Consider the following 288,358-nt stretch of genomic DNA (forward strand, 5'->3'; position numbering starts at 1 on the left):
CCTATGGGTGATCTGGGTTCTTGGTCTCACACTGTGACATTTATATTAGTACTCTTTAACCTTTTTGTTGTATTATATAATGTGCTCCATCTTGGAACAGAACCTGCAATAAGGTCAATGGAGTGAACTACCACTTGACTTGGGGATAAATCATTGCTGATTTAAAGTTTCCTATATTTCTCATCTAGATTCCACACTACACTTAGTAATGCATCTATCTCTTTTTGCTTAGAAAATATGCCTGATCCAGCCACTCAGGTCTATATCCTAAGAGTTTACCTGAAACTTATGATGATCCTCTTGGACTGTTCCACTTGTGTATCACCAAACTTAAGTAAGGAAATACTGGGAAGTATGTTCCAGACCAACTGTTGCTAAATACACCTTTCATTTTCCAAGAATGTACCAGAAGACCTATCTCCTTTTACCAGATGACAAAGGATAGGTCACTACTATCCTTGTGGCAAAAGAAGATGGCAATGATGGGCACTGTAGATTAACATTCAGTGAGATATTTTCTATGTCCCTAGGGGACATATTTGAAATCTGAGATCTCTAAAATGAAGAGTTTGAGATCACATGATATAAATCTCCTCTTTTCTGAGCGAATCTTAAGGAAGGTCCATTACCGTTTGTCTTTAGTTTGGCATCCTTGTCAGTTGTTGACTGGAGAAAGGACACTGAATGATGGCTTTGATTTGAGCTGTTTATTTATTTCCCTGATCAAGCTGGGACTTACCTTAGAGTGCTGAGGTACATGAGAGTACAGTCTGGCTTGTGTGTACATTCTGTGAGAGTCCAAATTAACATTCTCTGTCATTTACTGAAGTAGAGTACTTTTCTTACTACATATATTTTACAGATTATAATTTAGTCTAATTTTAGATATCCCATATGCCTAGTCCCCATGTTATAAAGAAAATGATAAGCACACCATTTGCATCCGTTCATCAGCCTTCATGCTTACTCCCTCATTAAACTTTGGCTGAGCACTTTATGAAATCTGTTAATGTCCTGGCTCTGATAATATAAGGTAGAATATCCAATATGAAATTTCCATATGAGGAAAAATAACTCAACAAAAGTTATACAGTGATATTAGAGGAAGTAACTAACATTTTTCTACCACTTACTATCCTGTGAGAAAGGACTTGCTTAAGTAACTAATATCACCTAAAAGTAATGTCTGATACAACTAACTTCTCATTGTATGGGGTACATGCGAGATGTACTGGTTAAACAAAGCCCAGTATTGGCTTTTCCAACCCCTCTTCTCTATCACTAAGGGAGCGTATAGCTATAAATTCAATAAAAGCATGTGTTTTGTATTATTTTAGAGTGAAAGATGGAGCTAGTGAATGGATTCTTATCTCTGCAAATACCTTCTCTGAACTGGAAAGTTAGCTGAGATAGAGTCTTTGAGGTAATTTGTATGGGCACTCATAGGCAAGATTCTCAACTAGTGAAGACGTTCACAAGACAGTGCTTTGTAAAAGTAACTTTTATTTTCCTGTAGTACTTGTAGTCTGGGTATTGCCTACCTACACCCAAGAGGCCAAATACTTTAAATTCAGACTCCATTTTAGAGAACCTGACCTAATTTTAAACTCAGGGAAACTAATAGGCTAGTACCTAGCGTTAATTTCGAAGATACTCCCACTCTCCCCCCAACAAAACCAGAGCCTAGCTCCAGTCTCTAGGATCACTCAAAACAATGCCCAAGTCTCCAGGTCATATCCCCAACAAGACCAATGGCTCCAGCTTATTACCCCAACAGATCTGTACCACCAAGTTATAAGTCTACCCCTGCCTAAAGACTACCAATGCAGAGAGAAATAAAATTTAAGTTTACCATTTGATTCCCAGCACTAGCCAATTATGATAAAGGCAATAGTAACTTTTCGATGCTTTCTTATTTATCTCCCCCCCAATCTCCACTCTTGCTATAAAGCCTTGCCCCATAGGTATTCCGGGTTCCTCTCTCCACCAAAAACCCACCTGCATGATGTTGATGAGTCGAAGGGCCAACAAGCTAACTCAAATAGAATAAAGAGCCTGATATGAATTACATCCTACTGGATGCTGTCTTTTTTTTGGGGGGTGGGGGGAATCACTAACACATCCCTGGCACTATACCCCTAGTCCTAGAGCTTATATTACAGTCTTATTTATGCCCAGAATGTTTTCATTCTCTGAGATTTGCTACTGGATAAGCTCATCCTTTCTAATTCTTTCTGAGCTCTGGCTGGCTGGTTCAACTGAGTCTGCCTCAAACTCTTCTCCACGATGACTGATAAAATCTGGCTTTTCTAGCCTTCTCCTCAATTGCTTTGCTTGACTTTAATCTAACATTAGCAATCTTTTCTAATCTTCTGGCTCCTTTTCATTCTCTTGCTCATTCTGTCTTTACCTGTGTCTAGTTTGCTTCCTTTTCAATATTGCATATCTCTGTCAACGTCTCCCAGTAAAACTGCCTCCTTCCTCTCTGTGTTGCTCTATGCTCCCTCTCAATTCTACTGTGCTGCTCTCCATGAACTCTATTGTATTCCTGTAGTGTACTCTCTTCTTCCTGCACTGTCCATGCCTTAAGTAGCTTCCTTTTTCTCTACCTTCTTATGAGAGTTTGGTATATTCTATTCTGCCAGATCTTTCTCTTATTCATCATTTTTTCTGCCACTCAATTAGACATCAATTTCAAATTTGAGTGCTTCCTACCACAGACTAACCTTACATTCATTAAGGTTGAATAGTAAGGGCCTGTTTGTATTCTAGCCAGGGTAGTCAAAGGTGTGTGCTAAGGACTGAGACACATCCTAACTAGAAACAGATTTCATATCCTATAACAATACTTTAAAACTATTCTTTGAAAGTACTGCAATAGTTTGTATTGAGTTTCATTGCATACAATAGAAATGTCAATATTTGGGTTAGACTTAGAGATGAAGGCAATTTGATAAGGATTCATACTAGGTACAAACTAATAACACTATTTAAGTAGGAGAAGACTTTAGAGTCCTGGCATCATTTAGAATTATAAACTACAATTTAGAGATAAAGCCAAGTCATTATTTATTTTATCCATGCATTCCCCTTGGATAACTACAGAGTTAGAGACTAATAATGAAAGCATTATCGAACAATTGCAGAGAATATTTTCCTAAAGCACACCCCCCACTATAGTGAAATTGTTGCCATGTCAACCCACATAATTTACTGATAGTGAAATAATATTTAAAAATTATTTATATAAGCCACTTTTCTGATTCTGTGATAAAACACTCTGACAAAAGCAATTTAGGGAAAAAGACATTTGTTTTGGACTAATATTCTAAATGGATAGTCTATGATGACCGAGAAGTCATGGAAGAAGGAGATGGAAACTGGTGGAGGCCATTTTTATACACTCACAGGAAGCAAAAAGTGAGATCAGGAAGTGAGATGGGTCTATAAGCTCTCAAAACCTTTCCTTGGGACTTGTTTCTTTAGTAATGTTTTACCGCCTAACTATTTCAGAAGCTCTTTAACAGCACCACCAAGTGGAGATCAATTGTCCAAGAACATAATCCTATTGAGGACATTTCTGACACAGACTACCGTAGTATATCATACAGATGTGAGTGCACATTTGAAACCTTTGCTTTTCCATATATATTTGTCATGTGCTTATCATTTAGGTAGAGATGCGTATAAAGTCCACTTTCAAAGAAGCTTTATTTGGCTACTTTCCAGTAAGGTCTCTTCACTACATTTGTGGTTATTATTCTGAAGCTATCTTTTGTGTTTACTTTGCTTGTTTTAATCTCGGTTAGTGTTATTTATTGGTGTCTTACTTGGTTTCTTGTATGCATGTTTCTGAATTCAGTATGAGGATTCTGAGCTGATTCATGTTGCTGCATATATTAGGAGTGATTGACTGTACCCATAGTGTGCTGGCAGTATATCAAGGAGTGCCAAAAGTACTGAAATATATGTAGAACAAGATTTTGAGCCTCTGGGTTGAAAATGGTGAAACTCTACAGTCACAGAAGCCAAAGTTCTACACTTGAAACAAACAAACAAAAATTGCAAGAAACTCATGAAGTGTTAAAAAGTAGAAATACTAATTAGTGGATTGTGAAACTAAAGATGCTCCATTGCCCTAACACTTTTCAAAAATCATTTTAATTAATCTAGCTAAAAAGTTATGGAATGCCATTTTTCAAAAAGACTTTGTTCAGCAAAATAATCCTCAGAATAAGAACTATGGTAGATGACCCTTCTGTTTATTTTTATATACTATATTGTAATATAATATAGTATTGTGATCAGCATAGGCACCCCATAAGTATTATCCTATATGTACAAATTATATATTATATATTATATAGTCAAATCATCCTGTATTTATCTACTTGAGACAGGATCTTAATTATTTAGCTCTGAGTGACTGCTTCTGTCTTTTAAGTGCTGAAATTAAAGCAGATATAGGCATCTTGGGCTGTGGATGTGAACTCTATGATGTCCATCCACTGAGAAAGCAGCTGCACTAGGCATCTTTCAGAGCCATCTCCGCCATAGCTTGAGGCTGAAGTACAATATTTCTGATTCTTGTTAATATGAATAATTACACTAAACTTAATGTTAAACCCACTTTATACTTCTTGAATAAATTTTATTGGATGATAATATATTAGCATTTTACACGTGGTTGATTGTGAAATTTTGAAATATTAATCTACATAAAAGTCAATGGATTTTGAGAGTGGCTTGAACATTCCGTTTGCTTTTAGATTTAGAACTGTAAGATCCTGTTTCCTCATCTATCAATTATAGTTTGTTCAGAATTAGTTCATTTGATTTATATTTTCATATTTCTTGTAGAAATTGTTTTATAAGATCCTTTCATTGTGAACCTCATTTTGGAATTTATAGTATGGTGGCATTTTTTCTGATGCATATATGTATGTGCACATGTACATATGTGTATTATATACATACATGTGTGCACATTTATATGCAAACACAGATATATGTCTCTATGCCTGGATATGTAAATATAATTGCTCACATTTCAAAGAAGCATTTTTCAGCTTAGTTACTTTTCTAGTATGTTCTTACTTTTCTTTGTGAAAACTATGTTTTTGAATAGTTTTGTCCCAGGTATAAGAGCTTTTTTTAAAAATTTTTTTTCTGAAGAATTTAATAAATGTTATAATACCTCAAAAAGTTTGATAGTGAGTTTCCAACTACATAAAATTTATAATTATGTTATGTATTACATATAAATGACATTTTATATACATAAATCAATAGATATAGTGACATGAGGTCATTCTTGCAATATGGTCTGATGGTGTTCATTGTAAGCCCACATCAACCCTCCTGCCTAATATTTTATTTTTAAATTGTGAGGTTTCCATTCTAGAATAGTTTGGGAGTGGTTCAGCTATTTTGCTTTAATTTGGAAAATCTTGGATTTCTGTGAAGTGGAACTGTTTCTAACCAGTAGTTTTATTCACTATCCAAGGTGTTCTTTTGACATAAAATCAGGGGAACTTTTCTTCACATTTCGTCGTTTCCCTCTCAATGGTTATGAGTATATTACTTTTTCTGGCTGACATCTATCTTTAACTTCCAGCATGAATTCAGTTTTAATTGGAAGACTATCAAAATTTTTTAATCACATATCTAGAAAATTCAACCATATAAATCTCCTGCTAGTCCCAACCTGGCATGACTGGTACAGTGTCTGGTTTGGATGGCACATCACCACTGTGCTACAGAGAGAATCTTTACATAGTGCATATAATCACCACAATAAAATGTCATGACCAATTAGTTTAGCATGATTAGAAGGTGGAATATCCATCAGAGAGAGAGAGATAGTATTCTAGAAAATAGTCACGGGAGATTCACTCCAAATGCAGAAGGAGGTTAAGTGACCTGAGGAGTGGTAACTAAATACATGGTGGGACTTGAACTAGTTTAAACAAGACAGTGGAGTTATGAGCTAGGAGAAATGAACCAAATCTTATGGCTTAGGCATTTATTCATATGAAGTCTCAGTCATTATTCATAGGATCAAAGAGGCAGGGTGGAAAAGCTTGTGGTTACAGTGTGCTACACGTGAATTCTTTTGACCTAGAGTAGAGACAGAGAAAGAAAAGAGACAAAGGCCCACAAATGCCATGTAAGGGTACATTCTTTGCCCAAGGGCCCCCTAGTAAACCCTACCATCTAAAGGCCAGCTGCCCTTCCCAATAGCACCACCTACAGACCAATATTTAATGTGTGTATCTTTGTTAGATGCCTTAATGACCTTGGCAGTGCCATAACAATGCAAAATGTTCCTGGCAGGGGAGGCTGTAAAGCAAGATTACCAGTGGGTCTTTGAAATGAAGACTTTAAAAAAAATGAAACAGTCAGATGTCACACCCTCCTGAAGGGTCTTGGTTTTTCCTCCTTCACAGACTTGTCAGAGGGTGGACTGGGTGAGTATACCTGCTGATACCTAAGGGGTTTTATGGACTGGTCCACTGAGCACTGCTACCTGAAACTATTTGCCTTTTAATTGTGATATGTTCCTTGGTTTATTTAGTATATCACTTTTAAAGGACCAGGCTCCAAGGCATTTCTTCTTTTGTCCTGTCAGGCTATCACTTTTATATGAAATACCATAATTGATGCACTCTATATCTTGTCTTTTATACAGTTCTCCACGTAGTTCTAGAGATATATTGACACATATGCATTTATGCACTCATGTACTAGCCTTAAGATACACTTAAACACTTAGCAAGAATTAATTAAAATTAGCATTTCTGCCTTGGAGGTGCTGTGTGGGCTTCCTTGGAAGGTGTTTTCTATTGTGACTTTGAGTCTCCCTGAGGCATAATTTTTTTTCTTAAATACTAGACATCTGTGTCTCTGCTTCTGGTTAATGTGAATGTGACAGTAAGGATAGGAAGTAAGCCACTCTTTACAGTTATACAATAAGACTGCGAGACTGTGTCAGCTTGCAAATATTAAGTTGCTCCTGTTCCTTTGTGTTCACCTTTGGTGGCCACACACACTTCACTACTTCCCTTGGGGCAATTCTATTCTTCTCTCCATTTGGAGATCCTGGAGACTTAGAACTGGATATAATTCAAGGTAGAATTCAAACCTGATATTTCTGTTTCTTTGGAAAGCTAAAGCCAGTTTCTTCTAAATGGAGGCTGGAAGCTTTTTGGCATTGGTGTATAGGGTTTCACTTCTTGGCTCAGTCTGAAAATATGCTAAATATTGTACTATGTCTGCCACTTCTAAGCATGAGTTAGGGATGGGTACTTTTTTTTTTTTACCTTGATGAATCTTATCCACCCAGAACTGTCTCCAATCTTGATACAGATTGGGAGGCATGCTATACATTTATTTAATAAAAAGTCAATCACCAGTGGGAAGTTGTCAGGCTGCCTGGGTCATCATTAGACAAAGATGATTTAGTCCTTGGAGGACAGCACTGAGCTTAACAGATATTGTTAATGCAAGGTCTCTTCCGCATCTTCCTTGAAAATAAAGATTTTTAAACATTGCCAGCTAATAGTACTGCTCTCGAGGATCTTGTTCAGGAGAAACACATGATTATTGAAATAGAGTTTGCTAAGGCCTGCTCTTCAGTTCATGACATCTCCATGAAGCCTGAAAATGGATAGTGTGCCAAGTTCCCACCAAGGAAGCTTCTGTCCAGGATCCTCATAGGTGATTTCATAGGAAGGACATTGACTTGAGGTCTTAACTAGGTCACTGAAAAAATAGTTTTAAGAAGTAGACATAACTGGATTCCATTCCACACTTGGTATCAAATTGAAGGATCTTGGATAACTAATACATCAGTGAACTTTATTGACCTCATTCACTCTCTGAATATAGGTTTGGAATATCCTGACAAACACATTGGCATTCTCCTCAGCAGAACTGGAACCTATGATGCATTCTGTAGATCCCATAACAACCAATCATCAACAAGGACCAGTCCTTATTGTAAGAGCTGTCATCTGTCCATAATTGACCATTTTACTAAAAAATAGATAACAGTTGACAATCCAATGCTATCTTCTTGGTATGCCAGAGGCAACAGGACTGTAATATGTGGACATTGATGGCTGTTGAGGTTCAAGGATGTGGATTGTTCTACCTGTGACTTGGCATCATTCCTGGCATCACAGAGGAGTGTGACTCTTCCAATCCATGGACAGGTAAAAAGAACTAACTCTTTCTCACCATGTCATCTGTGACTACATATCTTGAAGTCTGAAGGTATTGAATATCAGACTATCACTTTAAGTCCTGTTTGTAAGCAAAAATAAGATACTACTTCATTGATATACAATTCATGTACCTTAAATTACATTCACTTAAAGGATATAATATAGTGGCTTTTGATATCCACAGGTTTTTGTGTAAGTTATAACACACATACACACAAACATACACACACACAGAGTTATGTGTTATTCTTCATGCTTTTTGTTTGTTAAGACTTGCCTATTCTGAACAGTTAATAAAAATAAATCATATATAATAATGTTTATCATAATTGCCTTTTGTTTAGATGTTTACAGAGCATTATCTCACCTTTTATTTTTTATTAGATATATTTTTATTTAAATTTCAAATGTTATTCCCTTTACTGGTTTTCCCATACATAAGCCCCTATCCAATCCCCTTCCCCTTCTTCTATAAGGGTGTTCCCCTCCCCAACCACCCCCCTTCCTCCTCCCCATGAGGGGTGAGAAACCTTGGCAGGACCAAGAGCTTCTCTTTCCATTGGTGTCCAACAAGGCCATCCTCTACTACACATGCAGTTGGAGCCATGGGTCAGTCCATGTATAGTCTTTGGATAGTGGTTTAGTCCCTGGAAGCTCTGGTTGGTTGGCCTATTATGGCCATTGTTGTTCTTATGGGGTTGCAATCCCCTTCAGCTCTTTCAATCCCTTCTCTAATTCTTCCAAGGGGGACCCCATTCTCGGTTCAATGGTTTGCTGCTAGCATTCGCCTGTGTAATTGACATGCTCTGGCTGTGTGTCTCAGGAGACAGCTATATCAGGCTCCTGTCAGCATGCACTTCTTAGCTCCATCAATCTAATCTAGTTTTAGTGGCTGCATGTATATGGGCTGTACACCCATGTGGGGCAGACTCTGAATGGCCATTCCTTCAGTCTCTGCTCCAAACTTGGTTTCCATATGCCCTCCTATGAACATTTATGTTCCGCCTTTTAAGAAAGAGTGAAGCATCCACACTTTGGATGTCCTTCTTCTGGAGTTTCTTGTGGTCTGTGGATTGTATCTTGGGTAATTCAAGATTTTGGGCTAATATCCACTTATCAGTGAGTGCATACCATGTGTGTTTTTCTGTGATTCGTTTACCTCACTCAGGATGATATTTTCTAGTTCAATCCATTTGCCTATGAATTTCATGACGTCATTGTTTTTGATAGCTAGTAGTACTCCATTGTGTAGATATACCACATTTTCCATATCCATTCCTCTGTTGAAGAGCATCTGGGTTCTTTCCTGCTTCTGGCTGTTATAAATAAGGCTGCTGTGAACATAGTGGAGCATGTTTCTTTGTTGTATGTTGGGGCATCATTTGAGTATATGCCCAGGAGTGGTATAGCTCAGTCCTCAGGTAGTACTGTGTCCAATTTTCTGAGGAACCTCCAGAGTATTTTCCAGAGGGGTTGTAGCAGTGTGCAATCCCACTAACAATGGAGATGTGTTTCTCTTTCTCCACATCCTCGCCAGCATCTGTTGCCACCTGAGTTTTTGATTTTAGCCATTCTGACTGGTGTGAGGTGGAATCTTAGGGTTCTTTTGATTTGCATTTCTCTGATGACTAAGTATGTTGAACATTTCTTTAGGTACTTCTCAGCCATTCGAAATTCCTCAGCTGAAAATTCTTTGTTTAGCTCTGTACTCCATTTTTAATAGGCTTATAAGAGGCTGTAATAGGGTTATTTGGCTCTCTGGAATCTAACTTCTTGAGTTCTTTGTATATTTTGGATATTAGCCCTCCATTAGATGTAGGCATTGTAAAGATCTTTCATCTGTTATCTATCTGTCATTTGTCTATCTTTCATTTACCTATTTCTGTCATCTGTCTCTGTTTTTCTCTGTCACTGTCTGTCTCTGTATGTATGTGTATTTAGATTAAGACTCTTAATTATTGCTAACAAATATTCTATTATACAAATATACTTTGTTTTGTTCATCTATTCATTAGTCTGTGGACATTTGAGCTGCTGTAAAATTATGTGTTATAGAAAATTATGGTTGAAATTAGGTAATTTATTTTCTGTAAACTCACTCCTTTTTCGTTATGATTGTTTTGTTAACACTGGTTCTCTTGCTTTACTACTTGGATCTGCTAGTAAATTCCTGCAAAAGAAGGTAACAGAATTTTATTGGTTTTGAGTTTAGAATCAATTTATAAAAGTTGAACTTACAATGGTTAAATGAATATGTGAACTTCATTAATCATACAGTGTCCAGTTATTTGGTCAATTTTTTTCAGCTTTTAGGAACTTTATTTTCCTTCCACCTTTATTCCTTTCACTCAGGTGTCTGCAGAGCAGGTCAGGACCACTCAATGGTGGCTCCAACCCACTCAGTGGCCTCTGCTGACCAGTCCTCAGTGGCTGGCTGCGCACTCCAGTCTTCCATGGGGAACTGCTGGATGGGCACAGAGGGCACCATGTACACCCTCAGACCAGTCTGCCACCTTAGGTTGAGCAGCAGTGAACTCGGGAGCTGGTGCGGTCCATTCACCCTGGATTTCTTCCTTTGTCAAGGTCTTCTCAGCGGCAGCCTGCTCCTCCTTCTCAATCTCCTCAGTGTCTCTGTAGAAGTAAAGATCAGGCATAACCTCCCATGGGTGCTCACGGGAGATAGTTCCTCGCATGCGGATACTTCCCAGGCCAGCATCCACCACATCAGACCCAGTGAGTGAGCTCCCTTGTTGTGGCACAGGATGGCAATATCCACATAGCGCAGGGGAGAGTGTGTTAGAGCAATGGCGGGCAGGTTGACATAAGTGGCTTCTGTGAGGGGCTGATGGTCAGCCCGGGGATTTGTCACCACTAGAAGCCGTGGCTCCCTGAAGGGTGCTTGGATCTGGTTAGTGAAGGTCCCAGGTGTGAAGCAGCCAGCAATTGGAGTGGTTCCTGTAGCAGCAGCGAACTTCAGCACAGGTCTCTGGCCAGTGTTCCTGGAAGAGGTGAAGCTGACGTCACAGGGTTCTCAATGGCAACAATAGAGCGAGCAGCGGGCAACAGCTTCTCCCAGGTCCTCTTAAGGTGTATGGTGTAGATACCCTCACTTTTCCTTTTGTAGATGTACTGCTCCATCTAAAAGTCAAGGTTGGTGCCACCTAAGTGGGTTCCTGCAGCAAGGAATTTGAGGACATCCTCTTCCTTCACCTGCAGGGCGTCAAGGGTTATGGATCTTGAATAAGTTTCTCTTTTAAGTTACCGTGGGAACCAAAAACAGCGCCACCTATAGACCGGTCCCGGAGTAGCACAGAAATGCTATTTGGTCAATTATTATCCTGGACGTTTAAGTGAGGGTAGTTTCAGATGAGATTAACGTTAGGATTTGTAAGCTTAGTAAAATTCATTGTTTCACCAGTTGATTTTTTTTCTCATTTAGTTGAAAGTCGGAATAGAACTTCTTTGAAGTAAAAAAATTGGTTTCTTCTCCTTTCAGACTCATCCTGAGCTCTTCGTTCATTCCCTGGCCTGCTAGCTTCCTATGAGGAACTCGCTTCCTCAGTTCTGCTGGTTCCTCCGCTGTGAGATTCACAATAGAGCCATGGCATCTGCTGGCCTGTATTTCTATCTTCCTAAGTAAGCACTTGGAGACGTCTGCTGTCTCTAAAGTGTCTGAGCAATTACCAAGAACATCATCTTATACACATCCTAGTTAGTGGTTCTGTTTCCCTGGAGCAGCCTGAGGCATAGAGGCATCATAAATATAGTAGAATTTCTAGTCCATGGATATGGGATGTCTTTCTTTTTGAGATTTTACTCAGTGTCGTTATGCAAGTTTAATAGTCTTTGATGTAAAAGTCTGTACTCTGTTGGTCAAAGTTCTTTGTATTACACTCTTTTGACATTTTTACAACATGAATCATTTTATAATCTCATTTACAATTTCATGACCATTTGGCTCAATGCAAGGATATAACTGATCTTTGTGAATTAAACTTCTTTTTTTCATTCTTGGTTAACATACTTTATTACCTATTTTTTAAACAAGCAAACCATGTCACATATAGACAGAAGTAATTTAACTCCTGTCAGTCTGGATGTAGGTTTACTTTTATATCATAGGTGGCCCGAGTACTATGCTCAGGGTAATATTGTTCAGTGGTGAGGGCAGATCTTTAATTCTCCTTACCTTCATCCTCACAGGAAGACAGTCAATCCCTTGTTAATAAGTATATTGTTGGTTGAGAATTGTTTTTAGTTATTTTCCTCTCTCTCTCTCTCTCTCTCTCTCTCTCTCTCTCTCTCTCTCTGTGTGTGTGTGTGTGTGTGTGTGTGTGTGTGTGTGTGTACATGAGAGATCAGAGGTAGCAGAGCCCACTGGAACTGGGTTAAATGTGGTCATGAGACACACAATTAGTGCTCTGGGAACTTAACCTAGGGCTCTGCAAGAGCAGTATCTCTTAACCACTGACCCATCTCTCTACCCCAATCCTTTTTATAGAGTCAAGGACACAAGCAAACCCTTAGTGTGATCCTAACACAATTAAGCATATCAACACAAACCCTCACAATAAACTCTCACAAGCATGTCAAAGGGTGAACACTTTATTCTAACAGTTCCTGAAGTGTAGAGGATTGTAACTCAGCAACATGGCTACTCTGGCCAGCGATCACATCCAAAGACTGTCTGGGTCTATGTGATCTGGCTGGAATGGAAACAAATATTTAGTACACACCTTTAAGGTAAAATTAGTTTGCAGAAGAAAGCAGTCATGTTTTAAAGTAATGTCTAATTGAGGAGCAGACAAATTGATGAATCAGAGAAGAATTTGACAGAATGAGTCAAACATAGGCTATACCCAACTCTGAGGGGAAAAGCTATTTAAGAGCAGTGCAGGGAGAGGGAGTCAGCTGGGCGTCAGTGCGGCGGGTACAGCGCAGTGGAGTTGAGTTGAGTTCCGTAGTGAGTTTATGCCATTCAGTGCAGGCCAGTAGAGGCAGTTGAAGCCAAAGAATAAGAACAAGCCAGAAGATTAGAACAAACAGCCAGAGTTAGTTTGAGTCCAAGGAGAGCAATTCGGTGATAAACTGAGATGGAATTAGTAAGCTTGGAGAGAAGTTTAAGCCAGAAGAACTGAGTTGAACCAGAGAGCCAGAGTGCAGAAAAAGATAGAAAGGGTGAGCTTATTCAGCACTAATCCTCTGAAATAACAATTACATCTAGTGAATAAAAGTTACCTCTGCACTTTGCACTGTAGGCTTAACTCTCAGATGACTGTAGATTCCATCATGTTAATAAAACTATCGTAATAATGGTAAACATTTGTTTTGCTGAAATATATTGCTGAAATTATCTGTATATATATTTATATCATATGTTAGTCTAATATCTATGATCATATGTGTATATATGTGCATATATAGATATATGGACATTTGGAAATATAGATATATGTACATACATATACACATACACATATGCATACATACATATACGTTTTTTAACATCTAAATTACCCACATTTTAATATGTAGTAGCACATGGTATTCACTTAGGACCACATTTAACTATAAAATAGGAGTTTATGTTCTCTCTTCTGTAGTTGATTTTTTCCTTTAGTTTTCTCTTCTTTTTAGGATGAGAATATTTATGACTTTTATAAATGTTTGTAAAGAAGCACCATTTACAGTTCTCAACTTTGTCCATTGATTGTCTATTAATTTCTACTCTGTCTTACTTACTTTCTTTATTCTGCTTATTTAAGTGAACTGTGAAGTGCATCTTCTGCTTCCTTAGGTTTATGTTCTAGCTCATAAACGTTACTTTGCTATGTTTTCATTTCATTTGTCTCAAATTATTTTCTATTTCCCTTTATTATTCCACAGTCCACTAATTGTTTAAGATTGTGCCATTTAACATTCACGTGTTTTTAAATTCCCCAAATGCCCTGTTTTATTGATGTCTACTTTCAGTTTATTATGGTTGAAATATACACTTTTCATAATGTCAGTGCTCTTAAACAATTGAGAAGTATTTTTATCCTGCATATGCTCCAGCATCAAGGATTTATGTGATTTCAAGGTCTTATAGTGTTTGCATAATCATGGTTTTAAATATGCAATACTAATTTATTCAGAAAGCATCAATGCCTGGGTTAATATGAAGTTATTTCTTTTTTTTTATTAACTTGAGTATTTCTTATATACATTTCAAGTGTTATTCCCTTTCCCGGTTTCCGGGCAAACATCCCCCTCCCCCCTCCCTTTCCTTACGGGTGTTCCCCTCCCAACCCTCCCCCCATTGCCGCCCTCCCCCCATAGTCTAGTTCACTGGGGGTTCAGTCTTAGCAGGACCCAGGGCTTCCCCTTCCACTGGTGCTCTTACTAGGATATTCATTGCTACCTATGGGGTCAGAGTCCAGGGTCAGTCCATGTATAGTCTTTAGGTAGTGGCTTAGTCCCTGGAAGCTCCGGTTGCTTGACATTGTTGTACTTTTGGGGTCTCGAGCCCCTTCAAGCTCTTCCAGTTCTTTCTCTGATTCCTTCAACCGGGGCCTATTCTCAGTTCAGTGGTTTGCTGCTGGCATTCGCCTCTGTATTTGCTGTATTCTGGCTGTGTCTCTCAGGAGCGATCTACATCCGGTTCCTGTAGGCCTGCACTTCTTTGCTTCGTCCATCTTCTCTAATTGGGTGGCTGTATATGTATGGGTCATATGTGGGGCAGGCTCTGAATGGGTGTTCCTTCAGTCTCTGTTTTAATCTTTGCCTCTCCCTTCCCTGCCAAGGGTATTCTTTTTCCTCATTTAAAGAAGGAGTGAAGCATTCACATTTTGATCATCTGTCTTGAGTTTCGTTTGTTCTAGGGATCTAGGGTAATTCAAGCATTTGGGCTAATAGCCACTTATCAATGAGTGCATACCATGTATGTCTTTCTGTGAATGGGTTAGCTCATTCAGGATGATATTTTCCAGTTCCAACCATTTGCCTACAAATTTCATAAACTCGTTGTTTTTGATAGCTGAGTTATATTCCATTGTGTAGATGTACCACATTTTCTGAATCCATTCCTCTGTTGAAGGGCATCTGGGTTCTTTCCAGTTTCTGGCTATTATAAATAAGGCTGCGATGAACATAGTGGAGCACGTGTCTCTTTTGTATGTTGAGGAATCTTTTGGGTATATGCCCAAGAGAGGTATAGTTCGATCCTCAGGCAGTTCAATGTCCAATTTTCTGAGGAACCTCCGGACTGATTTCCAGAATGGTTGTACCAGTCTGCAATCCCACCAACAATGGAGGAGTGTTCCTCTTTCTCCGCATCCTCGCCAGCATCTGCTGTCACCTGAGTTTTTGATTTTAGCCATTCTCACTGGTGTGAGGTGAAATCTCAGGGTTGTTTTGATTTGCATTTCCCTTATGACTAAAGATGTTAAACATTTCTTTAGGTGTTTCTCGGCCATTCGGCATTCCTCAGCTGTGAATTCTTTGTTTAGCTCTGAACCCCATTTTTTAATAGGGTTATTTGTTTCCCTGCGGTCTAACTTCTTGAGTTCTTTGTATATTTTGGATATAAGGCCTCTATCTGTTGTAGGATTGGTAAAGATCTTTTCCCAATCTGTTGGTTGCCATTTTGTCCTAACCACAGTGTCCTTTGCCTTACAGGAGCTTTGCAGTTTTATGAGATCCCATTTGTCGATTCTTGATCTTAGAGCGTAAGCCATTGGTGTTTTGTTCAGGAAATTTTTTCCAGTGCCCATGTGTTCCAGATGCTTCCCTAGTTTTTCTTCTATTAGTTTGAGTGTGTCTGGTTTGATGTGGAGGTCCTTGATCCACTTGGACTTAAGCTTTGTACAGGGTGATAAGGATGGATCGATCTGCATTCTTCTACATGTTGCCCTCCAGTTGAACCAGCACCATTTGCTGAAAATGCTATCTTTTTTCCATTGGATGGTTTTGGCTCCTTTGTCAAAAATCAAGTGACCATAGGTGTGTGCGTTCATTTCTGGGTCTTCAATTCTATTCCATTGGTCTATCTGTCTGTCTCTGTACCAATACCATGCAGTTTTTATCACTATTGCTCTGTAATACTGCTTGAGTTCAGGGATAGTGATTCCCCCTGAAGTCCTTTTATTGTTGAGGATAGCTTTAGCTATCCTGGGTTTTTTGTTATTCCAGGTGAATTTGCAAATTGTTCTGTCTAACTCTTTGAAGAATTGGATTGGTATTTTGATGGGGATTGCACTGAATCTGTAGATTGCTTTTAGTAAAATGGCCATTTTTACTATATTAATCCTGCCAACCCATGAGCATGGGAGATCTTTCCATCTTCTGAGGTCTTCTTCAATTTCTTTCCTCAGTGTCTTGAAGTTCTTATTGTACAGATCTTTTACTTGCTTGGTTAAAGTCACACCAAGGTACTTTATACTATTTGGGTCTATTATGAAGGGTGTCGTTTCCCTAATTTCTTTCTCGGCTTGTTTCTCTTTTGTATAGAGGAAGGCAACTGATTTATTTGAGTTAATTTTATACCCAGCCACTTTGCTGAAGTTGTTTATCAGCTTTAGTATTTCTCTGGTGGAACTTTTGGGATCACTTAAATATACTATCATGTCGTCTGCAAATAGTGATATTTCGACCTCTTCTTTTCCGATCTGTATCCCCTTGATCTCCTTTTGTTGTCTGATTGCTCTGGCTGGAACTTCAAGAACTATATTGAATAATTAGGGAGAGAGTGGGCAGCATTGTCTAGTCCCTGATTTTAGTGGGATTGCTTCAAGTTTCTCTCCATTTAGTTTAATGTTAGCAACTGGTTTGCTGTATATGGCTTTTACTATGTTTAGGTATGGGCCTTGAATTCCTATTCTTTCCAGGACTTTTATCATGAAGGGGTGTTGAATTTTGTCAAATGCTTTCTCAGCATCTAATGAAATGATCATGTGGTTCTGTTCTTTCAGTTTGTTTATATGATGGATCACGTTGATGGTTTTCCGTATATTAAAACATCCCTGCATGCCTGGGATGAAGCCTACTTGATCATGGTGGATGATTGTTTTGATGTGCTCTTGAATTCGGTTTGCCAGAATTTTATTGAGTATTTTTGCGTCGATATTCATAAGGGAAATTGGTCTGAAGTTCTCTTTCTTTGTTGTGTCTTTGTGTGGTTTAGGTATAAGAGTAATTGTGGCTTCGTAGAAGGAATTCGGTAGTGATCCATCTGTTTCAATTTTGTGGAATAGTTTGGATAATATTGGTATGAGGTCTTCTATGAAGGTTTGATAGAATTCTGCACTAAACCCATCTGGACCTGGGCTCTTTTTGGTTGGGAGACCTTTAATGACTGCTTCTATTTCCTTAGGAGTTATGGGGTTGTTTAACTGGTTTATCTGTTCCTGATTTAACTTCCATACCTGGTATCTGTCTAGGAAATTGTACATTTCCTGAAGATTTTCAAGTTTTGTTGAATATAGGTTTTTATAGTAAGATCTGATGATTTTTTGAATTTCCTCTGAATCTGTAGTTATGTCTCCCTTTTCATTTCTGATTTTGTTAATTTGGACGCACTCTCTGTGTCCTCTCGTTAGTCTGGCTAAGGGTTTATCTATTTTGTTGATTTTCTCAAAGAACCAGCTTTTGGTTCTGTTGATTCTTTCTATGGTCCTTTTTGTTTCTACTTGGTTGATTTCAGCTCTGAGTTTGATTATTTCCTGCCTTCTGCTCCTCCTGGGTGTATTTGCTTCTTTTTGTTCTAGAGCTTTTAGGTGTGCTGTCAAGCTGCTGACATATGCTCTTTCCTGTTTCTTTCTGCAGGCACTCAGCGCTATGAGTTTTCCTCTTAGCACAGCTTTCATTGTGTCCCATAAGGTTGGGTATGTTGTACCTTCATTTTCATTAAATTCTAAAAAGTTTTTAATTTCTTTCTTTATTTCTTCCTTGACCGGGTTATCATTGAGTAGAGCATTGTTCAATTTCCACGTATATGTGGGCATTCTTCCCTTATTGTTATTGAAGACCAGTTTTAGGCCGTGGTGGTCCGATAGCACGCATGGGATTATTTCTATCTTTCTGTACCTGTTGAGGCCCGTTTTTTGACCAATTATATGGTCAATTTTGGAGAAAGTGCCATGAGGAGCTGAGAAGAAGGTATATCCTTTTGCTTTAGGATAGAATGTTCTATAAATATCTGTTAAGTCCATTTGGCTCATGACATCTCTTAGTCTGTCGACATCACTGTTTAATTTCTGTTTCCATGATCTGTCCATTGATGAGAGTGGGGTGTTGAAATCTCCCACTATTATTGTGTGAGGTGCAATGTGTGTTTTGAGCTTTAGTAAGGTTTCTTTTACGTATGTAGGTGCCCTTGTATTTCGGGCATAGATATTTAGGATTGAGAGTTCATCTTGGTGGATTTTTCCTTTGATGAATATGAAGTGTCCTTCCTTATCTTTTTTGATGACTTTTAGTTGGAAATTGATTTTATTTGATAATAGAATGGCTACTCCAGCTTGCTTCTTCTGACCATTTGCTTGGAAAGTTGTTTTCCAGCCTTTCACTCTGAGGTAGTGTCTGTCTTTGTCTCTGAGGTGTGTTTCCTGTAGGCAGCAGAATGCAGGGTCCTCGTTGCATATCCAGTTTATTAATCTATGTCTTTTTATTGGGGAGTTGAGGCCATTGATATTGAGAGATATTAAGGAATAGTGATTATTGCTTCCCGTTATATTCATATTTGGATGTGAGGTTATGTTTGTGTGCTTTCATTCTCTTTGTTTTGTTGCCAAGATGATTAGTTTCTTGCTTCTTCTAGGGTATAGCTTGCCTCCTTATGTTGGGCTTTACCATTTATTATCCTTTGTAGTGCTGGATTTGTAGAAAGATATTGTGTAAATTTGGTTTTGTCATGGAATATCTTGGTTTCTCCATCAATGTTAATTGAGAGTTTTGCTGGATACAGTAACCTGGGCTGGCATTTGTGTTCTTTAGGGTCTGTATGACATCAGTCCAGGATCTCCTGGCCTTCATAGTTTCTGGCGAGAAGTCTGGTGTGATTCTGATAGGTCTGCCTTTATATGCTACTTGACCTTTTTCCCTTACTGCTTTTAATATTCTTTCTTTATTTTGTGCGTTTGGTGTTTTGACTATTATGTGACGGGAGGTGTTTCTTTTCTGGTCCAATCTATTTGGAGTTCTGTAGGCTTCTTGTATATCTATGGGTATCTCTTTTTTTAGGTTAGGGAAGTTTTCTTCTATGATTTTGTTGAAGATATTTACTGGTCCTTTGAGCTGGGAGTCTTCACTCTCTTCTATACCTATTATCCTTAGGTTTGATCTTCTCATTGAGTCCTGGATTTCCTGTATATTTTGGACCAGTAGCTTTTTCCGCTTTACATTATCCTTGACAGTTGAGACAATGATTTCTATGGAATCTTCTGCTCCTGAGATTCTCTCTTCCATCTCTTGTATTCTGTTGGTGAAGCTTGTATCTACAGCTCCTTGTCTCTTCTTTTGGTTTTCTATATCCAGGGCTGTTTCCATGTGTTCTTTCTTGATTGCTTCTATTTCCATCCTCAATTCCTTCAACTGTTTGATTGTGTTTTCCTGGAATTCTTTCAGGGATTTTTGTGTCTCCTCTCTATGGGCTTCTGCTTGTTTATTTATGTTTTTCTGGAATTCTTTCAGGCATTTTTGCGATTCCTCTCTGTAGGCTTCTACTTGTTCTCTAAGGGAGTTCTTCATGTCTTTTTTGAAGTCCTCCAGCATCATGATCAAAAATGATTTTGAAACTAGATCTTGCTTTTCTGGTGTGTTTGGATATTCCATGTTTGTTTTGATGGGAGAATTGGGCTCCGATGGTGCCATGTAGTCTTGGTTTCTGTTGCTTGGGTTCCTGCGCTTGCCTCTCGCCATCAGATTATCTCTAGTTTTACTTTGTTCTGCTATTTCTGACAGTGGCTAGACTGTCCTATAAGCCTGTGTGTCAGGAGTGCTGTAGACCTGTTTTCCTCTCTTTCAGTCAGTTATGGGGACAGAGTGTTCTGCTTTTGGGCGTGTAGTTTTTCCTCTCTACAGGTCTTCAGCTGTTCCTGTGGGCCTGTGTCTTGAGTTCACCAGGCAGCTTTCTTGCAGCAGAAAAGTTGGTCTTACCTGTGGTCCTGAGGCTCAAGTTCGCTCGTGGGGTGCTGCCCATGGGCTCTCTGCAGCGGCAGCAACCAGGAAGACCTGTGCCGCCCCTTCCGGGAGCTTCAGTGCACCAGGGTTCCAGATGGTCTTTGGCTTTTTCCTCTGGCGTCCGAGATGTGTGTGCAGGGAGCAGTCTCTTCTGGTTTCCCAGGCTTGTCTGCCTCTCTGAAGGTTTAGCTCTCCCTCCCACGTGATTTGGGTGCAGAGAACTGTTTATCCGGTCTGTTTCTTTTAGGTTCTGGCGGTGTCTCAGGCAGGGGTCCTGCCGCTCCTGGGCCCTCCCCCACGGGAGCCCAGAGGCCTTATACAGTTTCCTCTTGGGCCAGGGATGTGGGCAGGGGTGAGCAGTGTTGGTGGTCTCTTCCGCTCTGCAACCTCAGGAGTGCCCACCTGACCAGGCGGTTGGGTCTCTCTCTCACCGGGTCTGGGAGCAGAGAGCTGCTGCGAGCCGGGATCCGCGGGTGTGGGACTCGAAGTTATTTCAAGAGGGATTAAAACAGGTAAGTTACTTTCATTCAATCAAGTGGTATGACCGTGGTAGATTGGTAAATGTGCATGATTAAAATTTATAATGAGAGCCAAACAGTACTTCTGTTAATAGGTGATTTTCATTGAATACATGGTTGAATCCACTCATACAGAAAACACAGTTTTGCTCTTTGGAGACCATTTGATGCATTAAACATCACAGTGTGAAAAATGGTTGATGTTGTTAGGGATATACCTGCATTTAAAAGGTGTTTACTAAACAATTATTAACTAGTTCACACAATGAAAGGGTATTTTGTGTTCTTAATATTCTTTCAATAATATAGAGATTGTATCTACTCTTTAAAAACCACACACATTGCTCATGTATTTTAATGCAGGAGGAGAAAAACACAGACATCAAAACCAGAAATGGGGAAATGCATTCCTTTATGCCTGTTTCTTTGGCTTAGCAATATGCTTTATCTAGACGTTCTTGGTAATTCTTTAGGTCCATTATCCACTGGTCAAGAGCCTGTTTGGGCTACATCTTCTTGCTGGCCTTTGTCACTTTCTTTGAATTTTATTTAAAGTACAGCTTTAAGTAAACTTTAAGATCAGTGTCAGTACCAGTACCTGAAAATTTGTTTCCTTGATGAAGCTTTTGTTGGTGTACAAAATCCTCTTGAGCATGCATCACCCTGCTTTTGAGAAATTCATCATCCGTTCTCTTTGCTTTGGTTCTCCTAGGTGAGAAGTAATTAAATATATTCTTTCTTAACATTGTTACCATTTCTTTTCTATGTTTTGTATTTATTAATGTCTTAATGTCCTCATATATTCTGGAATGAAGGGTTTTGATTTCTGTTGGGAATTAGTGCTAATGAGGACTGAGCCTTACATCTTGTTTTAAGTGTCTGGTTATTTTGTCAGGTAAGCTTTGCTCCTGTTCTGCTACAATTCTGCTGTCCTCAAGGCTACTTACATAATATTTATAATACCTTTAAGCAAAAGCTTTTGACAATTTTAAACTGTCCATTGTTTTGAGATACGGCTGAAAACTCTACTTTTTCTTCCTTCTACAGTTCTGAATCTTCACATGTTACATGTAAGCCTAGATTAATTTAAAGACATGTTTTTTTATTCTTTCACATTTCTAGATGGATTTTATGGTCAAGTTTCTGAAAAGTAGAAACCCTAGCTCTTTAGAATGTTTAAAACTTGGGAATACAACTTGCTGATGACCAGCATCATTACTGTCTTGGACGATTTTGCTTTTCTGTCTTCCTAAGCACACTGTCTCCAAGTCATTTGAATATTTCTATGTGTTTAATTGTTCAGTTATGTGAGCTGGCATGTTTTGGGTGATTTCTGTGGTTTCCATTATGTGAGCTAGTGCACTTTCGTTGATTTCTGTGGTTCCCTTGTTTTCCCTTGTTAACTGACATTACCTTCTCTTGGAGGGTGCTACAATCATGGTTAGGATTCAGAGAAAGGAAGAGGTTTAAATGAATTAGGATATATCACTCTGTCTTGCATGTAGCTTTTAAAGCATGCTACTGCCTTAGCCTGTGAGCTGCAACCAAGCTCCTGGCTTAGCTCCAGATGGGCTGCTGCCAGCACTGACCCAGCTTACCAGGGAGCTGCTGTGCTCTAGCCCCTCGCAGTTCCCTTTTTCCCATCCTGCTTAGCTCCGGGGTCTATGGCAATCAGCCCTAACCCTGCCTCTCTCTCTACCTGCCTTATGCTCCAGGAGTCGACCATTCCATCAGCCCACACCGGAGGCCCTAGAATCCGCAGATAAAGGACAGACAGACAGCTTTATTATTTCAGAATTTGCCAGCTAGCCATAACTGCTGGGCACAGAATCTTCTGCCTGGAAAGGCATGCCCTCATCAATTATTAGCTCCATTTCTCCTCCTGCAATAACTTACCCAGTGGCTTGTATCAGCTGGCCCCTGCCGAACTCCTTAGGCATTCTCTGGTAGCTAAGGCTGCTGGTTCTAGCTGCGCCTACATGTTACGTGATTGATACTTGATCCTCGTTCCAAAACCTGGCCACACACACACACACACACACACACACACACACACACACACAGACCCTGCCCTACTAAGACGCTCTTTCCTTTTGGGATATGGAAGTTCCCCCTGTCCCTTCCATTCACCAATTGGTTCCCAGCCTTCTTTATTAACAAATCAAGAAGCAATTAGGGAACCAGACCTTAGTATCGGCACCTCTTCCTCTGCAGACCTGGCGATAGGCAGTTGTTAATGCTTCTATATGATCCAGGGTCTTGTTATTCACATCCCACATAATACATCTTCCAAAACAACAATGGGAAATGGAGAGAACCCACATGTAATACTCTAAGCGAGTGTTTACCAAAGCAGTTTTTTTACAAGTTCCAAGAAGTTATTTTAGCCACAGAGTCTCAAGCTAGCTCTCGTATTTATAAAGAAAATTAATTCCCTTGGATCTCATCTTTTCATGCTGCTCCAAGATAAAGTTAGCCAACCACCTGTGATTCTGAGTATAATCATTGTTCATGCCACTTGTCATTGTCACAGTTCCCACTGATGATGCGATCACTAATTCAATGTGAGGAACCTGGTGCCAGAGTGACTAGTAAGGGCATAGCGGATTGTCAATCCTTTCTTGAAATATTAGCTGAATATTATTTAAACTTCAATCCTATTCTTGCTATTTTGTGTTTGGAATGAGAAAAAAGGACAATGTCAATATTCTACACGTCCATACTCTCTGTTGTTAATACACTTTCTTCTCAATACATGGACATTGGTCATTATTTTCATTCCATAAGCCTCACTAGCATATTTTCCTTCTGAATTGTCTATTACTATGCTGTCTTACTTTTGTGCAATTTCAAAAGTTAGTCAATAATTTAGTTACTAATTACCATGGTCAGACAGGATTTTAAACAAAAGCAGAATTAAAAGAAAAAAAGACAAAATGAGAAAGAACTTTGATTCTGATATGACTGAATTTGATTCCTCCAAATCGTACAATTGTAGAGTTTGCAATTACACACCAGCATGTTGCTCGAATATTCCAGTTGTCTTGTAACCGTATCACAAATACATGAAGAGCCACTCTAAGTAAATGCATGTTTGCTTCATGCGTGTGCATACAGCATACTTATGCACATGTACACAAGCACATGGTTAAGTATCAGCATAAACATATAAACGTATATGAAACACACACCCACACCCCCCCACACACACAAACACACACACACACACACACACACACACACACACAAAGAGTGAGAAAAGGACAGAGAAAGAGAAACAGAAAGAGTCTTTGGCAACAGATGAAAAGTCATTCTATAAAAAGGCTGTCTGCTAGAAGGTATATTATCTGCTCCCCCCCCAAAAAAAACAGGGTGGTACTTGAAATAAAAATTAAAAATGTTTGCTGTTTGAATGAGAAGAGAATATGAGAAGCATAATAGAGCAAATACACTGAAAGAATTAAATGGGTAAAATGAGGATTACAAAAAATGCAAGCGATCCGAAGAGCAGGCATATTTTAAAATGACTCAAATAAAATTCTTGATATAAAATTACCACTTTTGATGTGAAAACCCCACTGAATGTTAAATATCAGATTAAGTACATTTGAAAAGTGCGTTAGTGAAGCTGAAAGATGGATCTGAGGAAATTACCCACACACAGTACAAAAAAGAAAAGTGTGAGAGGTAACAGAGAAAGAAAGGCATGGGAACGTGTTTAAGAATCAACCCACCAAAGGCATGCAAACCTATTATGGAGAAAACTTGAACGTTTTACAGATATGGAAAAGGAAGGCTAACATTGATGGACAGATAAATCACGTAAGGGATGAAAGACTCTCTGAGTTAAAGATGCCTTTCTTTTGCAAATGCAAAGAAACATTAAAATGTCTTTTTCACAGAGCTACAGAAAGTGAGTTAAATTCTGACGGATGAGTACATTTGTGGGAACCATCAGGGAAATTTTAGAGGAAAATATGGGGGGAGGGAGGCAAATGAAAGAGACTGGAGATAGATAGTAAATACGGCACAAGACTGGTAACTTGAAGCAAACAGTGCTGACATGGTGATCAAAGAAATTTTCAGGAGGAGTGAGGAATAAAGATCATGATGCAGCCTTTCATGGGAGTCTGGTGTATAACAAGCCACTACTTAAATCGGGGAAAAATGATGGAAGTGTTGGAAAATTATTTCTTTTATTCTCAGTTGTAATCATTTAGGCATGGGGCTCTACCACATCTGCTATAACAATCCATTTAGTAGCTGCAGAAGAAAAGCAGCCTGGGACAATGGGCATACATGTATAAGCCATGTTCTAATAAAACTTTATTTATAAAGCCAGAAGCTACCCCATAGGCTACAACTTGGAAATTTCTGCTCTGTTAAATTATATTGCTTGGGGAAATCAGGACACCAGATCCCTATTCTCATGCTGTGTATAGAATGAAATGACATCAACATAAAAATGTACCCAAAATATAAATGAAAAACTTTAGATTCATAGGGAGAAAATTCTAGAAGAATATTAATGTAGATCAAAATTTCTAAAGAAGCAACAGATGACACGAAACAGTATTTATTTGACATTGTAGTGGTTTGACTATATTTGGCCCATGGAAAGTGGCACTGTGAGGGTTGGCCTTTTTCAGGGAAGTGTATAATATGGGGATGGGCTTTGGGTTCCTATGCTTAAGCTTTGCCTAGGGCGGAAAGACCCACGCCCCTTGTGGTTGCCTGCAGAAGACAAAGACAGTCTCCTGTTTCTGCCTTTGGGTCCGGATGCAGAACACGTGGCTCCTCCAGCACCTCGTCAGCCTGCCACACTTCCCACCTTGATAATGCACTGAACCTCTGGAGCTATAGGCCAGCACCAGTTAAATGTTTGCCTTTAGAAGACTTACCCTAGTCAGGGTGTGTGTTCACAGTAATGGAAACCATAGCTAAGACAAGGCATCAAATGTTAAACGTCTGGGAACGCCAAAACACAGTTCATGAGCTACACTGAAAAGGAAGTTGCTGTTTTGAAGGTAACATCTACCACATACACAACCAGCCCAAGATTATAGGACACATACTCATTGAATATTTAAACGAGCAAATAAAGCCAACTTGAGAGGAAAGTCAAATGACTAATATCCATATGTAAACATTTCTAGTTTTAGTAATTGAGTAAATATAGTTTAGAACATAGGGTATGTGCATTCATTTTTGTGCCGAGATTACAAGCATGTGCTACTACACTGATATTTTTTCCTTGGATGCTTTAAATCCAAACTCAGGTCTTTGTGCCTGTCCAGCAAGCACTTGAGCAGCTGAGTCATCTTGCCAGCTTCCTGTGATACGATTTTATAATCTTTAATATTAAAGCTATGAGGAACGAAAGCCATATATTGCCACGCTAAGTGTAAGGGCCTGCAGCCATTTTAGAATGCAGCTTGACAATATTCAGTAATATTGAAGTTGTTCATATACTGAAATACATTACTTTCTAGTACATATCCTGAAGAAACTCATACATATATGCATATGAAGTCAAACAAGCATAAAACTGTGTCAGTGCTCAAAACATTAAATATACTCCAAAAATAATCCATAGAGGGATAGCAAAGCTTTCAGTGTTAAGGAACATATATATATATATGCATAATTATGTATTAAATATTTATATATAATTTTGTGTTTATAACACAGGGTACAAACTTTTTGCATCCTTGAAAAACAAAACTTTGATGTAACAATGAAGTGTAATATGAACCTAGTATAGTAAAATAAGGAGAACAGAGAAATATGTATCAGCTTCGCTGAAAAGTTAAGCACAATATTTTAAGAGAATTGATGTCTCTTGAACAAGAAAGAAAGGAATGTGCCAGGTGAGATGGTGTACTGCTGTAATATCACAAATTCAAGACGCATAAGCATGACATTGGAAATGCTGAGGATGGTCTAGGCTACATATTGTGACCTTATCAAGGGAGAGAGAGATAAAAAAGGGAAGGAGAAAAAAATAAATGTAAAGTTATAATAAGTATATATAATGATTTTTGTCTTTAATGAATGATGTTATGCAATTTTAATACTGATAGGCTCCATGGGCATCTTTGTTATTTCTATATTTTCTTAAAGCTTGTATAAGTTGGTCACTCTTTAAATATGATAAAGAAGAAATATTTACAGATGTATCTACATGCACATATATATATATATACAAAATATGTATGTACATATATGCAAACATGTGAGCACAGCCATACAAATGCAGAAAGAGTATGAATAGGAGAAATATATAGCATTATTCAAAGGCAGAAAATGAAAAGGAAATAGAAGAATTGCAAATAGAATATTTTCAAGTTTGTACATATTCCATATGACTGAAAATACTACAGGGTAATAGTTCATGTAGAATGTTGTTAAGCAAAAGAGAGGTCCAATAGAGGATTTTAAATAGAAGTAGGAAATGAGATCGTCACAAGTTTTATTTTAAAATATCCTGGAAGTCTTTCTGATCATTGTGAGTCAACCATTTTGGGAACTATTTCCTTAGTCCTGAGGAAAGACAATAGCAGCTGGTAATGATTTGGGCTATGATAGCAATAAGACTCGATGATAAATTAGGAGGACAAAATTAACATCTCTGAGAATTTAGCATGTGATGTGTCATGCCAGTAGTCAAGAGGTAATAGGAGAAGATGATGACCGCAAGTTCAGTTTGGATGTGTGTTGTAGAATGGCCATACCAAATGCATGCACACACACACACATTGGGAGCCATGTTGCCTTGCTTGCCCACTGGAGGTCATGATTATAGACTAAGAGAAGAAACTATGTTCTTCCAAGGATGGGATTCTCATATGTCTTTGACTTTTCCTCTACTGGCATGGAGATGGCACGTTAAGTAGAGGAAGAGGGCTCCTGTAACACTGAATTTATAATTGAAGACATTTCTGTGCTGGGTACCCTGTCTTGGAATCTAAGTCATCTACATGGCAATGAAGAACAGATCTGAAGGGATATTCTGGCAAGTGTGTCTTCCTGAAGATTTTTAAAAGCAAAATGAACACAGTGTGTCTTTATGTACATTTTTCTGTTCTCTGGAAGGAGTTCCTGGAGGGCAAGAGTCTGATATTTGCCCCCAAATATCTTCATAATTCATAGTCATAAGTAAGTAACAATTTGGCCAACTAGGCTTTCTCTAGAAAGACAAATAGTGTAAGTACTAAAATTAAAATTTCTCAAGCAAAAGTATGTGATTTTGAATCTCTTTTTTACTTCATTGGAACTCTCTGACCACAGGGAATTGCAAAGTGTTTGATTATACTGTTAAATATGTAAAAACAGTAACTTATTTACACAGTAACTGAAGGAAATATGTGGTCTATCGCCAAGAGGGCACTTAATGCCTCTCTTCTAAGTAGAAATGACAGGGGTTCCCAAATGTTAGGAAACTGGTGTCCTCCACAGTTGAAAACATCAACAGTCAATGTTCTTCTTACAACCCTTACTTAGCATATGGCTGTGTTTTCTTGATATAAATAACTCATTTTCTCCTCAAAGATTTTATTTTTAATTTATTATTATTGTGATTTGTGGGTTTCAAGCAAGATGGGACAAAGAAATTTGTAAATAGAAAAAACTTTTCCATCTGAAACCCCAAGACATATATCAACCTGAAAAGCATTTAATCACATATTATTGCCGCTAAGATTCACATTAATTTCCTTAGTTCAGTTTCTATTGTTCTTCCTGGGATGATAGTGTGTCTTCATCTTGCAAGTCCCGGTCTTCTATTTTATATTTCTAAATTTTGCCTTTTGAAAATGGAATTTTGTTGTGATTTATATAACTCATAATTTTTATTTGTCTTTGTTTCATCTTGCAAAAGAGTAACATGTCCAATCATGTCATTCTCTTATAGTATCATTATACTATAAGAACTCATTACATTTAATGAGTTCTCATGGAATACTTCTTCACATATATGTCACACTGGTCAGTAATTACCAAAAAAAAAAAAAAAAAAAAAGACCAGATTCCCTTCTACGATTACATGTTCATCTTTCTTCCCATGAGATAGTCATACTTTGAATTATCTAATAATGATCTATATGTACTTCCATAATACTGATACTTATGCACTTGCCCTAATTTACAACTGTTTTTTTTTTTCCTTTTCAAACACTTCTCTACTCCTCCCATTTCCTGCACACCTCTCTTCCACTCTGGATCCACCCTCTTCATGTCTTTCACTTAAAATCAAGTATCTATGAGAGAGTGAGAAAATAAAATAAATTAAACTAAGATAAAACAAATGGAAACAACTGGAGTAGAACAAAAATTAACAGACGGAAAAGAGCCGAAGATACACCAGAAGCAGATCTAGATGAAGAGCTTCACTTGCCAGCACAGTGAGGGATCCTATACAAGCACAAAACTGATATGACATATACACAAACACGTAGAGTAAAAACAATTAAATAAAAATAAAGATAATATTAAAAAATCTCTAACATGACATTATGGTGCAAGAAGATCAAAAGATGCCATTGTGTTTGTTTTATGTTGGTCGTCTACTGCTGAGTCAGCAGTCGACCTGGGAGAATAGTTTCCCTAGGGAGACACCCTTGGGGTAATTTTTCATTTGCAAGTGCTTATTGGTTAGGAATGACTTTTGGCTTAGGGATAGGGTTGCATTGTCCACTTCTCCTTTTAGATTTAAGGTCCCATCTGGTGTAGAGAATGCATGCTGCCTCAGTCTCCGGAGTTCATATGTGCCTTCTTCCAGCTGGTAACATGAGCTTACTTCCTCGGTGTCCTCTCCTGCCTAATTCTTCCATTCTTTCAGTCTCCTCTTCAGCAGGGTTCTCTGAAACCTAAGGGATTTGATGGAGATACCCAACTCAGGGATGAATATTCCAGTCTCTCACTCTATTGTCTGTCTGTGGGTCTATGTATTTGTTCCCATTTTACAAGGGAAAAGCTCCTCTGATGATGGCTAAGAAAGGCACTGAGATATGCGTATAGTGCAATGTCATTAGGAGTCATTTCATAGCTATGTTCTTTTAATAGAACAGTGTCATTTGCTTTTCTCCTAGGTCCCTAGGCTATCTCCTCTCCAGTTTTGGTGACCCATTAAGTTTCAGGTACTGGTTGCATCTTATGATATGGGATTTAAATAAAATCAGATATTAGTTACTCCCACAAGCATTTTGCCACCATTACACTACCCGATCTCCCCGTCAGGATACCATTGCACATAGAAAGTTTCATAGCTGGCTTGGGGTTTACATTTCACACTTGGTAGTATGCAGAGGACCTTCCAGCACCAAGAACACTAGCTAGTGGGGATGAAGGTTGCAGGTAGGCAACAGATCAATTTGTTAGTGTTCAGTGAGTATTGCTGTCAGCAATTGGGCCTTGCTGTTAATTTGTGGAGAGCAACCTATATAGCTTTTACAACAGCCTGAGTTGTTCGAAGGTCTCCATGGAAACCCTTTAGACAACAAATTATTTATGAGATATAGCAAGTTGGGTCTCTGTCTCCCTTGTTGTTTGCCAGTTTTATCTAAATTGCCATATATATATTATATAATTATACAATTATATTAATATATAATTATACATTATAATTATATATATATAATTTTAAGAGCTTATATTAAGTTTCCCTAAGACTCCTCAAATGTCCTGTAATTTTAGGTGGTCATTTGTATTCTCTCACTTGTCCTCCTTCCCCCTCCCTCTCCATTTAATTCCTCTGGTGTTAATTTTTAATATAGAATTTACAAACACACAGATACATATGGTTTGATGAGTTTTTAGCTTCATCTATGCTCCTGTAGAGTGGTTAAATTGCAGGTTATGTTACTTTGCTTATCATTATTCATTTGCTATGGAAGGATAGACATTAACATATACACAGGTGAAGCTATTGTGAATGGCTTTGTTATAGGATGCTTATTAAATTCATAATTTAGTTTATTAGAAGAAGTAAAAACAGAACGCTTAGAAGGTAGGTTATAAACTTTTCCTACTTGTTAGCTAATAACTACGCATGTTCCATAAAATAATCCTGGAACTTTATACTCACTCATATTCATAAAAGCCCTATTCTTCACAATCCTATTCCACATGAGATCTGGTTTTTCCAAATCTACTGGGGATGTGGTATCTACTCCTCCATAAATGTTTTATCACAGTCTGTGACAGTTAACTGGCATTGTCATCTCGTGTAGAAGAAAGTATAGGAGGTAAATGAACTTACTTTGTGTATCTGTGGATGGGCATGCCCAAATGATTAGATCAGAATGGCCCTATTGCGGGTTCATCTCTGATGTAAGGATCATATAATGGCAATATTAGGAAATCTTGATCTTCAGGAGGAAGCAGGATTCTAGGGTAAATTTGGGGTGTCTATGTCTTGTTCTGGGTTCATTGTTTATGCCTCATGTTCTCTTATGTTTGTGCTCCACTCTCAGCTTCATGTCTTCCATGAGAAGAACTATTAGTTTTGTTGCAAGCTCGTGCCAAGAAGATGTTCTGCTCTAGTACATGATGTACAGCAAGCATAGGGACAAAAACTCTCTGAAACTGTAACAAAAAATAGATCTTTTAGTTGTCCTCAGATATATTTAGCATCATGATTTAGAAGACTAACTGGTCACTGTGGTATTTTTTAATTTAATTTATTTACTTGTTCACTTTACATCCCACTCCCTGCCCCCTCTTATCCCCTCCCATAGTCCTTCCCCCATCCTGAGTAGTTGGGGGGGCCCAGGGTATCCCACCGACCCTGGCACTGTGAGGCTAGGTGCTTCTTCTTCTTCTGAGGCCAGTAAAGGAAGCCCAGTTAGATGAACATATCCCACATACAGGCAACAGCTTTTGGGATAGTCCCCACTCCAGTTGTTTGGGATCCACATGAACACCAAGCTGCACATCTCCTACATGTGTGGGAGACCTAGATCCAATCTATGTTCTTTAGTTGGTGGTTCAGACTCTGAGACCTACAAGGGTCCAGGTTAATTGTTCTTCCAGTGGAGTTACTATCCCCTGCAGGACTTACAATCCTTCCTATTCTTCTGTAAGAATACCCAAGCCCCATCCATTTGAATAGTATTCTAATTGTACTAATAGTACTCCAATTGAATAGTGTTCTATTGTGTATCTGTCTGAGTCAGCTGCTATGTGAAGCCTCTCAGAAGACAACTTGCTCCTGTCTGAAAATATAGCAGAGTAACATTAATAGTGTTAGTGGCTGGTGCTTGCCCACATGGTTCTCAATTTGGGCTGGTTACTGGTAGGCCATTTCCTCAGTTCTGCTCTATTCTCTGTTCCTGCATTTCTTGTAGACAGAATAAATTTTGGGTTGAAAGTTTTGTGGGTAGGTTGGTGACACTATCACTCTACCAGAGTTACTGCCTGGCTACCGGAGGTGACTTCTTCAGGTAGTGAGTCACAGCTAAGGTCACCCCATTGATTCTTGGGGGCCTCTCTTATCTCAGTCTCTGTCTCATTCTGGAGATGCCCCCAATTCCTCACCCACATAAGTTGCATTCATTTTCATGTCCATCAAGCCATCTCTCCTATCTTTCACAAAACCTGATCTGAATGTCCCCATTCTCCTAACACATCCCCCCTCTCTCACAATTCTCTGCCTCCCAGTTCACTCCCTCCACCTGCCCCATATGTTTATTTACCATTCTAAGAGAGATTCAAACTTTCTCACTTCGGCCTTCTGCTTGTTTAGTTTCTTTGGATCTGTGGAGGGCAATATTCCTGAATTTTATTGCTAATATCCACTTATAAGAGAGTGCATAACATGTATGTCCTTTTGAGACTGGGTTACCTCACCAAAAATGATATTCACAAATTCCATTAATCTGCCTGCAAAATTCATGCCTTTATTTTCAATAGTTGAGTAGTATTCTATTGTGTCATTGGACCACATTTTTGTTGTTCATTCTTCCGTTTAGGGACATCTAAGTTGTTTCCAGTTTCTTACAATTACAAACAAAATTGCTAGGAACCTAGTTGAGAAAGTGTTTTTGTGGGATATTCAGCCCCTTTGGGGTATGTGCTCAGGATAATTGCCTTGGTCATAGTGTCTGTTCACAGCAGTAAAACCCTAAGATACTTTGTTCCACATCCCTGCAAACATGTCCTATCTCTTGAGTTTTTGAAATTACACATTCTGATAGGTATAAGATAGAATCTCAAACATATTTTTTTTATCATTTCCCTGATGACTAAAGACTTTGAAAAATTTTTTAAATATTTCTCAGCCATTCAAGATTCTTCTGTTGAGGCTTCTCTTTAGTTCTGTAATCCACTTTTTAATTGGGTATTTTGGACTATTAGTGTCTAATGTCATTTTTTTTAAGTTTTGGATATTAACCTTTTTTCAGATGTACGATTTGTGAAAATCCTTTTCAAGTCTGTAGTCTATTTGTCCTATTAACAATGTCCATTGCCTTTTAGAAGTTTTGCAGTATTATGGGGACCCATTGATCTTCAAACCCGAACCACTGATGTTATGTTCAGGAAACTGTCTCCTGTACCAATGAGATCAATGTTATATCCTACTTCTTCATCTGTTAGATTTAGTTCATCAAATTTTAGTTGATTGGTCCATTTGGACTTGAGTTTTGAGCAGGGTGATAAATATGGATCTATTTTCATTGTTCTACATATAAACATCCAGATAGCCCAGCATCATTTGTTGAAGATCCTTTCCTCTTTTTTTTATTGTATGGTTTTGGATTCTTTGTCGAAATTCAAGTGTCCCTAATGAGTTTGTCTTTGATTTGATTCCATTGATCAACATGTCTCCTGCTGTCTAAATACCATGCAGTTTTCATCACTATTGCTCTGTAGTATAGCCTGAGGTCAGGGATATTGATTCCACCCAAAGTTCTTTTATTATTTAGGATTGTTTTGTCTATCTGGATTTTTCATATTTCCATATGAAGCTGAGAATTGCTCTTTCAAGTTCTATAAAAGTTGTGTTGGTATTTTGATGGCTCCTGCATTGAATCTGTAGATTGCTTTTTGTGAGATGGCCATTTTTTATATGTTAATCATACCTCCCATAGGCATGATGATCTTTCCATCTTCTGATATCTTCTTCAATTTCTTTCCTCAGAGATTTGAAGTTCCTATCATACAGATTTTTCACTTGCTTGGTTAGAGTCACCCCAAAATGTTTTATATTATTCATGACTATTGTAAGGTGTTTTTTCGCTAATATCTTTTTTTGGCCCATTTGTCATTTATAGAAAGGAAGGCTGGTGGTTACTTTAGGTTCATTTTGTATTCAGCCACTTTGCTGAAAGTGTTTACCAGTTAGGGGGAGATCTCAGGTAGAATGTTTATATTTCCTGCTATATCATCTGCAAATAGCAATACTCTAACATCTTCCTTTCCAATTTTTATCCATTTGATCTCCTTTAGTTGTCTTATTGCTCCGTCTAGAACTTCAAGTACTATACAGAATAGATAGGAAGAGACTGGGCAGCCTTGTCTTATCCCTGATTTTAGTGGAAATGTTTTAAGTTTCTCTCCATTTAGTTTGATGTTGGGTATTGGCTTGCTGTATATTACTTTGGTTATAATTAGGTATGTGCCCTTTGTCCCTGATTCATCTACTTTAACATGGAGTGGTATTGATTCTTATCAGTATAAATGAGATAATCATTTGACTTTTCTGTTGGATTATGTTGATTCATTTTCTTATAGTGAGCCATCCCTGCATCACTGGACGAAACCAACATGATCTTGACAGATGATGGCTTTGCTGTGTTCCTTCATTCAGTTTGTGAGTATTTAACTGATTATTTTTGCATTAATGTTCATAGGAGAAATTGGCCTGAAATGATCTTTTTTTTTCATTGAGTCTTTGTGTAGTTTAGGTATCAGTGTGATTATGAACTCATAGAATGAGTTTTACAGTATCCCTTCTGTCTGATTTTGTGGAATAATTTGAGGTGTATTAGAATTAGCTCTTCTTTGAGAGTCTGGTAGAATTTTGTACCAAAATCATCTGACCTGGACTTTTTTTTAGGTAGGGAGAGCTTTAATGATTGCTTCTATTTATTTAGGCCTTATGGAACTGTTTATATAGTTTCCCTGATCTTGATTTCACTTTGGTAAATGGTATCTGTGTAGCAAATCTTCCATTTCATTAAGATCTTCCAATGTTTTGGAGTACAGGCTTTTGAAGTAAGGCCTAATGGTTCTATGAATTTATGCAGTATTAGTTCTTGTGTCTCCCTTTTCATTATTGGTTTTTGTTTATTTTGATACTGTTTCTCTGTCTGTTGGTTAGTTTGACTAAGGGTTTGACTATCTTGTTGATTTTCTCAAAGAACCAGTTCTTGGTTTCATTGATTCTTTGTATTATTTTCTTTTTCACTAAGTAGTTGGTTTCAGGCCTGATTTTGGTTATTTCCTGCTCTCTACTCCACTTTGATGTGCTTATTTTTTTCTAGAGCTTACAGTCTAGTTTTAAGTCACTGGTATGAGAATATTCTAATTTCTTTAGGAGGCACTCACTGCTATGACCTTTACTTTTAGCACTTCTTTCATTGTGTCCCATAAATTCAGGTATGTTATACCTTCATTTTCATTAAATTCAGGAAAGTCTTTAATGTCTTTATTTCTTCCCTAACCACAGAGATCATTGAATAGAGGGTTCTTCAATTGCCGTGGGTGCATATGCTCTCCAGTATTTCTGTAGTTGTTGAAGAACAGCTTTAATCCATGGTAGTGTGATAAAATACAAGGCATTAAGTCTATGTTTTTGTATATGTTTAGACTTGCTTTTTGACTGATTAAGTGGTCTCAGTGCCATGATATGCTGAGAAGGTATATGTCTTTTGTTTTTAGGTGAAATATTTGATTGTCTGTTAGATCCATTTGATTCATAATATCTGTTAGTTTCATTGTTTTCCTGTTTAGCTTTCATCTGGATATCCTGTCAGTTGGTAACAGTGAGATGTTGTAGTCTCCCACTATTAATGTGTGGGGTTCTGTGTGAAATTTAAGCTTTAGGAATGTTTCCTTACAAATATGGGTGCCCTTGCTTTGGGAGCACAGATATTCATAATTGAGATATTACCTTGGTAGATCTTTCCTTTGATGACCATGACATGTCCATCCCTGACTCTTTTGATTAATTTTAGTTGAAAGTCTATTTCATTAGTCATCAGAATGGCTACTCCAGCTTGCTCCTTGGGTCCATTTGCTTGGAAAACATTTTCCAGGCTTTTACTCTGAGGTAATGTCTATCTTTATTACTGAGGTAAGCTTCTTGTATGCACCAGAATGGTGGATCCTGTTTTTCAACCGTTCTATTAGCCTGTGTGTTTTATTGGGGAGTTGATTCCATTAATGTTGAGAGATATTGATGACCAGTGATTATTATTTCCTGTTATTTTCATGTTGCTGGTGTTAGTGTATGTGCATATGTGTGTGTGTGTGTGCGTGTGTGAGTGGGAGAGAGAGAGAGAAAGAGAGAGAGAGAGAGAGAGAGAGAGAGAGAGAGAGAGAGAGAGAGTGAGTTTGTGATTTCCTTGTTTTTCTGGTATGGAATTATTACTTATTTACTGTTTACTTGGAGGTATTTAGCTTTCTTGGGTTGGAGTTTTTCTTCTAGTATTTTCTTTGAGGCTGGACTTGTGGATAGATGTTGTTTGAATTTGGATTTGTCTTGAAGTATCCTGTTTCCTCCATCTATGATGATTGAGCATTTTGCTGCATATACTAGTCTAGTTTGACACCTGTAGCTTTTTTGGATGTTGCAAGATATTTGACCAGGCTTTTCTAGCTATTAGTGTCTCTGTTGAGAAGTCAGGTGTAATTCTCATATGCCTGCCTTTGTATGTTACCTGGCCTTTTTTCCTTGCCACATTTTTTTCTTTTATCTGTAGACTTTGTGTTTTGGTTATTATGTACTGGGAGAATTTTCTTTTCTGGTCTGGTCTAATTGGAGTCTTATAAGCCTCTGGTATGTTTATGGGCATCTCTTTCTTTAGGTTGGGAATGTTTTTTTCTATAATTTTCTTGAGAGTATTTTCTGGGCCTTGGAGCTGGAACTCGTCAACTTCTATTCCTATTATTCTTAGGTTAGGCCTTTTCATGGAATTCCAGATTTCCTGGAGACTTTGTTACAGGAATTTTTTTATATTTACCATTCTCTTTGACTGATGTTTCAATTTCTTCTACTGTATTCCCTACACCTGAGATTCTGTCTTCCATCACCTGTATTTTATTGGTGATGCTTGCATCTGTTGTTCCTGTTCTCTTCCCTAAGTTTTCCATCTCCAGGATTTCCTCAGGATGTGTTTTCTGTATTTGCTCGTAGAGTTTTATTTATTTCATTCACCTGTGTAATAGCATTTTCTTGTATTTCTTTAAGGGATTTATTCATTTCCTCTTTTAGGCCCTATATCTTTATAAGATTGGAGTTGAGGTCATTTTTTTATGTTTTGGTTGTATGCAGGGCTTATTGTAGTGGGGTAGCTGATTGTATTCTTTCAAAGGCATTTAGCTATATAGATGGTTTTGGTCCCTGGATATTCTTCTATTTGTAGCAGGTATTGGGGTGACCCTCAATGGTCCTGGTGTGGCAGGCCTTTGATGGACATCCTTGGGCCTGCAGTTCTGTATAGTTCAGGAACCTCAGGTCTGATGGAGGTGGACAGAGAGGTAGCAGAAGAATGAAGTTCTTCTGGGCTACCAGACTGCTCAAGGAAGCTTGGCTTGGCTCAATGGACTCAGAAAGCAGGGAAGATGAGTAGTGCAAGGGAAGATTACTTGTATGGTTCAGGAGTCTGATGGAGGTGGAGGAGAGTTGCTGGGATAGCAGGCTGCTCAGGCAGCTTGGCTTGGCCCAGAGTGCTCAGCCAGCCTGGAATGTGGGTGGGGGAAAGGAAGCTCACCTCAGGATTCTCAGTTCTGATGGAGGTGGGGGAAATGGCAGCAGGAGAATGAAGGAACTCCTAAGATGGCATACTGCTCAGGGCAGCCTGGCTTGGCCCAATGGGTTCAGAGAACAGGGAAAATGGATGAAGGAAATGAATCTAACAGGTATGGTTCAGGAGTTCCTTTAAGGTAGGGGAGAGGTGGTGGGAGTGACCAAGCCTGCTGTCAGTCAACAGGTTCTCTAGGGCAGGAGCACTATTAAAAAGAAAAGAGACACTTAGACAACACTGAAGCATGACCTCAGCCAGCCAGTCTGAGGCTGATGTGGCTTTATTTTTGGCCAGTATGCTTTTATACACTTTAAGTACATGCAGAAATAATAAGATTAGTTCTGGGTCAAGGAACAACCAAGGCAATAAACAAAATCCCATAAACACCTTTCTAGGGCTTAATCCTGATAATCAAGACAAAAACAAAACAAATCACAACAAAACAACAAACAAACAAACAAAACACCTGCCTCAGAGCTGAGGCCACTCTGAGGTTTTCATTAACTCAAATGTAAATGTTCTTAATCTGAGCCTATTTCCTGAGTCCTAGCCCAAAGTCAGATTCCTGTTTTGAGTTTACTTCTTTGTCCTGGCCTGATGTCAAATTCCCCCAAGTTTTTTTTTTATTTATTTATTTATTTATTTATTTATTTATTTATTTATTTATTTTTAAGATGTCTATCTTTTTTTTTATTAACTTGAGTATTTCTTATATACATTTCGAGTGTTATTCCCTTTCCCGGTTTCCGGGCAAACATCCCCCTCCCCCCTCCCCTTCCTTATGGGTGTTCCCCTCCCAACCCTCCCCCCATTGCCGCCCTCCCCCCCATAGTCTAGTTCACTGGGGGTTCAGTCTTAGCAGGACCCAGGGCTTCCCCTTCCACTGGTGCTCTTACTAGGATATTCATTGCTACCTATGGGGTCAGAGTCCAGGGTCAGTCCATGTATAGTCTTTAGGTAGTGGCTTAGTCCCTGGAAGCTCTGGTTGCTTGACATTGTTGTACATATGGGGTCTCGAGCCCCTTCAAGCTCTTCCAGTTCTTTCTCTGATTCCTTCAATGGGGGACCTATTCTCAGTTCAGTGGTTTGCTGCTGGCATTCGCCTCTGTATTTGCTGTATTCTGGCTGTGTCTCTCAGGAGCGATCTACATCCGGCTCCTGTCAGTCTGCACTTCTTTGCTTCATCCATCTTGTCTAATTGGGTGGCTGTATATGTATGGGCCACATGTGGGGCAGGCTCTGAATGGGTGTTCCTTCAGTCTCTGTTTTAATCTTTGCCTCTCCCTTCCCTGCCAAGGGTATTCTTTTTCCTCATTTAAAGAAGGAGTGAAGCATTCACATTTTGATCATCCGTCTTGAGTTTCCTTTGTTCTAGGGATCTAGGGTAATTCAAGCATTTGGGCTAATAGCCACTTATCAATGAGTGCATACCATGTATGTCTTTCTGTGATTGGGTTAGCTCACTCAGGATGATATTTTCCAGTTCCAACCATTTGCCTACGAATTTCATAAAGTCGTTGTTTTTGATAGCTGAGTAATATTCCATTGTGTAGATGTACCACATTTTCTGTATCCATTCCTCTGTTGAAGGGCATCTGGGTTGTTTCCAGTTTCTGGCTATTATAAATAAGGCTGCAATGAACATAGTGGAGCACATGTCTCTTTTATATGTTGAGGCATCAAATTCCCCCAAGTTTTAAAAAGTGGCCCTAAAGCCTCTCCATTTGAGAGAATAGGATAGAAGGGTGCTCAAGGAACGTTGGCTTGGCCCAAACAGCTCAGTCAGAGGGAAGATAGGGAGAAGATGGGAAGCTAACCAATATGGTTTAGGCGTCTCAAGTTTGATGGAGGTTAGGAGAGAGGTAGTGGGAAAATGGAGGTCTCCCTGGGATAGCAGGCTGATCCGGGCAGCTTGGCTTGACCCAAAGGGTTCAACAAGCAGGGGAGATTAGCAGGGGAAGGGAAGCTTACTTGTATGGTTCAGGAGTCTGATGGAGGTGCATAGGAGGTGGTGGGAGGATGGAGGTTCTGTTAGGATAGCAGGCTTTTCCCACTGTGGAATTTTTAAATTCACTTGTTTAGGTTGATTCCTTGGTAATTCCTAAATTTGACAGTTGTGTGTGTGTGTGTGTGTGTGTGTGTGTGTGTGTGTGTGTGTGTGTGTGTTTTCAAGTCACCATAAATGGTATATAAGAAAGGAGTTGATTATTAAATAACAAATTTGTGTTGAACTCACTTGTTGAACTGTCCTTTTTAATTTGAAGAATATACCTGTGTGTTACTTCTCAGTTACTATGTAATTGAGAGCAAACTATTTACCAGAAATAAATTATGAATTTTTATTTGTATGAAATGCTCTTGTTCTTTTAGTGCATTCGTGAATGAGGGAGTGAAGTAGGAAATATTGCCTTCCTTTGGTTTTTAATGTATGGCCTTGCACTGTCAAATTTTCATGTCAAAACTATAGACAAACAGGGTTTTCTTTATTTTCTTTGAATGATGTGAACACGAAACCTTCCCCTTTGCTCAAATTATTTTTTAATATTATATCAGATCATTGTGCTCAGGGCATAGCTTTGCATTTTGCTATAAAATGGCATGAGCAAACTAAACAAGAAATAAATAAACTGTGCTCATTGACTTTCTCCTAAGTATGTTTCTATTACTTTGGATTTTTAGAGCCATAATGATGACTGGACTTGATTCATGATTTGTTTAATTACATTGTTCTTATTCAATTGGATATCAAGGTCATAGTAACATTTATGAAAGCACGATGTAGGTATTCTTACACTGTCTTAAGGCTTTAACATTGTAATTATTTCCTCCTTGGATGTGGAACTCAGTTTTAAATTCATTTGGAAATTCCTACTGTAGGAACATTTTTTTTAACTAATAGTGACATCTCATTAATGGCAATTGAAAAAAAGGTGTCATAATTTGATGCTGTTCAATCTTTGGTTTGTCACTGTTTCTAAACATACATAAATTTATTCATATTAAATGTATGATTCAGTGTCACCAAACTCTTTTCTAATGTTATTTTCCCATCATTTATACTGGTTGCTGTGTTGTGCATCTTCGTATGTTTACCCACTTTATTACTGTTTCTTATAGCTTAGTTATTTTGCTTTGATGCTCCTGTCTACTGAGTTTAACACTGTAAGGTGAATCATTAAATTTACTAAAATGTCTTTGCTTGAAAGTTTAGTCGTTGGATGGTGATACAGCAAACATCAGTTTTCCTTTTATTACTTTTTGAAAAGCATTTTAAAATGATTTTCTATATTGTATCTTTTTGACATAAAGCCGTAAAAACATTGAATTGTAGTTTATGCCTTTGACAGGTTTGACAATCTCTAACTCTTAAGAGTTTTTAATTACAGATGAATTTAATAAATGACTTAATGTTTTTAAGGTTTAAATCTTTTTATTTAATTCTATTCTTTCTGTTTGGATGAATATAAAAGATTAAAAACAGACATATAAGATCTTAATTTGTAATTTTCTCTCCTTTGGGGGGTATCAAACAATTTGAATCTATACATTTTTTCTTCTGCCCACTAACTAGATTTAAAATTTTATGTAACCATATGTCAAGATCTTCTATAATATAACAATAATTAAAATAAAACATAAGAAGGATAGTGGCACAGACATTTAATCTCAGCATTTGTGTGTCAGGGGCACATAACTTATGAATTTAAGGCTACCCTAGGAAACATATTAACACAGTCTCAAGATTAAGTTCTGAGGATACAGTTCAGTGAGAGAGTATTTTGCTAGTGTAATAGAGGCCCTCTCTTTGATTTACAACATCAGAAAAAGAAAAGGTAATATGGTTTTAGTTCATAGCAAGATGGGAAAGTTAGAGGAGGAGAGACTCAGAAACTGGTTTACATATCTGTGATTAAACATAACAAAGATGCCATCAGAAAAAACACAGAACAAGAACCATACACAATTCCAAGTCAGTTAGAAATCCATTATGAAAAGGAAAATCTTTATTTACACATCATATCATGCATAGAACTAATTTGACATAATTACTAATATAAAAATCATGAACTAATAAATTTTCTAGTAAAAAATTTCTTTGATTTCAGCTTTGAAGTGAGAAAGTTTTCACTTCAAAAAATAGACACAAAGAAAGAAAAGTTTTTAACGAAAAGACAGAACTATTTTAAAGTATTGATGACTTTGGATCTATAAGTTTGTTATTTTGGCAATAGAACTTTAACAGAGAAAAGACAAATCAAAGATTGGGAAAAATTATGTAAAGATTAGTTTATTATTTATATATATTATAAATATACATACATTATGTATATTTCAGTTATTTTTATATATTACTAACTGCATATTTATCTAGCCCACATAACTGCGATGCTGTTGTGGTAAATATTAAAAAAACAATGAAACCTTTTATCCAGCTCTAGCGTCGACATCCGTGGTGCCATATGGCACTTGGTTCCCTTTTGACCCGCTCCAGTGCCAGCACTCATAGGGTCCCATGGCACTGCAGGTATCCTTATCTCAGTGACTCCTCCCTGGCCCCCAAGGTACTCTCTGACCTGGACAGTGTGTGAGCCATTCCAGCGTGGCACCTTGCTGGGCTGCTTTCACTCACAATTCCCTTAGCGGGTTGTTACCACACCAGGATCAGTGTGTCCTGCCACCACACCTTCTCTTGAACCCAGTCAAGCCGCCACATGAAAGAACACACCACACAATAATCTCTGATCCAATTGATAAGCTACAACTTGCCCATCTAGAAAGCACAAAATCCTGTACACACCCATCTCTTAGAAATATTCATAAGAGCCTGTATCTATGCGCAGAGATGAATCTTAACATCTGCTACCATGTTCTCCCAGCTCCTCTTCCTTGCTCCGATTTGGCTCCTTCTCTTTCTAAAACTTTGTTCCCAACCATCCTTCCTTTTCATCCAATGACAGGTCTCCTTCTATCCTGTACCTGCCGTCCTGCATAAAGACATCAACCTACACAATGCAGAGGATATTTCCCCATGAATAAAAAATATACTGTGATCTTACCCTCCCTGAGGAAAAAGATTGGGACCATGGAAAGAGGAGAAGGGAGGGGACAGTGTGGGAGTGGGAGAAAGCACAGAGAGAAGTCTGCAATCGGGATGTTAATTAATTAATTAGTTAATTAAAATTTGTGAAATTGGAAACTTAAATAAGTGTTTTATTAAGAGTAGAAACAAATGTCCCAAAAGAAATTAATAGATTTTCAATGTCATTACTGAATATTTTCTCTCATCCCAAGGACAATATAAAATCCTGATTATTATCTTATAATTTTCTTTTTTAATTATTATTTTATTTATTTAAAATCCTGCCATTGTACCTCTACTAGCTCCCCCTCCCACAATTTCTCATCCCATTTCTTCTGCTCCCCTCACATCTGGCTTCCCTACTCCCTGGTGCTTCAAGTCTCTTGATAATGAGGAATATCTTCTCCTACTGAGACCAGACAAGGCAGTGCTCTGCTATCTATGTGCTGAGGGGCCTTGGACCAGCTCTTGTTTGCTGCCTGGTTGGAAGCCCAGTGTCCGGAAGCTCCCAGGGGTCCAAGATAGTTAAGATTGCTGGTCTTCCTATGGGGTCACCTACTCTTCAGCTTGCTCCATTCTTCCCCTAATTCAACCATAAGGGCCCCTAACTTTAAACTAATGGTTTGGTATAAGTATCTGCATCTGTGTCAGTCAGTTGTTGGTTGGGCCTCTCAGAGGAATGCCATTCTGGTTTCCTGTCTGTAAGCACACCATATTAGGAAAAGTGTCAGGCCTTGGTGCTGCCCCATGAAATGGATCCCAAGTAGGGCCAGTCAAGTCAATGGACCACCTTTTCCCCAGTCTCTTCTCCATTTTTGACTCTGCAGTTCTTTTAGACAGGAACAATTCTAGGTGAAGAATGAGGACATCATGTGTTTGACAAGTAAGTACATGAAACTAGAAAATATCATCCTGAGTGAGGTAACACAGACCTTATAGGACATGCATAGTAGGTATGCACAAATAATTGAGTATCAGCCAAAAAGTCCAGGATACCTAGGATACCACCCACAGAATTAAACATTTTTGATTGTGGGTTGGCAACCTCATCACTCCACTTGAAGCCCTGTTTATCTGCTGGAGGTGGATTCATCAAGTTCTGCCTCTCCAATGTTGGGCATTTTGTCTAAGGTCACTCCTTTTGAATCCTGAGACTCTCATATCCAAAGTCTCTGGTACTTTCTAGAGGGTTCCACAACTCTCACCCTGCTAGGTTACATATTTTAATTCATTTTGCAGGCCCTCTGGGCTGCTCTCCTGTTACACACACACACACACACACACACACACACACACACACACACACACACACACACACCCCTGATCCTGTTCCCCTTTCCCTTCCACTCCCACCAAAGTTGCTCCTTCCCTCTGTCTCCCATGTCTATTTTCTTTCCCCTTCCAGGTGGGATTAAAGCATGCTTACTTGAAGCTTTCTGCTTCTTAAACCTCTTAAATTCTGTGGGCGTTATCCTAGGCATTCTGGACTTTTTGGCTAATACCCAATTATTAGTGAATACATACTGTGCATGTCCTTTGGGTCTGTGTTACCTCACCCAAGATAATATTTTCTAGTTTCATCTATTTGCCTACCAAATTCATGATGTCCTCGTTCTTAACAGCTTAATAGTATTCCACTGTGTAAATGAACTACATTTTCTGTATTAATTCTTCATTTGATGGACATCTGGGTTGTTTCCAGTTTCTGGCTATTACGAAAAGGCAAATATGAATACAGAGGAACATGTGTCCCTGCAGTGTGGTGAGGAATCTTTTAGGTATATGCCCAAGAGTAGTATGGGTGGGTTTTCAGGTAAATTTATTTCCAAATTTCTGAAGAACAGCCAGATTGGTTGTACAGTTTGCTGTCCTACCAGCAATGGAGGAGTGTTCCTCTTTCTCCACATCCTCTCCAGCATGTGCTGTCATCTGGGATTTTGATCTTAGCCATTCTCATTGGTGTAAGGTAGAATTTCAGGATCATTTTTGGTTTGCATTTCCCTGATGACTAAGGATTTTGAGCATTTCTTTAAGTGATTGTCAGCCATTGGGGATTCCTCTGTTGTGAGTTGTCTGTTTACCTCTGTACTCCATTTTTTAATTGGGTTTCTTTTGGAGATTAGCTTCTTGAGATCTTTATATATTTTGGACATTAGCCCTCTATTGCATGTGGGTTTAGTGAAATTTTTTTCCCAATCTGTAAGTTACTTATTTGTCCTACTGATAGTGCCTGTGCTTTACAGAAAATTTTCAGTTTCATGAGATTCCATGTATCAATTGTTGATTTAAGATAAGAACCTGAGCCATTGAAGTTCTGTTTAGGAAATTTTCACCTGTGCCAATGAGTTCAAGGCTCTTTCTTACTTTTTCTTCCATTTGATTCAGTATATCTGGTTTTATGTTGAGGTCCTTGACCATATGAACTTGAGCTTGCTCAATATGATAAATATGATTCTATTTTCATTTTTCTATCACAGACTGCAAGTTAGACCAACATCAATTATTGAAGATGCTTTCTTTTATTTTGGCTTCTTTGTCAAATATCATGTCTCCATAAATGTGTAGGTTTATTTCTGTGTCTTTAATTCTATTCCATTGATTGACTTGTTTGTCTTTCTAGCAATGCCAGGTGTTTTGTGGTTTTTTTGTTTTTTTTTTTTTTCAGCTTGTGGTCAGAGATGGCAATTTCCTCAAAAATTCTTCTATTGTTAAAAATTGTTTTCAGTATCCTGTTGTTTTTTTTTATTTTGTTTTTGTTTTTCCATGTGAAATTGTGAATTGTTCTTTCCATGTCTGTGAAGAATTTTGTTGGAAGTTGATGGGGTTTGGATTGAATCTGTAGGTTACTTTTGGTAGAATGGTCATTATTACTATATTTAATCCTACCAAGCCATGGGAGATATCTCCATTTTCTGAGGTCTTCTTCAATTTCATTCTTGAGAGACTTGAAGTTCTTGTCATGAAGATCTTCACTTGTTTGGTCAGAAGTACACCATGATATTTTTTACGATCTGTGGCTATTGTGAAGGGACTTGTTTCCCCCTGTTTACTATTTACATAAAGAAGGCTACTGATTTGTTTGAGTTAATTTTATACCTAACCACTTTGCTAAAGTTGTTTACCAGCTAGAGAAATTCTCTGGTTGAATTTTGGACTTGCCTATGTATACTATCATATCATCTGCAAATAGTGATACCTTGACTTCTTCTTTGACAATTTGTGTCTCCTTGATCTCCTTTTTTTTGTCTTTTTGCTCTAGCTAGAACTTCAAGTACTATGTTGGATAGATAGGGAAAGAGTAGGTGACTTAGCTTGTCCCTAATTTTAGAGGGATTGATTACTTCACTTGTCTCTCCATTCTATTTGATATTGGCTGTTGGTTTGCTGTGTACTGCTTTTATTATGTATAGGTATGGACCTTGAATTCCTGATCTCTCCAGTACTTTTAACATGAACATGTTTTATTTTGTCAAAAGTGTTTTTATCATCTAATAAGATGATCATGTGATTTTTTGGGTTTGTTCATATAGTGTATTATGTTAATGGTTTTCATATATTGATGCAACTTGTATCCCTGGGATGAAACCTGCATGGTTGTGGGGAATGATTGTTTTAATGTGTTCTTGGATTTGGTTTGCTAGACTTTTATTGAGTATTTGAATTGATATTCATAAGTGAAATTGGTATGGAATTCTTTTTCCTTGTTTGATCTTTGTGTCATTTCAGTATCAGAGTAACTGTGGCTTCATAGAATGAATTTGGTACTGTTCCATATCTTTTATTTGTTTGAAATAGTTTAAAGAGTATTGGTAACAGGTCTTCACTGAAAGTCTGGTAGAATTCTGCTCTGAAGCCATTTGTCCCTGGGCATTTTATGGTTGGGAGGCTTGAAATGACTTCTTCTATTTCCTTAGGATATATAGACATGTTTACCTGCTCTTGGTTGAACTTTGTTTTGTGGCATCTGTCTAGGAAGTATCCATTTCATATAGATTTTTCCACCTTTGTTGAATAAAGGTTTTGTAGTAAAATCTGATCATTCTTCAATTTCTATTGTTATGTCTCTGATTTCATTAATGTTATTAATGCATTGTTATGTTTCTAATTTTGTTAATTTGAATACTCTCCAAGTGTCCTTTAGTTAGTTTTAGCTAAGGGTTTATCTATCTGTTGATTTTCTCAAAGAACCAGTTTTTGGTTTTGTTGATTCTTTGTATCATTCTTCTTTTTTTTTTCTAATTGGTTGATTTCTGCACTGAGGTGGATTATTTCCTGCCATCTACTAGTATAGATATGTTCACTTCTTTTTGTTTTAGGCCTTTCAGGTGTGCTGTTAAGTTGCTAGTGCAGGATCTCTCCAATTTATTTACAAGGGTACTTAGGGCTATGAATTTTCCTGTTAGCTCACTTTCTTTGTGTCTCATAAGGTTAGATATTCAATGCCTTTCTTTTCATTGAATTCTAGATAGTCTTTAATTTTTTTCACTATTTCTTCTCTGACCAAATTTTTATTGAATAAAAAGTTGTTTAGTTTCCACGGGTATGTGGGCTTTCTGTTGGTTTTGTTATTATTGAAGTCTAGGCTTAGTCCACGGTAATCATTTAGGATGCATGATATTATTTCAATCTTCTTGTATCTGTTGAGGTGTTTTTTAATGTCAGATTATATGGTCAATTTTGGAGAAGGTTCCAGAGGTTTTAAGAAGAAGGTATAATCTTTTTTTTCCTTTTCCTTTATTTTAATATCTTTTTTAAATATCTGTTAAATCCATTTGGTTCGTAGTTTATTAGTTTCACTGTTTCTTTCTTTAGTTTCTGTTTCAATGACCTGTCCATTGATGAGCATGGGGTGTTGGATTCTCCCACTGTTATTATGTGGGGTTCCATGTGTGTTTTTGACTTTACTAAAGTTTCTATCATGAACATGGGTGCCCTTGCATTTGGAACATAAATATTCATAATTGAGACTTCCTCTTGGTGGCTTTTTCCTTTGATGAATATGAAGTGTGCTTCCTCATCTTGTTTGATAGCTTTGGGTTGAAAGCCTATTTTGTTGGATACTAGAATACTCCTTCTTGTTTCTTGCGAACATTTTCTTAGGAAAGATTTTCTAGCCTTTTACTCAGGCAGGTTCAGTCTTGGTAATTGGGGTGGTGGGTTTCTTGTATTCAGCAAAATGCTGGATCCTGTGTGTATATTCAGTCTATTAGCTTATGTCTTGTTTTGTGGGGAATTGAGTCTGTTAATGTTGAGAAATATTAAAGATTGATAATTGTTAGTTCACGTTATGTTTGTTGTTGGAGATGGCATTATGTTTATGTGATTTTCTCCTTTTTTGCTTGTTGTGATATGATTTTTTTTTGTTTTTCTTTGATGTAGATAACCACCATTGTTTTGGAGTTTTCCTCTCTAGGGCAGGTTTAGTAGATATATATTGTTGAAATTTGGTTTTGTCATAGAATATTTTGGTTCCTTCATCTATGATAATTGAATTTTGCTGGGTATAGTAGCCTGGGCTAGCCTTTGAGTTCTCTAAGGATCTGCATGACAACTACCCAGTGTCTCCTGGCTTTTAGAGTCTCTGTTGAGAAGTTTGTGTAATTCTGATAGGTCTGACTTTATATGTTACTTAGCCTTTTTTTCTTACAACTTTTTTTATTATTATTATTTTTTTATTAACTTGAGTATTTCTTATATACATTTAGAGTGTTATTCCCTTTCCCGGTTTCTGGGCAAACATCCCCCTCCCCACTCCCCTTCCTTATGGGTGTTCCCCTCACAACCCTCCCCCCATTGCCGCCCTCCCCCCAACAGTCTAGTTCACTGGGGGTTCAGTCTTAGGAGGACCCAGGGCTTCCCCTTCCACTGGTGCTCTTACTAGGATATTCATTGCTACCTATGAGGTCAGAGTCCAGGGTCAGTCCATGTATAGTCTTTAGGTATTGGCTTAGTCACTGGAAGCTCTGGATGCTTGGCATTGTTGTACATATGGGGTCTCGAGCCCCTTCAAGCTCTTCCAGTTCTTTCTCTGATTCCTTCAATGGGGGACCTATTCTCAGTTCAGTGGTTTGCTGCTGGCATTCGCCTCTGTATTTGCTGTATTCTGGCTGTGTCTCTCAGGAGCAATCTACATCCGGCTCCTGTCAGTCTGCACTTCTTTGCTTCATCCATCTTGTCTAATTGGGTGGCTGTATATGTATGGGCCACATGTGGGGCAGGCTCTGAATGGGTGTTCCTTCAGTCTCTGTTTTAATCTTTGCCTCTCTCTTCCCTGCCAAGGGTATTCCTGTTCCCCTTTTAAAGAAGGAGTGAAGCATTCACATTTTGATCATCCGTCTTGAGTTTCATTTGTTCTAGGCATCTAGGGTAATTCAAGCATTTGGGCTAATAGCCACTTATCAATGAGTGCATACCATGTATGTCTTTCTGTGATTGGGTTAGCTCACTCAGGATGATATTTTCCAGTTCCAACCATTTGCCTACGAATTTCATAAAGCCATTGTTTTTGATAGCTGAGTAATATTCCATTGTGTAGATGTACCACATTTTCTGTATCCATTCCTCTGTTGAAGGGCATCTGGGTTCTTTCCAGCTTCTGGCTATTATAAATAAGGCTACGATGAACACAGTGGAGCACGTGTCTTTTTTATATGTTGGGGCATCTTTTGGGTATATGCCCAAGAGAGGTATAGCTGGATCCTCAGGCAGTTCAATGTCCAATTTTCTGAGGAAACTCCAGACTGATTTCCAGAATGGTTGTACCAGTCTGCAATCCCACCAACAATGGAGGAGTGTTCCTCTTTCTCCGCATCCTCGCCAGCATCTGCTGTCATCTGAGTTTTTGATCTTAGCCATTCTCACTGGTGTGAGGTGAAATCTCAGGGTTGTTGTGACTTGCATTTCCCTTATGACTAAAGATGTTGAACATTTCTTTAGGTGTTTCTCAGCCATTCGGCATTCCTCAGCTGTGAATTGTTTGTTTAGCTCTGAACCCCATTTTTTAATAGGGTTATTTGTCTCCTTGCCATCTAACTTCTTGAGTTCTTTGTGTATTTTGGATATAAGGCCTCTATCTGTTGTAGGATTGGTAAAGATCTTTTCCCAATCTGTTGGTTGCCGTTTTGTCCTAACCACAGTGTCCTTTGCCTTACAGAAGCTTTACAGTTTTATGAGATCCCATTTGTCGATTCTTGATCTTAGAGCATAAGCCATTGGTGTTTTGTTCAGGAAATTTTTTACAGTGCCCATGTGTTCCAGATGCTTCCCTAATTTTTCTTCTATTACTTTGAGTGCGTCTGGTTTGATGTGGGGGTCCTTGATCCACTTGGACTTAACCTTTGTACAGGGTGATAAGCATGGATCGATCTGCATTCTTCTACATGTTGACCTCCAGTTGAACCAGCATCATTTGCTGAAAATGCTAACATTTTTCCATTGGATGGTTTTGGCTCCTTTGTCAAAAATCAAGTGACCATAGGTGTGTGGGTTCATTTCTGGGTCTTCAATTCTATTCCATTGGTCTATCTGTCTGTCTCTGTACCAATACCATGCAGTTTTTATCACTATTGCTCCATAATACTGCTTGAGTTCAGGGATAGTGATTCCCCCTGAAGTCCTTTTATTGTTGAGGATAGTTTTAGCTATCCTGGGTTTTTTTATTATTCCAGATGAATTTGCAAATTGTTCTGTCTAACTCTTTGAAGAATTGGATTGGTATTTTGATGGGGATTGCATTGAATCTGTAGATCGCTTTTGGTAAAATGGCCATTTTTACTATATTAATCCTGCCAATCCATGAGGATGGGAGATATTTCCATCTCCAGAGGTCTTCTTCAATTTCTTTCTTCAGTGTCTTGAAGTTCTTATTGTACAAATCTTTTACTTGCTTGGTTAAAGTCACACCGAGTTACTTTATATTATTTGGGTCTATTATGAAGGGTGTCGTTTCCCTAATTTCTTTCTCGGCTTGTTTCTCTTTTGTGTAGAGGAAGGCTACTGATTTATTTGAGTTAATTTTATGCCCAGCCACTTTGCTGAAGTTGTTTATCAGCTTTAGTAGTTCTCTGCTGGAACTTTTGGGATCACTTAAATAAACTATCATATCATCTGCAAATAGTGATATTTTGACTTCTTCTTTTCCGATCTGTATCCCATTGACCTCCTTTTGTTGTCTGATTGCTCTGGCTAGAACTTCAAGAATTATATTGAATAAGTAGGGAGAGAGTGGGCAGCTTTGTCTAGTCCCTGATTTTAGTGGGATTGCTTCAAGTTTCTCTCCATTTAGTTTAATGTTAGCAACTGCTTTGCTGTATATGGCTTTTACTATGTTTAGGTATGGGCCTTGAATTCCTATTCTTTCCAGGACTTTTATCATGAAGGGGTGTTGAATTTTCTCAAATACTTTCTCAGCATCTAATGAAATGATCATGTGGTTTTTTTCTTTCAGTTGGTTTATATAATGGATCATGTTGATGGTTTTCCGTATATTAAACCATCCCTGCATGCCTGGGATGAAGCATACTTGATCATGGTGGATGATTGTTTTGATGTGCTCTTGGATTCGGTTTGCCAGAATTTTGTTGAGTATTTTTGCATCGATATTCATAAGGGAAATTGGTCTGAAGTTCTCTTTCTTTGTTGGGTCTTTGTGTGGTTTAGGTTTAAGAGTAATTGTGGCTTCATAGAAGGAATTCGGTAGTGCTCCATCTGTTTCAATTTTGTGGAATAGTTTGGATAACATTGGTATGAGGTCTTCTATGAAGGTTTGATAGAATTCTGCACTAAACCCGTCTTGACCTGGGCTCTTTTTGGTTGGGAGACCTTTAATGACTGCTTCTATTTCCTTAGGAGTTATGGGGTTTTTTAACTGGTTTATCTGTTCCTGATTTAAGTTCGGTACCTGGGATCTGTCTAGGAAATTGTCCATTTCCTGCAGATTTTCAATTTTTTTGAATATAGGCTTTTATAGTAAGATCTGATGATTTTTTGAATTTCCTCTGAATCTGTAGTTATGTCTCCCTTTTCATTTCTGATTTTGTTTATTTGGACACACTCTCTGTGTCCTCTCGTTAGTCTGGCTAAGGGTTTATCTATCTTGTTGATTTTCTCAAAGAACCAACTCTTGGTTCTGTTGATTCTTTCTATGGTCCTTTTTGTTTCTACTTGGTTGATTTGAGCTCTGAGTTTGATTCTTTCCTGCCTTCTACTCCTCCTGGGTGTATTTGCTTCTTTTTGTTCTAGAGCTTTTAGGTGTGCTATCAAGCTGCTGACATATGCTCTTTCCTGTTTCTTTCTGCAGGCACTCAGCGCTATGAGTTTTCCTCTTAACACAGTTTTCATTGTGTCCCATAAGTTTGGGTATGTTGTACCTTCATTTTCATTAAATTCTAAAAAGTTTTTAATTTCTTTCTTTATTTCTTCCTTGACCAGGTTATCATTGAGTAGAGCATTGTTCAATTTCACCGTATATGTGGGCGTTCTTGCCTTATTGTTATTGAAGACCAGTTTTAGGCCGTGGTGGTCTGATAGCACGCATGGGATTATTTCTATCTTTCTGTACCTGTTGAGGCCCGTTTTTGACCAATTGTATTCTCAATTTTGGAGAAAGTACCATTAGCAGCTGAGAATAAGGTATATCCTTTTGCTTTAGAATAGAATGTTCTATAAATATCCGTTAAGTCCATTTGGCTCATGACTTCTCTTAGTCTGTCTACGTCTCTGTTTAATTTCTGTTTCCATGATCTGTCCATTGATGAGAGTGGGGTGTTGAAATCTCCCACTATTATTGTGTGAGGTGCAATGTGTGTTTTGAGCTTTAGTAAGGTTTCTTTTATGTATGTAGTTGCCCTTGTATTTGGGGCATAGATATTTAGGATTGAGAGTTCATCTTAGTGGATTTTTCCTTTGATGAATTTGAAGTGTCTTTCCTTATCTTTTTTGATGACTTTTAGTTGAAAATTGATTTTATTTGATATTAGAATGGCTACTCCAGCTTGCTTCTTCTGACCATTTGCTTGGAAAGTTGTTTTCCAGCCTTTGACTCTGAGGTAGTGTCTGTCTTTGTCTCTGAGGTGTGTTTCCTGTAGGCAGCGGAATGCAGGGTCCTCGTTGCGTATCCAGTTTGTTAATCTATGTCTTTTTATTGGGGAGTTGAGGCCATTGATGTTGAGAGATATTAAGGAATAGTGATTATTGCTTCCTGTTATATTCATATTTGGATGTGAGGTTATGTTTGTGTGCTTTTCTTCTCTTTGTTTTGTTACCAAGATGATTAGTTTCTTGCTTCTTCTAGGGTATAGCTTGCCTCCTTATGTTGGGCTTTACCATTTATTATCCTTTGTAGTGCTGGATTTGTAGAAAGATATTGTGTAAATTTGGTTTTGTCATGGAATATCTTGGTTTCTCCATCTATGTTAATTGAGAGTTTTGCAGGATACAGTAACGTGGGCTGGCATTTATGTTCTCTTAGGGTCTGTATGACATCAGTCCAGGATCTTCTGGCCTTCATAGTTTCTGGCGAAAAGTCTGGTGTGATTCTGATAGGTCTGCCTTTATATGTTACTTGACCTTTTTCCCTTACTGCTTTTAATATTCTTTCTTTATTTTGTGCGTTTGGTGTTTTGACTATTATGTGATGGGAGGTGTTTCTTTTCTGGTCTAATCTATTTGGAGTTCTGTTGGCTTCTTGTATGCCTATGGGTATCTCTTTTTTTAGGTTAGGGAAGTTTTCTCTATGATTTTGTCGAAGATATTTACTGGTCCTTTGAGCTGGGAGTCTTCACTCTCTTCTATACCTATTATCCTTAGGTTTGATCTTCTCATTGAGTCCTGGATTTCCTGTATGTTTTGGACCAGTAGCTTTTTCTGCTTTACATTATCTTTGACAGTTGAGTCAATGATTTCTATGGAATCTTCTGCTCCTGAGATTCTCTCTTCCATCTCTTGTATTCTGTTGGTGAAGCTCGTATCTACAGCTCCTTGTCTCTTCTTTTGGTTTTCTATATCCAGGGTTGTTTCCATGTGTTCTTTCTTGATTGCTTCTATTTCCATTTTTAATTCCTTCAACTGTTTGATTGTGTTTTCCTGGAATTCTTTCAGGGATTTTTGCGATTCCTCTCTGTAGGCTTCTACTTGTTTATTAATGTTTTCCTGTGTTTCTCTACGGGAGTTCTTCACATCTTTCTTAAAGTCCTCCAGCATCATGATCAAATATGATTTTGAAACTAGATCTTGCTTTTCTGGTGTGTTTGGATATTCCATGTTTGTTTTGGTGGGAGAATTGGGCTCCGATGATGCCATGCAGTCTTGGTTTCTGTTGCTTGGGTTCCTGTGCTTGCCTCTCGCCATCAGATTATCTCTAGTGTTACTTTGTTCTGGTATTTCTGACAGTGGCTAGACTGTCCTATAAGCCTGTGTGTCAGGAGTGCTGTAGACCTGTTTTCCTGTTTTCTTTCAGCCAGTTATGGGGACAGAGTTTTCTGCTTTTAGACGTGTAGTTTTTCCTCTCTACAGGTCTTCAGCTGTTCCTGTGGGCCTGTGTCTTGAGTTCACCAGGCAGGTCACTTGCAGGAGGAAAGTTGGTCTTACCTGTGTTCCCGAGGCTCAAGTTCGCTCGTGGGGTTCTGCCCAAGAGCTCTCTGCGGCGGCAGCAACCAGGAAGATCTGCGCCGCCTTTTCCGGGAACTTCCGTGCACCAAGGTTCCAGATGGCGTTTGGTGTTTTCCTCTGGTGTCCGAGATGTGTGTGCAGAGTGCAGTCTCTTCTGGTTTCCCAGGCGTGTCTGCCTCTCTGAAGGTTTAGCTCTCCCTCCCACGGGATTTGGGTGCAGAGAACTGTTTATCCAGTCTGTTTCCTTCAGGTTCAGGTGGTGTCTCAGGCGCAGGGGTCCTGCTGCTCCTGGGCCCTCCCCCATGGGAACCCAGAGGCCTTATACAGTTTCCCCTTGGGCCAGGGATGTGGGCAGGGGTGGGCAGTGTTGCTGGTCTCTTCCGCTCTGCAGCCTCAGGAGTGCCCACCTGACCAGGCGGTGAGGTCTCTCTCCCATGGGGTTTGGGAGCAGAGAGCTGCTGCAGGCCAGCATCCATGGGTGTGAGACTCCAGGTAAACACAGGACGTGCCCGGTCCTAGAGGAATTCTGCCTCTGTGTGTCCCGAGTTCACCAGGCAGGTCTCTTGCAGCAGAAAAGTTCGTCTTACCTGTGGTCCCGAGGCTCAAGTTTGCTCACGGGGTGCTGCCCACGAGCTCTCTGCAGCGGCAGCGACCAGGAAGATCTGCGCCGCCGTTTCTGGGAGCTTCCTTGCCTCCTTACAACTTTTAATATTCTGTCTTGGTTCTGTGATTTTAGTGTTTTGATTATTATGTGGCAGGAGAATATTCTTTCCTGGCCCAGTCTATTTGGTGTTCTATAGACTTCTTGTATATTTATGAAGAGCTCCTTCTTTATGTTGGGAAAGTTTTTGTCTTCTATGATTTAGTTGAAGATGTTTTTAGTCCTTTGAGCTGGCAATCTTACTCTCTTCTGTTCCTATTATTCTTAGGTTTGGTCTTGTCATTGTGTACTGGATTTCTTGGATGTTTTGGGTTAGGATTTGTTTTTTATACTTTGTATTTTCTTTTAGTGTTATTTCAATATCTTCTAAGGCATTTTTTTATGCCTGAGAATCTCTCTTCTATCTCTATTATTCTGTTGGTGATGCTTGTATCTGTGGCTCCTGACCTCTTTCTTAGATTTTCCCTTTCCAGGCTTGCCTCCATTTGTGACTTTTTATTGTTTCTACATCCATTTTTAGGTTTTAAACTGCTTTGTTCAATTCCTTCCCTTCTTTGATTCTGTTTTCCTGCATTTCTTTAACTGAGTTTTTTATATGCTACTTCAAGGTCTCTACTATCTTCATGAGATAGGATTTTAGGTCAGAATCATGCTTTCCAGGTGTGTTGGGGGATCCAGTGCTTTGTGTGGTAGGAGAACATGATTCTAATGGTGCCAAAGTATACTGGATTCAGTTGCTTATGATTCTGTGCTTGCCTCTCAATATCTGGTTATCTCTGCTGTTAATTGTCCTGGGTATCTCTGTCCAGAGTCTATCTCTTGGGTTGCAGCAGATCTTCTGGGAGACCTGTGATCCTGGCTGCAGCAGACTGGAAGGAAGGGGTCCTGGGTCCACTGGGTACCTTGGGGGTCCCAGCTGCTGCGGTTATTTGTGTGTGTTACTGACTTGTTGCCTTGACTGCCGTAGATCTCCTGGGAGACCTGCAGACTGTCGTGTTGAGAGGGGCAGATACGCTGATCAGCCTATTATAATTTTCTATGTTAAATTTTGTTTTTTAATTCCTCCTATTCAATTGTAACTATCGAACCTGTTACATTTCTCTAGAGCATCCTGTCCTCTATCAATATTTTTACCTTTGTCTCATTTCTGAAATGCAGGAATCAGTATGCCACAGCACAGGTTTTGTTATGGTTTTTGTTTGTTTGTTTGTTTTTTGAATTCTTGTTGTTTTGTTTTGGGGTTGTTTGTTTATTTTTGGACTTTTTGTGACAGGGTTTCTCTGTGTAGCCCAATCTGTCCTGGAACTCACTTTGTAGAACAGGCTGGCCTTGAAATCACAGAGATCTGCTTGCCTCTGATTCCCAAGTGCTGGGATTACCACCATCTATTTTGATATTCTAACACCTGGTAACTATAGTGGAGTTTCCTTCCACATCTCAGTTATAGTGCTTGTTTTTCATATAAGTGTTCTCATTAGTATTATTATTAATTACTTTCATTATTTTAATGCTTTTTATCCATGGAAAGTAATTATATAAATGCAAGAACCAATTTGTGTCATCTGCCCATCATTTGGATTTTTCAAGTTCGCTTTTCAGCTTTCTTTGATTCATTTAAGCTTGTTTTCAATACTCTCAGGATTTGCGTGGAGCAGGTTGATGCCAGGGATTGATCTTGTTTGCAGGTCTGTATACCAGATGCTGTCCATAGAGATCTACAGGGGCTCCGGCCTAGCTGGAGTGATCAAGAAGTTGCACTCTCCAAAGGGAGAGGGAAGTCAAGGCAGCTGCAGCTCTTTTCTGTGGCTGCTGCTAGTCTAGAGCTATGAGACACTGCTAAGTGGGAGGGTGGCAGGCGGTCTGGTGTAAGCAGGAAGGGCCACTACTGTTTGAAACTCTACTGCCTCCTCTGCTCTGACCTCCACAGCTGATCTGGACTCCATGCAAAGCTGTGAGCCACAAGGTCGGCAACCACTTGGCTCAGGCAGCTTCCACTGGAGAAAACTTTGAGAGAGAACTTCCCTAGGGAAGAGAACACTTCCCCAAGAAGTGTTACAGCCATTATGTGACAGAAGCTCTCAGAAGATCCTTGATGCAATAATTCTTACACCTTTATTCCTTCTGAATATGGTCTTATTTACATTTTGAATTGGGGTGGGTTCTGGATGTAGATGCTTTCTATTGGCTTGGTCTAAGATGTTAAGGATGCCATATCTGCTTGTGGAGGGGCTTGGGATGCTGTGACTACATGACTGTCAGAATCCTCTCCATGGGGCCCTGTGTTTATAAACTTAATAGGTCTTTGTGTCAATTATTCTGGATCTAGAACAGAAACAGACAAGGATTTCATCCTTAAATTAATGTCTAGAGACCAATCATTCCAGTAGGAAAGCAGGGTAGCCTTTGAATATGCTTTTTCATGTAGTCTAGGTGAGGCTGTCTAGAAACCTCACTGTTGAGTTTTATTTCTTATTCTCAGGTCTGTAGCTCCATGCAAAGCACTTTGTGAGTTAGCCACGTGAGTAAATGCTAAAAGGGCTGTGGGTGGGGAATGTGAGCTGGGATCCACCCAAATTACCTTTCTTAGTCAAATGAGTCCTCTCTGCTTATCAACCATTTTTTCAAAAAACAATGACAATTATATATTATATAGTATATAATACACACACACATACACACATACACACACACACACACACACACACACACGCTACTCAGGGCTTTTTTTTCTTACTGTATTGATGTGTATGTAATAACAACAAATGAAAGAGAGGAATGGATTTTACAGAAAAGGGAGTTTTATTAACAGGTTTGAACGAAGGAAGAAGAGGGGCAATTTTATAATATAGTACAATATGAAAACATAAAGGAAAGAAGTAAAAATGAAATAACAGTCTTTTTTTATTAACTTGAGTATTTCTTATTTACATTTTGAATGTCATTCCCTTTCCCAGTTTCTGGGCCAACATCCCCCTAGCCCCTCCCCCTCCCCTTCTTTATGGGTGTTCCCCTCCTCATCCTCCCCCCATTACCGCCCTCCCCCCAACAGTCACATTCATTGGGGGTTCAGTCTTAGCAGGACCAAGGGCTTCCCCTTCCACTGGTGCTTTTACTAGGCTATTCATGATAACAGTCATTTTTTTACTTATTTTATATAATGTGTATAAGTGATTTGGCTGCATATATGTCTGTGCCCTGCACACCTACATATCAGGTAGATATTTGAGAGCAAAGCTGGGTCCACTGTAAGAAGAACAAACACTCTTAAACCCTCACCCTTCTCTCTAACCTGTTATCAACCATCTTTTAACTTCTTTCGAGACATGAAGGGTTTCTTTTTCAGTTTTTCTTCTAGTCTCAGTTTTCTTAGGAAGAAAGAATGGAAAAGCTTTGCTTTTAGTACTGCCAGAAATGCAGAATCCAACCTGATGGTAAAAGTTTACATAGTTGACATGGTTGTTAACAAGCCAAAAGTCTTTCTTGTTTTAAAGGTTCTCTTTTCCTGTAAACTTATTATCAAACAGATATTGTGTTCCTTACAAACCTCTGCGGGAACTAATCAATATTTTTGTTTGTGCATCATGCTGTATTTCTACCTTCCTTTATTTCTCATTGGGGTTGAAAGATTATACCTATTTGTCATGGCTCTTCTCTCATATGTAAAGATTTGTTTGCACCTTATTTTTGTAGAGTTTTGTTTTCTGTTGAACTTTTTAAAGACAACATTAGTCACTCTAGGGCAATGTGGTTTCCAAACCTTTTTTACTCAATGACTGAGACTCTTTTTGACTATGGGATTGTCCACAGAATTTAATTTCTGATGGCAGGGGTATGATGTCATTAATTTTGCTTGGTCAAGACACATCTGGGCTAAACAAAACAAAACAAAACAAAACAAAAAAACAAGGAAACTAAACAACCAAACAAAAAACCAAACACTACACCATCACCACCAACAAAAACCCTTTAATCCTTTAATGAAAAATACAGTTCATTTCCATTCTCAACATACGTTGGCTTGATGCTTCCCATGGAAATCATATGTTACTTCTTTCTGGCATCTGTTGCTCTGTTACTCAAACAGAATATTTATGATGCAAAGCCTGAGAGTTAGTCTAGCTCTGGGATGGACACCTGTTATTAGTATGCAGAAAAGGCAGGATTGAAGGAGTGGGGATGTGAAGAGAACATGGAAAAGCAGAGAAGGCCACCACTCTAGAACTTGGCTACATTTTCTTCTAAGAGTCAAAAATATTAAAACAATGGAGAGTACTCAGATTTTTCCTAAACACTGTTGTTTGATCCAAGAAACACCTCAAGCATTGATGGAAAACCATGGACTTTGATTATTTAGGGTCTGATATTTGAGCTATTCCAGCTCAATCTGTACTCCTTTCTTACTCCTAAATCTCCTCAAATGCATGTTATTAAATGAACCTGCAAATTCAATTAAAGAAAAATGGAAAGATAAATAAGGAAAATGACAGAAAGCCTACGTGATTTTCAAACTTTGCTTAGTCTTTAAACCTAGTAATAAGTTGTTATTTAAACAATATAACATCACATTCACAAAATCATATTCCAGCTTGCATGAATGTGTGTGTGTGTGTGTACGCGCACGCGCATGCATACATGCCTGTTTGCATTAATGAATATATACACATGCTTAAAATACTTAAATGATTCTCCTTCATGTGTAACTAACATCCATTAATTTGGTATTCACTGTCTTCCTGTGCCCCAAGCTCAGCTGAAGACTGAAATCTGCCACTCATCTCTACTTAAAATTTAATTTCCTTTGCCCAGGCTAGTTTTGAAATTATTTACTGTACTGCAGTTGTGGATTAGATTAAGAATTGAGGTTTCTGTTTGGGGAACTAAGCTTTTCTGAGCTGTGTTTTCTCCCAGCAGAACTGACAAACCCATTGTAGTCATTGGCAGCCTTAGGGCACTTGAGTAGAAATGCAATTTCTTGATTTGTATCCCAAGGGTAGTGGCTCAGAAAATCTGGTGGCCCAGGCACAAATTGAGTAAATCTTCTGATTAGTGCTGAGATGGAATAAAATTTAGAAATAGTTTTACAGGGAATCAACACATATTTTCTATATCATTAGGTACAGATACATAGGATATATTTGTGTCCATATTCTTCATTACAAAAATTCCTCAAATTTTGAGAGACAAGGTAGGTCTTACGGAATACTGCATGTACATATGTTTGTATAATAAGGAGAATAGGAAGGTTTAAAAAAGAAATGTCACTCATTTTGTGATTAAGTTATCTCACTCAGGATATTTTCTTTTATTTTCTCCATCTTTATTAAATTGGATATTTCTTATTTACATTTCAATTGCTATTCGCTTTCTCGGTTTCCAGGCCAACATCCGCTGAATCCCTCCCCCATTTCTATATGGGTGTTCCCCTCCCTAACCTCTCCCCATTACCACCCTTCCCCCAAGAATCCCATTCATTGGAGGTTGAGTCTTGGCAGGACCAAGGGCTTCCCCTTCCATGGTGCCCTTAGTAGGCTATTCATTGCTACCTATGCAGTTGGAGCCCAGGGTCAGTCCATGTATAGTCTTTAGGTAGTGGCTTAGTCCCTGGAAGCTCTGGTTGCTTGGGATTGTTGTTCATATGGGGTCTCAAGCCCTTTCAAGCTCTATCAGTCTTTTCTCTGAGACCTTCAACGGGGGTCCCATTCTCAGTTCAGTGGTTTGCTGCTGACATCCGCCTATGTATTTGCTATATTCTGGCTGTGTCTCTCAAGAGAGATCTATATCAGGTTCCTGTCAGCCTTCACTTCTTTGCTTCATCCATCTTATCTAGTTTAGTGGCTCTATATGTATGGGCCACATGTGGGGCAGGCTCTGAATGGGCATTCCATCAGTCTCTATTCTAAACTATGCCTTCCCATCCCCTCCCAAGGGTATTCTTGTTCCCCTTTTAAAGAAGGAGTGAAGAATCTGCATTTTGGTGATCCTTCTTGAGTTTCATGTGTTCTGTGAATTTAGGGTAATTTGAGCATTTGGGCTAATATCCACTTATCAATAAATGCATATCATGTGTGTTTTTCTGTTACTGGGTTACCTCACTCAGGATGATATTTTCTAGTTCCATCCATTTGCCTATGAATTTCATAAAGTCATTGTTTTTGATAGCTGAGTAGTATAGCATTGTGTAGATGTACCATATTTTCTGTATCCATTCCTCTGTTGAAGGGCATCTGGGTTCTCTCCAGCTTCTGGCTATTATAAATAATGCTGCCATGAACATAGTGGAACAAGTGTCTTTGTTATATGTTGGGGCATATTTTTGATATATGCCCAAGAGAGGCATAGTTGGGTCCTCAGGTAATTCAATGTCCAATTTTTTGAGGAACCTCCAGACTGATTTCCAGAATGGTTTTACCAGTCTACAATCCCACCAACAATGGAGGAGTGCTCCTCTTTCTCCATATTCTCGCCAGCATGTGCTGTCACCAGAGTCCTTGATCTTAGCCATTCTGACTGCTGTGAGGTGAAATCTCAGGGTTGTTTTGATATGCATTTCCCTTATGACTAAAGATGTTGAACATTTACTTAGGTGCTTCACAGCCATTCAGCATTCCTCAGCTGTGAATTCATTGTTTAGCTCTGAACCCCATTTTTAATAGGGTTGTTTGTCTCCCTGCAGTCTAACTTCTTGAGTTCTCTGTATATTTTGGATATAAGCCCTCTATCAGTTGTAGGATTTGTAAAGACCTTTCCCAAATCTGTTGGTTGCTGTTTTGTCCTAACAACAGTGTCTTTTGCCTTACAGAAGCTTTGTAGTTTTATGAGATCCCATTTGTCGACTCTTGATCTTAGAGCATAAGCCATTAGTGTTTTGTTCAGAAGTTTCTCCAGTGCCCATGTGTTCAAGATTATTCCCCACTTTTTCTTCTTTTAGTTTGAATGTATCTGATTTGATGTGGAGATCTTTGATCCACTTGGACTTAAGCTTTGTACAGGGTGATAAGGATGGATCGATCTGCATTCTTCTACATGATGACCTCCAGTTGAACCAGCACCATTTGCTGAAATGCTATCTTTTTTCCATTGGGTGGTTTTGGCTCGTTTGTCAAAAATCAAGTGACCATAAGTGTGTGGGTTCGTTCCTGTGTCTTCAATTCTATTCCACTGGTCTATCTGTCTGTCTCTGTGCCAATACCATGCAGTTTTTTTATCACTTTGATCTGTAATATTGCTAGAGTTCAGGACTAGTGATTCCCCTGGAAGTCCTTTAGCTATCCTGGGTTTTTTCTTATTACAGATGAATTTGAAAGTTGTTCTGTCTAACTCTATGAAGAATTGGATTGGGATTTTGATGGGATTGCATTGAATCTGTAGATAGCTTTTGGTAAAATGGCCATTTTTACTATACTAATTCATGAGCATGGGAGATCTTTCCATCTTCTGAGATCTCCTTCAATTTCTTTCTTCACAGGCTTGAAGTTCTTATCATATATATCTTTCACTTGCTTGGTTGTAGTCACACTGAGGTATTTTATATTATTTGGGACTTTTATTAAGGGTGGCATTTACCCTTATTGCTTTCTCGGTTTGTTTCTCTTTTGTGTAGAGGAAGGCTACTGATTTATTTGAGTTAATTTTATACCAAGCCACTTTGCTAAACGTGTTTATCAGGTTTAGTAGTTCTCTGGGGGAACTTTTGGGATCACTTAAATATACTATCATAACACCTGCTAATAATGATATTTTGATTTCTTCCTTTCCAAACTGTATCCCTTTGAACTCTTTTTGTTGTATGATTTCTTTGGCTAGGACTTCGAGAACTATATTGAATAAGTAGGGAGAGAGTGGGCAGCCTTGTCTAGTCCCTGATTTTAGTGGAATTACTTCAAGTTTCTCTCCATTTAGTTAATGTTAGCTACTGGTTTGCTGTATACGGGTTTTACGAGGTTTAGGTATGGCCCTTGAATTCCTATTCTTTCCAGGACTCTTTTCATGAAGGGGTTTTGAATTTTGTGAAATGCTTTCTCAGGATCTAATGAAATGATCATGTGATTTTTATCTTTCAGTTTGTTCATATAGTGGATAGGGTTGTTATTTTTTCATATATTAAGCCATCCCTTCATCCCTGGAATGAAGCCTGTTTGATCATGATGGATGATTGTTTTGATGTGCTCTTGGATTTGGTTTGGAATAATTTTATTGAGTATTTTTATGTCAATATTCATAAGGGAAATTGGTCTGAAGTTCTTTTTCTTTGTTGGGTCTTTGTGTGGTTTAGGTATAAGAGTAACTGTGGCTTCATAAAAGGAATTCTGTAACATTCCATCGGTTTCAATTTTGTGGAATGGTTTGGATAGTATTGGTATGAGGTCTGATAGAATTCTGCAATGAACCCATATTTACAGGGGCTCTTTTTGGTTGGGAGACCTTTAATGACTGCTTGTATTTCTTTAGGAGTTATGCGTTTGTTTAAATAGTTTATCTGTTCCTGATTTAACTTCAGGAACCTGGTATCTGTCTAGGAAATTGTCAATTTCCTGCAGATTTTCAAGTTTTGTTGAATATAGATTTTTGTAGTAGGATCTGATGTTTTTTGAATTTCCTCTCATTCTGTTGTTATGTCTCCCTTTTTATTTTTGATTTTGTTAATTTGGACACACTGTCTGTGTCTTCTGGTTAGTCTGGCTAAGGGTTTATCTATCTTGTTGATTTTCTCAAAGAACCAGCTTTTGGTTCTGTTGATTCTTTGTATGGTCCTTTTTGTTTCTACTTGGTTGATTTGAGCTCTGAGTTTGATTCTTTCCTGCCTTCTACTCCTCCTGTGTGTATTTGATTCTTTTTATTCTAGACCATTTAGGTGTGCTGTCAAGCTGCTGATATATGGTCTCTCCTGTTTCTTTCTGCAGGCACTCAGGGCTATGAGTTTTCCTCTTAGCACAGCTTTCATTGTGCTAAGTTTGGGTATGTTGTACCTTCATATTCATTAAATTCTAAGAAGTCTTTAATTTCTTTCTTTATTTCTTCCTTGACCAGGTTATCATTGAGTAGAGCATTGTTCAACTTCCATGTATATGTGGGCATTCTTTCCTTATTGTTATTGAAGACCAGCTTGTGGTCCCTCTTATTCTGTAGGAAGTGAAACAGAGGCTTATGTTATTCAGTAATTTGCCTAAGCTCTATAGCCTGTGGAAAAGCAGAAAATGAATCTCAGTACTTTGTTTGTCTGACTTTCCTGCTCATTTTGAGACTCTGCACTGAGTCTAGGTAAAAGTGCATCAATACCTAATCCCAACAGAAACCAAATGCCAATCACTCACACAACTAGATGGCAATTCAAATTAATGTTTTATATAACAAAATTCTTCATATCGTAACACTGTGTCCACAAATAAAAACAATTGTAAATTATAAATGAAAAAATTTCCAGAATCCCTTTGAAATACATTTATAAGCCTTTGCTCTCAAACAATTCAACAAGCCAGGGAAATCCTTCACAACTTAGTCTTTATAGGAAACATGAGAAAAAAAGGTCATCTAATTGGAAGTGAATAAACATTTTCTTTAAATACAAATATTTTTGAAAATAAAACAGAATTTACTTACAGAGAAGTTTCTGCTTAGGTGCAGAGACCATAAGTCTTCCATCCACAGCTAACTGAATGCTCATTCCAGATGGGGGTGGGCTACTTACCTAGATGCATAGCAATCCTACAGGTTAGTCTTTATGCTGTTTCTAAAATCTTAGTCATTTTTTATTCTTTATAAGATAAATTGTGAGCTGCTCTAAAAGTATATGAGCAGAGCACACAATTTGCAGCATCTTACTTTCACTTACAACACTGACTTGTACTTCCACAATGAGCTCTTTCCCTGTTCTGCTCAGTTGAGCTGAAATTGTTCCCATGGCATGTATAGAATGATTCCTTAACAGACTTATTTAGAGCCATCACCACAACAGATGAGTGATGAGGAAAGTCAGTTGCAGAATCCCTGGTTGGAGGTGCAGTGCAGTCTCAGCTAGTCAGTAATTGAATGTGGGTCCTAACCTCCCTCACTTCAACATCTTCATCTTTGACGTTGAAATAATAAACAAAACTATTATCTATAATGTGATTTAAATGAGACAATGTAAGAAAACATTAATAAATATCAGCATCTTTCATATTAATGGAGAACCCTCTTTATAAGTCTTTAGTCTCATTTCCCGAGGTACCAGTTAACAGCTTTGTAGATGAGTGTTTAAGTATCTACCATAAAATAATAGATCTATAATCCTAGATGGAGTTACTTTTCCCTGTGTCTCTGCTCCATACACTCTTTCCTTTCCTATCTTCTTTTCACTCTACCCCATGTTTCTTCTCTCTTCTTTCTTCTATGCTTGGAGACAAGGAAAGGAGAGGGAGAGTTTTAGAAGCTGACCAATGGAAGATAGTATTCATTTTCATCTCTACCAGATTACTAATACCGTTGAGCTGTGGAATTCAGCTGATATGCTAAGTGATTCAGTCAAGGAAGACATAAATATCTGTAGTGTACCAGAAACTTGGAATTCCTTCCAATTGTTTTGCATACATCCACTTGTAGAGAAATTTTAGGATGTGTGAAAACAATTAGATTTCCTTATGAATATTACTTGCAAGGTGACACTTAAATAAGGAAATCTCTTCACATAGTTTAATAAATGTTGCCTTCTCAGGGCAGATGATAGTTCCTAGGAGCCCTCAACTCTGTTAATATTGTTTCCTTAATGCAACTGGATGGTTTTCACAATATCCCGTATTGCTCCCACATTCCTTCATACTTATCTTTTCACTCAAGAAATGGACAATAGATGGAGGAATGTTAAATTTTGTGAAGTAGCTTTGAAGACTTTGAGCACTCTCTCTCTCTCTCTCTCTCTCTCTCTCTCTCTCTCTCTCTTTCTCTCTCTCACACACACACACACACATACCACCACCACCACCATCACCACCACAAATATACATATACACACGCCACTACACCTATACATATTCATCACACACACACACACACACACACGCACACACACACACTCCACCAACCATCTCCATCACACAGACACATACACACATCACACCCTACTCCCATTCCCCCACAAACCTACACACACACAAAATAACACAAATATACATACAACATACCACACATACATTTGCACCGCACACACACACAAGACACATATCATCCTCCCATCCCTGGACACAAATCATGCTGTAGACACACACACACACACACACACACACACACACACACACACACACACACCATTAGTTTTCTAACTTACTACAAAACTTTAATGAGAGACAAAGGGAGAGCATTTTTTTTAAAACTCCCAATTTTCAAGTGACTCAACTTTGGCCATGTGCAAGAAGAGCAGGTCCCTATGCATGATTATGAGCATGTAAGTAGAAGCTGAGGACTTTGTAAGGTGATTTTCCACCTCTTTCCCTTTTCTTTATTTCTTTTATCGAAACAGGATCTCGTACTGAACCTGGAAATAACCAATGTGATGAGACTAGCTGACCTTCCTTCTGCTAGGCCCTATTGTTTCATCTGATATTTTTCCTTTTTTTTTCTTTTTTTTCTTGGATATTTTTATTTACATTTCAAACATTATTCCGTTTCCTGGCTTTCTGTCCATAAATTCCCTACCCCATTCCCCTTCCCCTAATTTTATAAGGGTGTCCCTCCTCCCCAACCAACTCTCCTTCATACCTCCCCACGCTGACATTCCCCTACACTTGGGGGGAGGGTGTCCAGTCTTGGCAGGACCCAGGACTTATCTTCTAGTTGGTGTCCAACAGGTCCATTCTCTGCTACATATGCAGCTAGAGCCAGGGCTCTCTTCATGTGCACTGTTTGGGTAGTGGTTTAGTCCCTGGGAGCTCTCGTTGATTGGTATGGTTGTTCTTATAGAGTTCCAAGAATTTTCACCAATTTCTATCCTTTCTCTAACTCTTCCAATGGGTATCTCATTCTCAGTTTAATGGTTTACTGCTAACATCCACCTCTGTAATAGTCACGCTCTGGCTGAGCCTGTGAAGAGACAGCTATATCAGGCTCCTGTCAGCATACACTTTTTAGCTTCATCAGTATTGTCTAGGTTTGGTGGCTCAAAAAATATATATATTATATATGCTGGATACCCAGGTTGGGCAGGCTCTGAATGGCCATTTTTAAGGCGCTGCTCCAAACGTTGTCTCAATATATCCTCCTATGAATATTATTGTTCCTGCATTTAAGAAGGAATGACAAATTGATACTTTTGTTGTCCTTCTTCTTGAGCTTCATGTGGTTTGTATGTGTTGAGGCCTGTTTTGTGTGTGATTATATTGTCAATTTTGGAGAAGGCACCATGAGGTACTGAGAAGAAGGTACATCATTTTGTTATAGGGTGGAATATTCCATAAATATCTGTTAAGTCCATTTGGGTTAAAACTTCTGTTAGTTTCTCTATGTCTTTGTTTAGTTTCTCTTTCCATGATCTGTCCATTGGTGAGTGTGGGATGTTGAAATCTCCTACTACTATTGTGTGAGGTATAATGTGTTATTTGAGCCTTAGTAACGTTTCTTTTATGAATGTAGGTGCCCTTGCATTTGGAGCATAGATATTCAGGATTGAGAGTTTATGTTAGTGGATTTTTTTCCTTGATGAATATGAAGTGTCCTTCCTTAACTTTTTTGATAACTTTTAGTTTAAAGTTGATTTTGTTCAATATTAGAATGACTAGTCTAGCTTATTTCTTGGGATTAATTTCTTGGAATGTTGTTTTCTAGCCTTTTACTCTGAGATAGTGTCTGTCTTTGTCCCTGAGGTGTGTTTCCTGTAATTAGCGAAGTACTGTGTCTTCTTTAGGTATCCAGTTTGTAAGTCTATGTCTTTTTATTGGGAAATTGAGTCCATTGATATTAAGAGACATTAAGGAATAGTGATTGCTGTTTCCTGTTATTTTTGTAGTTATAGGTGGAATTATGTTTGGGTGGTTCTCTTCTTTTGCGTTTCTTGCAAGGACATTGCTTTCTTGCTTTTTCTGGGGTGTAGTTTACCTCCTTGTGTTGGAGCTTTCCATCTATTATCGTTTGTAGCACCGGATTTGTGGAAAATGTTGTGTAAATTTTGTTTTGTCATGGAATATCTTGGTTTCTCCATTTATGTTAATTGAGAGTTTTGCTGGATATATTAGCCTGGGCTGGCATTTGTGTTCTCTTAGTGTTTAATGTTAGAATCCAAAGTCATGTACCCATGCTTGCACAGTAAGTAATTTAACAATAGAAAATCTCACCAGCCTTAAAGTTTTTCAATAAAAAACAAAAAACAAGTTAAAGTTTTTCTAATATCTTTGGTTAAGTAAAAAAGACATAGTTCTATAGAAGTAATGTCTACTCTCTTATACTTGTAGCTGAAGATCAGATCTGTGCTGAATTTGATCAGACCTATTTTCTTTAACAAGAAAATAACACTATGAACTACACCCAAACTCCCCAAAAAGCTTTCTGAGACACACAATTATCTTAAACAAAATACAGAATTTTATGACAGCTTAAGAATATGACTGATTGTACTAGAATATAAGTCACAATTTTTCACCAAGGAAAGATGTAAGAAGAAAGAGATTCTTAAACTCAACAGAACATTTACAAGAACACAGCACTGGGAAGAACAGGCTGAATACTGATGAATGTGGATTTATTCCTCCAGTCACCATGGTTTGGGTAAATCTTTTAGAAACAAATATAAATCCCTTGGAGACTCTTCTGTTCCTTTGTGATTCCATCTCTTAAAACAACTCTCTAAAAGTTTTTTTTTCCTTTTTTTCTATGTGAACAAAATTGAGTACAATGATACAATGTATTTTGTATATAAAGTTAACAAACGTAGTATTCTAGACTCATTTTTTTAAACAAAACCATCTGGTGATAGAAATGAATCAGTATTATTTGAAGTATTTGACTGTTTGCAACTATTTAGTCTGTCAGACTCATGCATGTGGTAGATTACAGAGGTCAAAGATCAACAAAAAGCTCTTCTGACTCCTGAAGTAATGAAGTAATGATGAATCATATACATACATATATATATATATATATATATATATATATATATATATATATATATATATATGTTCCATTTCACCAGGGGGGATCAGATTTTATGTTCAAGCCATCCATTGTTCTTTGTGTCTAATGTGTCTGTATATTATTGCTCCAAACTAAATAGCTTCATCTTCATCTCTACATTAAATTAGCTGTTCTAAGTGAGAGGAAACTCACTTAGAAATTACTGTTCTGCTGTACTTTATTAACCAACAATGTTGTCATAATGTTCATCAACTGATGATTTAGAAGACTGCATTCAACCAGAGCTATGGTAATGAATTTTTGAAATATTTTGAGGAAAAAGTTCAAATAAAAACAATACAGACAGGCAGGGATTTGCAGACAAAAAGCAGGGTGACTCTAAACTCAAACAATGGAACATTGTTAAGAAGGAAAAAGAGGGTGTTTAGTGAAATCTAAGTTAAGACAACATGGCAGGATTTTTGCTGTAGGTAGGTTAGGATGACAAAACATCATGTGTGGGCATTAGGAAACTGATCTTATCGAATCTGAGATGTAATGTTCATAACCAACTCAGCAAGATACTTGCTGAAAAGATACTGACTGATCCTACAAAGAACAAATTCCAACAACAGCATCAAACCAGGAACAGGGCTCATGAGAGTAAGATTCAGAATTTGATCAAGAAAAGACTTTTTGTACATTTCTTCATTCCACTAAAACAAAAACAATTTATCGCTTACTGTGATCAGAGTGTGGTTGTCCTTCATTTTGATGACTGGAAAGTTTACAGGTCAGAGTGGAAGTACTGACATCATTTCAGCCAAACCAGGTAGATTATTGGGGGAACCTTTTGTTGTATCCTGTAGTGACTACACTGTGAGACTTCTTTCCAGGAATGACCTCGTGTAACAGCCTCAGAGTGGTTCATTCATGATGTTGGATAGACTCTGATTTATCCAGAGACCATCTATATGTGTAGATGAGGCTTGATGTATTTATCCTTCACTTCATATTAAAGTTTACCAGTTGCATTTGTTAAAAAAGATTCTCTTAACTTGCTTTTATTCACATTTTTCAAAAGATCTAAGGGAGAGAGTATGTTTTAACATTTTATGTCAGTGGTGCATAATTCTATTTGTAGTTTAGGTGTATTTGAGAGATTCTGGTGATTTTTCAAAACTGTTTTTATCCAGGAACCCTATACAGACATTGCTCATGGCTGTATAGCGTGATTTTTCTTCTGTGTCTTCAAAGAGTACCCCTGTTTCTGCACAAATCACAGAAATGTAAAATGACAGCTAAATGGTCCAAGTAATGTTACTTGGGTGGAAGGAAGGTGGTCTATGGATAGTTGTACCTCCACTGCCTGTTGTTCCAACAGTGTTCAGGGACAACAACTCTGCATCATTCTGTGTACATCTGTACATCATACAGTGTAAATATGTCTTCTCTTCTGCTACTTTAGAATGAGGACACAAGCTTTTAACCAATTTACTACTTTACAGAGCTAGAGGAAACCAGACACTCTAAAGATTTAGAACTGGAAGGCTGACACGGACCTGGAAGATGCAGGTGAATGTGAAGAGAGGGGAGCAGAGCGTAAGGTGTCCCTTTTGAATCTATGTGGACACATACTACTTTTATTCCAAGAATAAAAAGCTTCATGCCATCTAATAAATATTTTAACAGTGTTTAGAATTAAAAGCCTAGTTTAAACATCATTATACTTCTACTTAGTGATCATTCATAGAGTCATTAAACATAGCATTATGGCCCATATTACACTGGTGAAAGAAAAATGTTTAAACAGCTCTAAGAGTCAATGCCCCTGGCCTGTAGTAGTTGGAATCCCTGATCTCGCTCATGTCCTCTTTACATTTCCCAATAACAGTGTACACGAGACTCATTTCTTCCTACTCTTGACACTTGACACCGTTTTTTAATTTTGTTTTGGTTTCTGTTAATAGCAATATTTCTAGATGAAGATGATGCCTCCATGTGGTCTGTATCCCTTCAGTGATTGATGAATGTGATGGTCGTAATGCCTCCAAATTTGCATTCCCTGAGTCACTGATTATGGAGAATCACTGGTGATACCACTATGTTTGCATTCCCCTAATCATTGATAAATATATGCAAAATATTATAGATATGTTTGGCATCTTTGCAGTGCAAATTGTTGTGATGGAATCTTGGTTTACATCCAGACAGAACAGATCAGTCCAATGCTGTTCCACATAGAAGAGACTTGTGGGGAGAAAGAGGAAGTAAAAGAAGAAGGAGAGAAGGACAGGAAGGGTCTATCTTTTATTTAAACTGTGATGTAAACACTCACAGGTAAATGTGGGAAGTAAACCAAATGGATACTGGGAATGTATGGCCATTGTCATGGCAACAGATGCACGGGTCCCTGTCTCCTGTTGGTGACATCACCACTGGGTTTGGAGGCAAAAGAGGTTCCTAATACCAATATAGCTCCCTTTTTTCATATCATAAGACAAAAAAAGGCGGAAGGGGAAAGCCAATGGAGAAAGGGGAATAGGGGCATCATGTCTTTTTAGACTGCTTTCTGCTGTCTTCTGGTGTTGCAATTTTGGGGTGTAGCTGACTTTCACCATTGGGTTCCACTGGGTAAGCATTCACATCAGGCTCCTCTGTGGACAATTGTTGGCAATCCTGTCAGAGGAACTAATTAATAGTTTAGTTAGAATTTTTTTTGTATTGGTCATTGAAGGAATGTGGAAACAAGATTAATGAGGCAGGGGGAGTGAATAGTAATGTAGGAAGATGACTAGAAAAGGTGTTATGAAAGGGTGTATCACTTCCATAAAGGGCTTTTGAAAATCCAGGAATTGGAGGCCTCATGTTCCTTGAAACTCTGCATGTTTGATGGTTGCTGATGGAATTGGTTGAAATAGAAACAGCATCCTTGGACCACCTTCTTTAGCCATCAGGACACCAGGACATCAGGACATCAGGACATCAGGACATCTAGGCCCCATCAATTCTGAAGGACCACAGCTGACAAGGAATCGATCTGTTTCTGGATTGTAAGCATGATTTCAGACATTTTTTGAAAACTAGTGTCAAGCTCGGAAGTGAACTTATTATATTGGGTCATGCAGTAGTCAGCCCTGCCGTTGTGGTAACAGCAACTATGGCTCTTCCCACAGTGACCAAAATGGCACAATCTGAACTGCCTCCCCTCTTATGTTAGGTAGCGATTATATCTACAACCAGGGTTGGCAGAGGCTCATTTCCCTGGATTGCTCCTAATTCAGGGAAAAGGAGCACCAACGTACTAACTCCTGACCAGCTGGCAGGTCGGCAGTGATATATCCAAGTGCCACAAAGAATTGACATTTTGGACTGCAGCACATTGTGGCAGAGATGAGATATCAAGGGTTGTAGTACTATCGCAGTCTAGAGATCTTTTTTTTATTGGATATATTTTTGTTTACATTTTAGATGTTATTCCCTTTCCTAGTTTCCCGGACATAAGCCCCCTAACCCATACCCCTCCCCTTCTTCTATAAGGGTGTTCCCCTCCCAAACCACCCCCCCACTCAACACACCAATGTTCCCCTACACAGGGGATCCAGCCTTGGCAGGACCAAGGGCTTCCTTTTCTATTGCTGCTCAACAAGGCCATCCTCTGCTACATATGCAGCTAAAGTCATGGGTCGGTCTTTTGGGTAGTAATTTAGTTCCTGGGACCTCCGGTGGGTTGGCATTGTTGTTCATAGAGGGTTGAAAGCACCTTCAGCTCTTTCAATCCTATCTTTAATTCCTCCAACAGGGGTCCCATTCTCAGATCAATGGTTTGCTGCTAGCATTCGCCTCCGTATTTGACATGCTCTGGCTGTGCCTCTCAGGAGACAGCAATATCAGACTCCTGTCAGCATGTACTTCTTAGCTTCATCAATCTTATCTAGTTTTTGGTGTGTGTGTGTGTGTGTGTGTGTGTATGTACATATATATATATATGTATGTATGTATGTATGTACATATTACATATGTATATATTACATATGTATGTATGTATGTATATATGTACATATATGTATGTATGTATATATTATATATACATATATATAAATGGGCTGTATACTCATGTGGGGCAGGCTCTGCATGGCCATTCCTTCAGTCTGTGCTCCAAACTTTGCTTCCATATTCCCTCCTATGAATATTTTCATTCTCCATTGTAAGAAGGAGTGAAGCATCTGCACTTTGGTCATCCCTCTTCTTGAGTTTCATGTAGTCTGTGGATTGTATCTTGGATAATTCAATCTTTTGGGCTAACACACCACTTATTAGTGAATGCATACCATGTGTATTTTTCTGTGATGCATTAACTCACTCAGGATAATATTTTCTAGTTCAATCCATATTTCTATGAATTTCATGAAGTCACTGTTTTTGATAGCTGAGCAGTACACAATTGTGTAGATGTACCACATTTTCTGTATCCATTCCATTGAAGGGCATCTGGGTTCTTTTCTGCTTCTGGCTTCTATAAATAGAGATGCTCTGAACATGGGGGAGCACGAGTCCTTGTTGTATGTTGAAGCATTTTTGGGTATATGTATAGGAGTGGTATAGCTTGGTCCTCGGGTAGTGCAATGTCCAATTTTCTGAGAAACATCCAAACTGATTTCCAGAGCAGTTGTACCAGTTTGCAAGCCCACAAACAATGGAGGACTGTTCCTCTTTCTCCACATCCTCACCAGCATCTATTGTCACCTGAGTTTTTGATCTCAGCCATTCTCACTGGTGTGAGGTGAAATCTCAGGTTTGTTTTGATTTGCATTTCCATATGAGAAAGTGAAGGTGGCAAAGTAGATAACCTGGGAGGGGAGCATTTGAGTGAAAGACCAGGAGTTAGGACTAGACAGCCATACATGAGGTCAAAGCACGAGATGAGAAGAGGTCACTTGGAAAGGTCTTGTAGTCTGAAAAGAGCCAGAGGTAGGAGTTTTACCCTATCAAGGTAAGCACTGTGGTAACAATAGTGGATTTTAAAGAGCAGTTGGTTTTTTTCTACCGTACCTGAAGATTGAGGGCAGTGGGGAATATGAAAATGCTAGAGTATGTCTAGGACCTTAGGTAGAATTTGTGAGATTTGGGAAGTAAATTCAGGACCATTGTATGACTGAAAGGAACTGGAACACCAAAGCTGGGAATGATCTCTTGGAGGAAGAGATCAGAGACTGACTGAGCCCTTTAGTTAGTTGTGGGAAATGCCTCCACCCTCCCCGATTTGTCTACCAAGACCAGGAGGTATTTGGCACATTTGACAGTGGACATGTGGGTAAAGTCAACTTGCCAGGCAGTTCCAGGGAGGGAACCTCTAGCCCAATGGGTAGGAAAAGGGGTGTTGCGGTATATTGATTTGGAGTCTAACATCTGATGAATTTTTCAAGAAACAGTGACTGATTTTAAGGAACTTTAGTCCTCAGAAGTGGGCTGTAGGTAGATCTTAACAAAATAAGACAATGCTTGGCTATTAGGATGAAAGAATTGGTGAAGACAGGACAGAGTTTGATGAGTGTCAGGGATTGAAAGTAGGGATGTGGGTTGCAGTGTAAGAGTGTCCTGTGAATGGTGAGACTAATCTAGGGCCCTAAGGGCAGCAACACTAGCTGCTTCATCTCTTGGTTGTTTCCCTTGGAGACAATAGAGTCATCTGGTGGGATCTGCAATAGACAATCCCAATAACTCTGGGGAGATAGAAGGCCTTTAGCATGGCCATAATTTGGTTTGTATTAATTACTGATCCTCATTTATGTGTAAGTATTCTGTGCTCCTTCCAGATAGTAGTCTGGGCCAAGAGGATATGGAAAGCATATTTAGAATCTGTGTAGATGTTGAGAGTTTGTCCCCATGCTAATTGAAAGGCACAGGTAAAGGCTATTAGTTCAGTCTGTTGATTGACAGTATGAGCAAGAAGGACCTGTGACTTCAACCACCTCTGTGTCTGATACTATGGTATAGCCAGACCTCTGGCCCCTTCATGTGGAAAGGAGTTTCCATCTGTATACCAGGTATAGATGGACTGAGGCAATGTGCCCTCCTCTATGTTTGAAGGATGTGATAATAGCTCTTCTAAAGTTTCAGTGCAAGAGTGAGCTAGGGAGTGGTAGTATTTGGTTGAGGAAGAAGACTGGGAATATGAAGAAGCAGACATGATTGGAAGGTGAGTGTGGTTTCTTCTATTAGTGCTACCTGAAATGAAAGAACCCTGGAGGGAGGTAGAATCTGTAAGCCTTTGTAAGATAGGAGCTATGACAGGTTATGAGAAGAGAAGATAGTTATAGGTGACCCAAAGATTATTTTTTTTACTCTCAAATAAGGACTTCAGTGGCTCCAAAAGTATGAATACAAGATTCCAATACACAGATGGTTAGATTTAGATTTCTTGACAGGTATGCTCCAGGTGCAAAGGAGGGTCATAGTTGGTGACCTATTTGTCTAAAGGCAAATCTCTCTCTCTCTCTCTCTCTCTCTCTCTCTCTCTCTCTCTCTCTCTCTCTTCAGTTACATAGAGGGGAAAAGGATGAGTAGATCAAGGAGAAGGCTGGAGGCCTTTAGGAGAGCCTATTGGAAAGGTCTTGGAAACAGGTTTGAGATGAAGTTCCTGGGTCTGGGTTGGACCTAATGCTGCTTCGTGTAATGGGTGAAAAAGGAAGGGAAAGGAAGGAACCTATGAAAATAAAAAGCTAGCTATTTCTAGGAATGATAAAATATCTTCCTTTGTAGAAGGAACAGTTAGAGACAGAATTAGGTACTTTCTATCTAATGTTGGGTTGGGGTAATTGTTAGTCAAAAATAGCTGATCTGAGGAATAGGCAGTTGGACTTCAGAAGGTGAGACCCTGTAGCTTCAAGTGGAAAGGAATTTCAGAAGAGCAGAGGTGTCAGCTTGTCTAATTTTTAGAGGGGTGACTACAGAGAAGAATGTTATCTACATAATGCACAGTTTCAGATTTAGGGAAAGAGACAATAAATCAGAATCCAGGGCCTAGCCAAATAGTTGTGGGTTTTTCCTGGAATCCCTGAGTAGAACAATCCAGGTAAGTTTGGTAGAGAAATGGGTATCAGAATCTGTCCAGGTAAAGGCAAAGATGTTCTGTGACTGGGTGTCTATAGAGATAGAAAAAAATGTGTCTTTGAGATCTAGGACTGAGAAATGGAAGTCCGCAAGGGCCTAGTGGAAAGAAGTGTATAAGGGTTAACCACAAGAGGATGGAAGGGACCATTGCAGAATTCATGTGCCTGTGGTTTTGAACCAGGCAATAGTTTCATTTAAGCTTCTTAATTTCTACTACAGGGGTGTTGAAGGGGAAGAAGTAGGGCAAAAGAGTTTTTTTAAGAGGTGAGAGAAGATAGGCTTAATTTCCCTGAGGCTCTGCAAAGAGAGGGGGTATTGAGCTTGGGTTATATACTTGGTAGAGTCCAGTAATTGGATGATAACAGGAGAATGATGTTTAGCAACAGAGGGGTTCTGCACATCCTGAGAAGCTAGTAAAGGAAACATGTTAGTGTTAGTAGGTTGACTGGCTAGAAGAAGGAGGAGAGGGGCTGCTGGTCAGCTTGGTTCTAGGTGAATGGGGGGAGCAAAGAAAATAGGGGCTCCCAACTTAGCTAGAAGATCCCTTCCAAATAATGGAACAGAACAGGTTGGTACTACCAAAAAGGAGTGCATGAGAAATACACCCCTAAAAATGCAACTAAGTGGTTGAGTCTGTTGAGAAGTGGAAGGTTGTCCTCCTATCCCAATAATAGAAAACCTGATGTATAAGTGGGTTCCAAGAACTCTGTCATGACTAAGGAAGTGGGCCCAGTGTCCAAGAGGAAGGAGACTCACCACATACCATGTTGGCTACCTGGTTCACCATACTTGTGATGGCAGTGGTTGGGTCACGAGAGCTCGGACCCTTTCAGTCATCCATAGTCAAGCCTAGGAGATGAGCTGGAGGGTTATGGGGGAGTGACATCTTTTTCCAGTCCAACATTAGGGCAATCAAGAGCCCAATGTCCCTCCTGATGGCATCTAGGACATGGCTTCTTTGGTTTGAGAATTTTAGGGCAAGTCCTCACCCAGTGGCCTTGTTGACCACATTTGTAGCAGGAGCCTGGTGGTCTCTGAGCCTCTGAAGCAGCGGCTGGGGCTGGTTGCACAGCCTTTGCCAGCACCTGTATTTCTGTCTTTAGGCCTTCTCATCTCTCTCATGGTACACCTTGAAGGCCAGTGCCAAAACTTCTGCTGTGCAGTTAGGGGCACATTCTTCAGCTTTCTAAGTTTGACTTTTATGTCAGATATCTCTGGGGAAAGAAGTAGGTCATCAGAAGTTAAATACCTCCTATGTTTGGGTTTTGTCCTGGATGACCTCTTGGAGTTTTTCAAAACTTACTGGTTTTAATGCTGCCCTTCAGAGACCAGCCAGGAAGCAGAATATTAATAGATTTCTGACTAAAATACCACCTGTGGAATTTTAATTCCATCGAGGATCTTGGTTAGGTTCTGTCTCAGATCTGATTGGATATGTTCTATCTCTTTGACGAATTTGGTTTGCATGTGTTCGACCTTGTTCCCAAACTCGCCTGAGTTTGTCAGGATGTAAATTATTAGTAAGAATCATATGTACATCGTGGAAAGTCAAGCTATAAGATTGAGTCATGGATTGAAACTCTTTAACAAAGGCAGAGGAGTTAGAGGTATAGGAACCCAGTCTGCTCTCTATTTGAGAAAGTTCATTTAGCAAGAAAGGAACATGTACAAGGCCATCTACTCTGGTCCCTTCCCTTAAAGGAAGAAACGATGCTGGGTCATGTGTCCCTGGGGGAGAAGGACTTGGGGGTTTGGCTGTGGCCTTAGAGAGAGTGATTTGAGGGGTGAACGTAGGTGCGAATGAGGGGCGATTGGTGTGATTCACAGCTGGCATGGGAGGAGGAGAGGGGTCTGGAGAGCTCAACCAAGGAGGCTCTGAGGTAGCCTGTTGAGGAGAAACTGAGGCAGCCGTTTGGGGGTTTGGAGGCGTGGAAACAGGTCTGCAGCAGAAAGGAGGCAGTTCCTTAGCTGGATCAAGGGTCGTAGGGTCATGTGGTGGAGGTTTCATGGCTAAGAGTTGTGCTGGGAAACAAGAACAGCACAGGGTGCTGTTGGAGTGAAGATAGGTAAACCCTTGGGCACAGGGAACCTCTTTCATTTACCAGACTTCTGGGAGTATGTACGAAGATCCCTTAAAAATTTGGAGCCAGTGTGCCCTTAACTGGCCACTTAGAGCCGCTGTCTAACGGGTTCTGAGTCCAGACCTCATTGCAGAGGTGCACAATTTTGTTGTCCCCCAGTAAGGCGTTAACTTCAGAGATTTGAGCTTTTCCAGGAGACATAGCAGTGGGGAGCCTGATGTTATGAAGATTAACTCCAATTGGGGGAATTATTGAATTATTCATACTAGCATCCTGAGAATAATTTAATAACAAAATTTCAGCCAGGCTAGAGGTCCAAGTCTTCACTTAGACCCTCTAGAGCCTATATACTATGAGTCCTGGACTCACCAAAAAGTGTCTCTACGCAATTCTGAGATTTTCTGAATGACTGCAAGAGTCCTGACCGGGAGAGGTGTAAGAGGCACTTTCAAGAGACTAGTCACCCACGGTCAAAGTCTTATCTTGTATGTTAGCTAGGTGGCTGGTCATAAAGACTGTGGCTGTGAAATGATAACCCATTAACCCATTAAGGCTGGCTAGGCCCTATTTGGAAAATCGGGTTCCTCTCCACTGACTGGAAAAAAAAAACTTACCAATCTGCCAGTGTGTGAAAATTTTAGCAGTCTGGTAGCAGGAAACGTGAAACTGTATGGTTGGTGTAGGACTGTCCAACTGAGTAACCCATGTGGCAGGAGCTAGCCTATGTGGTGGGCAGCAGCTCACTTGGTAAAAATCTGTATGTCCCAAAGTGGCACCTGCAGTTCACATGGTGGAAGCCTGTGAGTTCCCCGGCGACCAGTGGTCGAGCAACAGTGGCAGTGGTAGAATTCCACGTGGTCAGTCGTTGGTGGCAGCTGTGGCGGTGTGATGCTGGGGCCTGCAACCCAGAGCAGCAGCTGCACAGGAGACAGACAGACAGTGGCACAGTGCTACAGCCAGCGGCTAGCAGTCCCTGGAGCGGTTGAGGCATGCAGCCAGTGGTGGCTGCATTATTGCAGTGTGACCACAGTGCAGAGGAGGCTGAGGATGCAGAGAGGACTGAGGCAGCAGTGGTGATGGCTGCAGTACAAATCCATGTGGCACAGCATAGCAGGCATGGTGGTGGCGGCAGGAGAGTAGCAGTCAGAACCTGGTTGCAGCAGTCTGCCGGGCAGCATTCCATGTGGCAGTGAAGTGATTTCAGTTGGTCATAATGCCCGCCACTACTGCAGCAGCAGCTGCCTTTAGGAAAGGCTTAATTGGAGGTGGGGAGGTGACAGGGACAAAAGGGGGGAAAGATAGAGAAAAAAGTAAGGGGAGAATGACAGGAAAGATCTGCCTCTTTAAAAAACATTTATTTATTTATTTATTTATTTATTTATTTATTTATTTATTTATTTATTTAATGTATTTGACTACACTGTAGCTGTCTTCAGACACACCAGAAGAGGGCATAGGATCCTATTACACATGGTTGTGAGCCATCATGTGGTTGCTGGAAATTGAACTCAGGACCTCTGGATGAGCAGTCTGCACTCAACCTCTGACCCATCTCTCCAGCTCAAGGTCTGCCTTTTATTTAAACTGTAATGTAACCACTAGCAGGTAAAGCTAATGTAAACCAAATGTAAGCTGGGAATGTATGGCCATTGCCATGGCAACAGATGCGCAGGTCCCTGTTGCCTCTGGGTGATGTCACTGCTGTGTTCAGAGAAAGCGATTCCTGATACCAACACAAGTGATTTTTTTATTCAAATATGCTTGTTTCCCCATGAATTAGTTTTTTTATTTGCATTGTCATCTATTGACCACATATGAGTTTAATTACCACATATTCATAGCAATCATGTGTCTTGTATCACATTCTCCCCATGACCTTCACCTATTTTCTTTCGAATCTTCCCCTTCCGTTTCCCACCTATTCCCATTCCATACGTGTTTATATATCTTTATACTTACCCTCACATCTTCTTGTCTTCTTATTTGATGATCCAATGAGAAACACTAAGACCGATTTTGGATCCTTAGTGAGGTATTATTTACAAGAACATAGACTCTTTACCAATGGCAACACCACAAATCAAAATCCCTTCTCTACTGAAAGTAAATATTTATAATTACTGATGGAGGGCTGGAGCCTCAGGAGTTCCTTCCCAGTGCTACCATTATCTACATTAATGTCCTGGAGGAGGACCTCAGGGGTCCTCACTCATCAATGGCAGAGTATTGACAGGCCCAGTCTTTTCAGTTCTGTGTCAATAGTCTCAACAGATGGGGGATCCAGAGTACAAGACAATGGTGTGTTGTAAGGATGGCCTTCAACTTCACTCCATTGTTTATTTTTTTCACATCTTACTTTCTTACCCTATATTCTAAAATGTTCTCTGAGCATTGTAGAATTTTATACACAATTCCCATTCATGGTCAAGAATTCAGTAGTTCCTTAGTTTCAGTATTTTTGCCCAATTATGAAACTTTGCCTTTAGAACTGACCACAGCAAAAACGAGCTCATCATAAGCCTGACACTAACATTTATCTATAGATATAAATGTTATTAAGGTCACATCCTCACTGTCTAGTAAAACATTAGCAATAGCTTCTTTATCTCCTCTAGACATAAGTGCGCCACGTTATTTAACCAATTGGGATTTGGGGATAAAGGAATTCTGTAGGACCATGATTTTGTTATACGTTTACCCTGCTCCCATTGGCTGGTATATTCAACTCTGGCAGGGGACTTGCCTTGTCTAATATTCGTGTCCTAACTTGTCTACCAGGATGAGACGCACGTAACATTCATGCCTTATCTTGCCAACCAAGATGTCAGTTACCCAAGTACATGTCTCTTTCTCCGAAGTAGGATGTCAGTTTCCAGGGAGGTCTTGGGAACTTAAAAGTTGGACTACTACTCAAAATGGAAGTTTACTCAGGTTCAGGAAGTGCTGTTGGGTGGTTGGCACAGTTATTGGTAACTATACAAAACAGTTCTACTGACTTCTATCATGGTTGGATTCTAGGGGCATCGAACATAGCAGAATATGTAACCAATGGCATTACAGCAGAAACAGATGAGAACGTTTCCTTGTAATGGCCGACTCTCCGTGTAGCAGTTACCTGGGCCTTCACCACCCTACTGTATTGATTTCTCAGTCATAATGGTCTGCAATACTGAACTATAAGATGAAATAAACATGTTCGCCCTGACATGGCCTTTAGTTTGTGATCCTTAGAATGAAAACAGAAATTAGAGCTTACATTAAGCACTGTAACCATTGAGCCATTTCCTAAGGCTTTCCTCTGAACTGGTAGCTGATGGTCAGTCTCACAATAATCACCTCTACGTTTTTACCACAATTTTGACATGATGACTTTAGTTCAAATTACACGTGACTATTTTTATAAAAATATTTTTGGGCTTATACCCTCAATTGGACCAATAGGGACATTTGTCATCTAGCTCCCTAGTTTCCTTCAAAGTTTATGGTTAATTATTTTGATTATTAATTTTGTATTTTTACATTCATATATTTTATATTTATTTCCACTTCAGAATACTTTAGTGTTTCTTTACATGGAACCAATCTCAAGATCTGAACTATATTGACTAATATCTTTATATGAGTTAAATTTCATTCATTTATTTTAGTTTTACTTACATAATCTCATTTTAATCTCTAAATAGGTAAATGTTTACCAAAATATTACTACATGTTTGTGTGTCACTCATAATTAAAATTGATTTAAGTACCTGTAGATTTGTGTTCTTTTCTTACAGTTTTCTTACAAATTATATGAAACAAAATCATTACTCATTTTCAAAATAATGATGAAATAAAATTTTAATATTTATATTGAATGAAAAGCATTTAAAAGCAAAAGAGTGAAGATTATAAAATTTAAAAGTATAATTTATTCTTATGAGTATAACTTCAAATTATAATGAAGCTTTTATAGATTATAAAGTTAAAAATGTTCTGTTCAATATTTTTCAAATGTGTGCTAGTGGTATTAAATATAAATTAACTTGGTAAGTAATTTTAAGGTGAAATTATTATATATATATGTATATTTATAATTTTTGAGAATTTTCTGTAAGAATTCAATATTATGAAATGTATGCACAGAAGTCTTTAGGACATATATATTCATAAAAGTACAAGGATAAAAACATCATTCCTGTTAAATTTATGAGACAGAAATATTATGTGGCATTGTATTCCTACAATAAAATATACACAACCATTGACGTAATAATAAACTTTTGATGAGCTGGGAAGTCATTATGTCTTTTGTCTAGACCATTATTCATAACTGAATTACAGATTGCATATGATCTGTATTTCTGCATATGAAATAATAATACTTATTTTTGAGTGGTAGCATTTTAAATGGTATTTTTCTCCTTTTGTTTGCATGCATGCATGTATGTAAAGTATGCATAAGGGTGTGCAGATATGTTAAATTATGTGGGAGGGTATGTGTGAGCTTGCTTGCAAATCCTCAGGGAAGCCGACATTGACAGAAAGAGACTTCCTCAGTCGTTCTTCAGCCTTACATTGAGGCAGAGCTTTATAATATGGCTGGTCTAACTAGCAGCTTGACCTGACAATCCTGTGTCTGCTTCCTTGAGGTAAGGTTATATACACTGGCTGGCCTGACTACTGAAATGTTAAATAAATTCTATAGATCAGAACTCCAGTCATCATGTTTGCTCAGCAAGTACTTATTCTACTGAGCCATATCCCCAGTGCTTTGGGGGAAACCCAGACAGACAATGGGGTTAGAGAAGGTTCAACAAGAGATAGAGAATTTTCCTCTATAGGTCTGACTCCTGCTTGGTCAGGTTGCATTTTTTCTTTGCAGTATGCTTTCCATTCTACCTGATCTACATACTGTCATCAGTGCCAATGAAATCTGCTTATGAAAATGCGTGCTCCTTGACATAATTTTTGCATTGTAGTAGGAAAACCCTTTTCCTCGCCATAGCAACAATGATTGTATAGTCAACAACCTTAAAGTGGAGACTTAATAACATTGAGGGAAGTCCCTGCACATCCTGGCTATAAAATACTTTTGGCAAGTATTAACCATGCCTCTGCAAAAGCAAAGCCATCATTTATCGTCAGGCCATAGGAATGACGCTTAAAAGTTAGCACATTTGTCGTTTTATATCCCCTATTTTTTATGACCATTTCTCTTTCACTGCAGAAAGACCTGTTATATGAGCTGTTGAAATGTTTCTTTGTTTCCTGATCTGCCCGTTTCTCTGCTTTACTGTGCCCACACACTCTTCATTCATCTTTATTAGATCTGCAAAGGGCTGAAAAGTCTGTCTGGTGTGAAAATTCTTGTCAATTATTTAAGGAGGAAAAAAATACTGGAAGACTGAAAGTCTTGCAGAATTCATCTGGTTTATTTTCCTCGTGTGCTTAGGTAATATTTTCTGCCCAACTCTACCATTCTAGAAGGTTCAGATTTTCTTGAAAACTTCATCAATCATGGCGCACATGCTTCTAGTCTAATTACATGTATTGAAACCAGTGGGGAATGAGGACTTCTCTGGTCCTTAATGAGATGTGATTTGTGGTCTTCCTGGACTACACCTAGAAAGAATGCAAACAGTTTTTTTTTTATGAGTTGGGCTTGGAACATATCTCAGCATTACAACACTTGTACACTGTACAAGGTCCTGTATTCAATTCCCCAGCACCAAAACCAAAGGAAAAATCAAAAGGAGACACTTTGCAGGGAATGGTTGTACTTGCATAGTCCCTTTTTTTGTGGCATGGAGGCAAGAGGAACATGAATTCATGAACATCAAAACTAATGCAGAACAATTTGGGCAACATGACACTGTTGTGGGCAGGAGGGCATTGGCTTTGTTTGTGTAACTAGATTAATATTCAAAGATACAGCCAAAACCTACTAACTCTTCCCTGCTTTTTGGTTTTTTTAAATCGCAAATGCATTCTGAAACTTGATAAATAACTTTTGGTACTAATGCTGCATTCTTTTGGTTTTAGTCTTTCTTGGTTGTAAAACACAAGTGCCTAAATCAGTGCTGTTGGTGCCTGAGGTTTCATGTTGATATGCAGAACTTCCAAGTTGAGTGAGTTTGCTTTGGGATAAGGGCAGTAGGATCTACTGCTAGGAAAACAGTGAGAAGTACCACTGTGTGTGTGCTAAAATACTTGAATCTCAGGGATAAGAATGGAGACATTTATTAAGTAGTAGTGACTGGAGATTGGTATTGTGGGAGACTGGGATGCACAAGTCTCTCTCTCTCTCTCTCTCTCTCTCTCTCTCACACACACACACACACACACACACACACACACACACACACGACAGATGGAGCAGTAAATACCTTTCAATTCCATGTGTGGGATTGGACTCGACTTCTGTTAATTTTTCCAAGTCATTAGACTTTATGAAAATTATATTTGAAAAGGGTACATCAAAGGTATGAATAGAATTTGGAAATAACTCTTTGCTGTTGATGAAAATTTTAATGTATTTTAACATAAATCAGGCAGCTATACCCTGGGTATTGCTTTGTGTTTGGAAAGCTTTATTGTAAACTCACATTTTTTTTTTTACTACAAAAAAGGATGTGCCTTGTTTTTCCAGTTTCTATGAGTTTGCATGCTTTATTGTTTTCTGTAATAAGCCTTCAACAGAGTCGAGCAAACACTTTGTCTCAAAAAGTTTAGTCGGTTATATTTCCAACAGACCTGTAGCCCAGTTGTTTTTGAAAGTGAGATTTTTAAGTGATGCTATTTTGAATTTTAATGGATATACAAGTCACCTAGAGATCTTGTTACCATATCTGACTGAGTTAGGTGTTGAGTGTGGCCTGAGAGTCTGAAGTTCTAACATGCTTCAAGGTGAGGCCAATGCTCTTGGTTTACTGAGTGGCGAGATAGACTATATATTCAGTATTTCTTTAGCCACTGTATTTTAATTCTTTTAAAAAAATCTTCCCTATTTTGGTAGTTTAGAGGAAGTAATAACAGGACAGCAATTCTTTTTTTTTCTTCTGATATGATTCCATTTTCTCTTTCATTATTTACCTGTTTATGCACTTTGCTTTGCTGAAGCAGGATCGCTGAGGCAGAAATGTTGGTGTATTTTTATACATTTTATAATCTATTGTCAGTTGACAATTTTCTTCTACTCTTTGGTGCTAAGCTTATGCATAAATGTGATCTTAAGGAATTCTGTTTATCATGTTACTTTTAAACAGTAAAGGTCTTATATTTTTTCAAACCATATAATATCAAAGGAGTTAGTATAAAATATTTAAAGTACTCAGAATGAGCAAGAAATACTGACTAAATAAATAAAATAACTTAGATTAATTTTTATATCTTAAAAAGAAAAACTTGAAGTCTCATCAGAATCATAAAATTGCAACTGTAGATCTTACAGAATTCAGGTTTTAAAATACAATTTCAAAAACAAGCTTGCCAGTGCCACCAGTTCTCAGGAGGGCTACAGCTTTGGAGGATGCTCTTTATTGTGGTGAGAGCAAGGTGTTGGTTTTCTTTGGAAACAAATCTAACACTTTCTTGTAACAATATGATTTCACTTACCTCATACCTCAGAAAACCCCTTCTTAGTTAAGAATCATAAACAATTGTACATATAGTAATAACTGCTATATACAAGAATGCAAATAGCAAAAATACTGGAAACAGCAAAGAAATACCCATACTGAAGAGGAGAGATACTGTTATGATGGCTTAGGAATGGTTTCACATTAGATTCCCGAATGAAACAAAACGACAATTTGACCATGCATCTTGGATACAATTTAGCTATCTGTTATTATGTCTAAAAGCAAGTCACAGAAAAACATGTCAAGAATGCAAGACCTTGTCAAAAAAAGAAAGTAAAATATGTTTTATATTCCTGAGTCAATTTGTTTGCTGAAGGAGATTCGTGCTATAGTAAGAAAAGCAAAACGAATGCACCTAAGTTTTGCCATGTTGTTCTAGATAATTAATTAGAGAGTCCAGCCACAGTTTGATTTAAATGCAGGTCAAAATATATTGGGATGAGCCCTCTTGGATTTACATGTTGAAAAAAGGCACGAAACTACTCTAAGAGACAAGGAGAGAAGAAACAAAAAAGAGAGATCAGATCACTATCAAACACAAAACATTTAAGCTAGTACAACGTGGTAAGGACAAAGGATGAGAAAATAAATTAACAACCAGAAGATGTGATCGCGCCACAGCAAATGAACCAACCAATCAACAATAACAACAACAAAACCAAAAGCATTGTCAGATAATTCTAGTCTGTTTTGTTATGAGAAGTTTCAAAAAAAAAGAAAATAGCAATGGATTAACTGGTACAGGACAATAAGAAGCGAAATGGAACTGGCAGGACAATGTGTTAATATTAAAAACAGAACAATTTAGAAACCTATTACATTGAGAACAAAACAAAAGTATAGCCGGTACTAGGAGTGTTTGTCTTGGTATTCAATAGGTAGGCTATTGATCTACTTCACTTCCTATTGTTTTGATGAACAGCAATGACTAAAAGCCAAGTGGGGAGGAAATGGTCTATTTCTTAGTACAGGTTATGAGAGAAGTCAGGGTAGGAACCTGGAATTAGGAATAGAAGCAGAGGCTATGAAGGCTTGCTCAGTGTAGTGGTGGCACCACCCAAAGTGGACAGAAACCTCTCACATCCAACATCCATCAAAAGTCTCATATATTTGAGTACAGGCAAATTTTGTGGAGGACTTTTTCATAATTTGAAGCCTCCCTGTTTCTAGATGACTCTAATTTGTGCCAAGGTGACAAAAAACAAAACAAAACAAAAGATTTAGGGACATGATTGACTCCTTGCCAATTTTACACACAACTACACTGCTGTCAACCCACACATCTCTATTTGTTTATCACCAAGATCTTTTTTTTTTACTTTTTAAGAATTATTTATTTACATTTTAAATATTATCCTCTTCCCAGTTTCCTCTCTACAAATTCCCCATCCCACCCCATTCTTCTTCCCCCTGCCTCTATGAGGATGCTCCCCTACCCACCCACCCACTCCTGCCTCACCTCCCTAGCATTCCCCTTACACCAGAACATCCAGCTTCCAGAGGACAAAGGGCCTCGCCTCTCTTTTGATGTCAGATAAGGCCATCCTCTGCTACATATCCAGCTGGAGCCATGGATCCCTCCATGTATACTCTCTGTTTGATGACTTAGTCCCTGGGAGCTCTGGGAGGACTCCAGTTATTGATATCTTTCTTCCTATGGGGTTGCACTCTCCTTCCGCTCCTTTAGTCCTTCCCAAACTCTTCCACTGGGGTAGCTTTTCATATATCAACTTTGAAAAGTAAATGTCTGCTTACTGGCTTGCCAATCTTTAATTTTTCTAATTGATTTTTGCCAACCAAATTAAAGGGTATATCACTACTGCAGTTTTGCTAAACATGAAAACTATTCAAGGACACAGCATTTGACTCCGTTCTTTCTCACAGCACAGGAACTTGGGAGTTGTGCTTCATAATTTCTCTGATCAGTCCTGCTCCCTAGAGCCTATTGGTGGCTTTCATGGTGCTGTGAAAAGATATGCAGTGCATTCATGGCCATTTTTGTGTATCATTGTTAATTTACCTCTTCCGGTAAACTCTTTTAACACCTCAAGTAATGTAAATATTACTTTCTGGCTTCTGTGGAGATGAGTAGATTGTTTACAAGCAAGGATAGTTTTTTTTTACGTCTGTCTTTCCCCTTGCTATACTTCCTTCTTGTCTAGGCTGTTGAGAACAACTCACAGATCTTGTTACACCTGTCATTAATTTTGCTCCTGGCCTCTAACATTCTTGCCATGCAGAATCTATGAAATGTTCATAGGTTCCTCCCAGACCCTTTTTTAACTTTTTCATTACAATTACTTGCTAGAATTGTATCAAAAGACCCTTCCAGATATCGATGTCATCATATTTTCCTTCATTTGTTCAGATGCACTTCCCTCTGCCTGTTGCTTTCATGCCGTGGAGATTGTAACATTCCCCCAAAATATTCATTCCTTCCATGTCCTGTAAGGGTGCCATATCTGTGCTCTCTGACACATGACTGACTAATGCTGTGCCAACAGTCAGCATATGTGAATGCTTTGGTTACAGTCTGACTACCTTGGCAGAGAGCTGAAGCATGGAGCAAAGCCACAGCTGACCTTCAGCCCAGAACAATGAAGATTCTAAAGGAATCTGTATGCTTCTCAGACACAGAAATCTAGCAGTAGAGGACCTGCACAGTGCTGACTAAAAATACTTTCTGATATAATGTCTGCTTTACAATGTTGTTATAGAACTAATTTATAGTGACTTTGCAAATAGACATTCTAACTCTTCTATTTGTTTTTCCCACTATGTTACAATATTCACCCTCCATTTTAAAATATATCACTTGTATATTTTTGGTGATTTGATTCATTTTCTTTTCTTTGCTGTACATAAAATCAATTTTTATAAAAAATTTATATGCACACTTTAAAGATTTCTCCTGATTTAAAAAAAAGCATGTCAATAAAATATGTAGCCTTCATACTTTACACGTGCATATAAAAGTTTTCTTATTGACTCTGCCCTTTCAGTTTTGCTGGTTTGCACTTCTTGCTGCGTTACCAGTCAAATGCTAAGGTCAGTTATGAGGGCCTAAACCAAACAAGGATGCATGAGGCTTCATCAGAAAGGTCCATTATTTTCAAAATGAAATTAATCAGGTTTTGTTTTTACTTGATTTCAGAATTATGACTTTTCTTTGTTCTTTGTCAACACTTATCTTTCATTTGTTAATTCGCTTCTAAACATTTATAAACTTTCATTTACTGTATCTTGTACATTTTGAGTGAGATCAGAGTGTTTCTTTTTCATTATATTTTCATTTGCAGATATGGAAATGATCTCATTTCTATAATTTTCACTGTATGTGCTTTGTCATTTGCTTCCACACAGTTTCACTATGTAGCTGAGAATGACCTTAAACTCCTTATCCTCATGTCCTTAACCCCCAAGTGCTGGGATAACACAGACACACAGCCATGTTTATACTGTTATTGCTTCAGCATTTCATACATGCATGTACACCTTTAAATTTTAAATTAAAACAAAATTCTACCTCCCATTTCCTCATCCCCAATATATCCCTTCTCCCTTCCTATCTTCCCAATTTCATGGGTATGTGGATTTGTTTTGTTGGTTTTACTTTTTGTTTTGAGCCCACTTCATACTGCCAATGTGTGCATGGGTAGCTTGTGAGGGGATACAGTCCTGAAGAAAACTGACTCTCCCTTTCTCAACCATATTCAGTAGCCCATAGCTCCTTAGCTAAAGGTGGGATTTGATGACCTTCTTTCCCACCATACCAAGATTTTATCTGACTTAATCTTGAAAATTTATCTTGCATGCTTTCATATCTGATGTGAGTGTATATGTGCAAATGTAAAATTGTGTCTTAAAAAATTGTTTCTCCAAGATATATTTTATAACTATGAAAGGACATCTTAAAAGAAAACCTGTTACAGACTGTTGTCTATTTGTATTTTAGCATTCTGATGGATTGCTGTTATAATTTCCTATTCTTGAATAACTATCACGAGCTTAATACTCTTAAGTAGAGTGTGCACCCATTACCTTCAAGTTCCAATTGGTCAGGAGGGTAAGCCTAGCTTAACTGGGTCCTGGGCTCATAATCTCATGACTGCAACCAAGTGACACATAGCAAATAGGTGGGTATAGACACAGTCTACTTGTGCTGTCTTCTATAAGAACATGTATATGTTTTCAGAAAGGAACCATGGAACCATTTTTTAATTTTATAAATGGATAACTAACTGCAAAGAATGGATTTGGAATGGGAACAAGATCTCTCCATGAACATTGTACTGCTTCTGCCATTGCTGTGGCAAAATCCATCACAAGAAGTCATTGAGAGGAAGACGGCTTATTTGGCTTAGATTTCGAGGCGATACAGTTTATCATGACAGGAGATATTCCATGCACAAACCACAGCAAACAGCTTTTTGTGTCATTCACATTTTTGAAACATACCAATATATTTGTTACTAATACCTAAAAAAAAAATTGTTTCTCTGTTATCCTCTCCTGCCTCTTCCAAAATGCTTTCTCCTTCTTTGAAGGAAGGAATGTGATGTAGATGTTCTGTTTAGTATGGAGAAGTGGACTCTAAAGCTCCTATTCTCTGTTATGGGTCCCTATGTTAATAGTCACTGACTGCAAAAAGAAATATCCCAGATGAGAGATGCATCCAACTGGGGTAACCTTCTCACAATGCTACAGAAGTGAATTCATGATGGGAGTGAGCCTTCCCACTTCATGCTTGCTTATTATTTGATATATGTTTTCCGTCTGTATTCTAAGATGGCCTTAAATTTCTGCTTCTTTCAATAGTTTATTTTTAAGCACACTGAAGTCACTACTTATACATAGTCCCTCATAACTGCAGTTTGGTAACATAGCTCATCTATGGTCGGGAAACAATAGATGGAAAGTACAAGAACTAAAGAAAAAATAAGCAACTTTCAATATAATGAATCCTTATAATTGCTATATTTTGCTTCAGTAATTATCATTAATATCCTGTTATACCTAATCTATAATTAAAAATGTAAAGTAAGTATGTGAATGGGAGAGTAGATGGCACTATGCCATATTTCAGGAATCTTCTGGATGTCCTGAATGCAAAACTGTCTTGTATTTCTCTCCCTGTGTTTGTAGCTATAAATTTTACATCCACACCTGAAGACATACAACAAGAGTCACAGGAACACAGCTCTGAGATGAATGAAATTTTGGTGGTGTTCTAACCCTTACTGTAACCATTAGGAGATCTTCAGTCAAGAAGAGGCTTACTTCACTAGGACACTCTTCACAGTGAAACTGATGCCTTATGGATGAGTTCTTAAAAAACTCTCTTGCCCTTTCCAACTTTAGAGAAAACAACAACGGCTTCTGTGAGTCAGGAAGTGGGTCCATGCCAGACACCTGCATTTGTGAACTTGGCTACTGTTAGACACATTTTCATCCAAGAATAGAATTGCTGCTTAGGAAATATGTGAGATTTCAGCTTTATAAGATTGCTAGATAAGTTTCCAAAGCAATTGGACCAAGTTACTTCCATAATTAGTTTTTCCTATTTTCTAGTACGTGCATGCAGTACTGTGACTTTTCCTCTCTGCACTTGTTTGTTTAAAGCTGATCATATGTTTTTGATAAGCTATATTTTCATTTATATTCAGTGCAGCAGTTATAAAATTCTTTGATGTTTTATGATTCACCTGTGAATTATTTAAGAAGTTCACAGGTGATTTTCCTGTTTACCTCGTTACTAATTTCTAGTTTGTGTTTGAATTGCTTACTGAATTCATTTCATTGTATTTTTGCTTACACTGGTTGAACTTTGTATTGTGACCCAGGATAGAATATATTATAGTATATGTTCTCTGAGCATGTGGGCAAACTGTCATTCACTGTCCATTAGGTAGAACTCTCAGTCAATGTGGGTTTCTTGCACTCAATTGACCATGGTGTGGAGATGTTCTTTGATTTATGTAGGCTTGTATGTGAAAGTATGATGAATATGTGTGTGTGTGTGTGTGTGTGTGTGTGTGTGTGTGTGTGTGTATAATATGGCATAGTGTGTGTTTCTATGGTATATGTATAAGTGGTATGGTATGTATATGTTTGTGTGTGTGTGTGTATATGTGTTCGTGTGTGTGTGCCTCTTCACCTGTGGAAGGCAGGAAATATCGCTGGTATGCTTTTCTATTATTCTCCACCAATTCTTTTGAGGCATTCTCTCTTCATGAACATGAGCTTCCTTTTCCATTGGTTAAGCTTGAAGCCAGACAGCTCAGCAATCCTTCTGTCTGTTGCCCCTCCCAGTTATAAGAATGGTAGAGCATTTTTGGGTACATACTCAGGAATCATATAGCTGGGTCCTCCGGTAGTAATATGTCCAATATTCTAAGGACACTCAGACAGATTTTCAGAGTGGTTGTATCAACTTGCAATCCTACCAACAGTGGAGGAGTGTTCCTCTTTGTCCACATCCACACCAACGTCTGCTGTCACCTGAGTTTTTGATCTTAGCCATTCTGACTGATCTGAGATGGAATCTCAGGGTTGTTTTGATTTGCATTTCCTGATGCCTAAGGATGTTGAACATTTCTTTATGTAATTCTCGGCTATTTAATATTCCTCAGCTGAGAATTCTTTGTTTAGATCTGTACCCCATTTTATAATAAGGATATTTGACTATCTGGAGTCTAACTTCTTGAGTTCTTTGTATATATTGGATGTTAGCCTTTTATCAGATGTAAGATTGGTAAAGATCTTTTCCCAATCTGTTGGTTGCCATATTGTCCTAATGAGACAGTCCTTTGCTTTACAAAAGCTTTGCAAATTTATGGGATCCTATTTGTCGATTCTTGATCTTAGAGCATAAGCCATTGGTGTTCTGTTCAGGAAATTTTCCCCAGTGCCCATGTGTTCGAGGCTCTTCCCCACTTTTTCTTCTACTAGTTTGAGTGTATCTAGTTTGATGTGGAGGTCCTTGATCCACTTGGGCTTGAGTTTGTACAGGGAAATAAGAATGGATCAATTTGCATTCTTCTACATGCTGACCTCGAGTTGAAACAGCACCATTTGTTGAAAATGCTATCCCTTTTTCACTGGATGGTTTTAGTTCCGTTGTCAAAGATCAAGTCACCATACATGTGTGTGTGTTCATTTCTGTGTCTTCAATTCTATTCTAGTGATCTACCTGCCTGTCTCAGGACCAATACCATACAGTTTTTATCACTATTGCTCTGTTAGCTAGTTCTGGAAGTTTCATTTGATGACAAGAGATGGACAGTTGGGACACTAGCTATATCAGTATTTGGAGACTTGATTAGAATTGCCTGTATATATTTTAGGAAGTTTCCACTGCACTAAGTTTTGGTAACGCCCCTCAAATGACTCTCAAATCTTTCTAGCTGTTTCTCTTCACATTCCTGCTTTCAAAACCATCTTTCTTCCCCTTTCCAACTTGATGCCCCTGTTCCTATATAACACACCCAGAAAACTATTCTATTTCCCCCTTCAAGGGAGATCTATGCTACTGCCCTACTTTCTTCCTTTGTACTTAACTGCTCTGGGTCCACAGATTGTAGTTTGGTTATCATCCAATGGCTAATATCCACATGTAAGTGAATACATATGATATTTACTTTTCTGGGTATGGGTTATCTCCTCTGCATATTTTTCCCTAGTTCCACTCATTTACCTCCAAATTTCATGATGCTGTTTGTGTTCAACAGCTTAGCAACCCTCCATTGTTTAAATGTACTACATCTTCTTTATGCATTCTTCTATGAAGGGATATCTGGGTTGTTTCTAATTCCTACCTATTAAGAATAGAACACCAATGAACATGGATGAGAGGTGTTTTATGGTAGGATGGAGCATCCTTTGGTTATATTTCCGAGAGTGGTATAGATGAATCTTGAAGTAGAATAATTCTCATCTTTCTGAAGAACCACCGTACTGATAGCAATAATGGCTGTACAAGTTTACAATCCCACCAACATAGAGGAGAGTTCATCTAGCTCTACATTCTTGCCATCATGAATTTGCGTTATTGAGATTAGTCTTTCTGACGGGGCTGAGATGCTATCTCAAGGTAGTTTTAATTTGCATTTCCCTGACAGCTAAGGATGTCCAACATTGCTTTAAAAGATGTTCCAGCACTTGTAGTTCCTCCATTGAGAAATCTCTGTTTAAACATGTACCCCATTTTTATCGTTTTATTTATGTTTTTGACCATAATCTATCTTTCAAATATAGTTTATATAAATTACATGTGTATCATGTATATTTAGTATGACATTTATTATTTTGGTGCTTAAATATACTTTTTAGTTTTTTTTAATATTTTCTGTCTTTCCTGTTATTTTTCTTCTTGTTGTTTGTTACTTACTTATAAAAATTCCTGCTAAAATGTTTGCTCAAATAAATCGTATTTTAAAAGATCAAGAGAAGGAAGAAAAAGAAATCATTATACATATCTCTAGTTTTCTTTGTTGTATTTTCTCTTTCTGACCAATGTTCCATGATCAGACATCGTTTTATTTGAAAAAAATTCATTAGTCTACATTGTGGATGGATCTTTTGACAACATATGTCCTTGGTTGTTTTTCTTCAGATTCACTCTTTGTTTATTAAGGCTATTAAATGAATGTAGGGCACAGCATCAACAAGTATTTTCTTTTAACATTTAATAAGTATGATGCCACTGAATTCAAGCCTTGATATTTTCTGATAAAAAATTTTGTCATTATGTTCAGTTTGTTGTTTGCTTTGTTTTTATTTTTGTTGCTGTTTTGAAGATAGAAAAGAAACATTCTGTACTGCTGCCATGAGAGATCTTAATTTTCTTTGATATTGAAGAAGAAAAATGTTGTTAGTGTTTTAGGATTAGTTAATAAATGACTACAATAAAAGTTTGATGCTTTAAAACACTTAGAACCTAATGGTACATTTAGAGGGTGTATAAGTCCATAACCAAGTACCAGACACATGATGCTTTTTCTTAAATCTCTAAAGGAGAAACCTACCTTGCTTTCTGGTTTCTTAGTTTTGGAATTTTTTAATCCATAGCAGCATCAATTAATTCATGCTTCTATTTTCACATCTTTCCTGGTACTGACTCAAATCCTCCACTTTCTCTTCTAGAGTCAGTTGTCATTATCATGGAGTTCACATTCAATCTAGAATTATTCATCTCTGTATTTCCAGATGGCATCAAAGATCCTTTCCTAAGTAAAGTTGCAGATATGGGTTCAGGGTAAGAGGAATTTGTCATTTCCCTTTGTGGGTACCATTAAACCCACTCTATTCCCAACATATTCCATCCAAGAAGCCAGTCATCATGTTATAATCCAGTGACTATGACTGGTGTGAGGTGGAGTCTCAAGGTTGTTTTGCTTTCCAGAACTCCCAGGGACTAAATCACCAACAAATGAAAACCAGTCTTCGTGTTATAATCCAGTTACTATGACTGGTGTGAGGTGGAATTTCAGGGTGGTTTCGATTTCCAGAACTTGCAGGGACTAAACCGCCAACCAATGAGTACACATGGAGGAACCCATGACTCCAACTGCAAATGTAGCAGAGAATGGCATTGTCTGGCATCAATAGGAGGAGAAGCTCTTGGTCCTGTGAAGGCTTGTTTCCTCCAACGTAGGGTAATGCCAGGGCATTGAGGTGGGAGTGGGTGGGTGGGAGTGGCAGCATCCTCAGAGAAGCAGGGAGAGGAGATAGGGGAGAGGGGGGATAGGGGATAACATTTGAAATATAAATACATAAAATATCCAAGAAAAATACAATTAAAAAAATAAACCAGTTACTCATAAACTTAAATAAAATTTTCTAAGAAAAATAGTTGCAAATCAACTACAACCTAATTTAATATTCACATTAAGGTGCATTTTGTCCAGAAAGAAAAAAAATCACTTAAATTTAAAAAAATGATAGTAACAATCACTATAGAAACAGCTAAATAGAAGCATATGATCATCACAGAATGTATTCATTCTAAACCTTCTTGCAAAGTAGGAATTAAATAGCAACTCTGTGCTGTAATGGAGAATAATTTAATTAGATTATATTGAAAGCACTTCCCATTTCCCATCAGTGTGCAGCAGTTATTTGTCTTGTAAAGCAGGAAGCAAATGGCAAATATAGGAAAGTATATGAACACAATGCAAACGCTCCTGATGACTCTGGACACACCATATACATTTACAAAGTGGCTTGATAAACAGCCCCCATGAGAAGCTCATTGTATTTCAAATTTTTTTGTCATCAACAGGTATATAATTAAATGCAGAAAATAGTATCACTTAAAAGGAGTATTAATAATACTTAAGGAAAAGGCTAACTAAATTTAAGCCCATTTTAAAAATTTGCATTTGTAATACAATTATTTCACAATCCCGAGTGCATGAAAAGCCATATAAAAAATGGACTTTTAAATAGTCAACCAAATACATAAAAGGACCATTAAAATGGCTGATAAACTTATCAAAATGCATACTCTGCAGGTGAGCATGTCTACTACAGGATTGCACATGGAACTACAATGTGAACATCTTCTGCAAGGTGTTTGTAGTGATGTCCATAGGGTCATTATCATTTCTAAAATATTAGATATATTGGACTGGATTATCACTCCAAGCCTTTTTCCTATGTAATATTCCTTTACACAGTAAAAGATACCATATTATATTTGAATAAAATTGTCGAAGTATACAAGGGTGTTTTCTAAAGGATCTCATTCTTACCACTTCTAAAACCTTGTCATTGTTGTTGGGACAGTAGCACTTACCCTGAGAGAAGATTGACTTGGAGGACACATGACACACCAAGAGGAGATGACTTCATAGGTGTTCCAGATCCAGGTCCAACAAGTAACTTCTGTGCTCTGTACACATACAATGAACACCCGAAAGCCATAAATTGCTTTGGTCTTCACATAAAAAGAATATGCATTATGAAAAGAAAGAAACTTGCAAATAAGTGTTTGCTTCTAAACCTCTCTGTACTTATTTTAATTTTGAAACCTATTTTGACAATAGGTAATTGTCAGTAAGTGAAAATAATCCTTTCTTTGAGTTCAAATTACTGTAATACAGCTTAATTTATGACTGTGTATGGATACAACTGTCACATACTTATGTCCATATATTGCTAATTCTGTCACAAATTGATCAAAAAAGGTTAAAATTTCTTTCCTAAATATAGGATATCAATATCTATATTGAATGAACACAACCCTTAGCAAACTGTGTTCCCTTGATGGAGATTTGTCCTTACTTTTCCAATTAAGTAAATGTTTGCTGATCATTACAGTTTATAGACACCTTTCTTCATCATTATTTTTGGCCCAAGCTCATTATCTAGTTAATTCTTCACCATGTATCAGTATTGTATTGTTAGTGAATTCAGTTTTTATACTTGACAGTCCAATTTTCTGTGTGTAAAACCCTTGACTAACATTTTTTTGTTTGAAGATATAAACATTGCTCTGTTTTCTGGCCACATGTTGCTTTGGAAACATACAATGCTAATAGGATTGTATTCCTTTAAAACTATCTCAGTCCTCCCATCACCATGGCCAGTGGATGGCAAATGCTTTCTTGTTTTACATACACTCTAGAAATCTCAGTTCATGTGTGATTACAATTATTAATATGTGGGCTGTCCTTGATTGTATCGTTTCAGATATACACTTTTAATGATTTTAGGAATACTCGTGAACTATTGCTCTTGGAATCTGGTTCCTTAATCTTTGCTTTATTCGTCAGCCACTCTGACTTTTGTGTAGGAAGGATACAATCTATTAATTGCAGAGATTTTTTTTAAATAGAAAAATATTTACCAAAGTGACTTGGAAAATTGCACAAGACATATATTGCAATGTCCCCAAAGAACTATCTGGCTCTCTGCCAAAGCATAAGTATTATCTAAGTTCTTATACACATTAACCATATTTGCCAATTTTTAAGTCTTTGTAATTATTTATATATTTCAGTTATCACTCTATTTTGTGTACTTTGTCATTTCTAATCAGTTTCCGTGTAAACATGTTATTTATTTTCCAATGAATGCATATATTCTGACACCGCACCTGAGGTAAATTAGCATTTGTGCAGTTCTGCCCATTCCCTGTAATGGTTTCTTAATGATTCAGCTCATATGGAGGGTGCAGATTGGGTGCATGTGTGTTATAAGTTTCTGGTGTGCTCTCCCTGTACAAAATCATGTCACCTTTTTTCTTACATTGCCCTTTAAAAAACTGAAATAACTATGGGAACAGATACTAAAACTTGTCTGTTGCCACCATTTGATATGTGATTCTGAACTCATAGGAGGAACCATGATTATCAGGTGTCTTTCTCATTTCATGGAGTTCCCTTCCTGTCCTTTCTTGCTGACTTCAAAATTACACTACACTATTTTATGGAATGTGCACATTTCCCCATCCTTTCCCATTTTTACTTGAAATTTTCATTGATTCTTTGTGAGTTTCCTATCATGCACCCTAGTCTTCCTCATCCCCTATCCCTTCCTATACACCCTCTATCTTTGCAATGCCCAATAAAGTATAGAAAACATCTCGCCCTGTAGTGTGTCCTAGTATGTCCTACAGTATACTCCTCTGTCCACACATCTTTACTTGCAAATACTCACTGCAATGAGTCATCTGGCCTGGTTCGAGACCTCTAGCTTCTGCGACACCATCAATATTGTATTCTTTCTGCCAGTTATCCTGTTGTTGCCCTGTATCATGGAGATCCTGCAGCTTTGGATCAGCAGGACTGGATCACTCATAGCAACCATTGGCAGATGATATAGATTTTGGGATGGACCAACTTAATGTCCTGCATCTAGACCTGGTAGCTGAGTTGGTCACCAAGCCAGTTCACCCATACCTGTAAACACCAGTCAGAGCTGTCTAGCACTGTTCTGGCTAGCCTACCCAATGTAGCCACCATAGGAAAGCAGGGTCAGCTCCCCCACTCTCATGTCCTTCAGGCTGGCTCCTACACCTAAGCCAGAGCCGTCTCCACTGTGATGCCCGGTCAAGGTACAGACAGGGCATACTCTGATAACTGTTCTGACCAATTAGGGGATAGGACAATCTTCCTGCTCTCACACCCTCAGGGCTGGCTGGTTCATTAGTGGATGTCTTTACCATCAGGGCCAGCACTAGTGTGTTGACCAGGTAAAGTACAGTGCCCAGCCTCCTGAGAGCTGCAGCTGTGAAGGGCAGGGGCAGTATATCTGCTTTCATGACCCAGGGCCAGCTGTCCCTACTGCCTCAGATGTTGAGGGGTGTAAGGCAGAGGGAATCACCACTACACTTAAGCCAACTCACAGCAGATTAGTGGGCAAATCATCTCTCCTATACTCATGCCTTTGGGGTGGCTCATCTGTGTCCTGGCCAACAGGGCCAGCTCCACTGGGTTGCCCAGGTAAAGTAAAGAGTTTATCCTCTTGAGTGCTATAATCTGAGATGGGCAGGACCAGCTCTCTACCTCTCATGAACCCAGGGTCTACTCCCCTGTCTGCTGTAAGTGGAATGGTGTTGGGGAGGGCATCACCTCTGCACCAATGACATCTCAGGGTAAGTGACTCACTCACCTCAGGGATGACTCACTAGTACATCCCAGCTATATTGGGCTGCCCAAGTTGAGGTGTAGAGCTGCTCTGCTGAGTGGTACAGTCAATGACTATTAACACAACACTTCTATGCTCATGACCCTTGGACCAGTTCTCCCTACTGCCTGAAGTAGTGATGGGTGAGAGTAGTGACTGTGGGAGGCATCAACTTCATGCCTGTACTACCTCATTGTGTCATAGATTTACTAGTTTTAGGTTAGGGTGGTTTTTATGTTTTACTTTATTTTTGATGGTTGTGTCCATGTTTTCTATGGTATCTTCTGCCCCTGAGATTCTGTCTTCTATCTCTTGTATTCCATTGGTGATGCTTGCATCTATGTCTCCTAATCTTTTTCCTAGGTTTCATATCTCCAGGGCTGTCTCCATTTGTGATTTCTTTATTGTTTCTATTTCCATTATTAGAGCCTGGATTGTGTTGTTCAATTCCTTCACCTGTTTGTGTTTTTCTGTAATTCTTTAGGAGATTTTTGTGTTTCCCCTTTAAGGGCTTCTACTTGTTTACCTGTTTTGTCCTATATTTCTTTACTGGAGTTATTTATGTCCTTCTTAAAGTTCCCTATCATCATCATGAGATGTGATTTTAAATCCAAATCCTGCTTTTCTGGTGTGTTTGGGTATCCAGTATTTGCATTGGTGGGAGAACTGGGCTCTGATGATGCTATGCAGTCTTGTTTCAGTTGCTTAAGTTCCTGTGTGTGTCTCTTGCTGTCTCTGGACAGTGCCTGGACCCACCTGTAAGCCTGTGTGTCAGAACTCCTGTAGACCTGTTTTCTTTCAGCTGGATCTGGGAACAGATATCTGTTTTGTGACCTGAAGCTTACAGTTGGGTCTACTGGAGCTGAAGAGTTGGTCTTTCCTATGCTCTCAGGTGTGTAGATAATCCTGGCAGCTCTTGGTACAGGTAGAAACTAGAAGGGTCCTGTCCCTGACTGTTCCTAAGTCCCTCTGCCCATAAGGTACACAGGACACTAAGGAGTTCCTCTTGGGTCAGGAATGTGGGCAGAAGTAGTTGTCTCCTCTGAGCTCTCAGGATTGTCCACATTTCTGAGAGTCCAGCTCTGTTCCTCATGGGTTTTAGGTACAGAGAACTGTGGGACTGGTTCGGCTCTTTGAACAGCCAGAAACAAGAAGTGTCTTGTTCCAGATGACCTCTGCCTTTGTGTGTCCTAAAGCCATCAGGGGGGTCACTTGGGGCAGCAGATTTGGTCTTACCTCGACTCTCAGGTGCTCCTGGCAACAGGTTTTTGGCTTTGGAGCAGTCATGGTCCAGCCCCTGACTGCTGCTAGGTCCCTGTGTCCAGAAGGCACAGAGGGCACTGGGCCGGTTCCTCTTGGTTTAGGAATGTGGGCAGAAATAGTTGTCTCCTCTGAGCTCTCAGGATCATCTGCACTTCGGAGAGTGCAGTGCTCTCCCCCATGGCTTAATCTTTATTCTTTTTCGTAAGCCCTCTCCTTGCTAAATTTGATGTTATTCCTTGTGATTTCTATTCCCACAATGGACACTAGGAAGTTGGTTTTTAGGGTTCATAGTTAACAAAGCAGACCAGCCTCTTTATTTCAGTCTTTTAATACTCCGTTTCCTCAGGATCTTAAAATACTTGTATCCTCAAATACTGAATATTGGTCAGCTCTGGCAGACATTGAGAATTGTGGGCTACATGGAGAATTTTTTGAATAATGGAATAGTCCTATCTTTCAATCATTTATTATGATTCCCTATTAATTACCTATGTAAGATGTTGTTAGTAGGTTTTGTGGCTACATAAAATTAGTCCTTCCCTTCATTACAATCTGAAGCCTGTAGGCATAATTGGCCACAAAATTTTATTGCTAATGCTGTTATAGTCTTAATTTTTAGGTATCTAGTTTGTCCATCAATATGAAGATTTGGAAATAATCAGATCTACTTTTTTGTTCCTTAGAGTTTAAATAGAACTTTCAAGGTTGAGATTTTAATTAATAATTAATTGGTATACCTACTGGTTTAATTACTTCTACTTAATTAATGCTTTCCAGCTTGAAAATGTACACAAAAACCTTGGGTAGCTACCAGTAACCAGTTGATATTGTATCTCACATATTATTCAAAGAATATAGTTACATAAGAGCAGAATTTTATTTTATAAAAATATTCATTTGAGTGGACTTAAAATGAAAAATATTAATAACATAATCTTATAGTTCCAGTTGTTTGATTCAATAATAAATGAATAAAATACCATAGACTCCTCAAGAATCTAATAACCCTAAACTCAGATATGAAGGTGAGACATACAAATTTAGAAATATGTTATACAATATATATTTATACTTCACAGATCTAAGTATAGACACATTTATTAATATAGGTATACCTGTGGAGATAAAAGAAATACTGGTTATTAGTGAGGTGAAGTTCAGTCATCTAATTACACTATCATCATATATATGCACATACATGATATATACATATTATATACATATATATCACATAATATATATTGAACTATTCAAGTAAAATGGCTAACAAAGGCAAGTCATATGATTAATGGTTCAATAAAGTAATTAATTTGTACTTCTTGTTTAACAATGTTTTGCCTATCAGACTCCATGGCATAATTTCAAATATATTGGATTGTTTAATTGCAGGTATATATGCTTATTCAATATTCCTAAAGTTTTCTGATCATTTCCTGAAAGAAATGGTTGCTGAGGAATTTTACCACTAGAACTAGAAATCATTCTCTTAAGGATCTGGCTCAGGTATATTAGAAAAGGGGTTTTCCTCCTCTACATATTTCTGTAGTATTCTTTGTGTTCAGTTACTAAAAGCAAATGGATCTTTGACTTCCTATTTTGATCTTGGCTATAGAATTTCCCATCAATCAAATAGGCCTCTGATTTCCTATTATACCTTTGGATATCAGAGTTCACAAGAAAATAAAATCTTTTAATCCATAGGTAAACGCAAAGGAAAAAAAAAACAAAGCCTCTAATTTTTTTCTGTCATGTTTCATTGGTTTTTAATGAACTGTTTAAGTTAATTGACTAACAAAGGCAAGCCAGATGTTTAATGGTCCAATAAAGTAATTAATTGGTACTTCTGGTTTAACAATGTTTTGCCTATCAGGCTCCATGGCACAATTTCAAATATATTGGATTGTTTAATTGCATTAAGCAAGCTCAGTTAACCCTTTATCAACACATACTGACAAGGTGATATATCTTTTTATTTATTGCTTTTTCCTGTTTTAGAGGTTGATGTATTTGGAACTGTAAACTTCACGAATTTCTTCATTTTTGTAACACTTACCAACAAGTAATTAATTCTTAGAATTTGTCCATTCTAGGACACATTTTTCTTCTTTGCTGGTTGTTCTATCTCATGTACACATTTGTGGGTTTTCTTTTTTTTTTTTATAATCTTAAACACACCTCACCTTGTTTTGATATTTGTTTACATCTTGAGAAACTGTTGTTTTTAATAAAGCAGTTGTTATGTCAGTTTGGATTTAAAATGCTCAATGAGTCATCATATCTTGTGACAGCATGCACAGTGAAGAGAATACAAGGTCATCCAGGTCATAGGAAGCAAAAAATAGTGCCTAACAATGTAATGGAGAAGAGTGAGGCCTGGAGAGGCCTGGAAAGCCAGTGATTTAAACACATTATGTTGATGGAAGAGAACTTGTCTGGAAGCCTAAACTGTTATGTTTGCCCCAGAAATTAAAATTACAAATTGAGATGTAGGCAAAGCAAACAGCTGATAATGGTGCCACACTTATTTTCCAGTACATTACTGTCCTCAAGCAATGCCCAGCATTACTTCCAAGGGCACTGTCATTTGTCATGATACCTGATCATTTATTAGAACCATTTTGCTTTCTTTTATGGGGGCTTACTTGACATCTTCATATCTTCACCAGATGATTAATTATTCTTTGAGCTGTCCCCTATTGTTCCTTGCTCATCACTCAACATGCATGCATACATTATCATTCTGCTGTAATTATTTATTGATGCAGCCTCCTCAAGATATAAGATGAGCTTCCTGACAGTAGAAACCGCCCCTCTGCACCCAGGGAACCTCACTAAGTACCTAGTTCATATTTAATGAGCGTACCTGAATAAGTTTTATCTGCTTTCTGGGTTTTGTTTTCCACAAGGAATTCAGACACCTTATTGTGTTTAAATTTGGTCTAAAACCTGGACTGCAATTACAACTTCAGTGACAATATTCAGGAGTCATCTGTTTAACTCATGCTTTCTGTGTTTTCTGCTAGCATTTTGACTATTGAAAAAAATCATGTGTAGACATTAGATTGTGCTGGACAGCTCAGAAGCAGAGGAGTTTTGATTGGAGTTAGAATGAATGAAGACCTCTTGTTTAATAAAAGAATTCTGTGAGCTGACTCACAGTTGGTGGAAAATTCTGGTTCAATTCATCGACTTCAAGAATTTTAATAAAAGATGATTTTCTTTTTCTTCTTTTTTTCCATTTATTGAGAGGGATCAATAACACTTCATCAAGTTTTAGGAAAATTGGATGCATGATGTAAATGATTAGCACAGTGCTTAGCACATTCTGAGTATTGACCTCCTCCCCATTAGCCAAACAATGGCTTATTTTTTTCTCCACCTCCTGCCAAGATAGTTGCATAGTAGCTGAACTAAGAACATTGGCAGCAATTAAATCCTAATACATTCTATCTCACTCTTCAAGCATACGCACACCGCCTTGTTATCCAAGCCAGGCATAGGCATTTTCAAAGTTTTCGATAAATAATTTTAAACCACTCTTCTCCCTAAACACCATTCTCCCACTAGTGAATGACAACTAGTTGTCATTCAGGCGTTTGGTTCCATTAGGGATTTCGCATATGCTCTTTAGTGACCATAATCTTAGGGAGAGACACCAATGTCAACTTGGAATATCTTTTCCAAAACACTCATTTGAAGTGATATTGCAGGCCCACTTAGAACACGTATACGCATGTAAGGAAAGAGAGATGACTGCAAACCAAAGCGATGTCTTAGAATTGTTCCCTGACTGAATTCAGATGGCAGAGAGGTGAGAAGCTGTCTAGCTGTCTCCTGTAGACTGGAATATTTCTTATGAATGCAAGCAAACAGCTTAAACCTCATGATTTCTGCTCTAGAAACCCATGAGGAGCATCTGGACAGTAAATAACAAAGCCTTATAAACAAAATTAAGTAAAATAGTTGCCAGCAGTTTTTGGTTCGGGGATGGGGGGTTTGTTTGTTTGTTTGTTTTGTCGGTTTTTGGTTTTTTGGGGTTGTTTTTGTTTTTGTTTTTGTTTTGTTTTTTGTTTTTTTAAACTGCGGTAGGCAACCAGGTGCTGAACAAAGGTAACCAGATCCTCAAAAACCAGCTTGGTGAGATCTAGTCTTTTTCTAGATCTTCTGTTTGCAATATTTGACAACTCTATATGCCTGAATATATTTTAGGTCCATCAATCCGCAGAGAAAAGTGTTAAGATTCCTTTCCTGCCATGTAGTAGATATGTTTTACTTTTTTTTTGTTCTTATTTCATAGCCAGCATTTCCTCAGCAATGTGCATCTGCATTCTCTAGCAAGACGTGTGGCTCACACATTTCTGTGACTGCCTTCCCAAATCTGGCCACGAACCATCACAACATGCCTGGTGCTCTTAGTGTGACTTTCTCATCCTGTTTTTGACTCATGTGCTCAATATAGTATATGTCAATCCAGTCACACATTAACGTATCTAAGAAATGAAAATCTGTTGTCAACGTTGAATATGTGAAGGAGGATGTATTAACTGACAAGAATATATGTTCATTCTAACGTATTGACTTGCTCAAAGCAACTACAAGGAAGATCAATTCAAATTGTCTAAGCATTCTTAGAACATCCTTCCTCACATTCTATTCCAGTGACTTCCCATGTGCTGGCTAAGTGGCCTGACTGTCTTAGTACCCAGAGAAATTCTTGAGAATGCTACAGTTTAAGCAGGAACAAGTCCTCTGACTCAATTGTGCTTTTCATGTCACTTTTGAGCATTCAGCTGCCCTGAATACGACATCTGACTAAAATTAAGTTGTTTTCCTACCACTGAATATTTGTGCTATCTCTCTCTTTGAAATTAACAACCAATAGAAAAAACCAGCTTGGTGAGATCTAGTCTTTTTCTAGATCTTATGTTTGCAATATTTGACAAGTCTATATGCCTGAATATATTTTAGGTCCATCAATCAGCAGAGAAAAGTATTAAGATTCCTTTCCTGCCATGTAGTAGATATGTTTTACTTTTTTTTTTGTTCTTATTTCATAGCCAGCATTTCCTCAGCAATGTTAGATTCAAATCACCCAGGTACATAACAAACTTCCTTACCAAGGAAAAAATATGCCTGTTCTTAATATACTGTAAAGGGCAATTTCTCTCTTCTGACCCTTCAAGAATATACTTTGGAGCCTTTGGTAAAGTCTATGCCAATGTGTTCTGCAAATCAAAGAAGGGAAATAATTAGCCATAAGAGATTACATTTTGTCAGTTTTCTTGAAAACATGAGAGTTAATTTTTTGTATAATCTGTCTCTTAATATAGTTGCAAAATGAGAAAACACCAATGGCTTATGCTGTAAGATCAAGAATCAACAAATAGAACTGAATAAAATTGCAAAGCTTCCGTAAGGCAAAGGTAACTGTCATTAGGACAAAACGGCAACCAACAGATTGGGAAAAGATCTTTATGAATCCTACATCTGATAGAGGGTTAATATCCAAAATATAAAATGAACACAAGAAGATAGACTCCAGAGAACCAAATAACCCTAATAAAAATGGGGTACAGAGCTAAACAGAATTCTCAGCTGAGGAATATCAAATGGATGAGAAGTACCTAAAAAAAGGCTCAACATTATTAGTCATCAGGGAAATGCAAATCAAAACAGCCCTGGATTCTACTTCACACCAATCAGAATAGCTAAGATCAAAAATTCAGGTGACAACAAATGCTGGTGAGGATGTGGAGAAAGAGGAACACTCCTCCACTGTTGGTGGGATTTCAAACTTGGACAATCACTCTCAAAATCAGACTGGAGGTTCCGCAGATAATTGGACATTGCACTACCTGAGGTCCCAGCCATATCACTCCTGGGCATATACCCAAAAGATGCCCAACACACAACAAAGATACATGCTCCACTATGCTCAAGCCGCCTTATTTATAATAGCCAGAAGCTGGAAAGAACCCAGATGCCTTTCAACAGAGGAATGGATGCAGAAAATGTGGTATATCTACACAATGGAGCACTACTCAGCTATCAAAAACAATGAGTTTATGAAATTCATAGGCAAATGGATTGAACTAGAAAATATCATCCTGAGTGAGGTAACTCAATCACAGAAAAACACACGTGATATGCACTTACTGATAAGTGGATATTAGTCCAAAAGCCTGAATTACCCAAGATACAATCCACAGACCACATGCAGCTCAAGAAGAAGGATGACCAAAGCGCAGATGCTTCACTCCTTCTTAAAAGGGAGAACAAAAATATTCCTAGGAGGGGACATGGAGGCAAAGTTTGGAGCAGAGACTGAAGGAATGGCTATTCATAGCCTGGCCCACCTGAGGCCCATGTATATACAGCCACCAAAACTAGATAAGATTGATGAAGCTAAGAAGTGCGTGCTGACAGGAACCGGATATATCTGTCTCCTGAGAGGCACAGCCAGAGTATGACAAATACAGAGGCGAATGTTAGCAGCAAACCACTGAACTGAGAATGGGCCCCCGTTGGAGGAATTAGAGAAAGGATTGAAAGAGCTGAGGGTGCTTCCAACCCCATAAGAACAATGCCAACCTACCAGAGCTCCCAAGAACTAAACCACTACCCAAAGACCATACATGTACTTACCCAAGGCTACAACTACATATGTATCAGAGGATGGCCTTGTTGGGAAACAAAGGAAGGAGAAGCCCTTGATTCTGCCAAGATGGGACCCCCAGTGTTGGGGAATGTCTCGGGGGGGCGGTAAGCGGCCATGAATGTGGAGGGAAACACCCTTATAGAAGAAGGGGAGGGGCATGGAATATGGGGGCTTATGTCTGGGAAACCAGGAAAGGGAATAACATTTCAAATTTAAATAAAAATATTCAATAAAAAAGAACAGCAGTAGAGTTTCCCAGATTTCAAAACAGCATTCAACAAGCCATTTAACTTTTTTGGCATTTAATTTTTTAGCTTCATCAATCTCATCTAATTTTGGTTGCTGTATATAAATATATGGGCTGTATACCCATGTGGGGCAGGCTCTGAATGGCCATTAGTTCAAGACCAGCATCCTGGGTGTCAGGCCATTTACTTTTAGAACCAAAATCAAGTTCAAAGATAATCCTTCATTTTAAAATGATGACACTAGATTTATTTTCACTAAAACACTGAATGGTAAAACAAGCATAGGGAATATATACCGTGAACTCTTGGTTCAGGATTAGGGCCTAGGAAGTTATTAAAACCAAGAAAGTGTTTATTTTAGTATTATGCATATTGAATATTTGGAACAAAGAATATTTTGTAGCCATCATTTTACAGATAAATGTGGAGCTGTTCTCTATGCTTAAATTACTAAAGGAGAAATTAATATATTCCTAAATTTGTATGTTTAGAAATACATATTTACTCAGATGGTATAAGATAGTTTATAGCAATGGCTTAAAGATTTCTACAATTAAAATCAATAAAAACACTTATTTTTTAAATTCAGATGCTCACCAATTTTCATAGCTATTTTGATTCAGGTTTAAAATGTAATATGAGTGAGATCAACCATAGCCTGTGTTTTACCCACTCTATTCTCTAAGTCTTATTTTATTCTATGAGTTCCATAAGAACTTCTGGTATTAAACAGTAAGTCTTATCCTGGGAATTTAATAATACTTGGGATTCAAACTTGAAGAATGCAGAGGCTACATCATGACACTTGAACTTAGACAGTAGCTCTAAGATTGCATGTTGAAAAGTATAAACTCAAAGATTGGGGAAGACCAAAGTCTTCTAAACTTTAAAACAATTAGCAACAATCTCTCTTTCTCTTTTTACAGTTAATACATATCAAGCTTTTATTTTGTGGCCAATCTAGTTTAACCAGGACTATCTGTGTGGCCACTAGGTTTATACTAGCCATTGGGGCCTGGTAAGTAATTGGTAGGTGTACCGCTGAAGGCGATAAAGCCTATCTTCCTTAGTTTGTTAGTAAGAAACAGTGGTAGTTCAGTAGGACCCCTTGAAAGGGGTAGGGCTAGATAATGGGAGATGTGTGTATATACAATATTGCATATATTCATGAATTTTACAAAGAACTATGTTACTCAGTAAAATATATACAAACTAACATGGTTATCACAATAGTCCATGTTTTAGTTTGAATATACTTAATATGGATAATGAAATATATTACTGCTTTTGCATTTGGGAATGGGTATTAGAGGAAAGGGGATAAAATTGTGAATTAAACCGCAGAGCTATTCCAGGATCAATGAATAAAGACAAAGATGTGGATTAAAGTGATATTTGTTTTATTTATTGTTCAGGAGTCAATAACAGAAATAATAGTTGTCGTATGTACTGGACAGAGAAGTAGATGTACAATGATACTCAAAGTTCAGTTCTCACAGTAGCATTTGTATACGGAAGGCTCAGCTTTGAAAGCATGCTCTAGTTTGGGTTCCTATAATGCTAGAACTCACAAGCTATCTTTGCACACTTTAAAGAAAGGAAATGATTCTCTTATTTAGCAAATCATGCCTTTCCTTCACTACTTCTGTACTTAAAAGCCAACCTCACAGTTTTATTTCTAAATTATAACCATCTGTTACTCACAACAAAGCCTCAGCCCAGCATACACTGCATGTCTTGCGAACAGCATCCAATTCTAAACTCCAACTACTGTTTCTAAGAACATTTTATGTTCCTGAGTTCTGAAGAAGCCAGATCTTTAGTTTTAGTACCATGTAAATTAATGGTGAGATTCATGGGTACCAAAGATTCTAAGTGATGGACCCCTTTTCTTGAGTATCATCAAGCAACAATTTTGCTGTATGGAATTTACTTTTTCCTGTCACCATAAACAATACGTTTGGCTTTGCTCTCTTTTTGAAGTTGCCATAGCTTTGATAACACAACATTCATGATACTTATTATACAAGTGATAGACATACAAGTGCATTGGTAAATACTTTTCAAAGGAATCGTAGGATATCCTGGACTAATAGCACTATATCAGTCAGAGTTCCCTAGAGGAACAGAACTGACAAAATTAATCAATATAAAGATGACTTATTAGAATGGCTTTCAGGTTGTGGTCTGGCTATCCCAACAATGGAAATCTACCAAGGAAAGGTTCAAGAATCGAGCAGTTATTCAGTTCACATGCCTAGATGTCTTAGCTGGTCTTCTAAAGAAGTATATGTTAATGCCAGTGAAGGAATTGACATGCCAGTGAGAGCAAGAGAAGCAGCCAGCAGGAAGAGAGCAAGTGTCCTTCTTCCATGTCCTTTCCATAGACTGCCAGCAGCATATGTCGGGTCCAGACTAAAGCTGAATCACCTCAAAAATCTGGATGAAAGTTATATATTGTCACCTCAAAGGATCTGGATTAAAAGTAGCTCCTCCCTCTTAAAGTTATTTATTTAGGAAAACATTCTTCATGGGTATACACTTGTATTTTCAATAATTCCTAATGTACTCAGGCTGACCAACAAGAATATTCATCACAAGCACCCAGGAGGAGATCACCATAGACATGAACTCATGGTTAACACCACACATAGACTTCAGTCATGTTTAAAGTCTACAGAAACACAATATGTCAGGAATCAGAGTTAAATAGATTTTTTTTAAAGGTCCAAAGTGAGAGGAGGAGAGAAAGAGAGAGAGAGAGAGAGAGAGAGAGAGAGAGAGAGAGAGAGAGAGAGAGGAGAGAGGACTTGAAGAGTTCTTACCTGTTTGCAAGAAATTCAGCATGTGTTGGGCTTTTGTCTCAGCAAAAGGTAGTTGTAATATAGAAATAACCTGGTCAGGTTTGAGTTTGAGTACAGCTAGGAATTCTCTAGTAATGCATTGGACTCTGCAAAAAAAAAAATTCATTCTTTAAGAGAAACATATTTTTGTCATGGGGAAAACTAAACAACAGGGAGTAGCCTGAAAATCCATCCTTAATTATTCATGTGAAAACTGTAGAGAAATTGTGAAGATTAATTGTCCATGCTTGCTAAGTAACTGGAAGAAAACAATGGTTTGTTTATTTGACAGGCTATAGGTTATATGAAGTCTAATTTACTACCTTAGAAATTGGAGCTACTTTGCCCTAGTTCTGCATCCTAAAAGTGAAAGGCACCATCAGGCACACACGAGAATATATCCGAGATCACTATGGACCTTGCTTTACCCTTTGAGATGTCACAGCATGTGTCTGACACATAGAGAGTTATAATATGGAACATTAGTTTAGAGACCCTCATTGCCAGAGGGATTTAGACAGAAAATCATAAGATACTCTGAGACTCTATGGATACTGTTTGTTGCCAATTTACTCTCCAATACATACTTACATGTTACATGTCCTGCCCAACAATTTACCACAAATATTTCAGGCAGAAGCTGACGTGTGGCATTTTTAATTGCACTTAATCTATGTTTCAATCGTGAGCAAAATGAATCTTGTTTTCATTAGTTTGTTGTGAACTTTTAATTTAGTTGTTAGGAATGGTTGTTTCAACACCGTTGCCTAAATAAAATGATGATGTGGCCACTTTTCAGCTGCATGACTTCCTGTGCAACTGATTTTGTCCCTCCAACTTCCCCACTATAAATCAGAACAATAGTGGCAGCACTAGATTATTGTGAAAGTTAAGGACAATAGTTGCGCATGGTATTTGGCACATAACAGCTACTAATTTAATTGAGGATCTTAGTCGACATTATTTGAATGTTCCGTTAGCCAATTTGGGTGGCACCTCCATTAAAACAAAGCAAAAATAACAATAATAATTATAAAAATGTTGATAAACATGTTTTCCTTACTATGTTCTAGAAGTTATCATGTCTCTGTTTACACTCCAATGTTTTAAATATTCAGGCCATCCCTGGAGAATTTCAGCCTTTTTCTTGTCTGTATAAGTGGGAAATGGAGGAAGAATCTTAGGCCACACTATCTTTGAAAGTACATTAAGATTTGGCACCCTTCATTAAGCAGTGTCCTTATAATCTTCAATTATTATGTTTTACTCTTTTAGATAAGAAATAAACATGAGAGGGATTTTATTTCTCAAAATATTATGTTTTTTCTTCTCCTTATTGAATGAAAGAAAAGCACAAAAAGAAAACCTCAAATATGCTTAGTTCACCTTTGAAATGAAGCTCATTGCACTGATTAATCTTGCTTTTGCCTCAGCAGCAAAATGATTTCAAAAACACACCTGTTTAACTTCAATTTTGCTGACACTCTTCCATGATGCTCTGAATTCAAGGGTCAACCTTAAAGTACTTCAACTCCTTCTGGTTCCATTGTGTTAAAAATCAACTCTCATAGCTCTTGTTTCTTGGGTTAGCTTCCGGAAAAGCATACCAATGAATGTTTTGTGTTGAAGTGAGTGGTTCAAGCTAAATATTCCTTATTATTTAATTCAGTCCATGTAATGAATTACAGGTTGTGTTTTAATTTTTTAATTTAATTTTTTTAAAATTGTTTCCTATAAGCTAGTTTGTTTTTAATGATGAATTGTATATCTCCAGATAATCTCAATGTGCTCACAATAAATATTTAAAAACTTGAAGTTAATTGCATAAAATAAAAGCAATTTTAAAATAAAACATATTTCTCTAACCATATAGTGTGATCCCTTCAAACAGTACCCATTACTCATTAACTGCCCTTAAAAGTCCTTGATGCCAGACATTTTTGCCAGAACATAATTCTTATTTGATTACATTTTATTTTATAAAGAAATTCCACCTGAATCTCATCAAATTTCCTTGATTATACATATCTATTTAACATGAAGATCAGAGATCTTTAACTATTGGTTGTTGTTTGGAATCTCACTCGCTCTCTGTTTCTTTCAAGGAATAAATTATCAGTTGAGTTGATAGATAAAAACGGCCCTAGCTATGGCATAAAATGGGAATTACAGTAGTGAGTTTGATAAGCATCCCTGATAAGCACCTGATTGAAATTCTGCTCAGGAGAACTGGGTGGTTCTTGCTGTTGGGAATGCATGAGGTGCAAATAGCATCAAGGTGTTCTCTTCTTTGACCTTGGAACCCAAAGGGCTTAAGTTCATTGGGGTGTTGAGGTTTGGTCTTTTCCTGCGTATTATAACGCTAAATAGCGTCACTTGTTGGGGGATGGTTCTAATGCTTTGATTTAATTGGCAATCTGCATGTCCAAACACTGAAAGTCCTTGACCCCAATTCGTTTTGATATATCAATAAGGATGCCAGAGGCTTATGATTGGGCAAAGAGAGACAGAGCAGGGGCCATAGGTTTGTTTGGGCTAGGACACCAGAGAGGAGGGCAGAAACAGGGAATTGCCATGACTCAGGGGAGAAAGATGAGACAGAGGAGCTGGAGGAGGGAAAGCCAACCAACCATATAAGAATTTGAGTAAGTGGTCACTGGCCACTTCTCTGATTAGACCTGGGGTAGCAGAGGGAGGTTTAGTGAGGAGACTCAGAAGTACTGGAGGGGAGCATGTGCTAACAGGGGAAGGTGTAGGAGTGCCCAGTTTCGGCATGTCAAAAGTTAACTGACTTGGGCGTGCGTGCGTGCGTGCGTGCGTGCGTGCGTGCGTGCGTGCGTGCGTGCGTGCGTGCGCGCGCGCGTGCGTGTGTGTGATTCATGACTCTGCATTGCTCCTGGGTGGGGGCATGCATGTTGCCTGCCTGGACCATAAAGGTAAAGCTGTGTAACTAAACTCACCGCTACAGGTGATATGTTGGAAAGCGGCTCATATCTGGACAGATCACACCAGGCCCACACAGTCCCATAAGAAGAGGTCTATTGGGGGGAGCAAGGAAGAGAAGGAGGAGGAAAGGAAGAGGGAAGGGGTTGGGGGTCTCTGCCTTTTATTCGGGCTGTGACATAATCACATGCACCACTGTGCACAGGTGAATTGCACAGGTGAAACATACACCCATACACTGGGAGTGTGTGGTGGTTACCATGACAACAGGTACAAGAGGGTCCTTGTTGCCTAGGGTTGATGTCATTGCTGGATTTGGGGACTAGCCATAAACAGTTTCTGATGCCTACATACCACCATTTTTTTTTATCATAAAGAGAAGGGAAAAGGGGGGAAGCCTATGGTTGAAAGGGCAATAGGGGCAGTCAGATCTCTTAAACTGCTTCCTGATGTCTAGGGACATTGTCAATTTTGGGGTGTAGCTGACTTTCACCCTCTGGGTCCACTTAGTAGTCATTCACATCAGACTTCTCTGTGCACAGAGGCTGGTAATCATTTAAAAGGAACTGATTAAATGTTTGGTTAGAGATTTTTTTTTTTAATCTGAGGTTGAAGGAATGTGAAAACAAGATTCATAAGGCAGGGAGCAAATATTAATGTCAGAAAAATGAGGAGAAAAGGCATTACAAAGGGCAGTATCCATTTCCATATAAGGTGTTTCTTAAAATCCAGGAATTGGAGGCCTCACATTCCCTGTGATTCTGAATGTGTGATTGTAGCTGCTGGATTTTATTTCTTACTATCCAAGACTGGTTGATGAAAAACAGCATTCTTCTAGGAGAAACATGCACAGGCCACCTTCTTTAGCTGTCAGGACATCTAGTTCCTGGTTGGTTCTGCTACAGCTGCCAAAGAAATGATCTGTTTCTGGATGGAGAGCATGGTTTCTTGTAAACTGTAGCCAAGCTCGGAAGAGAACTTACTGTGTAGCGTTAAGTAGTCAGCCCTGCCTTTCCCACACCAGTATTTATAGCTACTCATGAAGTGACCAAGAGTAGCACAATCTGAACTGCCCTCTCATTGTGTTGGGCAGGTATGGTGTCTACAGCTGCGACTGGTAGGGCATCATTTCCCTCAATTACTTCTAGTTCAGGGAAAAGGAGTACCACCATGCAAACTCCTGACCAGCTGACGGGCTGGCGATGACATACCTAAATACCACAAAGAGTTGATGTGTCGGAATGCAGGACACTGGCAGAGATGAAATATCAAGGGTTGTGGTTCTATTGCAGTCTAGGGAGCTTAGTCTTCATACAGAACATATCCTGGATGTCTTAAAACAGTTTGCCATGCCAAAAAGAGGGATAAAAAAGGTATGGGATCATGGCAGCATTGGAATCAGGGCAGCTAATACAAGGTGAGATGATGTTATTTGGCATTATCACTAGCTGTAAGTGGCAATTGTGAGGTAGGTTCCGAGGGTGCGCATAGCTGACATTCTGTAAAGTGACCAGGTCAGGGGACATTAAGTAGTTGGCACACCAAGGTCAAGGTCTGAAGCAAAGGGTGAAATGACAAGTTAGTAGTAACATTTATGAGGTAAGGCCTTCAGAGGAGTGTTTAATTACTTCTCCTATGTTTCTGCTCTCTAGAGGTTGGGCAATTGAGACTTATTTTCTATGGATGTGGATAGAACTCAGTGGGGTGTCACCTTGTTTCTTATGGTAGAACTTACTAACAACTCTTGTCTCCCACTGGGTTTCCATGGGTCTTGTATATAGAAGAAGAGGGTCTTGCATTGTTGATAGAAGAAATGATTGGTCTGTGATCCTAGCGTATCACATCTGGCAAGAACAATATGGACAGCCCATATTTGTTTGGCCAATTTTTACAATCATCTTTTGTCTGGTCAAAGAGAAATCAAGCAAAGAGACCATTATATGTATATGGAAAAACAGATATAGGCATGACAGCAATTTGGATTGGTTCCCAGTATCTGCCTATGGAGCAGTTTTCTGATCATATTTGGAAAGACTGTGTGCTATCTGTTGGGGTTCCTTGAACCTCAATTCTCCAGATGTAAGGACTACCCCGGTTGGAAATGAATATTAGGAGGAGGATGCACAGCCCACGTCTAATCCAGTGGGGTCAAGCACAGTTACCAGAGTGGAGTCTCATTTTCTGGAATTGGGGACAAGGTGGGAGGTCTCAACATCTTCTGGAGCTTAAGAGAGCAGCATCCTGTTGGGGTTGAAAGGAAGAAGAGTCATTTTGATGTGGAGGGGTGAAAGGTTTGAGTTGAGAAAGGTGGACCCAATGAGAGAGTCCCTCGAGCTGTAGGAGTCACAAGAATTAACTTGAAACCCAGACGGCCCAGACATTTAGGCGAGAGAGGTGAGAGCCAAAGGTCTAGAGGGCATACAAGAACTTGGTCTACAATGTTTACAGGCAATGGACAGAAGACGGCGTGTGGCCTTGATAGGCAGTAGTCAGCAAAGTTCCATAAGAGAGAGCGAGCGAAGGTGGCAAAGAAATGGGGTAAGTAGATGATCAGGGAGGGGAGATCATTTAGATAAAAGACAAGTAGCTAGGACCAGACATTCATACATGAGTGAGAAAGATTAGATGAAAAGAGATACCTTGTAGCCTGAAAAGAGCCAGTAGTAGGAATTTTTACCCATTCGAGGTGAAGTTCCCGTGAAAGTTAGACAAGAGTGATTTTAGGGAGTGGTTAGTTCTTTCTACCTTTCCTGAAGACTGGGGGTGGGAGAAAATATGAAAATGTCAGGGCATGTCTAGGGCTTTAGATAGAATTTGAGAAAATTGGAAAGCAAACTCAGGACAACTGTCTGACTAGAGGAAGTCTGGGACACGAAATCAGGGCGATGATCTCTCAGAGGAAGAGATAAGAAACTGTCTGAGTCCTTCTGGTAGTTGTGGGAAATGCCTCCACCCACCCAAAAAGAGGTCCACAAAGATCAGAAGGTACTTGGCCTGTTTGACAGTGGGCACGTAGGTAAAGTCAAATTGCCAGTTGGATCCAGGACGAGAGCCTCTAGCCTGATGGGTAGGAAAAGGGATGCTATGATACCGGGAGTTGGAGTCTGACATCTGACAGATTTTGTAAGAGGCAGTGATAGATTTTAAGAAACTTAAGTCCTCAGAAGTAGGCCGTTTGTGAGTCTTAACAAAATAAGACAACGCTTGGCTATTAGGATGAAAGAATTGGTAAAAATAGGACAGAGTTTGATGAATGTCAGGGAGTGAGAGCGAGATGTGGGTTGGAGTATAAGAATGTCCCAGTCAGGGTTAGACAAATCTAGGCCCTTAAGGACTGCAGCTTTAGCTGACTCATCAGTTCAGTTGTTTCCCTTGGAGACAATAGAATCATCTATTTGGTGGAATCTGCAGTAGACAATCCCAATAACTATGGGGATATGGGAGGCCTTTACCATGGCCATAATTTGGTTTCCATTAGTTACTGATACTCTTTGTGGCAAGTAACCCGTGGTCCTTCCAGATAGCAGTGTGGGACAGGATGATGTGGAAAGCATATTTGGAGTCTGTGTAGATGTTGAGAAACTGTCCCTGTGCCAGTTGAAAGGCAAGGCAAGTGGGCTACTACTTCAGCCTGTTGATTGGAAGTATGAACAGGGAGGGTCTGTGCCTCAATCACCTCTGTGTCTGATATTATAGCATAGCTAGATCTTCTGGTCCCTTCATGTAGAAAAGAGCTTCCATCTGTACACCAAGTATAGATAGCCTGAGGCAATGTGCCCTCCTCTATGTGTGAAGGATGAGGAAATAGTTCCTCTAAGTTTTCAGTGCAGGAGTGAGTTAGGGAGTGGTTACTATTTGATCAAGAAAGAAATTAGGAAATATTAAGAGGTGGGCATGACTGGAGTGTGGGAGTAGAGTCTTCTATTAGTGCTACCTGAAGATAAAGAACTTCAGGACGGTGGTAGAATGTGTAAACATTTGTATGTTAGAAGCTGTGAGAGATTATGAGAAGAGAATATGATTATGGCCGACCCAAAGTTTAGTTTTTTTGACTCTGGAATAAGGAGTTCAGTGGCTTGAAAAACCTGGGTAACAGGTTTGAGAAGAAATTTCTAGGTGGGACCTAACACTGCTTCATATAAGGGGTGAGAAAGGAGAGAAAAGGAAGGAACCCAGGAATATATTAAAAACAAACAAACAAAAAACCAACCTGGCTATTCCTAGGAATGATAAAATATCTTCCTTTGTAGAAGGAACAGTTAGAGAGAGAATGGATCAGAATCTTTCTATCTAGGGTAATAGCTTTTTAGGTTGGGGTAATTGTTCGTCCCAAATAGATGACCAAAGGACTGGACTTTAGAAGGTGAGACCCTGTAACCTTTACTGAAAATGAAATTCAGAAGAGCAGAGGTGTCAGTTTGGCAAATTTTTTGAGAGGGGTTACACAGAAGAATGCAATCTATATAGTGGACAGTCCTAGATTTAGGGAGAGAAAGAGAGAAGGTAATTCAGAAACCAGGGCCTGGCCAAATTGGTGTGGGCTGTGCTGGAATCTCTGAGGTAGAACAGTCCAGGTAAGTTGAGTAGAAAAGTGGGTGTCAGGATCTGTTCAGGAAAAGGCAAATATGTTCTGTGACTGGGTATCTAGAGGGATAGAGAAAGTAGCATCCGGAGATCTAAGATTGAGAAATGAGAATTCCCCAAGGGGATAGTGGGAAGAAGTGTATAAGGATTAGCCACAACAGGATGTACAGGAACTATGGCAGAATTAATGGACCTGAGGTTTTGAACCAGGAGATAGGTTCCACTAAGTTTCCTAACTGCTAATGTAGGGGTTTTAAAGGGGGAAGAGGTAGGGCAAAGGAGGTTTTTCCTTAAGAGATCAGAGGTGATATACTTAAGCCCCCTGAGGCTCTGGAGTGAACGCAGGTATTGAGGTTGGGTGATGTACCTGGTAGAATTCAGTAATTGCTTGACAACAGGAGAATGTTTAGCAGCAGAGGGGTTCTGGACATCCCTGACAAGGAGGTCTACTTGAGAAGCTGGTAAAAAGAACATGTTAATGTTAGTAGGTTGACTGGTTAGAAGGAGGAGCAGAGGGGCTGCTGGCGAGCTTGGGTTTAGGCGAATGGGGGAGCAAAGGAAATGGAGGCTCCCAACTTAGCTAGATCCCTTCCAAGTAAGGGGACAGGACATGTTGGCACTGCAAAAAAGGAATGAGTGAGAGGAACACCTCGAAAATACAGCTAAGTGGTGAGGTCTGTGAGAAAGGTATGGTTGTCGTCCAACCCAGACAATAGGGGAATATAGGGGAGAAGCGGGTCCCCCAAATCCATCAGGACTGAGTAAGTGGCCCTAGTGTTCAAGAAGGAAATGGATTGCCTACATACCATGATGACTACCCAGGGCTCTCAGTTAGTAACGGAAGTGATTGTGTCAAGGGATCTCAGGCCTCTTCATTCGTCCATAGCCAGGCCTAGGAGATAAGCTGGAAGGTTACCTGGGAGTGATGTCGCTCTGTCCTGTGTGATGTGAGGGTAATCAGCAGACCAATGTCCCTCCTTTTGGCACCTAGGGCATGGCTCCTGTGGCTTGGGGAGTTTAGGGCAAGTCCTAGCCCAATGACCGTGTTGAACACAACATGGTCTCTGAGCCTTAGAAGACCAGGAGTCTGGGGCAGTGGCTGGGGCTGGTCACACCGCCTTTGCCAGCATATGGTATTTTTGTCTGTGGGGCTTTTCGTCTTTCTGATGGTACATTTTGAAGACCAGCACCCAGAGTTTGCTTCTGGAGTTAAAGGTCACTTCTCCAAACATCTAAGTTTGTCATTTATGTCAGGGTATCTCTGGGAAAAGAAGTAGGTATCCAGAATTGCTTACCCTCTGTGTTTTCAGGGTCTACATTAGTATATTGTAATAGGACCTTTATAAGGAGATCTAAAAATTGATCCGGGTTTTTTTTGTCTTGGATGACCTCTTGGAGTTTTTCAAATTTTACTGGTTTTAAGGCTACCCTATGAAGACTGGCCAGGAGGCAGGTTATGGCTAAAATACCATCTGGGGAATTCCAATTCTATCGAGGATTTTGGTCGGGTACTCTCAGATCTGGTTCATCTCTTTGGTGAGTCTTGTCAGCATGTATTTTTACCTGCTCCCAAACTTGCCTGCATTTATCAGGAAATAAATTATTAGTGAGGATCATATGTACATCTTGGAAACTCATGCTAAGACTGAGTTATGTACTGAAACTCTTTAATAAAGGCAAAGGAGTTAAAGGTATAGGATTCCAGTCTGTTTTCTCTTTGAGACAGTTCATTCAGTGAGAAAGGGTCATGTATTCTGATTAGACCATCTACCCCAGCAACTTCCCTTAAAGGAAGGACCAGTGCTGGGTCAGGTGTCCTGAGGGTAGGGGGAGGGACTGATTCATGGGAGGGCTAAAAGTAGGTGCTAATGTAGGGTGATTGGAGCAACCTGCAACTGGCACAGGAGGAGGGGAGGAGTCAAGAGAGGTTGAACAAGAAAGCTCTGGGGAAATCTGGTGAGAAGCAGCAGCTGAGAAGGTAGTTGGCTATTGGAAGGCCTAGAGACAAATTTGCTGTGGAAAGGAGGTTGTTCCTTAGCTGAATCGAAGGTTGTAGTGTCATCTGGTAGAGGTGACATACTAGGAGACATAGCTAGGAGATGGCGAGTTGAAGAACAAGAACAGATAGGGATTGGAGCAAAGCTAGGTAAAAGCTTGGCCATAAGGGACCTCTTTCTATTTACCAGACTGCTGGGAGTATGTATGAAGATCCCTTAAAACAATTGGATCTAGTGTGCCATTAACTGGCCATTTATAGCCATTGTCTAATGGGTACTGAATCCAGACCTTATTTGCACACGCATACAAGTTTTGATGCCCTCAAGTCAGCGTTAGCTTTAGAGGTTTGAGATTTTCCAGGATACATACCAGAGGGAAACCTGGAGACATGGTTGAAGATGACAAGGTGCTCATTGGGTAACAGGGAAATTATTGAACTATTCATATTGGGATATTGAGAAAAAGTTCAACAACCAATTATAAATGTTCAGCCAGGGTAGATGGCCAGGTCATCACACGGACACAAGGGGATTGTGATGAGTCCAGGACTCCCTGGAGAAAGCAGCCCAGCTAAGCCTAATAATTTGTAGTACGGCTTCAAAAGCCCAAGGGAGGGGTTATGAAAAGAGAGATGGCTCAGTGGTTAAGAGCACTGACTGCTCTTCCAGAAGTCTTGAGTTCAAATCCCAGCAACCACATGGTGGCTCACAAGCATCTGTAATGAATCTGATGCCCTCTTCTGGTGGGTCTGAAGACAGCTACTGTGTGTGTGTGTGTGTGTGTGTGTGTGTGTGTGTGTGTGTGTGTGTGTATGTTAAGTCATATTTTGTACATTGACTAGGAGGCTGGTCATAGGGACCTTGAAACACCCATGCCTAAGCCCAGAGAAGTTGGCCAGACCTCTCTAGGGGAAGGGGCCCTCCCTGCTGATCAGAGGGAAAACCTTACCAGTCCATCAATGCTTGTGCAAAAGTCTGGCCATCTGGTAGTAGGAAGAGTGGGAGTGTGCAGTTGATGGACCTGTCTGAAAGAGGTTCAGCCCTAGGGACTTAACCCATGTGGCAGCAGGTAGCTCAGCTGGTAGAGGACCCTGTGCCCCACAGCGGTGGCAGCAGTCTGTGGAGGCTGCGGTGGCCCACGTGGTGGCAGAGGTGGTGGTGACTGTGGCCACTGCTGCAGTCGCTGTGGGCACACCTGGATGGTTGCTAGGGATTCCTGAGTTTCGCACCAAATGTTGTGTTAGAAAGTGACTCCTATCTGAACAGTTCATACCCGGCCAACACAGTCCCATGAAAAGAGGCTTATTGGAAGGATCGAGGAAGGGAAGAAGGAAAGAAGAGGGGAAGGGGTTGGGGGCTCTACCCTTTATTTAGGCCGTGACTTAATCAGTGCACAGGTAAGGCATATGTGGTGAGCATGTAGCGGTTGCCATGGCAACAAAGGCACGCGTGTCCTTGTTGCTTACGGGCAAAAACATCGCCAGATTCGGAGACTATATATAGTTTCTGATGCAAAACAGGCACCCAACATCCGGTTGCCTCAGGGATGAGGGACTCCTCATGTACACCAAATGATGGTGTGCAACCTTGCTCTTTAAAGCTATTGTGTGAATAAAGATGCCTACAGCCTTTGAGTGGGCAGAAGAGAGGGAGGTGGGGCTTCAGTTCCGGAGATTTGTAGTCTGAAGAGAGACTTTGAGAGAAAAGAGAAAAGATGCCATGGGGTAAAAGTTTGTGAGAACTGGCTGTGAGTGTTGGCCAGCTGGAGTAAGTGCAAGAACAGCCAAAGTGGAGCATGGTATGTCATATCTCAGGATTATTTACCGGGAAGCAGACAAAATAGCCATAAAGAGTTGTTATCTGTCCATCTCTAGAGGTAATTAAGGCTTATTATAAACATATATATATATATAAAATATGTTTTGTGTGTTTTATCTGGGAACTGAATGATCTAAGATGGGGTAGAAAATACTGATTTATTATTACTGCAAAATGGAGGTTGTAGTAATTCACTATTTCACTATTGACAAGAACTGATAAACAATTCTGGATATCTGTAGCACTATTTCCTGACACATTTCAATCTTGAGGTTTCTGGCCTAATCAGTGGATTAATTTCTAGGTAATCTGTAAAATAAATAAATTATTGGAAGGTAATAAAAGGTAGGAGTCTGAGTTTTTTTGGAGGAAGTTAGCCCCTGGTGTCGTGTCCTTGGAACACCATCTGACCCTGACCCTTAGTATATCTACTACTCACAGTTTCTGCCTGCTAAGAACAGGCCCATCACATCTTTGTGAAGACTTGATGGTGCAAGGCCACAAGGCCAATAAATCATCTAATAATTCTCTGAAATCATAACATAAAACTAATACCTCTTCCTTACGTTGTTCTCTTAGGTATTTAGAATATAATAATAAAAACCGACAGCTAACGCAGCTGAGGTGAAAAACAGTCTTCTACAAATATCCATAGCTCCCAAAATAATAATCACAAATGACAGTCATTTCAATATTTGCTAGGTACAAATCAATTATCTCAGTCAAACAGATTTTATACTTTACTTTTAATTACTGCCAAGTCTCGTGTTAAAATGACTGGTATATTGAAAATACTTAGTAAAAGCACACTGAAAGAAACAAAAGCAAATGAATAATGAATGATATGGGATACATTAATATCTCTTCTCCACTTGATCTGACTTTAACAAATTGATTATCATATCCATTTCAAACACACCACTTGCTTTTTTCCCTTTCCATTCTTCCCATCCCATGTTACTTTCTCTTCCACGACAATCTTCAATTATCAGATTTCTCCAACAGGTATGTCTCATTGCTAAAATGTGTAGGCTTGCAGGTCAAGTGGCAAATTTGACAATCATAAAAGCTTATTCTCTCTGTTCCAGTTCCTATAACCAAACCCTGTTTACTTTGTGCATGTAGCAACAAGAATCCAAACAATCCTGTCTTAACTTTCCCCAGCTCAGCTCACCCTGTCAAGTGGGAGACTTCACAATCTGTCACCCAGGAAGAGAGAGAAAGGGTGAGAGGGGAAGGAGGAGAGGGGGGAGAGAGGGGTAGGGGGGTGAGAGGTGGGAGAGGGAGGGAAGGGGGAGAGGGGAGGGGGAGAGCGGAGAGAGAGGGAGAGAGAGAATTCTGAGAAGCTTCATTTGGAAGTTTGGAGTTCAAGGGGTGTGAATACTGAGGACCATAATGAATAGATATTTAACTGTAGCCATTGTAGAACTTCTGTGTACAGATAAGAATCACAGAGCAAATTTCCTTTTCAGTTTGACAGATATATTTCTTCAAATTAAATCAAGAATGAGAGGGAAGGAATTTCACATGTCTGTTTAAAGCTGGTATTATTTTTTGGTGTATTTATGCCACATTTTCTTACTCATTCATGTGTCATTCAACGTGTAGATTAATTCCATTTTCTAACTATTGTGTCTACAGCAGCAATGGGCATTGGTGTGCAGGTGTCACTGTAGTAGAATACGGTGATGAGCTACAGAGTGCTAGAGTTAGGTCATATAGCATTCCTATTCTAGTTTTATTTGAGACTCCAGAGTGATTTGCAACTGTTTGTACTAGTTTGTCCTCCTGCCAACAGTGTTAAAGAGTGTCCCTTTAACCCCATCCATGCTACAAAGTACTGTCATTTGAACTCCTGATGAAAGCTATTCTGACTATGGTGGGACCTTAGAATAATTTTAGTTTGCATTTGCCTAATTAGCACGGATGTTGATCATTTTTTGAAAATCACATTTCTAGCCATTTACATTTCTTATTTAGAGAATCTACTGTTCATTTTTATTGTGTATTTTGTTACATTTCTTATTTGCTTAATGTTTAGGTTTTGTGTTCTTTGTATATTCTAGATACTACTATTTCTGTCAGTTAAACAGCTGGCAAGGATCTCACATTTTGTGGGCATCCTATTTACTTCTTTCACAGCATTCCCTGCTGTGTAGCTTTTTGGTTTCATGAGATCCTTTGTAAAGCTTATTGGCCTTACTTACTTTACTAGCAAAGTCTTCTTTACAAATTTCTTTCCTGTACCTACAAGCTTAAGCATACCCCTATTTTTATAGCAATTCAAATTATCCTACCTTATATTTAGCTCCTTGATTCATTTTGAATTGAGTTTTGAGCATGGTAGGAGATACAGTTCTAATTTCATTTCGTTTTGCACATTGAAATGCAGATTTTTCCAGAACCGTTTGTTGAATATGTTGTTTTTTCCCCATTATATGTTTTTTTCTTTCTTATAAAATATAAGGGAACTGTAGATGCATCTGAGTCCTAAATTCTATTCCATTGGTCTAAGTGTCTGCTTTTGTGCCAGTACCTACTGTTGTTAATACTGGGGCCCTGTATATAATTTGAAATCAGATATTCTGATATCTTATGTAGTGTTCTCTTTGGTTCAGGATTTCGTTAGCTATCCTTTGACTTTTATGCCACCTTATAAACTTTTGGAGTTTTTCCACCAGCTATGGCTGTGAAGAAGGGAATTGGAATTTTGAAGGAGAATGCTAGAATTTATAGGTAGCTTTTGGTCAGAAAGTAATTTTAACACTATTAATTCTTCCAATCCATAAGCAAGATTTGTGATGAAAAATGAAATAAAGGATTTTCAAGTAAAGGCATAGAGCTGGAAAATTATACTGAGTGAGGTAATTCAGCCTCAGAAAGGCAAATGCCATATGTTCTTTCTCATAAGTTGATTATAGATTCCAAGCTCCTATTTTGCATATTTAATTTAGAGAACAAATAGAAGCCAAGAAGTAGTAAGGGTTTTTCTAGGATGGCTTGTTCAAGAAGGGAGAATGGATGATTAGATGGAAAATGAAAGTAGAAAGTAAAAAAAAAAGAAGGACAGAAAGACTTAAGTAAAAGGAGTGGGGGAGTAGAGGAGTATGTGGAAATCAGGGAATTAAGAGATGGAATAACCCACAGGAAAGAGATATAAAAGCTATATGGAAACGTATCAAGTTGGAAAACAACAAAGGGATATTTGAACATATCTTAAAAGAAAGAAGGGCTGGATACTACTGAGTGCTAAAGCATAAAGATAGGATGTAGCAAGAGAACAGAGGATAGAAAAAAATGTAGGTTAACCAAAATGAAGACCTTTTTAAAAGATTCATGGAAATCCAGTAGTTAGTAAGGTAATTGAAAAATATAATTTTAAAGATAGTTCAAACAGAACTACTCTGTGTAAATAGGCAGTGCCAGTAACAGAGGTCATCAGTTATTAAGTAAAAAGTTCAATACATGAGATATATTTTTATGAGTTATTGGTCAAGGAGGCAAAAGAAGTCTCTACAGTAGCAAAAAGTTGCCACTGCCCTTGGTTACCCGTACTGACTACATCATTAGAAGACCCTGTTGCTGAAGACACCACACACTTTGGCTATGGGACATGGAGAAATCAATCTCAAAGCCAGTGAAAAACTTTCCCCTTTCTGGAGAGCATTTTCTTCCCCTCAGGTGATAGTTGAGCTATTGATAGATAGAAGGCATCAATAGTTTCAACCAGTACTGGACGAGCATGCTACGGTATCCACCTGCCGGGCAAGAAGTGCCCACCAGCATAGTAATGGAATGACTTCTCTGTGGCATCTTACTATACTGTGACTAGATTTGAGACCTTCTCTGCAGGAGGGTATTTTCTGTCTGGTATCTTAGTCCTGGTCAAAATCCTATGGCTTAGGTTACAGGCTCTAGGGTAGAATCTGCTATTGTTGTCTTGCTAAATGGTCATTTTGTCAAGTTGCCTTCTAAATATTTATATTTATACCCATAGATTTGTGCTATTCTCAACTTTGATGAAAGCAGTGAGAAGCAGTGAAAGGAGAAGTGAGTGAATGAACTCATAAAAGGCTAGTCAATATTTTAAGAATAAGCCACAGCATACTTAGCTCTAATTGGAACATCTACACTAAGCATAGGGAATATCATGAGGTAAAGTATTCCTTCCTAAAAAGTAGGAAGAATAGGAGCTGGAGGACAGGGAGAGTTCTGTGAAATGCTGTCTTCAAGACATGATATATCCATTGCACATATTTATGGTATTACAGCAGCTATGGTTACCTGTACAAGCTAACTAAATTCCAGAATAGATGGGCTACACGATCTCTAGGCTATTTCTCTTATTGATTAGAAGTAGATAGTTATTTTATGGGAAAGAGAGAGGTAATCATTCTTTACTGAGGCTATGTTCACTGGTAGGTTTCTTATGCTCCTGTGGATGGTTCCACACTCATGCAAATATGAATAGTTCTAACTAAAGTTAATAGGATGTCGAAGATAATAGATATTGAGTTTGGATGGGAGCATGTTGCAGTCATATCTGCAGAGATAACCAGAGAAATATAAATATGATATCTCACTGTATATATGTATATAACATTTCTAAAAGTTACAAAAATGAGAAATGAATCAGTTTGGTTTTCTGATCTCTTAAGTTTTGTTCATAGAGTCTTGGGAAGTTTTATTATTCTCAGTAAAATATTTGACTCATGATTCCTAGGCAATAAAAGGAGAAAACCCTGATGTAGTAAAAGAGGTTCAACATTGTAATAGTTCAGAGCACTGGACGTATAAAGATAACAACTCAAAATGAGACAGGAATCACTGATTATAGCTAGAGTCTAATGCTTCTCATTTGCCTCCACAGCAGAGAATAAAGCCTCTTATATTCCAGGGTAATAAGAACAGGGTTGACAGGAGAGATAATATATCTGGTCAGCACCACCTTCTGTGCATTCTTCCTAAGACACACTCTAAATACCCAGAAGAACATTGCAAAAAGCAGGATTCTTATGGCCTGTGCATCATGAGAGAAAGAAAAATTGATGATAAGCTAAATCATCAAACAAGTGTGTATGTGAAGAACAAACATAATATGTTAAATAAATGTCAGGTCAGTGGATGCAGAGCCACCACTAAGAAAAAAATACAAAAGTAAAAAGCGGTGCAGATAATATGCCTGGGTTTCTGCCAACTCAATTATTAGTCACAAATTCACAGTCTTAGGTAATCTTCCTGATAAAGAGAAATAATTAGATTAAGTAATTATGCAAAGCAAACAGCAGAGGAGTAAGAGAATACTAGAAAACACAAGGGCAAACTATTTCAATACAAAACAAAATTTAAGAAATTTGTAAATAAAAATGGTATAATATACAGACTTATGAAAATGAATTTAAATGAATGTAGTTATTAGCTAGATTAATCAAGAAAAGCAAATAAGGAAAGAAACCGTCACAATATAAAAAGATCTGTGTACTTATCCAAGAATGAAAAGAAAATTATGTACGCAAATCCACATTAATGAAAAAGAGTGGATTATTAGGATAGAGAGACAGCTGGGTAACAATCCGAGTTCTGACCCCAGTATATCCAAAATTCATGTGAGGCCTTATACATCCTGGAATCCCCATGTTGTAGATGACAACAACAAAGTAATTGCTAGAGTTTGTTGACTCCATGTCTAGCAGAAAAAAATGTGAGCTCCATGTCCAGGGAATGATCCTGTCTCAAAGGAATAAGAAGAGGGTGATACTGCTGGAGGAGACCTGAAGCTCATGCTGTCCTATATGAATATATGACATGCATATTCATAGGAATATAACACACATAAACACACACACATACACATAAGAGGCTTTATTCTCTGCTGAGGAGACTAAAGTAATTACAAACATAATTACTTTTGAAAATAATGGTAACATCTCAAAGAACAATTATGTATTAACAGACCAGTAATGATAGACTCTTTCCACATTTACATAGAGTCTCAAAAATGGCCTGTATTTCACCAAATTGAATTGCAATCGATTGTCTACCACAAGGTTTCTCCATCTAAGAAAATGTCAAATCTGTTGTTTTCCTAATTTCTTAAATTAAAAATTTAAAGTCAACCTAGTGTTGTTTTCTCATACCCCATACATTTATTTATTTATTTATTTTTTATTTATTTATTTATTCATTTATTATTTTATTTTATTTATTTATCTTTTCCTTTCTTGGATTCCGGAATCCAGTGTTTATCCATTTGAACTTTGTAGTTCTAGCCTCTCTCCTTCTTGCTGTCCTACTGAATCAGCTTCCTTTCTTGTTTCTGCTGTGAACTTCTACTTAATTGTTTAATTTGTTTAATTTTTCAATGAGATAACTGCATCATCTGCATTCTCCATCTTGTTCAGAGTAAAATTAAAGTCCATTGAATGACCTAATATGTTTGAACTCTGATTACCAACCACACTTCCCAGCCATTCCACTACATTGCATTTGCTGCCCCACTGATGTCCTGGAATATATGTAGGTCAGACCTTATAGGGCTTTTTAGGTGATAATCTCCAAAAAGCTTTAAAAATAGGAATTTATTTTAATTCAGCAATGTTTGCTTCCTAATTCAACCCAAAATCATAAGTAAATATACACAATGATTTTAATTTTAATCATTCCAGCATTATTTTAATATCCAAAAGCAGAAAACTAAAAGCTTAAGCATTCCATAAAAGTCATAGGTGAATACATGAATTGTTTGCATTGAACTGAATAGATTTACTAAAATTGATGCTGCTACTTATTTTAATAGTTGGACTTTTACCATATACTTCTGTGACTGTATTAAGATATAATGTGAATATATTTCTTTTCTAGTAACACATACCTTCAATCATGTAATTTATAAACAGTGGACCTCTAATTGTTAGAGACTTGGGGAATAGAAACACCACATTCTAAGGTGAAGCATATGTACTGTAAGGTGAGGCTTGATGCTTTCTTGCTTCCAGCATTAAAGTTAGAAATAGAACACAGAACACTGAGTCTTTTGTAAGAATGTCCTGATCATCTGCAAGACAGTCTACCTTTCAAGAATATGGCACTGAAGTTTAATTTGCAACGCGAATTTTCAAGGACACAGATTTAAGTCATAAAGTGAACCCAGCCCTACCTATATCCCATGTCATACCAAATACAATAAATATATAATCTGCCATAAATATTACACAGTTATTCAAAAAGTCACTAATAAAGGTATTATTTTCAAACTTGTATTAAGCACTTATCTAAAGATTTTATTTATCATCCTTTTCTATTTACTCCAAAACTTAGAAAGAACCACTGACTTTTAACCAAAAACTTATGAGAAAGAATTAAAAAGACTTTACAAAAAAAACACTTTCAAATTCTGTTGATCCACTATGATTATAAATATTGTTTCACTTTAATAAGAGCTTGTTTACATGACAGGCACTCACATAAGCTTAAATATGATCTCAGTACATGCAACATTTTAAGTGTTTGTCCCTTTACTAGAGAAGGATGCTGAGGAAAAAGTAACCCAGTTCATTGTGCCAATATTCTCCTCAATATTCAGCATTTCTGACTTGACAGCTTTTACACTGTGTATAGGAAGAGTATGTGTTGTGATTGTACAAATGGATTATAAATACTTGTAAAGGCAAGTGTGTTTAAGAGTAAATATCTTCGATATGTATTGTGATACTAAGATCACGTTTTATATGATCGAATATAGTATATTTCTGCATCATCCTTTCCCATATATCCAGGCTCTCTTTTTATAAAATACAACACTTACAACATCTTTTTTTCTTTGAAGTCTACATTCACAATCCAGAAAGCAGTGTCCTTGTTTTTCCTGGAAACTTGCTGAAATGATGCATCCCGGACCCCTCCTCCATTCCCCGGTCGTTTTGCATGCCTTCTGCATTTGAATATTGCCCACAAGGTTCAGGAAGCTTACTGAACCTTAAGAAGTTCCATCCTTTAGCTGCAGTTGTAGGTGTGCTCAACATGCCTAAGGAAACTGGGTTTCATCCCAGCACCTTGAAAAGTCAGGTATGACCTCAAAACTCTTAAAACATCTAAGGATGTAATATTTCTTTTCTCTTAGTAGTTTGTTGTTCTCTTTGTTTTGGATTGGGTTCTAAACTGATTCTGGTGTTCAAGAGCACAGAGCTTGTTTTCTCGAATGATACAAACAATGGCATTTGGCTGTCTTGTGTGGAGTCTTGCTTAAGACCTATCCTTTTAAACAAGTTACACAAAAACGTAGGTAAATTATAGACTGTGTTTTCTCACGGTGTTGGAAAGAATTATTTATATTTAAGTCTCTGCCTTTCACATCTGTGATTTCACCATGAAGTCTGCTTCCCTTTTCAGCTCTTGTGTGGGCTTTGGTTGTGGGGAGGTGCCTTTGGCATCTAGGGAGAGTCTCTGGTCCCTTCACTTTGGAGATAACTCAGTGACAAAAACTTTTCCATGACAGGAGCTGGCAAAGAGGTATGTGATGCCTGGGAAGCTGTCACATCTGTCAGACAGTTTTTCATCTGTAGGAGGGGCAGAATTCTCAAGCTGGAGAATTCCCACATGTTTCTTTTCTATTTCTTTCTGAAACATATGTTGACAGTGCCTGGTTCCTTGGAAAGGTACCTTCTAGAAGGAATACATATAAAGAGTTACTTAAGGCTGACAATATTATTCCCAGATAAAAAATTTTATACACTTCAATGGGTAGTGTGTAATGGGTAAAATCACTGTGTCCAGACACCCATATCCAACTTCCTGTCTGAGACCCTATCAGCAGGATGGAGCTTAAAGGTTAGGCACTTAAGTACAGACAAGTAGGTAAAAGATTATCTTGGTCTGCTGGCCTTTACATCCATCCTCTTGCTAATGGTTGAACCCCTCAGGTCCTATCCTAGCACCAAGCAGTTGCCCCTCAAGTTTGCAGGGTCCCATTGTACTCTCATCTCTTCAACAGTCCTTGTATTTCTTAACACATTAAGTCACACCATGTGACTTTTCAAGCACAACATTTTCTGTTTCTCTAAGATCGAATCTTTCCATAGTTTGCCTTTTCCATTGTTTGTTTTTGTGGTGGTTGTTGGTTTCACCTTTTCATTTATTTCTCTCAGAGAATTGCACCGTGGGTCCTGCCACTAACCATTCCTGTTAGACACTTTTCATGCATACTCCTAGTTCTACCTGTCTTGCCCCACCCACCAACGCCCCCTCTCTTTCTCTTTCATGTGGCTTGAGTCCCTGACACTTAATGCTTATATTGCCTTTTATTTTCACTTGATGCTGATTTCTGATACCACAATCACATATATCATTCTGTCCTTCCTGTCCAGAGACGTGAATCCCCTCTCTTCTACCCATTTACCATATGCTCAGAACAGACCAATGCTGTGTCTCACTCCTACGGGTGCTAATGCTTTAACTGGTTGTCCTTGATAATTTAGAAGAGAAGGAGAGAGATTAAGGAGCATTTAAATATTGCAACAGCAAACTTGTTATTCAGCTTTCTGTCATAATGAATATCAGTTGTGATGGGGATGAAGTTGTCATGACACACAATTCCTTGTACTGCTCTTTACAGTTTTCATCAGAGGTGGGTAGAAGCCTGAAAGAATATAAGACTTCTGAGTCTGTCTTCAGTTTTCCTGTTTATCCTCACTATATCTGTGCCACAATCACCTGAAAGAAAGAAATAATATGAGGCATTCTTCCTACTGTTAGGGCAGAAAAACCATAAGTGTATTGAGTCCTTACATTGTCATGGATTCTATTAACATAATCTGTTCAATAGACCAAATTCCCATGCAGAAATCAATAGTGCACATTAGGCAGTTGTCCTCAAACTTCATTGTCTTCCTCTTTCTCTTCCTTTTCCTCCATGTTTCTGTTCTGTCTCTGTTTAATCTCCCTCGGTAATGTACTTGATGTGAATAAAACATAATCATAATAGGCCATACATTCCAAAGCAACTTTCAAATATGAATGCACAATCATCATTTTGGCTCATAAAAATCCTTATACACATAGTAAGTGTAGTTTTCATCCTCATCAGAGAAACTTCTCTTTGTAACAGACCAAGACCTTTATAGAAAGCCACAGCTAATCAAAATGCAGGGTTTAGAGCCCAGTCTCAATGGATACATCAACAAAACACTTCTTCATGTAAGGCTCAGAGAACTTTGTAGAAAAGAAGGAAGAAAAATTATAAGAGACAGAAGATAAGGACATGTCTTGTGAGATTGTATCTCCTAGTAATTTAAAGGCTACACCCATAAAGTCAACATGACTGTCTAAACATGACTTCGTCAAAGACAATAGCTGTAGACATCCAAAAGCATACAGAGAAAAGACCATGAGGCCCCAACCAACACCAAGAATTAAACGCGAATAAATGCTGTGTGTGGGAGAGTCTTGCCCAGGGTCAATATGCTGCCAATTGGTTATCCAAGACAAAACAGTCAACCTTGAAATCAGATATACAAGGAACATTATAATATTGAACAGGTTTTACTTAATAAAAATATATGTCTATACATATCTGCATGTAATAACAATTAGTGAGAAAAGAGGCCATGATTTCTAAAGATAGCAAGAAAGAGAATATGAAAGGGTTTGGAGGGAAGAGAGTGAGAGATGATGAAATTAGATTATAAACATAAAACCTAAAGGATTACAAATGCAAAGCATCATAAAAACCCATGACTTTCCATCATCGCACAACTTCGATGTAGTTTTTCAGAAGGTAATTCACACTCTGAGTACCTAATTGTGGATCATTTCAAGGCATCACTCTAATGATCAGGGGTCCCGGGTTTTTGTCTGTTGTGGACTGCTCTCATCCATCTTGCTTTCCACCTGTCCTGACATTGTCATCTATAACGAGTTCACACCTTTAATTTGTGCTTCTCTGTGCTATCACTATGTTATCTGGCAGTAGAAAATGAATACTCTATAACGCACACATTAGTCCCATGGCCCAACAGACCTGAAATATTACTGGAAAACCTTGTAAATCAGAAGTGATCTTTATAGTTAGACTCTGCACAAGTGAGGAGCTCCCAAGGTATTGGTAAATGCCTCCTGTGTAGGGCGTTCACAGCTCGGGATTTCAGAGAGGCAGTGATAGCTCCCAATGAGAATACACACCCTCAATTTTATGAAATGATGTAGAAAACCACGTTCATCTGTATCAAGAGGGAGTATACGTTTACATATCTGTTTACTTATGTAATTTGGATTTATTTCACAAATTAGAATTTAACACTATGTGTGTTAAGTGAATACCTATTTGTAATTGTGGCCATCCAACACAATCATGAGCAAATAACCTTTCTTACAATCAGAATGTGTTTTAGTTTATTATTTATTTTACTTTAATGTAAATATGTGCTTTACTTGCAAGTATGAGAACCATATTTATGCTTCATACTTGCCAAGTTCAGAAAGTGGTATTAGGTTCCCTGAAACTAGAATCATAAACCATTTAAACTACAGTATGGCTGCTCGAAATTGAGCCTGAGGCCTCTGCAGGATCATTAAGTACTTTTAACAGTCTCTCCAGGTCCCGTAATCTGCTTTTAAAGTTAACATATGAACTCTTTGCAATACTTTTTGACATTTTAATTGTAATTAGAGGGCATGTACCAAAATAGAACCCGCCTCTCATTTTTCTGTCTCTATATCTTCCTAAATAAGATAACAGGACTTTTTCTGTCAAACAACCTATTATGATCATCTAAACCTGATACATGAATAAGTTGGACATTAATATATTTGGAAATACATTTAGTAAAAACAAAGAATTTATTGTAAAATGTGACTGTTGTACAGTTAAGAGTAGCAGTGGTCTTTACTAGACAACATTTCTTTATGATTTTATAATCTATGCTAATAAAAACTTTATAATAGTGGTAGTAAATCACCAGTTTATTATTGGCGATTTGAGCTTCAGGTTAAAACTTCATGGATAGTAATGTGAGAGCCAGAGTTTGAGCTCAAGCATAACTTATGTGCCGGTTACTCTGTTTACTTCCAGTCTATTTCATTTTATGTATTTTGTTAAAAATATTAGAAAGCATAGACTCATGACCCCTTGGAGAAAGTATGCAGAATTTTATTTAACAACCTGACTAGTTTTGTTGGTAAATTTTTCTCTTTGCCCTGGGACCAAAATTACTTCGATAAACTAAAGTCAAGTTACTATATATTAGCCCAAAGATATTTCACACATGGTATTTTTATAGATTACATACACTGATTTGATACACAAATATGTATGCAGGTAAGTGTAAACACACATATCATAACATGATGAAATTTGTCAAAATTAAATTAAAATCTATTTGTGATATTTTATAGTAGTTGTGGAATCCTTTGACTTCAGATCTACCCTTGTTTATATCAGGAGCTCCAGGCTAAGCAGTCCTATATAGTCAGGAAGGGAGAAGTGTTGATACATATATCAGAATAGCTTGTTTCTAGGAAAATGATTTGTTTGTTATTTCTCTTGCACTTTTCCTAAGAAATTAGTGTCTCACTAAACTAAGTCTCCTGTATTAGGCCTTAGAATTCTGTTGTTCCAAATAGGGCCACTGGCATTCCTCTTGCTTGATTCCTGATTCTTGAAGGAACACTGCTTGTTCAAGAGTTGTCAGGACAAGCTCTTGTGAACAGCTCAGCGTGATAGAGGGAGGGCTGTGTAGCTCGAAGTCTTCTACTTAGCAGTGTTTTGGCTCATTTTATCACTAAAATGGAAAGCCACAAGCTAACTGAAATTCTGGAACTGAAGATGACCCTATCTGTCCAGACAAGGCTGGATGTATCTCTACAGCTACATTCAGATTGGTTTCTCCAGAACAGCGCTGGACTGTGACAATATCCACTTTATCAAAGTGTATGAAGTGAAGGAGCCCACAGGAATCAAGCCTCTGTTTATAGGAAACCCTTGATAGTGCTTAAAATGACATCCTGGTAAGGAAAGCAAAAGTCAAAGCAAGGGAAAGTATAACAGATGAAATGAGGCAAAAGGAAGCCTCAAGAGGCCATAGACATCATAGGCAACCAGACAGATGATCAGATAACAGGCAGGGGTAGCACCTTGTAGCTTAGTGAACATTTGCAGGTCTTATTAAGGAGTAACAGGCAATGTTACATTGATTCAGTTGTAAAGTATATTATGGCTTTGAGTTTCGGGGCTTTTCCTTTTGCTCAAATTTATAAGTATAGACTACATTTTTGAAGATGTCCCTGAAAACCAAGTGTACTTCAGATCAATGTCATATCTCAAGTCTCACTAGTAGCAGAATGTCTGACATAGTCTATCTGAGGTACAATATCATAAAAATCAAGTTTTAGTAGATAGAAATAAGAGAGGAGCCTACCAGTTTTATAACGTCGTATCCTGCCAGACAGATTCTTTGCTGGACTAGAATGTAGACAAGAAAGGTGTGTGAACAGGAGTCCAGAGCTCTGGCTTGAAATGAGACTGCCATAGATTATGCCTAGGAGTTTATTACATCATTATCAAGATGATATTGAGGTTCAACAGGGGCAGAGGAAACCCTGGAGAGGTGTGCAGAGTGTATGCACACACATAAAATGCCTATGGATCTGATCAGAGGAAATGCTAGTCAGAATTCTCTGGGGTCCAGGGAGATAGACATTTCAAATTGTTTGACAGTACAGTGCAGTATAGGGTATAGGAAACTTTTTTTTGTATACTGTGCTTTGTTATCAGGAAGTTAAATAGAATCACACAGAGCAGGTGTTTACAGTTCAGAATACATTTGACTCCTCCTTTTCCCTGTGAACAATTCCATTCTCAGTGCATTTTCCATTTCTGCAAGAAACTCGGAGGCTATTAACTGATTTACACATGCTTTCTCAGAGCAAAGCAGCCTGAATAGAAAACCTCTACACCAAACTTGCTCTGTCAGCTCCAGTAAAGTATTTTCCACACAAATAAACTACCATGTGTCGACACAATTCCCACCCATGCTGCTGAAGTCACTCTAGGAGAGGACAGACGGTGATTTCCAGCCAGATAGATGTGCATTAATAGTAATTGTCTTGTGAAGATTAAACTCCCCAGAGCTGCAGGGTGCCTGCTAACAGGGTGAGTAATCCGGACTGTCTGTCACTCGGTAAAAAAATAAAGTGTTGCTCCAAGCAGGAAAAGTCCAGGATCCATTAGCTCCCATTAAATCCTTGGCTCTCTCTGTTTCTTTCTTACCTCATTAATCCAGGCAGCTTCCCTTGTCTCCAGACCTTCCTTTCTCCCACTATCCTCTTTTTACACTCATCTGATTGGTCTAGAAGACCTATCTGATCCCGCACTAATTTGCAGAGCCAGTGTGCTAAGTTCACTGGAGGATGGATGGATGTTAAGGAGGAATTGATGATGGAGAAGGATGCATGTCGTTCATCTACAAAGAAAAGTTTACACGGTTTTGAGACTGGAAAGACTGACTTAGTGACATTTGTAAAGGATCCCATGGTTAAAATTTTAAAATTCAAGTGGATAAAAAAATCCTGCTCAATCCCACTCAAGCTCATGTGGTCTGTCTTATCCTTCTGAAAGAATAAAAATGCAGCTAAGAAGTCAGAAGTTTAAAAAAGCCCCAAATACCTCAAATTCCAGACCCTGCCCTCTACCTGTACTAGCTGACCATAAAGTTAGATTAAAATCTTAGAGAATAATCTTGAGAAGCAGGAAGCTCCTCCTTGTGGTTTTTCATTAGTATTTTCGACACTTTCCAATGACGCCATCCCTGCCCCCTTGGGTTGTGGTTTCTCTCTTTAAATACCCTTTCTCCCAGCCTTTTGGGGTCGAACTCCACTGCCCCTGCATGGGATACGAGTCTCCACCCCAGTGCACTGGTTCCTATCAATAAACCTCATGTTTGTTACAGCAAGGACGGTCTCACGTGAGTTCTTGGGGGGTCGCATCATCCCAAGACTTAAGTGAGGGTCTCCCTGCTCCGGGGGTCTTTCACTTCATTTCTTTTTTTATCATCACTCCAGGGTCTTACAAATCTAAGTCTGGCCAAATTACATCATTCCTCTAGAAGGAGAGAAGAATCCTTGATTCCTTGTCATTTCCACAGAGTGGATTGTCATTTCTTAGATCCAACTCTAGTATTAATGCTCTTTTCTAGGCAAAAGCATTTGTGAACGGGTATTGAAGCAAAACTGCATGCCTCTATTTGAGCCAATCTATCCCAGTACCATGTATGTGCCTTCCTCTTGCTCTCTAAACAATCCTCCATACTCACCACCTTTACACTGTATGTTGCTTCACTGTCTACTGAACTCATCTCAAGAAATGTCTTAGCTAGAAAATCAAATCTTGGCTCAGTTCTTTCTTTCTTTTTTTTTTAAACATAGCAAATGAATACAGAGATCTGCTTGCCTTTGTAAACACAGACAATAAACTAGCTGTGTGGTATCCCATACTGAGATCACCATTTCCACCACACCTGGATCTAAATTGACTCTGTACCAGACTTTCCTTGAACTCTAAAATCTGTCTTCTTTGTAAGCACAAACAATGAGTTGAGCTTGGGGGAAGGGGTTTCCTGTTCAGAGATTACTACTCCCTCACTTTCTGATGTTCCTTCTGAACCATGAGCCTTGTTTTTTTTTTTATGTTTTTTTTAAACTATTCTTTTCCCTTTCACCTACTCATTAGTGCATCTGTCTCTCTTCCTTTGGGTTCATGAGGTCTCTCATACAGTTCCTTTATGTTGCATCTTTATATTTGGTATAGTTGAGAAATCCTGTTTATATATTCTTGAACTGGTATCTTCAGAGTTCTTTCCTACAGCCTTAAGAGCTGTTCAGAAGGTGGCAGTGTTCACCACCTTGCTGATAAACATTAGCCACATTCCTCTTCTCCTGGTCTTCATGTTGTGTCTGTCATGGAGTCATTAACTTTGGCAAGGAGAGCATTTTCCAATAACTTGGTTGTTGTTGTAAAAATATAAAAATAAAAAGAGTAATGCTGTCTTTTACCCCACTTGGTCTGCACTTCAGTGCCCCAAGATATCTGCTAGATATCTTGGTGGAAACACATCCCAACTCTGCGGCAGCCCAGATCAGTCACCCCACGCTCCATTACATTACTTAAATCTACACATAAAAGAACACACAACACAATAATCTTTGACCCAATTGGTAAGATATAATTGCCCACTTAAACGTACAAAGACCAGTACCATCCATGCCTTAAGAATATTAATAACAACCTGTAAATACACAGAGTAGAATCTTAACGTCAGCCTCCATAATTCTGCCACGCCATCTCTCCTTCTCCCTCCTGTCTCCTCCTTTCCGTTCCAGTCTCCTCCTCTTCCTTCATATTTCTCTTTCGCCCATCCTTCCTTCTCCTCCAATGACAAGCCTCCTTCTATCCTGAACCTGCCTCACCTGTATTTTACAAATTCAATTGGGAGAAGGTTCTGGTGAAATCACCTGATTCCTGAGTACAGGACTAGCAGCTGTCCTTGAGGCAGTGGAATTAGCATCAAAATATAGATAACTCCAGGGCAAACCACGACACTTGGTAGGAAGAATATTTCCCAGAGAAGGACCATAAAGTGAAATATATACATTATTATACAAACCAGCCTTATGCTGTCAACACTCATGTGGGCACATACCCTGAAAGCTTTGCTACAGGATTGGGAACTGTGTCATGACATCCCTTCTGCATCTATGCAGGACTTGGCCGATGGTATTATCAGTAGTTCTTTCTGAGTCTGTTTGATCAAATGAGACAGAGTACAGTCTCACTCATTACTCTACTTCCAGAATACCACACACTGTTTGCAAAATAGCAAGGTGCTTGCTCTATGTGTAAATGAATAGAGAATCAGTGTTAATTTGTTGGCTTCCTTTTTCAGCATCGGATTCCATTACATATAAGAATGCTTGATAAATACTCTTATTACAACATCCAATATTGAGGACCCTGGTGACTGATTTAAAATTGAAAGGTTATTGGTTTGTTTCATTTGCTTTCAGAGAAAGGAGAATGCATGTGAAAACAAGTACAATAGTCACACTCTCTTACATTCTATACTGATGTTTTAAAATACAAACTTTTATTCTCTGTAGTAAGCAAATCAAAGATGAGTGGAATGTTTGCTGTCTGTTTTTATAAAGATTTGTTTATTTTTATTTTGTGTTTATAAGTGTTTGCCAGCATCTATAGATGTGCTTTATTTAAGGGTCTTGTTTCTACAGAGGAAAGAAAAAGAATGACTTATACCCCAGAAGTTATGAATGATTTGAGGGACCATGTGAGTACTGATGACCCAACTTGGCTCCTCTGCAAAAAAAGTGCTGTTAACCACTGAGTCTTCTATCCAGCCCACATACACCTTCCCTATCATACATCATGGCCCCCACAATTGAGATGATATTTCAAGAATTCCAAACCTATGAATGGATATATTTAGATATCTCTATAAAATTATCCTAGAGTGGATTATTTTTACTGCTTTCTTATTTATATATTGATTCTTCAATATATCTTTTTTGAAGATAGATTCCTCTCCTGTACATTATATCCTGATTATATATTCTCCTCCATCTACTCTTGCCAGGTCCTCCCTTTCTCCCCTGCCCTCTGGTTCTTTTCCCTTTCTCTCTTTCACTAGAAAAGAAAAGGGTTCTGAGAAATAACAAACAAACACGACAAGATAAAAAAAACGATAAAGGAACAAGCTATCGTACTGAATTGGACATGGCAGTCTAACAGGAAAAAACAAGTTCTAAGGACAGACACAGAAGTCACTTCTCACTTTCAGAAGTTCCATAAAAACACTAGGCTGCAGTACAACACTAAGTTATCGTACTATAATAACTATTCAGAGGACCTTGTGCCGACTATGCAAGACTCGTGCTTGCTGCTTCAGTGTATGTGAGCTCGTATGTACCTTGCCTAATTGATTCAATGGGATATGTTCTCCTGGTTCCTGGTATTTTCTATCTCCTCGGGCTCTTTAATATTTCTGTTTCATCTTAGGCATGATTTTCTGAGCTCAGAGGGGAAGGACTTAACAGAAACCTCTAATTTAGACTCACTCTCCATATAATATATCTTTTTTTTGAAGATAGATTCCTCTCCTGTATAATATATTCTGATTATATATTCCCCTCCATCTACTCTTCCCAGTTCTTCTCTTTCCACCTTGACCTCTGGCTCTATTCTCTTTCTTTCTTTCACTAGAAAAGGGTTCTGAGAAATAAACAATCATGACAAGATAAAAGACTTGGGTCTGACTATGGGTGTCTGCTTCTGTTCCCTCTGACTTCCTGAGGAATTCTCTTCAATTATAAATGGAAAAGTCACTAATTTATTCACAGAGCAAACTGTTATAAGGGATTATTTTGTTTGTTCACTTGCTTGTTTAAGACCAGTAGTGTTGATTTTATCTGAGGTCCCTGGACTGTTTAGTCTTTGGTTCTTGGTTACCTAAGCATTGTCAGGTATTAATTCTTCCTCATGGAGTAGGCCTCAGATCAATTCAGGTTTTGGCTGGCTACTTGCCACAATGGTGTCAAGTTCTGTGACACCATTGCCCTAGCATATTTTGTAGGCAGAACATATTTTAGGTCAAATACTTAGTGGCTGGTTTGGTGCCCACATTTTTTTCCCAAGATTTACAAAGTACCTTTCTGAATCAAAGAGACTGGAATGTATGAGTGACAGTTCCATATAGACAGCATCTGGAATTCATGTTCAATGAGTTGTGTGGGTGTTGGTCTGAGCAATGGTACCCTGCTGTCAGTTTGCAGAGAGCAACTCTTTGTCTTAGCAACAGCTTCGGTTGTTAGGAGATTTCCATGGGACAAGCCTTTGCCAACACTCATAACAAATGTAACCAACCAAGTCCCATTACTAGAATCACTCATACTAAATGTGACCAACTCCCCACCCTGGCTAAAAGAGATAGGAGGTTGAGTCTCTGTATCTCCCATTACTAGGAGCCTTCATTAGGGTCACCTTCACAGATTCCAGGAAGTATCCATTGCATTAGGTTTCCACAGCACCTTTGAAATACCCCACCTCAAATTCCAGACATCTCTCCACAACCTGATTCACTTGCCCTCATTCCTGCTTTTGTGGTCTACCCATAAAACCTGTTATATCTGCCACTTTCTGTGAGATCGCTGTATCCCTGCTACACCCTTTCTCTTTGCACCTCTGTAGACCAACTTTTTCTGGTCTATAGATTGCAACTTAGTTATCATTTAGTTAATGCCTAATACCTGTAGTGATAAATAATAAAAAAAATGCATCATCTTCCCACACTACAACTGTCTACTCCAACCTGGTGGTTCTGAAATCTTTCTACTTTACTCACTAAGTTCCCATGGTAGGTCATTGCCATGCCAGCCGCATATAATGACTGCCACTTTCCCGGTTAGTTGTCACATTTCCCAGTAACCCAGTAAAATCAAAACTCTTCAGGCTTGTAATTTATCAATCAGATTTATATCCGTAAATTCTCACCCCACCAAACATTCCACACAATAAACTCAGAGCCAATTGATATTGATACAAACTGCCCACCTAGATAAAACAAATTGTCCTGTAATGATCCATCCCTTATAAGATTTTCATAGCTACCCGTGGCTATTTAAAGCCACATGGATCTGGGTCATCCTTCTCTTCCTCCATCGTCCTCCTCCTCCGCTCCGTACTCTCTTCTCTCCTTCTCTCCCCCACAACCTCGACGTCCTGCCTATGCCTCACCCAATGATTGGTCCCCTGAAATCTTTATTCACTAACAGAAGGCCCTTGCTACAAATACCCCCTTATAAGCAGACGTTTACCATATTTACCTTTCCAGATCTGATTTATTTCACTCAGGATAATATTTTGTCATTTCACGCATTTGTGTGCAAATGTTATGACATCTTTTTTTTTAACAACTGAGTAATACACCATCATGTAAATGTTCCACCCTTTCTTTTTTCATTCTCCTGTTAATGGAAATATAGATTATTCATAGTTTTTGGCTGTTATGAATAAAGCCAAAATGAATATATTTGTGCAAGTACACTTGTAGTAGGATGAAACATTCTTTGGATATATGCCCAAGAGTGATACAACTGAGTTTTGAGGTAGATTGATTCCCATTTTTCTGAGGAATAGCCATATTGCTTTCCATAGTGGCTGAAATTTTACTCCCACCAGCAATAGAATAGTGTTCCCTTTGCTCTACATCTCACCAGCATGCCCTTTCACTTACATTATTGATCATAGTTATTCTGACTGATGTAAAAGTAATCTCATAGTAGTTTTGATTTGCATTTCCCTAATGGCTAAGGGTGTTGAACATTTCTTTAAATGATTCTTAGGTTTATGCGATTCATCTGTTAAGAATTCTCTGTTTAGATATGTCCCCCCATTTGATCTGTCTGTCTATCTATTTATCCATCCATCCATCTCTTTGTTTGTTTGCTTGTTAATATTATTTTACACTGGACTACAATTTCTCATCCCTACTCTGGAATTTTTTTAATACTTAGTTTTTTGAGTCCTATATATATATATATATATTTTGGATATTATACTTCAACTGGGTATAGAATTTGTGTAGGCTGACTGGTTTTTTTTGTCCTATTTACACTCTCCTTTGTCATATGTTTCTTTAATTTCATGAGATCCCATTTATTAGTTGCTGATCTTAGTGCCTGTATAATCGATGTTCTATTCAGAATGTTGTTTCTTGTGCCAGTGTATTCAAAGCTATTCTCCAATTTCTTCTTAATCAGACTCAGTGTATCTAATTTTATATTGAACTCTTTGGTCCACTTGGACTTGAGTTTTGTGAAGGGTGGTAAATATGGATCTATTTGCACTCTTCTACATTCAGATATCTAATTTGATGGTAACCATTTTTTAAAGATGCTTCTCTTTCTCTCTTTCTCTCTCTCTCTCTCTTTCTCTCTCTCTCTCTCATGTGTGTGTGTGTGTGTGTGTGTGTGTGTGTGTGTGTGTGTGTACTCACATACATAAAATAAATAAATCCTAAAAGGATTTAAAAAAAAAGTTCAGGTCTTCATAGTTGTGGGGATTCATGTGTGTTTAATCAGTCCATTCTACTGATCAATTTCTTTATGCCAATGCTGTGCTGTATTTATTACTATAGCTCTGTAGAATAACTTGAAATCAGGGATGGTGGGTGATACATCTCCCATTTCTTTTATTGTTCAGAATTGTATTGGCTTTTAGTTCAGATTGACTTTTGTTTTTCATATGAAATTGAGTATTGTCCTTTTAAGGGCTATAAAGAATTGTGTTTGAATTTTGATGGAGAATGCATTGAATCTGTATATTGCTTTTGGTGGTATAGACATTTTTATTGTGTTTATACTACAATCTATGAGCATGGGAAACCATTTCATCTTTTGATATATTCTTAAATTTTTTTTCAGAGACTTGAAGTTTTTTATAGTACAGACTTTCACTTCACTGCTTAAAATTATCCCAAGATACTTTATATTAACCAAGGCTATTGTTAAAGGTATTATTTCCCATATTTCTTTCTCAGTCTGTTTGTAATTAGTATATAGAAAGACTACTGATGTTTTAGCTAATTTTTTGTATAGCTACTTTACTAAAAGTGTTTATCATGTACAGAAGTTTCCTGGTGGGATTTTTAGAATCATTTACCTACACTATCATATCATCTACAATAACGATCTTATGACTTCTTTCTTTTCCAGTTGTATCCCCTTGATCTCCTTTAGTTTTCATATTGCCCTAGACCAGTACAATATAATATATATGGAAAGATGGACAACCTTTCCTTGTTGCTGATCTTAGTGGCATTGTTTTGAATTTCTCTTCATTTAATTTGATATTTGCTATAGGTGTGCTTTACTATGTTTCCATGTCTCTTATATCTCCAGGACATTTTTTCTGAAGCATTGTTGGATTTTTTTAAAAGACTTTTTCTACCTCTAATTCTGCTTTTGTTTGCTTCTTTCTTTTTGGTCCTTTTTTGCTTGTTTGTTTCAATTTATTTACATGGTAGATTACATTTACAGATTTCTATGTATTGAATCATCCTTGCTTTTCTGGGATAAAGCCTACTGGATAGTGGTACATGGCCTTTTTGATGTGTTCTTGGATTGGATTTAGGTTCCAAATATTTTGTTGGAGATATATATATCTGTGTGTGTGTGTGTGTGTGTGTGTGTGTGTGTGCGCGCGTGTGTGTGTTCATGAGGAAAATTGTGCTATAATTCTCTTTCTTTGTAGAGGCTTTATGTAGTTTAGGTGTCTGGATAATTGTGGTCTCATGAAATGAACTTGGCTATGTTTTGTCTGTCTCTATTTTGTTGATTACTTAAAGAGATTTTACTTAAAGAAGAAAGCATTATCTTCTCTTTGAATATCTAGTAGAATTACGGATTAAAGAGCTCTGTTCTCTTTTGATTAGGAGACTTTTATTGATGGCTTCTATTTCACTGGGGTATATTAATTTATTCAAATTGTTTATCTGGTTTTCATTTAACTTTGTTAAGTTTTACATATGGAGAAATTCTCTATTTCCTTTAGGTTTTCCAATTTGGTGGTACATATGTTTTTAAAGGATGTTGTGATTTTTTGGATTTTCTTGGTATTTGTGGTTATGTCTTCTTTTTTATTTCTGATTTTATTAATTTGGATACTCTTTCTGGGTCTTTTAGATAGTTTGTATAAGGATTTGTCTGTCTTGTTGCTTTTCTCAAAAACACAACCATTTCATTGACTCTTTGCTTTGTTCTCTTTGTTTTATTGATTTCGGTCTCAATTTGATCATTTTTGCCCTCCACTTCTCTTTTATTTTGTTTTGTTTTTAAGTTTATTGAGGTTGTATTTTGCCTTGGGAAGAATTTAGAGACCTCTGGCAACCAAGATTAATTGGATTCATTTCAGCTTCCAATCCACTTCTCTTATATATGAATACTTTTTGTTGTTCTAGAGCTTTCAGGGGTCTTGTTAAACTACTAGTCTGAGATCATTCAAAGTTTTGTATGTAGGCACTTAGTGCAATGCTTTCCTCTTAATACCAGTTTTCCTGTGTTCCATACATTTAGTTATGCTGTATATTCATTTTCTTGAATTCTAAAAAGCCTTTAATTTCTTTATTTCTGTCTGACACAGTGATCATAGATTAGAGAGTTGTTCAGTTTCCCTGAGTTTTAGGTGTTTTATAGTTTCTGTTGTTGTTGAAACCCAGATTTAATCAGGGGTTAGTTCAATATTTTCTTTTTATTCAGACTTGCTTTGTCCCAAAGTATGTGATTAATTTTGGAGAAAAATTGCATGAAGTGCAGACTAGAACTTATATTCTTTTGTGTTTTGTTAAAATCTTCCATAAACACTTGTTAGGCCCATTTTGTTTATAATATCTGTTAGTTCCAGTATTTTTTTTGTTTGTTTAGATTTTGTGTGGATGGCCTGTCCATTGGTGAGAGTGGTACTAAAGTTCCCCATTACCTGTGTATGAGGGTCAATATGTGATTTAACCCATAGCATTGATTCTTTTACAAACCTGTGTACTTTGGTCTCTGGGGCATAAATATCATAAATTGAAATGTCATTTTAGTGGATTTTTTCCTTTGATAAGGATGCAGTTTTCATCCCTATCACTTTGATTAGTTTTCAGTTTGAAGTCTGTTTTATTACACATTAAACTGGCTATACCAGCTTGCTGTATATTTGCTTGAGAAAATATTTTCAGTCACTTCACCCTAAAGTAATATCTATCTTTTTGGTTGAGGTGTGTTTATGGGTAAAGCAGAAGAGTGGATCCTGTTTTTATATCCAGTATGTTAGCCTGTGTCTTTGGGAGCATTAATATTAAGAGGGTCCAAAACTAATGATTATTCATTTATTCTATTTTGTTGTTCTTGGTAGTGATGGTGGTAGTTTACGTATGTTTGTGTGTGTGCATGAGTGTGTGTGTTTGTATGTGAGTTTGCATGTGTGTGCTTCATTTCTTTTGCTTTGGTTGCTGTAAAATTATTTGCTTCCTATGTTTCCTGTGCATAATTTCACCTCCTTAAGTTGGAGTTTTCATTCTAGCCCATTCTATAGGGCTGGCTTTATAGATAGATTTGTTTTAAATTTTATTTTATCATGGCATATTTTGTTTTCTCCCTATATGGTGATTTGAAGTTTTGCTGGTTATAGTAATTTGGGCTCTCATCTGTGGTTCCTTAGTACATAGTCTATCTTTCCAGTATATAGTCTATCTTTCCAGGCTCTTCTGGCTTTTAGAGTCTCTATTGAGAAGTCAGGTATACTTTTTACTGTTCAGTCATTATATGTTACTTACTTTTCTCCCCTTGCAACTTTTAACAATCTTTCTTTTTTTTGTATATTTAGTGTTTTGATTATTCTGGAGCGAGGGGACTTTCTTTTCTGGTCCAATCTATTTGGTGCTCTGTGTGCTTCCTGAAACTTTATAGGTATCTTCTTTAGGTTAGGAAATTTTTCTTCCATTATTTTGTTGAAGACATTTTTCTGGCCCTTTGATTAGGTTTCTTCTCCTTCCTTTATACCTATTATTTTAAGTTTGGTCCTTTCACAATGTGCTGGATTTTCTGGATGATTAGTATTAGGAGTTTTTTAAGATGTTATACTTTATTTGACCACTGTATCCATTTCTACTATCATACTTTCAGGAACTGAGATTCTCCCTTCCACGTCTTGTTTATTGTTTGTGAAGTTTGCCTCAGTAGTGCCTCTTTGAGTTCCTAAATTCTTCATACCCAGAATTCCATCAGTTTGTGTTTTCTTTGTTGCCCGTGTTTCCAATTTTAGGTCTTGGGTAGTTTTATTTATTTTCTTACACTGTTTACATTTTCTTGGACTTCCTTAATGGATTTATTCATTTCTTCTTTAAGTATCTCTCTCATATTATAAGGGTTGTTTTAAGGTCTTTTTCTTAGACTTCAGCTATGTGAATATATCCACAGCCTGCTGATGTAGGATAGCTGAGTTCTTTTAGTTGCCATTGTTGCCAGGGGTACTATTGATTCTGTTTTTATGCTGATGTTTTGGCACCTGGGTTTGGAATGATGAAAGTTCTAGATGCTGGTTTTTGGCTTTGTCTTTATTGGCTGATTATTGTTTTGTCCTTGTTTTCTCTTTCCTTTCTGGATTCTCAGAGTTGTGGTGGCTGCCTGTTGCCTGTTTTCCTAGACTGTTTGGCATGTATGTTCACAGGAAATGCTTTCTGTTATTGGAAGCTGAGTAGTTGAGTTGGAGGAAGGAAGGTTGAAGGAGAAGGTCTTTGTGATCCACTGGGGATGGATCAGAGCAGAAAGGAAGCTCACACCAGATTTTTAGCTACAGTTCTGGGAATAGGACAGGGTAACTTGAGTCCTCCTTAGGAGAGTTGTAAATGTGCTTCCTTGTAAATCTGCCTTCAGTCTTCTTATTGCCCTAGGTAGGATGGCTTTTGTGTTATGTGAGGTGCCTGTTGGAACTAGAGTCACAGCCAGAGGGGAAAGGAGGGAATAGTCTGGGGATCCATAGGAGATGTGGGCGGGAAAGGGGAGAAGACTGCAGCTGTTGTTTTGGTGAAATACTAAAGAAGAGATTGTAAGATTGGGTCTGGATGAACAGAGAGACAGAGAAAGACTGAGAGCACCCTGCCTTTTTGTATTCATGGCAGCCATGGCCCATCTTCAATACATCTTAACAGAAATAGAAGCAGAGCATTGATTTCTGATTTTCTATATTATTTAGCTTTCCATATTATTTACATTTTAGTGCTACTATATTTTCGATTGTCCTACTTTAATTTTGATATGTGTGTGTGTGTGTGTGTGTGTGTATATATATATATATATATATATATATATATATATTCATTGATGCCTTTTTGAATGCAAGGAATAACAAAAGAAGTTGAAATGTATCATGAGCTGTAATATTCAGAGAAATAATTGGAGAATATATTTTATTTTCAACATTTAGCCATTATAATCAACTTTAATCATCAAAGCTGCCTTGGAGTCTTTAGTATTTTAACATTAATTTCAAAATAATTTATTCTATTATTACACTGACTTTCACTCTGATGTAAATGAACTTAATAAGATGAAGCACAAATTTAATGTTAGAGCAGAAACATAATAGAAATTGGATCCCAATGAGTACACTTGAAAGCAGAGTCTTTTTGGCTGGCTTCTGTGGAGGGATTTTCATTTCCTTTAATACATATCACAGACTTGTCACTTCAGCAAGAAGGAAGATAAAAATTCTAATCTAATGAAATACTTTTGCATTTCACTGATAGCTTATATTTGAGTTTATTTGCACTGGAAATGAGTTGTTCTGAAAACACTGGCACCAAAGGGTTAAACTCAACTGGGATCATACACACATGAGCAAACAAGCTGCTTTTTCCACACAGCCTTGGTTCCACAGATATTTCTCTGACTGAACCCCCGACCCCTTTTTCAATTAAACATGAAGTCATGATCTTTGCTTAATCCCAATTTCTGACAACTATAAGTAGTTTCACTTCATTATTGTCATTAAGTAGGATCTGCATTAGGAAATAGAGTAAAAAATCAAGTGTGCCTATTTAACTCTTGAATCCCAAATAAACGTTTGTTGGTGTTGCAACAATCAAATTGAAAATGAGTAGAATATAAAATTATAACTCTAAGTCTGAGAATGTGTATTGTACAAATATGTAGTGTCAATTGGTCTCTGGACATTTCTCAGTCTTGTTCTTATTCCCAATCACAAAACTTTCTAATAGTCCCTATTAATTATAATATAAAAATAATATATCAAAGAAATGAAATATAATGCTTTGGAATCTTCAAGTACATGAAAAATAGTATGAGGGCCATTAAATACTTTATTATGTCATAGGTCAAGATATTATAAGTTCATTGTATGATTTTACATATTCATTAATGAAAAAGGGTGTTTTATAAAATATGTACCTTACTCAAGTGAGTTTTATGCCTTTCACTATTTGACTCTGTCATCTTCAGCTACTGTGAGGGGTCTTTGACTATTGGTTCTGTGATTTAGAGCACTGACAGCTCTTCTGGGTGCTCAAATGGTGATTCACAAACATCCTTAACTTAAGGTCTGAAGACTCTTCTGGCTTCATGGATATGAGCACTCATGTGGTTGGACATACAATCAGACAAAACATCCATACATGTAAAATAAATAATCACCTTAAAAGTTGCATGTAAATTCATATACACATACACTTGTATGTTACTATATTCTAGGCTACTGAACAATTTTGAGGGTCTCTCTTACTTGTTTCAAAATATAACACAATGTAACCTTTGTACATCATTGGTCCTGTGCTCAATCTCTATTACTTCTGTGTTCAAAGTAAAGAATTAACTTTCATTCTTGTCTTATTTCTTCCTGAATTGTATGATATGTTTATATTTCTCCTCATCTCTCTATCTTCAATTCTAAATGCTAAATATGGGAATTTTTTTCTCTTAGACATGTTCAATTACAATTCTTTCTGAAGTAGAACAGGAATTCCAAGGATTACAAAAATCTGCATATACTTATAACATCAGGTCATCTCACCACAGCTTTAAAAGCACCACTTCTGTTTAGAAGCCATTTGATATATCATAGGGTCTACACTCCTATTGCTATCACTCCCACTACCGTTTTGGTCCTTGTTTACAGGCTGTAATTAAGACTATTTAATAAGCTAGTTTAAGAAACTAGCAATAAGTCTCTATAATGTCGCATTTATTTATGACAACAATATCTGTAACTAGAAACCATTTCTAAGCCCTTCTCAACTGTCAGAAACTCTGTTTTTTTATTTCATTAGAAATCATTACTAAACTATAACTCTTTGTATCAAAATAAAAATGTAGAGTCCAGTTCTTCAGTTATTAATTTTTAGCCTTATAATCTGCACTACTTTTCCTATATAGGCCAGAAGTCAACTTGCATTAGAAAATGTGCTATTACCAAGAAGCATGTCACCAAGACAACCGAATAGAACTGTCCAGAGTATGTCCTTCTGCAGAAATATCAATTGAGACAACTATCCAGGCATGAAATACCTTCATAAGAACTAAACAAAACAGGTGAGAGGTTACACCATCTACACATCACACAGAAATAAGAAAAGGCACATTGAAAAGGGTAGGAAAGACAGATTATATTACCTGAGGCACCTTTCGTTTATCTTCAGACACAATAGTGTAGAGAGAAATGCCCTGCATGTTGAAAAAAGAAAGGTAACAGAATTGAGACTTGTTTTAAAATCAATAACTCTAGACTTCCCTTAATAAAGAGAAATGTCAGCTGGCCTACAACACTCCAAATCTCATGACATTACCTACAGATAGAGCTTCCATACTTGCTGTGGTTCAAATCTGAAGAATCTCCCACAGGTTTGGGTTTTGAATTCTTGCTTTCTAACTAGGAACACTATTCTGAAAGGTTGTTGAATCTTTAGAAGGCAAGGCATTAGCATAGAAATAGGTCTCTGTGTGGAACAGTTTCTCTGACATCAAACCATTCATTTCTGCAGGGAAAGCTCCTTAAACCAGAAGGTAAGCAACTCAGAATCGTTTCATGAAATCCACAAAACTGACCAGATTCGGTAGGTTCTTCTCTCTTAAGAGTAAACAATAAGAACTATTGAGTGTCAGTCTTAGACGACCCAAGGTGCAAAGATGATGCTCAAAACAGATCAGTTGCCTTGAAGAAGCAGAAATCAGCCAGCTTCCCAGAAAAGCTTCAACTGGGTTACTTGGAAAGGACACTGTCAAACCTTTTAAGCTTCCAGCAAGCTGTATAGTAAATTCGAGGTTCCTGGCTTTTGTGAGCTATTATCTAAGATGGACTAGGCTTTGGTGTTGCAGCTGGCTGTGAGTCATTTCTACTTCTGGATACAATCATTCACCCATAGTCTTGTAAGTAACCCCAATAAAGTGAATTGGAATTTGGTGGTATCTGAATTTGGTCTGTCATGGGTCCTCTATCAGAGGTGAGTAGATATGTGTTGCCTCTCTCAAAGAAAACTCTTGCCACACAACAATTGTCGTGGATTCAATCATGTGTTGGTTCTTGTCCTGATTTATGCCTTGCGCTCCACTGCAATGTGAATGGCCTCGGTCATACATTCTGAATGCAGTGAACTAAGCAGTTTTGCCATGCCTTCCCTGCTGTGGTGGACTGAAACACATAGAACTGTTCTAGAGTAAGTCTTTCCCCTCTTGAGTTGTTTCCATTTGCATTGTAACAAGAAGGCAAAAGTATCTCGCACAGCCACATCTTAGAGCCAGCACAAATCCCATTGCCTCATGTTCCCTCTGAATTGTTTACATGAATAAAAATTTATATTTGATAATGAAAGTGTAAAATCCAATGAGAAGTGCCACAGCTTTGAAGTGGCTTTTCTAACTGCATAAAAGTTTATTGTGATGTGTAGACTGTGGATCTGGTTAAGTTTGCTATATAGTATTTTATGTTTGTAAGACCACTTTTTTAAAAATGATATATTTTATTTCTAAAGAGATATACAATATAAAAAACGTAAGGAGTGAAATAACAAATGTCAAATGTGCAAGAAGAGACTTTGCTCAGTGAGTAAAAGAGTAGACTACTCTTAAAGATAACTCTAGTTGGTCTCCTAGCACCCATGTAAAACAGCTTTCAAATTCCTACAATTGCAGTTCCATGGGCAACTGCATTCACATCGGTGTAAATAAAAATACTAAAAAGTGTCAAGTGTTTAAAGAGCTGAGTAAAGTGAAGATTTTTCTATGTTCTTGTCCAGAGAGTTGTGGCAAAAAAAGACACACTCAACCAAGAGTTGCGATGAAAGCAATGTGTCACATGAATTGCCAATACTTACACTAGTTAAAAGAAGAAAGAAACAAAAGAAAATAGAGCATCATTATATAAAAGAGTCAACTTATCAAGCAGGTACAACTTGGAAAATATATGTACTCAACATCATTGCATCTAACTATATAAAGCTAATACTAAAATATTTCAAAAAAATAACTTGATACTTTTAGAGGATATATATATATATGTATATATATATGTATATGTATCAGTTTAGCAATAGTCAATTCCAAATATAAATCCAACAGGGAAAATTATAATTAAAATATTTAATACCAAATAGTCCTAATAGGCTCATATATATATATATATGATATATATATATATATCATATATATATGAGAATCAGTTAACTCAATGTATGGAAATTAATAAATAGAGAATTATCCCATTCAGTACATGAATGACAAAACCACACAGTTATCACAATAGATATAAAAATGTATTTGAGAAAATAAAATATCTTTTCATAAGATACTGCCAGCAAATTTGGAGTAGAAAGTCACCTGTGACAAAGATTTCCTATGGTAAACTCAAGGTAGTATCAGTGGTGGGAAGTTGAATTTTTCTAAGATTATGATTAATACATGGATTTCTCCTCTTACATTCTGTTCAGCATAGTGTGCTCTAGCCTTCTAAACTGAAAAGGAATGTAATTGACTCTGTTTTTAGATGAGGTTCAATATAGCCAATTATTCAAGAAATTTATAGATTACCAAATTCTTGAGCAAAAGTTATCAGTATTTCTCAGTTTATCAGTGAACTATCTGAAAAAAATTAAGTTTTAAAAAATCAATTTGTTTTGGTTTAATTTCAAATACTTTAAAAGGTTTAAAAGAGAGAAAAGTCCTATACCCTGAAATCTATGAACCATTAATAAAATAAATTGAAGAGAAACAGAATGAAAAGTTATAGCATGCATAGTACTTCTTTTCTTTTTGTTGTTTGAGAATTTTATGCATACATGTAATGGTTTTTTGCTTGTTTGTTTGGTATTTTTTTGTTTGTTTGGTTTATTTTTATTTTTATTTTTTTGTACAGAACCATCCCTTTATTCTTCTTCTTTCCCCTACAATGAAGTGATTCTTTACAACATCCTGTGCTCCTTTTAAAGCCCATTGGTTCCTTGTGGTGCTGTCAGAATGTACATGAGGAACGTCTACTGAAGAAAGGAAAGCCTCTCAGAAGCCAAATACCTGAAGAAAACTCACTCTGCCTCTCATAAGAATCCATCAGTGGCCAATATCACCTCAGGTAGGAGCGACTTCATGCCTCTATGTTTAAAAGTTCAAACAATGACTTTTAAATATCTGAAGTAGACAATGCAATTTACAGATTCAAGGCAATCAAAATTTCATTGGTAAAACTCGAATAGTGGTAAAATTTCTGTGCATAAAAGTATGTGCCTGTTCGTATTTGTGGAAGCATTGTTCACAGTAGTCAATACATTGTGTCAACCTTAATGCTCATCCACAGGTGAATAGAAGAAAAAAAAAGATGTGATGTGAATGTCCAACATTATATCACTCAGTTTGTAACAAAGAAAATCTCATCATTTGTAAGGGACGTGGGGATAAACATGAAAATTGCTATACTCAGTAGATGAACCTGATATCAAAGGCCAATGCTGATTACCTCAGAAGTGAGCAATCTGGATGTAGAGTCAAGAGAATGTGGGTCTGCCTCCAGAACGCAGAGGTTAAAGCATATGCATAGTATTTTAAGTAACAGATAAAGGAGATAAATTCTTTTATTTTTCTCCATCTTTATTAACCTGGGTATTTCTTATTTACATTTTGATTGTTATTCTCTTTCCCGGTTTCCGGACCAACATCCCCCTAACCCCTCTCCCCCCTTCTATATGGGTGTTCCCCTTCCCATTCTCCCCCCATTACTGCCCTCCACCCAATAATCACGTTCACTGGGGGTTCAGTCTTGGCAGGACCAAGGGCTTCCCCTTCCACTGGTGCTCTTACTAGGCTATTCATTGCTACCTATGAGGTTGGAGCCCAGGGTCAGTCCATGTATAGTCTTTGGGTAGTGGCTTAGTCCCTGGAAGCTCTGGTTGCTTGGCATTGTTGTTCATAGGGGTCTTGAGCCCCTTCAAACTCTTTGAGTCCTTTCTTCGATTCCTTCAATGGGAGTCCCATTCTCAGTTCAGTGGTTTGCTGCTGGCATTCGCCTATATATCTCCTGTATTCTGGCTATGTCTCTCTGAAGAGATCTACATCCCGTTCCTGTCAGCCTGCACTCCTTTGCTTCATCCATCTTATCTAGTTTGGTGGCTGTATATGTATAGGCCACATGTGGGGCAGGCTCTGAATGGGTGTTCCTTCTGCCTCTGTTCTACACGTTGCCTCATTATTCCCTCCCAAGGGTATTCTTGTTCCCCTTTTAAAGAAGGAGTGAAGCATTCGCATTTTGGTCATCCTTCTTGAGTTTCATGTGTTCTATGTATCTAGGGTAATTCGGGCACTTGGGCTAATATCCACTTATTAATGAGTGCATACCATGTGTGTTTTTGTTACTGAGTTACCTCACTCAGGATGATACTTTCCAGTTCCATCCATTTGCCTATGAATTTCATAAAGTCATTGTTTTTGATAACTGAGTAGTACTCCATTGTGCAGACGTACCACATTTTCTGTATCCATTCCTCTGTTGAAGGGATCTGGGTTCTTTCCAGCTTCTGGCTATTATAAATAAAGCTTCTATGAACATAGTGGAACATATGTCTTTGTTATATGTTGGGGCATCTTTTGGGTATATGCCCAAGCGAGGTATAGCTGGGTCCTCAGGTAGTTCAATGTCCAATTTTCTGAGGAACCTCCAGACTGATTTCCAGAATGGTTGTGCCAGTCTGCAATCCCACCAACAATGGAGGAGTGTTCCTCTTTCTCCACATCCTCACCAGCATCTGCTGTCACCTGAGTTTTTGATTTTAGCCAATCTGACTGGTGTGAGGTGGAATCTCAGGGTTGTTTTTGATCCATTCTTATCCCCCTGTACAAAGCTTAAGTCCAAGTGCATCAAGGACCTCCACATCAAACCAGATACACTCAAACTAATAGAAGAAAAAATGTGGAAGATCCTTGAACACATGGGCACTGGAGAAAATTTCCTGAACAAAACACCAATGGCTTATGCTCTAAGATCAAGAATCGACAAATTGGATCTCATAAAACTGCAAAACTTCTGTAAGGCAAAGGACACTGTTGTTAGGACAAAACGGAAACCAACAGATTGGAAAAAGATCTTTACCAATCCTACAACAGATAGAGGGCTAATATCCAAAATATACCAAGAACTGAAGAAGTTAGACTGCAGGGAGACAAATAACCCTATTAAAAATGGGGTTCAGAGCTAAACAAGGAATTCACAGGTGAGGAATCCAGAATGGCCAAGAAACACCTAAAGAAAGGTTCAACATCTTTAGTCATAAGGTAAATGCAAATCAAAGGAGATAAATTCTTAAGGAAGTTAAATACTTTAGGAATTAATACAGATATTTTATGAGTAAGTAACTAAAACTCTAATTGTTTAAAAATATTTTTATTTACTAATCCTATATAATGAATCATTCTTTTAAATTATTTATTAAATTGAAATGAAAAAAATTGTCATAAACCTAGACTGCCCAGACATTATTTAAAGAAGGTCCATTGTGGCATACTTAGCTCTGGAAGTATGTAAGCCAAAGAATACCCTTCTGTCTAACTTTTTGTCCTGGGAAGTCTAGACTGACTTGTCCAATTAAATGAAAATTGCAGTTGGATGAATCCTAGTTTACAGGTCAGACAGAATGGGAAAGGACTATGATATGAAGAAATTATGGTTTGTCTTTAGTATTTATTTATTGAACTGACTTCAATCCTATTTCTCTTCAATCCTGTTCTGAGCAGAGGTGGACTGAATTCACAGTTAAGCAGTTAGAGCCCTTGTAAGACATATTTCAACATGCTATTGAAAAAGCAATTTTATGCCTTGGGGACACAATGCTGACAGAATATGAACTGAAGTAGGTCAGATTCTGAGTGTGTGTGTGGGGGTGTGGTAGTTGATAGTAGGAACAAGAAATTGAAGGCAAGTGAGAAACTTGAAGCCTTAGATTGAAATTGAATTGAACCTACTCCCATTCCAATGACACGGTCTCTAATTCACATGTATTTTCAGTGTTTCCACAGGACGTATCCCAGATGATTGAGTCGGGGGAAAGTCTACAAAAGTTTGGATGTTGATTATTTCCTAATATCCCAGAAATGAGAGGAAAGCCTAAACATGATCTAGGATTAAGGTATTGCCTACATTCAATGATTAATATATTAATACATTATTTATTAAATAAGTATATTTTGAGCATTTTGGTAGTTGTTTAAGAAGGACAAAAATATAACCAATAGATTCTAGGTCTTGAGAAAACATTCAGAGGACATGATAGGGCCAGATGCCTCATCTTCCTGACATGAGGAATTCACTACCGAATGGGACTCTGTAGTATCAAATCGAACCCTTTCCTTTCCGTCCTTTCTTAAGTTGCCTGCTAGGTATTTTGTCACCAAAACAAGATGCAAACAATACAAAAGGACATAAGATGCATCAATGGTGGGAAATAACTGACAAGGAAATCCAGGGTTTTTATCTTTTTGTTTGTTTTATTTTTTGCTGTGGAGATTTGGGGAGGAGTATTTTTATTTTATGATTGGAAAAATATATGAAATCTTTTTTTTTCTATAATGGGAATAAACTAATGGAAAGAACTAGGCATAGGAGAGACAAAAAGAAATGAGGTAGAGGAAGTGACTTTGCATAAGAATACAGAAGGGTAAGTGATAGTAAGGCTGGGTTGAAGTAGGCATAGGCTGCAGTAGACACCTAAGTGCTCTCAGTGAAGCAAACATCAAGAACGCTGATTGAGGAAACATGGAGCAGAGCATGTTGCCAATTAGGAGATGACAATACACAAAAACAGCTCCCTATGAAAGATGAGCAAAAAGTACATATGTATACTTTTTTAATTTATAGAGACATTATATATTTAACATATATAAACAATATATTTTCATAGATGAAACAATATGAATATATTTATTATATAATATATACTCATGTTTGAATATAAATATATAATATACATATGATTATATGTATAAAATGATTCTATAGTATATAATATATAATATACAAATTTGTACATATTTATATGTTGCAGTAACTTCTCCAACTCAAATAAGCCTGTGCAAAGAAAACACAATTTAATTAATATTAGTATAAGCTATGCATCTAGATTGGGCAGATCAACCACTACATTACTCTACTCCTTAGCTATGAGATCGCTTATAACTTGTGGTTTCTCCAGGCCACGCACTTCAGCTCCATTTTTCTGCCACCTTCTCCTTCTGTTGTCCCCTTCTCCCTCAAACTTTTCAGTTCCATCTTCCCTTCTACTGCCCAATCACTGGCTATAGTCTTTATTTTACAAGTTAAAATGGGGAAAAGGTTCTGGTGAACCTGAGTATGTGATTCACTCCTCATCCTAGACAGTCCCTCTTGGGGAAGCAGAATTAAAATCAAAATACAAACATTACCAAGACAATACACATATACATATACATATATATGCATTGAAATAAAATATATAATACATAATCATATAACATATATAACATATTATATAACCCACATATTATTATATTACATTATTTATGTTATATTATATTAACATATATTTATTATATATATATGTTGAGAAAAAATTAGTTGTACTGTAATAACTGAGTAGGTGTACCGCCATGATTTAAAGTGGCCTTTAGTCAGGTTTGTATATATTCTAACTGTACATCATTTATGAACCCAGGTACAGAATAGAAAAAGTAGATTAAAGTAGATGGCTATAAGCTTTTGTAATACATACCATGAAGTGGGAAAGGAATGAAGACATGTACACAAGAATTAGTGTAATTTATCTCAAACATGAGGAAAAAAACAGGTGAAGGGAAGCTACAGTTATAAGATAGTGAAGAGAGGGGAAAGCTGAAGGTCAAAGTTAGTTGTGAGTCTGTTTGAGAGAGACAGAGAGACAGAAACAAAGGGTAGTTGGAAGTTGGATAGGGTGGCAAACTTCTGCTGTCCATGAGCTAGGAAGAATGAGACTAGAATATTATAAGCTTGTGGCTTGAGGCCAGGAGCTGAGTGTGATGTGATGGGGATGGAGATGCAGAGAAAAAAAGAGTCAGGAATTCGTAAAGCTGAACATATCTGTGAGAGAGATACTGAGCTGTTGGTATTAAAACTTGTAAATCCCGTACCAGGGCAGGATAGTACCCATGGGGCACCTCCCCAACCCCGAGGATAAGAGAAAGGAGTTGGGCGATACAAGGGAAGGACTTGGAGGAGAGGTGAGTTGGGGGCTACAATTAGGCTGTGAAGTAAATGAATAAATAAATACATTAAGGCAAAAAAGCAAAAGTCACAGTGATAGCCTTGTTTCTGTGACCTGATGTACTGATGTACTGATAACAAAAGAATTCAGTACCACATGCAAATTGAAAAAAATTTTTATGGTACATGTTCTCTCTCTCTCTCTCTCTCTCTCTCTCTCTCTCTCTCTGTCTCTCTCTCTCTGTCTCTCTCTCTGTCATTATCTGTCTCTCTCTCTGTCTCTCTCTCTCTGTCATTATCTGTCTCTCTCAGTCTCTCTGTCTCTCTTTCTCTCTGTTCCAATAAAATTTAAGTCCTTAAAAAGAAAACAACAACAAGCCAAACAATCAAAAACCTTATAAACTGTAAAACATTTGATTGTGAGTATTAAGGGCCTGATAAGGTGTGGTTATTTTCACTGAAGGAGAGAGCAATAAAACAGTGACAGTTGAAGATGCCAGTACTGATGATTTGTCATGCAGACCAGGAAGGAAAACAAACTAAAAATCGTTGGTGGATACCTGGGATATAAGTGTGCATTATACAAGAAGATTATGAACACTTCTGAAGGACCATAAGCTTTAGATCCATCTGATAGGGATGCTATAACAGAGAAAAACGCCCTATGGACAGATTAAAGGGAAACGACCTAGCAATGTTGCATGTGATCATGCATATTTATGACATTTAAATTATGTTGCAAGATGATGTGTTTCTTGGAGGAATATGGGGTGGCTGTTCCTGATTGTCAACTTGACTACACCTGGAGTGAACTAAAATCCATAAATGGCGGGCACACCCGCAATCCAGAGGTATAGTGGCCTTGAAAATCTTAGCTACGGGCAAGATTGTATAGGCTGTTAAAATCAGGAGAGTGTGGCAACAAGATCTCTGAGTTGAAAGCCAGCCTGGGACAGAGCAAGTTCTAAATCTAAACCTTATGTTGAGTCCTACATAAGAACAATAAAAGAAGGAAGGCTTGCTTTTCTTTGACTGTTTGAGCTTACTTGCCAACGCACATACTGGGACCTACTTTTACAGGATACCAGCTTTTGCAGAAGAACTAAAACAACTACCCATGTCTAAACAAGCAACTACTAGACTCTTGGGCTTCCCATTCACAACTGCCCATTGTTGGGTTAGCTGGACTACTGACTGTAAGTCATTACAATAATTTCCCTTAACATATTGAGACATTCCATAAAACATTACTATATATATATATATATACATATATATATATATGAGCTGCTATGTAATGCTTACTATCATATATACATATATATATGAATATATCAAAAATTCCATAGCAGCCTGTTGATGTGTATTGTTCTTCTGTATTCATTAGAAGATAAACTATAAAAAAAGAACCTTAGAAATTTTGATTACTTGAGAATGACTGGAAAGAACACATCGTGTAAGTAAACAGCTTGTCTTGATTTTAAGGATCCTGTGAGGTTATAGAGAATAAGTGATGTCGTGTCAATTTTAAGGAATGACATGTTTAACAATGGATACAAAGACAGTCTGTAGTCATCCACCATAGTTCTTTTGCTTCTTTTATTTTCCACTTTGAAAGAGTGCTTCAGGGAGTCTTTGAAACCTAATGTAACTCATCAGTAACTGTTGTCACAGTGTGGTTAGGGATATGGATTTGTTGGTCCAATTAGCTAATTTAGATGACATAATTTATAGCACAAATAAATTGTAGTCACAAAACAAATGTGTTCAACTGAGGCTCTCTATTTTCTGACATGCTAATTTTCTTTATGAGATCCCATTTCTATTTGGCAGTGAAAACTTTAATTTTGACATCTTTGGATACAGTCAGATCTGGCACTATTCCTATCTGTTATTAAATTATATTGCTTTTCAGTACTGGCCAGGTCTAAGCTGCCACCATTGTGTTACGTCTTCCTTTCTTACTAGATTTCCTGGCACATATACAAAATGGAGAGGAGTGTGAAGGGGCTGGCTTGAGTGTGAATGAATTCTGATATTGACTAAGGGGAGTGTCTCAAATACAGTTACATTCAAAGGGAGAAACTGTGGCTATCTTTTTAGATACTGGGAACCTGGATTTTAGAGGAATGTCAGCATAGTAAGCCTTCAACACATGAGGTTCATGACGAAGTAGCACAGACAGAAAGAATATCTGATTCAGCTACCCACGGAGCGCCAGGCACATACCAGGCCTTCCAGGGATGGCAACTTTCCTCCCTCCATGCTCAGAGGAGGTTTCCATTTTTGCAGACTCTAATATTGGTTATTTTCCTTTCTTGAGGTTCATTCAGGAAATTGTCAGGTCAGCTCTTTTTTTTTTTTTCAGATTTTGTCAATTTCTGTACCTCATTTGAGTCCCATTAACAGAACTAGAAGTAGAAGAATAAGAAAAAGCTAAAAGATATAATGAAAGTGAAGATTGGTACAGTCAAACATTCAGGTTTTCTACTGTCTGATTGAGCATTAGGGCTTTGAGCCCAGGTTGATAGGATTAGCCTTTCAAGCCATACCCTTTGCTGTCACATTCAAATTAAGCCTTGGGTATCATGGGAAAACTTTTGCATTATGTAGCCTTTGTGGATACTTTAAAACATCATGAAAAGAATATTCTTAAGGCACTAGATAATCTAGAAGACATCTGCTGTATGAAAGGGTCCTTGTCAACTTATCTCTCTCCAAAGCATGAGGATATCAGTTCTCAAAAGATGATATCAATAGAGTTTTTCCCTTATTTTTCATATTTTCTTGGTAAATAATGAATTGAAAATTTTTTACACAAACATTTATAAATATTTTGATAGACACTATCAGATCTGTAAGCACCATTTCATAATTTGGACTTGTCAGTATGGAGGTTACACTTGGGTAAACTATCAACAACTCAGTAGAGAAACCATGAGTGCCCATATAAAGATAGAACATCTTCCTTCTTTTATTGTTCGAGCATTGGTGATAGGGAGAACCTGTACTATTGCTCTAGTTACTGCTGACAAAAAATCTCAATGGTCTGGTGTCTGTGTTCTGGCAAATCTATGGAATGACAGAGAATTTGATCTTTTTTACTGAGCGTCATTTTCAGAATGAGCAGATGTTTCGCTCATAAACCAGTAAACTATGATTTAACACGATTTTCACTAATACACATTAGAATCTTTTTATTATACATTATTCATATGTCACCTGATAATTTCTATGATGAGAAACTGCTGTTTAGGGGTGGAAATGTGTGCAGGTTTACTGAATTATAATCCGCACTTTAATAGAGGTAATAGGAAAACGTCTACTGCTTTGCCACCAGGCCACCCACACTATCTCTAAAACTAGAAAGTACGCCCTTTATAACCATAAGAGTTATATTTGATAGAGTGCTCTGACACATAAAATTTGCTTGTTTCCTGGTGGCTCCGAGCACAAAATCCACAAATTATTCCACCCTGATCTTTTAACAAAATCTCTTCTAACTGTTTTGGTCAAGAATTCATAGTTAGGTCAAATATGAAGAAATGACTCAGTTATCAGAAATTCCAAATTTAGGCTGTTATATCATCTAAATTAAAATGTGTAACTTTAAAAATATTTTTTGATTTTATTTTTAATGTATGGTTATATGAGCATGAGGGCCCACTATGTGCTTGAAGGGAGTGCCCATGAACACCATAAAAGGACATTAGATTCACACAACTGAAGTAACACGAGACTGTGTAGGGTCCAGGATGGGTGCTAGGAAGCAAGTCCAGGTCTCTCTGAATGAGCAGCAAGTGTTCTTTACTGATAAATCATCTTTCCACCCGCAAAATTTATCTAAATAACTCAACAAGGTTTTATAATACTTAAGTACTTTGTGCTCAAAGGGAGAGAAGGATGAAGCTGGATTTGCCATTGATTGGCATTAATATTACAGAATCTAGCATAGCCATCATTACTTTTCTTGTAATACAATTTTGGGATCAGACATGTTGCTCTTTCCTGTCAATTGCCTGTGAACACAATTACCTCTGCTATGGTAATTGAAAAGGTCATTATGAGTATGGTCATTAATGCTCATTTTCTATAGCACTTTCTTCATGATAGAATCATCATAAAATGTGGCTACTTTAAGTCAGGCTTCGATTGTCATGGCAAAACACTTGAAAAACTGACTTAAGGAAGAAAGAGTTTGGTTTTGCTCAGTTATAAAGGATGGTCAAGAATTAGAGTGACTGGAACATGTTATGGAGACTCTTCATTTGATGGTCATGAGTATTCATGAGTAAGGGAGGGACTAGGGACTAGGCATAATCTTCCTAACAAGCCACAGTTGACTCATTCTCCAAGGAAACCTGACCTCCTAGAGTTTTCACCTTTTCTCAAAACAGAGTCACCAGCCAACAAACAGGCATTAAATTCACCATCCTAAGGAAATTATTCATACTCAAAACATAACAGCCAAAAGTCATGCACTTGAAGACTTCTGTCTCTACTCCTCTATTCTACGGATAAAGTGAAACCATAACTTTCAGGAAAAGAAAACATGAGGTAAGTACTATCTCTAGGGCCTGCCCTTGAAAAGAATAAGTATAAACTCTTAGTTTTTGCTCTTTCCTCTCTGCTTAGAATGTAGATTACAAAAGTCGGAACTGACAAAATACATAAAGACCATGGGATGGAATTTACATTTTGAGGATGGCAGAGTAATGAATCAGAAAGAGCCTTTGACACCAACGACTCACAGGAAGTCCCAACATGTCTCCTTAATATCTTCATAGTGGTCATATCATTTGAATATGAAGAAGAAAAAGAGCAGGTGGAGGTATTCAACCATGCCGTCAATCAACTATGCAATGCAACTATGCAATGACCAATTAAAAGAATAAGAAATCTAAATGAATAGATCTTTTATTATTAATTTCATTTAATACTGGTTAAGCAAGAGAGACAGTTGAATTAGGGTTTTTAAAATAACAACAAATAGAATATGTGTATATGTGTATAAATATGTATATATGTATATATATGCAAATGTAAGATATCTATATAGCTTTGAATTTTTTAGAGTAGGTTGTAGGTTGTGGCCTGGGTAGTCCAAACAATGGCTATCTCATGATGGAAAGGCCGAGATCCCCATAGATGTTTTAGTACAGGATGTCTCTTGAGCCTCACTCTAGTGCTGGAGTCCCAGAGGATATTTCAAGAGCTGCTGGTCTTTAGTCTGTTTTGGAATCCCAAAGAAGCAGTTTCTCATATGGGGAAAGGTAACTCTCAGCAGTAGGATAGACGAAATTCCTAGAAAGAGTGAGGACAAACAGACAAACATCATGTTTCCTTTTTCTCAGTCCTCTCATATTGACTGCTACCAGGAAGTGTGGTCTATATTTAGGGTGATTCTATTCATATCATACTATCACTTCAAGAAATATTCTAACTAGTAAGCCCATTTGGGTGGATTTTGTTTGATTCCAGATATAATTAGATTGACAAACAACATTAACTATCTCAGTGATAGTTACTATAGTAACTATACCTTATATTAAAGACCTTTGATACCATTCACTCAGGTTGGTGAAATGGCAAGTCAGATTTGAGATATGCTTATGCTATAAAGTAATATCAAACTCAACCAGGTTGACATAGAGACATCCTGCCAAAAAAAAAAAAAAAAAAAAGCTAAAAGCAGCTAAGAATATAGTGATTGCTTATTGTGCATGAAGCTTTGTGTTTCATTCTAAGTAAGACAAAGAAAGTAAGGGAGAGAGAACAGATAGAAGAAAAGGAGGGTAAGAACGAAGGAAGAGAATGAAGAGGGAAGGAGAGAAAAATCAGAGGAAATAGAAAAGAGAAATAGTCTTTTAGCTGCTTTATGAAATTTGTATTAAGGAAACTAAATGTCTGTATAAAGAAGTCATAATGTGGGGCTGGGGATTTAGCTCAGTGGTAGAGCGCTTGCCTAGGAAGCGCAAGGCCCTGGGTTCGGTCCCCAGCTCCGAAAAAAGAACCAAAACAAACAAAAAAAAATGAAGTCATAATGTGTCAAGTAACATTATTTGTTAAATAAAGGGCAGCTTCTCATTTTCCTGCTAATGAAATTTCATTGCTAATACATTATCTTATTTTTAAAGATAAATTGATGACTGGGCCCTGAGATTGTTGATGTTTTCTATGGCTGATTTCTATTGAAATGCTTTTTGTTTTCTTAAACACTGTTGTTTTGAAGGAATCTACTCTGTAACTTGGAGCCCTTAGAAGCAGGGGGGAGAAGGGTGGGATAGGTGATTTTCAGAGGGAAAAATGGGAAGGCATAACCTTTGAAATGTAAAAAGGAGAGACCAACCAAGAGCTCACAGGGCACAGGAGCTGCAGGGCAACCTAGGACAGGACACTTCTGGTCTCCGTCTGTGCCCAGAGCTGGGGCTGTCCCACAGCCACTGGACACAAAACCTGCCAGCAGAGAGCTGGTCTGCCAGGAGGCCTCTCCTAAGCCCATAGCCCTCAGGTGGGATCCCACTTTCTCTCCATTGACTGTCCAAGGAGAGACACACCTGGAGGGAACTGGGCATAGGAGCCACAGAACAGCATGGGACAAGACACTTCTGGTATCCATCTGAGCCCAAAGCTAGGCCTATCCCACAGCTCTAGGATCCAAAACTTGCCCTAAGAGAGCTGGTCTCCCAGGTGGTCTCTCACTCCTATATCAGAGACTCACAGGCCCACAGGAAGGACAAGCTCCATCCAGAGAAAGCAAGAACAACTAACATCAGTGATAAACAGATGGCCAGAGGCAAATGCAAGAACTTAAGCAATGGAAACCAAGACTACTCGATGTCAACAGAACACAGTTCTCCCACCACAGCAAATACTGAATATCCCAGTACAATAGAAAAGGAAGATTTGGATTTAAAATTACACCTCTGGATGATAGAGGACTTTAAGAAAGACATAAATAACTCCCTTAAAGAAATACAGGAAACAGGTAAAGAAGTAGAAGCCCTTAAAGAGGAAAAAAAAAACCTTTAAAATTACAGGAAAACACAACCAAACAGGTGAAAGAATTAAACAAAAATATCCAGGTTTTAAAAAATGGAAATAGAAACAATAAAGATATTACCAAGGAAGAAAACCTTGAAGATAGAAAAACTAGGAAAAAGATCAAAAGTCATAGACATAAGCATCAACAACAGAATGAAGAGAATGAAGACATAATCTATGGGGAAGAAGATACCATAGAAAGCATTGACACAACAGTCAAAGAAAATGCTAAATGCAAAAAGCTTCTAACCCAAAACATCCAGGAAATCCAGGACACAATGAGAAGACCAAACCAAAGAATAACAGGTATAGGGGTTGGGGATTTAGCTCAGTGGTAGAGCGCTTGCCTAGGAAGCGCAAGGCCCTGGGTTCGGTCCCCAGCTCCGAAAAAAAGAACCAAAAAAAAAAAAAAAAAGAAAAAGAAAAAGAAAAAAAAGAATAACAGGTATAGAAGAGAAAAAAATTCCCAAATTAAAGGACCAATAAGTGTCTTCAAAAACATTATAGAAGAAAATTTCGCTAACCTAAAGAAAGAAATGCCCATGAACATAAGTCTACAGAAGTTGAAACAGATTTGACCAGAAAATAAATTCCTCACATCACATAATAGTCAAAACACCAAATACACACAATAAAAGAAAGAATATTGAAAGCAGTAAGGGGAAAAGATCAAGTAACAAAAAAAAAAAAAAAAAAAGAAGAAGCAGACCTATCAGAATTACACCAGACTTCTCAACAGAGACTCTGAAAGCTAGAAGATCCTGGACAGACGCCATACAGACTCAAAGAGAACACAAATGCCAGCCAAGCTACTAGATCCAGCAGAACTCTCAGTTACCATAGCTGAAGAAAACGAAGATATTCCATAACAAAGCCAAATTTACACAATATCTTTTTACAAATTTAGTTGTACAAAGATAATACATGAAAAACTCCAACACATGGAGGAAAACTATACCTTAGAAAAATCAAGAAAGTAATCTTTTGCAACAAACCCAAAAGAAAATAGTCACAGAAACATAATTCCACATCTAACAACAAAAATAACAGGAAAAAAATCACTATTCCTTAATATCTCTTAATATCAATGGACTCAATTTACAAATAAAAAGACATAGACTAACAGACTGGATAGGGAAACAGGGCCCAGAATTTTGCTGCATACAGGAAATACACATCAGTGGCAAAGACAGACACTAAGAGTAAAAGGCTGGGAATTTTTTTCCCAAGCAAATGGTCCCAAGAAACAAGCTGTAGTAGCTATTCTAATATCGAATAAAATTGACTTTCTACCAAAATTTGTCAAAGAATATAACGAAGGACACTTCATACTCATCAAAGGAAAAATCAACCAAGACGAACTCTCAATTCTGACCAATTATGTTCCAAATGCAAGAACGTCCACACTCACAGAAGAAACATTACTAAAGCTCAAAGCATACATTGCACAACACACAATAATATTAGGAGACTTCAACACACAATTCTCATCAATGGACAGATCATGGAAACAAAAACAAAACAGAGACTCTGAAATTAAGAGAAGTTGTGAAACAAATTGATTTAACAAACATCTATAGAACATTTCATCCTAAAACAAAAGAATATACTTTCTTCTCAGCACCTTCTCATGATACTTTCTTCAAAATTGACCCTATATCCAGTCATAGAACAGGCCTCAATAGACACAAGGAGATTGAAATAATCCCATAAATCCTATCAGATCACCATGGATGAAGGCTGGTCTTCAATTACAACAAAAATGACAGAAAGCCCACATATACATGCAAGCTGAACAATACTCTACTCAATGACAACTTGCTCAACAAATAAAGAAGGAAATGAAAGACTTTTTAGAATTTAATGAAACTGATGACAAAATATACACAAATTTATGGGATACATTGAAAGCAGTAAAAAGAGGAAAACTCATAGCTCTGAATGCCTACAGAAAGTAATTGGAGAGAGCATACACTAACAATTGACAGCACACTTGAAAGCTCTCAAACAAAAAGAAGCAAATTCACCAGAGAGGAGTAGACAGCAGGAAATAATCAAACTCAGAGCTGACATCAATCAAGTAGAAACAAAAAGAACTATACAAAGTGTCAACAAAACCAGGAGCTGGTTTTTTTGAGAAAATCAACAAGATAGATAAACCGTTAGCCAGACTAACCAGAGGGCACAGAGAGAGTATCCAAATTTAAAAAATCAGCAATGAAAAGGGAGACATAATGACAGAAACTGAGGAAATACAAAAATTTATCTGATCCTCCCACAGATGCCTATACTCAACAACTGGAAAATCTGGATTAAATGGAAAATATTCTAGATAGATACCAGGTACCAAAGTTACACGAACATCAGATAAACCATCTAAATTGTCCAATAACCCCTAAAGAAGTAGAAACAGTCATTTAAAGTCTCCCAATCAAAAAGCCCACGACAGCGCTTACCTAGGAAGCGCAAGGCCCTGGGTTCGGTCCCCAGCTCCGAAAAAAAGAACCGAAAAAAAAAAAAAAAAGCCCATGACTAGGTTTAGTGCAAAGAAGACCTAATACCAATATTCTTTAAACTATTCCATAAAATAGAAATGGAAGGAACACTAGCTCATTTGTTCTTCAAAGCCACAAAATCCTTGTACCTAAATCACATAAAGACACTACAAAGAAAGAGAACTTCAGACCAATTTTCCTCATGAATATTGATGCAAAAATACTCAATAAAATTCTCACAACCAAATCCAAGAACACATCAAACGATCATTCACCATTATCAAGTAGGCTTCATGCCAGGGATGCAAGGATGGTTCAATATAAATAAATCTATCATCATCATCCACTACATAAACAATCTCAAGAAAAAAAAACACATGATCATTCCATTGGATGCTAAGAAAGCATTTGACAAAATTCAACACCCCCTCATGTTAAAAGTCTTGGAAAGATCCAGAATTCAAGTCCCATAACGTAAACATAATAAAAGCAATATACAGCAAACCACTAGTCAACATCAAACTAAATGGAGAGAAACTTGAAGTAATCCTACTAAAATCAGGGAGTAGACAAGGTTACCCACTCTCTCCCTACCTATTCACTATATTACTTGAAGTTCTAGCCAGAGCAATTAGACAACAAAAAGAGGTCACCAGGATACAAATTGGAAAGAAAGAAGTCAACATAACACTACTTGCAGATACTAAGATAGTGTACTTAAGTGACCAGAAAAATTCCACCACAGAATTTTTACAGCTGATAAACAAAGTGTCTGGATATAAAATTAACTCAAACAAATCAGTAGCCTTCTTCTACTCAAAGGATAAACAGGTGGAGAAGAAATTAGGGAAACAAGACCCTTCACAGTAGCCACTATTAATATAAAATACCTTGGTGTGACTCTAACCAAGCAAGTAAAAGATCTGTATAACAAGAACTTCAAGTCTCTGAAGGAAGAAATTGAAAATGATCTCAGAAGATGGAAAGATATATAGAAAAAATGGCCATCTTGCCCAAAGCAATCTAAGGATTCAATGCAATCCCCATCAAAATTCCTATTCAATTCTTCATAGAATTAGAAACAGCAATTTTCAAATTGCAAATTCATTCAGAAAAAAAAAACAGGGTAGTGAAAACTATTCTTAATAATAAAAGAACTTCTGGGTGAATCACCATCTGTGACTGTAAGCCATATTACAGAGCAGTCATGATAAATACTGCATGATATTTGAACAGAGACAGGCAGGTAGGTAAATCAATGGAATAGAATTGAAGATCCAGTCATGAACCCACACACATATGGTCATTTGACTTTTGACAAAGGAGCTAAAACTATCTATTGGAAAAAAAAACAAAATTTTCTACAAATGGTGCTGGTTCAACTGGAGGTCAGCAGGTAGATCAATGTAAATTGACCCATTATCCTCTCCTTGTACTCAAGTATAAGTGAATCAAAGTCCTCAACATAAAACCAGAAACACTGAAACTAATAGAAGAGAAATTAGGGAAGAGCCTGGAATACATAGGCACAAGGGAAAATTTTCTGACCAGAACACCATTGGTTTATGATCTAAGATTAAGTATCAACATATGGGACCTCATAAAATTGCACAACTTCTGTATGGCAAAGGACACTGTTAATAGGACAAAGCAGTAACCAACAGAATGAGAAAAAGTCTTTACTAATCAGATAGAAGGATAATATCTAATATATACAAAGAACTCAAGAAGTTAGACTCCAGAAAACCAAATAATCCAATTAAAAATTGGGTAAAAACCTAAACAAAGAATTCTCAAGTGAGGAATCATGAATGGCTGAGAAGCACCTAAAGAAATGTTCAACATCCTTAGTCTTTACCACCTCACACCAGTCAAAATGACTAATATAAAAAACTCAGGCAACAGCAGATGCTGGAGAGGATGTGGAGAAAGAGGAACACTCCTCCATTGTTGGTGGGATTGCAAGCTGGTACAACCACTCTGGAAATCAGTCTGGTGGTTCCTCACATAATTGGACATTGTACTACCTGAGGACCCAGACATACAACTCCTGGGCATATACCCAAAAGGTGCTCCAATATATAACAAGGACACATGCTCCAGGTATTCATAGCAGGTTTATTTATGATAGCTAGAAGCTGGAAACAACCCAGATGTCCTTCAACAGATAAATGAATACAGCAAATGTGGTACATTTACACAGTGGAGTACTACGCAGCTATTAAAAACAATGACTACATCAAATTCTTTGGCAAATGGATGGAACTAGAAAATATCATCCTGAGTAAGGTAACCCAGTCACAAAAGAATATACATGGCATGCACTCACTGATAAGGGGATATTAGCCCGAAAGCTTGCAATACCTAAGAAAAAAATCAGACATCATATGAAGTTCAAGAAGAAGGAAGAGCAAAATGTGGATGACTCATTCCTTCTTAGAAGGGAGAATAAAATACTCGCATGAGGGAAAAAGAGTGGAGCAGGGACTGAAGAAAAGGTCATCCAGAGACTGTCCCACCTAGGGGTCCATTCCATATGCAGCCACCAATCCCAGTCACTATTGCTGATGACAAGTAGTGCTTGCTGACTGAAGTCAGATACATGTGTTTCCTAAGAAGCTTTGCAGAACCGTACAGAAATAGATGAGGATGTTTGCAGCTAACCATTGGGCTGAATAATGGAGGAGTTAGGGAAAAGACTAAAGGAGCTGAAGGGGTTTTTCAACAATATCAATCAAACAGACCACAGCAGAGCTTCCAGGGACTAAACCACCAACCAATGAGTACACATGGAGGAACCCATGACTCCAACCCCATATGTAGCAGAGGATGGCATTGTCTAGTATCAGTAGGAGGAAAAGCCCTTAGTCCTGTGAAGGATTTTTTCCCTAATGTAGGGGAATGCCAGGGAATTGAGGTGGGAGTGGGTGGAAGGAGTGGGAGCATTTCATAAAACCAAGGGAAGGGCATATTGGAGAGGGGAAAAGGAGATAACATGTGAAATGTAAATACATAAAGTATCCAGGAAAAATAAATAAAAAATAATTAGATATAGGAAGTAATCACACATTAACTGCAAAACAAAAAGAAGGAAAACACACACACTCACACACACACACACACACACACACACACACACACACACTCAAACATACACACACCACCATCATGACCAATACCACCAACAAAATACAAGGAATTTCCCATCACTGCTTATTGATATCTCTCAATATGAATGACCTCAAATCACCAGTAAAAGGAGGCAGGCTAACAGAATAGATCCTAAAACAGAAGCTATCCTTCTACTGCATATAAGAAATATAGTTCAGCAATAGACATTCCTCCAGGAAAAGGATGGAAAAACAATATTCAAAGCAAATGGAACTAAGAAGCAAGCTGGTGGAGGGGGCTGATAGTATGTGGCATGTTCCCATAGCCTAAAGTGGTGTACTAGGAACTATATACTACAAAGCTATTTTAATATCTAACAAAATAGATTTCAAGCAAAAATTAATGAAAATAAATGGGGTAGAATATTATTACATATTAATAATATATCTTCCACAATAAAAATGTAATTAAATAATATAACCAATAAAATATACTACAAAAGATAATTTGTTTTTGTGATATTTTTTGCAGCATCCAAAAATTTAGACAGCCACTGATTGCATAGTAATGAAATAATAACGGGTCTAATTTTCGGGCTATACACAGGGAGAAATTTTTCTACTTGGAAGGGATAAACTAGCAATGAAGGTAGTTGGGGTAATCAGAGTGACTTAGTCCAAAAAGAAGGTTGTTGTGCTAACTTTATTTTTTCTTTCATACATTTTCTTTCATTATTTTATCTATCTCTGTGGTGGCTAGTAAAAGCAAATACTTTTTCCCCTCGCCCTCCTCTCTTCTTCCCAAGTCCCTCCAAAACTCTACCTTCTGTTAGTAATTTCTTCCCCCTTATAGGAAGGACTGAAGCATCCAGACTTTGGTCTTCATTCTTCTTGAGCTTCATATGGTCTGTGAGTTGTATCATGGATATTGAGAGCTTTTTGCCTGATATTCACTTGCTAGTGAGTATATATAATATGTGTCTTCTGTGACTGGGTTATCATATCCAGGATGATATTTTCTAGTTCCATCCATTTGGCAAAACTTTTCATGAAGTCATTGTATTTAATAGCTGAGTGGTACGCCATTGTGTAAATGTACCACATTTTCTTTATCCGTTCCTCTGTTAAAGGACATTTGGGTTCTTTCCCACATGTGGCCATTATAAGTACAGCCTTTATGAACACAGTGCAGCATGTGTCCTTGTTAGAAGTTGAAGCATCTTTTGGTATATGCCCAGGAATGGTATTCCTGGGTTCTCAGGTAATACTATGTCCAATTTTCTGAGGAATCACCAGACTGATTTCCAGAGTGGTTGCACCAGTTTGCAATCCTACCAATGGTGGATGAGTGTTCCTCTTTTTCAACATCTTCACCAGCATCTGTTGTCACCTGAGTTTTTGTTCTTAGCCATTCTGACTGGTATGAGGTGGAATCTCAAGATAGTTTTTGTTTTTGTTTTTGTTTTTTTTTAAGATTTACTGATTATATATATATATATATATATATATATATATATATATATATATATATATATATATATATGAGTACACTGTAACGGTCTTCAGACACACCAGATTCCATTACAGATGGTTATGAGCCACCATGTGGTTGCTGGGAGTTGAACTCAGGACCTCTGGAAGAGCAGTCAATGCTCTTAACTGCTGAGCCATCTCTCCAGCCCTGTCAGGATTGTTTTGATTTGCATTTCCCCATGACTAAGGATGTTGAGCATTTCTTTAGGTACTTCTCAGCCATTCAATATTCCTCAGCTGAGAATTCTTTGTTTAGCTCTGTATCCCATTTTTAATAAGATTATTTGGTTTTCTGGAGTCTAACTCCTTGAGTTCTTTTTATATATTAGATAATATCCCTCGATCAGATGTAGGATTGGTAAAGGCATTTCCCAATCTGTCAGTTGCCATTTTGTCCTGCTGACAATGTCCTTAGCCTTACAAAAGCTTTATAATTTTATGAGGTCCCATTTTTCAATTGTTGATATTAGAGCATAAGAAATTGGTGGTGTTTTCAGGAAAATTTCCCTGTGCCTATGTGTTTCTATGTGTTTGAGGCTCTTCCCTACTTTATCTTCTTTTAGATTCAGCATAACTGGTTTTATGTGCAGGTCTTTGAGCACTTGGACTTGAGCTTTGTACCAGGAGAGAAAAACAGGTCAATTTGCATTGTTCTACATACCGACCTCCAGTTGAACCAGCACCACTTGTTGAAAATGCTGTCTTTCTTCCATTGGATGGCATTAGCTCCTTTGTCCAAGATCAAGTGACCATAGATGTATGGGTTCATATCTGGGTCTTCAATTCTATTCCATTGATCTACCTACCTTTCTCTGCCCCAATACCATGCAGATTTTAATCACTCTTGCTCTTAAATACTGCTTGAGGTCAGGGATGGTGATTCTCCCAGAAGTTTTTTTATTGTTCAGAATAGTTCTCACTACGCTGCTTTTTTTGTCATTCCAAATGAATTTGTAAATTTCTCTTTCTAACCCTATGAAGAATTGAGTTGGAATTTTGATGGAGATTGTGTTGAATCTGTAGATTCCTTTCAACGAGATGGCCGTTTTTACTATGTTAATCTTGCCAATTGATGAGCATGAAAGATATTTCCATCTTCTGAGATCTTCTTCAATTTCTATAGACTTGAAATTTTTGTCATACAGATCTTTCACTTGCTTGGTTACAATCACACTGAGGTAGTTTTTATTGGTTGTGACTATTGTGAAGGGTGCCATTTCCCTAATTTCTTCCTCAGCATGTTTATCCTTTGAGTTTAGAAGGCTACTGATTGGTTTGAGTTAATTTTACATGCAGCCACTTTGCTGAAGTTGTTTATTAAGTTTAGGAGTTTTCTGTTGTAATTTTGGGATCACTTAAGTATACTATCATATTATCTGAAAATGGTGATATTTTGACTTCTTCCTTTCTAATTTGTATCCCTTTGACTTCTTGTGATTTCTAATTGATCTCTCTAGGACTGTAAGTGCTGTATTTAATAGGTAGGGAGAGATTGGGCAGCTTTGTCTAGCCCCTAATTTTAGTGGGAGTGCTTCAAGTTTCTCTCCATTTAGTTTGATGTTGGCTACTGGTTTGCTGTATATTGCTTTTAACTATGCTTAGGTATGGACGTTGAATTCCTGATCTTTCCAAGTCTTTTAACGTGAAGGGATATTGAATTTTGTCAAATGCTTTCTCAGCTTCTAATGAGATAATCATGTGGTGTTTTTCTCTGAGTTTGTTTACATGGTGGATTACATTGAAGAATTTCCATATATTCAACTGTCCCTGCATCCCTGGGATGAAGCCTACTTGATGATGATGCATGATTGTTTGCTGTGTTCTTGGATTTGGTTTGTGAGAATTTTATTGAGTGTTTTTGTGTTGTTATTCATAAAGGAAATTGGTCAGAAATTGTTGAATCTTTGTATGGTTTAGGTATAAGCATAATTGTGGTTTCATAAAACAAATTGGATAGTGTTCCTTTTGTTTCTATTTTGTGGAGTAGTTAGAAGAATATTCATATTAGGTCTTCTTTGGAGGTCTGATAGAATTCTTCATTAAAACTATCTGGTCCTAGGCTTTTCATGGGGGGACTTTCAATGACAGTTTCTATTTCTTTAGGGTTTATGGGGCCTTTTAGATGGTTTATCTGATGTTGATTTAACTTTGGTATGTGGAATCTGTCTAGAAAATTGTTCATTTCCTCCAGATTTTCCAATTTTGTTGAGTATAGGCTTTTGTTGTAGGGTCTGATATTTCCTCAGTTTCTGTTGTTATGTCTGATTTTGTTAATTTGGATATTGTCTCTGTGCCCTCTGGTTAGTCTGGCTATGGGTTTATCTATCTAGTTGATTTTCTCAAAGAACCAGCTCCTGGTTTTGTTGACTCTTTGTATAGTTCTTTTTGTTTTCTACTTGGTTGATGGCAGCTGTGAGTTTGAATATTTCCTGCCATCCACTCTTTTTGTGTTTGTTTCTTTTTATTCTAGAGCTTTCCCATGTGTTGTTCAGCAGATAGTGTATGTCTTTCCAGTTTCGTGTTATAGGCTGTCAGAGCAATGAGTATTTCTCTTAACAATGATTCATAGAGTTAGACAGAACAATTTGCAAATTCATCTGGAATAACAAAAACCCAGGACAGCTAAAACTATCCTCAACAATAAAAAGACTTCCGGGGGAATCATTGTACCTGAACTCAAGCAGTATTACTGAGCAATAGTGATACAAACTGCATGGTATTGATACAGAGACAGACAGAAAGACCAGTGGAATAGAAATGAAGACCCAGACACCTATGGTCACTTGATTTTTGACAAAGGAGCCCACACCATCCAATGGAAAAAAAGACAGTATTTTCAGCAAACGGTGCTGGATCAACTGGAGGTCAGCATGTAGCAGAATGCAGGTCGATCCATGCTTATCATCTCATACAAAGCTTAAGTCCAAGTGGATCAAGGACCTCCACATCAAACCAGATACACTCAAACTAATAGAAGAAAAAGTGGGGAAGCATCTCAAACACATGGGCACTGGAGAAAATTTCCTGAACAAAACACCAATGGCTTATGCTCTAAGATCAAGAATCGACAAATGGGATCTCATACAACTGCAAAGCTTCTGTAAGGCAAAGGACACTGTTGTTAGGACAAAACGGCAATCAACAGATTGGGAAAAGATCTTTACCAATCCTACAACTGATAGAGGGCTTATATCCAAAATATACAAAGAACTGAAGAAGTTAGACTTTAGGGAGACAAATAACCCTATTAAAAAATTGAGTTCAGAGCTAAACAAAGAATTCACAGCTGAGGAACGCTGAATGACTGAGAAACACCTAAAGAAATGTTCAACATCTTTAGTCATAAGGGAAATGCAAATCAAAACAACCCACCTCACACCAGTCAGAATGGCTAAGATCAAAAATACAGGTGACAGCAGATGCTGGCGAGGATGTGAAGAAGGAGGAACACTCCTCCATTGTTGGTGGGATTTCAGATTGTTACAATTATTCTGGAAATCTGTTGGAGGTTCCTCAGAAAATTGAACATTGAACTACCTGAGGACCCAGCTATACTTCTCTTGGTCATATACTCAAAGACATATAACAAACACACATGCTCCACTATGTTCATAGAAGTCTTATTTATAATAGCCAGAAGCTGGAAAGAACCCAGATGCCCTTCAACAGAGGAATGGATACAGAAAATGTGGTACATCTACACAATGGAATACAACTCATCTATCAAAAACAATGACTTTCTGAAATTCATAGGCAAATGGATGGAACTGGAAAGTATCATCCTGAGTGAGGTAACCCAATCACAGAAAAGTACACATGGTATGCACTCACTGATAAGTGGATATTAGCCCAAATGCTCGAATTACCCTACATGCACAGAACACATGAAACTCAAGAAGGATGACCAAAATATGGATGCTTCACTCCTTCTTTAAAAGAGGAACAAGCATACCCTTGGGAGGGAATAGGGAAGCAAAGTATAGAACAGAGGCAGAAGGAACACCCATTCAGAGCCTGCCCCACATGTGGCCCATACATATACAGCCACCAAACTAGATAAGATGGATGAAGCAAAGAAGTGCAGGCCGACAGGAACTGGATGTAGATCTCTCCTGAGAGACACACCCAGAATACAGCAAACACAGAGGCGAATGCCAGCAGCAAACCACTGAACTGAGAACGGGAACCCTGTTGAAGGAATCAGAGAAAGAACTGGAAGAGCTTGAAGGGTTTTGAGACCCCATATGAAAAACAATGCCAACCAACCAGAGCTTCCAGGGACTAAGCCACTACCCAAAGACTATACATGGACTGACCCTGGGCTCCAACCTCATAGGTAGCAATGAATAGCCTAGTAAGAGCACCAGTGGAAGGGGAAGCCCTTGGTCCTGACAACACTGAACCCCCAGTGAACGTAATTGTTGAGGGAGGGCGGTAATGGGGGGAGGATGAGGGAAACACCCATATAGAAGGGGAGATTGAGGTGTTAGGGGAATGTTGGCCTGGAAACCGGGAAAGGGAATAACAATTGAAATGTAAATAAGAAATATCCAAGTTAATAAAGATGGAGGAAAAAAAAACCACAAAACAAAATTGGACACTCCAAGAGCCGCTCAGATATTTCAACTGATATTCACATAAGATACTGGAGGTCTATAATAACATCAATAAAATATTTGGTAAAACTAAAAACAAACAAACAAACAAAAAAACCACAATGATTTCATTCTGTCCATTAAGATTGGGTTTGTTGTGATTTCAATTTCATTAAATTCTAAAACAAAACAGAACAAAAAAACCGTTTAATTTCTTTCTTTTTTTCCTCCTTGATCAAGTTTGCATTGGGTAGAGTGTTGTTTAGTTTCCATGTAAAGAGATATTAAGGAATTGTGAGTGTTTCCTGTTATTATTGTTGATAGAGGTAGAATTATGCTTGTGTGGCTCTCTCCTTTTGGGTTTGTTGCAAGAAGATTACTTTCTTAATTTTTCTACTGTGCACTTTCTCTCCTTGTGTTAACGTTTTCCATCTATTATTCTTTGTAGAGCTGGAATTGTGGAAAGATATTTTCTAATTTGGTTTTGTCATGCAATATCTTGGTTTCTTCATCTATGGTAATTGAGAATTTTGCTGGATATAGTAGCCTGGACTGACATTTCTTAGGGTCTGTATGACATCTGCCCTGAATCTTCTGGCTTTGATAGTCTGGTGAGATGTCTGGTGTAATTCTGATAGATCTGCCTTTATAAGTTAATTGACCGTTTTCCTCTTACTGCTTTTAATATTCTTTCTCTTTTCTTTAAAATAATATTTTTCTTAAAAATAAATATCCATTTATTTATTGGATATTTTCTTTATCTACATTTCAAATGTTATCCCCCATCCCAGCTTCCCCTCCAGAAGCTCCCTATTCTATCCCCCTACCCCATTCCTTCATGAGGGTGCCCCACCACCCACCCAAACCCTCCCTCCCACCTCTCTGCTGTGGCATTCCCCTTTATTGGGTCATTAAGCCTTCACAAAACCAAGGGCCTCTCCTCCCATAGATCCCCATAAGACCATCCTATGCTACATATGCAACTGGGCCCATGGATTGCTGAGGAATATCAAATGGCCTCAAAGCACCCAAAGAAATGTTCAGCATCCCTGTTCATCAGGGCAATGCAAATGAAAACAACCCTGAGATTCTACCTCACACAGGTCTGCATGGCCAAGAACAAACAACTCAGGTGACAGCAGATGCTGGCAAGGATGTAGAGAAAGAGAAATACTCCTCCATTGTTAGTGGGACTGCAAGCTAGCACAACCACTCTGGAAAGCAGTCTGGGTTTTCCTCAGAAAACCCGAAATAGTACTACCTGAGGACCCAGTCATACCATTCCTGGGCATAAACCATCTTTAAATAGATTGAGCACTGTGCATGTTTGAAATGAAATTTGCACATTTAACAACTGAAGAAGATCATTCATTTTAAAAAGAAATAATTCAGTCCTAATGAAGGATAGTAAGGAGACCAAGTCACCCCCTTCATTGAACCTTTTTCATCTCTTCCAATTGACCCATTGTTCACAGGATCCTACAAAGAATAATATTTTACATATAGTCAGTAGTCCGTCAAGAGATTGCGTCGACTTTCACTGTGATTTTGCTTTGAACATTTTGTTTCACAAATTGCTACTGTATGAGTATTAGAGAAATTACAGATAAATAAAATTGCCTATCTAGTATTAGGTACTGTTCTGTGAGTCATTCTTTCATTGTCTCTCCTTAAATATTGATCATGTCTTTTGATAAAAGCTCTTATCACAATGGTGAAAGCAGAGTACCTTTGACAACATTTTATAAATAGGCAGTTGAAATTAAAATGTTATGTAATCTAGACTACAAAGTTTTTACAGAGAGAGAAAATCTTGCCTGTGAATCCTCTAATATAAACAGTTTAGTCTTACACTTCCCAAGAATTAAAGAGTCACACAATCATAATTTTTATAAAGTCTTTATGAATGAATTTTTTTCTCTTTATAAATAGTGTCCTTTTCAGAGCCTTCTGCAGTGCTGGCTAAATAGTTGTGAATAAACTCAATTTATGATTATCATGAAATGTCCTTATTTTTCCATTAAAAATTAAACAAAACTTTGCCTGAAATTGTCATCTTGGTTAGCAGTCCTTTTACTCTTTATAGTCTGAACTATTTTGTTTATGACCTTCATAGCTATTAGTGTCACTGAAAAGAGATTTAACACTATTGTCATGTGTTTGACTTTGTCAGTGAGCTAGCATTATTCTCTTACAGTGCTTAATATTGTGTTCCTTGATTAATATCTTTGAAAAATCTTCTTTTTATTTTATTCATGTGTATGACTCTGTATAGTAGGGGTCTCGGCACATGAATGCATTTGCCTGCAGAGGCCAGAACAAGGTTTGGAATTTTCTGGAGCTGTGGTAACTGCACTTGGTGGTCTATATACCTTCAACAGTTTAATGTCATTTTCTTTTTTGTATTCTGTAAAATCTTTGATTTGGTTTCTTGATAATAACCAAGGCTACTTAGATATTGTAGTTATCATTTATTTTATTTGTTTATGCTTGAAAGTAACTCTTTCATGAGCTTGTGCCCAACGGTTGCTATTTTTCTTCTTAGTCCAGTCTTTTGAGTAATGCTTTGTCCTGTCTGTTTGTTTTTGTTTGTTGTATATGTGGTGGATGCATGCGAAAGCCAAGGATGAAATCAGAATGCCTTTCTGCCTCTCTTTCTCAGCATATTTAAGGTAGGGGATGCCCCCTGAGATTAACTTAAGTACTTTGGAGAGACTGTCTGGCCAATGAGCTTCTGAGATGCTCCTGGCCCTGCTTCTCAGCTCTGGAGATCCAGCCCATGCTATTTCAGCCTTTCTCTTCTAGGGGTAAAACCTCAAGCTCTCACAGAAGTTCTTTTCTCTACAGAGCTGTCTATCCAGCTTCACCTGGTTTTTATTTGAGTGGTGGAACTTTTAATTCCCACCATTTCTATTTGTTTTTATCCCCTAAAACCTTTCATTTTCTTACTCAATTTCTCTTTCATGTCTTGACTTTGTAAATGCATTTTGTTTATGTTCGCATGTATTTAGTTGTAGTTTCCTCCTTTGTTGCCTTGACTCCTCTCTGTTCTAGTTTAGATTAGTCTTACATCATTCATCTGCTTGGATCTCTTTTCAGACCATTGACTGTTTTTACTAGTACATTTTTGAAATCTCTATCTTCCCTACTTCAGAGTTTTTGAGTTGTCTCAGTACCTGACGATTTGTCAGTGGAGGGGATCTCACTGCCTTCCTGATTATTTTTCTTCATCTTTATTAACTTGGGTGTTTCTTATTTACATTTCGATTGTTATTCCCCTTCCCGGTTTCTGGGCCAACATCCCCCTAACCCCTCCCCCTCCTCTTCTACATGGGCGTTCCCCTCCCCATCCTCCAGCATTACCACCCTCCCCTCAACAATCACATTCACTGGGGGTTCAGTCTTGGCAGGGCCAAGGGCTTCCCCTTCCACTGGTGCTCTTACTAGGCTATTCATTGCTACCTATGAGATTGGAACCCAGGGTCAGTCCATGTATAGTCTTTGGGTAGTGGTTTAGTCCCTGGAAGCTCTGGTTGGTTGACATTGTTGTTCATATGGAGTCTCGAGCCCCTTCAAGCTCTTTCAGTCCTCACTGCCTTCATTTTTCACATTCTGCACCTCTGAGAACTCGTTTACATTTCTGTGGATTCAGAGTCTCTGCTAGTTTGATCTGTGGATCTTAATGGTGAGCACCTTTCTACCTTCAGAGGCCAATAACTCAGGAGAAAACAGTATCACAGTACACAGACACGGACATTCTCCTACAATCGCTATCTTAAAGCCAGTAACCTTTAAGGCAAATTCACATCTAAGGCAGAGTATGCTCTGAAGTGAAACTCCTTTTAGGGTGAATGTAGAAATAGTGAACAAATGAAATAAAGGATCAGGACAGGCAAACAGAAAACCAAAAACCAAAACCAACCAAATGAAATTCCCCAAACCAGAAGAATAGCAAATGTAACTGGAAGGAAAAAGGAGTGCATGATGTAATAAAGGGGAAAAACTTGCAAGAAATTAGGCAAAAGAAAAGAGAAAAATATTTGTCAATTATAAGAAAATTTGTAGCCAAAATTTGAAATTGTAAGAAGCAAAAGAGATAAAAGTTGTTTTTTTTTAAATAATCAATAAGATAAAGCCAAAATATGGCTAAAAGTACAGTAGAAAGAAAAAGGAGGGAATGAAAGGGGCCAAAAGAATAAAAGAAAGGCACTTTAAGACATAATACTCAGTAGTGGAGAAGAAACAGGGAAGAAAATTAGGTAATCATATGATGAGTAATAAAAAAATAAATGCATAATTTTCCAAAAGTATTCTGACAAGTGAATGTACTTGGAAAATAATGGTGTGATGATAATAATAATAGTAATAATAATAATAATAATAATAATAATGATGACAATGTTAAATCTTAGAGGCATACATACCTATACCTGCTTTGTCCCCATTCTACCATACAAAGTAACACAAATGAAATATTTGAGACATTTCTTTATGGATCTTTGAAAATTGGAGTCCTCTCTGTCTCTCTCTGTCTCGTGTGTGTGTGTGTGTGTGTGTGTGTGTGTGTGTGTGTGTGTGTGTGTGTATTGATATGGTGTGAAGGCTGAAGTTATGTGTTGTCTTAATTACTGTGCTTAAGAGGTCTGTAAAACAACTATGTCTTTTGCCTGTAATGCCCACTTGCCCAAAGACAGACAACTTTCTGGAATTCTTGGGTCATTGTTCATGTAAGATAAGAAGACATATGTTTTCAGTTTGGTAAACAAGACTGGTTTTCCCAACTGCATAGGATGTGCTTGATCACACCAAGTGAGAGGTTTGTAGACACAAAGTACACTAGCATATATGCTTGCCCCAAATTGGATACAGGCATTGCCTCAGATTTGGCTCAAAGACAGTAGTAATGGTCTTATTTTCACCTGGTGGGTTTATCATTGGTGATCAGTTAAGTACTTGGAGTTTGGTGTTTCTGTGGTTTATGGTATTGCCAAGCCCGTACTGCAGAAATTTCTAAAGCCTGACAGCTCTGCTAGTTTTTACCATATTTAGAGCTGCAGTTCATACCTGGGTAAGTTTTCTCACTTCCCAAAAACTCTTCAGGTTTTCAGCCCTGGCATAGCAACTGTTTTAGCTGTAGGAGTGACTTCTAAGTATGCTGGGTTAGGGGAAGCAATTGCACCACTAAGATATGCATAGTGGCCCCGTCTCTATTTCAAAATTGTTAAGTATTAGTCTTTTTATTTTCCAGAGAAATGTGCATATGATAACAAGGGACCCACTAGCATTTGAGTACTTAGAATTTAAAGGAGGTAAGTGGCTGATACTTGTGCTGCAGAGTTTGCTATACCTTATGATCTCAGATTCAGTGTGTCCAGCTCTACTCTTCATGAACAGGGTCTGCACTCAAGCACTAAGTTGAAGCTCCATTTCCCTTTATGTCTGAGAGAGACTTTTCAGCTTATTTTTGTTCAACCTCAGTATCCAAATCTGCTGTCTCTCATTTTGGGCTTATAGCAGGTTGAATTCCAGCTCTCTGATTCCTGATGCTTCCTGTTCTCAGGGTATCTCAGTTTAAAACAAAAGTTCCCCCTTGGGATGAAACCTTGCTCTTTAACTTTCAGCCTGACAAGATCTTCCTGGCTGTTGACCTGCGCAGCTGGAGAAATCACTATTGCAGCACAGCTGGACCTGTGGGTTGTGAGAGCTGTGGCTTCGACTTTTACAGGTAGAACTTCCAGTATTTTTTTTTACCAGGGCCAAATGTGTGCATGCGCACATGCATGTGCCTGTGTGTGTGTGTGTGTGTGTGTGTGTGTGTGTGTGTGTGTGTGTGTGTGTGTACTACAGCTCCGTGGCAACTGTCTTTACTCACTCTATCATTTCAAGGGCACTACTCAGTCTTTAGAAGTCAAGTAGTTAGAAAAAAATAAAACACTGACTCATTTTCTTTTATAAGTTTTATCTAATAGCAATTCTATTGAGAAATTCATCTTATTAGAATAAGTATAAATATAAAGAAACTGAGTGTGAGAAATGTTAAAGGCTATTCAAGGATGTATAATTAGAAAGTTCTTCAAATCAAAGTTGTCTTCGACACTTATTGATTTGGCAATTGTAATATAGTCTATTGTCAACATATTTGACAAGAAAATAAGCAATTTTGAAAAGTCAACCTAACTTAGCACTATAAACTCAGTTTGTGTGTGCCAATAGAAAATTAGGAAAATGTTATGATAGAAATGCAGAAAAGTAGGACTGCCACTCCATAACCTTGTGCCATTGGTCATAACCATAATTTGGGTCTCTGTTTTGAGTCCATTTAAGACTATCTTACTCCTGATACCCTAGGAGAACAGAGTATAGAAATATAAATTATTATCACTTATAATCATGTGTACAATGTTTTTCTATTATTTTCTAATATTTTAAATATTTTTCTAAGAGACACCTTCTTGAAAGTAAAAACAAAATTTTCTTTTCTCTCAAGAACTGTTATACATTTATTATATTCATGGGGATTACTCTAAAACATTTTGAATCTAAGTTCTTCTGTTATTTAGTAATGATGAGACTAAATATTAGCTATTGTTTATTACAGTGAATTGTTATATCAAATTTGAGATTAATTTAGGTGTGTAATTTGGCAATTATTATTCACTCCATACCAAAGATTTAGCAGCCAAGAATATTACATTTCTGAACCCACTGCTCCTATTTGAACAGATATTATGGACAGAAATTTTGTGGGAGTCAGTGTCCCATGACCTCTCATCAATGTGACCTTAATCAAGTTATTCAGACTTCCTCAGTTACAGATAACTCAACTGAAAATAAGTTATAACATGCAACTTGAAGTTTGAATCAATTTCTGCTTTGACCTAAGGTGAAAACAATGGCAAGAGAACAATCCTATTACCCTCATGAGAAAATGAAACCAGTAGACAAAATTATAATTTCAAGCCCATCCATAGTAGTAGTGGTAGGCTTATCAGATTTAAAAAATCCTATTATGGTGACAGCTCTTTCAAATATAGACTGTTTTGGTTTTATTTGTGCATGTGTGCATGTGTGCATGTGTGTGAATGTGTGCATGTGTGTGAATGTGTGCATGTGTGTGAATGTGTGCACGTGTGTGCATGTGTGTGAATGTGTGCTTGTGTGTGCATGTGTGCATGTGTGCATGTGTGTGCATGTGTGTGAATGTGTGCATGTGTGTTGGTTAAGGAAACCAGTAGAAGTGATGTGGGACTGGGAGCATCCTCATAGAAGCAGGGGAAGGTGGGAGGGGGCATCAGAGAGGAGGGAAAGGGGATAAAATTTGAAATATAAATACATAAAACATCCAAGAAAAATAAAATTATTTTAAAAAGCGATGTACGAGTCATGGAAGTAACAGAATGACTAAAACAGGTACAGATCTTTAAGGTTAACTGACTTTAAAAGGTTGCCACATTATAAACCAATCTATTGCATCAATTCAGAGCAGTTCAGGTCACCTGAGAGCCCGAACTTCACCCTCCATCCCCCCGTAGCAAGCCCACCAGCAGCATAAATGTGTACAGTGGTATAAGATAAAGAGAGAACTTGGAAAATTCCTTGCATGTCCAGGTCTTTCATGTGAACAAAGGGTACCTTGTTCAAGACTCTACCTTACTTCTGTGTTTTCTCGGGCCTGAATCAACTATTCCTTGCCTTTAAGAAGAGCAGAAAATTCTCTTGACCCTCAATCCCAGATAAGGCCATTAGCAAGTGCCCAGAACACCCATCTGTCCTTCACAGAAAAGATTCTGCTGAAGAGAATGAGAAGGAAGAGCATACATGGCCGAGAACCTGCAGGGTATAAAAGACCCCAGCACCCAGATGGAAAGGTGGAGCCCACCCTCTCCCAAAATACTTCATTTCTCCAAAAAGTATGTGGACATTTTGACAAGTATTATATTAAATTTTATATCCACTTTAGAGTAACATATATATTATTAAGTTTTGTATTCATGAATATGGTTTAACTTCATAATATTTTATTTTACGTTATATGCAGATGAATACTTTTTAAAATTCTGCTACCTAAATCATAGACATATTTTACAGTTTTATTCTTGAATATTTCATATTTTCAGTTTAAAAGTTTTTTTTTTAAATTTAAATTTCTGTTATTGTTCTAGTTGGCAGTATAAACCTGGAAGAGTGGAACCTAAAATTGAGGCAGATTAAAGTCTTATGTCTCTATTCAGGGCTTCATACACTTTTTATTCTGAGGGTACTTTGTGAGTTAGGTAAGGTCATATCAGTAAAGTTCACAAGTTAAAGCTGTATGTATTCGCAAGAGCAAGGTCATGTGAGTTGAGCCTATACATAGTCAGAATAACAACTCATGGTTGGAGGTAAAATAATAGGTAAAATGATGGGCAATCTAAGGGAAATCTAATCCTATTTACTAGAGTTGGGAGGGGTAGGAAAGCACAATGCAAGAATAAGCCAGTATGGGTAACAGAGGTTACAAGACTTTTGTCTTGTCTACTTGGAGTTTTTGCACAAGCTCTCAGAAGTCTTTTCACATGGCTTCATTCATGGACTGTGTTCTGACTAATCTCCAGTTTTGAGATGTTCAAGTACGGACATGCAATTTCTTTCCTCGTAGTGATCCTGAATCCTTCACTCTATTGAACCCATGAAATCCCGAATCGCTTATTTATTGATGTATTTATTTGTCTATTTATTTACTGATGCATTTACTATCTATATGCTTGCCTTTCTATTTATTTATCTGTGGGATTTGATATGATATCTAGGAATAAAGAAAGTGTCAATTTCTTTCTATTCAATCTGAATTCCTCTTGTCTGCTTGCCTTATTGCATTGAATACAACCATTACCAACCAAGAGAAAAGGCAAGATCACGTGAGCTGGTCTTAAATTGAGTTGAGAGTGAAAGCATCGAGATTCCTGCTATGAAGTGTGAAGCTGATCATAGGTAGTTTATAGATGAGCTGTATTGTGTTAAAAAGGGGGTTTTTGTTGTTGTTGTTTTCTATCATATGTTGTGAGGTTTTGTCTAGAGTCACCATGTGAATTTATGTAGTAACTTTTCTGGATTTTATGAGTTATCATATTACTTATTTTACATAGTTTTCTACTAGGAACTATATTATTTTTTGCATGCTTAGGTACCTTTGCATGATGACAATGAATCTATGAATATAGTTGGAATCCTATATGCTACCTTTTTCTCTTTTTTTTCTTGGATATCTTGTGTATTTACATCATAAATGTTAGCCCCTTTCCCGCTTGTCCCCTCTCCCATCCTGTCCCTCGCTTCTATGCGGATGCTCCCCTTCCCATCCATCCACTTCTACCTCACCACCCTGATATTCCCTTACACTGGGGAATTGAGCTTTCACAGGAGCAAGGGCTTTTCCTCCTATTGATGCCAAACAATGCCATTCTCTGCTACATATGCAGCTGGAGCCTGTTTAGTCCCTGGGAGCTCTGGGGGGTCTGGTTGTTTGATATTGTTGTTCTTCCTATGGGGTTGCAAACTACTTCAGTTCCTGCAGACCTTTCTCTAACTACTCCATTGTTGTGCTCAATCTGGTGGTTAGCTTCAAGCGTCCTCATCTGTGTCAGTAAGGCTCTGGCAGAGCCTCTCAGGAGACAACCTGTATGCTATCTTATTTCAAGCATGTTTGCATGTACTTTTAGCAGTTAGTAGGTACATGGCATTAGTTTTATTTTATTTTCTTCTCTTTGTATATTTTATGATTCATATATCTAGGTTAAGGAGTAAATGCCATTACCCTCAATATCTAAAAAAAGGTTTGCCTTTGATAAGCATTATATCTTCAATATTTTGCTACTTCTGCAGAATTTTTTTAAAAGTGATTTCTGTTTCAATGAGTTGGTATCTTGTGCAAAATTTACCCATTTTTTTTCGGAGCTGGGGACCAAACCCAGGGCCTTGTGGTTGCTAGGCAAGCGCTCTACCACTGAACTAAATCCCCAACCCCAAAATTTACCCATTTTTATAACGTGTCAAGTGAAGTGGCACAAAATTCTTTGTATTATGCTCTTTTGTTTTTTAATGTTTATAGCTTCTGTATTAACATGAATTTTTCTTGATTACGGGTCTTTGCATCTTGCTTTTTTGTATTTGGTTTGTGCAACCTGAATGGTCCATCTTCAAGAAGCATAGTTTGCAGTTTATTGGTTACTTTTATGATCATCTGATATGAGATCATCTTTCAATAACTTTTCTCCTGAGCTTCACCTTACAATGATTATGTTTTATTTCCTTCAAGTCCCCTTTTTAGTTTCTTAAAGTTGAGACTTCATCATACCATTAATAGGACATGCCTTGGGTTTTTACTGACCTGAATGTTGTACATTTCTAAAGACATGAATTCTAAACATGAATGCCATATTTTTTATTTTGTTCCAGAGTTGGCAATGCGAGCTTTGCCTTGAACTAAATAAATGTATAAGTTCATTTTCAAACAACTGAATGTCTACTAATACATTTTGCTGCTTTTTAACTTACTTCCATTGTAAGATAACATTTTGTGTATCTTGAATTACTTTAAATTTATTTTTCATTCCAAGTATCTCCAAATACTTTCTGATCAAGACTTTCTGATCTATTATGATAAGTCAGCCAAATGCCTTCTGAAAGTCTGTATTTTGCTATGGTTCAATCAATGTGAATTGTAACAAGTTGGTTGATCAGTACACTCTAGTTTTCTGTATATCTTTAGATCATATTAGCTACTTAAAGAGAGAATGTTGAAATCTTTATAAGTATATATTTGTTTATTTCTTTATACTTTTGTCAGTTTAATTTTCATATACTTTAAAAAAGTATAAGCATTGGGAATTGCTACATCATCTTTGATTTAATTACTCTTTGTGGTTATAAAATGATAGTATGTATCAGATGTTTGCTTTTGTTTTTAAAGTTCTTTTTCTCTGATATTACTCTGGCAGACTGCCACCTTTCTTTCAGTTAGTGCTAGCTAATATTTAAGTAAATTCTACTCGCACTTGTGACACACTTGTACCTGTGTTCATAGCCTGCTTGTTGTAATCATAACATTATACTCATGATTTAAGTACATTATTTGGCAATCTTTGTTATTGCATCATCTAAATCTGCTTTATTTAATATGACAACTGATGATGTGCTTACATTTAAGTTAATCAACATCTTAATATTTATATTTTGTTTGCTCAAATGAGTTGCTTTTTTCTAGTTTCCCTTTAGGTTTCAACAATGCGTGTGTATGATGTTTATGAATCCATTACCTTTTTGTACTATTTTTATCTTTATTTGTTCCTATGGAAGTAATTTGTCATTCTGACATTGTCATATTCTATAAATCTGAAGTGTTTACTTACTACTCAGGGATTTCCTGTTATGTTAATTAGTTTGGCTGTGGTGTGTTCTTTGTTAAGTCACATTTCATTTTTTAAATTTCTTAGATGTATATTTATATGTACTTGTTTGGACTGTGGGCTCAAGTTCACATCGGTCCTTGCCACCGCATGAATGGGGAAGTCACAGGAAAAAACAGAGTAGCTGCTTCTCGTCTCACTTGTAGATCCTAGATAGACTCAGATAGACAGACTTTGTGTCCAAGGCTTTTGCCTACAGGGTCATCTTGTTGGACTGCAACAACAGGCCCACATGTGGATCCTTACTCTTTGTGATTTAATTTCTTGGATCTATTGGTTTATAGTTTTTGTTGAAAACTAATACATCAACAGTTCTCTTCCCTTTATTTTCCAGGTCTCTAGCTAGATATACATTATGTTGCTTGAATTTTCCCAGACTTAGTTTCTTCTGTGAAGTGTTTGATTTAAAGTGTCTCCTGAGAAGGAGACCAGGACACATGACCATGTTGCTAGCATATATTTAAGACTATGGTTGATATAAAATATTATGTGTGCTCTTGGTTTAGTCTATTTGACATAGTAATTCTGCCTCATTTGATCTTATTCTGGATGATGTTGGCAGCATCCCAGGACAGTTTTGATAAGGTATAGTTCTTTCATTGTATATTCCATAATATTTTCTACACAATCACCTTACTTTTAGTAGGCCATTATTTCACAACCAAGAAAACTACAGTGATTTGATTTAGGGGAATATTGGAAACTGAAGACATACTTTGTCATATAGGGCTAAAGATTTCCTAGAGACTATAAGTTACCATCCTCCATAGACCAAAGCACCATGTACTATCAAATATACCTTGAAGTAGTTCAGTCCCAACTTGGTATAATGGCATTTGAAACCAGAGGTAGTGTGGCAGCTGTTATTTTGCTTATATCTCTTATAGATCCATCTCTCTGTCTCTGTCTGTCTCTCTGTCTGTCTCTCTGTCTGTCTCTCTGTCTGTCTCTCTGTCTGTCTCTCTGTCTCTCTGTCTCTCTCTCATACACACACACACACACACACACACACACACACACACACACACACTCACCCTCAGAAGCTTGTTTTCTTTTTTATTAGACCCTTAGTCAAGAGTGAAATCTCCAAGTCTCTCTGGGTCTCACTCTTCCTTATTCTAAGCTCATGACTTTTTTGGGAGGTGGGCAGGGTGTAATTGTGAAAGCACCTTTATAACAAAGATGTGCAAATCAGATGTTTTAAAACAATTTACCTGTTCTCACATAAATAAAGTAGAACTAGAAATAGAAAATGAAATTGTGTTTGTATCAAAACACTAGCTTCCATGATATTAGTCTCTAAAGTAGACAATTAGAATAACTGGTTCCAAGTGAGCTTCCTTTTATGATACACAGAAGTTTATTGGAAGCTTTTAGCAGAACTCTGAATTCCCTCTGATTCATGTGAATGCGAACACAGCCAGCTGTGAGCACTGTTCTCAATAGCACATGCTTTGTTGGATAGAAAGAGATTAGCCAACCTCCTGGGGAGATGACTCACATAAATGCCATCCCTTGAAGCCATTTGATCCGTCTGATCTTATTCCATCAAGACAACACTGTCTAAAACACTGAGAGGAATGCCATTAGGGAAACCTGGGGCCATGGTGGCAGCATAGCTGGCATTTGGGGTTTTGTACTGCCACAGGAGTAAGAATCAGGCCAGATGAGGGATAAGCTCATATGTACTCTACTCTATCCAAGGTTACCTATCTTTAGGCTCTGTTAATGTAATGGTGGGATTCTTGGGGTAGCCATATATTTTGCCTTGTTTTCAACTCTTCAACAGATAGTCTATTTTCACAAGTGTGAAAAGTGACAGCTATACCTTTGGCATTCATCAAATGTTCCGTACAGGAAGAACCACAAAGGCATCGTGTCCCTGCTAATTTTCCCCAAGGCAATGTAGTCTCTCCCTGAAAGTTTAATGGCTTTGTTGCAAGCAGCATCTCTTGACACATATAGAGCAGATGAATATGACATTAAGGGTGCCTTAAGCCTTTTATGTTCTAGGAAGTTGGAAAAACACAGATGCTTTGTTTATCTTCCTGACTTCTTTATTGCAACATTCTCCAGTGCCAGGGATCCAGCATGAATCCACAGGACTTCTACAGATGTTGAACTCAATGTAGACAACAGGCTATGCTGAGAATTGCTGTTCCCTTGTAACTCCTGACATTTGTTTCTAAGTCAACGCTCAGATTACATATAATTTTCTCTCAACACTTTTTTTCTGTAGAAATCTTTTCACTTACTATGATCATAGTAGCTCAGTCTTTTGGACATATCCTGGGGAAGACTGAACCCCATATCTTCAGATAACCTAATGGAGACTATCAGAAGAGCATACTTTGATAGAAAAAAGTCACATGCTCCGTGTAGTTTGTGTCATACTTACGAGTGCTTCATAATGAGTTTTCTTAACAGAAACTAAGTTTAACTGCTCATTGCTATTTCTATGGTTAGGGTGCTATGAAGTCCTTTTCTCAGTTTTTATATTTTAAGATCCTATAGGCTTTATTTGCTTGCTTGCTTGCTTATTTATTTATTTATTTATTTATTTATTTTTTACTGACTTCTGACAGGGTCGCATCTCACTATAAAGGCCACACTGGCTTTGAATTCAGGATTCTTCTATCTCAGCTTCTTGAGTCTCGGTATTACAGGCCTCCATGCCCAGGGCCACCTACTACTCTACACTTTTTCTCATCTATTTACATTTATTCTTCCTGTGCTGCTGCAAAATCACCACATGGTGGGCATTGTGAAATTCGGTAGGTAAGGAGGAACAGAGGATCTATGAGGAGCTAGGGGTTGGAAAAGATTATGATAAGAATATAACATGAAATCCCTAAAGAGTTAAATAAAGGTGAAAAGTGATAGAGCAATGCACACATACATGTGTCTACCATGCACACTGATACACACATGAATAAATACATACAACAATCAACTTATTATGGTTTGTTTATCTCTAGCAGTCTTCACCTTGTTACCAAGGAGACTTGTAATCAAATAATTTAAATGTTTTTGTAACTAGGGAGGCAGGAAATTAATTGAGCGACATGTTAATATATCAATTTGTTTCATTTTGGCTATGACTTGTGCCTTAGTTTGCTTTCTATTGCTGTGATGACGACCATTAAAAAGCAATTTGGATTTTATTTTTCTTTATAATCCATCAAGAAAGAGAAGTCAATGGGAGATATGAAGCCTGAACTAACCATGCAAGGATCCCCAGGTTGTGACTATGACACCAACCCAGTCACAAAACCTTCAACTTACATTTGTTCTGCCTGGAAAATGAACTAGGGTAATGGTGACTCTCAGAAGGTGCGTGAATGATCAACCAATTTTCAGTTTAACTTGAGGTCCATACCACTAGAGGGATCCCATACCCAGCACAGCTTAGATAGACTGAAATAGACACTGGAGAGCCCAGAAACCTAAGATAGAAACTAACACTTCCCATCCCACCAATCCACACCATACCCTGCCCCCAAAATCAATGAAATTATTTCCAATGATATCATGCTATACTCATTGATCTATGCCCAGCCCAACTGTGATCCGAGATGTTTCCTCCAATAACTAATTACAACAGATATAGAGACACATTGCCAAAGTTATGGCAGAGCTCTGCGAACCCTGTGGAAAATTGGGAGGAAACATTGTAGGAACGAGAAGGATCAAGGACACTCCTAGAACATAGCTAACAGAATCAACTACACAGGGCTTATGGGAGCACACAGAGACTGCATTGACAATCACAGAGCTTGTTTGAGACTACACTAAGTCCTACACATAAATGTTTGGTTGTGTAGCTCGTTCTTCATGTGGAACTCCTAAGTTATTCTGTGGCAGTTGAAGAGGGATATGTCTGACTATTTTGCTTGCTTTAGAGACCCTTGTTTCCTATTGGGTTGCCTCATCTAGGCTTGATATGAAGATTTGTGCCTAGAACAATTGTAACTTTTATGCAGCCTTCAGTTGCTATCCCTGGGAAGCAGGTTCTTTTTCTAAGTGTGGTGGAGGTGTGGGGAGGTGAAGGGAGATGGGGAGAAGGAAAGAAAGGTGGAGATATAGTGTCTGAATGAAGAATAAATTACAATGGTGGTGGTAGGGGGAATCAAAGCAAGATTCAAGATAGGAACCTAGAGACAGGAACTGATGCAGGGACAGTGGTGGAGTGCCACACACTGCCTTGCTCCTTATCGTTTAATTAGCCAGCTTCCTTACACAATGCCACCTGCCCAGGGGTATAGTCTGCAAGAAGCTTAACCCTTCAATATCAGTCATTAGTCAAGACAATACTCAACAGGGAAGCCTAAGCTAGTCATTTGTTGGCCTTTTCTCAGTTAAGATGAACTTTTCGAAGGCATGTCTAGGTGGGTGTCAAACTGACAAAACCTGGCCAGCACACTTTGGTTCCTGTGTTATTATGTTATGGGAAGGGGTGAACTTCCTGACATGAGTGAGTCCCAGTAAGAAAGGGTCAGAGATAAAATCTTAACTCCAAAGAGAAAAATATGTAAACAGTGAAAGAGAAAATAAAATAAAGAACTTACCCCACCCGCACACACACACTCACCCCTAAGAGAGTTGCAAAGAAAATGTTTGAAACCTCATTAATTCAACTGGGGAATGCTTCAGTTTACTGTGACAGCTCAATTGTTGTAATGACCCATATCAGAACTTTACTTTCAGAATGGAAATTTGGAGGAAAATGAGAAGCTTTGATCACTGCCTTCAACTTCTAGAGTATTCTAACACTTGTGTTTCTTTTCCAGCATAAGCTACAAGACTCAAAGAGCCATCTTGTAGCAATTCAGAGATTTACAATTCCCAAGTAGCTTAAATTGTGTGACAAAATCGTAAAGTCAGAACACAATTCCTACCTGCAGACTGTCAAGGGAAAATACCAATTCTCTGCCTCTCCCCCTCCTCCTTCCCTCTGTCTCCCCATGTCTGTCCTATATCTAACTTATGTTTTGCAAGAATGTCGGATAAATGTGCTTTCACTTTCAACAGTATAACCAGAAGTAGTAATCTATAGCATGAAAAAGAATCCATGCATATGAATGTGACTTATAAAAGAGATTGCCAGAACAATGAATAAGTACAGAAGCTATTTACATATATTTTATATGTGTATAAATTTTCATCATAAGGAGACCTAAGCATGACTCTTTTTTGAGAATTTGGCATGCACGTGGTTGACGTGTACTCCTTATTCCTTATATGTCTCTCTTTTTTGCTTCTATTTAATAGACTCCCTTCCAGCGCCTCAAAAAGACAGAGATATGTATAATACAACAAAGAAATACAAAACTATAGTCCTCTCTACCCTCACAATCTCTTTGTCTTAATATAATAACTATTTTACATTTTAGCCTGCTGATATATTTTTTCCATTCATCACTTTTTCTTTCTATATCCTAGATGACTTTCTCTAGGGTAACTGAATGTGGATGCATCTGTGTACCACCACCATCACCACCCCTTTTGGGGCGTGATTTCCTAGTGCCCTGCTTTTTTTTTTTATATCTTAATGTCACTATATTGTCAACTTATTCCGAACTAGGCTTTAAAAATAATTCAGGTTATTTGTCAATGTGTTTATCTTCAATTTATCAATACCATGGCTCAATCGTGTTTCCCTTCCTCTTTCCAGAGCTTTCAGGTGTTTGTTTAAATTTATTAGAATAGGACTTGAATATTTCATGTATTTGTCTCAACAAAATAATAGTAAAGTATAAAAAGTTGTTTAAAATGTCACTAACTACAAGCTAGATTCATAAGGGAGGAAGTAACCTTAGTTGAAAAAATTCCTCCATAAGAGAGCACTTTCTTAATCAGTGATTGGTAGAGGAGGGAGGGCAGTGTAGGCTGAGCAAGCCATAAGGAGCAAGCTAGCATCCAGCACCCTCCCATGTCTTCTGCATCAGCTCCTGCTTCCAGGTTCCTGCTCTGCTTGAGTTCCTATCTTGACTTCCTTTGGTGATGATGAGATTTACATGAAACTGTGAGCAAAATAAACCTTTTCCTCCCCAAGTTGCCTTGATAATGCTATTTCATTTTAGCCATAGTAACTTTAAATAAAATACTAACTAGTGCTCTACATATTATGCTGTGCAAAAATGAGGACATTTTGGAGACAAAAATATACTTTCCTTCTCAGGGTTTCTGTTAATATTAAATTTTACCTACTTTCATGATAAAAGCCTGGAACTCAGAAGAATAGCAGAGACAGGCTAGTATCCATCACTTAGTAAAATAGTATAAGGCTTTTCAGTTAATGTTTTAATACGAAGACGTAAGCCAATATTATAGGAGTAAGACTTGAAGTGCCAGGAACATGGTATTAAGAAGTACCAGATAAAGTATAAATGCAAGTGTAAATGCACATTGATGAGTAAAATGAAAATTATAAACCATTTATTGACTTTTGACTCACATGCAAATCCATCACATGGTCTTTAAATGTGAAGTAAAAAGTTCTGTGTGTGATCAGCAATATATGCATGCATGTATCAAGCAAAAAAGCAAATGACCAATCAACTTCTTATAAGACTCAAAAGATTTTTTGCAGAGAAAATAGGAATTTGCAACCAAGAAAGACATCTCAGAGTACACATAAGCTAACATGATATTGGGAGTGAAAAACAGCTGAATAACAAAATAAATTTAAAAAGTGTTCAAGTATTAGAGTTAGGAAGGAATGATACAGCTCTATAAGGCATGTTTAATATGGAAATGGCATGTTAATGTTTTTTAATATATTTCTTTTTGGATTATGTGCATACATTATTTATCTACATGTATGTCTGTGCACCAATGCATGTTAGCTCCTCATGGAGCAAGACAAGGTCCTCAGACATCATGGAACTGGAGTTACAGTTGGTTGAGAGCTGATGGATGCTGGATCTCAGATCCTCTACAAAAACTGTAAGTTCTGTTCAGTAGTTTGAAGATCTATCCAGCTCAGTCTCCTAAAGGAAGCATTATAAACAAAATGAAATACAAAAGAAAACAAAAACCACCAAAACACTAAATACCAAAAGCCAAAAAGAAAGTTGAAAAACTACAATGTAAATCCACATTTGATTGCCTACTACATTAACAGATGACAAATACTATAAATATCTACATTAATCAAGGACTCTGTGGAAAAATCTGGGAGCATCTATACAGAGAGAACCACAATACTGCGAAGATATGAAGAAAGCTTTAACTCCCCTCAATCTTCAGCTACAGTCCCTTGTGAATCTCCATGTGGGTGCTGGGCACTTTACACAGTTAAGAGCAAGTGTTCTTAAATCTTAAGCCCTTCTTCCAGTCTTCATTTCTTGGTTTTCTTTAAATATTAAATATTCAAAGAAGATATCTTCCTTCCTAAAAACCATAGAACCATACACTCACTCTCAGTCAAGTCTAAATTGTCACTGTAAACAAATGGCTTTAAAAATACATTGTCCTTGCTCATTAGAAAAGGTCAGAAAGTACATTTCTTATTTGGCAAGAGTTAGCAACTGTGACCATGCACCTAATCAAGACAAAATAGAAATTCAGTCAGAAAAAACTGAAAATATCCAAGAATCGTAGAAACACTCAGGTTCACCTTTCTTTTCTTCCTGTAGATGCTGTGATAAGTATCTAATATAAAAGAGCAGCATTTTGGTTTGTAAAGGCCTCCTGCCTTAGCTACCTCTCAGTGGGGATTGGCAGAGCATGGGAGGCCACAGAAGGCCAAGCTCTAAATGTACAAGCCATCTCCTGGCGAGAGCCACCTGCCCCCAAGAGAACAAACTTTTCCATTTAGCAAATCTCCTCTCACTGAACTGTGTCAATGTGAACATTGCTGTTTGTACATTGCCAACAACCAAGACATTGCAAACCTTTGTCAGCCTGGACAATAGCCATCTGTGATTATTTCTGATAGTCATGTAATTGCCTAGAAGCTGCGATCAATATTTCAAGGGAAAACAGCACCTGATTGACTTTGTGTTGAAAGATGAGTTTTGTGTTTAGAGCCATTTCTCAAATAATGGGATAATTGCAATCGAATCCTTTGTAGTGTCCCTATTTGATGTATTTATTTATTGACAGATATTCACAATGTTCTCACTTTGGAGTTCTCTATGATGTCTTGATCTCTGATGTATACATACCCTGAGATTCCCAGGAGATTGTATCATTTACAGCCATATATTTTAAACTTTTACAAGAGGGTTGTGTTAGATCTACAAAGAAAAGTAAATAGTATTCCCCACAAAAGTTGGCTTAGATGGTTGTTGTAGTTTAAAAGCAAAATGTGTGCGATAGATGAACATTTGGTCTGTCTGTATTCGAGTTATTGCTATTGTTTGGGAAGACATAGGGAGTGTGGCCTTGGTGAAGGAAGTATGTCACAGGATCTGAGAGCTTAGAGCCTCCTTAAAGGTCCAGTTGTCTTGCTGTGGTGTTTGCATTGGTGACCCGAGCTGCCAGGTTGCCATTCCTCTTCATGACACCTACTCTTATGCCTCCCTGCCACAGTGAACTCTTATCCATCTAGGACCTGGCCTAAGTAAACTTTTTCTTCTATAAGGTTCATTGGTCATGGTATTTGTTTTGTTTTGTTTGTATTGCAGCAGTAGAAAAAAATTGATATGATTGGCCTCGGGATGTTTTATAGAAAAAAAATTTGCATTTAAAGGGGAATTTCAATGATTTTAGTTATATGCATGAGGAATGAAATTAACATATGTATTTTCCACAGTTCTAGAAGCTTTGTTGAAATTGCTTTTAGTTATCTTTACAGTAACCATAAAAGTAATTATTATCTCCATTTTACAATTAAGGGAACAAAACACTAGGTGGTTAATTAATAAAATATGCAAATAACCAATAAACAATGTCCAGAAGAAGAACCCAACTATTCTCACACCTATTAGTTAATGAAGTCTTTAACATAAATGGATATCTCATAAATAATGGCCCAAACAAGGAATGAAAATTAAATATAATTTATAATTTATAAAGATAATATGACAAATCTTTTTCCTGACCTACATGTTTGAACTATTTAAAAATAAGAGTAAATATTTACTAAGGACAAAATTAAAAGTTTCAAGTTAGATATACACACCCTGGAAATTTGTGTCTTTGTGTGTGTGTGTGTGTGTGTGTGTGTGTGTGTGTGTGTGTGTGTGTGCATGAAATTTTTCAGAGATAGTAAAGGACTAATCATTTCACTTCGAACATGATTACAAAGTCACTGTGCCTCAGGAACAGATGCAAAGACAAAGAATCTTTGTGAGTGTGAAAACAGCAGCATTGTGAATACAGTACATTTGTTTGAAATACATGGTTTCGATGAACTCCTTCCTATTACCTGTTACCACAGTCAATAATGTTTTAGCTTAAATGTTCAGAAGAAAGTAATGCAATTGGAAACATGTGTTTGATAAGAGTTCTCAACCCAGTAAGTCTTAAATAAACTTTAAACTTTATTTGTTTTATTACCCACTTTCTCACACTTGTTAGACTAAAATTAAAAGGAAAGCAAGTTGCCAAAACCCACCTAAAATAAAATAATGCTTTCTTAGTTGATAGCAAAGTCAAGGAGAAAACTCAAAATAGAAAAAAATGTATAAATATACTAAAAGTATCATGTTTCACAAGAATAAATGTGGGACATAGTTAGATATGTAGTCAACATTAGTATATTCTTCTTGAATATTTTTATGAGTTGAGAGTTTCATACAGTGTGTTTGATATTAAAGACCGATGAGCAAAGAGTAAATTGAAGGATGAAGAAAAAATAAGAAAGGTGCACAAATTAATTAGCAGATGATTTTAAAGATTAAAGTAGCCCCACAGCTCCCCTCTGTAGTATATTTACCTTCTCTATCCATCCAGTAGTCGCGCATCCCTTTCCAGGGTCTACTCAGTTAACCACCTTTGCCCTCCCTACCTACATCTTCTTCCAAAACCTATAGACCTAACATGGCTCCACCATCCAGTGATCTGGCCTGCTATAGCCACCATTCCTAGCACTACAGCCCAACTCTAGGATCCCTTCTACCTGGCACTACCCACAAGCTTCCTTTGCCCTGCATCTAATTGCTTTACCCAACCAGATTCCCACATCCTTCTCTAGGGTCTAACCTGGTATGTCTCCCTGATCCTCCCTATCCAATCATTCTCTTCAACCCATCAAACTCATATATAAGAGGATTTGGATGGAGGAAAAGGAAGGGGGAAATCATTCAAGTTTGCAATCCAAACAAACAAATGAATGAACGAACAAATGAACAAATAAAACTCTCAAAAAATTACAGGTGAATTCTATAAATTAAAAATGCAACCTTTTTTAAAAATCAAACTAATTTAAGAACCATGGGAGAATAATCTGATGTCTAGGTAAACTCAAATAATATTATTTTAGGAAAATGAACACAGACTTTATAACATGTTAAAATAAAAATAACTTTTTTATTGCAGCTGATAGTATAAAATATACATGCATTGTGAAATGACAAGATAAATAAGAATACTGAAGCTATTTTAGGAGTTTTAGGGAAATAAAAACTATTAAACATGGCTTGAATCAGTAGCAAAGAATACTGATAAAATCAAAATTTGACATGTGATTTTTTTTTCCTCAATAATTCGACACTAAGTAATTTTTTGGAAGGTTCTTCAATTGCCTTGCAGCACTTAATTATAAAATGTAATAATCACAGCCTCTCTGTTTATTCTCATATTTCTTGACATTCAAATATGTAAAATTACAACCAAGGGTGCCTTTGGGGAGCTCCACTAGACAGCGCCACTGGATGCTCTTCCTAAGCATCCACCCATGCCTTTTCTCTATATCGTCCACATTTGTCTCTCAGCAATGGGTACACTCTCCCTTTGTATTGCATGGCATTAGAAGGTTACTGTGATGACTGGAGGTACCTCATCACCCTCAACTGACTCAAGAGAAAAGCAGGTACCAAGATGACAGCCATAAAGCAGCCAGGATGTGGACGATGAATGAAAGCACATTAAAAGCGCAGCAAAGCTCCAGATTTTACAGCAAGGCAAAGTTTCTGTTCAAGAGACAAACTGGCAAAAGGCTTCTCAACAGCAGCCATTCATGCAGAACACAAGAGTAATATTATTTTACTGTGGAATCACAGAGATTAGTATTTCATAATGAATGTACTTTAAATATGAGTGCGAGATGACTATATTCTAGGCACAAAAGTCTTTAGAAAAGATTACCTAGTCCAGTCTTAGAGTTAGTTGAAATACTGCAAATGTTAGGACAGTCTAATCCTTAGACAAAAAGTACTGTAAGCACAATAACATCAATAAAATCAAAATGAATGGGAAAAGCCATGGCTTTCTCAAAGAAGAATACTGTGGAATGTGGAGACCAAGCAGACAAAAGCTATCTTAGAAAATATCAGGTGCCTAGGACTTCCCTCAGGGAACCAAGGACCAAGGAACTTCCTACCGGGGAGCTCCACAAGAATTTTCTGAGTAAACACCCCATTCTAGAAGTATCACAGCCGCAATAGGGCGAGGATCCCCCACTACTCCCTCTACAGGACCAAAGATTGAGTGGAGCTTGAATGTATGCCATACTTACTAGCCAATAGATTTAAAGATCAATAGGCTTAGCCAAAAAGCTTAAACTGTAACCTTGTTGATGTACTTTGTACCCATCAAACAGTATAAAAAGTGTGTCTTTGATCCTGGGGGTCGCCTCTGATTCAATTGCAGAACGACCCCAGTGCCCTGGACTAGTAAAACCTCTTGTTTATTACATCGATTTCCATCTCTGTGACTCTGTGAGTGTGACATCCCCAATGCAGGATTTGGTGGTCTTTTCTCAAGTCTTACAATATAAGATTAACTCCAATTTAATAAGGTGAGGGGTGGAGGTGAGGACTTCTGAGCAATGCCTAAAATGCCAGGGAGAAGCTAAATTGAGGAATGTACTGTGTGAGAAGATACACACTGACCAAGGCTTAATGAAGGAGCACAATCCAAAACACAAACTAAAGAGAATGTATAGTTTCTTACACCCATCAGAATGGCTAAGATAAAAAACTCAAGAGATAGCCAATGCTGACAAGGATGTGGAGCAAAGGGGACACTTCTTCATTGCTGATGGGAGTGCAAACTTGGATAATTACTTTGGAAATCAATTTGGTGCTATTTCAGAAAACTGGGAATAGTTCTACCCAAAGACCCAGCTATACCACTCCTGGGCATATACCAAAAAGATACTTCAACATCCCACAAAGACACTTGCTCAACTTGTTCATAGCAGCTTTATTCATAATAGCCAGAAGGTGGAAACAACCTAGATGTTCCTCAACTCAAGAATGAATAAAGAAAATGTGCTACAGCTATACAATGGTATACTATTCAATAATTAAAAACAAAGAAATCATAAATTTTGCAGGCAAATGGACGGAACTTGGGAATACCATCCTGAGATAGGTAACCCAGTCCAAAAAGGGCGTGCATGGTATGCACTCACTTATAAGTGGATATTAGCCATAAACTTCCATAGACCCAAAGAAGCTAAACAAGAAGGAAGGCCCAAGTAAGGAAGCTTGAGTCCCACTTAGAAAGGGAAATAAAAGATTTGTAAGAGACAGATGAAGGGAGGGTGTGGCAGGAAGTGGGAGGGGGAGTTCAGGATAAAGTATGGTGAAGGACAGGAATGATGACTAGATGGCCCAAGAAAATGAATTGAAATTTGCAATTGACAGGGGTAGGAAGGTAGGGGGCATCTCCAGGACATGACAGAGATCTGGGAAAATGGAAGTGCCCAAAAATCGATGGGGGTGACTGTGGATATAATTCACAACATTGGGGATATGGAACCTGAAGAGGCCACCTCCTGTAGCCAGGCAAGAACCCCTGTGGGACACCAACCCACCCATTAAACTTTCAATCCAAAATGTACCCTGTCTACAAGACATGCAGACAGGAGAGATGGAGCAGAGATTGGGGGAATGGGCAACCAAACACCAACCTAACTTGGGACCCATCCCATGGGCAAACACTAATCTCTGACACTATTAATGATACTCTGTTATGCTTGCAGACCGGAGCATGTTGTACTCTGAGAGGCTCTACCCAGCAGCTGACTCAGACAGATGCAGACACCCACATCCAAACAGTGGATGCAGCTTGTGGACTCTTATGAAAGAATAATTGGAGGGATTGTGAGACTGAAGAGGATGGGACTCCACAGAAACACCAACAGAGTCAACTAACCTGGACCCTTGGGGCTCTGTGTCTGAACCACCAGCCAAAGAACATACACTGACTGGACCTAGGCCTCCTTGCACATAGGTAGCAAATGTGCTGCTTGGTCTTCATGTGGATCCTAAACAAGTGGAGCAGGGCCTATCCCCAAAGCTGTTGCCCATATATGGGATAAGTCCTTTAGCTGGGCTACCTTGTCTGGCCTCAGTGGAAGAGGAAGTGTTTAGCCTAGCAGAGATTTGAAATGCCAAGGTTGGGGGATACTGAGGGGCCACACCCTCTCAGAGGAGAAGGCAAGGGGAAATTGGGGAAGGATTATGGGAAGGAGTGTCCTGTAGAAGAACAATGAGCAGGATGTAAAGTGAGTAAGTAAAATAAAATAAAATTAAACTTAAAAAAAGAAAATTTAAAAATGTCTTTTCTTGCATAAAATTTGAGAAAAAAGACAAAAACAAACATTAATTTGTGGTGAGTATAATTTGTGGTGAATGTAAAATTCAGAGATGATGGAGAGTACTTTAAAAGCTATAACTGATACAAAGTAACTGGTAGAACACCAACATACATACAGCACAAAATAAGATTGTTGTACAAGACAATATGAGAAAAGAAGCATGAGAATTAAATGAAAGATATGTTATGCAAATATAATTGAATTTAACATGATAACAGTGCAGAAGCTAGTTCTGTGTGTATTTCTAAAAAGCAAATTCATGATGAAGACAAAGTCAGGACACAACAGTTATTAAAACAAGGCCTTGAGATACATAAGCACTATCTGCACTTTCAGGATCCCATGTAAAAGATATAAATTTACAAGATGTTTTGGAAGTTAACAAACTTCTCAAAATGTTCCTCAAATTATCGTTAATTGGGTAGGGCATGCTTTTTATAGGAAATATTTATTATAAAACCCATTTTAAGTCTCCCATAGGGAACATAGCAATACATTCTCACTGTGAAAAACTGTGATGAACTCACTTCAGCAAACACCACATAGCCTGATACACCATGTTAAACACAGTAGGGATGTACTTTGATACCACTACCTTGTAGATTTCTTTATTCTTATTAATTTCTGATAGAAAACAGGAATTCAAGTGTTAGGTTTCAGAATTAGTCACCTTCTCCTAAAAAGAATTTCTCTGAAAATGGTTGAGAAACCATATACACTGATCTATTGTCTAACAAAGGGACATTAAGAGTTGGTTTAATACCAGAGGCACAGTAGTAGATTTTCTGAGACCTACGAATGGCCTATAAAGAGATCCTTGATCCTAATAATGAAGCCAGGAATTATTAACATGTCCTGGAACAAGGCTTACACTGTGTGATATGAGGTATAAGGGATAGTTGCATAAAACCCTTTAAGGGAATCATTTATGTAAACATTTATTTTAATTTATCGCTCTAAAAGAGAAGATGCCCAAAAACAAGATTGCCTTAACTCACTATATATAATGTATTTATTTATGCACAATTTTAGACAACCTGATTTTTATGGCAATTTGGCAATCATAACCTAGTCTGAGACAGAGATTGTGGCCCAGGAATCACTACAGCCAAGTCCTGCCCTGTCCACTACTTGCATTGCCACTATTCCTAAGTGCTATAATTTATTCTGTGATTTTTATTGCTTGTTTATTTACTTACTTACTTACTTACTTACTTACTTACATTGTACTTATTTATCACTGTGTCACCATGTAGCTCAGACTGGATTTAAATGTAACATGGTTCTTCAGCCTTCTGTGTGTTGGGATTACAGATGTCTGGCACTCTGACTGTCTTCCCACATGATTTTGTATAATGACATATTTGTCAACAACTGGCCAGTAGGTATGTCATGGTTGGAGTAAGATAAACAAAATTACTAGCATAACCTTCTCGAAAAAATATTGTCAAATAGTTGAGAGTATTATGAACTTAATCTAAAATATTGACCAAAAATTGATAGAAAGGCTGACCAATGGCCAAGTATGTAGAGAGGGAAAGACTGGGCAAGGATAGGTATGACAAGTGTGGGAGAGGAGACTCACACAAACACACACAGTCTAATCATGAAACTCTTTAATTGGTTTATCTGAATGACAAGAATTGACAACGCCGAGCACACATGTCACTGTCCTGGAGAACTGTAACCAATGTTTTCCCTCTACGGTGTTCCCTGTATACCTCTGCTCCTTTTACACACGTCTTCATTTTCACCACATCTCTCTGTGTCTTTGGGTTTCTTTACCTCCCTTTCTTTTCCAGTCTCTGAGAAGTCAAACCTACCTCACCTTAGAATGGACTTCCGTCTTAAAAACAAACAAACAAAAAAAAAAAAGTCATGAGAAACCTGGACCTGCAGCTGAACCCACACTGTACCCAAGTACCAGGAAGAACCGCAGGGCTTGCCGTTGGCCCTAGCTCCTTCCTAACTGGAGTTAATTAAAGGTTAGTCTGACTGGTTCAGATGTGCTTTCAGACTGCTCATGTTTGTATAAGGTCTTGCTACAGAGCCCTCACCTGTCAGCATACGCTAGTCATTCAGTTAGATCCTTTCCAAGATGGACCATCCTCCCACCCATCACTTGCTTCCATTTTCTATAAAACCTGTCCTGATGAAAGTGCAAAGCTCTTTCACCAAACATCCTGTGGGTCGGAAATGAGCAAGCCCATGTGTAGTAAAAAGATTCCAAAGTAATTACATTAAAAAAAAATCCAGGTCCTTGGTGCTCTTTTAGGTTCAGGAAAGCTTCCTAGCACAGCATTTACAAGTCTACACTGCCATCCAAAGTACTGTGTTGTTGTTTTGTCTAATTTCCCCTTCAGCAAATTATTAGCTATTTATGTAGCAAATTATTATCTATCAGCATCCTCCTTGACGGCATTTTCCATGCTTATTTTGTCAAATTTTTCAAACATTCTTTTTTTTCAAGTTTTAACCTGACTTCTTCCTTTCCGTATTACTCTTTCTATTATTCGGTTTGATTTTAAAGCCACACTTAAAGGTCAGATTGCACCATTTTGTATCAAGCAATATCACTGCCAGGATTCCCTGAACATCTTGGGGACCTTGAGTAGATGCTCTTCTGTTTCTTGGCTTCGCTCCTCCTTTCTCATCAGTTATTACATTACGTTTTACTGTAAGTTCATCGCTTGCCCAGCAAAACTTTACCTGCAGGGTTCCAGACAGACCTGTTTAGAGTAGGTTTCCTAATAGATGCAATTGTCTTTACCTAATATTATTCTAACTGGGTTTAGTGTTTAATGCTGCATTCAAGCTAGATTCACAGCCTGAGGATGACCTTTATGCCTGTTGACCTCATTTTCCCTCCTCCTTCTCTCCCCTGGGAAAAACAACAAAAAAAAAAAAACTATTTCACCCAAACACCTGTCTTCCTTTTAAAGAAACACTGAGTCATCTACTTGATGCAAGATACATAGGGAAGGGGATGGACACAAGGAAAACTGTTTATAGGAAGGATGATAGAGAGAGGCAAGGAAGGGAAGGGCCCTGTCTTTTGCTCACTACAGCAGGTGAGAAAGGAAAGGAGAAAAACTTGAAGAAGGAAGTGCAATTGAGAGCTAGACAGCAGCTGGCTGTGAAAGGTGCTTTCTAAAAAAGGAGACTTTGAAAGAGTACTCAGACCAGACTACCAACCAAAGAGTATACATGGAGGGAGCCAGGACTCCAGATACATATAGAGCAGAGGATGACCTTATCTGACATTAATGGGAGGGGAGCGAGGCTTGATGCCCCAGTGTAAGAGGATAGTAGAGGGGTGAGTCTGGAATGAGTGAATGGGTGGCAGAGGACCCCTGTGGAGTCAAACAAGGGGAGGAGGAGATGGGATAGGGGTTGGTGAAAGGGAATATCATTTGAAATGCAAATGAATAAAATGATTAATAAAAATATTGGAAGCAGTTCACATGCCTGGAGTTACAAGATGCAAACCACTTGTATTTATTTGTTCCCCGAGCTGATGATTGAGTGCATGCCTCATCAATCCCACATTTGAGAAAAAGAGGATATAGCTGTAAAAGGAACATGAGTGGAGGCAGAAATGAATTCTAAAAAGCCAGATTCCTGAAGAACCAAGACTTCTGAGAGGCAGAGAAGAGCTGATGTCAGAAAGTGGAGCAGCAGGTCAGAGTTCTGTAGGGAAAGACCATTCTGCATCCTCACATGGGTGCAATTTGTAGAAAAGGATTGGAACGAATAACATTGGATTGGTCAACTAGTTACACAGCTTTACTCACATAGTTAATGGGTAGAGCTCCTGAAAACAACCATCTTTACCCAAGTCTAACTATCCAACTTTCCTACTCTCGTGTGTGTGTGTGTGTGTGTGTGTGTGTGTGTGTGTGTGTGTGTGTGTGTGTGTGTGTGTGAAGTTCAGATGGGGTGCCCACTCTGAAAGCAAATCAGATTCTTTAGTTTAAAATTTACATTCTTACTTGTAAGTATTTGCCCAAATTAATTTTGAAAAGTTCACCCTGATTTATGATTACTAACTCTGAAAATATCTCTGTAGTGAAGACAATAATGGTTCCCCAAGGATTTCTATATTTTAGTCTTGAAATTTATAGCTATTGTTGACATGGCAGAGTGGAATTAAAATCTTGTATAATATTATAAATACTCAGAAGACTGAAAAAGGTAGAGGCATCATCCTAGATCATCCAGGAGAACCAGAACCCCTCAAAAGCATCCTTCACAATAGAGAGGGGTTGGGAAAGAGGTAGAGTCAGACAGCTCGGTCTGGCAGAGCTGACTCTGATGATGAAAGAATAAGGTCACATGCCAAGGAATATAAGAGGCCTGCAGAAGCTGGAAAGACCCAGAAATACAATTGGCACATTCACATTACCTGAGAGACCCATGCTGAATCTCTGACCTCTGTAAACATTAGGGAGTAAAACTTCATTGTTTGGAGTCTTAAGTATCATTATAAAGCAAACAAATTTCCATATGCCCAAAACAAATTTTAACAAACTATAGTACATTTTTACAGTTGACTACCATTCACCCTCAGCAAGGAACCACCTTCTATTCTTGGCATGTGATTGGAATATAAGGGTAGTGCATTGAATTGAGGTAATAAATCCTCACTGGTACAGGGGAAAGAGAAACTGTATGAGCGGCAAGAGATCGGTACTGATATTTGAGGTTTTCAGACTAAGGTGACTAGAAAAGGATCCCTTAGTGGTTCTCAACCTTGCTAATGCTGTAACCCTTGAATACAATTCCTCATGTTGTAGAGATCCCCAACCATAAAATTATAGTTGTGAAATAACTATAATTATACCATTACACCATTATAAATTGTAATGTAAATATTTTTGGACATACAGGTTGCCAAAGAGTGGTGACCCAAAGGTTAAGAACTCCTGACATAGAGAATCCTGAGGTAAATTAGAGTGTGATAAATTTTACATGGTGTATGGTCTTCGCAAAACCTTGGAATTGTGCATCATAGTGTGCACATGTCAGTATACGCAAAGTAAAAAAAAAATCACTCAGGAATTTGGAGACTCTACAGAGAAAAATAAGCATATAGATCTTATAATTTGATAAAATGTAAAATTTAATGAACACATTACACTTCTGCTTCAAAGAAAGACAATGTCAAATGTTAGTGTATATATGCACAGAATCATATTCCCACAGCAATTTTAGACTTTTAAATTTATTAATACATGCTAAGCATATTACATTATTTCAAAATCGTGTGGCTCACAACTTCTCATATGTCATCCTTTGCCAAATTCTCATCTAGGCTTTCTTGTGACTGTCAAAACAAACTTTCTTGCAGGTATATTCTGTTTATTGTGTTGGGGTTAAAATCCACTCCTATCTACAGTGATGTTTCTCCTTCCGTGCTTTTCGATTGGAAAATCTTCCTTGAGATTCCAGCCTGGACTCTCTTACTACATATGTATCCCTTGTACATGGTTTATGTCTTTTAGTCAGTTTCTTTCTTTTGTATAAAAGACAACTTGGGATTTCACATCATTAACTATGAAAAGGTTTCTGCTAAAGAACCAGTCAAGAAATACCTGGAACTCCAGATAGGTATTCAATACCCTCTTTTTGCCTCCATGAGTAACATGCATGTAAACATGCACACATACCCCCACAGACACAGATAAATAAAATCAACATTTAGTAAAAGAAAGGCTTCTGCTAAAGGTATCAGGTCCTAATATTAAGAATGAGTTGTACGTTGTATTAAAAGATCTCCAGTATAAACCAGTCCAGTACATACGTTTGCTTCTTTGTTGCATGAGAACTTATTTTATGGAGGTTGTTACTTCTAAAATTGCAGCCAGACCAAGTGGGAATCAACTCTTATCCCTTTGTGAGAATTTTGAAGACCCATTGGGTTACTGGTATATTGCTTACCCACTTTGCACCAACAGTGCTGGGAACTTTCTAATGCAAAATGACACATACATATAGTCTGTGTTTTCTGAAGGTCGTGAGTTGAGGCACACCTCATGTAATCTCTCTCCTTAGGGTCTCTCATTGCTGCAGTTCAAATGTATATCAGATCAGAAATCTACCCTGAAGGCTTGACTGAGGAAAGAATGCTCAGTTGGTAAAGACTGGAAGACTGAGAGCTTCTGCATTTCCTTAGATTTCACCTCAGCTAACTCATGCCTCCTTCAGTGTCCTTCCATTTAGCTTTCTCTAACATAGTTTGCTTCATGTTTCCTTATAGCCATGAAGAAAGAGAATAGGCGTGATTGTAATATAGTGTGCATTGAAATTCTGTGTAGTATACTAGCATAACATTCCCAGAACATATTCTCAAGTCACAAACTACATCCATATTCAAGAAGAAGAGATTACACATAAACATAAACTCAAGGATATAAGGCTCATAAGGGATAATATGTGGGTGGCCCCATGCCCCAACTGGGGGCCTTAACTACCTTCTGGATATGGTCTCTACTGGTTCTCCCTCCACTGTGTTGGGTGCTAGCTTCATCCCTGTTGGGTCCTGGAAGCCTACTGCTTTTCTGGCATCTGGGACCTGCTGGGGGCTACCTCTAGTTCCCATCCCTCACACCTCTGTCCTGACCCTCTGTATATCATCCCTGTCTCCTCCCATACCTGATCCTTCCTCCCTTTTCCTCCTCTACCTTGCCCCAAGTACCTCCCACCCTCTACCCCTTGTGATTATTTTGTTTCTGTCTTCTGAGAAGGACTGAAGCATCCACATTTTGGTCTTCCTTCTTCTTGACCTTCATATGGTCTACGAATTGTATCTCGGGTGTTCTCAGCTTTTGGGCTAATATCCACTTATCAGTGAGCACATACCATGTATGTTCTTTTGTGACTGTTACTTCACTCAGGATAATATTTTCTAGTTCCATTAATTTGCCTAAGAATTTCATGAAGTCATTGTTTTTAATACTTGGGTAGTAACTACTTGTGTAAATGTATCACAATTTCTGTATCCATTACTCTGTTGAGGAACATTTGGGTTCTTTCCAGCTTCTGCCTACTACAAATAAGGCTGCAGAGACTGAAAGGAAGGTTCTACAGAGACCGCCCTACCTGGGGATCCATCCCATATGCAGCTACCAAACCCAGTCACTATTGCTGATGCCAAGAAGTACTTGCTGACAGGAACCTGATATGGATGCCTCCTGAGAGGCTCTGTCAGAGCCTTACTGACACAGATAATACTTGCAGCTAACCATTGGAGAAAGCACAGGGACCCCAATGAAGAAGTTAGAGAAAGGACTGAAGGAGCTGAAGGTGTTTGCAACCCATAGGAAAGACAGCAATATCAACCAACCAGACCCCCTAGAGTTCCCAGGGAGTAAACCACCAAGCAAAGAGTACACAGGGAGGGACCAATGGCTCTAACCGCATATGAAGCAAAGGATGGCATTGTCTGGCATCAATAGGAGAAGAAGCCCTTGTTCTTATGAAGGCTCAATTCCCCAGTATAGAGGAATGCCAGAGTGTTGAGATAGGAGTGGGTGGATGGGAGGGGGAGCATCCTCATAGAAGCAGGGGGATGGGAGAGGGGAGGACCTGGAAAGGGGATAACATTTGAAATGTAAATACATAAAATATCTTATAAAAAAAAAGAAAAGAAAGGGCTAATATGCAATTCTGGTCACTATAAATGTTTTTATTAGCAACCAGCTAAGATTAAAATCTTGGCTGGCTCAAACAACCAGTTGTTTTCTTCATAGCACCATTTGACTCTGAGGCACTCAAAATACTTTCTACCTCTAGGGTTTATGTCCATTTCTGGACTCAACCTCTTCATATTAATCATTGGCATTGCTTGGTTTACAGTAAGAAGCTGCCTTCAGTTCTTGGGGAAATGACTCTTGCACTGAAGAGCCAGGGTTTGTCCTCTTATTGGAACTGCATCCCTTTTCTCTGCAAATGCCTTGAAATTTCCAGCAACTGTGTGGAGCCCAGCTCATTTGGACACAATTTTTTATGATTTATTTATTTTACATATCCTCTTATGACTTTTCAGCCGGAATCAACAAAGAAATGTAATATCACTAAACAATAATACTTTCCCAGAATTGCTATGAGTCATAAAAAGGTTTATTTCATTGGGAACGGAGAATAATGTTAAATATGTCAAAAAGTCTACCAAAGCCTGCTAGTCTGCTGAAATTTGAGAAAAATCCTAATTTAGAGATAGACATTGGGAAAATCAAAATATGACTCAGTACTTAAAATAAATTTCTGTTCTTTCAATCAACACAAATTTGGCTCTTAGCATCTTGTTGAGAAGTTCAAAACTTACCTGTAACTCCAGCTCTAAGGGATGCAATGCCCTTTGGGGATACTATACATGGCAGCGTATACACATGCCTCAAAATAAAAATAACTCTAAAAATAAATACAAATTTGGAGAAATCTCCTGAAAAGGAATATATGACCTGAGATTGTTTACTTGAGGCTCTCATAGCATCTATTTGTGACCTGGTTTTAGTCTTCATCCTGTTCAGCTGATTTCAAGAGGGAGCATGTGTACCCTCTGTTGTGTTCCCTCATCATCTAGGAGAGCCTTGAGGAGAGCCTTTTCCTCACAGCAGCACTGCTTCTTCAGTAGATAACCAAGATGTGGAGGAAACACTATGGGAACTTGCAGACATGCTATCTGCTAGTTAAATGACATGGGAATGTACAAATTACTATTTCCATCAGCATTTGTCTTCATAATGCTACCCAGGAGATGACGAAAAGGAAATATTATTTCTGGTTTACAGGCTTATTAAAATTGTTCATATTACAAAATGTCTCAAAATGGTGCTCACATCATTTTGTCTGGTCCATACATAAAATGAACACAATTCATGAATGGTGGGTCTCATTGTCTATGCTAGAAATTATGAGATCATAGTGTCTGTACACTTTCCCATGTTGTTTCTTTTCCTTCTAGTATTGTTACAGGTTTCTTCATTAGGAGTGTTTACATTTTAATATAATGAGAATTTCTACAAAATTTAGGGCTACCTTGCTTTCTTTCTTTTACTAGTATTTGCTCATTTTTAGACACTATCAGAAAGCCCACACAGTTTTAAGACAATAGGATTGTCCTAGGCACAGCATCTAATTTGGTTTGCCATAAGCAAATAGGCAAGCATTCATCTTTAGATTAAAAACAAGTACCCTCCTGATATTAAACTAATTGTTCAGTGAAACATGACTTATTGATATACAACTGTGCTCTTGACTGTGAATAATTACCACATTTCAAACCGAAACATTACATACATTTGCATATGTGTTTGTTATGTACAGATCCATGCAAATAAGCCATCGTAGGTTATAAATTATCATTATTCTTTTCATCTTCGTGGCACTAGGATTGATCGTTAGTTTTTGTGCTGAAAGATGGAGCCAAATAAAGCATTGTTTACCAGAGATAAGCAGCCCTTAATAGAAAGCATTCTCTTTTGTTGCCAGTTCTTTAAATTCAGTCAAAATGGTGGGTGTGCTATTCTGAATATATATAGAAATAACCGCCATAAGAAAAAAAATCTCCTCATCTATTCAAACCACTGATACCTTGTCTCTATGTACAGCGTGCAGGATGCTAGCTGCCTGTGGCTCTACCATGTGCAACTTCTAGAATCTCAGACAAGTTAGTTAAAATTCAGAAGGCTTGACTTTTCATGAAACGAGATATTTTCAAACTTTTTCCTGCAAATTCTGAGGATGCGTTAAATGTGAAGCACGTGTTCACTGCCTGGTATTTGCTAATGGGTCGTAAATGTTTTTATTGTTTATTAGACACAAATGGATGTTAAAGCGCTTGTTAATACATAATCTCATTTGATGCATGGGTACCTCTGTAATAAAGTGACTATCTTTCAAATTGTATAGAAAAGCTACTGAGCATTGGAGGTTCTAAGTACCTTGTTTCTATGGAAAAGGAGTGGTGGTCTTTGGATTTGTAGCAGGACTGTAGGGCTCTAAGTCTGCAGGTGTCGCCAAGGAGATGCATCCTACAAGAGGACATTGAACTTGACAGCTAGCTTGCCAGCTTCAGAAACCTCTTCAAGCATGTAGACTTCGACAGTTTAGTAACAACACCCCCCCCTACAAATGTAATAAGTGTCCACGGTGCTGTTACTGTCCTGCTCTCTCTCTAGGTGCTTTAACTGCACCATTGCTAGCTTTCGTCCCACCTCTGCAATGAATCTTTCTACCACCCTCACACTGCATGGAGATTTTAAATCTTAATCATATCAGGGCTTAGCAAAAGCCATGCATTGACACTTTATCTGCCTCGTTTGCCAGAATGCTCTCTGAACACTAAATGGATGATGCATGGTTAAATGGACATAAGCACCCTGAAAACGGTGTTCATGCATCACCTCTATGTAATAAATACAGCCACTTTCCTCTATCAAGCTTCAGACCTATCATTTAAAGAGACAGAACTGAGAATCATGAATTCTATGAATAGCAGCAGAGTTTAGCACATCTGTGGAATTGTGTTAATCCAATTGAATTTCATCAGCCTGTAGTTAAAAGGGACATGATATCAAGATATGAACATCAAATAAAACGGAGCTTTTTCTGTTAGTGAACACAACAAGCTCATGATAAAAACAAGAAAGCAGATATTCGCTGCAGGAAATCTCTCCCCTCCCTCTCCTTCTCACCTCTCTCTCTCTTTCTCTCTCTCTCCTCTCTCTGTATGTTTCTATGTTGTGTCTGTCTGTCTCTATGTCTGTCTCTATGTCTTTCTCTTCTTGTGTGTCTATGTGTGTGTCTGTCTCTGTATGCATCTGTGTCTGTCTGCATGTGTGTCTCTGTGGGTCAGTCAGTCTGTCTGTATGTATGTCTAGGTGTGTATCTGTCGATGTGTGTCTGTGTGTGTCCGTGTGTCTGCCTGTCTGTCTCTATTTCTGTGTGTCTGTATCTGTATGTGTCTTTATGTCTCTGTGTGTGTGTCTATGCGTGTGTCTGTATGTGTATCTGTGTGTGTGTGTCCATCTGTCTGTCTCTATTTCTGTGTGTCTTTCTGTGTGTGTGTGTCTCTGTATGTGTCTGTATGTGCATCTGTGTGTGTGTGTGTGTGTGTGTGTGTGTGTGTGTGTGTGTGTGTTCAGGAGGAAGTCAGAGGGTGACACTGGGGAGTCATCTTTCTCCTTTCCCTCTTAAAAGGGAGCTGAGGCTGGAAGTAAGGTTTTGTGGCAAGTGCTTGGCATCACTGAACTTCCTTGCTGGCCCTTCTAAATTTTACCATGTGTTTTTACTGCTTCACCAGCTACTCTAATTACTATTTTCGATCCCAGGCTCTATTTTGTTCTTGGAGTCATTTCTGAAGGGACAATTTCTCAACTACCTGGCATGCGTATGTTGTTTCTATTATTTCTTGTCACCACTCAGAACTCTAAGCAAAGCCACGCTTACACTTTCTTTTTTATTGGCAGGTGGATCTTATTTAGAATTGAAGAATCTGTATAAAGAAAGAATGCTAAATCTAAATATTTAAATATTGTCTATAATCTATTATTTTAACAAAATATCTAAGCTTGGTTAGTAACTGAAATCCACACTAGCTTCAAAATTATATTATTTAAAAATTCATATATAACAAGTTAGGATTATCCTTGATATTACTGTTTCTAACCTCATTTTATAAACCTGACACTTTGTAGTGAATCTTTTCTTGCTTTTAAATTTAAAGCTTTAAATTAAAAACCTTTAAATTTTTTATTTAAAAATAAGTAAAACCTTTAAATAAAAATGTATAAACAGAAGGAAAAAATCTTTATCAAAAAGAAGTCACAAATGAAAAAAAATTACCCACCAAATTTAATCTGATCTATAATCGGCACACCCCAGTGAATTCCTATAGAGTATCAATAGCCATTTTGAAGCTGTGTAACTTCATATTAGACATTAAACATTCACTATCAAACATTTTTATGTATTTAAGCATCACTAAGAACTGAAAATTACATGAGAGAATTGAAGCTCAAAAAATAATTAGAGTTATATTCTTTTGAGATCACACAAGCTTAGAATAAAAAAGTATAAAAAACATCATATTCTCCCTCATGTGCAGATCCTAGCCATCTTGACTCATAAAGGCGGTTTGTTTGCTCCACCTTTCATTCCTCACTGTATATTCAATTTCTTTTTCTGAAAACGCAAGCTTAATCTTCTCATATGATTATTGATTCCTTTCACCTGAGCTTTCTTCCACTGTGTTTTAATGACATGTATGTTACCAGGTCGTTCCCTCTCTCATGTAGTATATTGGGTCCAGAGGGTCAAGTAATACATGTATACTGCTCATTCTCTTATGGTGTTCACATCTACACTCCTCTAAAAAAGGAGCAATGACCTTTGACTCTATACTGTTAGTTGTGCTTGTTAAAGACTGAACTAGAAATTAAAACGTCTTTCTATATCCAATGGAATATTTATTGATTATTAGATGTTTTTCTTCAACTTTCCAACCTTTATCAAAATAATTAATGTAATCACTATTGTGGAATGCTGTTTATAGTTTTAGTTAATCTTATGTGCATTGTTAATATTAGCTTAGAAGATTTTTTTTAATTTTTTATATTTTGCCACCTACAATACCTGGATAAAGTCTTCAGTTGCCAAATAAGAGCACAAATTATTTCTTTTAATAACTTTAAATACTTACTTAACAAAATATGCACTTTGTTCTTACTCATAGACCTTATGATGACACTCTTAAGAAAGAATACATGAATTCCAAAGTTCGACTGTGAGTTTCTCTACAGGATGCTGGATAACAGAGAGCATTTAAGCAAGTACTCTGTATGAGATAAAATGTATGCTATAGTGGGCTAACTACTGGGTATTTTCATTGCTATATTAGCTGGATAAAGGTATTGTATTTGAAAATATATGTACAATTCTTTTCTCTTCACGTATAATGGAGCAAGAGATGGTTACTGGGATCCATCCCATCTGTAGACACCAAATCCAGACACTATTGCTGATGTCAAGAAGTGCTTGCTGACAGGAGCCTGGTATAGCTATCACCTGAGAAGCTCCACCAGAGCCTTAACAGTATGGATGTGGAGCTCACAGTCAATATGGGGCTGAACACATGGACCCTAGTGGAGGAGTTAGGGGAAGGACTAAGGAGCTGAAACCCTATAGGAAGAACAACAATATCAACCAACCAGACCCCTCCAGAACTCCCAGGCACTAAACCACAAACCAAAGAGTACACATGGAGGAACCCATGGCTCCAGCTGCATATGTAGCAGAGGATGGCCTTATCTGGCATCAATTGGAGGTGAGGCTCTTGGTCCGATGGAGGTTTGATGCCCCAGCATAGGAATGTAAATAAATAAAATAAGCAATAAAAAAGAAATCATCAAATAAAACAGAAAAAGAAAAAAGAAAAACAAAGTGATGGACGCAACTAGAAAAACAAAATCATGCCAAGTGAGGAAACCCAGCCCTATAAAGACAAAACAGTATCCATTCACTTACAAGTAGACATTAGCTGTTTAGGAAATGATGATTTAGTAATATAGCAATCAAATTACAGTCAACAGACTTAGAGATGTTAGCTCTGGGTACCGGGGGTGGGGCTGGGGTGGAGCACATAGATCTCTCTAAAAAACAAAATAGATTTTGTAAGTAGACTGGGAGCATGGAAGGGAAATGATGGTGGTTCAGCTGTGGGGTATAAATGGAGGGAGAGAGTACAGGGAGAGTGGGTACTGGGATTTGAGGGCTCTTGGGGATGATGTGGAAATCTAGTTCAGTAGAAACTTTCTGGAATCTAAGAAGGTCACCCTAGAGAGTATTCCTAGTAATAGAGGATGTGAAGTCTGACTCAGCCATCTTTGTAGACAGGTGAGGCTTCCAGTGGCGGAATGGGTTGCTTTCAGTTGAGCTCTTGCCAAGGAGATCCTGTGGAGATATTTAACCCAGGCTGATACTATGACAATTAGTTTTTCTCTGAAAACTGACAGTGGAACTCATTGCCCAGGGCAACATCTACACTACTGAATGATGAGGAAAGGTAGATTTTTTTTTGCATGCATGGATCCTTCACACCCATGCTCTAATCTCTTTGCTGTGTGAAGGCTATGGAAAGAGAAAACTAAATATCAACCCAGCCACAATACACTTGGCCTACAATCTGTCCTGCCTGAAATATATACTCAGGCAATGGTGGCACAGAACTTGTGTGAGTGGACATCAAATGTCTGGTTTAACTTGAGAACCACTCTATGAAAGGGAGCCCATGCCATCTTCTGCTTAAATATCCAGGAACCACAGACTGGATAGCCCAGAAAACTAAGGTAGAACCCAACAAAGCAGGTCAATCAAACAAACAAACAAGATTATTCCTAATGATATTCTGCTGTCCTCATAGATAAGTGCCTCCTTTAGTTGTCATCACAGAGGCTTTCTCTGACAGCAGAGAGCAGTGGGTGCAGAGATCCACAGCTAGACACAGTGTGGAGAGAAAGAGTCTAAACTGGAGGTCTCTATTGGGTCCCTTTCTTCTGAGCTTGGAGAATCCCACAAAAGAAGGGAAGAAAAAAATTGTAGAAGTCAGAGGAGATGAAGAAAACCAAGAGAACATGGCCCACCAGATCAACTAAGCAATGTTCATATGGATTCACAGAGAGTAAAGAGACATGCAAAGGACCTACATTAGTCTACATCAGTTCTTCTGTGTATATGTTCTGACTGTTAGGTTGATATTTTTGTGAGACTCCTAATAGTGGCAATGGGCATGTCTCTGATTCTTATGTGCTCTTGGGGCTCTTTTCCTCTTATTTGGTTGCCTTGTCCAGTCTCAATATTAGGGCTTTTGCCTTCTCTCATTGTATCTTACTTTGTTGTATTTGGCAGTTTTCTGAAAGCATACTTCTTTCTAGAGAGAAAATGGAGAGCGGGTGAACATGAGGGAGAGGGAATTGTAGCAGAAGCTGGGAAAAGTGGAGGAATGGGAAACTGTTGTTGGGATGTATTGTATGGGAGAAGACTATTTTCAATAAAAACATAAAGAAATCAAATGTAGTTACTCTTTTCAGAGACATCCAACAGACCATTTTTAGTACATATTTTGAGACTGTTTCTAAATAGAAGGTATATTTCAGCTCAATGAAATAATATGCATTGATTAGTACTTCCTTTTTATTGTAAATATTAAGGGAAATCCATTAATCTTTCAGAAAATATTGTACAAGATTCCAAGTAGAAAACAATACCACTTTTGTGGAACACTCTTGTCTTATTTTCTATGACCAATTTTTAGGTGATTTCTTATTGTTTTGTTAAAGGTATAAATATTTATGCTTTCCTTTTATATTTTTATTTATTTTGTTAGAAGTTTTCAAATATCTGGTTTTTCTAACCTATTGTCAATCATTAATTTTAGAAAATTAGTGGAAATTCTCTTATATTTTTCTTTCCTCACTTCACACATATCTGTATGGGTATATATGGGTATGTTTCTGTATGTACATATATGTATAAGTATATGTGTGAATGTTTATGTATTTATATGTATGTAAATGTATTTTTATACATGTATATGATTATATATTTTATATATACATGTATGTAAGTATGTATACACTATTGTATATAACTTTATCTACTTCCTCAATTGGACTCTTCCACCAAAATGTAGTGTTCTGTAATACTTATAGCATTTATCTGATCTATTTGTAAAGTGTAGAAATTTAAATTGATTCTAATTGCTTGGTGGACATCACAATAGCTTAAATCAAGTCACATGACTCAAGACAAAAATGATGCTTTTTTACTGACCCTATATATGTGTCCATGTATATATGGGTATTTGTTGTCTATGACACAATGTCATGTTACGTTACTTAGGCTGTCATTGAACTCATGATATCCCATCTCAGCATTTCAAGTGCTAAAATTATATTTTCTTCTTAATTTTCACTTTCCAGCTACTATGTTGGCTAATTACGTTTTGTTGTTACTGATAAATACACCAAAGATTCAGATTTTCCTATAGCCACAATATTTTTAGAATTTACCTCTTTGAGTCTGACAACTTTTTATTACTTTCTCCATTTTTATAAGTAGAATAAATGAAATCCACAAAATAAATGAGTCGTTGAGTATTCAGAGCACCTCTTCTGTGTATGATTTTAAGATCTTGCTGACACAGTGAACACATCAATTTATTTACCACAATAAAGATCAGACTATAAGTTATACAAGTATTATTGTTGTTCTTGATTGCATGTCCATATGTAGACATGTGCACAATGCATATATTTTAAGAGATTGCATTTACTAGCTTACTAACAATAGACATATCACAAATATGTGAAAGTTAAAGGTAGAAACAGAACTCATGGAAAGAGTGTGAGTCAAAGCGATAAGAGTTTATGAATCAAAGGAAAGTGTATATGTTCAGAAAGAAAAGAAAGATACAGAATTAGGAATCAAGGAAGAGATGATCGAACAGTTAGAAACAATGGAGAAATGGAAAGGCAAGACAGAAGGAACAAGGAAACCAATTATCTTCAAGGATAAGCCTGAGTCCACAGGGCTAAAGGACCAAAAGTCATAAACATAAGATGGGCCAGGTAGCCCTGATGACAAGACACTGACTATCTGACGTACTCACAAGCATTTATAAGAGCAGTGCAAAGCTTTGTGTGTAGCTGTGACTCCTGTACCTTAGGCTATCATTGGAAAAGAATCCCATGCTATAATATGATGTATTTCAAATGGCTATAGTCATCTGTCATCTGGAAAGGTAACCTACTATTTGTAACTGAACTACTCTGGTAACCTGAAAATAGAACAAGTACAAATTAGTAAGGTTGAAGAAATGCTGCCATGATGTCTGAGAGGGTGATGGCCGTATGGGAAAAGGAAGAGTCATTGCTAGGCACGTGAGAATTTTAAGGCAGTGAAACCCTGTGTTATGGAGGATGGTGACTGGATGTTATCTGAGGGAAGCAGGAAGATACTGGTCATGGAATTACTGCACAGAGACACTGAATCTTTTATATGTAAGCTTCTAAGATAAAGCTTACAAACATCTTCCTTGATATCATGTCTGCAAATGTTTAGATGTTAGTTTGATGTTTGCTTCCTGAACTTTGTCTGGCCTATTTCCCAGTCACCTGTATTTTGTGTTAGGGACTAATAGCTTTGGCTCTATGTCCACAATTCATTCTGTAAACCCAGAATTTCATTAACACAGAACAATCAGGACAAGATAAAGATACAACATAAAATGTATTAAAAGTACCATAAATAGTGGGATTGGGCTGTGGCTCATTGGCAGAGTATTTGCTTAGAACATGTAAGCCTCTGAGTTCAAACTCCAGCACAGCAAATCAATCAAACAAACAAAACCCACTTGCTACCATCAAGATGAATTGATTTTAGGGAGGCGAGATCGGTTGAACATACATAATTCAATAAGTGTATTATGGCACATAGACAAAATGAGGAACAAAATTCACATGTGATCTCAGTAGCTTTAGAAATGGCCTCTGACATCAACTTTCTTTTACTGACAAAAGCTCACAATAAAACTGAGCAAAAATGTACTTCAATACTTCAATATAGGTAATGGTTATATCTCACAATCTATAGCCAACATTATATTTAAGCAGAAAAGGTGTATGCATTTTCTTTGAAGTCAAGGAAACAAAGTGCTTATTCTCACCACCACCATTCAATGCAGCCCTAGAAGTGCCATAGAAACTGAGATAATGAGTGGGGGTGGGGGCACAAATAAGAAAACAGGAAGAGTAGAAATCAAATCATTCTTGGGTGCTGACGGTACGAAGCTATACTTCAAAAGCCCAAAAGAATCCTTCAGCAAATGCTGATTAAACATTTTCAGCAAAGAAGCAAGATACAAATAAACATTAAACTACACTTATCCTGATAACAGAGAACATCAGAATAATAGCCCTATTCAAAATAGTGTCAAAACAACAAAACAAAAAGCACTCACAATGCCTAAGCTTCAACACACCAAGGTGGTAAAAGTCCCCACTATGAAGATTACAAATTCCTGAAGAAACAAATGAACGATTCTATAAGAAAAATTCCCGATTCTAATCGACTGCCATACTTAACATTGATATAATAGCCAATTTACAAAAACTGATTCACAGATTCAATATAATATTAAAACTCTTTGCCAAACAAGAAAACTGCTAGAATTTATACATAAACAATATCTTACAATAGGGTAACACTATCCTGTGAAAATTGTAAAGGTAGATGCAGCACAATGCTTGGTGGCAACACATTTTAGGGAAAGCCCCTCCCTCACCAAAGGCTCTTGAAGACTGATTATATGCGAGTAAGACTGACAAGAGCTTGCTCTCTCTCTCTCTCTCTCTCTCTCTCTCTCTCTCTCTCTCTCTCTTTCTCTCTCTCTCTCTCTCTCTCTCTCTCTCTCTCTCTCTCTAAACAAAATGTGTTTGAAAGCTGGGTGAAGACTCGTAGGAAGACCTGAGCATTTGACTAATAGACAATAGGACTCCCGCAGCACAGGAAATATTACCAAAGGTGGGATGATGTTATTTCTTGGTATTAAAAAGCTTCTAAACTGCAAAGGATACAATCACCAGAACAAAGACAGCCCAAAGAATAGGATAAAATCTATTAGCTAGTAATCCAACACAGGATTGATATCTACATGACCCAATTTTTAAAAATGATTTTTTAATCATCAAGACAAACTCCCGCCCCTGTCAAAAAAAAAAATCCAATGAAAAAAATGAAGTGAACGGGTATTTTTCAAAAGAAGTGCAAATAGTCAATCAGCATATGAAAAGTATTCAACATCTTTAGACACAAAATAACTATAAATAAAACCTGATGAAAATTGATATTCTGTTCATCTCTGTTAAAATGCCTATCATTGAGCAAACATTAGTATCAAGTGCTGGTGAAGATGGCACTGTGACTAACATAGTGTGGGTGGATATATAAGATAGTCCATCCACTATGGAAATCGGTACTAAACTTCCTCAAAACTAGTAAAAATGAGATTATTATATACCACTCCATGGAAAACACTATAAACTATCAAAGTCAGCAGACTATAGAGATAATGATGAAACATCACTTCTTCCCATCCTTCTCTTCTCCAAATATACATACTCTACACATTCCATATACCACACACAGACACACACACACACACACAGACACACACACACACACACACACACACACACACATGCCCTCAACTCATATACAAAGGCTACACTCACAGGCACACAAACATGCACATACACACACACATCAGTTACAGAACTACTCACGAGAAAAGTTATGAAATAAAGAAAATGTGACACATATATTTAAATATATGAGGAAATACTAGTTAACCATAGAGAATAAAATCATGTCATCAGCATAAAAATTGATGGAATAGCATCCTTAATTTAAATAAAGAAGACTCAAAGGGACAAGTAACATATTGTAGTTTCATGTGTAGAAAGTAAATTTTTAATAAAGAGAATGGACATAGAAGAAACAGTACAGGAGAAGAAAAAGAACTAGCTGGAGGTGGTTGTGGAAAACATTGGGTTGAATACAAGCAAATCATACTTTAGGTATATATAAATGTGCTATAATGAAATTCATTGCTTGTAAAAATTAATATTTTATGGCAATTATACTACTAAAACTATGAAAAGTATTCAATGTAAAATGCTATAGTAAAATATTAATTTACTGGTAAAAACAAGCATAACACTGAAAGAATTACAAAATATTAAGAAAAGTGCTGCTGTTTCACACATTCAGTGTTCAAATGCAAAAACTTATTTGAGAAACAATTTAATAATACACATTAATAAAGGGTATTTTTCTTTGTATTATTAGTCATTGTAATTTACACTGGAATAATAATTTAATAACAATAGGATCTATTAATGAAATTCTTAGTAGTATCCCTACTTCCAATAAGAATATATTTTCTTTTAAAATTAAATTTTAAAGTTAGCATACAAGGGGGGATTTCATTACATCATTTCCATACATCTCTGCCTTATTACTATACACGTTTCCTTTATCCATCCCAATCCCTTGTGCCCACTGCAATCTTCCTGCCCAACTCTCTCTGGTCTCTTTTCTTTCCCACACACTTCTCGCTTCTGCTCATGCTGCACATATTCTTCATCCTTTATTTTAATCCTCTTCCTTCCATTTATATTATTCCTTCCTCTCTTTTCCATCACCATTTATTTTTATTATAGCACACACACACACACACACACAAGTGTATATCCACACACTACAAAACCTTAAATCTAGATTTAACATAGTAAAGTAAACATGAAGAATTGAATTTTTTTATATCTGGCTTTATCTGTCAGTGTGCTTTTAAGTCCCATCTATTTTCCTTCAAATGCCATGATTTCATTTTTCTTTATTTCTGATAAACAGCCTCATTCTATGTGCACACCATGCTTTCTTTATCCATTCATGTATTTATGCACATGTAAGTTGGCTCTAGTTTTTAGCTGTTGTGAATGATGCTGAAATAAACATGGAACTTGTAGATAAATATAATAAAGAGGGTCAAATAAAATAAAAATCTTTGCTAAGTAGAAGGTCTAATGGGGAAGCATAAAGATTTTAGTTTGAAGCCGTAGAACATATGATAAAGCAAGTCATAGTACTGCACACTTGTCAAAACTACTCTGAGGAAAACAGGTGTTCAGGGGTCTCATTGGCTGGATAATCTAGCAGAAATGTTTTCCTTTTGATTCAATATGAGACTCTTGCTCAAAAACTACGATGGAGAGTGAAAAAGGAAGATTCGTGAAGTTGACACACCACAACACACACATATGTACACACACACATGCACAAGACACGCACATGCACACACACACACAGAGTCAAAAAACAGCCCACACACCACAGGAGTAAACATTTATTACACATACACACACACACATACACACACACATATGTATACCACTTATATACACAGTCACATATATTTGTGTGTGCATACACACACAAACCACTGCCACAAAATCAAAACTTAAAAAAACTAGTAAGCTAAAGTTAGATATTATTAAAAATTTAGTAAGAAAAAAAAAGATCACTTTAAAAATTAAGAAAAAGTAAAAAAAGAGAGAGAGAGAGAGAGAGAGAGAGAGAGAGAGAAAGAGAAATTACCATAGGCTGATATATTTGATTAGCTGACCCGTAGTTGATAGAATTGTTTGGGAAGGATTAGAAGGTGTGGCCATGTTGGAGAATGTGTGTCCCTGGCAGAAGTATTTGAGGTTTCAAGCCTCACACCATTCATTCCCCTTAACTTAACTCTCTGGTGATGTTAACTGTCTGTCCATTACTGTTCAAGCTCCATTCCTGCCTACTTAGTGCAGTACTCGATGCCATGAGTGTCATGGATTCTAACCCACTGACACTATAAAACACAAAAACATTTGTTTTCTCTCTGTCCCCTTGGTCATGATGTCTTATTACAGAAGTAGAAAAGTAACTATGATAAAGTATGGACAACATCAGATGTTTATAGGAGAGTAATCAAAATATAGATATTTTAATGTAATATGGTAATATAAGACCTATAAAGTAAACATGTAATGATCAGGAAACTTTCTTCAAAGTCGCAGGGTTAGTGGGATGCTTTTAGCATTCACCAGCTCTACAGCAGGGTGTGGCACGCAGATGGCTCCATTGGAAGATCTACTTTCTGACTCTAGGTTCAGTGAAGTCAAACTCTAGTTACTGTCCACTGAAGAGCTCCTTTTGTATGGTAGGATTATGCTTTACACTGCCTTAGCTGATCCTCCTGCAACCTGAATATTGTTTGTCAGCATCAAACCTTTCACTGGTCACTCCTACATCTCAAGGCTGTTTTTAACCCCTGGATCTGTGGCAGGTTCGATTCATGATCCTAGTCTACTAGATGCTCTCTGTTCTTGGACATACAGCCTATCTCTTAAACATAACAGATTCCCTTTGAGGACAGCCCAAGCTGGAGTTTTTTCAGCATATACAGTGACAAAGTGTAGAATTTGTCTTCATGCCATAACTCACACCTGGAATTGAGGCTTGTGAGGTTTGCGGGTTTTCCCTGAGGATAGAACTACCTATGTCTTTTCACCAGGGCCTTCTGGCTTGTCATAAGGATGAGGCCTCAGCTTTCCATCCCCTGTGGAATGGACACACTAATGTACACATTCACAAAATGAAATAAAAACAATATAATTTAAAAAATCTTTAGGTTAGACAAAGAAAATATCATCTAAAGGAAAAATTGTAGTATGTGGACCTTGGAGATGCAGATAGCATTTTAAAATAGTAACAGTGAAGATCTTTTCTTTTTTAATTGGATATTTTTTATTTACATTTCAAATGTTATTCCCTTTCCCAGTTTCCCATCCATAAGCCCTCTATCCCACCCCCTCCCCAATCTTCTATGAGGGTGTTTCCTCTCAACCACTCCCACTTCCCACTTCCCCACCCTGACATTCCCCTTCACTGGGGAGAGGGGTCCAGCCTTCACAAGACTAAGGGTTTCTCCTTCCATTGGTGCCCAAAAAGGCCATCCTCTGCTACATATGCAGCTGGAGCCATGGCTCTTTCCATGTGTACTCTTTGAGTAGTGGATTAGTCCTTTCTCTAACTCCTCCAATAGGGACCCTGTTCTCAGTTCAATAGTTAGCTGCTAGCATTTACCTCTGTATTTGTCATGCTCTGGCTGAACCTCTCAGGAGACATCAGGATCCTGTCAGCATGCACTTCTTTGCTTCATCAATATTGTCTAAGATCCTGGATCCCAAGGTGGAGCAGACCCTGACTGGCCATTCCTTCAGTCTCTGCTGCAAACTTTATCTCCATATCTCTTCCTATGAATATTTTTGTTCCACCTTTTAAGAAGGACTGAAGCATCTGCACTTTGGTCAACCTTGTTCTTGAGCTTCACGTGGATTGTATCTTGGGTAATTCGAGCTTTTGGGCTAATATCTACTTATCAGTGAGTGCATACCATGTGTGTTTTTTTGTGATTGGGTTACCTCACTCAGCATGACATTTTCTAGTTCCATCCATTTGTCTATAAATTTCATGAAGTCATTGCGTTTGATAGCTGAATAGTACTCCATTATGTAGATGTACCACATTTTCTGTATCCATTCCTCTGTTGGGGGTGCATCTGGGTTCTTTCCAGCTTCTGGCTATTATAAATAAGGCTGCTATGAACATAGCAGTGCTTATGTCCTTAGTATATGTTGGAGCATCATTTGGGTATATGCTGGTTCCTCAGGTAGTGCTATATCTAATTTTCTGAGCTATGTCCAGACTGAAATCCTGAGTAGTTATACAAGCTTGCAATCCCCCTAACAATGGAGGAGTGTTCCTCTTTCTCCACATTCTCACCAGCATTTGTTGTCACCTGAAGTTTTGATCTTATCCATTTTGACTGGTGTGAGGTGGCATCTCAGGGTTGTTTTGATTTGCATTTCCCTGATGACTAAGGCTGTTGAACATTTCTTTAGGTACTTCTCAGCCATTCAATATTCCTCAGCTATGAATTCTCTGTTTAGCTATGTACCTCATTTTTAATAGGGTTATTTGATTCTCTGGAGTCTAACTTCTTGATTTCTTTGAAAATATTGGATATTAGCCCTCTATTAGATGCAGGATTGGTAAAGATCTTTTCCCAATCTGTTGATTGCCATTTTGTCCTAATGACACTATCCTTTGCCGTACAGAAGCTTTGCAATTTTATGAGGCCCCACTTGTCCATTTTAGAGTGTAGTCCATTGGTGTTCTGTTCAGGAAATTTTTCATAGTGCACATGTGATCAAGGCTCTTCCCCACCTTTTCTTCTGTTAGTTTGAGTGTATCTGGTTTGATGTGGAGGTCCTGGATTCACTTGGACTTAAGCTTTGTGGAGGCTGATAAGAATGGGTTGATTTGAAATCTCCTAAATGCTGACCTCCAGTTGAACCAGCACCATTTGTTGGAAATGCTGTCTCTTTTCTACTGGATGGTTTTAGCTCCTTTGTCAAAAATCAAGTGACTATTAGGTGTGTGTGTTCATTTCTGGGTCTTCAAGTCTATTCCATTGATCTACCTGACTGTCTCTGTACCAATACCATACCGTTTTTATCACTATTGCTTTGTAATACAGCATGAGGTTAGAGATGGTGATTCCCCCAGAAGTTCTTTTATTGTTGAAGAAAGTTTTCACTATCATGGGTTTTTTGTTAAATAGTGAAGATCTTCAATGGTTGTCTCAGCTTGAGGTCTACTGAGTGAAACAATTATGATAACTAACAAGTAAAAACTTAAGCAATATGATTCAACCAGAGATAAAATAGTTCTAGCTGAGAATGAACCAAGTCACATCAAATGAAACGTTTAGTTTTTTTACACTTGAATATTGATTTTAATAATGTAATCATCAATATTATAGCAGATAAAGTAATTACATATATTTTCAAAGTACACCTTAGAAATCTATACTGTGACTATGAATATCTTTTAGAAAAATTTAACAAATAGCTTGAATGTTATACTTTATTTTATATTATAATCTAATTTAGAGTGTTAATTTTTCTACATCATGAAGTTTCTCATCTATATTACAAATTGCCATGCTTTTTTTGTACTTTTTAGTGGGAACCACCTCTTTAGCTAGCATTGTACTCTCATAAATTCATACTGACAAATTTTCAAGTATGAACTTGAATATTTTTGTGAAATCATAATTTAAAGGTGTGGTTTTAAGTTTAATCATTCAATGTATTTTTAATAAAATTAAACACATCAAATAGAGAACTGTGAAATAATTTTTATTTGCCAGATGTAATTGTCATCTTGGAGGCTGACTACTGAGTAAGTTCACCCTTTCTACTTCTTTCTCAACCTGTGACTGGTTGATTTAAATCAGCTATTCTAGTTCAAACTCTTCTTCAAGCTGACTGATTAAATCTGGCTTCATTCAACTTCTCACAGAATTGTTCTCCTTGGCCTCCATCTAACTTTGGCAACTTGTTCTAATCTTCTGATTGATTCGTATTATATTGCTTCAACTACATCTTCTGACCGTCAATAAACTCAATGATCTCATAAAGGAACTGAACTTCACTACACTGCATTCATTTCACTGACTCCCTACTGATTTAATTCCCAAATCACAGACCAACACACTTCCTACACTGCTCTTTTTCTTTCTTTTCTTCTTTTTCATTGTATATTTTATGTATTTACATCTTAATTGTTATCACGGTTTCTCCCCTCTCTCATCCCTTTCCCCCTGCTTCTATGAAGAAGTTCCCACTCCCACCCACACATTCCCACCTCAACACATTAGAATTCCCCTCTACTGAGGAAATGGGCCTTCACAGGACCAAAAACTTCTCCTCCTCTTGATGCCAGACAATGCCATCCTCTGCTACATATGAGGCTGGAACCCTGGATCCACTCATGTGTACTCTTGGTTGGGGGTTGAGACCTGGGAGCTCTGGGGTGTCTGGTTAGTTGATATTGTTGCTCTTCCTATGGAGTTGCAAACACCTCAGATTCTTCATTCCTTTCTCTAACTTCTTTATTAAGGTCACCTTGCTCAGTCCAATGGTTAGCTGCAAACATACTCATCTGTATCAGAAAGGCTCTGAGAGAGTCCCTCAAAAGACATTCATATCAGGTTTCTGTCAGCAAAGCAGTTTTTGGAATTAGCAATAGTGACTGGGTTTGGTGGCTGCATATGGGATGGATTCCCAGGTAGGGGAGTCTCTAGATAGCCTTTCCTTCAGGCCATGCTTCATTCTTTTTCTCCATATTTCCTCCTGTGGGTACTTTGTTCCCCCTTCTAAGAAGGACTGAAGCATCCACATTTTGGTCTTTCTTATTCTTGAGCTTTATATGGTCTGGGAATTTTATTTTGGATATTTTGAGATTTTGGGCTAATATCCACTTATCAGTATGTACATACCATGTGTGTTCTTTTGTGACTGGGTTATCTCACTCAAGATGATATTTTCTAGTTCCATCCATTTGCCTAAGAATTTCATGTAGTCATTCTTTTAATAGCTGAGTAGTACTCCACTGTGTAAATGACACCACATTTTCTGTATTCATTCTTCTGTGGAAGGGCATCTGGATTATTTCTAGCTTCTGGCTATGATAAGTAATGCTGCTATGAACATAATGGAGCATGTGTCCTTGTTATATGATGGAGAAATTTTTGGGTATATGCCTAGGAGTGGTATAGCTGGGTCCTTAGTTTGTACTATGTCTAATTTTCTGAGGAACTGCCAGACTGAATTCCACAGTGGTTGCACCCTCTTGCAACCCCATCAACAATTAGGAGTGTTCCTCTTTCTCCAGATCCTCACCAGCATTTATTCTTGCCTGAGTTTTTGCTCTTAGTCATCTGACTGGTGTGAGGTGGAATCTCAGGGTTGTTTTAATTTGCATTTCCCTGATGACTAAGGAAGTTGAACATTTTTTCAGTGCTTCTCTGCCATTCAATATTTCTCAGTTTAGAATACTTTGTTTAGCTTTGTATCCCATTTTTAATAGGATTGTTTGGTTCTCTGAAGTCAAATTTTTTTAGTTCTTTGTATATATTAGGTATTAGCCTTCTATCAGATGTAGGATTGGTAAAGATCTTTTTTGAATCTTTTTGTTGCCATTTTGTCCTATTGACAATATCCTTTGTCTAACAGAAGCTTTGTAATTTTAAAAGGTTCCATTTATTGATTCTTGATCTTAGAGAAAAAGCCATTGTTGTTCTGTTCAGCAGTTTTCTCTGTGCTAATGTGTTGGAGACTCTTCCCCACTTTATCTTCTCTGAGTTTCAGTGTAACTGGTTTTATGTGAAGGTCTTTGATCCACTTGAACTTGAGCTTTTTACAAGGAGATAAGAATAGGTTGATTTGCAGTCTTCTATATGCTGACCTCCAATGGAACCAGCACCATTTGTTGAAATTGCTGCCTTTTTTCCAATCGCAAGGTTTTAACTCCTTTGTCAAAGATCAAGTGACCATAAGTGTGTGCATTCATTTCTGGGCCTCAATGCTATTCCATGGATCTACCTGCTTGTCTCTGTACCAATACCAGGTCATTTTTATTATGATTACTCTGGACTATAGCTTGAGGTCAGGGATGGTGATTCCCCCAGAACTTCTTTTACTGTTGAGGATAGTTTTAACTATCCTGGTTTTTTGTTATTCCAAATGAATTTACAAACTGCTCTTTCTAACTCTATGAAGAATTGAGTTGAAATTTTGATGGGGATTGCATTGAATATGAGGATTGCTTTGGGCAATATGACTATTTTTACACTATTAATTCTGCCAATCCATGAGCATGGGAGGTCTTTCCAATTTCTGAGATCTTCTTCAATTTCTATCTTCAAAGACTTGAAGCTCTTGTTATACAGATCTTTCACATACTTGGTTAGAGTCACACCCATGTATTTTATGTTATTTGTGACTATTGTGAAAGGTGTCATTTCCCTGATTTCTTTCTCAGCTTGTTTATGCTTTGAGTAGAGGAAGGCTACTGATTTGTTTGAATTAATTTTGAAGTTGTTTATCTGCTGTAGGAATTCTGTGGTGGAAATGTTGGGGACACTTAAGTATACTATCATATCTTCTGCAAATATTAATATTTTAACTTATTTCTTTCCAATTTGTATCGTATTTGACCTCTTTTGGTGTCTAATTGCTCTGACTAGGACTTCACGTACTATATTAAATAGGTAAGGATAGAGTAGGCAGCATTATCTAGTTCCTGATTTTAGTGGGATTGTTTCAAGTTTCTCTCCATTTAGTGTGATGTTGGCTACTGGTTTGCTGTATATTGCTTTTTCCAGATTTAGGTATGGGACTTGAATTCCTGGTATTTCCAAGAGTTTTCATGAACTGGTGTTGAATTTTGTCAAATGCTTTCTCAGCATCTAATAATATGATTATATGGGTTTTATCTTTGTTTTTCTTTGTATAATGGATTACATTGATGGATTTCTGCATATTGAACCATCCCTACTTCTATGGGATAAAGCCTATTTGATCATAGTGAATTATTGTTTTGATGTGTTCTTAGATTTGGTTTGTGAGAAATTTATTGATTATTTTTGCATTGATATTCATAAGTGCATTTGACCTGAAGTATTCTTCCTTTGTTGGTTCTTTATGTGCTTTAGGCATAATCATAATTGTGGCTTCAAAGAACAAATTGGGTAGTCTTTTTTTCTGTTTCTATTTTGTGGAGTAGTTTGACGAGTATTGTTATTAGGTATTGAGGGCTGTGAGACAGTCACTCTGGACACATCTAGAGACCAGAATGATCCTGTCCCAGTCTGTTCTTCATTTCCTGTGTCCTGTGCAATCCTGGCAGGTTTCTCTTTGGACAGTTATTGGAGAAAAAGTGGGATATAGCACTCCTGGGAGACCAGCCCCCTCAGGGAAGGATTTGGTCTGGAAGGCTGTAAGATAGCCTTAGCTCTAGGAACAGATGGAGACAGGACCAAACATTTCTTTAAAATGTTATTTTATATTGATTCTTTGTAAGGTGTGTGTGTGTGTGTGTGTGTGTGTGTGTGTGTGTGTGTGTGTGTGTGTTCACTGTACCTGTGTGAATATAGAGGCCAGAAAACTATTAGTTTCTAGCATATTGTATTTTTATTTTTTCCTTTGAGTTAATATCACTTTTTCAACCTTGAGTTTCTTGACTTTTAGGTAGACTGCAAGTCAGTAATGCTTGGTTTCCTCTTCTCTCTGTCTCACTTACTACTGGGATTAGAAGCATGAATAGGACACCAGACGTGTGGTGTGTTCACTGAGATCCAAGCAATTATTTTCTAGAATGGGATTTTGATGGCATAATTTCTGTAAGTATAGCAGTGTTTTATGATAGATTCTTCCTGTGAACCAAGTGCCTGATGTGATTGAAGTCTATCTGTGCAATACCTTTTTATTGCTTAAATAAATCTCCAGCCAGTGAGATGGCCCAGCTGGCAATGGTGCTTATCACCACATCTGAGAACCTGAATTCAGTCCCTATAACACACATGGTGGAGTTATCTGACTTATGTTCTCCTCTGTCCTTCACATGCTACAACACATGACGTCATGATGTCTATCCCAATATGTCAAGTAAATAATGAAAATATATCTCTCTATCATTTTTAGAAAAGATAGAGGCTTCACATTTATGTATAGATCCTTCAATTTTCTTGTTTTCGAGTGGTTTATTGGAAAATTGCAATATTCGTTAAATAAACAGAGTTTAAATTGATGTGGCTATAGTAAATGCTTGATTTTTCCTGTTGTTTTATTTAATCTGTGGGTGTATGTTTTGAAGAAATTTCTTACAACCTGGTGGGTAGCACACTTCAGTCTCCTTCTAAATGTACTGCTATTAAGCTAATGAGCACATATAGTTCAATTCCCCCGTGCAGGCATCAGCAGCCTACTGTTAAGCAAATCCAAGCATACTTTCTTTCTCACTTAAATTTCTTCTTTTATTAGGATGTATTATATACATCACTTCTGTAAGAATTATTTTTTTCATTTAGGCACCTGTTTGATAAGCACTTAACATAATTTTTCTCAGGGATCAAAATTATGTTTATATATAAATTTTGTACCTACTCTTATTCATATTTTAATTTTTCTTGATTCGTTTTGCTTTTTAATGCATTACCATGTTTAAAGGATTTCAGTTTGAGAATTTTGTGCATGCATACTAAGAAATGTGATAACTACCACCCTTATCTCCCACCTACTTCCCTCAGATCTCCTATAACATGCTAGCCTCCTAAATCCATGTTTTGTTTTGTTTTGTTTTGTTTTTTGATAAGCACTAAGTCTACACATTGATTCTTGTCTGTACATGAGTGTGGAGTCACCCAGTTGCACATTTGAAAACTGCCAGTGCTTGCTTATTAAAGAAAGAGTGACTATCCCTTGCTGAGCAGCCATCCAGTACCAATAACTCTCCTGTAAGGGTTATGGTTGGCAGATCATTTTGCCCTATATTCTAGAATTTCAGTTGGTTTGATCTTGTTGAATTGTTGTGCAGGTCAGCACAGGTGCTATGCATTACCGAGTCCACTAGTTATTTCATATCCTGATAGCAGAATCAACTTCCACAATGTTCCCTGAGCTTTGTGGGTAATCAGGTTACTAAAGATGCCCCATTTGGAATGAGTGGTCACTCTCTTCTCAGAACTTTGCCCAATTTTGGATCTCTTTACTGCCTACTGCCTACTGCCTACTGCCTACTGCCTACTGCCTACTGCCTACTGCCTACTGCCTACTGCCTACTGCCTACTGCCTACTGCCTACTGCCTACTGCCTACTGCCTACTGCCTACTGCCTACTGCCTACTGCCTACTGCCTACTGCAAAAGAAACCTCTCTAATCAAGGATGAGTACTTGGGTTTAAACAAAATCTACGGGTTTAAAAGCAAAGAATTAGAAAGTGTTTTGACAGTAAGGTTATTTGGCAAAACAATAACAGGTTCTGCCCTAGGGCATATAACCACCCCAGGTCTGATCTTTGAGTAGGGTCTTTACCAGGCATGCGGTTTCTTTATGCAGAGCAAACCTCTAAAATCCAATAAAAAAGTATGTGGTTATTCCATAACAGCTATGTCAGTATTTTACCAGTAGAAATTTTGTCCCTAGAAGACTGGAATTACAGCATGGTACAGTGCTGGGTAAAGTCACTGATGTCTTTTTCCCCTAATAGGCTTCACAATACCTTCAGGGACTAAGGAAAGCTAAACATATGAGTAAGCCAAGATTTTGGGCTAATATCCACTTATCAGTGAGTGCATACCATGTGTGTTCTTTTGTGATTGGGTTACCTCACTCAGGACATTTTCTAGTTCCATCCATTTCCCTATGAATTTCATGAAGTCATTGTTTTTAATGGCTGAGTAGTACTTCATTGTGTAGATGTACCACATTTTCTGTATCCATTCCTTTGTTGAGGGACATCTGGGTTATTTCCACCTTCCGGCCATAAAACATAAGGCTGCTATGAACATAGTAGAGCATTTTTCCTTGTTATATGTTGGAGCATCTTTTGGGTATATGCCTAGTAGTGGTACAGCTGGGTCCTCAGGTAGTGGAATGTCCAATTTTCTGAGGAACCTCCAGACTGATTTCCAGAATGGTTGTACTAGTTTGGAATCCCACCAACAATGGAGGAGTGTTCCTCTATCTCCACATCCTCACCAGTATCTGCTGTCACCTGAGTATTTTATCTTAGCCATTCTGACTAGTGTGAGGTGGAATCTCAGGGTGAGGTGGAATCTCAGGGTTGTTTTGACTTGCATTTCCCTAATGACTAAGAATGTTGAACATTTTTTAGGTGCTTTTTGGCCATTCAATAATCCTCAGCTGAGAATGTTCTGTTTAGCTCTGTACCCCATTTTTAGTAGAATTATTTGGCTCTCTGGAGTCTAACTTCTTGAGTTCTTTGTATATCTTGGATATTAGCCCTCTATCAGATGTAGGATTGGTAAAAATCTTTCCCAATCTGTTGGTTGCCCTTTTGTCCTAATGACAATATTCTTTGCCTTACAGAAACTTTGCAATTTTATGAAGTCTCATTTGTCAATTCTTTATCATAAAGCACAAGCCATTGGTGTTTTGTTCAGGAAATTTTTCCCAGTGCCCATATGTTTGAAATTCTTCCCCACCTTTTCTTCTATTAGTTTTAGTGTATCTGGTTTTATGTGGAGGTCCTTGATCCACTTGAGCTTTGTACAGGAGGCTAAGAATGAATCAATTTCCCTTATTCTATACACTGACCTCAAGTTGAACCAGCACCATTTGTTGAAAATTCTATCTTTTCTCCACTGTATGATTTTAGCTCCTTTGTCAAAGATCAAGTAATCATAGGTGTGTGGGTTTATTTCTGTGTCTCCAATTCTATTCCATTGATCTACCTGCCTGTCTCTGTGGCAATACCTTATAGTTTTAGGACTATTGCTGTGTAATTTAGCTTGAGGTGAAGATGGTAATTACCCCACAAGTTCTTTTATTTTTGAAGGTATTTTTCACTATCCTGGTTTTTTTTGTTATTCCAAGTGAATTTGTAAATTTCCCTGTCTTACTCTATGAATTGAGTTGGAATTTTAAATCTGTAGATTGGTTTTGGCGAGATGGCCCTTTTTACTCTTTTAATCCTGCCAATCTGTGAACCTGGAAGATCTTTCCATCTTCTGAGATTTTCTTCAATTTCTTTCTTCTGAGACTTGAAGTTCCAGATGGGTGTGTACAGAATTTTGTCATCTAGATGGGCAAAATATATCTTATCAATATCAGAAGATATTGTGTGGTGGGTTCTTTCATGTGGCAACTTAATTGAGTTCAAGAGCATATATGATGCAAGGATGCACAGGATCTGCTATCGAAATGGAATGTGTATTCCTGGTGTGGTGGCAGCCCGCCAAGAGAGCTGTGAGTGAGGGCAGAGCTCCTTGACAGGGTGCCAAGTTGGAATGGCTTGTGAACTGTCTGGATCAGAAAGTACTTGGGGGCAGCTTGGAGCCACTGAGATAAATTTGTGCTAGTTCCAGTGGCCTGCTGGAGACTTGCAAGAGCATTACTGCCAGGATACCTGTGGGAACCGTTCTGCCCTTTTTTACAGCAACACCATATATAAACTAAAAACAAAACCAAAAAATATCACATGATCGTTTCATTACCTAATGAAATGCGGAAGAGCCCTTTGACAATATCTAACACCCCTCCATGACAAAAGTCCTGGAAAAAGCGGAGACACAGGGGACATGATAAACCAAAATAAAGGCAGTGAACTGCAAGTCCTATCAAGCACCAAAAAATATTGAGGAACTCAAAGCAAATCCATTAAAATCTGGAAAAAGATAACCACTCTCCCCACACCTGTTCAGTATAGTACTAGAAGTCTTAGCAAGAGCACTAAGGCAACTTAAGAGGATTAGGGGAATATGAACTGGAAAGAATTAAGTCAAAGTATCTTTATTTGCTGATATAATAGTATACATAAGTGACCCTAAAAATTCCACTAGGAAACTCTTGTAAGTGACACATATTTTCAGCAGAGTAGCTGGATACAAAATCACCTCATGTAGCCCTCTCATATGCAAATGACTAATAGATTGAGAAAGAAATCAGAGAAACAATTCGTTTATAATATCCTCAAATAATATAAAATATCTTTTGGAGTCATTCTAACCAAGCAAATGAAAGATTGATTTGATTTAAACTTTAAGTATTTGAAGAAAAATATTAGAGGAAAAATTAGAAGATAGAAAGATCTCCCATGCTCATGAATTGGTAGGATTAACATAGTAAAAGTGGCCATCCTACCAAACCAGCCCATTCATTCCATGCATTCTACAACAGTATTCTGATGCAAATCTTCACAGACCTTGAAAGGACAATTTTCAGATTCATATGGAAACAAAACCTATGGTAGCTAAAACAATCCTGATTGGTGAACGGACTGAAAGAGATGTCATAAAAGCAGCATGGAATTGGCAAAAAACATACATTGATCATTGGAATCCAATTAAAAACCCAGATATAGATCTATATACTTATGGACAACTGGCTTTTGATAAAAAAAATAAAATCAGAAACACACAATAGAAAAAAAGCAACATCTTCAACAGATGATCTGGTAAAGGTAGATTTCTTCGCGTAGAAGAATACACATAGATCCATTTACCACCCTGCACAAAACTCAACACCAAGTGGACCAAATACCTCAACACAAAACCCAACGACCTGAACCTGACAGAACTGCATAAGGGAAATATCTTTCAACTCATTTCCACGCAAAAAGATTTTCTGAACAGAACACGGGAGCTAGCACCGCCACTAATATCAAAACAAAAGGGACGTCATGAAACTGAAAATCTTATGAATGGAAATGAACACCATTATTCTGACTAAGTGATAGTCTACAGAACAGAGAAAGATTTTTACAAACTCCACATCTGATAGACGTCTAATATCTATAATATGTAAAGAACATTAAAAAAAATCTATACATCAATGCTCCAGAGGTGGTGGAACCTTTCTTGGAAGAATGGAGCCAGTAATTGAGGCAAACTAAAGTCCAGTGCAATGTGCCCACTTTAATTGTCAGAGCCTCAATTTATTTGCAATTGAAGAAGTGTCACCTTAGTGTAGATATACAAGGATAAATCACATGTATCAAAACATATATTTTCATAAAGGCATAGAGACATTTAATTAAATCTTTTATACCTGGGAGAAGCATAAAACCACATTTGAAGAATCTTAGGTCACAAGACTCTTGTTTTGTTTTCTTTCAGTTTTCTCACAAGCACTCAGATTTTTCCTCACAGAACTTCATTCTCAGACCATATTCCAGTAAGTAGATATCAAGAAAACAAGTAGCCCAATGGGTAACTGATTTGAACAAGGGATTCTCAAAAGATGAAGCTCACCTGGTTGAGAAACATTTAAAGAGATATTCAACATTCTTAGCCATTATGTATATGGCAAATCAAAATTACTTTGAGGGTTCATCTAACAACTCTCAGAATTGCTAAGACCAATAAAATATGATAGCTCATGTTGGGGAGGATGTGGAATAATAGGAATATTTGTACATTAGTGGTTGGTGTGCAACATTGTACAGGAACTGTGGAAATTAGCGTGATGGTTCCTCAGGAAGATGGAAATTGATCTACCCGAAGATTCAGCTATATTACGCTTAGGCATTGACCCAATATACTTTATCTTACCACAAATACATTTGCTCAGCCATGTTCATTGTTGTTGTATGTTGCCTGTTGCCTGTGCCCTGGACAGCTCTCCGCCCGACTCTACCTGCCCTTGAGAGTTGGGTTGAGTTGGCAGAGAGTCAATGACACAGATTCCCAGAGCAGGTGAGAAACATTGCAGCAAGCTCATCTAAGCACTGCTGCCAACTTCTTTAATACCCTCCACCCACTCGACCATTGACCCCAAGAAAGCGTCTCTTCCAAATAGCAGTTTCCTGATTGGCTGGCATTGTTTGCACTAGCAATTCTTGGTCTCTCAAGCAGTCCTCATTTATGTCCTCCTGCAGGAATACCAATGTCTCAGTCAGTCCTCACTTAGGATGCTTTTGTGGCTGCAAGGTCCCCAGCATTTACTTAGAGTCAGCCCCACCATCCCTGCTACAGCTCTACTTAGAAATAGCCAGAAATTGGGAATAACCTAGATGCCTATCAGTAGAAGGATAGATAAAGAAAATGTAGTGCATTTATACAATGTATATCAGTGAGCTGTTAAAATTGGAAATTATGAAATTCCTGAGTAAATGGATGGACCTAAAAAAATTCATCCTAAGTGAAGTATGACAGACCCAGATAGACAAGAATGATATCTACTTTATACATGAATATTAGCTGTTATGTAACTGATAAGCAGGTTAAAATCCTTAGAACAGCATAGTTTAAGTAAAGAGTAAGAGAATAAAGGGTACACATAGATCTTCCTAGTAAGGGAAATAAAATGAATAGTTATGAATCATTGGGGGCACAAGAACAGGAGGATTAAATATGAAGGGAGAGGAAAGAAGGGAACAAAGGAGGGAATAAAAGAATATTATAAAAGAAATAAAAACATACTGAGTAGAGGACTAATTTTTTTTTTTACATTAAGGAGTCCAGTCAGGAATAAATGTAAGACTGAGACAGAAAAGTTAGGGGCACCTAATTGAAAGAGTAAGAGTAAGTCAGTTGCCTTTTTTGAAAGACATATATTAACTCACTTTATATTATGTCACAGACAAATGCTATAGTCTACTTCATGAGTGCTTCTTGATGGGCTTTCAGAATAGAAGGGCAAGATCCTAGAAAGAAAGAATGATGGTCCATGGCCTTAACATTCCATTTGTGGACACGCACTCTAACCTTTTCACACTTCTAGTCTAAACCTAGTAGGAGTTGAATATAGACAGTTGAATAGGAGTACTGTTCATGTCCCTGAATTCATACTTCCATTGACATGATGACATCACAAAGTCTTCTAAATTCCTGTCTGAGGAAAGTGTTCATCATATCATATCACAAACAGAGATCAAATCCAAATTCCAGGGAGATCTGCATTTGAAAGGAGATAAGAAGCTACTGTTATTTTTGCAATTATAGTGGACTATTGCCTGTCTGGGATTACAAAGTCAGAGAAGGTTTTAAAATAAAACTATCACAGGAAAGAACCATTAAGAAACTTCAGAAAACAAACAAGCAAAATAAACAAATTTTTCCAAGTCTGGCTCTGTCTCCTGCTATGAGAACCTTTCAGGAAATCTTATTCCCATCAAGCCATAGTGAGTACTTAGTAGTCGTTATTTGGAACATAATTACACTTAAGTATAATAGAAATTTAATTTTATGTGTTTAAAAGGTTTTAATGTATAAATGCGTGAGACACTGAAAAGTTGTCCGGTGATGGAGTTTAATGAAAGCAATTAAGCTATTTTATGCTAGAAATGTTTACAAAAAATAGTTCTCAGTGCCAAAGCTCTTTATTGACTCTCAGAGGGGAGTGCTCAGAATAAATGTTCAGCGTGACAAATGCCTATTCCCTGCATGTATTTGTTACTGCAGACAGAGGAAATTATGTTGGTCAGATTAGAAAGTAGATATTTAAAGCAATGAATTTATTTTCTTTTACTAGTACATCAGCTATCTGAGAACTATTATTTCAAGAATTGTTTTTATATTTTATTTTTACATAGTTTTCAAAAGAAATTTTAAGAAGTAGATATAAATGTAGCATTATTTTCATTTTCATTTTATTATATTGTGATGTAGATTAAATAAAATTTCATGCAAAGTTTTTGGTCCTTTTAAATTATTGTAGCATTTGATTATTTCATGCAAACTATTATAGCAAAATTTTATTGTGTCTTCCTTTCTATATTTATGTCTTATTTTTTATTAATTAATACTTGGTTAGAAGATAAAAGGAATTATATAAATTGCTAGTAACCATATATTAAATGATACATCTTCATTGCGGAAACTTAAACATTCAATTTTCAGTTTAATTTTAGTTGCCAACATATTATATAAGTATCTCATGGCATTTGGTAAATTGTTAATAGGGAAATTATACTAGTTCAATTCAGGAATTAAGGCAATCCTAGTATCTAACACCTGTGTGGGAGGTTTGCCCTAATAGGATTGATTGGAGAGAAACAAAATACTTAGTCTGAGATATCACAGTGTACCAGTGAGCCAGAATCCTAGGATTATAGTTACGAATACCTCCACTCTTCAAAAACATAAGATCTCCATTTCTGTCCCAGTATTTGGGAGGCAGAGCCATTAAGATCAAGAGTTCAAGGTTATCCTCCATTGTTCAAGGTCATCCTGGCCTATAAGAGGTTCTGCATCAAACAACAATGATAATAATGATGATGATGATGATGATGATAAAAAATAATAATAATAGTAACAACAGGAATAAAAAGTAAATACAGTGAAATTTTAATATGCTAAATTTTGGGAAAGTCAGATAACAAAGGAAGTAAAAGTTAAGTATTTTTAAACTGCTTCTGACTCAACACAAATTTTATAAAGGAAATATAATAGGTATAATATTATTATTTAAAGATTAATCAATGAAATCAATTAAGATCATATTAATTGTTAAGTAATTTAGAATGCTAATTTTGAAACTATTTATATTTTAAACAGTCAGAATCTTATATATAATTCAGGAAAAGAGGCACTTAAATTATTTTGGATTATGACTTTATTAAGTATAACATTTTGTTAAAATAAAATGTAATACCTATAGTTACCTGGTAACTAGTATTATATAGAAAATATAATATCAAGGATCTGAATAAGATATAACTTTTAATTTCTGACGAAGTGTATCAAGCAGGGTGTGTTAGTGTATGCCTGTAACCCCAGCTCCTGGGAGGTAGAAGCTGGAAGACCAGGAAGTTTAAGTCATCCTGAGCTACACTGTGAGTTCGAGGTCAACCTGATTACATTAGACCCTATCTCAAAACAACGACCAAAAGGATCAGCACATATTTTGTTTGTTCTGTAGCACAAGGACATTAAACATTAGAGAAAATAAAAACTATTCAAATTATATTAGCTATTTTCATTAAAAATGTTAAGAAAATATTTGACTCAAAAATTAGCCTAGGGATGGAGAGATGACCCAGTGTGTAAAGGTACTTGCCACCAAGTCTCACAATCTGAGTACAATAGCAAGCACCCACATTTTAGAAGTTGTTCTTTTTGTTCCATACCAACTCTGTAAGGCATGCATGCACATGTACCCATATACACAGACGTGAGATAAATTAATGCTTTAATAAGTTAGCAAAGGCAAATCTAAAGTGAAAGAAGGCTGCAAATTTATCAGATGATGGGGTATTTATAAGTATCAAAATCCCTAATCAGAGGAGAAAAACACTAGAATTATTAGCAGTCTACAATAGGCCATTTACTAAAATAAATACAAATGGCAAATGAACATAGGCATAAATATTCAAACACACTGGCAATCAAAAACTACAATTCTAACATGAATGCAAACCAAATTTTTGCATATTGAATTTGAAAAGGACTTAAAAAATCTAATTGGCTAGGTAGAAGGTGAGGAGAAATTAGTACTTTCAATCACAGCTGGCAGGTGTGCACACTGCCAGCCTCTTGTTTTCGTTTAATTTAGAAATACTTACCAGAAGATCTGACAGTGTTCCCACAGCTGTACTTAGAGATATTCATTCTAAGGGACAATTCAGCAACATGTATAACAATCTGATTTGATGGTAAATATTATATCATACAAACTTATACAATGAAAATCCTACAGGCCCCGCCATGAGGAGGTGAGGGTCAATGATCTATGGTTACAGACACAAAACTACAAAACAAAATTTCAGTGGAAAGTAAATATCAAGTAAACAAATCAAGACAATATTCAACCCATGAAATTGTAAAGGTCCATGGACTTAACGACATGACAAATATCTAGTTTATTCACTACAACGAAAACTTTGTTTTCCACTCTTTGTTTTCAGAAAAATAAGGAAGTTGATAACTTGGATACCTTCAAATTTACTAAAAACTATTATCAACCAGACTGGAGGACTCAGTCAGTCAAGTCCTGAACAAACAGACAGGCAAAAGGAGCTCTTAGTAGATCAATATACTGTTTACTAAAACATTTACAATAGCAAACTTCTTGGCTCTTCTTCTCTCTGAAATACAGACTTGATCGTTCTTTCTACCTGAGGGAACTGTTGGGAGGGTGGTTATAATATGAAAATCTCTAGTCTTCATTATATTTTCATTAGTAGCTGGTATTTGGGATTTAGAACTGAGAGAATAGGTAATTCAAGATACAGTAGGTAGTTCAAGGCTATTCTTAGATACATTGTGAGTTCAAGCACAGCTTAGGCTATCATAAACATTAATAAAAATATTAATAATAATAGCAACAATAAATACACATAATTTAATTCTGTGACATATTTAATATATTCATTATATGACATAAAAATCAAATGTCTTTACCAGATTAGTCTAATGCCTTGTCCCTGAGAGTTGGTCTTAATTATTAATTGTTGCAGAACTGAGCCCACTGTGGGTGACACAATCTATAGAAAGTTGGTTATGAATTGCTAAGAAAGCTAGCAAATGTTGACTGTCTGTGGGATATGTTCTTCTAGCTGGGCTGCCTTGTCTGACCTCAGTGGGAGAGGATGTGTCTAGCCTCAAGGACTGGATGTGCCAGAGTGGAGGTATACCAAAGGTTTCCAAGTCTCTCAGAGGAGAAGGGTAGGAAGATGAGGGGAAGATGGTGGTATTTTAATAGGGGTAGAGTTAGTTTCACTCTCCACTTTTTTCTCTGCCATATTATAATTTGTTTGCCATATATCATTTCATTGTCTCCTTAGGGAGTTCATCTGGTAGACTGTGGGAACGGTCCTCATTCTTACTATCTCTATGCTCTAGAAACTTATAGTTTAGATTTTCAAATCAAGGCCTTCCCTCTGGTCAAGATGGCCAGCATTTAGCAAACCTGATGCTTGGCTACCAACTTTTAACTCCCCAGGGTTTACTTTTGAGAGCATATTGCCCAGAGCTGAGGTTCTAAGAACAGAATAAATGACTAAATAAAACTATAATTATAAAATTATAAAATGTATAAATAGAAATTTTGTGACACAGTGTTTTTGCCACTTTGTATGACTTTGTAGTGGGAAGCATATATTTAAGAAAATCAACTGGACTGTTTTTAATTATATCAAAAACAGGCATTTCTGTCTACCCAGTTTCAACCCAGATACAGCAAATGAGAGGTGGTAGATTAATAAAATCAATAATAATTTTATTGGTTTTTATTTATTTACATTTCAAATGTTATCCCCATACCCAGTTTCCCTCCCGTAAACACACTATCTCATCTCCTTTTCCCCTTGTTCCATGAGGGTGTTGCCCCACCCATCAACCCACCACTCCTGCCTCCCCGACCTGACATTCCCTACATTGACAAGTCAAGCATTGGAAGGACCAAGGACTTCTCCCATTGGCGCTGAACAAGACCATCCACTGCTACATATGCACTGGAGCCATGGGTCTGTCCTTGCGTACTCTTTGGATGGTAGCTTAGTCCCTGGGAGCTCTGGTTGGTTGGTATTGTTGCTCTAATGAGGTTGCAAACCACGCCAACTCTCAATCCTTTCCCTAACTCCTCCAATAGGGACCCTGTTCTCAGTTTAATGGTTGGTTGCGAGCATCTACCTCTATATTTGTCATGCTCTGGCAGAGACTCTCAGGAAACAGCTATATCAGGCTCCTGTCAGCAAACATGTGTTGGAATCAGCAATAGTGATTGGGTTTGGTGGCTACATATGGGATGGATTCCCAGGTAAGGCAGTCTCTAGATAGCCTTTCCTTCAGGATCTTTTCCATTCTTTTCCTCCATATTTCCTCCTGTGAGTACTTTGTTCCCCCTTCTAAGAAAAGCTGAAGCATCTATGTTTTGGTCTTCCTTTTTCTTGAGCTTCATATGGTCTGTGAGGTCATTCTTTTTTTAGGTTTTTCTGGGGTTTTTTTTTGTTTGTTTGTTTGTTTGTTTTGTTTTGTTTTTTGATATTCCAAATTGTGGGCTACTACCCATTTATCTGTGAGTGCATACCAAGTGTATGGGTTTTGTTGCTCTTGTTTTTTGTCTTTTGTTTTGTTTTGTATTGTTTTGTTTTGTGATTGGGTTACCTCACTCAGGATATTTTCTAGTTCCATCCATTTCCCTATGAATTTCATGAAGTCATTGTTTTTAATACCTGAGTAGTATTCCACTTTGTAAATATACCACATTTTCTGTATCTATTACTCTCTTGAAGGGCATCTGGGTTCTTTCCAGCTTCTGGCTAATATAAATAAGGCTGCTATGAACATAGTGGAGCATGTGTCCTTGTTATTTGTTGGAAGATCTCTGATGAACCTCAGATTGATTTCCAGAGTGGTTATACCAGCTTGCAATCCCATCAAAAATGGATGATTGTTCCTCTTTCTGCATACCCTGGCCAACATCTATTATCACCCAAGATTTTTATCTTAGACATTCTGACTGGTATAAGGTGAAATCCCAGGATTGTTCTGGTTTGTATTTCCCTGATGACTAAGGATGTTGAATATTTCTTTAGGTGCTTCTCAGCCATTTGATATTTCTCAGCTGAGAATTCTTTGTTTAGCTCTGCATCCCATTTTAATAGGATTATTTGATTCTCTAGGTCTAACTTCTTGAATTTTTTGTATGCATTTCATTTTTGCCCTCTATTGAGTGTAGGATTGCTAAAGATCTTTTCCTAATCTGTTGGTTGCCATTTTGTCCTAATGACAGTGTCCTTTGCCTTACAGATGCATTACAATTTCATGAAGTCCCATTTGTCAATTCTTGATCTTAGACCATAAGCCATTGGTGTTCTGTTGAGAAAATTTTCCCAAGTGTCCATGTGTTCAAGGCTCTTCCCCACTTTTTCTTCTAATACTTTGAGTGTCTCTAGTTTTATGTGGAGGTCTTTGATCCAGTTGGGCTCGAGCTTTGTACAGGGCAATATGAATGAATTTATTTGCATTATTCTATATGCTGACCACCAGTTGAACCAGCACCATTTGTTGAAAATGCTGTCTTTTTTTCCACTGGATGATTTTAGCTCCTTTGTCAAAGATCAAGTAAACATAGGTGTGTGGGCTCATTTCTGAGTCTTCAATTCTATTCCATTGATCTACCTGCCTGTCTCTGTGCCAAAACTGTACAGGTTTTGTCACTATTGCCCTGGAATACAGCTTGATGTCAGGGATGGTGATTCTCCTAGAACTTCTTTTATTGTTGAGGATAGTTTTCCCTATCCAGGTTTTTTGTTATTTCAAACGAATTTACAAACTGCTCTTTCTAACTCTATGAAGAATTGAGTTGGAATTTTGATGGCGATTGAATTGAATGTGAGGATTGCTATTAGCAATATGACCATTTTTTTATTTTTGATTTGCATTTTATTTTCTCTGATGATCAAAGATGTTGAACATTTATCTGTTTCTCAATCACTAGAGTTTCCTTTTTACAGAGTTCTTTGCTTAGTCCTGTGCTCCATTTTCTTAAACTGGGTTGTTTTTGATGTCTAGGTTTTTGTTTCTTTCGTAGGGTATATATATATATATATATATATATATATATATATATATATATATATATATATATATATTATTAACTTGAGTATTTCTTTTTTTATTAACTTGAGTATTTCTTATATACATTTCGAGTGTTATTGCCTTTCCCGGTTTCCGGGCAAACATCCCCCTCCCCCCTCCCCTTTTTTATGGGTGTTCCCCTCGCCATCCTCCCCCCCCTTGTTGCCCTCCCCCCAAAAATCTAGATCACTGGGGGTTCAGTCTTAGCAGGACCCAGGGCTTCCCCTTCCACTGGTGCTCTTACTAGGATATTCATTGCCACCTATGAGGTCAGAGTCCAGGGTCAGTCCATGTATACTCTTTAGGTAGTGGCTTAGTCCCTGGAAGCTCTGGTTGCTTGGCATTGTTGTACATATGGGGTCTCGAGCCCCTTCAAGTTCTTCCAGTTCTTTCTCTGATTCCTTCAACGGGGGTCCTATTCTCAATTCAGTCATTTGCTGCTGGCATACGCCTCTGGGTTTGCTGTATTCTGGCTGTGTCTCTCGGGAGAGATCTACATCCAGCTCCTGTCGGCCTGCACTTCTTTGCTTCATCCATCTTGTCTAATTGGATGGCTGTATATGCATGGCCCACATGTGGGGCAGGCTCTGAATGGGTGTTCCTTCTGTGTCTATTTTAATCTTTGCCTATCTATTCCCTGTCAAGGGTATTCTTGTTCCCCTTTTAGAGAAGGAGTGAAGCATTCACATTTCGATCATCCGTCTTGAGTTTCACTTGTTATAGGCATCTAGGGTAATTCAAGCATTTGGACTAATAGCCACTTATCAATGAGTGCATGCCATGTATGTTTTTCTGTGATTGGGTTACCTCACTCAGGATGATATTTTCCAGTTCCGACCATTTGCCTACGAATTTCATAAAGTCATTTTTTATGATAGCTGAGTAATATTCCATTGTGTAGATGTACCACATTTTCTGTATGCATTCCTCTGTTGAAGGGCATCTGGATTCTTTCCAGCTTCTGGCTATTATAAATAAAGCTGCGATGAATATAGTGGAGCACGTGACTTTTTTATATGTTGGGGCATCTTTTGGGTATATGCCCAAGAGAGGTATAGCTGGATCCTCAGGCAGTTCAATGTCCAATTTTCTGAGGAACCTCCAGACTGATTTCCAGAATGGTTGTACGAATCTGCAATCCCACCAACAATGGAGGAGTGTTCCTTTCTCCGCATCCTCGCCAGCATCTGCTGTCACCTGAGTTTTTGATCTTAGCCATTCTCACTGGTGTGTGGTGAAATCTCAGCATTGTTTTGATTTGCATTTCCCTTATGACTAAAGATGTTGAACATTTCTTTAGGTGTTTCTCAGCCATTCGGTATTCCTCAGCTGTGAATTCTTTGTTTAGCTCTGAACTCCATTTTTTAATAGGGTTATTTGTCTCCCTGTGGTCTAACTTCTTGAGTTCTTTGTATATTTTGGATATAAGGCCTCTATCTGTTGTAGCATTGGTAAAGATCTTTTCCCAATCTGTTGGTTGCTGTTTTGTCCTAACCACAGTGTCCTCTGCCTTACAGAAGCTTTGTAGTTTTATGAGATCCCATTTGTCGATTCTTGATCTTAGAGCATAAGCCATTGGTGTTTTGTTCAGGAAATTTTTTCCAGTGCCCATATGTTCCAGATGCTTCCCTAGTTTTTCTTCTATTAGATTGAGTGTATCTGGTTTGATGTGGAGGTCCTTGATCCACTTGGACTTAAGCTTTGTACAGGGTGATAAGGATGGATCGATCTGCATTCTTCTGCATGTTGACCTCCAGTTGAACCAGCACCATTTGCTGAAAATGCTGTTTTTTTTCCATTTGATGGTTTTGGCTCCTTTGTCAAAAATCAAGTGCCCATAGGTGTGTGGGTTCATTTCTGGGTCTTCAATTCTGGTTCCATTGGTCTATCTGTCTGTCTCTCTACCAATACCATGCAGTTTTTATCACTATTGCTCTGTAATACTGCTTGAGTTCAGGGATAGTGATTCCCCCTGAAGTCCTTTTATTGTTGAGGATAGTTTTAGCTATCCTGGGTTTTTTGTTATTCCAGATGAATTTGCAAATTGTTCTGTCTAACTCTTTGAAGAATTGGATTGGTATTTTGATGGGGATTGCATTGAATCTGTAGATCACTTTTGGTAAAATGGCCATTTTTACTATATTAATCCTGCCAATCCATGAGCATGGGAGATCTTTCCATCTTCTGAGGACTTCTTCAATTTCTTTCTTCAGAGTCTTGAAGTTCTTATTGTACAAATCTTTACTTGCTTGGTTAAAGTCACACCGAGGTACTTTATATTATTTGGGTCTATTATGAAGGGAGTCGTTTCCCTAATTTCTTTCTCGGCTTTTTTCTCTTTTGTGTAGAGGAAGGCTACTGATTTATTTGAGTTAATTTTATACCCAGCCACTTTGCTGAAGTTGTTTATCAGCTTTAGTAGTTCTCTGGTGGAACTTTTGGGATCACTTAAATATACTATCATATCATGTGCAGATACTGATATTTTGACTTCTTCTTTTCCCATCCATATCCGCTTGACCTCCTTTTGTTGTCTGATTGCTCTGGCTAGAACTTCAAGAACTATATTGAATAAGTAGGGAGAGAGTGGGCAGCCTTTTCTAGTCCCTGATTTTAGTGGGATTGCTTCAAGTTTCTCTCCATTTAGTTTAATGTTAGCAACTGGTTTGCTGTATATGGCTTTTACTATGTTTAGGTATGGGCCTTGAATTCCTATTCTTTCCAGGACTTTTATCATGAAGGGGTGTTGAATTTTGTCAAATGCTTTCTCAGCATCTAATGAAATGATCATGTGGTTCTGTTCTTTCAGTTTGTTTATATAATGGATCACGTTGATGGTTTTCCGTATATTAAACCATCCCTGCATGCCTGGGATGAAGCCTACTTGATCATGGTGGATAATTGTTTTGATGTGCTCTTGGATTCGGTTTGCCAGAATTTTATTGAGTATTTTTGCATCGATATTCGTAAGGGAAATTGGTCTGAAGTTCTCTTTCTTTGTTGGGTCTTTGTGTGGTTTAGGTATAAGAGTAATTCTGGCTTCATAGAAGGTATTCGGTAGTGATCCATCTGTTTCAATTTTGTGGAATAGTTTGGATAACATTGGTATGAGGTCTTCTATGAAGGTTTGATAGCATTCTGCATTAAACCTGTCTGGACCTGGGCTCTTTTTGGTTGGGAGACCTTTAATGACTGCTTCTATTTCCTTAGGAGTTATGGGGTTTTTAACTGGTTTATCTGTTCCTGATTTAACTTCAGTACCTGGTATCTGTCTAGGAAATTGTCCATTTCCTGTAGATTTTCAAGTTTTGTTGAATAAAGGCTTTTATAGTAAGATCTGATGATTTTTTGAATTTCCTCTGAATCTGTTGTTATGTCTCCCTTTTCATTTCTGATTTTGTTAATTTGGATATACTCTCTATGTCCTCTTATTAGTCTGGCTAAGGGTTTATCTATCTTGTTGATTTTCTCAAAGAACCAACTTTTGATTCTGTTGATTCTTTCTATGGTCCTTTTTGTTTCTACTTGGTTGATTTCAGCTCTGAGTTTGATTATTTCCTGCCTTCTATGCCTCCTGGGTGTATTTGCTTCTTTTTGTTCTAGAGATTTTAGGTGTGCTGTCAAGCTGCTGACATATGCTCTTTCCTGTTTCTTTCTGCAGGCACTCAGCGCTATGAGTTTTCCTCTTAGCACAGCTTTCATTGTGTCCCATAAGTTTGGGTATGTTGTACCTTCATTTTCATTAAATTCTAAAAAGTCTTTAATTTCTTTCTTTATTTCTTCCTTGACCAGGTTATCATTCAGTAGAGCATTGTTCAATTTCCACGTATATGTGGGCATTCTTCAAACCTTATTGTTATTGAAGACCAGTTTTAGGCCGTGGTGGTCCAATAGCACGCATGGGATTATTTCTATCTTTCTGTACCTGTTGAGGCCCGTTTTTGACCAATTATATGGTCAGTTTTGGAGAAAGTACCATGAGGAGCTGAGAAGAAGGTATATCCTTTTGCTTTAGGGTAGAATGTTCTATAAATATCTGTTAAGTCCATTTGGCTCATGACTTCTCTTAGTCTGTCTACGTCCCTGTTTAATTTCTGTTTCCATGATCTGTCCATTGATGAGAGTGGTGTGTTGAAGTCTCCTATTATTATTGTGTGAGGTGCAATGTGTGTTTTGAGCTTTAGTAAGGTTTCTTTTACGTGTGTAGGTGCCCTTGTATTTGGGGCATAGATATTTAGGATTGAGAGTTCATCTTGGTGAATTTTTCCTTTGATGAATATGAAGTGTCCTTCCTTATCTTTTTTGATGACTTTTAGTTGAAAATTGATTTTATTTGATATTAGAATGGCTACTCCAGCTTGCATCTTCTGACCATTTGCTTGGAAAGTTGTTTTCCAGCCTTTCACTCTGAGGTAGTGTCTGCATTTTCTCTGAGGTGTGTTTCCTGTGGGCAGCAGAATGCAGGGTCCTCGTTGCGTATCCAGTTTGTTAATCTATGTCTTTTTATTGGTGAGTTGAGGCCATTGATGTTGAGAGATATTAAGGGATAATGATTATGGCTTCCTGTTATATTCATATTTGGATGTGAGGTTATGTTTGTGTGCTTTTCTTCTCTTTGTTTTGTTGCCAAGACGATTATTTTCTTGCTTCTTCTAGGGTATAGCTTGCCTCCTTATGTTGGGCTTTACCATTTATTATCCTTTGTAGTGCTGGATTTGTAGAAAGATGTTGTGTAAATTTGGTTTTGTCATGGAATATCTTGGTTTCTCCATCTATGTTAATTGAGAGTTTTGCAGGATACAGTAACCTGGGCTGGCATTTGTGTTCTCTTATGGTCTGTATGACATCTGTCCAGGATCTTCTGGCTTTCATAATTTCTGGCAAAAAGTCTGGTGCAATTCTGATAGGTCTGCCTTTATATGTTACTTGACCTTTTTCCCTTACTGCTTTTAATATTCTTTCTATTTTGTGCGTTTGGTGTTTTGACTATTATGTGACGGGAGGTGTTTTTTTTCTGGTCCAATCTATTTGGAGTTCTGTAGGCTTCCTGTATGCCTATGGGTATCTCTTTTTTTAGGTTAGGGAAGTTTTCTTCTATGATTTTGTTGAAGATATCTACTGGTCCTTTGAGCTGGGAGTCTTCACTCTCTTCTATACCTATTATCCTTAGGTTTGATCTTCTCATTGAGTACTGGATTTCCTGTATGTTTTGGACCAGTAGGTTTTTCCGCTGTACATTATCTTTGACAGTTGATTCAATGATTTCTATGGAATCTTCTGCTCCTGAGATTCTCTCATCCATCTCTTGTATTCTGTTGGTGAAGCTCGTATCTATAGCTCCTTGTCTCTTCTTTTGGTTTTCTATATCCAGGGTTGTTTCCATGTGTTCTTTCTTGATTGCTTCTATTTCCATTTTTAATTCCTTCAACTGTTTGATTGTGTTTTCCTGGAATTCTTTCAGGGATTTTTGTGACTCCTCTCTATGGGCTTCTACTTCTTTATTTATGATTTCCTGGAATTCTTTCAGGGATTTTTGTGACTCCTCTCTATGGGCTTCTACTTGTTTATTTATGATTTCCTGGAATTCTTTCAGGCATTTTTGCGATTCCTCTCTGTAGGCTTCTACTTGTTCTCTAAGGTCGTTCTTCACGTCTTTCTTGAGGTCCTCCAGCATCATGATCAAATATGATTTTGAAACTACATTTTGCTTTTCTGGTGTGTTTGGATATTCCGTGTTTGCTTTGGTGGGAGAATTGGGCTCCGATGATGCCATGTAGTCTTGGTTTCTGTTGCTTGGGTTCCTGTGCTTGCCTCTCGCCATCAGATTATCTCTAGTGTTACTTTGTTCTGCTATTTCTGACAGTGGCTAGACTGTCCTATAAGCCTGTGTGTCAGGAGTGCTGTAGACCTGTTTTCCTGTTTTCTTTCAGCCAGTTATGGGGGCAGAGTGTTCTGCTTCGGGCGTGTAGTTTTTCCTATCTACAGACCTTCAACTGTTCCTGTGGCCTTGTGTCTGGTGTTCACCAGGCAGGTCACTTGCAGCAGAAAAGTTGGTCTTACCTGTGGTCCCGAGGCTCAAGTTTGCTCGTGGGGTGTTGCTTATGAGCTCTCCATGGCAGCAGCAACCAGGAAGCAATATGACCATTTTTACTATATTAATCATGCCTACCCATGAGCATGGGAGATCCTCCCATCTTCTGAGATCTTCTTCAATTTCTTTCTTCAGAGACTTGAAGCTTTTGTCATATAGATCTTTCACATACTTGGTTAGAGTCACATACAGGTATTTTATGTTATTTGTGACTATTGTGAAATGTGTCATTTCCCTAATTTCTTTCTCAGCCTGTTTATATTTTCAGTAGAGGAAGACTACTGATTTGTTTGAGTTAATTCTATATCCGTCCACTTTGCTGAAGTTTTTTTTATCAGCTGTAGGAGTCTGTGGTGGAATTTTTGGGGTCACTGCAAATAGTGATATTTTGACTTCTTCCTTTCCAATTTGTATCCCTTTGACCTACCTTTGTTGTCTGATTGCTCTGGATAGGACTTTGAGTACTAAATTGAATAAGTAGGGAGAGAGTGGGCAGCCTTGTCTAATTCCTGATTTTAGTGAGATTGCTTCAAGTTTCTCTCCATTTAGCTTGATGTTGGCTACTGGTTTGCTTTTACTATGTTTAGGTATGGGTCTTGAATTCCTCCTCTTTCCAAGACTTTTAACATGAAAGGATGCTGAACTTTGTGAAGTGCTTTCTCAGCATCTCATGAGATGATCATGTGGTTCTTTACTCTGAGTTTGTTTATATAGTGGATTTTGTTGATGGATTTACATATATTGAACCATCCCTACATCCATGTAATGAAGCCTACTTGATAATGATGGATGATCTTTTGATATGCTCTTGGATTTGGTTTGCAAGAATTTTATTTAGTATTTTTGCATCGATATGCATAAGGAAAATTGGTCTGTAGTATTTTTTCTTTTCTGTGGTTTAGGTGTAATTTTAACTGTTGCTTCATAGAATGAGTTGGGTACTGTTCCTTCTGTTTCTATTTCGTGGAATAGTTTGGACAGTTTTGGTATTAGGTCTCCAATGAAGGTTGTTTCTTTCCTTGTGTTGGAGTTTTACATCTATTATTCTTTGTAAGGCTGGATTTCTGGAAAGATATTGTGTAAATTTGGTTTTGTCATGGAATATCTTGGTTTCCCCATCTATGTTAATTGGGAGTTTTGCTGGCTATAGTAGCCTGGGCTGGAAATTGTTTTCTGTTAAAGGTCTGTATGACATTGTCCCAGGACCTTCTGGCTTTTATAGTCTCTGGTGAGAAGTCTCCTCTAATTCTGATAGGACTGCTTTTATATGTTACTTGACCTTTTCCCCTTACTGGTTTTTATTCATTCTCTGTTATGTTCATTTGGTCTTTTGACTACTATGTAATGGGAGGAATTTCTTTTCTGGTCCAATCTATTTGGAATTCTGTAGGCTTCTTGAATGTTTATGGGCATCTCTTTCTTTAGGTTAGTGAAGTTTTCTTCTTTTATTTTGTTGAAGATATTAACTGGCCCTTTAAATTGGGAATCTTTGCTCTCTTCTATACCTATTATCCTCAGGTTTGATCTTTTCATTGAGTCCTAATTTCCTGGATGTTTTGGGTTAGGTGTATTTTCATTTTACATTTTCTTTGATGGTTGTGTCAATGTTTTCTATGGTATCTTCTGCCCCTGAGATTCTGTCTTCTATCTCTTATATTCTGTTGGTGATCCTTGCATCTATGTCCCCTTATCTCTTTCCTCAGTCTTCTATCTCCAGCTGAGATATTTCTCCCTTTGTGATTTCTTTATTGTTTCTATTTCTGTTTTTAGATCCTGGATGGTTTTGTTCAATTCCTTCATCTGTTTGCTGGTGTTTTATGTAAATCTTTAAGGTATTTTTGTGTTTCCTTTTTAAGGGCTTCTACCTGTTTGTCTGTGTTGTCATGTATTTCTTTATGGGAGTTATTTATGTCCTTGTTAAAGTCCTCTAACATCATCACGAGTTGTGATTTTAAAGCATACTGTTGCTTTTCCAGCGTGCTGTGTATCCACAGCTTGCTTCGGTATAATAACTGGGTTCTGGTGATGCCAAATGGCCTTGGTTTCTGTTGTTTAGGTTCTTGTCCTTGTCTCTTGACATTTGCTTATCCCTGGTGTAGTTGGTCTTCCTGTTTCTGACAATGGTTTGACACTCCTGTAAGCCTGTGTGTCAGCACTCCTGGAGGCCTGCTTTCTCCCAGCAAGATTTGTGTTCAGAGAGCTGTGTCACAGGGTCAGCTCTGGCTGCAGTCAGAAATTGGAAGGATCCTGTCCCAGATTTCTCCTCAGTTTCTGTGTTCAGAAGGCTCCAGGCAGCTTCTTCTTTGGCCAAGAATTTGAGCACTTACGCTCTCAGGATTATCCACACTTCTGAGTATCCAGCTCTCTCCCATGGGATCTGGGTCCAGAAAGCTGTGTCACAAGGTCAGCTCTGGGCTCAGACTATCAATAATAACTTTAGAAACCTTAAAACTAATAAAGAAAAACAAAGATGATGAGTAGGAAGAAGGAGGATGAGGAAGAGATGGAGAGGGAAGAGGTGGAGGAGGAGAAGGAGAAGGAGAAGGAGAAGGAGAAGGAGAAGGAGAAGGAGAAGGAGAAGGAGAAGGAAAATAGAAGAAAAAGAACAAGCCACTAATAAATACTGGTGAAGAATGAGACAAGAAAGCCTAGAGTAGAAAATATAACCTATAATCATTTAAAATATACATATATCATAGCAAAAATATAAAAATAAAAATTTAGAAACTAATATGATTTCTTCTAAAACATAGGAAAACACAATAATGTGAAGTTACTTGTTGTTAGAGCAAGCAAGTAGGTTATGGGGACAAGTTACCAGTCCTTATGACTACCCTCACTTTAGACTCTAGCTATAGGTTGAGGATTTTTCACAGCCATAGCCACTTTTTTCCAGTCGCTTACAAATCCAACAGTCCTGACCACACTTCAAACTCAATAGCCTGATAAAAGAGTCCACTGATCTGTAATTGAGAAGGAGGTGAGTATAAATCTTCAAACCTTTCAAACGTAAAGCTGTCTTTGATCTCTGGACCGTATTTTCTTTTCAGTATAATGGCATGCATGTGTCAACACATTACATATCACCAACTAAGGAAGCTCTCTTAACACCTGTAGGGCACAGTTATTATTGAGAGGACTTACTGCCTCAAACTCTCTTCTTCTCAGCACATGTGAAATTGCACATGGGTAGCAGTACACCTAGAAAAATTGTTTATAACTAGCAATATTTACCAGAGCTATGTTCAAACAGAAGTTGCAGAGTGATTATGATAGAGGACCAGACTGTTGCTCCAACAAACATGTACATCCAAAGTACTTAGCAACTTAGACGCTGAAAAATATTACACACAAAATAGTATAATTGGATAAACTTAAGTACCTAGACACGCCCACACACCCACACATATGAATGTATTATTTTCAAGAGAAAACCAAAGCATGTTCTATTGTCTTTTTTTCTGGAAAAAAAATCTGGGTTCTTATCTTTACCAAATACAGAAAATGAAGGAACTTAAGAGTCCACAGAAAATGTGTGCCTAAAGTAAACATTGCCATGTTAAGGCCAAGCTATGACCTTCACTTAGGCTAGCATCTTAGCACGTTAAGGTCTGGCCACATGATTTAAGGATCTTAATATGGTTTGTTCAGCTATGAATGTAATTTGGGTTCAGTTCTCTTTTGCAGTAAATTTGAGACTGTTGGGTTTTACAAATTCCACTATTTATAAAAATGATTTAAGATTTCTCCTTCCTGAGACTTTTCTAAGATTAAGAATATTTAGAAGTATAATTCTAATTAACCTGTGCATTGGCCATTTAAGCAGTACACTTGTAAACATGTATGTTCTACCTTATTTAGAAAACATTTCTGGGAATGAATGTAGACTATTATAGAAAATGTATGTCAAGTAAAAGAGATTTAAATGTTGCAAAGAAGAAAGTTAAGACAGCTTGATAGTCATGATCTTATGCTGTCAATCATGATTATTATCCTAAAATGATATGTGTGTCAAAACTGTCTAGATTATATTGTCAATTGCTAACCTACCTTTAAAACCCAAATTATGGCTGCTCTAAGGCTTTCTCAACTTGATCCTTCTAGAAGAATTTCCAATCATACTCATGTAAAATAACACTGATAAGTACTTATTTTTCAAACTAGTTTTTTTAGTAGATTTTTGTCGTTGTTGTTAATTGTAATTTATAGTTCTCTTGATAATTTGTCTCTGGACATTCTGAAGAAGTACAACTACTAATAGGATAACCTAGCATTGTTTTGGGAATTCTAGAACATCATTCACAGAGCAGGCAGAATTACTCTTGGGAACAAATGCCATATGCACCCCACTTAAGAACCATCCACACCTCTTACCTGGCATTAAGACTATGAATCCACCACTTGCCCTCCTACTTCGAACATGGTATTAAGTTAGAAAAACTTGGAATTATCTCATTCCAGTGTTCAGTTCAGTTTCAGTAAAAACAAAAAAATAAGAGATGATTAATAGTGGAGTCTTTACCAATAATTGGAGCAGACATGAGGAATACCATTAAAATAAGTAAAATAAATATAAAGTCATACTGAGTATGGGATTATAATCTCAGCACTTGGAAGGCTGAACTAGGACAATCACAAGTCTGAAAACAACTTAAACTATGAAATATGGGCCATTTCAAAGACATCAGAAAAAAATCAAGTGTTTTGTGTCAGTGCTTCAGAAAATAGCAAAAAGCAAGACATCCCAAGGCAGTGGCTCCTATGCACAGTTGCCTAACATCAAATCTTGTCAACTAGGATTTATTTACAGCATTCCATAGTCTTGAAACTGTTCATGAAACATGAACAATAGTTCCCTCCAGAAGTTATTTAATTTGATGTCTTCTGACTTTGAACTCCTCTTGCATTGTGCTTCATATCCATCTCTATGTACTTTCATGCTTCTCTCATTACTGCACGCTCCTTTCTCATGCACTAACTTAACACTTGGTCAAGGAACACACAAAGCCAGATTGGCTGCCATCTTAACTCTCTCAAGATTGACAAATACTCATTCACAGAAATACTTAAAACAGGTGTTTAGATGCTGTTTTTTTTTCTAGAACAACCAAACGTATCTTTAAGAACTGTTCAAGTACATGGCTGACAATAAATGACAATAACATGTGCAGTATTTAACAGCAATACTTGTAAAGATACAAGTAAGTACAAGTAAAGATTTTTACCACTGATTCATTGTGTGACAATGATTAGTTTAATCATTAAAATTTAGCTCCTTTATTCAGACAAAGGGCTACCTCAAAGAGCATTCCCATTGGTTATGATCTGTGATTGAGATGTGAGAGAGAAGTTTAATATGATCTCTGCATTTCACGGCCCATGTAGCTTTAGCCACGCATACAAGCTAATTTTTGGAATTCAAGCATATAAGACATATACTACAAAATTTGTGAGTAATATGCTGCCTTTGTATGTCAAAATCAAAGCCAAGGTTCAGTAGTGAGCAGTAGGAAGAGTCCTCTACTTTGGGTTCTTGACATGTGTATAGAATAAAGCCAAGGAAGGATGAGCTTTGTCTAAAATGTATGCTTTGTGTGTTTGTTTTGCAAGCAAGGCTCAGGAGAAGCCAAAAAAGGGTATTGATTAAAACAGTGAAGTTTCAACTTTATTCCATAGGTTGTAGGAAGTTATTTCATCTATTTCCTATTCAGGGGTACCATTTCTCAACTCACTAACTTTTTGGTTTATGGAAAAGCATCACTCAAAATTGAATGTAAAGGAGGCTGGGAGTTCATGTATCGGCTCAAGTCTCCAACCATCACCGGCACCTAGATTAACTTATAGATCCAATGCATTCTCCAATGTGATTTTGACACTCCTACTCCGATACAGAGGCACACACAGCCACAGTATTTGCTGAATCAGGAATATAACTAAACTATCAATATCTGTGCTTGACAAAATCTATATCCTCATACTTCTATTCTGCTGCAGACATTAACATTCTCTGCAGAGAATGGAAATTTGTTGCACATAGAGAGTAAAGCAAATTAAATATAAACCAGTAATGTGCAGCTTCAGACTCAAGACACATGGTGCATAAATCCAGATATTAGATATTTCACTGGGCAGTGAAGAAGTGCTATCTATTGGCTCTTTCTTGATGTATAAGAAATTGATTAAAATTTAAATTTACAAGATAACTGGCTACCACTGATTTTGCACAATTCCTGAAAGAATATGTAATATTCAACACAAAAGTCTGCCATAGCCTTAACTCAGGAAAGTAATTTGTGAGCTATGAAGATACAAGGCATATGGGGAAGGCAGCAAGTGCATTTGAAATGCCATCACTGTCCTAATAATGATTTGTTTATTTCAATGGACACTGGCATCGTGTTATCCTCTAGACAATACACACTGTGAACAATGGAAGTCAGCATGGCATATCTGAGGGGTAGATAGGATTGCATTTCATTCAATGAATGTATGAAATTCTCAAAAGTAAAAGAAAATTAAAGAAAACAGAAAAATAATTCAGTTTTTATTTTTAAGACTCAATAAAGCTTCCATTATAAGATATGTATCATAAACTTAGTTTAAAATCATACATAAAAATTAATAAAATGTTTAGCCTAAATATGTCCATATAAGAAACTGAAAGCATATTTGAGAACACCTGTGAATGTGTCATTTCTTTGTCACATCCTGTCACTGTCAGTCCCAACATCGTCCCTTCTGCCTTGTTTTTCTCAGCTTCCCTCGTGAGGATGGAAGGAAGCTCACTTTTTCTTCTGCTACCTGCTGATACAGATGTAGAAATTTCAGCTATCTCTCCACCACCACATGTACCTGCATACTGCCAAAATTCAGTCAGAATGATAATGAACTAAAACTTTAAGCTATAAGTCAGCCCAAATGAAATGTTTTCCTTTAAAGAGTGACTAGAGTTGAGGTGTCTGTTTATAGAAACAGAAACACTAACTAGGGTATCACCCTATTCCAAATAAGCATTTCTTTGAGCAAAGTTGAGAATCATTCTGTCTATATCTTGTAGCTTTAAACTTTATTTTATTTTTATCTTATTATACATAAGTATACATATATAAGTATGTGTATATATACATAAGTATATGTATATAAGTATATGAGTGCTTACCTACATGTGTATATGTATACCATATATGTGTCTCATGTCCACTGAGGACAAAAGAGGCCATCTAGTCACCCAGAACTGGAGTTATAAAATGTTGTGAACAACTGTGAGCTTGTTAATAACTGAATCCTGGTCCCCGGAAGAGCAGTAACTCCTCTCCATCACTGAGCGTCCTCTGAAGCCAGTCTATTATGTTCTTAGTTTTTTTCTTGTCATCATTTTCTAACATGCAGTATACCTAGGTTTTATTTCCTATTGACCACAATCTCCAAAATACGGTGGGATTATTGTTTTCATTTTTATTTTAGGCTTGGTAAATTATTCTTTATTCCATCATCAGGATCATTCATCACATATTACAGCTTCTCAAACAATTATCTTTAAGATAAAGGAATAAGGATGAGAAAAAGAACATATGAGCACAGAGGCATTCCTAGCCATGACTATTGCATCAGTAAAGTCATGAACTCACCTTGCAAATAGCAAATAACGGTGTTAGTTTAGATGTCTGTTTCAATTGAGGATGGTGACGCATGCCTATAATCACAGAAAGCATGGGGTTGAGATCCAAGAATCATCAGGAGTTACAGGCCAACCCAAATTGTGGAGCAATAAGACCTCATTTCGCATTAAATTACTGGAAGAAGATGACTAATCTATTCAAACTGGAAAAATCAGGGTTCTGTGAGACACTCTTCCTCAAGGTTTAAGGTAAAGAGCAATAGAGGAAGCAAGCAACATCAACCTGGACTTCAATGCATTGATGCACACACATACATGCATACACACCTACCATACACACAAGTGCTAGTGCATCATCCCACATATGTATCCAAGGGCATCCACACACAAACCAAGAAACAATAAAAACAGACATTATCTCAAAAAAGTCTGATACAAGAAACAATACTTATCTTTCTCTTCCCTCAGAATTTCAGAAATTTTATTTCCATGGTAGATTTCATTGAGCCTGTTAGGTGAAATCACACAAGCCACACCAAGGTTTTAGTGTGTAAATTAGCAAACTTCATGTCCCTCCAATGCCAATTGTATTTTTTGCAATGATAATCTGTGCCCACAATACACATCACAGTTCCCTATGAAGAGCGCTGACAAGATTATAAAGACTCAGGACTTCCTTACAGCAAATGAAATCAAACTTACAGACGAGGCAGTAGCTATTTCTAACTTTAACAAATTTCCCTAGAAACATGAATATGATGTTGATGTTGGAATCTGTTGACTTACTGCTCTTCCTCTTGCTCTAGACATCAAGTCATTATTTGTATTATGCACAAAAGATGGCCTGATCTGTATTCTTTGGTGCATATTATTTTCCACTACCAGTTTTCCAACTGGTTACTATGAGGCAAAAGATTTTCCACGGGGATGAGAAAACTAGTTCATATAGCAATGCTCTGATATGGTCTCAGTGAAATCTGGATACTTGTGTCTACCTTCAAAGTCAAGATAATTATCATCTTTCAACCATGTACACTGTTTAGTGGTTGTTGAAGTGATGAGTTTTGCACTGTGTAAAGAGTATATTATTCAAATGCTGCTTTCTATACTGAGAGAAAGTTGAGTACAGGCAGATGTTGGTATAGCTATTTTTATGAAGCATCACCTGTAGTAAAGTTTTGTAAACATTCTTCTTCACCACCTTTTGAGGGGTCAATAAAGGTCTGATCAGCTAATTAGCAGATCAAAAGAGTAGAAGGTAGAGCTTCTGATTCTAATCAGAGGTTCCCACGGAGATCAGAAAGAGGGGGGGAAGGGAGGGAGGGGGAGGGAGGGGAGAGGGAAAGAAAAAGAAGAAGAGAGGAGAAGAGGGAAGAGGATGGGAGGGGAAGGGAGGAGAGGAGAGGAGGAGGAGAGGAGAGGAGAGGAGAGGAGAGGAGAGAAAAAGAACAGGAAGAAGAGGAGGAGGAGGAAGAGGAGGAGAAGAGGAGGAGGAGGAGAAGAAGAGGAGGAAAAGGAAGAGAAAAGGTGGCCATGAGCAGAGGGTCCAAAAGGAGTTGTGATGAGCAGATGGCCAAGGGATTCACTAGGAGGATATGTACTGAACACAGCAAACCAGGGTGAGACTCAAAGTTCAAGAAACGAGGAGCATGTGGCTGGGAGGTAAGCAGTTTAGAGGGTTAGACAACTTCAGGACCCATCCAACTCAAGCTTACAGTTTATTAGTAAAAACACCATGTCTCTGTGTCTATATGGTGCACCTGTCCTGTCAGTGCAAGGTCAAGCAGTCCTCTGAGGGAAGAGTGAGAGTCCTTATAGGAAAGATGGAAAAGAAGACTCAGAAACAAAGGTCAGAAATGGGGGGGGGGGCGTTCAGTGAATTTTGTAGCAGCTCCAAGTTCAATTCTCATAAGCTTTCTATTCTTTGCAGCATTGTGGGAAACTAAGTCACAAGCTAGCAGAGAAATGGCCGACATTTGATATCCGAACCCATCTAGAGCCCTCCCTATTCCTCCAAGACTAACAAAACGTTCTGGCCCTTACCTTGAGCTTCAAATATATCTCCTATTATCATGTGACAGCAAGGCAGGAAATCTGTCCATAGATCCTGGTCTGACATGACTGTGCCTGACCAGCAGGCTTTCACAGAAGCAAGCAGTATGTCTTCCCAGAATTTGGGAGCTAGAATAGAGTAAAAGAAAGTGTAGAAACGCCATGCAATTTGTTGCTAGCGGAATACCAATTCCCCTGAAAACGTTACTACATGTGGCCTTTCATTTCTGGCCTTCTATTTCTCTGTTCTGTGTTCGTGGTTTCTATACTCCAGACTATTTTAATTAAACATTTTCAATATTTTAAAATATATTAAAATATGTGACTGAATTTATATGTCTGTGTAAGATGTATGTGAATATACATGAACCGTATTTATGAAATAGCAGTGAAAAATAGAAATGGAAGAATATTAAGAAGCAATTTTTCTCATCATTATATATAATTGGAAATTTCAAATTAAAACTACATTAGATATTAATTCATGTCTATTAAATGGCCAAATACAAAACATTAAAGGTATCAGATATCACCAGAAAAATGGAACAACAGGACTCATCCGCTACTGTAGAAAGGCCAAATGGCTCAATCATTTTGGAAAATTATTTGACAAACTTATTTCAGGGCTGAATATTATGGTATCTTATACTACAAAAACATATTACTTGGCATCATCCAAAAATATTGAAAACATATCCTCACAAATTCCTGGAAACAAATGTTAAGGTAGCCTTATTAACAACTTACTAATAAAAACTTCCTTCAAATTTCTTGGGCATATGAATGGACAAGGCATTTAACATATGAATGGATAAGGCATTTTAAACACACCCATAAACAGCCAAAAACATCTTGGAAAACTACATATGGATATTACTGAAGGAAATTTGCCAGACAAAAAGGTGGGTATAGTACTTGATTGCAACTATAAGATGGCTATAATAATTAATGAAGAAAGCTGTCATGGATTCTGAAGACAGCAACGTTGGAAGTATGACAGGTTTGGAGGTGGGAAATAGAAGGGAGAGAATTTTTGTGATTACAATCTCAAAAAATAAAAGAATTTTTAATTTTAAAAGATGAAAACTAAAGGTAAAACAATAAAAGTTGTAAGATATTGGGGAAAATCCAAAATAAAATAAAAATACATCAGTTTTGTGCATTTATGTATATATAAGGAGGAAAAAGGAAGAAGACCTTACATGCACTATGGTATGCATAATTTCATTAGGTGATGGAAATGGTTGTTCAAATAATGGAAGTAACATTCCTAGATCTCGAATGATATATTTACTGATACTGAAAATAGATGAAGACAAGTAATTAACAACTCCCTGATCACTTTAGTGCTAGAAACAGATGTTCATATTTAAGGCATCGAATCGGAGTAGTTATCACTGAGCTGCTGCTTAGGACGGGTATTGTGGTCCTCTTTTTCATAGGAGAGAATATTGTGATGCAGATGATCATGATTGTCTGAAAATATCCCCATCACTAACAATACTCTTTCTGCTCTCTGATATTTGAATGAAGATTGCATTTAACAAGCTCAATTATGTCTTCTCTTGCCTGGTGGGCTGCATTTAATCCTAATTGCTGGAAGAAAATACACAGAAGCATCTTCCAGCTCAAGTTTTCTATTACCACTAAAACCAAAGAAAGACAGTCTATGTGTTGTCTTTAACAAGGCATTACTAAAAAAGTGGGATCAGAGAGAAGATTATTAGACAGGTTGGGGTTGAGCCTCAAGAAATAAGAGCTAGGAAATTACCTGAAAATTCTGGGTCTGGTCCGGTTTGGTGGTTGTTTGGTTTTTATTAATTTTTTTAAAGCAAACTCTAAGATCTCTAAGATCCACTTTTGTAGACTGGTTTACTTTTGGAATGTAACAAAGCTATATAGTGGGTCTATCTTGCCCTTTGCAAATAGCATATTTCCTCCATTACTGAGTGCATAAGATTTGCTCTAGTAATTAAAAATGGTCTTCAAAGATTGGCAGACTCTATTATGGTAATTTAATCATTGGTTAAAATAAAGATGAAACAATGTTATCAAGGATTAATATCAACATATTTCCTATGTTAATTGTTTATCTAAAATCTAATTATTAAAACTACACATGCCTTTAGTGTATAATAAATGTATTGAGATACCTTCTTTTTTATTGAATACTTTATCTATTTACATTTCAAATATTATCCCCTTTCCCATTTCCCTCCTCTCTCATATCCCTCCCCCTGCTTCTTTCAGGATGCTCCCCCTCCCACCCACCCACTCCCAACTCAATACCCTGGCAAGGCTCTACACTAGGGAAGAACCTTCACAAGACTGAGGGCTTCTCCTACTATTCATGCCAGACAATACCATTCTCTGCTACAAACTTGGCTGGATCCATGGGCCTCTCCATGTGTACTCTTTGATTGGTGGTTTAGTCCCTGGTAGCTGTAGGAGTTCTGGTTGGTTGATGATGTTGTTCTTCCTGTGGGGCTGCAAACCCCATCAGCTCTTTCAGTACTTTCTCTAACTCCTCCATTGGGGTCCCCATGCTCAGTCTGATGGTTAGCTGCAAGCATCCTCATCTGTGTCAATAAGGCTCTGGCAGAGACTTAAAGGAGACATCCACATCAGACTCCTGTCAGCAAGTACATCTTGGCATCAGCATAGTGACTGGGTTTGATGGCTGCATATTGGATGGATCACCAGGTGGGACAGTCTCTGGATGGCCTGTCCTTCAGTCTCTGCTCCACTCGTTGTCCCTGAATTTCCTCCTGTGAGTATTTTGTTTCCCCTTCTAAGAGGGACTGAAGCATCCTTATTTTGGTCTTCCTTCTTCTTGAGCTTCAGGTGGTCTGTAAATTGTATCTTGGGTATTCCAAGCTTTTGGGCTAATATGCATTTATCAGTGAGTGCATACCATGTATGTTCTTTTGTAATTGAATTACCTCACTCAAGATGATATTTTCTAGTTCCATCCATTTGCCTAAGAATTTCAAGAAGTCGTTGTTTTTAATAGCTGAGTAGTGTATATAATAGCCAGAAGCTGGAAAAAAAACACAGAGGAATGGATACAGAAAATGTAGTACATGTCTACAATGGAGTGTTACTTTCTTTATTGCAGAGTATTTACTGTATGTCAAAGTTTTCTGTTGTGAATTAACACAAAGAATTGGTCTTCTGTGAATGTTTTTTATAATAGCTGAATTATGATTTAATGGGGTGCTTTTAAAACTTTTTTTGTGAACAAAATAATAAAAATTCTAAAACTTATGGTGTTTCCAAAACATTGTGAGGTAAAAAGGTAATTAAAGAAGAAAAACCAAAGGAAGATAAAATGGAGGAAAAGCCGGTTGGATTATGAGATTTGGCTGGTCTCCTAGGAGATAGGAAATGAGAAACTTCAAAGGGGAGAAGCTGTCATATTACTATTTAATTCTATGTTTCCATACAGGATGCTTAATATGCTAATTATGCATTCAAGCTTGTCCTCAAATACTGTTCCTTCCTGTTTTCTTCTGTTGACAGTTGATTGGTTCTCATCAAAATAAAAAGACCTTGTTTATTGAGGATTTCTGACATTGTCATTACATGCTTGCAGATATTTTTCACAGGTAATTAATTATTCATCTTTGGGTTTTGTTTTAACAAATTTATTTGTATAAATATGTGTTGTTCAACTATTGTTAGCCAGCTCTGAATTTTTGGTGTTTTCCCCTATGAGTTGTTAAACATTAAAATGGTTGTGGGTTAATACAGAAATATTCCCAATTTAACAGTGTTTTTATCAAAATGTTATAGCTGAATGAGTTTTTCCTTCTCTTCCAACCTTTTTAAAAGACATATTTTTATCCTAAAAATGAAAATACTATAACTGTATTCTGACTTTGGCAATTATGTAAAAATATTCCCCATTTTGTTTCTACATAGAACACAGCTGGATACTTTTATACTTCTGCCATTAATCTGTCATTTCAGTTTTAACAACCCATATAATTTGTGAACACACGTTTCTCATTCATAGTAAAAAACATCTTTGTTTCTTATTTATTAGGTCTAGAAAGAGAAGTTTCTTGGTTACAATAAACATCAAGTGTATTAAAAGCTAAGAAGTCTTCACTCGGGTTATTGTAATATGGAGAATTATCCTTAATGACGAACAGGAAAAAAAAAACACTGGAAAGTTATAGAGATAAGTATATGAGGAAGTGATTCACCCTTAACACAGATTTCATAAAATATAATCGAAGCAAGTAATTTCTCAAACTGTGGAGGGCCACCTGTTCCTTCACAGTGGCTCTGTGGTTTCTATTTAAGAACATACATAACGATATTTATATAATGAAAGCTGGGAATTTGAAGGATAGTGTATGGGGGTACTAGAGAACAGACAAGGCAGGTAGAGGTGAGGGTGATAATGTCGATGCAATACTAAGTTGTAAAATACTCCCAGAAATAGATGTGAGGGAAACTTTTCTTCTGCACTATTTCTATTTGTCTAGAGTATGGAAAAAATCCAATATCTGTCATATCATATGAACCAACAATAAATGGTAATTGGTAATCGTGTCTTCTGGTGACAAATATGGACATTAATCCCAAATAGCGAATTCTAATGTATTCAGAGCCATAGAAGATTTTTTTCTCCTCTCCACAAATAACAGCTTGAAAAAGTGAACTGGATCTTTTTAGAGAAAATTTGAAATCTTTAGACAACAGGAGAACTTTCCCCCTTGCTTGGATCCAAGAATGGCTATTCCTGGAGTTCTGTAAGTGTGCCAGTGGGGACAAGCATGTGTGGAAAGCAGCCTTATTAGCATGCGAATTGTAAGAGGAATGACCATCATAGATGGGTTTGTTTGTTTCTCATGACACTGAAATTATGTCTGAAAAAAAATACTGCCAAGTAACTAATTTTGTCTGAAATTGGGCAATTACTCCTCAAATTAGCCAAATGCAGGTGTAATTATTATTTTAAAAATACTAATTTCTCATGGTAATTTACAAAGGAGTATCTGTGTTTGGTAGAAAAACTCCATCTGGTTGACATATAACAAACGGAAGTTGAATTTAAAAGTACAAGTGAAATTACTAACACACACACACAGGGAGAGAAGGAAGGAGGTAGACAGACAGTCAGAGACAAATAAAAAGAAAGATGGAAAGACAGAAATAAACAGGGAAGGAGACAGAAAGACAGAGAAAAGGAGAGAGAAGGAAAGACAGAAACAGGCAAAGAGACAGACAGAAGAAAAGCAATGATATTATTATAACACTAAATTTGTATGAATAAACCAATGGAAATAATATCATAGGGATATTAAGTACCTAAATTCGATAAGTTATTAGCATATGAGAGTGGATTTCTAAGACTGACCACATCTACTAAAATCCCTTTAAAATAGCCTTTCAGTTGAAACTTGCTACTCTAGCATCTCACGAGATTTTTTTTTCTGACTTCTAAGTCTTTGTTAGCTCTCACCTTGTAATTGAAATTATTCCCAATCAATGCTCCTAGTCTACATGGCTTGCATGCCGTCTACATCACGGTCTTTGGTAGCTACTCAGTTACCAAAGCTTCAGACCCAATAGCTTCCACGCCTAGTTCCAATAGGAACAGGCCACATTTACAAAAGCACTAAAAGCTTTGGATCATTAGGCTCTTGGGCTAGCACTGGTTGACCCTTTCTGCTATGACATCATACACAGTTCCTATTCCACCAAACAACCTGTGCCTGTTGGAAATTTCTTTCTTGTTCTTTATGGCCTTTCCCCTCTCATTCCTCACTCACAATTGAGAAATACTTTCCCCAGATTGAGCCAAGGATGTTCAATAATTCCATGACTCTGTCCTCTAAATCCAAACATCACCTCCCTGGAAATGTTACACTGGTGATTTTAGCCGAGATATAAATAATGCTTTGCTTTGCTTAAGGAAACCTGGAGTATTTAACTATATGTCTCTTACTTTTGAGAACAGACTCTTTTTCCCATCAGTTTATTTCATTACTGTGTCAGCAGCTTAAACATTACTACAATATTGGAATTTGGCAACATATAGCCACTGGAAAAGGAGAAATAAATGAATTAAATGTCATAGATATTGTACTCATGTTTCGAAAAGTTGAAAAGAAGAAGAGAAAGCATATTGAACTTCAATCTTCAGAGAGCTTATACAAAGTAAGCTGAATGCTTTCTAGTAAGAGTCCCAGAAGTCAAGAGGAACAATAGAAAGTTCAACATAAACATTTACTCTATCGAGTCTGTGAATTCAGAGTGAAACGCAAATAAAGAGCAGAGGTCATTGCTTTACCCAAGTGTGCCATCTATGGAATGAAGAAAGAATTATATGAATAGAAAATCCCTGTCACATAAATGATGAATTATTGTGTAAAGAAAAACTGGCTTTGGACTGAAGTGATGGCTCAGTGGTTAAGAACACTGTCTCCTTTCCAGAGGTCCTGAGTTCAATTCCCGGCACACCAAGTGGTGGCTCACAATCATCTATAAAGGGAATCTATGATGCCTTCTTTCTGGCAAGCAGGTGTTCATGCAAATAAAGCTCTCACATACATAAAGTAAATAAACAAAGTTAAAAAGAAGAAAGCTGACCCAAGGAATAATAAACTGTTGGACTGAAACCTACTGAAGAACAGAATCTAAACAACGCCAAGGACAATATGTAGTCCTCCAAGAGTAAGATATGTTAGTCAACATATTCAGTGTTCTGACAGCAGCATCACAGATCAGGAGACACATGGATACCCTGTGGCTCTTGATGTAATGCAGTGTGGAAACACACAGAACCTATGACAAGATTAAGTTTTTTCCAGATTCATTGGAGAAATCCCACTGCATAGATGGTGACAAATACCAACTGAAGCCTGCTATCGGGAGCTCTTGTTTTAGATGTCAACACGAAGACTGGTTGACAGCTTCTCTGGCTATCATGAAAGACACCATCCATGAGACGCTGTGTTCACATTGTTAGTAGACAAGATGAGGTCCATTTAAATTATGTCAATACCACTGCCTAGTGTTTTGGTTCAGTTTGGTCCACACGAAAAGACTATATGTACCATCCTTGTGTTCAAAATGAAAGACTACTTCTCTCTCCCCAGAAGAGAGATAGCTGTGGGTTTGGTGTAGTAGGACATGATATACATGTTAAATAAAATAGTGCATACATCAAATCTAGAAGGACGAAGAATGATGTAAAAGAGAGTTCTGCTCCACATAGGGTCTCTGCAGGTTCTGGATTTCTGTACATAGAAAATGCAAATTGATTTAGTTGTCAGACAAACCCAGAACCTGTGGCGTTCTGCTAGCAACATTGCCAGGCAGAAATCACTCTTTATTGATAATTAATTATGGCCAAATTGTTTAAGTCCTCTTAAAACCACCCAGCTACCTGGCTCTTAATATTGATAAGCATTAAAATGAATGATTTTTAGATTATTATAGTAAAGCAGTGAGAGGCAATTTCCAATAGTGTGTGTATTCATGTATTCATATGTATGTCTATACTGACTTTTGCAATTGGAAACAACAGAAATGACTTTAACTATCAGAAAAATATGAAATTGCTCAGTAAAGAAATCACTAATTCATATCTTGTTGGTTTTGTTCAGTCCTTAAGCATGGACACACTAAGAGCAAATTTTAAGAATGGATATGATCATTCTTTGAAGACTCTTAGTTGTCTCCTTAGAAATTGAAAACTTAAAAGTAATTGATAGTCTCTTACTACTCATAAGAATAATACTTAACTTAAAGCAGCACAGAAGGTCTCCCACATTAGCCCTGGACACTTCAGTTTTGCCACTGCCTGCTTCCGTATTCAGTACTGAATTATTCAGAGCTGCTTCTATTTTGTACTTTTATTCACAGCCTCATTCCCACTTATTCATCTTACTCGTATGCTTTTGTAAGCCTGGCAAACTACATGCATATAAATAAAGTTTTATTAGAACAACATTATTGCTCAGTAATTTATATACTGCCTATGTCTGTTTATTTGTTTGTTTCTTGTGTTTTAACAAGAGAGTTGAAAGGTTGCTGCTGAGACCTCATGATCTATCAAGCAAGAAGTCCTTCACATCTGGTGCTTGACAGAAAAACAAATGTTAAAATTTAGAAGGTGATAGACTATAGACCCAAGTCAGCACACGGTGTAAATGGTATAGCTTCTGTTTTCTGTGGGTTCACAGCACTTATGTCACAGGCACCCTCACATCATTTCCTTTAACTAACCTTCATGCTAACCATCTGAAGTAAATGTAATCATTTCTAATTTAGAAACAATGAAAGAGTGAGTTTAGAAAGCTGGAATCATGACATGAAGATCTGCCAGAGTGTAGAGTGATACTGATTACAAATCTTAACATGTGCACTCAGAGATAAAGGTATGTTTTAGTTTTGTTGATTTTTGGACTTCTGCTTTGAAATAATGCAAACTCACAGGACATTGTGTTTGAATGTAGAAGAAATTTATGTGCACTTTTAGCCTATCTTTTCAATGTTGATTTCAGGCTTCCTATTACAATTCATTTATACCTATGTCATTCCAAAATGCCTTCGGATAGAGCTAATAAAGCAATGACTTGAAGGAAGGAGATGAGGACTTGTTTAAGTCTTCCTCCATGTGTAGTGCTGTCATTTTAGGGATCTGATGCTTTTATGACCTCTCCTGTGTGTGGTGGTGTCATATCCGAGATCCAATGCTTTCTTGACCTCTCCTGTGTGTTCTGGTTCACAGAATCTGGATCTTATGGTTTTATGCTGGTATCTCATTGTTGATCAGGTTTTTATTCATTAGACAGCTAAGTTGGATTTTCTTTATTTCATATTTATTATATATGTTCTTGAAAAAAATACTGACACAGTTTGCCCACTTTATGACTAAATTACTTGTTTGTGACTTTTTAGAGCGCTCTATATGTTCATATACAGTACGTTTATAATTTGTGTTATCTACTTCGTGAATCTTTTGATTGTGGCTTAACTATGAGGTATTCCACATAGACTCATGTATCTGACACAGTGCCCAGCTATTGACAGTGTTTGAATCTGTTGTGGAGCCTACAGGAGGTGGAGATTTGAAGGGTTAAGTGGGTCGCCTTATATTTCCCAGCATCAGGTCCTGACCATCGTCTCCAATCTGACTAACAATATCTGACCTTCCTGCTTTCTATGCATGTCACCACACTATCTCAGCCATGATTCTTTGTCACCTTAAGGAGCAGCAAAGAACTCTACTTCCTGAAATGACTCTTTTCATTGTTGTTTGTTTGTGTCTTTGAGGCAGGGTTTCTTTGTGTAGCCTTAACTATCCTGGAACTCTCTGAGTAGATCAGGCTGGCCCCAAACTCAGCCTACCTCTGTCTCCCCAGTGCCAGAATTAAAGGCTTGCATCACCACCACCTTTCGTAAAACTGCTTTTCTCAGATATTTTGTCACCGTGATAAAAAAAAAAAAAAGCTAGTACAGAAACTTAGAAAAAAGGGAGTTTGGGGGTTGGGGATTTACCTCAGTGGTAGAGCGCTTGCCTAACAAGCACAAGGCCCTGGGTTCGGTCCCCAGCTCCGAAAAAAAAAGAAAAAAAAAAAAGAAAAAAAAGAAAAAAGGGAGTTTGGGTTCTACTGAGCTAAGCATGACCTCCGGGTTTGTTGTCTTTAAACAGGTTTCTAGAGGAGTGCAGAAGAGCTTAGAACCATCTCATCAGTTATTAAATTGTTTTAATTTCTGCAAGTTGAATGATAGAAGTTACAGCATGTCTTACCCAAGCTGAATAACATCCAGGTTGGAAAGGTTATAATACAGATAAACGCAAATGCCCACACTATAAAATTAGCTAGCCTGCATACTGCATATTGTGAATACTGCATACTGTGAATCCATATTCTAGAAAGAGGCTCTCTTGTGACTTCTAGAACAACTTGAATATTGTATAGTTATGAAAATCAGTATGATTGCTCACCTTAATTAGATTTAAAATGTGGCTTTAAAATCTTTATTGCATTTTTATTGATATTTCCTCTAATATAGAGAGAGTTTAATTCATTTAACTGTTTTACAATAACTATCAATAGGATTTGTTATAAAGTTAAATCATTTTATCTATAAAGCGTTTATAATATTACTTTGCATGACACAGCATCCGGATATGTATGGGTGAAAAGAAGATTGGTCTATTATTTTTCCCCATGGCATTCGCCTCCAAATACTGTGAGTATCATCATTTTTCAGTCCTTCTGCAGGTGAGAACATCAAGCATACAGAGCTTAACTATTCTAACCATGTTGATCAAGGTTGCAAATAACTAGATAGGACATTTGTGATCCCAAGAGCACATCTGCAATACGACTCTACAACTACTCTCATTTGAAAGAAGGAAGTTATGTCCCAGACGTGCAATACCTTCTGAAACTTGGAAAACTTTCCTTATCAGTATCAGCTGGTTGTAGAACTTCAGATGATTGTATGAGAAGTTTGGAATATTCAGGGCCTTCATGTTCCTGGGTAGCCAGAAACCAGATGTAAAAAAAAAAAAAAAAGGCTGTTTCATGTAGAGGCTTCTCTCAGCAAATAAGAAGACGTTGAGATATAGTCTGTCTGTGGGGACTGCTCACGTACCTGCTGTTGGATCCCTGGGAGAGTAGTTGAAGTTTAGAGAAAATAGGGCTCTGGCTGAAAAGTGAGAAAAATATCTTCACAGTTTCCATTTTGAGCATAAAAAATAAAGAGAATATAAAGTCATGGAGTTAAGAGGGAACTACTACCCTTGTATAAAAATATATTCACAGGAAAATATAGATCACTGAAAAATGGGAAAGCCCAACTGCTCTCTCTCTCTCTCTCTCTCTCTGTCTCTGTGTGTGTGTGTGTGTGTGTGTGTGTGTGTGTGTGTGTATGAGAGAGAGAGAGAGAGAGAAAGAGAGAGAGAAGAGTTTGTTTAAAGGCAGCATTATACCCCTACAGTATTAGTGCTTCCAAGCACCTCTTTAAGCTTCTTTTGAACTGACTACATGCTTTCAACATTTTGATTGGAAGGTAGGTAATTTATACAGATATATTAATCAAAATGTAGAACAATCAAAAATGACAACCTAGGCTGGATTACTCATGCAAAAATAGACAGCCAGAGCCTGGAGAGGTGAAGAAAGAGGCATGCTCATTACAGAGAGGCTGCTAATCTACCAGAATTTGGATACTCAAAAGCAGTCTTTTTGCCAGCATCATAAAGAACATCATTCATTTAATAGTTTTAGCATTAACTCTGTACCATGAACTCATACAATTACAATGGTCCATGTTAGCTAAATTGGGTAAAATACTTGTTCCTGAAAAGCTGGTTATCTAGTAGGGGTATGACATAATAAACCTATAGCATGATGTCAGTTTAAGATAAATGTTTTCCTCAGCTAAAATAAAATTAGGAGATGAAGAGTAAATCGGAGCAAAGCAGTTAGCATAGCATAATCAAAGATAGGTTTTGCAAGAAAAAGGCACCAGGGAAAACATACAAATGAAATAAGGGAGTAAGCAAGAAGACATCTGGGGCAATGCAAAGGAAATCACAGATGTAAAAACTCAAACAGTATTTAGTGTTTGATGAAAAGGAAGAAAGACATTGTATTGAAAGAGAATGAATATTTATGGAAAATGAGAATATAGAGACAGCCAAAGACAAGAGTACGCATGACTTCTAAACTGAAAGTGGAACTGCCAGTTAACTGGTGAGGTGAGGCCATGGAATGCTTTTGCTGGCTGACTGGTAAGATAGATACATCAATTGTGCCTCGAAGAAAGGTGGGCAAGAAACACATTAGGGGGATTAAAAAATAACAGGGAAACAACAATACTCCTTCTGTCAGGTAGGTGTCAAGAATGAGATTGATGATAAAAGGACTGTATTATGGAAAAAATGGTAGAAAACTATAGGGAGGGAAGATAAGTTAGAAAAGTGAAAGTTAATGTGATGACTTTTCAGACGTTGATGTTAGCACCCATACACATGTCAGATTATAAGAAGACAAATAAAACATAAGCTGTACTATGTTTGCATGACAAAAAAGACAAGTACTTTAACTCTAAAGTGTAATAACACAAGTGGAAAGACTATTGACATTACCTATTAAAATACTAATTTTATCTATGAATATTATTATAAATACAAAGCATAGAATAATTCTAGATAGTATCATTTTGCAAAATGTGAATTATTTTATATTTTAACCAGATAACTTCTGTAAACACACAAGGCTTCCAGTGGTGGGGTTGGGTTATCAAACAAGCTGCAAAACCTAGGACCTACAATTTGTCCTCCCTATAAGATGTACTGAGATAAAAGTGGCACAAAACTTGTGAGAGCGGCCAATTTCTTACTTGTCCAACTTGAGATCCATGCCATAAGAGAGAGCCCATGCCTGACACTGCATAGATTGCCAGTAATCAGAGACTGGATCGCCCAGAGACCTAAGAAACAACCAAATACAATTGGCTAGCAAAAGTAGATGAAATGATTTCTAATGATATTTTGTTATTCTCATAGACTGGAGCCTAGCCCAATTATCATCAGAGAAGTTTCATTCAGCAACTGATGGGAGTAGATGCAGAGACCCACAGCCAAACATTAGCTCAGGGAAACCCTGGGAAGACGGGGAGAAAGGATTGTAGGACACACAGAGGTCAAGTATGCCATAAGAACACAGCCCACAGAATCAACCAAGCAGGACTTGTAGGACCTCATAATAACTGAAGCTAAAATCACAGAGCCTGCATGGTTCTCACATAGGTCCTCTGCATACATATTATGGATTTATAGCCTCATATTCTTGTGGAAGTGGGGATTATCTCTAATACTTGTGCCTATTTTTTGACCCTTTTCCTCCTACTAGGTTGCCTTGTTCCAGCTTTGGTAGGAGGACTGAGTGTCTAGACTTATTGTAATTTGTTAAGCATCCTCTTCTCCGTTGGGAAATAGAGGAGTAATAGATATGAGGAAAAGACAAGGTGGGGGTGGCGGGAAGAGAAATTGTAGTTGGGATGTAACACATGAAAGAATAGTAAATTTAAAATGTTAAAATATTAATGAAAAACAATGATTATATACAGCTCACAATGCATAGAAGAAATAGGAAAATCTGATTATGATGAAGTAGCAGCGTCTTGGACGTACCAAAACTAAATAAGAATACAGACCACTTGAAAATGCTTGATACCTGTTCATACAACACCCCTCAACACAGAGGAGATAACAAGTACTGCTTAAGAGTATAGTCAACAGTCATTAGGCTACATCAAGAAGGACGTCTGTCCAGCAAGAAATGATGAATTCACATCATACATAATACCTTAAGATTCCAAGAGATGTCAGTGAACATACCAACAACAATTATCCTAACCATTATGTCTGTTTAGGAGAACTTTGGTGGGGAATTGCATATATAGCCATTGTAAGTCTAGAATCTCCTAAAAAATAAACTTTAAAATTTCATTATACTTATGTATTTATTATTAGTGTTGGGGGCATCCATACATGCTACAATGTATGTGTGGAGGTCAAAGGAAAGCATGCAGAAGATGGGTCTTTTCTTCCTCTATGTGGTTCCTGGAATTGAATTACGTCTTCAGGCTTGTGCCTGATACACCATCTCTCTAACCCTAAATCTAACATCTCAGTGAGGAAATGTGCCTCTAGAATCACCAGAAACACTATAGTGGTGTCCCTTATATGTGCTCAACATTATACTAGATGCAATAGCTACTATAATTAGACATATTGGTGATGTGAGAATGATAAATAACAAGGAAAGCTATTTCTATTACAGGATTTGATATAATACCCAGGAGATCCTAAATCTGCAACAAAACAAAACAAAGGGACTTTTATCATATAAACTATTACGTAAGATATTAATAGAAATTAAAATAGAACATCAGCGACTAGAGAATAAACTCTGGGAAGTTGTCTGAAGATTGCTAGTGACTTACTCTCTAATAGATTTGGTAGGCTTACTTTTAAATCAATAAAAGACTGAATGGGGCTCAAAGAGGAATAGTAGTGAAGAAACACATGGAAATCTAAAGAAATGTAAAATAAAGTTCATAATACTGGAACTTCTGCTATCTGTTGTATGCTAGCTCAGCTTACCTCTCTGCTAGGAAAAGCTTCTTATCATAAAGAATAGATTATTACTTGATTTGTTTATAGGAAACTTCACTGAAACACAAGAAAATCAGTAGAGAAAACAGTGAGGAAAATCTGAAGACTGACTATCCAAGGATCTAAAAAAAGAAAAATGCTGCCTATTTCAGGACAGATAGTTTTCAGGAGAAAAATATGTACTGAGATAGGGTGGTGTACCACAGGGTGAAAGGAGAAAGGGAGAAAGAATGGGGAGAGGTTCTTCATGAGGGGGTACTGGGAGGTGGTGGGGAGCTGATATTGGAATGTAAGAAAAATAAAACAAAATAAATACATTTTTAAAAGAGAAGAACACATTTGAAATTTAAACATGACAGCATTGACTGTGATTGTATTTGTGAAGAGTCATAATTTTATCTCAAGAATAAATGAGTTTGTTGGAGATTACAGATGAAAAAACACCACAAAAGACTAAGAAGAAAGAATAGAGAAAATAGGAAAGTTTTTTAAGAAAATTCTCAAAAAGAGAATTCCATATGATTGGAGTGAAAGAACAAGAAAATATTCAAAGAAATAACAGAAATTGTCTCAATTATACTGAAAAATTATAAATTTAGGAATATAACACGTGAATCAGACAAGCAAGGAAAATAGATGTCCATAGCTCAGGCAGCTCATGGAATTCCAAGGATGAACATGTCACAGTACACATACTGGAAGATGAAGACAAGTTGCAAATCTTGAAAGCAGAAAAAGAATCATAATGTTTCATAGATGGGTGTCCTAAGAAGACCATGGTCTGACTCCTCAACAGAAGTGATACAGGAATGAGAAAGAACATCACCAAAGCACTCAAGGAGAGAAAGGATCAGCCAAGGACTCAGAATCTATGTCCATACTATTTAACAATAAATGTTAAAAACAAAATAAGAGAACAAAGAGGTGAGGACTTCTGTGGGTGTACTTGCTTTGATATCTCACACAGCTCAGAAAACAAAGGAAAATTTAGGCAAAGGGATTCACAAGGAAAGAAAAGATATTTGCAAAGTGTATGTCTGATGTCACATAATTCCTAGGGTATAGAGAAAATACAGTACAAAAATAAAAATGGGTTGCCCCTAATTTTATGTTTGGCAATATATTTAGCACATGTGAAATATCATATATAAAACTCTGATGCGTGCTATTTAGGCAGCATGACAGAAATATTCCAAAGTTGGTCTAGAACGAATGTCATCTCTATAGAAATTGATAAGTGAACTTGGGTCCACAAAATGGAATAGTTATCTATCCATAAAGATTGAAATATTGTCAGTCAAATCCTGTAAATCCTACCACTCATGTAGAATCAATGACTGTTGAAAATGTGCTCAGTGAATGTTTGAAATGGAAGGAATGGAAATTGTACGTAAATCAGTTCATTAGGAAAACCAAATAGAAAATTTATAGAAAGTTAAGGGTAATTGTTGCTGTGAGATGGTTTAGGGCTTAGGAAGAAATAGCTAGAAAAGGCAGGTTTGCTTAAACAGATAAATTTATTTTTAAATATGATTTTTAGAGTCATACAGAAAGTTTATTTCAATATATTAATTCCTAATGATTTGAAGATCTCCTTGACACTTGATTTTTGTGACTATTTGATCTATATTTATATAATGTGCCCCTTACAGCAAAAAAAGAATATAAAAATATCAACAATCACAAGAAAATACCATTTTTCATTTTACCATTCTCATAAATGTCTCATTGAAAAAAATTATACATTGATGGTTTTTATAAATTAAAGGTATAAATTTTATCAATCAATTTATGAATTGATGATGCAGATAAAATGTTCTTGTAAATATTAAATTTCCACAATGAAAGATTAATACCTGGATTATAACGCAGAAGTTTATAAGAGTTAAACATATACATGACACAGAGTAAATTCATATTTAACCCAGGTTATTATGTGTTATATGTTACTGATACAGTGGTAAGGAGTCATAATCCTTCCCTGGTTTGTTTGCTTGTTTGTTTGGTTTACTGGATATTTTTTTATTTATATTTCAAATGTTATCCCCTATCCTGGTTTCCAGTCCATAAACCTCCATCCCACCCCGCTCCCGCTTCTTCTCTGAGGGTGTTCCCCCACCCAAACACAAATCCCTTCCCAGCTTCCCTCCCTGACATTCCACTACACTGGGGGGGGGGGTGCAGCATTGGCAGGACCAAGGGCTTCTCCTCCCACTGGTGCCCAACAAGGCCATCCTATGCTACATTTGCAGCACGAGCCGTGGGTCTGTACATGTATACACTTTGGATGGTGGTTTAGTCCCTGGGAGCTCTGGATAGTTGATATTATTGTTCTCAAAGGGATTCAAACACCTTCAGTTCCTTCAATCCATTCTTTAACTCCTCCAATGGTGACTCTGACTCAGTTCAATGGCTGGCTGCAAGCATCTGCCTCTATGACAAATGCTCTGTCAGAGCCTCCTAGGAGACAGCTATGTCAGTCTCCAGTCAGCATGCACTTTTTGGAATTAGAAATGTTGTCTGGGAATGGTGGCTGTATATCTATGGGCTGGATCCACAGGCGAAGCAGTCTCAGAATGGTCTTTCCTTCAGTCTCTGCTCCAAACTTTGTCTCTGAATCTTCTCCTATGAATATTTTCTGTCGCCCCTTCTAAGAAGGACTGAAGCATCTGCACTTTGGTCATTCTTCTTCTTGAGCTTCATGTAGTCTGTGGGGTGTATCTTGGGTAATCCAAGCATTTGGACTAATATCAAATTATCAGTGAGTGCACAGCATGTGTATTTATTTTGTGATTGGGTTACCTCACTCAGGATGATATTTTCTAGTTCCATCCATTTGCCTATGTATTTCATAAACTCATTCTTTTTGATAGCTTTGTAATATTCCATAGTGTAGATGTACCATCTTTTCTGTATCATTCCTCGGTTGAAGGGCATCTGGACACATTCCAGCTTCTAGCTATTGTAAATAAGGCTGTTATGAACACAGTGGAGCCTGTGTCCTTGTTATACATTAAAGCATCTTTTGGGTATATGTCCAGAAGTGATATAGCTGGATCCTTAGGTATTACTATATCCAATTTTCTGAGGAAACTCCAGACTGATTTCCAGAGAGGTTGTACCAGTCTGCAATCCCACCAACCATGGAGGAGTGTTCCTCTTTCTCCACATCCGTGCAGCATTTGTTGTCACCTGGCTTTTTGATCTTCGGCATTCTGACTGCTATGTGGTGGAATCTTAGGGTTGTTTTGATTTGCATTTCCCTGATAACTAAGGATATTGAACATCTCTTTAGGTACTTCTCTGCCATTTTATATTCCTCAGCTCAGAATTCATTGTTTAGTTCTGTACCCATTTTTCATTAGAGTTATTTGATTCTGTGGAAACTAACTTCTTTCTTTTTTTTATTAACTTGAGTATTTCTTATTTACATTTCGAGTGTTATTCCCTTTCCTGGTTTCCGGGCAAACATCCCCCTAATCCCTCCCCCTCCCCTTCCTCACGGGTGTTCCCCTCCCCATCCTCCCCCCATTGCCGACCTCCCTCCAACAATCACGTTCACTGGGGGTTCAGTCTTAGCAGGACCCAGGGCTTCCCCTTCCACTGGTGCTCTTACTAGGACATTCATTGCTTCCTATTAGGTCAGAGTCCAGGGTCAGTCCATGTATAGTCTTTAGGTAGTGGCTTAGTCCCTGGAAGCTCTGGTTGCTTGGCATTGTTGTTCAAAAGGGGTCTCGATCCCCTTCAAGCTCTTCCAGTTCTTTCTCTGATTCCTTCAATGGGGTCCTATTCTCAGTTCAGTGGTTTACTGCTGGCATTCGCCTATGTATTTGCTGTATTCTGGCTGTGTCTCTCAGTAGAGATCTACATCCGGTTCCTGTCAGCCTGCCCTTCTTTGCTTCATCCATCTTGTCTAATTGGATGGCTGTATATGTATGGGCCACATGTGGGGCAGGCTCTGAATGGGTGTTCCTTCTGTGTCTGTTTTGATCTTTTCCTCTCTATTCCCTGCCAAGGGTATTCTTGTTCCCCTTTTAAAGAAGGAGTGAAGCATTCACATTTTGATCATTCGTCTTGAGTTTCATTTGTTCTAGGCATCTAGGGTAATTCAAGCATTTGGGCTAATAGCCACTTATCAATGAGTGCATACCATGTGTGTTTTTCTGTGATTGGGTTACCTCACTCAGGATGATATTTTCCAGTTCCAACCATTTGCCTACGAATTTCATAAAGTCATTGTTTTTGATAGCTGAGTAATATTCCATTGTGTAGATGTACCACATTTTCTGTATCCATTCCTCTGTTGAAGGGCATCTGGGTTCTTTCCAGCTTCTGGCTATTATAAATATGGCTGCTATGAACATAGTGGTGCACATGTCTTTTTTATATGTTGGGGCATCTTTTGGGTATATGCCCAAGAGAGGTATAGCTGGATCCTCAGGCAGTTCAATGTCCAATTTTCTGAGGAACCTCCAGACTGATTTCCAGAATGGTTGTACCAGTCTGCAACCCCACCAACAATGGAGGAGTGTTCCTCTTTCTCCGCATCCTCGCCAGCATTTGCTGTCACCTGAGTTTTTTTATCTTAGCCATTCTCACTGGTCTGAGGTGAAATCTCAGGGTTGTTTTGGGAATCTAACTTCTTGATCTTAAGAGATATTAAGGAATAGTGAATTTTGTTTCCTGTTACTTTTATTGTTAGAGGTGGTAATTGTTTGTGTCTCTCTCTTCTTTTGGGTTTGTTGAAAGAAGATTACTTTCTTGCTTTATCTAGGGTGTAGTTTCCCTTCTTGTATTGGAGTTTCCCATCTATTATCTTTTGTAGGCCTGGTTTTGTGGAAAGATATTGTGTAAATTTGGTTTTGTCATGGAATATCTTGGTTTCTCCATCTTTGTTAATTGAGAGTTTTGCTGAATATAGTAGCCTGGCTGGCATTTGCCTTCTCTTAGAGTCTGTATAACATCTCTCCAGGATCATCTAGCTTCCTTAGTCTCTGTTAAGAAGTCTTGTATAATTCTGATATGTCTGCCTTAATATGTTACTTGACCTTTTTCCCTTACTACTTTTAATATTCTTTCTTTGTTTTGTGTATTTGGTGCTCTGATTATTATATGTCAGAAAAAGTTTTATTTCTGGTCCAATCTAATTAGAATTCTGTAGGCTTTCTTTTATGTTCATGGGCACTTTAATTTTGTTGCAGATATTTCCTGGCCCTTTAAGTTGGGAATCTTCGCTCTCTTCTATACCTGTTATCCTTATATTTGATCTTTTCATTGTGCCCTGGATTTCCTGGATGTTTTGGGATAGGAGATTTTTGTCTTTTACCTTTTCTTTGATGGTTGTGTCAATGTTTTCTATGGTATCTTCTGCCCTGGGATTCTCTCTTCTATCTCTTTTATTCTGTTAGTGATGCTTGCGTTTACGACTTCTGAGCTCTTTCCTAGGTTTTCTATCTCAATGGTTGTCTCCCTCTGTGATTTCCTTATTGTTCCTTTTTCCATTTTTTTATCCTGGATGGATTTGTTCAATTATTTAACCTGTTTAGCTGTGTTATCATGTAATTCTTTAAGGGATTTTTGTATTTCTTTTTTAAGGGCTTCTACTTGTTACTGGCGTTGTCCTGTATTTCTTTAAGGGAACTCCCTTATTTCTTTAATGCCCTCTGGCATCATCAGGAGATTTGGTTTAAATACAGATCTTGATTGTTGGGATATTCAGTATTTTCTTTCGTAGGAGAACTGGGCTCTGATTATGCCAAGTAGTCTTGGATTCTGTTGCTTAAGTTTCTGAGCTTGCCTCTCCCCATCTGGTTGTTTTTGGTGTTGGCTGGCCTTACTGTCTCTGACTGTGGCTTGTCCATCCTGTAAGCCTGTTTGTCACTCCTGGAAACCAGCTATCTCCAAGCAGGATACAGAGATCTGTGCCACAGGTTCAGGTCTGGGCACAGGCAGAAACTAGAAGTATGCTGCCCCAGACTGCTCCTGGGTTCCTGTGTCCAGAGAACTCTAGGTTGGTGATTCTTAGGCATGAGCAGAAGTGATGGTCTCCCATGAACTCTCAGGGTTGTCAGCACTTCTGAGAGTCCAGCATGCTCCCCCATAGGATTTATATACAGAGATCTGTGGGACTGAGTCAGCTTCGGGCACAGGCAGAAACCAGAAGTGTCCTTTCCTAGACTTCTCCTTGGTTCCTGTGTCCTGAGGGCTCCAGGCAGTTTCCTCAGAGCCGAAGTGGTGGTCTAACCTCTGCTCTCCCGTGTGTCAGAGCTCCTGGAGACAGGCTTTCAGCTTTGGGCTCAGGTAGAGACCAGAACGATCCTCTCTCCCTTACTACTCTTAGGTTCCTTTGTCTAGAGGGCTTTCAGCAGGTTCCTCTTGGGCGAGCAAAGTGAATAGAAGTAGTAGTCTCTTCTGAGCTCTCAGGATTGTCTGCACTTCTAAGAGTCCAGCTCCCTCCCTCATAGGATTCGAATACTAAGATCTGTGGGAATGGGTCAGTTCTGGGCACAGGCAGAAACTGGAAGTGTCCTATCACAGACAGCTCTTATGTTCCTGTATCTAGAGGGCAATAGACAGGTTCCTCTTGGGCAAGGAATGTGAGTAGAAGTGATGGTCTCCCCTGAGCTCTCAGGATTGTCCGTACTTCTGAGAGTCCAGCTCTCTCCTCCGTGGGATTTGGGTACAGAAAACTGTGGGACTGGGTCAGCTCTGGGCACATGCAGAAACCAGAAGTATCCTGTCCCAGACTCTTAATTATTTTTATGTCATACAATGTGAAGGTTTGCAATCCCATAAGAAGAATAACAATATCAATCATCACCCAGAACTACCAGGGACTAAACCAGCAACCAAAGCGTACACATAGAGGGACCCATCGCTCTAGCTGCATATGTAGCAGAAGATGGCCTTATCTGGTATCTCTAAGAGGAGAGACTGTTGATTCTGTGAAGGCTTGATTCCCCAGTGTAGGGAACTGTAGGACGGTGAGGTGGGAATGGGTGGGTCAGAGGCGAGCACACTCACAGAGGGCATCCACTAAATATCTAATAACAAAGAAAAAAAAGAAAACTGAGAAACCATTTTTAAAAAAGAAGAAATGACATGTAGGTGGGCTAAGTAGCTAGCACTGGTAATCCCAGGATTTAGGAAGCTAAGACAGGAGGGTAATCATATGGTCAACAGTACTTTGAGCTACACAGGGGACACTGTCCCGTCAAATTATAAGCAAACAATCTGTGATATGTATGTAACCACAAACTAATGATATTGAGTACTTTACAGTATCAGTGTGGGACATCAGAGATTTCTAGTGATCTAGAGATGGTAAAAATATAAAGTTCTAAAATATTATACCATGTATAAATGGAAGCACGTCCCTTCTTAGTAGGTAGATTTATCTAATATTATAAAGACCTAACTTCACATTAAGTTGATGTCTATATATTTAAAAGAATCATTGTATAAAACCCCAAAGATATTAAACTCTGTGTCTGCCAATAATCTCAAGTACTTGGGGTGAGAGAGATGAGACAAAAGATTAAAAGTCCGTGGCCTGCCCAGACAACTTATGAGATACAGTTACAAGCAGAAATGTAGGAGGAGGATTGGGAGAGAAAGGAGAAGAGGAGGAGAGGAGGAGGAGGGTAGGATAGTCATGGGTATAGCTTAGTTGTTGAATGCTCTGCAGTATGAATACGTTCTGCTTTTAATTTTCATTGTCAGAAATAGAAAAAGGATTAAAAAGCAGGAACACCCTAAAGCAAAAATGTTTGAAGCTGGATAAATTGATAACACAGTTTCTGTGGAAAAATAATACATGCACAGAATAATTGAAAAATAAGTGAATATGGGCTGAATCAAAATATCAAAATATACTTTATGTCCAAAGTTGTCAAATACGTGTTGCTGCTTGATGACTAGACCATAAATCATTGAAGGAAAATATGAAAAAGCAGTAGACATGTGAGCACAAAACATAATCTATGCATATAGTGTCATCTTACCTCAACTTTGTTTTATTAATTAGAAAGAATCAAAGCTCTACTTGGGAAAAGAATAAAGGTTAAAATTAAATCCATCATTGTGTTGTTGATGTGAAACTAACTCTACATCTAAATGTAAAACACTTTAAGAAATACTAATACAAAACATGGTTGTTATCACTTTACCCCTTGTACTAGGAAGAATCTTCCATAGTTTGACAGAAAGGCTAGTTGAATGTCATACCAAAATGCATGAACAGTTTTTGAAGTTCATGGGGGAAAATTCTCATATGGAAAATCTCTCTAGATAGAGTTAAAAGAGAAATGGCAAACTGGCATAAAAATCACTAACAACAACATTATATGTAGTTTCTATCTATATATTTCAGAATGAATATAGTTTTAAACTAAATCTTAATTAACTCTCATCATAACCATAGATCAAGGTGTGTCTCAACTCTTATCACAGATGCTTCAGATTACAGAAGATAATGACTACTCCAGATACAAACAATTGACCAAAGTTCAAAAGACAAGAAACTGCCGAATATTTGCTCCAAATAGAACATATTCACCAAATCTACTCAATCAGAGTTCAGGGACCACTAAAGAGGAGAAAGAGGAAAGAATGCCAGAGACACAGGAAGTTCATGCATAGAAGGAAATAGCATTTTCTAGATACCATGAATAAACTGTAAAAACAAACTCATAATGATTTTGACAGCAAGCACAATACCTGTGCAAACCTAAACCAGACCAAATTCCAGCACAAAGAGGGTATATAATGTATGGGCATAATAATGTTTCACTCTCATGAAAGGAGAAACTAAGAAATTAGTTTCTGATAGAGGAATGATCAGTTTTCTCTAAAATGCAGGTGCTAAAACCTTGACCACTATCTAGTGGTAGACCATATATCCAAGATCACTTGGACATCACAAATTGGCCTTGATGGGGAACAATTTCAAGGGATTGAATCTTAAAATAGATGGAATTCATAGGGTGAATAGGATCAAAAATTATAGAGAATCCTCAAAGATTTCAAACAAAGAGACAGATAAAACAAACAAGTAGTTTCAGAAAGAGTTCTAGATATGGTTCAAAGACAGGAAATATTCAATGCCCAACACCAAACTGAGGAGTAAAAATAGCTCTTAAATACATTTTCACACTTATCTATAGTTAGAAAAGTACCAATTAAAATATTTATAATCCATGTATCAAATTAATAAAAACTTCTAAAAATATGTAGTCATATTTTGAGGTCACAACTCTGAGGAGGAGAACCTTTCTGAGAAATCCTACTAGAAATATGGCAACCATTAGAGCATTCTTCTGTAAATACAGAGGGTATAGCTGACAAAATTGCATGTACATTTTTTTTACTTTCTAACCTCATTTTTAAAAATCCCAAACTTCAAAATATGAAACACACACACACACACACACACACACACACACACACACACACACACACACACACATGCCACATGTATATATTGACTTTGATTGCAGTGATCTGTGTAATTGAAATATATAACATTAGTCACTCATTATTTTTGATAATTTTATAGAGAAAATCTAAACGAACCCATAGATTCTTGGTTATGAAAAATTAACAATAAATTTGGTGACATATTGGGAGATAAGTTTACAATAAAACAACACACTGAGGTTTATTTTAGTAACAAAGAGAAAATACAATTTAAATGAAGTTCCTGTTTATGAGAATATCACATAAAAATGTCAAAGCATAAAGCTAATGAAGGCTTGTAAAACGCTCTATAAACTCAACTAGCCATTGATGAGAGAAATTGAGAATGCCTGAAAGATGGGGAGATTGCAATATAATTCATTGGTTGGAAGAAAATCTTTGAAAATTGTCACCAAATACAAAATTGACAGTAGAATTAAAACGAACCCATTAATTGTCTTACAGATTTTAAAAAATTAAGTACACTTACAAAATTTACATGGATAAGTAAACAATAGAATCTCTGTTTTTTTTTTTTTGTTTTTTTTTTTGTTTTTTTTTTTTTTAATTAACTTGAGTATTTCTTCTATGCATTTCAAGTGTTATTCCCTTTCCCGGTTTCCGGGCAAACATCCCCCTCCCCCCTCCCCTTCCTTATGGGTGTTCCCCTCCAACCCTCCCCCCATTGCCGCCCTCTCCCCATAGTCTAGTTCACTGGGGGTTCAGTCTTAGCAGGACCCAGGGCTTCCCCTTCCACTGGTGCTCTTACTAGGATATTCATTGCTACCTATGGGGTCAGAGTCCAGGGTCAGTCCATGTATAGTATTTAGGTAGTGGCTTAGTCCCTGGAAGCTCTGGTTGCTTGACATTGTTGTACTTTTGGGGTCTCGAGCCCCTTCAAGCTCTTCCAGTTCTTTCTCTGATTCCTTCAACGGGGGACCTATTCTCAGTTCAGTGGTTTGCTGCTGGTATTCGCCTCTGTATTTGCTGTATTCTGGCTGTGTCCCTCAGGAGCGATCTACATCCGGCTCCTGTCGGTCTGCACTTCTTTGCTTCATCCATCTTGTCTAATTGGGTGGCTGTATATGTATGGGCCACATGTGGGGCAGGCTCTGAATGGGTGTTCCTTCAGTCTCTGTTTTAATCTTTGCCTCTCCCTTCCCTGCCAAGGGTATTCTTTTTCCTCATTTAAAGAAGGAGTGAAGCATTCACATTTTGATCATCCGTCTTGAGTTTCGTTTGTTCTAGGGATCTAGGGTAATTCAAGCATTTGGGCTAATAGCCACTTATCAATGAGTGCATACCATGTATGTCTTTCTGTGATTGGGTTAGCTCACTCAGGATGATATTTTCCAGTTCCAACCATTTGCCTACGAATTTCATAAACTCGTTGTTTTTGATAGCTGAGTAATATTCCATTGTGTAGATGTACCACATTTTCTGTATCCATTCCTCTGTTGAAGGGCATCTGGGTTCTTTCCAGTTTCTGGCTATTATAAATAAGGCTGCGATGAATATAGTGGAGCACGTGTCTCTTTTATATGTTGAGGCATCTTTTGGGTATATGCCCAAGAGAGGTATAGCTGGATCCTCAGGCAGTTCAATGTCCAATTTTCTGAGGAACCTCCAGACTGATTTCCAGAATGGTTTTACCAGTCTGCAATCCCACCAACAATGGAGGAGTGTTCCTCTTTCTCCACATCCTCGCCAGCATCTGCAGTCACCTGAGTTTTTGATCTTAGCCATTCTCACTGGTGTGAGGTGAAATCTCAGGGTTGTTTTGATTTGATTTCCCTTATGACTAAAGATGTTGAACATTTCTTTAGGTGTTTCTCAGCCATTCGGCATTCCTCAGCTGTGAATTCTTTGTTTAGCTCTGAACCCCATTTTTTAATAGGGTTATTTGTTTCCCTGCGGTCTAACTTCTTGAGTTCTTTGTATATTTTGGATATAAGGCCTCTATCTGTTGTAGGATTGGTAAAGATCTTTTCCCAATCTGTTGGTTGCTGTTTTGTCCTAACCACAGTGTCCTTTGCCTTACAGAAGCTTTGCAGTTTTATGAGATCCCATTTGTCGATTCTTGATCTTAGAGCATAAGCCATTGGTGTTTTGTTCAGGAAATTTTTTCCAGTGCCCATGTGTTCCAGATGCTTCCCTAGTTTTTCTTCTATTAGTTTGGGTGTGTCTGGTTTGATGTGGAGGTCCTTGATCCACTTGGACTTAAGCTTTGTACAGGGTGATAAGGATGGATCGATCTGCATTCTTCTACATGTTGCCCTCCAGTTGAACCAGCACCATTTGCTGAAAATGCTATCTTTTTTCCATTGGATGGTTTTGGCTCCTTTGTCAAAAATCAAGTGACCATAGGTGTGTGGGTTCATTTCTGGGTCTTCAATTCTATTCCATTGGTCTATCTGTCTGTCTCTGTACCAATACCATGCAGTTTTTATCACTATTGCTCCGTAATACTGCTTGAGTTCAGGGATAGTGATTCCCCCTGAAGTCCTTTTATTGTTGAGGATAGCTTTAGCTATCCTGGGTTTTTTGTTATTCCAGATGAATTTGCAAAATGTTCTGTCTAACTCTTTGAAGAATTGGATTGGTATTTTGATGGGGATTGCATTGAATCTGTAGATTGCTTTTGGTAAAATGGCCATTTTTACTATATTAATCCTGCCAATCCATGAGCATGGGAGATCTTTCCATCTTCTGAGGTCTTCTTCAATTTCTTTCCTCAGTGTCTTGAAGTTCTTATTGTACAGATCTTTTACTTGCTTGGTTAAAGTCACACCGAGGTACTTTATATTATTTGGGTCTATTATGAAGGGTGTCGTTTCCCTAATTTCTTTCTCGGCTTGTTTCTCTTTTGTATAGAGGAAGGCAACTGATTTATTTGAGTTAATTTTATACCCAGCCACTTTGCTGAAGTTGTTTATCAGCTTTAGTAGTTCTCTGGTGGAACTTTTGGGATCACTTAAATATACTATCATGTCATCTGCAAATAGTGATATTTTGACCTCTTCTTTTCCGATCTGTATCCCCTTGATCTCCTTTTGTTGTCTGATTGCTCTGGCTAGAACTTCAAGAACTATATTGAATAAGTAGGGAGAGAGTGGGCAGCCTTGTCTAGTCCCTGATTTTAGTGGGATTGCTTCAAGTTTCTCTCCATTTAGTTTAATGTTAGCAACTGGTTTGCTGTATATGGCTTTTACTATGTTTAGGTATGGGCCTTGAATTCCTATTCTTTCCAGGACTTTTATCATGAAGGGGTGTTGAATTTTGTCAAATGCTTTCTCAGCATCTAATGAAATGATCATGTGGTTCTGTTCTTTCAGTTTGTTTATATAATGGATCACGTTGATGGTTTTCCGTATATTAAACCATCCCTGCATGCCTGGGATGAAGCCTACTTGATCATGGTGGATGATTGTTTTGATGTGCTCTTGAATTCGGTTTGCCAGAATTTTATTGAGTATTTTTGCGTCGATATTCATAAGGGAAATTGGTCTGAAGTTCTCTTTCTTTGTTGGGTCTTTGTGTGGTTTAGGTATAAGTGTAATTGTGGCTTCGTAGAAGGAATTTGGTAGGGCTCCATCTGTTTCAATTTTGTGGAATAGTTTGGATAATATTGGTATGAGGTCTTCTATGAAGGTTTGATAGAATTCTGCACTAAACCCGTCTGGACCTGGGCTCTTTTTGGTTGGGAGACCTTTAATGACTGCTTCTATTTTCTTAGGAGTTATGGGGTTGTTTAACTGGTTTATCTGTTCCTGATTTAACTTCGATACCTGGTATCTGTCTAGGAAATTGTCCATTTCCTGAAGATTTTCAAGTTTTGTTGAATATAGGTTTTTATAGTAAGATCTGATGATTTTTTGAA

General features: G+C 37.8%; 1 protein-coding gene, 1 long non-coding RNA gene and 1 pseudogene across 52 annotated transcripts; 1 reads left to right on the top strand and 2 right to left on the bottom strand.

The window, feature by feature from the left end:
• Positions 1–7,965: 7,965 nt before the first annotated feature.
• Positions 7,966–202,274, top strand: LOC102556133 (uncharacterized). Of its 50 annotated transcripts, none has more exons than XM_087589305.1 (12): positions 115,199–115,295; positions 123,260–123,320; positions 150,083–150,238; positions 150,688–150,709; positions 153,054–153,266; positions 156,186–156,306; positions 159,471–159,586; positions 162,788–162,947; positions 182,789–182,892; positions 184,947–185,077; positions 191,798–191,944; positions 201,711–202,274. In XM_087589305.1, exons 8-11 carry the CDS (start codon positions 162,943–162,945, stop codon positions 191,921–191,923), a joined length of 366 nt encoding a protein of 121 aa, XP_087445431.1. In that variant the 5' UTR covers positions 115,199–115,295; positions 123,260–123,320; positions 150,083–150,238; positions 150,688–150,709; positions 153,054–153,266; positions 156,186–156,306; positions 159,471–159,586; positions 162,788–162,942; the 3' UTR covers positions 191,924–191,944; positions 201,711–202,274. The 50 variants fall into 50 exon arrangements, 20 of the variants coding, with proteins under 20 accessions (XP_087445444.1, XP_087445442.1, XP_087445431.1 ...); XM_087589314.1 differs by lacking the exon at positions 191,798–191,944 and adding an exon at positions 151,939–152,087 and having other exon boundaries at positions 115,213–115,295; XM_087589312.1 differs by having other exon boundaries at positions 115,213–115,295; positions 153,127–153,266.
• Rpsa-ps13 (ribosomal protein SA, pseudogene 13) lies at positions 10,521–22,344 on the bottom strand (annotated as a pseudogene).
• On the bottom strand, positions 78,985–115,114 carry LOC102546465 (uncharacterized). 2 transcript variants are annotated; one of them, XR_015639713.1, is made up of 5 exons: positions 114,908–115,114; positions 110,736–110,860; positions 106,122–106,229; positions 96,908–97,003; positions 78,985–79,741 (listed from the first exon to the last, which is right to left on the bottom strand). It is a non-coding gene; the product is annotated as an uncharacterized LOC102546465 (long non-coding RNA). The 2 variants fall into 2 exon arrangements; XR_015639714.1 differs by lacking the exon at positions 78,985–79,741 and adding an exon at positions 95,136–95,336 and having other exon boundaries at positions 114,908–115,098.
• Positions 202,275–288,358: the final 86,084 nt, after the last annotated feature.

Source organism: Rattus norvegicus, chromosome 16 (assembly GCF_021556685.1).
Source record: "Rattus norvegicus strain SHRSP/BbbUtx chromosome 16, alternate assembly SHRSP_T2T, whole genome shotgun sequence".
Taxonomy (NCBI): Eukaryota; Metazoa; Chordata; class Mammalia; order Rodentia; family Muridae; genus Rattus; species Rattus norvegicus.

Bases quoted from the DNA above. Each gene is read 5' to 3' on its own strand.
- LOC102556133 (XM_087589305.1), top strand. The intron at 182,893-184,946 runs GTAGAACTTCCA...TGTCCTTCACAG, and splicing joins TGTGGCTTCGACTTTTACAG to AAAAGATTCTGCTGAAGAGA. The intron at 185,078-191,797 runs GTATGTGGACAT...TAATCCATCAAG, and splicing joins ATACTTCATTTCTCCAAAAA to AAAGAGAAGTCAATGGGAGA.